Below are 288,358 nucleotides of genomic sequence, written 5' to 3' on the forward strand. Positions count from 1 at the left end.
GTGATGGGAAGTTCGGATCATTTTACTGACTCAGACTTTTGTATAGTGTTCAGCAAAATGAACAAATCTTTTTTCGAGTCATTTTGTTCATTTTAGCAAAATTTAATTAAAATGTTACGTGTTACTTCCCCAGCACATCTAGTACTTACACAGTCGTTGATCACACTACAAACAATACTAAACTAAAATACTATAAAGGTACAGAAAAGATTAATTAATTCTTTACCTGGGTCTTCAGTCTGTGATTAACTCACCTCTTGTCTGACAAGTCTTCGGGTTCAAATCATTCCTTAATCACGTGACAGATCCATGCGCTATTTCTGACATTTCTGTCACTGTGTTTTTGTTACTAGTTCTTGAGGACTGTGGTGTGTTAATTTATAAATAAATAAAACCTTGATATAAATAAAATATTGACTAATTTGTCTTTTTGACTGTCTATCAGTAAATAAACACTGGACTATATAAAATAATAGTCCAAGTATTTATAGGCTAATTTAATTTTTAATCAAATACTTTTAATCAGCTACTGCCTGGTTCTCCGCTGCCCATTCCCCTACTACCCTAGAACTAGCATCACAAGAGAAAGCCCTAGCATGCACAGGGCGGGCCCCCTCCCCATCGTCCACCCAACGAAATGACTCTCTACGCACGTCCAAAAAACGCGAGCCAGGATTGAGGCATATTTTCCACACACTGATCGCGGAGAACCGAGTCAGGGTTAGAAATAGCATTTGAATTTTTTCGCTGACAGATTTCCATTAGGACCATTAATGAATGAGAGAATTCACGCAATGTTTCTCCCTCACGTTAGCAGCATTGGAAAAACTTTGGTTGGGCCTCAATGTAAGAGTGTACACAACCAAAAGTCTCTAATAATATTGAAAAAAAATTCTCTCAGGGTCAGCCCTATCAGTAGCTGGATGAAGTTTAATCTCCAATTTAGCCTCCCCCTCAAGAAGATCATATACAAAATATGCCTGTTCACTGGGGGACATAAGTCTAGCCTGTAAGCATTTACGAACCTCTTCAACCCATTCCTCCACAGGAGGACATTCCGAACCTGGACTACCAGAAAACTTAATGTTCTCTTGGCACATAGACATACCTCATACCAGATGAACCTGGCACAGACCGACTCTGCTTTCCCTGATCTATATCCACTGGGGCGCTACATTTCCCTGCCGAAGTTTTTCATTATCTGCTTGAAGTCGTTGAATCTGCTCAGTTAGAAGTCTAACCTGGTCTTCCATGACCTACAATTTTTGGGCAAAATAATAAAAAAACAGAAAAGTTAAAATGTTAAACCACTTATTGCTCACAATGTCACCGTCCCGGACCTTTCCTCAGCCACTGTTTTTCCCGTAAATCAATATAACCTTGATTATCACCACCAAAAAAACCATACAAAAATTAAAAAGGAAAAAAAAGTACATACACAAAAACGAAATTAGAAGGTCTTACGTCGGTCCAAATTTACCCTGCCGACTACTCCAAATGTGACCGCTAGGGGGCGCTCGCCTGCACAATTTGTAGATCTAAATTCGAAAACCCAACCAGCGCTCCGCTTTACACTAATTAGGCATGTTATCTCCAATGAAGGGATGAAAATGGGACTGATGTACTCAATTTTATTAAACACTAGACAATAATACACTTATTGGCAGTTTGAGCAGACAAATATTCCCAATAGGTAACAGTGAACAATTCTACAATAAATAAATCACAGTGAATAAAAGGCTAATAAATGAGTTACAAGATATGAAATCTAACAATACGAGACTACAGTGAATAAAGTCAATTAGATAAAGTTCACACACTCACACTCCAACACTGCAAGAAACACTTCAAACCAAGCTGATCGTACATGCATTAATACAGCATTTCACACTAATAAACATTACAGAAATAGACACGGTACCCAAAGGAAATATTGCACAATTGGCCGGATGTTAAATTCTAACAATTACCAAGAGTCAAGATATTCAAGTTAACAAACTACCACTAGTCGGACTCCATCCTTGGCCCACCTAGGTCCAGGTCATCAACAAAAAACCAGTGGTAGCAGATCATTGCCTCCTTGGCCTTACAGGCGTGAATATAGTTGTCTTCAGTAGATGACGCAAGACGGCGATATCCCAAGGTCATGTGTTGTACGGAGTGAGCCCACTGAATGGGAACTAAGCATGTTTCCTCACTGTATGTTGTAGCCTAGAATTTTTGCTTAAAAATTATGTTTGCAAAGATTATAATAATCCTGCCTATTCATTCATATAAAACTATTTATTGATTTACATTTCATAAGACACTTTTTGTGTGGTAAGGCCATGTACAAGGAGGCGTGAATAATCTTGAATAAAGGTTTTGGACTTTGACCACCATAAAATGTCTTTATGTGGCCTTTTGAGTGCCTTTTAGTACACCCAGTAATTTATATGTGTGTAATTAACCTCTCAGTTACTGGATTAATATGCAGGGGCGGGTCTACGTGGTGGTCAGGGGAGGCACCGCGCCCCCCCCCCCCCCCCCCGAAATTCGATTGGCAATCCAGGTGCCCCCCCTATAAGATGTCTTGTGATTGGTTCATTTTATGGCCAATCAGTTTATAAACTCTACTGAAGTTCGCGATCCAAATAAGAGCAGCGTTGTCAGAGAAACAACGCTCGTTGCGGACTTGGACTTTTACTTTATCAAGTGTGGGAAGTCAAGACACTAGTGATGGGTAGTTCGGATCATTTTACTGACTCAGACTTTTGTATAGTGTTCAGCAAAATGAACAAATCTTTTTTCGAGTCATTTTGTTCATTTTAGCAAAATTTAATTAAAATGTTACGTGTTACTTCCCCAGCACATCTAGTACTTACACAATCGTTGATCACACTACAAACAATACTAAACTAAAATACTATAAAGGTACAGAAAAGATTAATTAATTCTTTACCTGGGTCTTCAGTCTGTGATTAACTCACCTCTTGTCTGACAAGTCTTCGGGTTCAAATCATTCCTTAATCACGTGACAGATCCATGCGCTATTTCTGACATTTCTGTCACTGTGTTTTTGTTACTAGTTCTTGAGGACTGTGGTGTGTTATTTTATAAATTAATAAAACCTTGATATAAATAAAATATTGACTAATTTGTCTTTTTGACTGTCTATCAGTAAATAAACACTGGACTATATAAAATAATAATCCAAGTATTTATAGGCTAGTTTAATTTTTAATCAAATACTTTTAATCAGCTACTGCCTGGTTCTCCGCTGACCATTCCCCTACTACCCTAGAACTAGCATCACAAGAGAAAGCCCTAGCATGCACAGGGCGGGCCCCCTCCCCATCGTCCACCCAACGAAATGACTCTCTACGCACGTCCAAAAAACGCGAGCCAGGATTGAGGCACATTTTCCACAAACTGATCGCGGAGAACCGAGTCAGGGTTAGAAATAGCATTTGAATTTTTTCGCTGACAGATTTCCATTAGGACCATTAATGAATGAGAGAATTCACGCAATGTTTCTCCCTCACGTTAGCAGCATTGGAAAAACTTTGGTTGGGCCTCAATGTAAGAGTGTACACAACCAAAACTCTCTAATAATATTGAAAAAAAATTCTCTCAGGGTCAGCCCTATCAGTAGCTGGATGAAGTTTAATCTCCAATTTAGCCTCCCCCTCAAGAAGATCATATACAAAATATGCCTGTTCACTGGGGGACATAAGTCTAGCCTGTAAGCATTTACGAACCTCTTCAACCCATTCCTCCACAGGAGGACATTCCGAACCTGGACTACCAGAAAACTTAATGTTCTCTTGGCACATAGACATACCTCATACCAGATGAACCTGGCACAGACCGACTCTGCTTTCCCTGATCTATATCCACTGGGGCGCTACATTTCCCTGCCGAAGTTTTTCATTATCTGCTTGAAGTCGTTGAATCTGCTCAGTTAGAAGTCTAACCTGGTCTTCCATGACCTACAATTTTTGGGCAAAAAAAAAAAAAAAAACAGAAAAGTTAAAATGTTAAATCACTTATTGCTCACAATGTCACCGTCCCGGACCTTTCCTCAGCCACTGTTTTTCCTGTAAATCAATATAACCTTGATTATCACCACCAAAAAAACCATACAAAAATTAAAAAGGAAAAAAAAAGTACATACACAAAAACAAAATTAGAAGGTCTTACGTCGGTCCAAATTTAACCTGCCGACTACTCCAAATGTGACCGCTAGGGGGCGCTCGCCTGCACAATTTGTAGATCTAAATTCGAAAACCCAACCAGCGCTCCGCTTTACACTAATTAGGCATGTTATCTCCAATGAAGGGAGGAAAATGGGACTGATGTACTAAATTTTATTAAACACTAGACAATAATATATTTATTGGCAATTTGAGCAGACAAATATTCCCAATAGGTAACAGTGAACAATTCTACAATAAATAAATCACAGTGAATAAAAGGCTAATAAATGAGTTACAAGATATGAAATCTAACAATACGAGACTACAGTGAATAAAGTCAATTAGATAAAGTTCACACACCCACACTCCAACACTGCAAGAAACACTTCAAACCAAGCTGATCGTACATGCATTAATACAGCATTTCACACTAATAAACATTACAGAAATAGACACGGTACCCAAAGGAAATATTGCACAATTGGCCGGATGTTAAATTCTAACAATTACCAACAGACAAGATATTCAAGTTAACAAACTACCACTAGTCGGACTCCATCCTTGGCCCACCTAGGTCCAGGTCATCAACAAAAAACCAGCGGTAGGAGATCATTGCCTCCTTGGCCTTACAGGCGTGAATATAGTTGTCTTCAGTAGATGACGCAAGAGGGTGATATCCCATAGTCATGTGTTGTACGGAGTGAGCCCACTGAATGGGAACTAAGCATGTTTCCTCACTGTATGTTGTAGCCTAGAATTTTTGCTTAAAAATTATGTTTGCAAAAATTATAATAATCCTGCCTATTCATTCATATAAAACTATTTATTGATTTACATTTCATAAGACACTTTTTGTGTGGTAAGGCCATGTACAAGGAGGCGTGAATAATCTTGAATAAAGGTTTTGGACTTTGACCACCATAAAATGTCTTTATGTGGCCTTTTGAGTGCCTTTTAGTACACCCAGTAATTTATATATGTGTAATTGAACTCTCAGTTACTGGATTAATATGCAGGGGCGGGTCTACGTGGTGGTCAGGGGAGGCACCCCCCCCCTAACCCCCCCCCCCCCCCTCCCGAAATTCGATTGGCAACCCAGGTGCCCCCCCTATAAGATGTCTTGTGATTGGTTCATTTTATGGCCAATCAGTTTATAGACTACTGAAGTTCGCGATTCAAATAAGAGCAGCGTTGTCAGAGAAACAACGCTTGTTGCGGACTTGGACTTTTACTTTATCAAGTGTGGGAAGTCAAGACACTAGTGATGGGAAGTTCGGATCATTTTACTGACTCAGACTTTTGTATAGCGTTCAGCAAAATGAACAAATCTTTTTTCGAGTCATTTCGTTCATTTTAGCAAAATGTAATTAAAATGTTACGTGTTACTTCCCCAGCACATCTAGTACTTACGCAATGGTTGATCACAATACTAAACTAAAATACTATAAAGATACAGAAAAGATTAATTAATTCTTTAACTGGGTCTTCAGTCTGTGATTAACTCACCTCTTGTCTGACAAGTCTTCGGGTTCAAATCATTCCTTAATCACGTGACAGATCCATGCGCTATTTCTGACATTTCTGTCACTGTGTTTTTGTTACTGGTTCTTGAGGACTGTGGTGTGTTATTTTATAAATAAATAAAACCTTGATATAAATAAAATATTGATTAATTTGTCTTTTTGACTGTCTATCAGTAAATAAACACTGGACTATATAATATAATAATCCAAGTATTTATAGGCTAGTTTAATTTTTAATCAAATTTTTAGTTTGCCGGTATATTAATTGTTTTTCCTAGACAGACTTGACAAATTGGTCTAATATATGTATACGGTACTTGCTCAAAAAGGACATAATGACATAAATTAAAAGCAAATTATATTTTGAATCCTAACAAGTAACACTACAGTTCTATAGTCTAATCTGAAGGGTGAACTCAAAAGACATAAATCATACAAGGTAATTTTTGAAGATTAGAATCCACTGTAAAAAAAAAAAAAAAAGGATAAAAGTGATGTCGCCGTCAGAGACGACTTGTTCTTCCCTAGTCACATTAAAGATTTGTTCAAAAACGACACATCACAAGACATCAAACAAAGAGCTGGTAGGTAACCTCTATGTATGATTTAATATGTTTGTATGGTTTTCTCAGATCAATGTGTTTACCCCGTCAGGCTTTGCTCGTGTTGGTCGTGGTTGATTTCAATCGAATGTTCAGTCTACGTTCAAACAATAAACAGTCATGGTGATTTACATATTTTGTATCAGTTTATTTTGTGACAGTGACCACATAGCAAGATTGCAAGGCAAGGCAAGGCAAGTTTAGTTATATAGCACATTTCGTACACAATGGTAATTCAAAGTGCTTTACATAAAAGAAATTAAAATAGTAATGAAGAAAGATAATAACAAGAATAAAACAAGCAATTTTAAAACTTTTAAAATTATTAAAACTGTACTTATTTAAAATGAAAAACAGTAAGAAAATGATTTTACATAAAATTAAATAAAAAAAAAACTGAAAATATATATTGCAATCAGTTCGGACATTGCACAGTGCTCATTCAATAAATGCACAGCTAAACAGATGAGTTTTAAGTCTAGATTTAAATGTGACCAGTGTTTTAGCACATCTGATCTCTTCTGGAAGCTGATTCCAACTGCGGGCGGCATAGTAACTAAAGGAGGACTCCCCTTGTTTTGTGTGAACCCTTGGTATTTCTAACTGACTCGATCCTAATGATCTGAGTGCTCTGTTAGGTTTATATTCAGTGAGCATATCTGCAATATATTTCGGTCCTAGGTCATTTAGTGACTTATATACAAGTAAAAGTACTTTAAAATCAATCCTAAATGTAACTGGAAGCCAGTGTAAGGACCTGAGGACTGGTGTGATATGCTCATATTTTCTGGTTCTAGTCAGAATCCTGGCAGCAGCGTTCTGGATGAGCTGCAGCTGTCTAATGGTCTTTTTGGGAAGGCCGGTGAGGAGCCCATTACAATAGTCCACCCAGCTGGTGATGAAGGCATGAACAAGTTTCTCCAAGTCTTGGCTGGAAACAACAGATCTAATTCTTGCAATGTTTTTTAAATGATAGTATGCTGATTTAGTTACTGCTTTGACATGACTATTGAAACTAAGGTCTGTCTCCAGAATCACACCAAGGTTCCTGACTTGATTTTTAGTTGTTTGACCCTTAGAGTTAAGGTATGCATTCACCTTGAACACTTCATCTTTGTTTCCAAATGCAATGACTTCAGTTTTTTCCTTGTTTAACTGAAGAAAGTTCAGGCACATCCAACTATTAATTTCATCAATGCATTGGCAGAGGGAGTCAATTGGGCTGTAGTCATTTGGAGATAAGGCTAGGTAAATCTGGGTATCATCAGCATAGCTGATAGGCAATTTGGTTCTTTTTCATTATTTGACTTAGGGGAAGCATATACAGGCTAAACAAGAGCGGTGCAAGAATTGACCCTTGTGGGACTCCGCATGTCATGGACGTCCACTTAGACTTATGCTCTCCTAGACTCACATAATAACCTCTCCCTTCTAAGTATGACCTGAACCATTTGAGAACCATCCCAGAAAGCCCGACCCAGTTTTCCAGTCTCTCTAGTAGTATGTTATGATCGACAGTGTCAAACGCAGCACTGAGATCTAGCAATACCAGCACCGATATTTTGCCAGAGTCACAATTTAAGCGAATATCATTTATTATCTTAATGAGTGCTGTCTCTGTGCTGTGATGAGGTTGAAAACCAGATTGAAAATTGTCCAGGTATCCATTTGAGTGTAAGTATTTGTTCAGCTGATTAAAAACTACCTTTTCTATAATTTTACCTATAAAAGGAAGATTAGATATTGGTCTAAAATTGCTCAAAATGGTGTTATCAAGATTGCTCTTTTTCAGGAGGGGCTTAACAACTGCATTTTTTAAGGAGTTTGGAAATGTCCCAGAAAGAAGTGAGGCATTCACCACTTCTAAAAGATCTGCTTCTAAGCAGTTAAACACATTTTTGAAAAAAGATGTGGGAAGTGTGTCAAGATAGCAGGTTGACGATTTTAGGTGCTGCACTATGTCTTCCAGAATTTTGCTATCAATTGCTTCAAAAATCGACATAGTATCTTTTTTATATTGTGGCCTAATCTGTCTGACCTCTGCATTACTTGAGGATGTGCTAATCGCCTTCCTGATATTGGTGATCTTCTCAGAAAAGAAGGATGCAAACTCATTGCATTTGCTGTCTGAGAGCATTTCACTGGGAATCTGACTTGGGGGGTTTGTCAGTCTCTCAACAGTGACAAAAAGAGTACGAGTGTTATTTAAGTTACTGTTTATAAGGTTTGAGAAGAAATTATGTCTAGCTGTGGCTAGTTTCACATTAAAAGCATGAAGGCTGTCTTTGTAGATGCTATAGTGAATTTCAAGTTTCGTCTTCCTCCACATCCGCTCTGCTTTTCTGCATTGTCTTTTCATAGTCTGAACTGCTGTTGATCTTCTCCAAACTGATTTCTGTCTGTTTGTTTTCTTTCTGATTACTATTGGAGCAATATCATCAATAACATTCTTAACTTTTGAGTTGAATGAATCAAGGAGAGTATCAACAGAGTCTGCAGAAATGCTTGGTGTTAAAGATATAGCCTCCATAAATAGTACACTTGTGTTCTCGTTAATACATCCCCTTCTGACAGAGACCGATCTAGATTCAGTTGTAGCAGACAACAAAATTTCAAAGAAAATACAGAAGTGATCAGATAGTGCTATGTCCTTAATAACAATGGATGAAATGTTTAGACCCCTACTGATGATTAAATCTTGAGTGTGTCCACCTTTGTGTGTGGGTCCATGCACATGCTGAGTCAAGTCAAAAGTGTTTAGAACCGTTAACATTTCTTTTGTAGTTTTGTTTTCTGAATTATCTATGTGAATATTAAAATCCCCTGCAATAGCAAAACAGTCAAACTCTGAGGAAATCATTGATAACATTTCTGTGACCTCTTCAACAAAGGCTGGAGAGTATTTTGGAGGCCTGTAAATAATAATAAACAGAATGCGTGCAGCACCTTTCAGCACAATCCCTAGATATTCAAAAGACAAGTACTGACCAAATGACACTTGCTTGCATTGATAGACATCTTTAAATATAGCAGCTACACCCCCACCTCTCCTAACAGTCCTGCAGACACTCATGTAAGTGAAGTTAGGAGGGGCTGCTTCATTAAGGACTGTTGCATTGCAGCTGTCTTCAAGCCATGTTTCGTTTAGAAACATAAAATCCAGATTGTTTGTGGTTATAAAGTCATTGATTAGAAATGATTTATTTTTTAGTGAGCGAATGTTTAAAGATGCTAGCTTGATGGCTGTGCTTTGTGTCTTTACATCAATTTTAGTTTGATGCATAATAGGCCGCAGATTAGATGAGTTTGCCCTTCGGCTTGAGATGGCCTTAGACTTTCTATCACGTGATAAAACTGAAACAGAGAAAGCTACAGGCACACTGGGTTCCCGCTTGTTCAGTAGTCATTTGTGAATGTTGCTGTTATTATAGCGGGGACCCAACACATATCACTGAGAGCTGCTATCAGTTGTTTTTGGTTCACCTTCAGCAGATAGAGGGTTTGGGCCCTGGCATTGTGGCAGTGGTCGAAGAGCTCTCGCAGGAGCAGGGACCACAGGCTTTGGTGGTTTTGGGGCCTGCCGTTTTTTTTGTGATATCTGCGGGCTTGCAGCAAATGAGTGAGAGAGTTTAGTCCCAGCATACACCAATTCCTCCATTTTCTGTGAGAAGCACAGAAGTGGAGATGCTGGAGAAAGTGATAATGTCTCTGGTGTTTCCGGTGGCTGTGATATGTTGTCCTGGCTTCCCTGGCTGTTTTCCAGAAAGTAATCCCTGGGTGCTGAATCTTGTAGCTGTTTTAAAACATCACAGTCAGTCTGTGAGGAGGTCTGTGGGCAGGGCTCAGTCGGGATAGTGTCCATGAGCAGTGTTTGTTTTGGCTGTGTGGTGTTATCAGTGTCCTTGTGGGATATGTCAACCACATGATGACTCGGACCCGGTGTTTGTGTGCTGAATGGATTGACACACTCTGCTGAAGGATGACGGAGGGAAAAGTAGATATTGTCCTTAAACACTCTGGTACCAAGTTTGTTTGGGTGGAGGCCATCCGGTTTAAACAATTGTCTATGGCCCCAGAAAAGATTGAAGTTGTCGATGAAATTCACTCCTTTTATATTACAAGATCTTTGTAGCCATGTGTTCAGCCCAAGCAACCGTGAAAACATATTTGTTCCCCTTGCTGGTAGTGGTCCACTGATGAACGACTGAACTTTGAGTCTTCGAAGTGTTTCAAAGAGTTCTCTGAAGTCCTTCTTAAGGAGTTCTGACTGCTCTTTCCGAATATCATTCTTCCCCACATGGATGATAATTCGATTTGCAGTCTTGTGCTTCATCAGAATGTTCTGAAGTTCCTTGTTCACATCAGAGACCGTTGCTTGAGGAAGGCAGCATGTTGTTGTAGTCCTGCTACGGATGTTTCTGATAACAGAGTCACCCACTATCAGAGTCCTTGGCTCGGCTGCGCTCTGAGCTGAAAGCCGCTGTCTGCTCGACCTTGAGCGCCTGTTAGTAGCGATGTTAGCTGCTGGCTGATCAGATCCATCTTTAAATACATTTGGGGATTCCTCACCCACATTCATTAATGCTTCAAATCTGTTCTCAAGATGTATAGGGGGTGGTTGAATGCCAGTATTCACAAGTCTTGTCATAGTCGAATCTGGGGTAGAGGAAGCTACGGCAGCAATACGAGAAACTCGTGACAATCTGATATTTCGTTTTCCTTTGGGTCTCGCTCCCTGTTTGTGCCATCGATTAGTGTGGCGATCAGTTTCGGCTTGTTCCTCTACACTTGGTATAAACTGTTGAGATTGAGAAGATTCATGGGACTCACCGGCTGTATGCTGAGAAGGTCCATGACGACGATCTGCTAAGTGTTCCGTCTGTTTTGGAATTCCAGCAAGTAACTTTGTTTCAAGAATCACAATCCTTTGTAGAAGTTTGCTGCAGTTCATGCAACAAGTAGATCCAACAGGAGGAATTTTTTTCTCTCTTCTGTTTGAATGTAGGCAGTTGTTTTCCCCTCTCTGGAATGTAAGCTGCTGGCAGTGGGAGGCAAAGTTTTCTTTTTGTAGTATTATTCCAGTCCCAAAGAGTTTTTAGTTTTAGCGTTTGTGCCAAAAAATCTGTTTTTTGAGCACTGTGTAGAAATGATCTGCTGATGTAGAAATCTTAGAAAAATCTTAGAAAAATCAGAGAAAAGTACAGAAATAAGAAGCAAAGCACAGAGCAGTAAGCAAGTAGCAAAGCCGGAAGCGTATATTCTGTGCACCAAATGACTATATGCACAGAATGTTCCATAATAATAATTGTCTAGTGACACGTTACTTGTTAATGCATGAGAGTTAGTCAGTTAAATTGTCAGGCCTAACTTAGTCATTTACACGTGAAATGTCATGGATGCATTCTGTGCATTTCATTCACAATTTTAACTTTTTTTTTTTTTTTTGAGATTGAGATTGAGATTAACAGACACACATAATTCTATTGAAGGCAGGGAAGAGAGCAGTGCCAAGCCATGAAAAGAAGTAAAGATATAGAGAGTTTCTTTCAAAGAAAAAAAAATATATTTATTCTCAAATTTAACTTAATGGATATATATACAGGAATGAAAAAAACTAAATCAAAAATGTGCTTTATTACTGCATTTGTTTACAATTAACTTTATTCAAGTTAAAAAAAAATAATAAAATCAATAGGACTTACGTAATATACTGTATAATGTAACTTTTTTTTTTTTTTTTTTTGGTCATTGGCGGCCACCTCATTTGGAGGCAGTGCCCCAGCATGGCCCCCCCACTGAAAATGCTCTAGACACGCCCCTGTTAATATGAAGACATGCCATAGGCCAATAAAATATATTACTTATAAAAATATATTAAAATATATTACCAAAGGTGTAATGTTTCATTCCCATGGAAATTAAACTATTTGCATGTTGGTCAATAGTTTGTCAAAGAGGAATAGTAAAGTACAGAGATGCAGGATGCTGGACAAACATGTTGAACAAAATAATAAATTTAGACAATGCGGATTAGGCAATTATTTTTAGCAAACTCATAGCTTTGTTGCATCACTGATTGTCTCTATTTTACTTGTCTTCCAGATGTAACAGAGAAATGTCGTCCTGGTTTACACACTCCAGTTCCAACTCGTTTTTACCTGAATGATGTATTGAGATCTTTTGCCTGTAGCACTCACCATTTTACAACCCATACGACAACAGCTTGAAAGACAAACACATCTACATTATGGAAGACTCTAATATGAGACAGTGGTTTGAATTCTTTCTGAAAGCAATACCAAGTGAGAAAGAATGCTACTTTTTGGCTTATTGTGTATTATACAGTATATACAATGTACACAGTAGTCGTGGGATTATATTTGTAGATGTACCTGCATGCTCAAAATAATAAGCCAACTTTAAATATAAGGAGATCACTCTGTTCTTAAACTTTTAGGGGTTAATATTGTTTCTGTTTACAATAGTAATTTTTGAGAGTGAAATGGTATTTTCTACGATATTCTCTACAGTTGGACAGAATTCTGCAGTGGGCTTTCCGGGATGTTGGTGTTTATAAGACAATATAAACATACTGTACATGTATTTGCACTATTCATATTTTGCACAGACTGCACATGGTTAAAGCTATTACACTATAAACTGTCTAAAGTTGTTACTGCACAAGCACAGTAAACTATTTCTATAAAAAATATCATTGCACTACTGTTATTTTGAATAGAATACATTGTTTAACAATATTTTTGCACACTCATCCAACTGTATTTATTACCACTGTTCTCATGTTGCTGCTGTTCATAATGTATATATAATCCTTCATTGCTCTGTTCATAATGTACATACAATCCCTACATTCCATTCATATTTATATTCTGTATATATTCTGCTCAATATTGTATATAGCAACTCCACTGTATATTCTGTATATCATAGCTTTACTTACTCTGCACTTTTATGTATATAAAACACTATATTCTTGCACTTCTGGTTAGATGCTAACTGCATTTCATTAGCTCTGTACTTGTACTCTGCATAATGACAATAAAGTTGAATCTAATCTAATATTCTGAGTGTGTTGGCTTTAGACTTTAGACTGTATAGTAATAATAAAATCTGAATTTAGGAGGTGGAACAACATGATGAACACAGACTTCACGTTGGACACCTTTACCATTAAACGGAATAGTAAACCTTCCTTGGACTATTACTTTCACAGTTACATGTCTTCAAACGTATGCCTTCAAAAATTTAATGGAGATTGAAACTCGAAAACAACACTGTAAGTTATTTCTACTTCTTTCCATTAATTTATTAAAATAATGTGATTAAAATATTAAAATATATTTTAATTCATTTGGTCAGCCAAATTATTTATAAATTATTAATAAAATTAAGATTGTCCACCTGTCATTTTCAAACTACAGAATGACATGCCTTTAGAGCTGCTTTAACCTTTAATAATCACACTGGTACAAGAATAAACTAGAGATTATTGGAACCAGAGACTGTTGCTGTGAATACAGCGATCCCTGTACTGGATAAACATGGCGTTGCTAGAGACCCAACCCAGCTAGGAATATTATTGTTCTAATAATGTTCCGAGAGCATTATATGTTCTGGGAATGTTTTGAGTGACAAGTTTTATTTCAGTTCACAGAATGTTCTCCTAAAAGGAAGGATAACATTCTCTAAAGACATTTTATAAATATGTATTAATAACATTATGAGAACATTATCATTATCCCTAACATTCTAATTAAGATTTAAGCAGGAAAATTTCCATTGTACATTGGATGTGGATTCAAATGTTGCTCAGATATAAAGTTTTGGTTGAAATTAAAAACCAAACCTTTGCCATTTTCATTAAATAACTCCAAAAACAATATTTCTGACTTATTATAAACCAGATTGACTTTATGTCTGCCATACATTTACAAAAGGTCTTGTTGAGATTAACAGAGATTTAGAAGTTGATGTTTGTTTAAAACAAATAATTTTATTTGACGTCACCCTAATGGTGATCAGTGTTCGCTTTAGTTATGTAATTTAACAGTTGACTTGTCAATGTTTTTCTCTAGCTGCTGTAGCTATGTTTGTTATGGCAAAAACAACAAGAGATGTGATTAGATGACACTGGTTGCTTGCTGATGATAAAGACATCATCATATTATCTATCTGATTTCATCTGGTTTAATTATGGTATTAGTTGCACAATATTGATCTTATGCTGTTGAAATGCATTTACTATAGTCACTAATATGAAATACATAATATTATAGATTAGACTCTAGATGAGAGTAGTTGATCAGATCATTACATGATGAACTCTTTAACATAAAAAAACAGAAAAGATCAAAATTTTCTCTCACTGCTTTTGCTGAAACATAGTTACAGTAGCCAGATAAAAGCTAATCTAGAAACGTTTGACTCATACTGCCCAACTACTGATCACCATAATGATGACGTCAAACCAAACTATTATTTTCAATAAACCATCAACATCTAAACCTATGTTAATCTCAATAATAACTTTTTTAAATGTATGACAGAAATAAAGTCAGTCTTGTTTATAATAAGTGAAGCTGGTAATGCAGTTTTTGGATTTATTTACGCTGGAGCTTCTGAGCAATGTACAGTAAGTCCACATCTAGTGTGATGGGAAGCTTTATTAGAATGTTATCTATACAAATTTTTAGAATGTTTTTAGAGAATGTTATCCTACCTTTTCTCAGAATATTCTGGGAACTAAAATAAAACTTGCCGCTGAAAACATTTACAAAACATGAAAAGTGCCATCACCACTTCACATTCACAATTAAACTCGACATTTAAGATGCATTTGAAAGACTGATGATTTTGTTTAGTACAAATAAAGTTGTGTAACTGCATTTAAATAAAGTAAACACAGGAGTGTTTTCTTCTTATCATATTTTTTTTCCTCCTAACGTCTCCATATGTCCTATTAGTGCAACTTAAAAAAAAATATATATATATATATATTAATAAAAATAACCACTTATAAAGCTGCAAAAGCTAATTAAGTGTTTGTGCAGACCTGAAATGGTCATGGGAATATTTGTGAGAATTCCCCGTAAGCAGCTCGACAACTGTTGTTCAGGACATGGAAAGCACAAGTCTCTGTTGTTCATCTTAGAAATCTGTTCGAGCCATGTACCTCGTACAGCCGAGATCCCTATTTCTCACAATTTACAAATTAAATACTGTTCATAACGTTATAACACAACGTGCAACACAAACTGTTGGTCCAATTTGTTTTTCAATCTTAAAAACACAGAAAAACACTTCAGCACCCTTTCTGTAAGAGCTTACATTATTTATGGTACATTATTTAGACTGTATTTACTCAGATGCTGACTGCTCGCTGAATTACTTTTTTTAGGTATGAAATAGGTATGTCTGTTAAGATAATTTATCATGAGTTACAAAAAGCTAAATTGTAATTTTCTTGTGTAACCTCTCCACAATAGAAACATTAAATGAAAACACCCTTGGAATTTTACTTTTACAGTTAGGTGTCTAAAAGTATGCCTTCAAAAAATAAAATGGAGCTTGAAACTCTGCAGCAACACTGAAAGTTATTTCTGAATAATTTAAGACATTTAGCTATGGACATAAAAAAAATACATACACTGTAAAAAAAAATCATATTTTATGGAAAATAACAATTTATTTACAGTATTTTTGTCATTTTAAATTTTTTTAAAACTATGTAAAAATTCCTAACAATATATGTATATTTATACTATAAATTACTGTATTATTTATACACTATTTTTCCTGTTTACATAAATACAAATTCATGTAAAATTACGAAAAATATCTGTAAATGAACAACTTGACCATTATTTTAAAGATTATATAATGATTGACAAATTAAAGTATTTTTCATTTCTTAATGCAGAAAATTACCTTATTATTTATACAGTATTTTTTCTGTTTTCTTAAATTACATACAAATTCATGTAAAATTACAAACAGTATCTGTAAATTAACAACTTGACTATTATTTTAAGGATTATATCATTCATTACAAATTACAGTAATTCTAATTTTTTATATGGGAAAATTACCTTATTATTTATTCTTTTTTTTTGTTTCTTAAATTACATACAAATGTATGTAAAATTACAAACGATATCTGTAAATTAACAACTTGACTGATATTTTAAGCATTATTCCATTAATGACAAATTACAATAATTTCCATTTTTATACATAAAATATTGTATTATTTATACAGTATTTTTCTGTTTTCTTCCATTACAAAAAAATAATCTGTAATTAAATGTGGAAAATACAAGATACAAAGCTATCAGCAAACAGCACAAATCGTTTCTTTCTCTCAAAGGTAAAATTGACTTCATCATGAGAGTAAACCTAACTGATAACATAGAAATACACTTTTAGTTATTCAGTTCCTCCTTTTAGAATCAGTCTTTTTGACAATCTTGTAGATATATCGGTTTTGTATTTCTTCATTATTTAAAGGACTAGTTAAATTCCAGAATAAATTTTTCCTGATAATTAACTCACCCCCATGTCATCCAAGATGTTCATGTCTTTCATTTTTCTGTCTAAAAAAATAAAACATAAGGTTATTGAGGAAAACATTCCAGGATATTTGTCCACATAGTGGACAGTAGTAATTATGATGCTGCTTCTGTCATGATGATTTATGACTTTGACCTTTTGACAGGTTGAACTTCCGGTGACCTTATGATGGATGGGTTGAACTTCCGGAATGAGTTCATGGGTTAACCTATGACCCTTTCCCATGCATCGATCAAGTGGTTTTTGACAGAAAGTTTTACCCTATTGACCTAGTTAGTTCTAAATCATAGTTTTTGACGGGTAGTTTTAACGGTAAAGGAAACACTCCCCACGCATCGATCATGTGGTTTTGACAGAAGCTTTTACCCTATTGACCTAGTTAGTTCTAAATCATGGTTTTAGGAAACCCTCCCCTACGCTGTTTGAAGTTTGTGTCAGTTAGCTTGTTTGAACTTTGTCCCAGTTATACGGTTATGTGGGTGTGTGTGTGTGTGTGTGTCTCCCCCTCCCATTTCATTCCTGAGCAGTGTATAAATGGGATCGGTGTGTTCTACGTTTATATATAAAACATCCTATAATTTATATGATATAATTAATTATCATGCTAAGGTTGAAAAACATTTCAGTTATTTCACATTTATATATAAAACATTCTATAATTTATATAATATAATAATTATCATACTAAAGTTGAAAAACATTTTAGTTATTTCACATTTATATATAAAACATTCTATAATTTATATAATATAATAATTATCATGCTAAAGTTGAAAAACATTTTAGTTATTTCACATTTATATATAAAACATCCTATAATTTATATAATTTATATAATATACATCATCTAAAAGCAATTTAACTAAGGTTGAAAAACATTCTGTTCTTTGAAAAAAAGGTTATAAATGAAACTGTATAAAAATATACTGAAACCGACTGTTTCCGATAAAACAAGATCCATCTCCAACATTTTTTTTTTTTTAGAGCTGAAGGAGTTTTGAAAGAGCTGAAAGAGATGTTTTCACACACCTTTGATCCTGACCCACAGTGCTCCCAGCGTCTGCGTCTGCACGCTACAGTGCACACTCGTCGGAATTTACTAACCAATCATAATATCTTCAAAGACATTGTTAATTAAAACTAACTTATTTCACGCGGGAGTACCATGTTTTTGACAGTTTTTCTGACGGGTGCATCTATGAATTACGAAGCTCACCGTCTACCATCTCTTGTACACCCCCCCCCCCCCCTCTCTCTCCCTCTCATTCATTCATTCGTCTCCAAGTCTTATTTTCTTCTTTTAATGAATATAAACACATTATACATTCGCAAAGAATATAAAACAAAACATTTACATTAGTTTTAGTCATCACTAAAAATATACATTTTACCAGGATCGGGGAAAAAATATATAAATTGAACAGAATGAAGAATATGGTCTAATTTTTTACAGTCTATGTTACGGTGTCTTTAAACCATATTACATTTCATTCCTGTAATAAAACATGCATCTGTATTTTATATGCTGCTTTATTTCATCTGCTGATAGAGATATTTTAACACTATATTCATAAAGTATGTGTTATTTGACTTAATATCAACGCGTCTAATGTCCCAACCACAGCAACAGTGTTTGTATGAAAAAAATACTTTTATTTTGAAAATATGACGATGTCATGTGAAAATACATTTATTTTGAAAATATGACGATGTCCTGTTGACACGTGCTTAGCTTTCCCTGGGGTGTAAGCGCTCCCAGTTAGGAATGCACGGTTCTACCGGTCTTAGTGAAACGGCTTCCTCCTGTGGAATTCATACACACGGCATATTAATAATTATTGTATCAGCCCTAAACCTACCAACGCAGTAAACGGTATAACTGATCTTTTTCAAAAAGCTGTTTAATTATTTATTTTAACCGTACACCTACCACCACACAATAAAATGCTGTATGTACGTACATTTTTAATTAAATTTAGTTTTTAAGCGATCTGAATTATGACTACCCTATACATTAAGCATAAACCGCACATACCCTGTTATATCAGTATAATATCCACGTCGCTATATAAATCTGTATTCTGATAAACGATATAAACAAGCGGACATACGCATGCCATGAACATATCAAGTTAAAAAGAGACTTATCTCTATTTTAAACAATTTGAAAAAAAAAAAAAAAAAATATATATATATATATATATATATATATATATATATATATATATATATATAAAATTATATATGACAACGTGTTACTAAACCAGAACATACGTTTTAAACAAGTATTCATCATGTTTATAAAACACATAGCAGTAACAGACATGTTACTAAACCAAACCAAATCATTTATAATACATTTTTAATCATGTATTCAACATATACTTATACAACATATACAAACACGTTTTAAACATATTTTAAACAAAAACTAATCATAAACGCCGCCTTCTCAAAATTACAGACATGTACAATCATGCTGATCACATATTATGGATATTCAGACTTTTAGCCAGTAATACGTTTTAGGATAATGAAAAAACACCAACGTCTGGGGGCTGCCAAAATATCTCCAGTCCCCCAAAACCCACTCAGACTCCAGGGGTTAAAGAATATGGAAATACATAATTATATAATGACATCATCATCCTAAAGCAAGTCATTAAACAAAAAAGTATAACTTAAAAAAAAGATAACTTATTTTAAATGTAATAGCATAGTATATAAAATAAACATTTCTGATGATACATATAAAAAAATATCCCTTACATTTTTTTAGACCGGTGAGAGATGTCCAAACATGAATGAAATATCCCCAAAATAAAATAATACGACTTAAAAAATAAAGTAAAATATTTAAATCATAAACAGAATCTCACGGGTCCTCGTAGTGAAATGTTTGTGAGACCTGAGGGGGTGCTTCACACACCCCGTGTGCGACGAGGGTGGAGTTCCAGACCGCATGATCTAAGCCAGAGGGGTACATTATTTCAAAGCTAACATTAATGTAATGTTTGAATAATCAGTACCCGCACTACATCTGATGTAATTCATTACATCTGTTTAAATGTTTCTTAATTCAAAAAAAAAATGATGATATATATATTACCTAAAATATTTTATATTTTTATATAATATTATATAATAAATAATTATTTATATCATATCATATGTATGATTATATTATATTAGATGCGTTATGCATTAATCACTTTAGATTCTTTAAAGTTCTTATTTTTAGCACGATCTTCAAAGTTTTTAATACATCTCTCACTCTCCCCCTCTCTCTCTCTTACTTTCCCCCTCTCTCTCTCTATCTCCCTCTCTTTCCCTCTCTCTCTCACACACACACACACACACACACACACACACACACACACACACACACACAGACAATGAAACATGATGCCAAAGTCTTTCTGTATGTTTTAAAAATAAAGCTAAAAATATTGATTTTGCTTTAAATGTATGCTACATTTGTTTGTCACAGCATAGACTGTGAAGTGTAGATGAAGTTGATTTTTATCTTTTAGAAGAATTCTTTCAGAGAAAGACCCTCGATCGTATTCAGTCATTAAAGATGGCTCAGGAGAGATGGGTTTGTGGACCCACGCATCCTACAGATGTAATTTGAGAACTGCGCTTTCCTACGGTCGTAAACCTTTCACATATCTACGGTACTCTCAGACACAGAGCAGGAAAGACATTTTTTTTTTTTTTTTGCTGGGCCTCTGTTTAGCCGTTCCAAAATACCTCCATTTAAAAGCAAAAATATTAAAATGACCACCTGTACATCTAACGGCTGTAGTTCTATTTTATATTAAAAGTATCCTTACTATCCATATTATATTCTTTATTTAAAACAATATATTTAACCGGCAGTATCCCCCCAACGTGTGTTTTCCATCAGTTGTTTGGCCTTCGGGCTTTTTACGTAGTGCTTTTCAGTTACTGTAAGATCGCTTTACACTAGTGTAATGAAAGTTAACTTTTCTTAAAGTTTATAGTTGTATTTTACTGTATCCGCATCCTTCTATCCTGTAGATTGTATGTGTACTGTAAAATAACAAATATAAATTTTGCTTAAAGTCAGTAAAATGATTACACCTACAATTTGAAACCTGTTTAAACACATTGTGTGTCACTAAAGCAAGGCACACCGTCTATCGTCTTATTTTTTTAAATAACCTGATGACCGGCATCTTCTCTTCATATAATTTATGCACCCGAGTGCTTTTCTCACACGAGTAGAAAACCCTTTCTCTTTGGATGTGTTTGGCAGAAACATAATTTCTACATCAGAATTTTTTTTTTTTAATGTACGACTGAACTTTTCTCATTCGACAGAAATACTATTTTCAAATTATTTACCCGGCCTATAACACTCAGTGTAAATGTTCTTACCTAGAACAGAAAACATACGCTTTGACTATTTTGTAGGCATTGTGTAATGTTAAATGGTTTACTAAAAAAATGAAAGCACCGGCAGCTGTGATTTTCAAAATGAAAGAAATGTTCAAGCTAAGGATGTTTTTTTTTTTTTTTTCACAATACAATTGTTAAAGTATTTTTTGTTTTTTTTAATCTTGATTTGTATAAAATTTTTTTGTTACTCCGTTAAATTTAGTCATTGTGTTCGGATAGCCGATGACACAATTCACATTTTGTTTTAAGACTCCTGTAAATTCATGCTGTCGCGTGGGAAAGAGAGCGGGGTGAGCACATTCTATTCATTTAAGAAAAAATTATTAAACATTTGCCCAAACTTTTTTTTATTATTTTGACAAAACACAACACGACGACATTAAAGAATGTTATCAGTTCCTACAGTCATCTTCTTTGATTCAAATAAAGCAACATCTCTGGTGTACGTGTGTATGTGCTAAACATCTTTGTTTCTCCACTCCACTTCTCCAGATTTGTTAGATGGGCTACCGTTGTAATACAAACACATTTGAGAACTACGACGTTCTCACTTTTGTAACGGTTATAGAAAAATGCCGTACACACTTTTGCATTTCATAATTCAGTGATTTTAGCAGTAATGAGCACATAAGAAAATTGTCAATGTGACACTTGTAAACATATATAATTTTATTTATTTTTTTATTTTTTACCAGAGATAGTCGACCGATCTGTTTGCACGTTGTTTTGCAGTTTTCTCTGACTGTGGTCAAAGAGTTTTCTCTGACTGCGGTCAAACATACAGTCCCTGTTCATAGGAATTTTACGGCATAAAAATATCGCCCCTACATCTAGAGCTCTTGTTCATATAGCCGATGACGACGTTCACATTGTTTCAACATTTCCGCTTGACATTAAAGAGTAGGCCTATGCGTACTGATTTGCTAGAGGGACTATGTCACCTCGTTGTAACGTGATTACGTTTAAGATCCATAAGATTGCGCTAAATTCACCTGAAAAGGTTATAGATATAGTCTTTTATACAGGAAATGTGTATCAGAATAACAAATACCTAATAGTGAGATCCTCTCTTCTAAACTATTGTGAAAGTTTTAATGCAACTCTGTAAATAGCTTTTTTTTTTCTACTACTGTATACATTATTGTTTGGTTGTCTTTGTACATTATTTCAATAAATAAACCGGTGTTGATAAGTCGTTCATTTAAGTGAGAGGCGGGATGACTTTGACTGTTTTAGTCATTCATTGTGCTTAAGGTCCGATCCGGAAACCGCGCTACAACTGGAACTTCGCTTTGTCACGTCTAAATAACCCGTTCATCTTTAAGAAAACACGAGGCGAGCAGTTTCTGACATCTATTAATTCACTTCATTTTTTCACCAGCGCAAATGTTTTGTTTAGCATACATATTAGTTTTAGTCCGTTACATAGGCGTCACGCATGAATTTTATAGTTATTTTAAATAATTATGATAGAGTTACAGGTTTAGGTTAGTGGGGTGCCTGTAAGTGGTGAAAACTTCAAGCATCGGAGACGACGGTGTTACTCAAACAGCCCATAGCGTTATCTTTTAACAAACTATTGTATTGAGCGTTACTAAGACAAAATCTGTAACAGCGTTCATTAATATGTTGAAATGAAAATAAACATACAAAACTTTATAATGACCGTGAGTTCAATATAGCCTAACACCGCATAGACAAATGTTTGTTCTAACTCTTTCGCCCTAAAATTGCGAGATTTCTTGACTTTGCCATGTTTAACCGACTCTAGATCTCATCGCGCCGTAGCGAACTGTAAACCACACACTTTCTAATCGCATTACTCTAAGAAACTGCACATGGTTAAATCTATTACACCATAAACTGTCTAAAGTTGTTAATGTACAAGCACAGTAAACTATTTCTACAAAAAATATCATTGCACTACTGTTTTTTTTTTGTTTTTTTTGCGTATAATACATCGTTCAACAATACTTTTGCACACTCATTCGACTGTATTTATTACCACCGTTCTCACGTTCCTGCTGTTCATAATGCAGAGGTGGTAAGTAACGAATTACATTTACTCGCGTTACTGTAATTGAGTAGCTTTTTTGTGTACTTCTACTTTTTTAAGTAATTTTTTTAATCTGTAATTTTACTTTTACTTAAGTATATTTTGTTTGAAGTATTGTACTTCGCTACATTTTAAAACACATTAATTACTGAGTAAAAAAAAAAATCGCTCCCGGGAAGCTACGTCAGTAAATGATGGGCAGGAGGGCAAACTGGCGCTAAAATCACAAGAAAGATGCAAACGGACAAAACAGGCGTTAGTGGTGCAGACACCGCTGAAAACGAAACCCCGTCATATTCTGAAGTTTAACTCGAAGGAAATGAAGTGAACCCCTGCCCATATTTATACTCTATTATGCTGTGTATGCTGTGCTTGCCTAGGGAGACCAAACTTGCAGTTTATAAAATCTCGACAAGACATCAACCCTTTGTAAGCATATAGAGGTGAGCTAAATAATTGCGTCATTGCATTGGTGGTTAAAATGAAGCGTTGACATTTTAGCAAGAGGTTTTGCACAAATTAGCCAAAAAATCGTCTGTGATAATATCATAATTGTTGTTTTAATGATGTACGCGCGCATTTAGAGTGTTCTTTCACTGTGTGATTCAGTCCGTTGAAATGCATTTAGAATGAAATCAATCAAAATCATTTAGAATCAAAATCACACAAAGAATGCTGTCTTTTCCTCTAAAAATCATAATCACACACACACACACACACACACACATATACATATATATATATAGATCTGTGGGGATTTCTTTAAGACTGCAAGTGAAGCTCAGCTTCCCCTCTAAAAAAAACAACGGTCAAATATGTACTATTGTGTATTATGTATTGTGTTAACAGGGACGTGCACAGACATTTTGAGGGGCAGGGGCTCAAGTGAAATAAAGGGCACTTCTCATAATTAGGTTTTTTTTTTTTTTAACAAAAAAGTATATATATATATATATTAACGCAACTCTGACTTCCTTTTAAAAAAAACAATTTAAAAAGTTAATTAATTTTATCTTCCTCAAACTCACGCAATTGTTTCATTTTCAAAAGATGTCTACAAAATAATCAGTTCACAGAAACCATGGTCTCCTTAGTATTCACTAGGTTTATAGAGCAGCAAAGGAAAGCATTCCACAATGTGCATGTTTTGAAAACATTTTCTATGCTACTAGTTTCAAGTATATATGAAGAGTTCAGATGCAAAAGCCTCTTAGTGCCATCTGAAATTTTCTTATGAGCTTTTTTTTTTTCAAGCTCGTATTTAAGTTCAGTAATTTAACTTAAATGACAATTAATAGGTAATTTTCATTGCCAGTAATGTGAAATAAGTGAACATAAACATACAAGCTTGATAAAAATGATCATTATTGAAGGAAATTTCAGATGGCACTTAGAGGATTTTTCATCTGAACTCTTCATATTTAGAATAACCTAAATAACTGCATCATACAGAGGGGCGTGTTTTACTAATAATTTGTTTATTTTTGCACAAGGCACTACATCGTTTTAATTATTTTGGTGTTATCAGAATACATAACACTTTAAAATTAAACTTACCAAAATAATTGAGTAAAAATTCAATAAAAGCCAATGTCATGTATGTATTTGTGGTGGTATGGAATACTATTTTATAAAGGTTTCGAGGAAATAAAAAAAGTTAAATTACTTAAATAGTTAATTTATAAATATTGTTATTTTTAAAGTTTAATGTTAACTTATTTCTACTCAGTTTTATTTATTAATGTACCAGATGCAGTTACTCAGATTTACTACATTTTTTAGAGTGTATCCTCCATCTGTTTGCATCTGTAGATGCAATTTCTTCTAAATTCACCAATTTAGATTTCTAAATTTCAGGGGGAAAGACTCTTGATGTAAGTCAATAACTTGGGACGTTCTGTATGCAAATTAGGCGTCAACTAGTTAAAATGCGCACATTTGCATCTAATTGAGAGGGAAATGCAGGTAGGATAAACAAAATAACTAAAGCATATTACCTGGTGGTGATATATGCTTATTTTATAAACTTATTTTATTACATGGCTTGGTTGAATTCCAATGTAGAATGTCATCACTCAATGGCTGGATGTCTAAGTGGTGCCCACAGAATAACATAGGTTTCATAGACAATTGGACGAGCTTTTGGGGCAGACCTGACCTGTTTAAAAGAGATGGTCTTCATCCCTCCTGGGGTGGCGCCACTCTTCTCTCTAGAAATATGGCAAATAGTCTTAGTGTTTATACTTGACTAACTGGGGCCCAGGTCAGGAAGCAGACAGACTGGCTAAACCGACCGTCTGCTAGCTGCCTCCCGTCACAGAGGTCAGTTAATTCTCAGCACATAGAGACTCTTTCACCTAGATATCACACTATAGAGACTGTATCTTTTCCCCGAACTAGAAAATACAAGAAACGTCCAAACCAAGTTAAGATTAACAATTTAATTGAGGTTCAACAAATAAAAAACAGAAGCAATATGGATAAACAAATGATAAAGCTTGGCTTATTGAATATCCGATCCCTTTCTACGAAAACACTTTTTGTAAATAATATGATCACTGATCATAATATAGATGTACTCTGTTTGACAGAAACCTGGCTAAAACCTGATGATTACATTATTTTAAATGAGTCCACCCCCCAAGATTACTGTTATAAACATGAGCCACGTCTAAAAGGCAAAGGTGGAGGTGTTGCTTCAATTTATAACAACGTTTTCAGGATTTCTCAGAGGGCAGGCTACAAGTATAACTCGTTTGAAGTAATGGTACTTCATATAACATTATCCAGAGAAACAAATGTTAATGATAAATCCCCTGTTATGTTTGTACTGGCTACTGTATACAAGCCACCAGGGCACCATACAGACTTTATTAAAGAGTTTGGTGATTTTACATCCGAGTTAGTTCTGGCTGCAGATAAAGTTTTAATAGTTGGTGATTTTAATATCCATGTTGATAATGAAAACGATGCATTGGGATCAGCATTTATAGACATTCTGAACTCTATTGGTGTTAGACAACACGTTTCAGGACCTACTCATTGTCGAAATCATACTCTAGATTTTATACTGTCACATGGAATTGATGTTGATGGTGTTGAAATTATTCAGCCAAGTGATGATATCTCAGATCATTATTTAGTTCTTTGCAAAATTCATATAGCCAAAATTGTAAATTCTACTTCTTGTTACAGGTATGGAAGAACCATCACTTCTAACACAAAAGACTGCTTTTTAAGTTATCTTCCTGATGTATCCAAATTCCTTAGCATATCCAAAACCTCAGAACAACTTGATGATGTAACAGAAACTATGGGCTCTCTCTTTTCTAGCACTTTAAATAAAGTTGCTCCTTTACGCTTAAGGAAGGTTAAGGAAAACAGTTTGACACCATGGTATAATGAGCATACTCGCACCCTAAAGAGAGCAGCCCGAAAAATGGAGCGCAGCTGGAGGAAAACAAAATTAGAGGTATTTCGTATTGCTTGGCGGGAAAGTAACATATCCTACAGAAAAGCATTAAAAACTGCTAGATCCGATTACTTTTCTTCTCTTTTAGAATAAAACAAACATAACCCCAGGTATTTATTCAATACAGTGGCTAAATTAACGAAAAATAAAGCCTCAACAAGTGTTGACATTTCCCAACACCACAGCAGTAATGAGTTTATGAACTACTTTACTTCTAAAATCGATACTATTAGAGATACAATTGCAACCATTCAGCCATCAGCTACAGTATCACATCAGACAGTGCACTATAGACCCCCTGAGGAACAGTTCAACTCATTCTCTACCGTAGGAGAGGAAGAATTGTAGAAAGGACCTCTACATCCCTGAAAGACAGCGGAGACCAGGACAACTAGAGCCCCAGATACAGATCCCCTGTAAAGACCTTGTCTCAGAGGAGCACCAGGACAAGACCACAGGAAACAGATGATGCACATGTGACTTTGCTGCAGCCTGGAATTGAACTACTGGTTTCGTCTGGTCAGAGGAGAACTGGCCCCCCAACTGAGCCTGGTTTCTCCCAAGGTTTTTTTCTCCATTCTGTCACCGATGGAGTTTCGGTTCCTTGCCGCTGTCGCCTCTGGCTTGCTTAGTTGGGGACACTTCATCTACAGCGATATCGTTGACTTGATTGCAAATAAATGCACAGACACTATTTAACTGAACAGAGATGACATAACTGAATCCAATGATGAACTGCCTTTAACTATCATTTTTGCATTATTGACACTGTTTTCCTAATGAATGTTGTTCAGTTGCTTTGACGCAGTGTATTTTGTTTAAAGCGCTATATAAATAAAGGTGACATTGACATTGACATTTAGCGGAAGCAATACAATCGGGTTTAACAATCGGGGGAGAGGGAGAGGGAGCGCTTCAGAACTCCTGACCTGATATTTAGATACTATATTTCAATAAATATATTTCTTTGACAGGGAAGCTGTGTGCAAACAGAAATATATATTATTTTTCAAAAATAAAAAAAAAGCATCCCAGAAAAAAGGGCACTTTCTCTCCAGGAATAAAAAGGGCAGGTGCTCAAGCCCCCTTTCATGTCTATGTGTGCACGTGCCTGTGTGTTAATCAGCTACATGTCGGCTGACTCGATTTTCTTCTCATACATTCCCGTAGCGTCACAGTGAATTTCCTTGTTGAAGCCGAGCGTCCATTGACTTCGATGGGGCTGCTTTGAACAGTTTTTTTCAGTGCTCCGAAGCTAGACGGTCATTGGATAAATGCTGCGATTATGTCCCGCCTACGGACGCTCAGCGTCTCTGGAGGTGAATGAGGAGTCGGCTGGCCCGGACTCCGGGCTTCCGCGTGATGATTGGAGGATCTGTCGATCTCCTTTTGACTGACAGCGGTCTGCACCATAAGAAGTCGGTGAAGCTGTTTCACGCGCAGTCCCATGATCGCGGATTTCTCAAGTGTATTCGAAAGACAAACTGCGGCAATATTTCTTGATATTTGTAAAATGCAGAACCACCACAAAATTAAATTGGTAACTAAGACAGATTGAAAATGTGCGCGCACACACACACACACACACACACACACACACACACACACACACACACACACACACTATAGCCATCTAGTGGTTAAAGTGATTTATTACAATTTTTAAACTGAATTTCCCCAAAAATGGGCAAAAATCTTACATTAAACCTTATAAAATTATCCATGGTATCCCCATGTATGAAAGTCAGAAATCTGAGTATTTTATGAAGTGAATTTTACCTGAAATGCTTTTTTCTTTTTTTGTAAAAAAAAAAAACCTATTTAAATAAATATTTATTTATTTATAGAAATTTAAAAGATTTAAATCCTCCAAAAACTGTACAAAGTTTAGTAAAAACATAAATGAACAGAGTAAAATTATATTTGTAAAAAATTTAAATATTTTACTATTACAAAATTAAATGTTATTGTCTGGGGTCAAAAAGACCTCGAGTGTCACTACAAATGAAGACCATCAGAGGGTTATAATGTAGGCCGAAAATGAGGTTCCTCTCTTTGAAAGACCAGCAGCCGCCACTGATATATATATATATATATATATATATATTTTTTTTTTTTTTTTTTACAACAGGACAGTAAACTAAGAGACTTTTTTAGGCGTTTTAGACACCATATTGCCTGTTTTTGCTCTATTTCTACAACAAAAATTTATTTCAAACACAGCCACCAAAGCACAGTTTTGCGTCTCTGAGCAACGTGACAGTGTTTAGTTCCTGAATGAATCAACCGTTTAAATGATTTGGTTCAATCGCAATGACTCACTTATTAACAGTGACTTGCTGACACACACTGGCCATTTTAATTTCACATTTAAAGTATCTTTAGATTTTTTTTTAATAATTAAGTTTTTATAATTTCAAATGAGTATTCAACATTTTATGTCTTGTATATCAAAACATTATTCATGCATTTGTAACTGCAGGTTAAATGCATTCTTGTCCTGCACTAAACAGTGTAATACATCTAAATGCCACGTCCGATGAAGCTTTTGCATTTCCTCTGCATTAAAAGATGAGTTTGTTGATACTGATTTGCCTGATAACAGCCCAAATGTCTTATTATTCTAAATAACTGATTCCTTTAATTAAAAACTACTAGTTTGAGATTAATAGGCCTATCCCAGGGGTGTCAAACTCAGTTCCTGGAGGACCATAGCCCTGCAGAGTTTAGTTCTAACCCTGCTCCAGCACACATATCATGTAGTTTTCAAATAAGCCTAAATGATTAGATTAGCTGGATCAGGTTTGTTTAACTATGGTTATATCTAAACAGTGCAGGACTGTGGCCCTCCAGGAACTGAGTTTGACACCCTTGCCTGTCCCATTTTTGCCTCCCTCTGTCTGTGGTTGTTTTTCATGTCCGCGGGTCGAAGCGACCCCAATACAAATAACGTGATATTTAGCACCTAAAATGCGAATTCTACCAAGGCAACCCTGCTAAAAAACTTATATTGTAACCCCGGGAAGCAATTTTTATCGGGGAACCTCCTGGAAGCGTGATTTTGGTAGTTTTGGACTAGTTTTGAGAAGCAACTGGGCAGGATTTGTTGTGAAAGCCTGGCAACCCTGATCTGAACGCACGTGCTCGAGATATACTTCTAATTACAGGAGCGTCTTTACTGATGAGATGTGCATGAAAATCGCATTCGATTTTTTGCACAGTCCTAATACTATCCTAGTTTATATCAGATACAAGTTTGTTTCTTCATATTTCTCTTACATCTACTCCTGTCCATTCTACCCCCGTTAGAGTATCCACGACTTTAATGCTTCTGTCATACTCATTGTAGGTCACTTTGGATAAAGACCCATGCTAAATCATTAAAATCCAAAAAATGAACTCTGAGATAGAATATCTAGTGAAGGGATTCAAACTTTTATTTCAACAATACAGTGTTGAATTTACATGCATACATTGAAGTAGCGAAGAAAATGATCAAATTGTTATTACAAACAATTGGGTTGACATCACAAGTTATCTAACCAGAAAAGAAAATCTCGGCAGGCCCTCAAGTTTTGTTCTACTATGAAATTGACGATGGTTTCAATAATTTCATGTATCGCGAACCCATAATGTTTAGCGACTAACATCACACACAAATCCGTTATGCACATACACAGACAGAGAGTCTCGTTAATGTACATCTCGTTGTTACATTCGGCCGTCACATACAGAATTTTCTGGTCGTTACACAAATCGGCGCCTTGCTGGTCATATACAAGCTCGTCAAATCGGGCCATGGATTATTTTTCAAGCTTCTCACAATGTCCATTTCTTTCTTAAGATTTGTTACGCGCTTGGAATCCGTCGTACAATCATGATTCGGATCAGACGCATCGTCTATGATTTTACGCATCAGATCAATAATTTGCTCTCTGTAACATTGTTTAAACATAGAGTCTATGTTTGCTTTTACAGCACACATCTTTCCTTCGGCACAGCCGCACTCCACTCGCTCATCTGCAGCAGCGCTGGTAGTGGCAGACATCCTTGTTCTATGAATGAATTTGTTCCAAGACGTAAACAGAGCGTTATTAAAATCCACAACGATCCGCTGTTTTTAAAATCCATGACGATCCAGGCCTTGCGCAGTTTGAATTTCAATTTCTGAAAATTTGAAAAATTAGAGAGTGGAGAAAATGGGTTGGAGGCGTTGCACTCAAAAAGCAGAGGAGGGTGAAGGGCCCTGGTTAGGGTTTGACCTGCGAGAAATATGAAGAAACAAACTTGTATCTGATATAAACTAGGATAGTATAATGATATAACGTAAAAGATAAAATATTTTATGAAATGAACAAAGAGGTTGATGGCCAAAACTAGAAAACAATCCGCGAGGCCTAGGAATTACACTTAGTTGGTGAAAATAAGATAAGAATGTGAAAGTCCGTTTAAACAAATTTAAACAGAAAGAATGAGCAAAGTCCCGGAAGCGTACGATTGTACTTGTTTAGATTTAGATTAGATTCAACTTTATGGTCATTATGCAGAGTACAAGTACAGAGCTAATGAAATGCAGTTAGCATCTAACCAGAAGTGCAAGAATATAGTGTTTTATATACATAAAAGTGCAGAGTAAGTAAAGCTATGATATACAGAAAGTACAGTGGAGTTGCTATATACGTACAATATCAATCAGAGTATATACAGAATATAAATATGAATGCAATGTAGGGATTGTATGTACATTATGAACAGAGCAATGAAGGATTATATATACATTATGAACAGCAGGAACTTGAGAACGGTGGTAATAAATACAGTCGAATGAGTCGAGAAAAAAAAAAACAGTAGTGCAATGATATTTTTTGTAGAAATAGTTTACTGTGCTTGTACATTAACAACTTTAGACAGTTTATGGTGTAATAGATTTAACCATGTGCAGTTTCTTAGCGTAATGCGATTAGAAAGTGTGTGGTTTACAGTTCGCTACGGCGCAATGATATCTAGAGTCCGTTAAACATGGCAAAGTCAAGAAATCTCGCAATTTTAGGGCGAAAGAGTTAGATCAAACATTTGTCTATGCGGTGTTAGGCTATATTGAACTTACGGTCATTATAAAGTTTTGTATGTTAATTTTCATTTCAACATATTAATGAACGCTGTTACAGATTTTGTCTTAGTAACGCTCAATACAATAGTTTGTTAAAAGATAACGCTATGGGCTGTTTGAGTAACACCGTCGTCTCCGATGCTTGAAGTTTTCACCACTTACAGGCACCCCACTAACCTAAACCTGTAACTCTATCATAATTATTTAAAATAACTATAAAATGTATGCGTGACACCTATGTATATGACTAAAACTAATATGTATGCTAAACAAAACATTTGCGTTGGTGGAAAAATGAAGTGAATTAATAGATGTCAGAAACTGCTTGCCTCGTGTTTTCTTAAAGATGAACGGGTTATTTAGACGTGACAAAGCGAAGTTCCAGTTGTAGCGCGGTTTCCGGATCGGACCTTAAGCACAATGAATGACTAAAACAGTCAAAGTCATCCCGCCTCTCACTTAAATGAACGACTTATCAACACCGGTTTATTTATTGAAATAATGTACAAAGACAACCAAACAATAATGTATACAGTAGTAGAAAAAAAAAGCTATTTACAGAATTGCATTGAAACTTTCACAATAGTTTAGAAGAGAAGATTTCACTATTAGGTATTTGTTATTCTGATACACATTTCCTGTATAAAGGACTATATCTATAACCTTTTAAGGTGAATGTAGCGCAATCTTATGGATCTTAAACGTAATCACGTTACAACGAGGTGACATAGTCCCTCTAGCAAATCAGTACGCATAGGCCTACTCTTTAATGTCAAGCGGAAATGTTGAAACAATGTGAACGTCGTCATCGGCTATATGAACAAGAGCTCTAGATGTAGGGGCGATATATTTTTATGCCGTAAAATTCCTATGAACAGGGACTGTATGTTTGACCGCAGTCAGAGAAAACTGCAAAACAACGTGCAAACAGATCGGTCGACTATCTCTGGTAAAAAATAAAAAAATAAATACAATTATACATGTTTACAAGTCACACATTGACAATTTTTGTCTTATGTGCTCATTACTGCTAAAATCACTGAATTATGAAATGCAAAAGTGTGCACGGCATTTTTCTATAACCGTTACAAAAGTGAGAATGTCGTAGTTCTCAAATGTGTTTGTATTACAACGGTAGCCCATCTAACAAATCTGGAGAAGTGGAGTGGAGAAACAAAGATGTTTAGCACATACACACGTACACCAGAGATGTTGCTTTATTTGAATCATAGAAGATGGCCGTAGGAAATGATAACATTCTTTAAAGTTGTCGTGTTGTGTTTTGTCAAAATAATAAAAAAGTTTGGGCAAATGTTTAATATTTTTTCTTAAATGAATAGAATGTGCTCACCCCGCTCTCTTTCCCACGCGACAGCATGAACTTACAGGAGTCTTAAAACAAAATGTGAATTGTGTCATCTGCTATCTGAACACGACGACTAAATCTAACGGAGTAATAAAAATATCATTTACAAATCAACATTTAAAAAAAATAAATACTTTAACAATTGTATTGTGAATTCTACGGTATATGCGTTCTGAACGTTAGTTTTCTCGCTATACTCTTTCTTACTGATTTGGTCGCTCGAATACACGAAAGGTTATGGATAAAATGTATCTCAACAAGAGTGTGGAAACTTTAACACGCTCAAACTTAAACGAGTGTACCGTTTGATTTGTTTAGGTTGTAATAGTTTTAAGTGTAAAACAGCTAGACTTCATTTTTGCGTCGATGCTTGATGCGATCACACTTTTTGGAAAGACACAAAGTTGCGCTAAAAGAAATATCTCGAAGAGAAAAACTGTAACTTAATTTATTAATTTTCATTTATTCCTATTACGATGACGCCGCACAAAGATCGCCTAAAAACGGACGGTCCGACAAACAAATTGCGAACGGCCGTCCAAAATCTTGATACGGTTAAAACTTGAGGTGTAAGAAAAATGTAATTTACAAAACATTGTGATTCTTTGATGTGAAACACCCTTGACATGATCTGTTGACCTGCAAAAATAGTCATAAATGTTTTAGCACGGCTATTTACACCAATAGTATGAGAACTGTATATTGTGTCACTCGCATAGAAAATTAATTACCGGTTTATCCGGGTCAAACGGAAATGATGATAATAGTTGACACATCCTTAGCTCGTACATTTCTTTCATTTTGAAAATCACAGCTGCCGGTGCTTTCATTTTTTTAGTAAACCATTTAACATTACACAATGCCTACAAAATAGTCAAAGCGTATGTTTTCTGTTCTAGGTAAGAACATTTACACTGAGTGTTATAGGCCGGGTAAATAATTTGAAAATAGTATTTCTGTCGAATGAGAAAAGTTCAGTCGTACATTAAAAAAAAAAATTCTGATGTAGAAATTATGTTTCTGCCAAACACATCCAAAGAGAAAGGGTTTTCTACTCGTGTGAGAAAAGCACTCGGGTGCATAAATTATATGAAGAGACGATGCCGGTCATCAGGTTATTTAAAAAAATAAGACGATAGACGGTGTGCCTTGCTTTAGTGACACACAATGTGTTTAAACAGGTTTCAAATTGTAGGTGTAATCATTTTACTGACTTTAAGCAAAATTTATATTTGTTATTTTACAGTACACATACAATCTACAGGATAGAAGGATGCGGATACAGTAAAATACAACTATAAACTTTAAGAAAAGTTAACTTTCATTACACTAGTGTAAAGCGATCTTACAGTAACTGAAAAGCACTACGTAAAAAGCCTGAAGGCCAAACAACTGATGGAAAACACACGTTGGGGGGATACTGCCGGTTAAATATATTGTTTTAAATAAAGAATATAATATGGATAGTAAGGATACTTTTAATATAAAATAGAACTACAGCCGTTAGATGTACAGGCGGTCATTTTAATATTTTTGCTTTTAAATGGAGGTATTTTGGAACGGCTAAACAGAGGCCCAGCAAAAAAATAAAAAAAATGTCTTTCCTGCTCTGTGTCTGAGAGTACCGTAGATATGTGAAAGGTTTACGACCGTAGGAAAGCGCAGTTCTCAAATTACATCTGTAGGATGCGTGGGTCTGCAAACCCATCTCTCCTGAGCCATCTTTAATGACTGAATACGATTGAGTGTCTTTCTCTGAAAGAATTCTTCTAAAAGATAAATCAACTTCATCTAAACTTCACAGTCTATGCTGTGACAAACAAATGTAGCATACATTTAAAGCAAAATCAATATTTTTAGCTTTATTTTTAAAACATACAGAAAGACTTTGGCATCATGTTTCATTGTCTGTATGTGTGTGTGTGTGTGTGTGTGTGTGTGTGTGTGCGTGTGAGACAGAGGGAGAGAGAGAGAGAGAGGGGGGGGGGGTGAGAGAGAGAGAGAGTGAGAGATGTATTAAAAACTTTGAAGATCGTGCTAAAAATAAGAACTTTAAAGAATCTAAAGTGTGTAGCAACACTGGGTTGTACATATTAATTAACTCAAATGATATAAAGGGAATTTGGGTAATTAATCAGAAATATGATTAATATATATATATATATATCATATTACAGTTGCATTCAAATTATTAAAGATGAAAAATAGGTCAATTGTATATATTAATAACCCATCACAAGGCACTGTAATTTACTCATTAATATTTCAATATTCCATTCTTCATATCAATTATTGTGATATCTTTTACTAGAAATTAATGTAAATCAAACGTGGTTCGTCCAGCAAACGGCCGTAAGATTTGTTTTATTAATTCTCAGTAACGCTATCACTTCCTATAATTCCAGGACGAATAGTTTCTGGCCATGAAACCATTATCCTGTCCTTATAAAAATTTATATTACTTAAAAGTAACAGATGAGCTTTGTAGCTAAGATCGGCATTTCATTGACTTCGTAACATGAGCAACTTAGACAGACAATCTGGAGTATATGGAATTTAATAATTTAACTAATAATACATCAACTACGATTTATACAGAGTAAATACGCGTACAACAAATATATACAGTAAACTTTGTACAAGACATAACGAAATCTAAATGAGGGAGAGGGAGAGAAAGAGAATGAGAGAAAAGGCATGATAAATGAGAGAAACCAACAGACATTAACCCTTGAGAGACAACATAGAACTCAGATTATAGACAATTTAAGCAGCATTTAAGATCTCCATAGAGAATGAATACTTGCATGGGGTTCTCTTTGTGTATGCGAAAGCACGTGGGCGCGTAGCGTGCGTCAGTCTGGGCTTGTCCTCTCTGTGTCCGGGCTGTTGCGGAATCGCGCGATATTTGAAAGTTCAAAGAAAGCAATGTTTCAGAGTTCGTCTTCCTCGTGTGGAGAGGCGAATAGGTGAATAAACTTAGTAAAGAAAATAAACAAAACAACGAAAAAGAAAGCTTTCGAAGGAGTCATGAGAATGGCTGTCCTCTCAGCCCATGTGCTGAGGGGGAGGGCGGTAGGAGCGCGGCCTGACGAGCAGCACGAGGATCAGAAGAGAGCGGACCACCGAAGAAGAGAAGAGAAGGGAATAAAAAAAAAGGAGGAACTTCCTGGGTCAGTCCTTATAGCTTGAAATGGTTCACGCCTCTGTTCGCGTGAACAACCAATGAACGTCCGCGATCTGAAGCGGGAAAAAGTTCCTTTGTCTCTGTGGAAACACCCAACCTATTAAATTAGGGTTTATCAGATTTCAACAGTGATATCCTAGCACGTTCATAATTCCAGATTAATACATTTTTCATTAATTTGCTTTAGATAAATGAGTTCGTCAAAGCATGACGATTACACAGACATCAAGATTGACATATAAATTATCAAAACATGAAGTTACATTTTTAAATGCAGAATTACACACATTTAAAATTTGATTAACACATGATACAATTGCAGATACTCCCATTTGATATGGGGAGACATCTAAGCACAAAAAGCGATATATTTTATACACTTAAAAGGGTGCTTTTCCCTTTCCTTATAGAAATTCCAGCGAGAGCTGGCTTCCCTGTTTCTACCAGATGCAGTCGTAAAGTTTACGACTCTGAAGGAGTTGGGTTACAGCTCATGATTCTATTTGAGAAAGTTAAAATGAGGAGAAACCTTTCCTATTTACAAGTCATACTTATAATCCTCACATCACAGGATTAACCATTTTTATGCAATACACAAACCTATTCAAAATACACATTATTAAGGATTTACATGATGAGTGTAAGATAAAACATTTGTGGGCGTGTGTTCAGGAATGTTTGGGTTTAGTTTCTCCTTTGAGGCTCCCGCGAGTGTCTCTGGAGACTCTCTCTGAGGTGTAATAACTGTCACCCACGGCAGGATGTTGCCGACATCGCGGCGCCCCAAATGGTGAATTATGTTGGAAGATGTAGTAAAACTCAAAGTCCTTGGTTACTCACGTTCTGGTCTTTGAGTGCAGAATGTGCTATAGTTAGGATTCATTAATATGGAACAGATGGCTGAAATACCATCAGCTCAATAGGGTTACATCTCCCCCTTTTCGTCGGATGAAGTCCCTGTGTGGACATCATCGGACGGCAATCATCACTATGGGCAGATGACAGGTGAATCATGATGGTCGTGTAGCAGGTGGATCATGATGTCAGGTGGTTCATGATGGCAGGTGGTTCCTGGAGCTGAGGATTCAGCTTGATGAGGTTCGGGGGCGTCTTTGACTTGGCACCCCCTTTTCTGGGGATTCCATCGGAGACCTGCAGCCATGGCTGTTGTGAGTTTGGCTGTAGAGGTTTGAGTCTCGTTGAGTCTCCTGTATAGGATGAAGGTCACGCCAAGGGTCAGGGCGGGACCAATGACAGTGGAGATGCGCCGTGCAGTGTCGGCAGCAGTCCGGGCTCGGACCGCAGATGACGGGTTCAGAACGGGCTGTCGAGACAGGGCTTGGAGGGCTGTGTCGACAGGAGTAATGTCAATGTGTTGGGTGGCACCTTTCAGTACTTGAATCCACATGCTCTGGTCAAGCAGGTTGACATGGGTGGCAGTGTCATGCTGGTCGTAGGTCAGTGTAGCTGTGCGCACAGGAGTGTTGACGAGCCATCTGTCACCTACAATCTCTGCTTGCGTTTCTGTGGCTTGTGTACGAGGCTTGGCTTCAGCAGGGCAGCGTGTGTCGCTGACCAGGGGTTGCAACCCGCAGATTCCTTCAGCGTTGTGTCTGAGGAAGGGTTTGCTAAGGCAGAGATAATGAATGTCTTTGGTCAAAGTATACATGTGCAGGTTTGGGGCCCGGTACAGCTGTGTGTCGCTGTCGTGGTAGGCCACCACATCTGGAATGTGTGTCTTGGTGTGGGTGTTGCTTTCCCACAACCTGACACTGACAATGTCTTTAGGTCTGTAGACTTGGCTTGACTCGCTGATGGGTTGGTTCAGGAGCACATTCACTTCTCTCTGTTTGGGGTTGACGTGCAGTAGGATGGTGCTATCCAGAGAGTTGGCCAGGTGTATTTGTAGCAGGTCAGCTGGCGTGGTGGTGGCGTAAGCCAGCACAGTTAACACAAGGCTTAAGGGTATCATGTATGATGGGGTTTTACCCGTGGTTAGGCTGTCATTGGAGGAGGTAACCTCCCACAGCATGTCTGTTGTTAGCGCTGTAAGCAGCTGAGTCTGGGTAAAGTCATTCTGGAAGACAGTAAACAGCGGTTTTGTGGAGTTTACGGTCTGGTTCGCTGCATTGACACTGGACATACCAATGTTAAACGTTCTGGCGGCAGCAGCGGCTCTGAGCAAAGCTCCCTGGAACTGTTTGGAGCGGTGGTGGTGTCCATCTAACTCCATTTGTGTAACAGTCACTTTCTCATGTTGGCTGAACATGTGTTTGACATCGGCCTCAGTGTGAGTGAGGGAGTCCTCTCTCCATCGGACACCTGTCCAGCTGTATTGGGTTACGGTGCTGGAGTTGTGTGCTCTGTTGTCGGTGATCAGGAGTCTCCGTGGTTCTCTCGGTGGCAGCTGTCCTCTCTTTGGCTGACAGCACAGCACGGCAAACCACAGCAGCATCCTGGTACAGATAACAGGGAGAGAGAGAGAGAAAGGGGAGGAAGAAACAAGTGAGGGCTGTCTTTGGTTGGACAGGGCAGTCTCTTTGCTTCGTGGGCAGCGACTGGGTTTAGCTCGCCCTGGCTCATGTTTTGCCACATTTTGCTGCTGGCATGACACTTGCTTCAGTGTCTTGTCAGTGTCTCTGGTGCTGTGTGGTGCAGCAGATGATGCGTCATGGAAATATATTGGCTTTATCCCCCTTTTGCTCCGTAGCATTACAAGCCCTGGCATTGTGATGTCAGACGGTGCACAAACCACAATGTTTTTCTGTGCACGCAGCATGTCCTTTGTATCATGCAGTGGTCTGGGGCTTTGTTTGTCAGTGATTATAGACTGGTTGCTAGGGTGGATGGAGGGGTCTGAGAGGTGGTAAAGCAAAGTCATTATGGAGGTTTCAGAAGCCCGCATGTCCACTATGTTGGTCTTTGTAGACAACGGAGCCGACAGATGTTGAATTCAGCTGGTGAGTTGGCATAGTCGAACAGACAACTGTTGAAGGTGAACTGTCGGTTGCCAAGTGTGAATGCCAGTTTGTGTTGGTTTTCCGGGTGCACCGGAATGGTCCAGAATCCAGAGGCCACATCCAGTGTAGGGAGGATTGTGGCTCCTCTGATTCAGGGCATTTCTTGTTCCAGCTGGGTCTTGTGCCATTGTGACAGCGGCACCTGTTGATTCAGTTTCCTGTAGTCAATGGTGGGTCGCCCCTCGCAGTTAGTTTTGAGGGCGGGCCAGATGAGGGTTGAGTAGGTGCTGTTGAATGGATAGATGACACCTTTCTCCGGCATAGATTCGATGATCTCCTGCACTGGTTTGTGTGAGGCTATGAGAATCTTGTACTGTTTGACAGAAGTGGGAGGAGCATCAGGGTGCGTCGGTATGCGCACCGTGTGTAGGTTGGTCAGACCACAGTATAAAAAGTCTTTGGCACAGGATTCTTTGATCTTATAAAGAACTTGTCTGAGTCTTTGGCGATGTGTATCGCTCTGAAGTGCATGAGCATCTCGTAGAATTTGCTGCACTTGAGATTGAAGACCTGTGTAAGGCTCCTCCGTCGGTGTGTCATCAGGCAGTTTGGTATTGAGAGTTGTAGCAGCTTCATCAGTCTCACTGAAGTTCTGGTGGGAGACTGTGTATACTGCGAGGTGTTGGTCATCTGTCAGATCCATTCTGCATACCTGGTCTTTGCTCACCGACATGACAGATGTGATGGTGACAAATTTGAAGGGTGCAGTGAACAATGTGTTGTTTGTACTCCCTTCGGGTATCAGTGCAGGTGGAATGGGCTCAATGACAGGTAATACAAGTTCAAAGTCATTAAAGTCATGGCTCACTAGCCATCCCAGCCCGTAGGCCTTGGGAATGTTAATGTCAGTTACCGTGCAGTTGTTGCACAGGATGTAGGCTATACAAGATGACACTTCAGTGAGGGGTGTGGCTTCAAGTGTGAGTCCGAGTTCCACACATTCAGGTGAGGGATGGAAGAAACCCAGCGTGTGGTTTAAGGTTTGACCACATTGCAGGTTGAGCTGAACAGCGACCCCTTTGGTGTAAGCTGGTATCACCGTACGCTGTTCGTTGACTAAGGTGCAGAGGCTTGAATTTGAACTTGGGCCATGGCTGGGTGCTGGGGTTCCCGTGACCTCTGTGACCTGACAGTCTGGCTCTGTGGGAGTTCCCGTGACCTCTGTGACCTGGCAGTCTGGCTCTGGCAACCTGTGTGGCTGGAGGGAAAGAGGTTCTCGCACTTGAGCAAAGTCTTTTAGCTGTTTGAAGTTCAGAAAAGGGTCAAAATGGTCTAGCAGGTCTTTGTCGATGAGAAATGCATGAGTGTTCATTGGTGAGACATACATGTGATGTACTAGACTCATCAGACCGATTGTCAGGTGAATGGAAACAACCTGTTCAAACTGGATGTCATTCTGGCTGTACGACTGTACATTCAGTTCACAAGTTTGAGGTGTAAGAGTTTGATCTTGTCTCTTAGCTTCAAATTGGAGTCTTTTGAAAAGGTGAGATGAGATCACCGTAAGGTTTAATCCTGTGTCGATCAGGTCTTCCATGTTCACTCCTTTTCGGCTCACCCCCTTTTCAACAAGGCTGCCCAGGAATGTTGGCATCAGGGCAGGTGTGACGATCGATGGGTGGTTAGGACCGGTCTTGTGTAGCTCGCTGCGAAGGCAGGTAGTCAAAACAGCATTTTCTGGTACCTTGTGTTTGTGGTACCTGGTGTGAGGACCTGTGCTGTCTCGTTCAGGTTGTGCAGTTGTCAGCTGTGGAGCTTGGGTGATGCTGTCACCTTGTGATGTGACAGTTAGCTCTGTGGTCTGTGGATGACGAGCAGTGTTCTGGGTGCTTGGTTCATACAGATGGCAGTTAGACAGGGTGTTGGTTTCAGTTCTTATGCTTAGACATAAGATGTCTGGTTCATCTTCCTTGTCTTCCTTGTGAGTTTTCATGTAAAGAAGCTTTTTCAGCACCCTCAGGATCTCTGCTGTCTCAGACGTGGCTGCACTGTGTTTTTCTGACGTGGGCTCAGGATTGAGCTTACCAGTGTCATGTCGAGAGTGGTTCCACTGCCGGCTGTCGGGGCTTTGTGTTCTGGACGGTGGGGATCGGCTCTTTTTGGGTCGCCGGTCCCAGAGTCGCTTGCTCTGGTGCGTTGGATGAGCACCACCACGATTGTTTTGCCCTCTGCTGGCTTGGAACGGTATTGACTCTCTGTAAAAATGTCTGTGACTGTGGTGTTGTAGGGCGCCATCTAGGGTTAACTCCAAGCAGTGCTCAGAGACCGAGACTTTGGGTTTTTTCACAGTCTTTTCACACATAGTCTTTTGCTTGGTGCAAGCTTTGTGGGCTAAGTTCCGTAACTCTTGTGTAGTCATGTTACGCAGACACGCTGGGTCTCTGAGATGAAAACTCCAACTGGCATGTAGGTTTCGGAGGAACAGAGTTTTTAAGTTGACAGCTTGCTCCATACCTGGTTCGTTGCATGCTCCGAAGTAGGCTTTTCGTAGCGGACTACAGAAAGTCTGTGGGTTTTCAAGTTGGCCCTGTTTGAGGTCCATAGCAATAAGGAGCCCATGGTCTGAGTCTGGATCAGAGAATTCAAGAATCAAAGTTTGTAGCAGTTGCTGGTAGTACGCTTTGATAGTCTCTGGTTGACGATCCAGAAAACAATGCACATCATGGCTGGACGTGATTTTTAACAGGTACAATGTGTTCACATCTGTCACGTTGATGACAGTTTGCAAGTGAAAGTCATAGTCTTGTAAAGAAGCATGAACGTCATGTCCTCCTGCAGGATCTAGATTGCATGTAGGGATGCTTCTGGCTAGCTTGTCAAGTTCTCGGTGAGCCGTGCAGGGTTTAGTGGCATGCGTTCTCTGGAAGGGTTCTCCCCCCTCCGTTGTTGACAGGTGTTCTGGTAAGCTGGCTGGTGATTTCTTGAGCCGTGAGCTTACACCCCCTTTTTCAGCTCTGGGTTCTTGGCTGAAAGGGTTGGAGTGGCGGGCCGTGAGAAACTCTGTGGTGTGCGTTTCTCCGATCCAGCCACTCTGTAATCTGTCAGAATGTTTCAGTTCTGTGTGAACAGTGTCAAGTTCATCTTGGAGCTCGTCTCTCTGCAGAGTAAGCTCGTTGATTTTAGCTCGGGCCGCTTGCAAGTGTGTTTTCCAGGCCCAGGTTTGCCCCCTCTTTCTTTTAGTTCAGTCTCTGCTCTTTTTAGGAGAGCGTCACCTTGCTGGAGTTTTTGGTTGAGTTCTTTTCTGGATTCTCTCTCCAGCTGTTCTCTTTGATCTGTGTCGAGGTAAAGATCTTGCAGGACATTGTGAAGTCTTTCCACTTCTTTCTGTGGCTCTGGATCTGTGTCGTCCTCTTTCTCGCGCTGGTTCTGGGTCTCGAGGAGGAGCTGATCAAGACGACTCTGGGTTCGGGCCTGGTCCGTCCAGGCCTCCTCCGCTTGAAGTTTAAGCGTTGCTGCTTGCTGTTCAAGGTCGATGTTGCTCCGTTCACTGAGCCATGCCTGGGCGACGAGAATGTGAACTAGGCTTCCGAAGATCCTGGCGAGTTCTTTGTAGTAGTCGCTTTGAGTTGGATCGCGTGCCATCAGTTCATCTAGCTCGGTGTCTAGTTGCTCTCGGTGCTGCAGGTTACTAGCGTCCTCGGGCAGGAAGGCGGTCATCACTGCTTTCGACCATGTCGAGAGGTGGCCCCCGTGGACTGCTGGACTGGATGGCTGGAACATCCTGACTCACTGTCGGCAAGAGAAGCACAGCACACACACACACAAAAAGACCAATGCAAGTTCGTTCTACGGTTAACGAGCTATATTCATACGGCTGTGCCGTTTATGAGAATTTTGGGGCTAACTGATGCAAACAGTCAGACAGTTCAGTAGCCAATTAACTTGGGTCAACGAAGGACCTGAAATGGAGATTTGACAGGCAGTAGCCTAGCGGGTCGCGTGATGACACCGGCTGCTGGTTGTCACTCTATTTAGCTTCTCTGGTGGCTCTCACAGGTTACTGTCTCTATGTGAAATGAAAGAAACAAATCACAACAGAACAGAGGATAGAAAAAAAATCAAAGTGAAACACAACACTTGAAATTAGGTAAAACAATAGTAACACAATGTGTTAGTGAGAATAAGGAGGCCTAAGCCTACTGCTAGATTTTAAGATAGGGCCAACAGGTGAGTGGGCTATCCGAGTAGAAAACCTAGAAAGATGGTGTGGCTTGAAGAAGCAATGGGTCAAACACTTAAAATATATCCAGGGGAATATCTAATATTCTGTGGCTTATAATAAGTGGATGGGTTTTATCACATTTGGTTCACCTGGGTGCATTGAAGTCATTCAGGTGGAAACCAGTGGCTTGGTCAACCTCTCCAGTGCTTCCCAAACACTCAACCGCAGTGTCCCCGGCCCTCCGTTACTCTGGCGCTGCGCCCTCTCAGACAGCTTGTGACTTTTAACACAACCGGGCAACACCAAGATGTCAACCGCCAGACAGCACTACAAAATTGGGCTGTTCCCTAGAACCCTCTCTTAAAAGAGAGTGGCCGCGATTTAGGCCCCGGTTTAGGTACTGGTCCCAGAGATTGCGTCGTGTGTCGGCTGGACTGATTGACTACCGTTGGAGTGCCAAATTGCTGATGTCTCCGCTGCGTGCCGCAACGGACAGAGATAAGAGGAACCGAGTTTCACTCACAGCCAGTGTCGGTAACACCGGTCGGGCAGCCTTGCTCACTGGAGACCTGAGATGACTGTCCAATCACCAAGGAAGTTATACAATCAAATTCACAAAGGATGAACAAAGGAAACTTAAAGTTAATTAAGGTTTGGTTTGTTTACATCAATTGAGTAAATATATATGTAGAAAGGAAAGGTAGCAGCTTTACCTAATAATGATAAAACAAAGCAAAGGGATTATGATAATAATGGTAATCATCAAAATAACCTAAGCCAAAAGAGAGAAGAAAAATAATAAGAATCAAAATAAACGAAAGGAATTAACCACGGGAGAAGAAGTAGCTGGTTTTCACCACAAGGGGCGTACTGCCTCTCCGTGCTTAGCCTGGTGAGCAGAAAACTTAATTCAAATTAAAAAAAAAAAAATTCAAAACTGGTTTGAATCAATTTAAAATAAGCATGTAAGAATTAAATTAAAATGAAAATCTGAATAATATCCTCCAATAACCGATGGTAACAGTAAGGTCTCATTATTAGTTATGAAATTAATCAGAAAGGGTCAAAATAGACATGCAATTCAAAACAGAATTGAAAGAGAGCAAAGAGCTGTTAGTCGATTTAACAGGAGACTGCCACTAGATGGCTTACCTTCTAAGTGGGTCAATCAGTTTCCACTATTACACAATTACATTTTAATTCAAATCATGTTTGAACCAAACTCAAAGTAAATGTAAACAGTCTGAAATTGTCTAACCTGGAATAATATTCGCATGAGCAAGGCTGTAAATGCAAATAATTATTGAGAATTTTGACCTCTAATTCAATAAATCACAAAGGGGAAATAGAGATTAGCAATTAGAGCGCATTATCTGAAACGGCCACGGGATGGCGGACTTGCACTCATGCAAGCTGGAATCAGAAGGCAGGGCGTAACTTGAGACTTCTAAACAAAAGACCCCCTCTGGTGTTTAGTAAGCGGAATTACAGCTGACTTCAATGTGATCTAACTCTCTAATGCTGATTTTCTGCATCAGAATCCCAACTAACGAACAGACTAAGGTTTTTACCTCTGCGGTGCTATATTAAACAGAGCGTGAAGGAAGGATCCGTTCACTGCCAACCACACAACTGTTAACAACAGGAATTTTCCATCTGTTGAACTCCCATAAACATTTATCAAAATAGCACTTATGATTGAAATGTTTTAGGTTTAGAAATCGGGTAGCTAAGCCAATTTTAGACCAGGAGTTTCTATCGTTTATTTTTGAATATCACTGTGGTTCACCACGAATTCAATAACGATATTTAATAGGCAAGGCCTTCTTAAAACTGAATCAGAGGAACCTCGCTCATGTTCAGATTTACATGTTGCAACTAATAAAAGATTTCTTCATCTTTTAATTATTCATATTAAAATGTTCTCACTGTAAAAAGATCTTGGTCTTTCTTAACAGGAGACTTAACATTTTACCTTCATTAAAATAACAGTGACTATACTGTTAAGTTTCTATAAACACCTAACGTGCTGACTGATCAGCTTTTGCCTCAGTCAGTTAGGAGTGAGTTCGCGTCTTGCGACTTATCTCACAAGTACAAATTTCATAGCGCGCGTGCAGAAATTATTAATAACCATATACACAGATTGAACTGGATTGCTCACAAAACGAAGTTTGAAATGCCCGCATTCTCCACCAAAATGTGTAGCAACACTGGGTTGTACATATTAATTAACTCAAATGATATAAAGGGAATTTGGGTAATTAATCAGAAATATGATTAATATATATATATATATATATATATATATATATATATATATATATATATATATATATATATATATCATATTACAGTTGCATTCAAATTATTGAAGATGAAAAATAGGTCAATTGTATATATTAATAACTCATCACAAGGCACTGTAATTTACTCATTAATATTTCAATATTCTATTCTTCATATCAATTATTGTGATATCTTTTACTAGAAATTAATGTAAATCAAACGTGGTTCGTCCAGCAAACGGCCGTAAGATTTGTTTTATTAATTCTCAGTAACGCTATCACTTCCTATAATTCCAGGACGAATAGTTTCTGGCCATGAAACCATTATCCTGTCCATATAAAAATTTATATTACTTAAAAGTAACAGATGAGCTTTGTAGCTAAGATCGGCATTTCATTGACTTCGTAACATGAGCAACTTAGACAGACAATCTGGAGTATATGGAATTTAATAATTGAACTAATAATACATCAACTACGATTTATACAGAGTAAATACGCGTACGACAAATATATACAGTAAACTTTGTACAAGACATAACGAAATCTAAATGAGGGAGAGGGAGAGAAAGAGAATGAGAGAAAAGGCATGATAAATGAGAGAAACCAACAGACATTAACCCTTGAGAGACAACATAGAACTCAGATTATAGACAATTTAAGCAGCATTTAAGATCTCCATAGAGAATGAATACTTGCATGGGGTTCTCTTTGTGTATGCGAAAGCACGTGGGCGCGTAGCGTGCGTCAGTCTGGGCTTGTCCTCTCTGTGTCCGGGCTGTTGCGGAATCGCGCGATATTTGAAAGTTCAAAGAAAGCAATGTTTCAGAGTTCGTCTTCCTCGTGTGGAGAGGCGAATAGGTGAATAAACTTAGTAAAGAAAATAAACAAAACAACGAAAACGAAAGCTTTCGAAGGAGTCATGAGAATGGCTGTCCTCTCAGCCCATGTGCTGAGGGGGAGGGCGGTAGGAGCGCGGCCTGACGAGCAGCACGAGGATCAGAAGAGAGCGGACCACCGAAGAAGAGAAGAGAAGGGAATAAAAAAAAAGGAGGAACTTCCTGGGTCAGTCCTTATAGCTTGAAATGGTTCACGCCTCTGTTCGCGTGAACAACCAATGAACGTCCGCGATCTGAAGCGGGAAAAAGTTCCTTTGTCTCTGTGGAAACACCCACCCTAATAAATTAGGGTTTATCAGATTTCAACAGTGATATCCTAGCACGTTCATAATTCCAGATTAATACATTTTTCATTAATTTGCTTTAGATAAATGAGTTCGTCAAAGCATGACGATTACACAGACATCAAGATTGACATATAAATTATCAAAACATGAAGTTACATTTTTAAATGCAGAATTACACACATTTAAAATTTGATTAACACATGATACAATTGCAGATACTCCCATTTAATATGGGGAGACATCTAAGCACAAAAAGCGATATATTTTATACACTTAAAAGAGTGCTTTTCCCTTTCCTTATAGAAATTCCAGCGAGAGCTGGCTTCCCTGTTTCTACCAGATGCAGTCGTAAAGTTTACGACTCTGAAGGAGTTGGGTTACAGCTCATGATTCTATTTGAGAAAGTTAAAATGAGGAGAAACCTTTCCTATTTACAAGTCATACTTATAATCCTCACATCACAGGATTAACCATTTGTATGCAATACACAAACCTATTCAAAATACACATTATTAAGGATTTACATGATGAGTGTAAGATAAAACATTTGTGGGCGTGTGTTCAGGAATGTTTGGGTTTAGTTTCTCCTTTGAGGCTCCCGCGAGTGTCTCTGGAGACTCTCTCTAAGGTGTAATAACTGTCACCCACGGCAGGATGTTGCCGACATCGCGGCGCCCCAAATGGTGAATTATGTTGGAAGATGTAGTAAAACTCAAAGTCCTGGGTTACTCACGTTCTGGTCTTTGAGTGCAGAATGTGCTATAGTTAGGATTCATTAATATGGAACAGATGGCTGAAATACCATCAGCTCAATAGGGTTACAGTGATTAATGCATAACACATCTAATATAATATAATCATATATATGATATGATATAAATAATTATTTATTATATAATATTATATAAAAATATAAAATATTTTAGGTAATATATATATCATCATTTTTTTTTTGAATTAAGAAACATTTAAACAGATGTAATGAATTACATCAGATGTAGTGCGGGTACTGATTATTCAAACATTACATTAATGTTAGCTTTGAAATAATGTACCCCTCTGGCTTAGATCATGCGGTCTGGAACTCCACCCTCGTCGCACACGGGGTGTGTGAAGCACCCCCTCAGGTCTCACAAACATTTCACTACGAGGACCCGTGAGATTCTGTTTATGATTTAAACATTTTACTTTATTTTTTAAGTCGTATTATTTTATTTTGGGGATATTTCATTCATGTTTGGACATCTCTCACCGGTCTAAAAAAATGTAAGGGATATTTTTTTATATGTATCATCAGAAATGTTTATTTTATATACTATGCTATTACATTTAAAATAAGTTATCTTTTTTTTAAGTTATACTTTTTTGTTTAATGACTTGCTTTAGGATGATGATGTCATTTTATAATTATTTATTTCCATATTCTTTAACCCCTGGAGTCTGAGTGGGTTTTGGGGGACTGGAGATATTTTGGCAGCCCCCAGACGTTGGTGTTTTTTCATTATCCTAAAACGTATTACTGGCTAAAAGTCTGAATATCCATAATATGTGATCAGCATGATTGTACATGTCTGTAATTTTGAGAAGGCGGCGTTTATGATTAGTTTTTGTTTAAAATATGTTTAAAACGTGTTTGTATATGTTGTATAAGTATATGTTGAATACATGATTAAAAATGTATGATAAATGATTTGGTTTGGTTTAGTAACATGTCTGTTACTGCTATGTGTTTTATGACTAAAACGAATGTAAATGTTTTGTTTTATATTGTTTGCGAATGTATAATGTGTTTATATTCATTAAAAGAAGAAAATAAGACTTGGAGACGAATGAATGAATGAGAGGGAGAGAGAGAGGGGGGGGGGGGGGTTGTACAAGAGATGGTAGACGGTGAGCTTCGTAATTCATAGATGCACCCGTCAGAAAAACTGTCAAAAACATGGTACTCCCGCGTGAAATACGTTAGTTTTAATTAACAATGTCTTTGAAGATATTATGATTGGTTAGTAAATTCCGACGAGTGTGCACTGTAGCGTGCAGACGCAGACGCTGGGAGCACTGTGGGTCAGGATCAAAGGTGTGTGAAAACATCTCTTTTCTGCTCTCAAAAAAAAAAATTAAAAAAAAACTCCTTCAGCTCTAAAAAAAATGTTTGGAGATGGATCTTGTTTTATCGGAAACAGTCGGTTTCAGTATATTTTTATACAGTTTCATTTATAACCTTTTTTTCAAAGAACAGAATGTTTTTCAACCTTAGTTAAATTGCTTTTAGATGATGTATATTATATAAATTATATAAATTATAGGATGTTTTATATATAAATGTGAAATAACTAAAATGTTTTTCAACTTTAGTATGATAATTATTATATTATATAAATTATAGAATGTTTTATATATAAATGTGAAATAACTGAAATGTTTTTCAACCTTAGCATGATAATTAATTATATCATATAAATTATAGGATGTTTTATATATAAACGTAGAACACACGATCCCATTTATACACTGCTCAGGAATGAAATGGGAGGGGGAGACACACACACACAGACACACACACACACACACACATAACCGTATAACTGGGACAAAGTTCAAACAAGCTAACTGACACAAACTTCAAACAGCGTAGGGGAGGGTTTCCTAAAACCATGATTTAGAACTAACTAGGTCAATAGGGTAAAAGCTTCTGTCAAAACCACATGATCGATGCGTGGGGAGTGTTTCCTTTACCGTTAAAACTACCCGTCAAAAACTATGATTTAGAACTAACTAGGTCAATAGGGTAAAACTTTCTGTCAAAAACCACTTGATCGATGCGTGGGAAAGGGTCATAGGTTAACCCATGAACTCATTCCGGAAGTTCAACCCATCCATCATAAGGTCACCGGAAGTTCAACCTGTCAAAAGGTCAAAGGTCATAAATCATCATGACAGAAGCAGCATCATAATTACTACTGTGAACTTAAATAGGACCCAATGGGTTGAAGGACAAAATTACAGTTTCAATGCAGCTTCAAAGGGATTTACAAGATCCCAGCCGAGGAATAAGGATTGCTGGGAATGTTTTCCTCAAAAACTTTAATTTCGTTTTGACCAAGTAAAGAAAAACATGAACATATTGGATTACATTATCAGGAAATATTCATTCTGGAAGTGAACTTGTCCTTTTAGTTTAATATTTTTAATTCAACATTTTGATGAAACTGTTCTATGTTCTTCATCAGTACAGTATTTTAAATGTAATTGTGCTGAAAAAAAAAAAAAACTGAAACATAAAATTTTTAATTCACGTGCCATTTGCACAGACTTTGCATTTTGTCTTCCAGATAAAACTGTTAATTTTCCATGTCATCCAAGATGTTCATTTCTTTCATTTTTCTGTATATAAAAAAAATAAAACATAAGGTTATTGAGGAAAACATTCCAGGATATTTCTCCACATTGTGGACTTAAACAGGACTCAACGGGTTGAAGGACAAAATTACAGTTTCAATGCAGCTTCAAAGGGATTTACAAGATCCCAGCCGAGGAATAAGGATTGCTGGGAATGTTTTCCTCAAAAATTTTAATTTCATTTTGACCAAGTAAAGAAAAACATGAACATCTTGGATAACATTATCAGGGAATATTCATTCTGGAAGTGAACTTGTCCTTTAAGTTTAATATTTTTAATTCAACATTTTGATGAAACTGTTCTATGTTCTTCATCAGTACAGTATTTTAAATGTAATTGTGCTGAATTAAAAAAAAAACACTGAAACATAAAATTGTAATTTCAAGTGGCATTTGTACAGACTTTGCATTTTGTCTTCCAGATAAAACTGTTAATTTTCCATATTGAGCATGCTTTGACACTTTATTGAAGGTTTTTGATTGTAATGATTTGTAAAATAACAGTGATTCTTTGTAGAACATCTAGTGATTTCATTGTAAAATAAGGGTTTTACACTGTAAAAATAAATCCTGTAAAAAATTTTTTTAAAAGACTGGCAGCTCCAGCTGCCAAAAAACAACAACAAAACATTAAATTACCATAATTGAAACCAGATATAAATCTGTAAAATAAGGATTTTACACTGTGAAAAAAAAAAAAAAAAGGTAAATGACTGGCAGCTCCGGCTGCCAAACAAAAAACATTAAATTAAATCATTGCAATTGAAACCAGAAAAATATATATATATATATGTTTATAAATATTATAAAATATTTATCAAATTAAAATAGCTCGTTTCAAAACACAGAAGGGCACATCATTCCTATAAAATTTAAGTATTCTAGGTCCCAAGAAATATTAGGACATGGAGACAATCGGAGAAAGCATACAATCTGATCAAAACACATGAGCTGCTTTAAACTTTAATAGTCACACCAATAAATAAATTAATAAATACAAAATGAAAAATCAAGAAACAGAACAAGAAAAAATATATATTTTCATTTTGTTGTTCATTTGGGCAACTTTCTTTTCACATTCAGCACTGATTTGTTTCTGAAATGCCAAAGTCGCTAATTTGCTCACAACCATAGTAAATGTAATTGTGTAGCCTAATTAAATTAAAAGTGACAACATACTGCTTTTTCAGTTCACAGGGAAAGATCATGTTTAAGGAGGTTTTTTACTGGCCTGTGTCTACTGGTTTTCATGTGTTTTCTGGTAAGTTCATTTAAAGATATCACAGCTGCATCTTTTAATATGGCTATTCTTTTTTCTTTTCTTTTTTTTCTATAAATCTCATTAACTCTTCACAGGCAACAAATTCCGATTAATTATTGCTCATGTATAAATAATTAAATTTTACATTTAAATTTTATACATTTTTATAAATGTAAATTTTATAAATAATTTTTGACAACAACAAGCGTCTATTGTGCTATATGCACTATTGTGTAAGTTATCGTACTGTAGCTCATTTTGAACTTGTTTGTCTCAGATAGGCTACTTCACAATTTGGACGCGAGCGGCGTGGCCCGATGCAACAAAATACAATAGAATTTATTATAATCAGCAAAGCCGGACAGTAACGGAGTACATTTACTTGAGTACAGTACTTAAATACAATTTTGAGGGATCTGTACTTTACTCAAGTATCATTTTTGGGGAGTACTCATGACTTTACTCAAGTACATTTGAGAGGCAAATATTATACTCTTTACTCCGCTACATTTTTTTTATCCATAACCATAAGTACCAGTTACTTACAAAAAAAAAAGGAAAAAATAAAAATCTCGGAAACCCTCTCAAACGTGATGGGATTGTGCAGGCGCCACTGATTGGGACAGCCTATCAGCGATCACCTTCAGCTTTCTGCCAAAGACTTGACATGACATTTGATTGACTTGAAGTACAGTACACACACACACACACACAGAGAGATAGAGAGAGTTGTCACACAGAGGGGGCCCCATTTTAACGATCTAAACGTTTGTAAAGCATATGCTGCAGGTGCACTCAGGGCGTGTCCAAATCCACTTTTTCTATTTTAACGATAGAAAAATGGTCAGTTTTTCCGTTGGTAAATTTTTGGAATGGGTTGTTCCTATTCTCTTAATAAGTAATGGGCGTTCATCTCCCATTCCCTTTAAGAGCGAGATGCGCTCACGCCAGGGCGGATCGCTATTTACATGGCAGAATTTGTTTGTGGAAAAACTAATGCTTCTCAAGCGAAGAAACTGATCAGCTCGTGTGCGAAGTTAAAGCAAGCAAGCAGATCATCTACGGGATAAGCAGGAATCCACCAAAGCTTCCAAAGGTGAAGAAGGTGTGGGATGAAGTAGCAGTGCAGGCTTTCAAATAGCTCCGCGCGATGAGTCAGTTAATATATATGTGTCTGTATTGGCACGGATGTTTAATTAATTAGCCAATTTCATTCATCATTATAAGTACTAGGCTGAATTTCAAATAGGTAGCCTAATTCTAATACACGCAATGACTATCCATCATTGCATTTTTATATTTATGTAGTCTACACAGTGTAGTCTCACGGCTTTGGAAAGGAAATTGGGAGAATTTGGAGTCCAAAATGGACAATGAACAATCATAGTGACCGTGAAATGGAATGCGGCTACTAGACCAAACAACTGGTATCTTATCTTCTTTCGGCTTTACCAGCGCTGGCCTTGGCTAGTTTGGAACAACAAATTTCTCCCTGGGAGCACTGCAGCCAGAACTTTCTCGCGTTCCTCGCCCCCTTCACAGACACCTGTTGATTGTTGACTCTGTCTAGGATCTAACCAAGGCTGTCTCCATGGCAACTTGCTGTGAAGCTGTATAATCTGCGGACTGAGGCATCTAGAGAGAATCGCAACTCTCCAGGCCTACAAATACACAAACTCTTACACATATACAGATATGCATTCACCCCCCCAACCCCCATACCTCGCCTTCGCCCGCTTTGTTCCGCCAGTCTGGCAAGCGGGTCTGTGACCAGCGCTGTAATAGCTGAAGGACTAGATGACTGTTTGCCGGCACTGGATCACCTCGACCCCCCCCAATTTCCGTCCCCAGTTGCAAGTCGTGTGTTTATGGTGTATTGATTATGTGCTTTTGTGCTGAGGTGTTTTTCCGGTTCTCACACTGTGCTCCCATAGAGCATCACAGTCCCGCCCACAGCTGGTGCCGGAAGTAAAAATTCAATGCAATTTCTGCATTGACATTTGGGGCATAAGCCATAAAAACGTAACCATACATGGTAGACTTAAAACCAGCTACGGCTGTACTAAGCGATAGTATATGCTCATATAAATGCAAAAGGATCACGGGGCACTAACCTTGTTTTGATATAAATGCCTTTTATTCGCGATGTCTTGGCTAAGTACTTCATTACCCACAATCCTGAACAATCCCACAATCCCACAGTGATGCATCTGATTGGTGGAGCTTGTGTAACCGTCTGATTAAACCCCGCGAAGTACCGTGAAGGCTGAAGATCATTAATAAAAAAATAAAATAAAATAAAAACGAGTTTTGCGTTTTTGCACGGTAGACTTATCAGTTCAATCATGATCTCCTTGGCTGCCATGAGAGTTTTGCAGGGAGGTTGGTAACTTAGCTAGGCTACTGTAGCCTTCATATGGTATGAGTCATATCAAGCATTTTATAATGCCACTGTCTAAACAATATTTAGCCTAGGCATACCTTTTTGTGCATTTACTGAACATTTGTGTAATGGCAACGACATGTGTTGACGACTGAGCGGTGATTGCAGTCAGGTACAAAGCACTGCACCATGTTGCTGACGTTATTGTTAACAACTTCCACACACGCACACAATATATAAAATACACGATGATAAATATAAAAATCAATACACAATACCTATATAAAACACAATTTATTTACACGATTGTAAATTCACTACATTCACTATATAAAATAAAATTCACTGGAGGAAAAAGTTCGCGCGAGCAGCCATCATCAGATTTGGAAGTCGCTCGTTCGCAGTTGTGGCTTCAGTCGAATTCAATGAGGCGCGGTGGTTTATGGGATGAGTAGTTCCTGCGCTCGAAATGAAAATATGTACACAGTCTTGTACCTTTGACTTTTTTGGGATTTTCTCTTAATTTTTTCACTCGAAATGATATGTTATATGCTTATGAGTTCAGCCGTAGCTGGTTATCCTCACACATGCTCTAAAACTCTTTAGATACGGATTTTTCCGAAAGTCAATGGGAGAAATGAACGTGAAATTTACTTCCGGCACCAGAGCTCTCTCGGGCTGTGGGCGGGACTGTGATGCTCTATAGGAGCACAGTCTGGGTGTTGTTTTTTTTTCCTCTCCTTCCTAACGTTGTGCTGTTATCTCTTCCCCTGTCTACTGTATTTCATTGCCTTGTACCCACATGTGCAATGACAATAAAGTTGAATCTAATCTAATCTAATAACTGGGTGTGTATCTGTATATACAGCTGTATATACTACTAGCCCTGTGTAAATTGCTAGAATTATTTTATGGTGTGCTTCAGACTTATCCCTTAATAAAACATGAACAATTACAAGGTGAACTACTGTATTATTTTCAGTATTTTTAATATCTGACATGAATCTGACAGTAATATTATTTATTTTCTTAAGCTAAAAAGAACTTCAAATGCAGCCAAAAATCTAACACCGCAAACTAAAAAAAGTATTTTAGTTTTACAATATAACTGTATAAAAACTGCAACAAATAAGTCTAGGAATATAAAAAATGATATAATAATCTCTTTACAACAAAACATGTAAAAAACAAGCAACCGTCTAGGCATAATTATTATTATTAATAGAGACATATTATTATTAGAGGCATAGCTAAATCTACTGTAGGCTACAACAGTAGCTTAATATATTGTAAATTTACTCACGTTAAACCGAACATTTATTTTGATGGGTTACCATGAAGATCTTTGAGTGTCTGTGTTTATGATATGACAGTTTCCTCAAATGAAACGGGAAATTCTCATGAAGTGACTGTTTATTGTCACAGTGTCTGGGTTGTGTTCCCTGGGTTTCCACTAGGTGTCCTCCTGTTCCCACGGTGTGTATCTTATAACCACTTCCTGTTCCCTTATTTGGTCACCTTCCTCCTTGTTAGTAATTGATTGTTCCCCACCTGTCTCCTGTTCCCTCATTATCCTTCTGTGTATTTATACCCGGTCTGTCTGAGTCTGTGTTACGGAGTCCTTGTTTAATGTTGAGGTTATTTCATGTCCGTCATCTTGCCTTGCCTTGCCTTGCCTTGCCTTGCCTTGCCTTGTCTTGTCTTCGTGTCTTGTATATTTGGATATTCTGGTTTTGACCCTGCCTGGACTGTTTACCCCTTTGGATTACCCTTTAAATAAATATCATACCCGCACTTGGTTCTATCTCCGTGCCTCATTGGATCCCTGCCGTGACAGAAGGACTCCGTCACACTAGGAACCAGCGGTATGTCATTTTTCCGTTCCCCAGCCAAGATGGCGGAGCGGCGAACCAAGTACCTTCGGTTGATCGCCCTCCGCCAAGAGGGCAATGAAGTGGGTGCCCTGGCTCAGGTGTTCTGGTCCCTGGCCGAGGGCATGGGCTACAACGATGCGGCCCTCAAGGACTATTTCAATGGCGGGCTGGATGATCCAGTGTCTCATGAGGAGATGGCGCAGTTAGAGACACTGGAATTCTGGGAATTCGTGCGCTACCTGCAGCATCGGCTTCGGTGGGATGCCCCAGCCACTTCGGTCTCTTCCGGCGGGGTGGTCGTCAGCCCAGCACCACTGCCCAGGATGGCAACCAGCCAAGCGCCACAACCCAAGATGGCCACCAGTCCAGCACCACTGCCCAGGATGGCTAACAGCCAAGCGCCACAGCACAAGATGGCCGCTAACCCAGCGCCAATGCCCAAATTGGCCACTTTTCCAGCGCCACAGCCCAAGATGGCCGCCAGCCCAGCGCCAATGCCCAAATTGGCCACCGGTTCAGCGCCACAGCCCAGATTGGCCACCGGTCCAGCACCACAGCACAAGGTGGCCGCTAACCCAGCGCCAATGCCCAAATTGGCCACCGTTCCAGCACCACAGCCCAAGATGGCCGCCAGCCCAGCGCCAATGCCCAAATTGGCCACCAGTTCAGCTCCACAACCCAAGATGGCCGTCAGCCTAGCGCCACAGCACCAGATGGCCGTCAGCCTAGCGCCACAGCACAAGATGACTGTCAGTCCAGCGCCACAGCACAAGATGGCCGCTAACCCAGCGCCAATGCCCAGATTGGCCACCGGTCCAGCGCCACAGTACAGGATGGCCGCCAGCCCAGCGCCAATGCCCAAATTGGCCACCGGTTCAGCTCCACAGTACAAGATGGCCGCCAGCCCAGCACCACAGTACAAGAGGGCCGCCTGTCCAGAGTCATGGCCCAAGATGGCTGCTTGCCAAGCGCCGTTGCACAGGATGAGAGTCTCAGTTGACCCTCCGGAGTCTAGTCAGGTTCCAGTTGACCCTCCGGAGTCGAGTCAGGTGCCAATTGACCCTCCGGAATCGAGTCAGGTGCCAGTGAACTCTCCAGAGCCTTGGGGGCTCTGGTCCTGACCACATGGCTGTGGTGGTCTTCTGCTCCGCCCTGGGGGCCTTCCGCCCTGACCACACGGTTGTGGGGGTCTTCCGCTCCGCCCTGGAGGACTCTGGCTTCGTCCACAAGGACGTGGTGGTCTTCTGCTCCGCCCTGGGGTGCTTCCGTCCTGACCACACGGTTGTGGTGGTCTTCTGCTCCGCCCTGGGAGGCTTCCGCCCTGACCACGCGGTTGTGGTGGTCCTCTGCTCCAGTCTCCACCACACGGACGGTGTGGTCTTCTGCCCCGCCCTGGAGGGGCTTCATGTTGTTTTTTGTTTTTGTGTTCACTCCTGTCCCTGTTCCTCTCTGTGAGCCTGGCCCTCCGTCCCTCCCCCTGAGCCTCCTCCGGTCCGCCTCCCTCCTGGTCTTCTTGTTTTGTGTTTACATTCTGGTGCCTGTTCCCCATGTTTTTCTTTTCTGACCCTCCGTCCCTCCCCCTGAGCCTCCACCTGTCCGCCTCCCTCCTGGTGCCTGTTTTGTGTCTGTCTTGGAGTGTCTGGGAGCCGCTCCGTAGAGGGGGGGTACTGTCACAGTGTCTGGGTTGTGTTCCCTGGGTTTCCACTAGGTGTCCTCCTGTTCCCACGGTGTGTATCTTATAACCACTTCCTGTTCCCTTATTTGGTCACCTTCCTCCTTGTTAGTAATTGATTGTTCCCCACCTGTCTCCTGTTCCCTCATTATCCTTCTGTGTATTTATACCCGGTCTGTCTGAGTCTGTGTTACGGAGTCCTTGTTTAATGTTGAGGTTATTTCATGTCCGTCATCTTGCCTTGCCTTGCCTTGCCTTGCCTTGTCTTCCTGTCTTGTATATTTGGATATTCTGGTTTTGACCCTGCCTGGACTGTTTACCCCTTTGGATTACCCTTTAAATAAATATCATACCCGCACTTGGTTCTATCTCCGTGCCTCATTGGATCCCTGCCGTGACATTTATGCGTTCGTGTCCTCATATAGTGACACATAGCAGAGACTAAAAAACAGTGAGCTCCCGTGCATCTGCGCCCGTCTCCCACAGAGATGTAGAATTTGCAGGAGTAATATTTAAATATTATTTTGCAGTTTAATATTCACAGACACTAGTATATATTCGGCTACAGTCTGGAGCCCTGCGCTTAGACTAACACGGAAGCGACTGAACACAGCTGCGGGTAACGAATATACTCGGGAGTCGGTAACTTACTACCGGTACTACAGAGACGCCGGTATCATCACATTTTTTAATTTTCAGCACCAACTTGTTAGTGAAGTGCCAGTACTTGTGGCATCCCTAGTCGCAGTTTTACTGTCTGGTTGGTCCAGTCTGAAATACTGCTAAACAGCGTGAGTTCACCGTGAGTTCACAGTTTTAACGTGTTTGCTTTAGCCTAATTTATTTTCAAGATCTGAGGTAAAATATCTATTGTTGCTTTCACTATGGCTATAAAGATCACAGAAAATAATATTCAAACTCACATTAGACAAATTTAAGATTGAATAAAGCATATAAGCATATAGATTTTATATATATATATAAAATCAGTGGCCCTTGGCTTGATACTGTTGGCAGAATTCGGCCGTTGGCGATAACAAATTGACGAACCCTGTTCTATTCGGTATGTCCCCATTTGATAAGATAAGATGCATTACAGCGCTGAAATGTGTAGGCTATATTTTAAAGTTGTCTTAGTCATACACAACACCATTTGAACTTTAGTCATACAGAAATTGATAATAACGGTAATAATAATAATTAAATAAAATAGTATACATAAAATAGTATACAGCATTTTAAACCACCAAGAAAAAAGAATTTGGGGGGATTTGGGCTTCCATATCCCATTAAATAGCCTACATTTATTTTTTTCATATGTTGGGTATATAAGTAATCTCTAATGTATAGATTTTTATTATTATTATTGCATTTAATTTAACAATTATAATTGTTATAGTGTGTACTCATAGAAGTCTATAGTTTATAGTTTCAGTTCAAAGCGGCTCGCGCTTGCTCCATCAGATGTTCTGACAGAAAGGCTGCGTGTGAGGCTGACAGAGACACGCTGTTTAACGTATATAACTTACATTTCACAGGTATATACTCCATCTGTAAATGTTAAAAAAAGCCATGGAAATATTTCAATTTTGCTGTCAGAAGTGCATGAGCTTTTACTTTGTGATTCTCCGCTGAACTCCGCAGCATTCATTTAGAACGAGCGCGCCAAACAGACAGAGCTCAATGAAATATGAGCGCAATAACTCTGACTAAAATATACATTTTGCTGAAATATTTGTAGTTGGACAATAAATGTAACATATGTAAAATTTTAAACCTACAAGTACAAACCCGATTCCAAAAAAGTTGGGACACTGTACAAATTGTGAGTAAAAAAGGAATGGAATAATTTACAAATGTCATAAACTTATATTTTATTCACAATATAATATAGATAACATATCAAATGTTGAAAGTGAGACATTTTGAAATGTAATGCCAAATATTGGCTCATTTTGGATTTCATGAGAGCTACACATTCAAAAAAAGTTGGGACAGGTAGCAATAAGATGGCGGAAAAGTTAAAATGTACATATAAGGAACAGCTGGAGGACCAATTTGCAACTTATTAGGTCAATTGGAAACATGATTGGGTATAAAAAGATCCTCTCAGGGTAGCAGTGTCTCTCAGAAGTCAAGATGGGAAGAGGATCACCAGTTGCCCCAATGCTGCGGTGAAAAATATTGGAGCAATATCAGAAAGGATTTTTTCAGAGAAAAATTGCAAAGAGTTTGAAGTTATCATCATCTACATTTCATAATATCATCCAAAGATTCAGAGAATCTGGAACAATCTCTGTGCGTAAGTGTCAAGGCCGGAAAACCATACTGGATGCCCGTGATCTTCGGGCCCTTCGATGGCACTGCATCACATACAGGAATGCTACTGTAATGGATATCACAACATGAGCTCAGGAATATTTCCAGAAAACATTGTCTGTAAACACAATCCACCGTGCAATTCGCCGTTTGCCGGTTAAATCTCTATAGGTCAAAAAAGAAGCCATATCTAAACATGATCCAGAAGCGCAGGCGTTTTCTCTGGGCCAAGGGTCATTTAAAATGATGACACCCAACTCTACTTCTCATTCCAACCAGATGACCCGACGGTAGCTGCTCGCATTTCAGCCTGTCTGAGTGAAATTTCTAGCTGGATGAATGACCATCACCTTCAGCTTAACCTTACGAAGACAGAACTCCTGGTGATTCCAGCTAACCCATTGCTTCATCACAACTTCTCTATACAGCTGGGCTCATCAACCATTACTCCTTCGAGGACAGCCAGAAACCTAGAAGTTGTGATGGATCATCAGTTAAGCTTCACAGACCACATTGCTACAATGACCCGGTCCTGCAGGTTTGCCTTATATAACATTAGGAAGATTAGACCCTTCCTGTCAGAGCAAGCAACCCAACTTCTTGTCCAAGCTCTTGTTCTCTCCAGACTGAACTATTGTAATGCTCTCCTGGCGGGCCTTCCTGCATGTACTGTCAAGCCTCTGCAATTGATCCAGAATGCAGCAGCGAGGGTTGTCTTCAATGAGCCAAAAAAAGCTCACGTTACTCCTCTCCTCATCAGTTTACACTGGCTACCAGTAGCCGCTCGCAACTTACCTAAACTCACTGGTTAAATCTTATGTGCCCTCCAGAAGTTTGCGCTCTGCAAGTGAACGACGCCTTGTGGTGCCATCCCAAAGAAGTTCAAAATCACTCTCATGGACCTTTTCCTGGACTGTGCCCAGCTGGTGGAATGACCTCCCAATCTCAATTTGTACAGCTGAGTCTTTACTCATTTTCAAGAAACATCTAAAGACTCATCTTTTTCGCTTAACCAACTAACACTAGCACTTTTCCTTTTCTTATCTTTTCATTTATAAAAAAAAAAACCCCTGGCTATGCGTTCTATACTAGACTAACTGAGACTTGTCATGGCACTTGTATACTGTTGTTGTTCTCTTGTTGACCTGACTGCTTCTATTGTTCTTATTTGTAAGTCGCTTTGGATAAAAGCGTCTGCTGAATGATTAAATGTAAATGTAAATGTAAAATGGACTGTGGCAAAGTGGAAAACTGTTCCCAGACAGCAAACAGTTTCGCCCAAGATCTGGCCCACATTTGGCCCGCATAGATTTCATGTGGGCCAGATGTGGGTCGGTTCTGAGCCGAAACTGCTTGCTGTCTGGGTTCTGTGGTTATCAGCGCTAAGTTCAGAAGCCTGCATCTGATGGTATGGGGTTTCATTAGTGCGTGTGGCATGGGCAGCTTACACATCTGGAAAGGCACCATCAATGCTGAAAGGTATATCCAAGTTCTAGAACAACACATGCTCCCATCCAGACATCGTCTCTTTCAGGGAAGACCATGCATTTTCCAACATGACAATGCCAGACCACATACAACATCGATTACAACATCATGGCTGCGTAGAAGAAGGATCCGGGTACTGAAATGGCCAGCCTGCAGTCCAGATCTTTAACCCATAGAAAACATTTGGCGCATCATAAAGAGGAAGATGCGACAAAGAAGACCTAAGACAGTTGTGCAACTAGACATCTGTATTAGACAAGAATGGGACAACATTCCTATTCCTAAACTTGAGCAACTTGTCTCCTCAGTCCCCAGACGTTTGCAGACTGTTATAAAAAGAAGTGGGGATGCCACACAGTGGTAAACATGGCCTTGTCCCAACTTTTTTGAGATATGTTGATGCCATGAAATTTAAAATCAACTTATGTTTCCCTTAAAAATGATAAATTTTCTTAGTTTAAACATTTGATATGTCATCTATGTTGTATTCTGAATTAAATATTGAAATTTGAAACTTCCACATCATTGCATTCTGTTTTTATTCACAATTTGTACAGTGTACCAACTGTTTTGGAATCGGGTTTGTATGTATATTTGTATGATAGCACTAAATGTAAAGTGTAATGGGGTAATTAAAATAGCCTTTTTACTCAATTAGTCTATGCTTTTTATTATTTTAATTTTTAGTTTAGTAACTTAAACTTCTGCTTTAAAAGGATTATTTTTGTTTTTAGATTGCAATGTTACAATGTAATGTGATTTTAACCCTTTTTTGCACATAACATATTCCTACATGTTTACTTTCACCTTGTTTGTTTAATCCAAATACAAAATACCATGATATACAGGCTACCATATACCGCAAATCAGCAAAATAAATAAAAATACCAAAATATGATTTTTTACTCATATTGCCCAGCCATATACAGAACTCAAGTTTTATTTAAAGTGTACTGGAGCTTTTTTTTTTTTTAATAGCATAAAAATAAACTAACTAGCAAAAATTAACTAAACAGTTACGGTAAACAGTAAAAAAAAACTGAACTGTTTACCCCTGCCATGCTGATGGTACTCAATAAATAAATAAATAATAAACAAAAAAACAAATAAAAACAATAGAAGAGAGTAGTTGAATCGGTAAAGTGCTTGATAGGGACTCACAACAGAGGCAGGCATCTAACCTATCATAATGTGAGCACGCGCCATGAATGTAAACAATTTTTTATAAAACGATCCTGTGAGCACTGCGCGCGTTTCACCATGAGCCTCCGTCGCAGGTTAGCACACCATGTTAGCTTGTCTGGCCATGATCCACTCATGTCAGCTAGTCCCGCTCCAGTTTCTGCCCCTCAGGTGCCCATTCTTGTAGAGCTGCCCACCACGGAAACTCTATCATGGGGTGAACAACTGGATGTATGTGCCCCTCTGGCCGGTGTCCTCAGCACTGACAAGGAGTAGGGGGGCGCATTTGAATTTGAGGAAGAGGGGCAATCAGATTTCCTTCTCACCGAAGAGGAGGAAGATTTAGAGGATTCCCCTTTTCTCCCCCCTGCACAACTGGCACAACCCCTCGTTACAGCGGGGACCACGGGGGAGGCGGACAGGGCACAATCCTCTCCGCTTCTTAGTGTGGATCTGCAAGATGTGTGCAAATGTGCTGTGGAGTTACTCAATATTCCGTGGCCGACCGTGGTAGCTGAGAGTGCAAAGTCATGCTTTGAGAGGATAAGGCTACCAAGAGCTAAACGGGCTGCGAGACAACTTCTTCCAATCTTTCCAGATCTTCTGGAAGAGGTTTCGCTCTCTCAGTCCGGGCCATACCAGGTGGAGTTACAAGTCAAGGTGTCTGTCACGCCAAGTCAGACACAGTGGGAAGAAATCTGTGTTGTCACAGATCTCTCACTCTATCTTCAGAGATGTCCCATTCAGGCTGTGGGCAAGGCCATGGCCACAATGGTCATTCAGGAGAGAGGAGGCTGGCTTAATTTGGCGAATTTCTCAGACAGAGAAAAGGAATGGATGCAGAAGAGATACGAGGAGAAGAAAAGGGATGATGAGACCTTGCAGCTCTGCATGCTAAGAAAGACGCAGACTGCGCCCCTGCCACCTCTTCGGCAGACTTTTGCACAGGCTACTGCATGCCCACCCCCCAGCTTTCGTATTCCTAGGAGACTGCATGTAAAATAAATAAAATAACGAAAATAAAGTCCAGTCAAATGAAAAGTTAGAATAGTCTCTTACAGAGCATCGAGGAGAAAAAGAATAGCATCCAGAGTGGAAGGTTTTAACCCAGTCCTCCTCTCTTCTATCAATCTTCCCGCTGTGCTGAAGACACGTTCACTGCTGCTGCTGGCGGGACACTAAACACAGAGCGAGCCAGTCTTGACAGTTGCGGTAGCAGGGTCTCGTGCTGTTTCCACCATAGCAGCACATCTCGTCCATCACCTTCCATGTTGTGATTGAGGCGCATGTATTACTGTACTTCATCATCGTCATCCTCGTCCTGCTCCACAATGTTTTCAAACTCGGCCAGCGCTCTCTTCTTTGCTGCATGGCCCGCGACAACAGGTGCAGACACAGAAATGCTCGCCGCTGCATGAATCATCATTTTATAATTATTAGTTGGCCAACTAGGCTATGATTAATACATTAATTTAGAGGCCTACGTATAATAGCTACTACTACAATAAGTGGATATAAGTGAAGTATAATCGTGGGTCGCGCTGACGGAAAAGCATACGTGCGTGCGTGAGACTGTCATGTCAGTATGTCAGTGTAATTATAACGGGTTGAATTATCAGATTATGAAAGTTATGAGGTTATGAAATGTCTATGTTTGTTTTTCTATCGTCGACGTCAACTTCTCATTTTTTTTTTTTTTTTTATTAATGTCTAAAAATATAAATAGAAGGATAACCCAAAAAAGGCCGGGCACGGGCTCGGGCTGAAATGCAGGGCTTTAATCTAACCATCCACTCAGTTTTAAGAGCTGTTCAGATTAAAACTGCCAGCTCCGCAGTGAGTCAGTGTCATGGACGGAGGACCTGTTAATATATTTTCTAGTTTATATTTCCATCTCGTTATGCCACTGGTTTAGATTTTTTTTTTTTAGAACTTATTTGTAAATAGAGCAGAAACTTTCTGTGTTTCTACACTGGACGCAAAAAGTTATCATCTGTGCCCCACAGCGAAAAGTGTGTCTAAACTTGATGACATCACACTATAGTGTCAAATCATCTGAACGCAGTGTCAGAACATTTTGTCATAAAAGAACGAGCATCAGTTCACTGATGGGGATCGTGTCCAGTGTATCCTTCACTGTGGTTCTGTTGTCTTTTATTGGATCGTTCCACTTGTGTGCGGTGTAGACCTGGCGTGCATTTTTTATTGTTTTATTTTACAGCCCTGCTTGTTTTTATTAAATATTTGTATTGACTGCATGGTCATATTATCGAATTATTTACTGCCATGCGACCTACAAAAGTAAAGCTTGGCGAGTCGATCAACGAGCATTGCTGCAGGTTGATTTTTGGCGGATATGCTGTGCTTGTGTTCCTGCGGTCGTCTTCATTTCGTCAGGTGAAACATCTCTCTCACTCGCAGTAGAGTCTGTGAGCAGCAACAACTTCCCCTCCGCGCGCACTGATACCAGAAACACGCTCCGCCTTCACTCCGTGGATAAAGTATTTCAGTATGTTTGAAATGTTCTGTTCATAACATAGCATATAAAATAATATTAATAATAAAAAAAATAACAGGAGAGTTTCAAAGTGGCTTAAGTTATGTGTAAACTTGTTTCCCTATATCACATGCCAAACTAATAACATTGTAAGCATTACATCTTTAATTGCTGCTTTCTGCTGTGAATATTTTGCTTGTGATGAAAATAACATCTTTGTCAGTTATTTTATCTAAACAGATCGATTAAGTTCTTCAAGATTTCTAAATCAGATAGCATGCTGATAATCAGTGTTGGGGAGTAACATGTAACGGCGTTACGTAGTTTAATTACAAAATTATTGTAACTGTAATTAGTTACAGTTACTAAGAAAAAATGAGTAATTAAATTACAGTTACTTATGAAATTTTTTACGATTACAAAGGGGATTACATTTGAATATTTACACACATCCACATACAGATTTAAATGATTTATTTCCCAAATTGCACTGACTTTTCTGAGACATACCGCCCTAATAATTTCCGGGATGCGGAAATACAGTCTAATTCGTAGAATCCAGTCATAAAAACGGAATGCCTAACGCGGACGGAATATGCCACATTTTGGATGACTAAATCAAAAGTAGGTCAGTACACTTGAATCAAAACATGACATCGACTAGTGTCTGTGAATATAAAGCCCCAAAAATGCAATATATGACTTGCACATTCTGCCTGTCTGTGGAAATCAGGCGCGGACTGGACACCGGGAGAACCGGGACAATTCCCGGTGGCCTGGCAGCCGATTTTGCCCCACTATTTAATATCATTATTGTATAATTGCCTGCCGAGTGTACTAAAGCGATCATTTGCGAATCCATCATTTGATAATTAAATCTCTAATAAGTCATAAAGTGTTAGTTGTGACTCGCGCGCTCTCCGCGCCTCCGCCAAACGGTTTGGATCAGAGGTAGCCCCTAATCAATGCGAGAGAGTGGAGTGTGGAAGCGCACAGCTGGAGCAGAGAAGCAGAACTACTGTTCAGGGTTTCAGGTCAGTTTCATCTGTAAAGATGCTTTTTTGTCTTTGTTTTTTTATTTATTTAATCAAGCAGCAGCACGTTGCTCATCAGTCATCACTCAAAATACTATATAAAGGACATCATTATTATCTGTTGTAATGTTACAGTAGTAATTCAGCTGAAAAAAAATCAATTTTTTTTATAGGTTTAGGGGGAGCTACGACAGACAACAACACAACCCTTACGAAAATTAACATTTTAATATTTAACTATAAATCCAGAGAAAATGGTTACTATTGTTTAAATGTGATAACCAAAAATGTAAAATTATTTTACAAATGTATTTATTTAAAAATAAATACAAATCCATTTGCAAAAAAAAAAACAAAAAAAAAAAACAAGGTTATTTTACTTTTATATAGGCTAATAAAAGCATGGTAATTTTTTGTAAGGGAAAAACATGACTCGTGTACAGTATTAGGATTTTTCTATAAAGATATTGTAGTATTGTAGAGTATTGCATTGTAAAGTATAGTTTTGTTCAATCTTGAGTATTAAAGTCATGAGAGAGATGGATAACAGGGCAAAATAAAGAGACTGAAGAGAAAAATGGAAGTGAAGGTGCAGTTCAGGAGAGAACTTATAATTATTTTGCATGTCCCCAAATTAAAGATTTAAACCTTTTTTATGTCAGGTCCATACAAAAAATAGTTTTGTCCATGAATTTGTTTGTATGAGTTTGAATTTTCCAGTCTGAATTTTTTTCCCAGTCCGCCCTTCCTGTAAATTAATGGCAAAGACATGGTTTCATTTACTACACATAGGCCTACTGAAGCTCGCAGTGTTTTCAACCTCTGCCGCCTCAATATAGGAGTACACGAGCACATAAACATAATTTCTAGAACTGCTCTGTGTCACTTCATGTGCATTTTACTTATTTTGAGAAAACTATCATCATATACAGAGACAGCAGTTCAAAAAACACCAATGTTTCAGGAGTTTATTACACAGAATACGTCACATGCTTATTAGATAACTGTATTTAAGTTGATGTATATGCTTTTATTTATTATTCTTTAATTTTCACAAATTTAGAAAAGTAATCAAAAAGTACTCAAAAGTAATTAGTTACATTACTTTAATAAAGTAATTGAAAAAGTTACACTACTATTACTTTTTAAACAGGGTAACTTGTAATCTGTAACCTATTACATTTCCAAAGTAACCTTCCCAACACTGCTGATAATGTAGTAGCACTGTAAGATTACATTTGTTTGAACGCATTATTGCAAAAGCGATTGAGTGTGAATCTGTTTAAATCATGCTTTAACCCGAAAATAATCAGTAAAAGAAACAGACAAAATCTTAACATCCCGCTCGACTCTTGCAGTCATTGTAACCTTCTGATCAAGCTAAATATGTTTAACATGAATTCTTGCTGAATATGCAGTTATATGGCTGTTGGCATGAATTTTACTCGTGATGGAGCGCTCTTGGAGTGGCTGAGCACAGGCCATGGGACGAGTTATGGCTTCCGCTACTGTGGCTGAGAGGCATCTCTGGCTGACGCTTTCAGACATGGCAGAGTCTGAACGCACTGCGTTCCTCGACGCCCCGCTGACTCCCGTTGGCCTCTTCGGATCTTCTGTCAACGAGTTCATTGAGAGATTCGTCGAGGACCAGAAAGCGTCTCAAGCATTTAAGCACTTCCTCCCGAAGCGCTCCGGTTCTGCAGCGAGTCGTGCTAGACCGGCCCCGCAAAGCTCTCAGCCACACCCCCTGCCTCCTGCTGCTTCATCGCAACAGCGTCAGCAACGCAGCTCGAGACCCCGCTCTCGCTCTACCGGCCGTCGCGCCGCGCCGCGGGGACCACGGCAGAGGATTACGGTGAGGCCGGAAGCCCCGAAGTCATCCTAGCACTCCTAGGAAAGCGCCGGTGTACGAGTCCCGCTGCGGCCGAACTCTCACCCAAGCGCGCCGCTGTTTCAGTTCCAGGAATTGTGACTGTCTCAGCGTCTTCTGCATCGCGCAAGCCTGTACAGTTGCCCGCTTGCCTGCACACAAAAGCCGTTATCACGGCTACCCAGATATTTCCTGAAAAGAGTGTAATTTCTGGTGTCCCAGCCATGGCCGATGGTGCTATAAATGTAGTGACGATGCCCACTGCTCAGTGCCCATCCCCACATATAAGCACAGACCTTCACACAGGGCTCGCGCCCATAAAAGCGACTCAGGTCGATCGCGCGCACTACATAGTAAACGTGCCCACTCCTCAGTGCCCACAAACACTGTCACACACGTCATGTGGTTTCTGTAAAAACGAAACCCGTGCACGTTCATTCTGCCCAGGCAGACAGCGAGTCAAAAGCAGTAAATGTGCATGCTTACAGCCCACAGTTACTCACAGACAGCACGAGTCCCACGGGACTCGCTCAGCCCTCCCTCACTCGGTTAAGCACCATGGCGGGGTCGAGGACGAGCGATCTGCCCGCTGTGGTCAGCGCGCTCCCCGCCTCAAATGTCACAGGCATAACGCCCAGGTTACAGCACATCGAAGCACTGCCGTTGCCCAGCCAACAGAGCACGCTTCGCATCCAACCCTAAGCCATTCATGCAGACGCATGGTCAGCGCTTCCAGGGGTCTCGGATTGGGTGCTAGACATTATAAGGAGAGGCTACTCGCTACAGTTTTTTCGACGTCCTCCGCGCTTTTTAGCGCGCGTCGAAACTACGGTCAAGACAGAAGTAGCACACATACTTCGAGCCGAAATATCAAAACTGTTGAGCAAAGGGGCTGTGGAGCCTGTATCTCAAGCTCAAAGCGAAGGGGGGCTGTACAGCAGATACTTTCTAGTGCCCAAGAAAGACGGGGGTTTCAGACCCATACTGGATCTAAGACAGCTGAACAAAGCATTGGCGAAATGCAGTTTCACAATGCTTACAACCAGGAAACTCCTCGCGCATATTCGCAGAGGAGACTGGTTCATGTCGATAGATCTGAAGGACGCGTATTTTCAAATACAGATAGCGTCACGTCACAAGCGATACTTGAGATACGCCTTCGAGGGCCAGACGTACCTGAATACAGTCCTACCGTTCGGCTTGTCCCTGGCTCCTCGTACATTTACGAGGTGCACGGATGCAGTGCTCGCTCCTCTCAGACTCAGAGGCATGCGAGTGCTGAACTATTTGGATGACTGGGTGATTCTGGATCAATCACGTTTAGAGCTTGTGGAGCACAGGGCCATTTTACTCGATCACCTCGAGAAACTCGGTCTCAGTGTCAACTGGACGAAGAGTTCGCTGAACCCCAGTCAAACGATACTGTTTTTGGGTATAGCTCTGGACTCACAGTCCATGACGGCGCGGCTGTCGCCACAGTGCGCGTTGGGCATTCAGCACGCAGCGAGCTCTCTCCGCTGCGGCGCGTCCGTCTCGCTCAGAGAATTTCAGAAGATGCTAGGTCTCATGGCTTCAGCATCACCAGTTCTTCAGTTGGGCCTGCTCCGCATGCGCCCCTTGCAGTTCTGGCTGAAAGCGCGAGTACCGTGCAGAGCGGGGATATCTGGGCGGTTGCGTCTCAAGGTCAATCAGAGCTGTGTTACAGCCTTGAAACCCTGGACAGCAAACGACTGGTACCAATCAGGTGTAAGCCTGGGGACTTCCTCGAAAGTGAAAGTGGTGTCGACGGACGCCTCCACTTCGGGATGGGGAGCGCTGCTCGAGGGCAGACCGTTCTTTGGCCTGTGGGCAGAACGGGAAAAGTTCCAACATATCAACTGTCTGGAAATGCTGGCAGTGGAGAACGCACTGACGCGCTTTTGTCCCCGAATCAAGGGCCACCACGTCTTAGTCAGTTCGGACAACATGTCTGTGGTGTCCTACATAAATCGCCAGGGCGGTCTCAGGTCCTGAAACCTGTACAGGTTGGCGGAACGCCTCCTTGTTTGGGCTCAGCGCAACTTGCGCTCTCTGAGAGCAGTTCATGTGCCTGGGCTACAGAATCTGGGTCCAGACAGACTGTCCAGGAACAACATTCCCATGGGTGAATGGTCTCTACACCCACAGACAGTCCGGCTGCTGTGGGAGAAATTCGGCAGGGCGGAAGTGGACCTCTTCGCGTCCCACGAAAATGCTCACTGCCCCGCGTTCTTTTCCAAGAACGAAAGCATGCTGTCACGGAGGTGGCCGTGCTGCTCGCTCTATGCTTTTCCCCCCGTCTCCCTCCTTCCGCAGGTGATAGAACGGATGAGGGAAACGAAATGCTCAGTACTGCTTGTAGCACCACTTTGGAAGAACCAACCATGGTTTCCAGATTTGATGCAGTTAGCAGACACTGCCCCGTGGCCAGTGCCATTGAGGAGGGACCTCCTCTTGCAGGCCAGGGGCTCGATTTGGCACCCTCAACTGGAGTTGTGGTCCCTCCATGTGTGGGCGCTAAACGGTTACCCGCTGATCTCTCAGTGGGAGTGCTAAGTACTATCACTCAGGCTAGAGCTCCGTCGACTCAGCGGCTGTATGCCTCGAAGTGGTCAGTGTTCTCCAGCTGGTGCACAGCTCGGGGACGTTCACCCCTCGATTGTGAGGTGACGGAGGTGGATAAGGGCAGAGCCCCATCCACGCTCAAAGTTTACGTGGCGGCTATCGCAGCGTTTTCTGAGACAACGCTCGGTCAGTCAATGGGAAGGAACGATTTGGTCATCCGCTTCCTTAGAGGAGCTAGGAGGCTGAATCCTCCCAGACCTCCTTCAGTCCCTGTATGGGACCTCTCGACGGTTTTGTAGGCCATGAAAGGTTCCCCTTTCGAGCTTATCCAAACGATTAGCCTCAAACATCTGTCATTCAAGACAGTGTTCTTGTTGGCTCTCGCTTCATTGAAGCATGTGGGTGACCTGCACGCGCTCTCGGTGAGCCCGACGTGCTTGGAGTTTGGGCCTAATGACTCAAGAGTCATACTTAAACCTAGGCACGGTTATGTGCCGAAATCCCTCAACACACCGTTTCGGGCTCAGGTTATTTCCCCGTCTGTCCTGTCGGTGTCAGAAGAGGATGGAGACTCAAGTCTTCTTTGCCCCGTTAGGGTTTTAAGAACTTATGTGTCTCGCTCTGCTGTCTTCAGACAGACTGAGCAGCTGTTTGTCTCGTTCAGTGGACGTTCCAAGGGAATGGCTGTTTCGAAACAGAGCCTATCCAGATGGATAGTTGATGCTATAGCGTTAGCTTACACTTCCAGGGGCCTTCAGTGCCCACTGGGTGTCAGAGCACACTCCACAAGAGGCGTCGCCTCATCGTGGGCGTGGTCTAGTGGGATTTCCTTACAGGATATATGTATGGCGGCAGGATGGGCCTCGCCATCTACATTTATCAGGTTCTATAACCTAGAGGTTCCCGCCCTGCAAGCAAAGCTGTTGTCGGTATAGTTGAATCAGTGTCCTGATTGGAACTCTGAGATCGCAAGCGCGATGCGCTGCCGACTGTTATATGGGCAGTATTGCGTAAGACCCACATTCCCACATTGGTCAGGCCTTGCCTTGAATATGTGATGTCATATTGTCGCGTCTACGGACGCTGCTAGATATGGGACGGAGGGTTCCCCCCTCCTGTTCTAGGACTCTCTGTGAGTCCCTAGTGATTGTGCACTGTAAATCCTGGGCGTCGCTTCCAGGTTTATTGGTGTGTGATCTCTGCACGCACGGCGTTTTACATTGGGTTCCCGCAGCGTCTTAGCTAAGACGCAGTACAAGAGAACTCTCGTAAGAGAACGTACTCGGTTACTAATGTAACCTCGGTTCTCTCTAGAAGAGGGAATGAGTACTGCGTTCTCTGCCGTGCGTACGATGAAATAAATCAGGTGAGTCAGCCTTTTCGAGCTCCCTTTCTAGGGCTAGGCCACACCCGTTTCGGCGGGAAGTGGCATGGAGGGCGCGAGCGCCCTCATTGGTCTGATGTTGCATCAGCCTGCGCTCGATAGGCTTATGCAGTTGCCGCAGAGGAGCCAATGAGCGAGCGAGCCGTCTCGCCTATGGCTGTGTGCTGCTGCAAATGCGTTTTACAATAATTCAAAATTAAGGATAATTTTTTGCTTCAGTGTATCGTGAAAAGAGACTTTTCCCGCAGCGTCTTAGCTAAGACGCAGTACTGGTTCCCTCTTCTAGAGAGAACCGAGGTTACATTAGTAACCGAGTACGTTATGCTCTTAAATCCATGCCATTATTAATTTCACAGTATTTTTACCACCTAAATGTCTAATCTTTAACGTCACAATTCTATAATGGTCAAAATTACTCAGGCCAATGGTATTTTTAATGACATTATTTTATTATTTTTTATTGTATTTTTTTGAATAATTGTAGCCTACATAAATAGGTAAAGCAAAACAAATATCCGGATTGTCCCTTATTTTTTCCCTTGTTTTCTTAAAGAATAAACACGTATTTTTTTACAAGAATAAACATGATAACATATTATTAATTAATAAAAATAATTTAAGCAATTAAAACCTTTTTTTAAAACTTGAATTTAAATAGGCTACAATTAAACTAACTTTAAATTCGCAAGGAGTTTATAAGTAAAAAAAGTTCTAAAAGTTCTATTTTTTTAAATGAACAATTCCTGTATAAAATCGGACAGCAACCTAGTGGTTCTCAACTCTTTTTTTCCAGCGGGCTGCACTATGGTCTAAGTGCAAGTCATATAATTTACATATTACGTCAGCAATACAAACCAACCTGATTTATAATATTATAGCCTAACTATATATTATGATATATAATCTATCACATTCATTGAAATAAACAATTCTACTCCCCATAAATAAAACACCTGATGCTGTCGGGAGCTGACCAATTTTGTGAGATTTAGCTTGAAAGGAGTAACAGCACAAAAGAAGTTGCGATTGTAAAGCCTGTGTTATACTCTCCGCATGAGCAATCCGGACGCGTACACGGCCAGCGCGGACGCAGACTTCTTCAATTTATACTCCTGAATGCGCAGGCTGATGGCCAGCTCTGCAATTGCCCAGAATTATTGCACATCTGACTGTCTTTATATTCTTTTATTGACGGATTGCACAGGCTCGAGTAGCAATGAGCTTTTTCACTCTGCGTGCACATGTGCAATTTTGCTTTTGAAGCCTGCTGACCACGCGCACCTGTCCGCGCGGTCGTCTGCTTAAAGCCTCGGCACACACTCTCCAATGACGATTTTTACGTCACGCCTACCTAGCGGTCCATAGCAGACTCGCGGACGCAGAAAGTTTGACAGAGGCTTTAAGATGCAGGCTTGCATGACCTGACGCGCAACATTTCAGAAAATGTGCGTTCACAAATGTAGCCTATTTTGATCCAAATATGGAAAGCACTTTTGAATTTAATAATATGAGGTTCTCTCCAGAGACTTTTTGCCACATTTCTTCAATTAAGTATTTCTACGTAGTGTAGGCTATGGTGTTTCTATTTGCCTGAACTTCAAGTGAGTTGCGCGACAAAAAAAACGAAAATCCAGCACTTCTCCTTCAATGCTGATTGATACTGCGACTATTCACAGTTTGTAGGCTACATGTTCATTCGCTGGCATTTTTTGAATTTCTTTTTTTTCTCCCCTAAAAAACAAATGTGTCCATTCTGATGCGCAATTTTACCTTAAAGGCAGTTTACCTAATGGCTGTTGATGACTATTTGAATTGAATTCTGCCAAAGTGCGCGCTTGTATGTGTTCGTTAAATGCTTTCCCAGTAGGTCTGCTCATGTCTGAAAATAATATATGAAAAAAAAAAAATCACATAAAAACATTAGGATATAGCGTATATTTCATTAGTAGCATTTTTTTTAATTGATGTAAAAAATAAAATTTTACAAACTGATAAAGTTTTTTTTTTTTTTAATTCAACGTGGTGCAGGCCGCATTTGAATTCGTGACGGGCCGCGGGTTGAGAACCACTGCTTTATATCAAACATTTTTAAATCGTCCACAGCTGAGCATCGCGGGAGGCTGATCTGCGCCTGATAGCGTGAAGTGAATGTAATGAACAGTCATTTTCAGATGCAATGAAAAAAAAAAAAAAAAACCTGGTTAGCCAGATCAGTCCCAGGCTCTGTTCTGAAGTAAAATAATTACTGTTAACCAAGAGTAACAAATTTTCACGGATTAATCGCCTATTTTCATTTGCTGAATGTTTTCTTTATTTTTTATTTTTTAAACAGCTAAATAAATAAATAGCTAAATAAATTAAGTTTGTCAGAGGAAAAAAAAATATCAGTCGTGTATAGGCTACGTTTCATTTTAAGGGATTAATCACCTATTTTCGTTTGCTGCATGTTTTTTTTTAATGCAAAAAAATAAATCAGAGTTTGTGAGAGGAAAAAAATAGGCTATAAAAAAATATTTTACAACCAATCCTTTAAATTTAACAAATTTATCAGAACAAAACAATAATTTAAAATATATAATTCTAATGGATAAATATAATTGCAGTATTTGATAATATAGGCTTAGTAATAAAAAAAATAATAATAATTTAAAGCTAAGCATAAGGTAAGCTTGGGCAGTATCAATGGGGAAAAAAATCATAATTAACAATATGTCAAAGTGCTTACGCCAAATGTCTGGTGAACGACTGCTGTTTCCAGTGAATATGTGCGCAAGGCACAAGCGCGATCAAACAGCTGAAACAAATAATACTTAATTTTTGGTCACACATAAGGCATAATTCAAAAATGCAAAGTGTTGGTAGTTTGAAAAATCAAGAATAATAACAGAGTTAATACTAATTATTGCTAAATGCTGGACCGTTCCCATTTCGCTCTGCATATGGAACCTTAAGATTTTTTTAAACCAAGAATGAACCGAAATGTAAATGAAAGTAAAACATTTAGCTTATATATATATATATATATATATATATATATATATATATATATATATATATATATATATATATATATACATAGGCCTTATATTTATTTACTGTTTAATAAAAATATATGATCCTTTGTGTAAAGGTCTTCTTTTAATTTTTGTTTAGTAGACTGTAGCCTAAGACTATCCTACATTTTAAAAATAAACAAATTGTAAAAAAAATGTATGTTCTTTTTTTAATGTTACAATGTTATATCATAATGTTATTGTTGTTTTACTTACTGCTATCTCATTTTATAATTAGATTAATTTCGCAATGCGTCCCTTTGCGCTACCTGGCGGTAGTTTCGCGAATGATTTCAACACGCGACTGAATTACAGTTACCACCGCGGCACCATGCTCCTAGAACATCTACAAAAACTGGGATTAAAATTAAACACTGAAAAGTGTGTTTTAGTCCCCAGAGAGTCTATAATGTATCTGGGGTTGTAACATTGGTTGGACATTCAGAATACGGATATCAGAGGAGAGAGTAATAAAATTTAATAAATACCTGGCTGAATTTCGGAAAGGAAACAAAGTTTCTTTTTATACATGCCTCAGACTATTAGGTCAATGGCCTCAGCTCTTATAGTCATTCCCCAGGCAGACTATTTATGAGAGAGTTTCAACGCTGTGTATCTTCTCTGAGACTAGACCTGTAACGGCAGGTGGAGTGAGGTCCGCGGCAGTCTTGGCACTGCGTCACTGGCGGTGCCCGTGCTTTTTGGTACAAGGGGTGACAACAAAATACATTGCGTCAAAGCAACTGAACAACATTCATTAGGAAAACAGTGTCAATAATGCAAAAATGATAGTTAAAGGCAGTTCATCATTGGATTCAGTTATGTCATCTCTGTTCAGTTAAATAGTGTCTGTGCATTTATTTGCAATCAAGTCAACGATATCGCTGTAGATGAAGTGTCCCCAACTAAGCAAGCCAGAGGCGACAGTGGCAAGGAACCGAAACTCCATCGGTGACAGAATGGAGAAAAAACCTTGGGAGAAACCAGGCTCAGTTGGGGGGCCAGTTCTCCTCTGACCAGACGAAACCAGTAGTTCAATTCCAGGCTGCAGCAAAGTCAGATTGTGCAGAAGAATCATCTGTTTCCTGTGGTCTTGTCCTGGTGCTCCTCTGAGACAAGGTCTTTACAGGGGATCTGTATCTGGGGCTCTAGTTGTCCTGGTCTCCGCTGTCTTTCAGGGATGTAGAGGTCCTTTCTAGGTGCTGATCCAGCATCTGCTCTGGATACGTACTGGATCCGGGTGACTGCAGTGACCCTCTGATCTGGACACAGACTGGATCTGGTGGCCACGGTGACCTCGGAACGAGAGAGAAACATTCTTCTAATGATGTAGCAAGTACATAGGTTGTTATGGGAAGTGTTTCCGGTTCCGGTTTACCTAATTAATGCAGCCTAAAAATCCTTTAACGGATTTGGATAATAAAAGCATATTAGTATTTTACGTGTATGCCAGGTTAAAGAGATGGGTCTTTAATCTAGATTTAAACTGCAAGAGTGTGTCTGCCTCCCGAACAATGTTAGGTAGGTTATTCCAGAGTTTGGGCGCCAAATAGGAAAAGGATCTGCCGCCTGCAGTTGATTTTGATATTCTAGGTATTATCAAATTGCCTGAGTTTTGAGAACGTAGCGGACGTAGAGGATTATAATGTAAAAGGAGCTCATTCAAATACTTAGGTGCTAAACCATTCAGGGCTTTATATGTAATAAGCAATATTTTAAAATCTATGCGATGCTTGATAGGGAGCCAGTGCAGTGTTGACAGGACCGGGCTAATATGGTCATACTTCCTGGTTCTAGTAAGAACTCTTGCTGCTGCATTTTGGACTAGCTGTAGTTTGTTTACTAAGCGTGCAGAACAACCACCCAATAAAGCATTACAATAATCTAACCTTGAGGTCATAAATGCATGGATTAACATTTCTGCATTTGACATTGAGAGCATAGACCGTAATTTAGATATATTTTTGAGATGGAAAAATGCAGTTTTACAAATGCTAGAAACGTGGCTTTCTAAGGAAAGATTGCAATAAAGTAGCACACCTAGGTTCCTAACTGATGACGAAGAATTGACAGAGCAACCATCAAGTCTTAGACAGTGTTCTAGGTTATTACAAGCAGAGTTTTTAGGTCCTATAATTAACACCTCTGTTTTTTCAGAATTTAGCAGTAAGAAATTACTCGTCATCCAGTTTTTTAAATCGACTATGCAATCCATTAGTTTTTCAAATTGGTGTGTTTCACTGGGCTGCGAAGAAATATAGAGCTGAGTATCATCAGCATAACAGTGAAAGCTAACACCATGTTTCCTGATGATATCTCCCAAGGGTAACATATAAAGCGTGAAGAGTAGCGGCCCTAGTACTGAGCCTTGAGGTACTCCATACTGCACTTGTGATCGATAGGATACATCTTCATTCACTGCTACGAACTGATGGCGGTCATATAAGTACGATTTAAACCATGCTAATGCACTTCCACTGATGCCAACAAAGTATTCAAGTCTATGCAAAAGAATGTTGTGGTCAATTGTGTCAAACGCAGCACTAAGATCCAATAAAACTAATAGAGAGATACACCCACGATCAGATGATAAGAGCAGATCATTTGTAACTCTAAGAAGAGCAGTCTCAGTACTACTACGGTCTAAATCCTGACTGGAAATCCTCACATATACCATTTTTCTCTAAGAAGGAATATAATTGTGTGGATACCACCTTTTCTAGTATCTTGGACAGAAAAGGGAGATTCGAGATTGGTCTATAATTAACTAGTTCTTTGGGGTCAAGTTGTGGTTTTTTGATGAGAGGCTTAATAACAGCCAGTTTGAAGGTTTTGGGGACATGTCCTAATGACAATGAGGAATTAATAATAGTCAGAAGAGGATCTATGACTTCTGGAAGCATCTCTTTTAGGAGCTTGGATGGTATAGGGTCTAACATACATGTTGTTGGTTTAGATGATTTAACAAGTTTATACAATTCTTCCTCTCCTATGGTAGAGAATGAGTGGAACTGTTCCTCAGGGGGTCTATAGTGCACTGTCTGATGTGATACTGTAGCTGACGGCTGAATGGTTGCAATTTTATCTCTAATAGTATCGATTTTAGAAGTAAAGTAGTTCATAAACTCATTACTGCTGTGGTGTTGGGAAATGTCAACACTTGTTGAGGCTTTATTTTTCGTTAATTTAGCCACTGTATTGAATAAATACCTGGGGTTATGTTTGTTTTCTTCTAAAAGAGAAGAAAAGTAATCGTATCTAGCAGTTTTTAATGCTTTTCTGTAGGATATGTTACTTTCCTGCCAAGCAATATGAAATACCTCTAGTTTTGTTTTCCTCCAGCTGCGCTCCATTTTTCGGGCTGCTCTCTTTAGGGTGCGAGTATGCTCATTATACCATGGTGTCAAACTGTTTTCCTTAACCTTCCTTAAGCGTAAAGGAGCAACTTTATTTAAAGTGCTAGAAAAGAGAGAGTCCATAGTTTCTGTTACATCATCAAGTTGTTCTGAGGTTTTGGATATGCTAAGGAATTTGGATACATCAGGAAGATAACTTAAAAAGCAGTCTTTTGTGTTAGAAGTGATGGTTCTTCCATACCTGTAACAAGAAGTAGAATTTACAATTTTGGCTATATGAATTTTGCAAAGAACTAAATAATGATCTGAGATATCATCACTTGGCTGAATAATTTCAACACCATCAACATCAATTCCATGTGACAGTATTAAATCTAGAGTATGATTTTGACAATGAGTAGGTCCTGAAACGTGTTGTCTAACACCAATAGAGTTCAGAATGTCTATAAATGCTGATCCCAATGCATCGTTTTCATTATCAACATGGATATTAAAATCACCAACTATTAAAACTTTATCTGCAGCCAGAACTAACTCAGATGTAAAATCACCAAACTCTTTAATAAAGTCTGTATGGTGCCCTGGTGGCCTGTATACAGTAGCCAGTACAAACATAACAGGGGATTTATCATTAACATTTGTTTCTTTGGATAATGTTATATGAAGTACCATTACTTCAAACGAGTTATACTTGTAGCCTGCCCTCTGAGAAATCCTGAAAACGTTGTTATAAATTGAAGCAACACCTCCACCTTTGCCTTTTAGACGTGGCTCATGTTTATAACAGTAATCTTGGGGGGTGGACTCATTTAAAATAATGTAATCATCAGGTTTTAGCCAGGTTTCTGTCAAACAGAGTACATCTATATTATGATCAGTGATCATATTATTTACAAAAAGTGTTTTCGTAGAAAGGGATCTGATATTCAATAAGCCAAGCTTTATCATTTGTTTATCCATATTGCTTCTGTTTTTTATTTGTTGAACCTCAATTAAATTGTTAATCTTAACTTGGTTTGGACGTTTTTTGTTTTTTCTAGTTCGGGGAACAGACACAGTCTCTATAGTGTGATATCTAGGTGAAAAAGTCTCTATGTGCTGAGAATTAACTGACCTCTGTGACGGGAGGCAGCTAGCAGACGGTCGGTTTAGCCAGTGTGTCTGCTTCCTAACCTGGGCCCCAGTTAGTCAAGTATAAACACTAAGACTATTTGCCATATTTCTAGAGAGAAGAGTGGCGCCACCCCAGGAGGGATGAAGACCATCTCTTTTAAACAGGTCAGGTCTGCCCCAAAAGCTCGTCCAATTGTCTATGAAACCTATGTTATTCTGTGGGCACCACTTAGACATCCAGCCATTGAGTGATGACAATCTGCTATGCATCTCATCACCACGGTAAGCAGGGAGGGGACCAGAGCATATTACAGTGTCTGACATCGTGCTTGCAAGTTCACACACCTCTTTAATGTTATTTTTAGTGATCTCCGACTGGCGAAGTCGAACATCATTAGCGCCGGCATGAATAACAATCTTACTGTATTTACGTTTAGCATTAGCCAGCACTTTTAAATTTGCCAAGATGTCAGGCGTTCTGGCTCCCGGTAAACATTTGACTATGGTGGCTGGTGTCTCTATATTCACGTTCCGTACAATAGAATCACCAATAACTAGAGCACTTTCATCAGGTTTCTCAGTGGGTGCATCACTGAGTGGGGAGAACCTGTTTAATGTTTTGATCGGAACAGAAGAGCGGTGTTTTGACTCACGACTACGCTGCCTCACCGTCACCCAGTTGCCCTGCTGCTGGGGCTCTGTTTCCGGAACCGAACAATGTACAGGAATCCCTGAGCTAGACGCATCCAAAGCCGTATCTAGAGCCCTAACATTTTTACTATCCTCAATTAAAGTTTGGATGCGTGTCTCTAATTCTGAAATCTTCTCTGTCAGCCTAACTATTTCCCTGCATTTATCACATGTGAATCCCTCATCAGCGACAGAGATAGATAAACTGTACATGTGGCAAGAGGTGCAAGAAACAATGATAGGAGAAGCCATTACTCACCGTGCTTGATGAAAATTCTTACTGCGGTTGTTTGATGAACTTGTGAAAAACTGGAGCGAGGGAGAGGAGAAAAGAAAACAGCGATAGGTTCGAATGAAGACGCTAATGACAAGCTAACGAGTGCTAACGCTTTGCAGGTGTACTGCACTCACGGAAATAAAATAAAAGTGAACGATCAAAGTTAATCTGATAAGATTGATCAATAATATCAGAAATATGGTGTGAATTAAGTTATATTTTACCACTTTAAAAAACAGAGAGTGATAGTAAGATAAAGATTCTAGATAAAAAAATAAAACAAAAACAGCTACACGGAGCTACAATTTGCTACAGAAGGCCAACAGGAAGTAGAGAAAACACTGTCCAACAGCGACACCCGCAGGCAGGAGTCAGTCTTTCATCCCTGAGAGCGACACACGTACAAGGCATCATGAACCGGGGTGCAGATCTGCTGTCCAGGGGAAATCCCCTTTATGGAGAGTGGAAGCTGAGCACGGAAGTGGTTATCAAATTTGGAGTATGCTCAATGCTCAATGCCCTCTGTTCTTCTCTCCGCAGGAACAGAGCGTGCCTCTGGGAATAGACGCACTGGCACACGAGTGGCCTCACGTTCTCATGTACGCGTTCCAACCGATTGCATTGAAATTTCCAGCCCTTCACAGAATGAGGGAGGAGGGACTGAGAATGATACTGGTAGCTTCGCGGTGGCCAGGGAAATTTTGGCTGGCGGAGATCATACATATGCTGTACGCAGAGCCATGGTCCCTGCTACTGCACATGGATCTGCTGTCACAGGCAGGGGGGGATATTTCATCCTCATCCAGAACGCCTGGCTTTCTAGAGCCCAGTCCACTCGTTCACTTTATTAATGTAAATGGGGCAGGTTTGAGCATTGGTGCACGACTAGACATGTAATCCCTTTTCAGTGTTCAGTGGCAGTTATTCTATTGCTTCTGCAGTGCAGTGCACGTCGCGCTTTGCCAGTCTCAAAACAGATCTCTCCATCATGGGATCTGGTTCTCGTGCTTGATGCACTTTCTGTGACTCCATTTGAGCCAATGGACAAAGCTGAACTGAAATTACTGTCGTTTAAGATGGCGCTGCTGTTAGCTTTGGCTTCAGCGAAGCGCGTAAATGAAATTCATGCACTTTCTGTGAATTCAGCATGTACGCAATTTATGCCAGGGGACGCAGAGGTGCTTTTGAAACCTAATCCTGCTTTTATGCCCAAGGTGGTCAATTCTATGGTTCCCCTAAAGTTAAAAGCCTTTAACCCTCTGCCTTTTGCTTCAGCAGAACAGGCTTTACGCATTTACACAGAGAGGACTAAAGGGTTCAGAGAGAGTGATCAGCTGTTTGTGTCTTGGGCGAAGCCCTGTACGGGGAAACCGATTACTAAACAGCGTTTATCCCACTGGATAGTGGAGGCTATTTCTCTTGCATATTCCAGTAAGGGTCTTACGCCTCCGTCTGGTTTACGTGCTCTCTTTAAAGTGGTTACGTTACAAGATATTGTACATTTGCGAGGTTCTATAAACTGGATGTTACAGCTCAAACATTTTGAGCGTTGGAGCTTAAGTGTTAACCAGCCCAGTAATAGTTTCTTTGGTTGGCAGGAGACTTCGAGACAGGCTATCTGGCAATACGGGTGTTAGGATATCCCATAGTGAGACACCGAAACGTATGCTTGAAAGAGAACAATAGGTTACTTGCGTAACCCCAGTTCTCTGATAGCATTAAGTGAGGTGTCTCACCAGAACACCTTTCTTGCTGTACGAAGTGAGGAAGAGGTGTGCTTGTTTTGAAGGTTGTAATGATGTTGCGTCGTTCTTTTTATACCGAGAGGATGGAGACACTCCCTGACGCAACGTCATGTCTGCCAGCCAATTGTGTCTGGCGTAATGGAATTGGGCTTCTGAGGAATATGTGGAAGGGGTGTATGCCATAGTGAGACACCTCACTTAATGCCTTCAGAGAACCGTGGTTACGCAAGTAACCTATTATTATACTTTCGCATGAGCAATCCGGAAGCATACATGGACAACACTATGATGTTGATAGTGTTGAAATTATGCAGCCAAGTGATGATATCTCAGATAATTATTTAGTTTTGTGCAAACTTCATATAGCCAAAATTGTAAATTCTACTTCTTGTTACAAGTATGGTAGAACCATCACTTCTACCACAAAAGACTTCTTTTTAAGTTATCTTCCTTAGCATATCTGAATTCCTTAGCATAGCCAAAACCTCAGAACAACTTGATGATGTAACAGAAACTATGGACTCTCTTTTTTCTAGCATTTTCAATACAGTTGCTCCTTTACGCTTGAGGAAAGGTTAAGGAAACCAGTATGATACCATGGTATAATGAGCATACTCGCACCCTAAAGAGAGCAGTCCGAAAAATGGAGCGCAGCTGGAGGAAAACAAAACTAGAGGTATTTCGTATTGCTTGGCGGGAAAGTAACCTATCCTACAGAAAAGTATTAAAAACTGCTAGATCCGATTACTTTTCTTCTCTTTTAGAAGAAAACAAACATAACCCCAGGTATTTATTCAATACAGTGGCTAAATTAACGAAAAGTAAAGCCTCAACAAGTGTTGACATCACAGCAGTAATGACTTTATGAACTACTTTACTTCTAAAATCGATACTATTAGAGTGTAGCCACTCTGGGTTGTACATTATAATTAACTCAAATGATATATAGGGAATTTTAATAATTAATCAGGAATATGATTAATATATATATCTCATGTGACAGTTACATTAAAATTATTGAAGATGAAAAATAGGTAAATTGTATATATCAATAACTCATTACAAGGCACTGTAATTTACTCATTAATATGTCAATATTCCATTCTTCATATCAATTATAGTGATATCTCTTACTGTGAATTACCGCAAATCAAACAGTGGTTTGTCCAGCAAACGGCCGTAAGATTAACTTATCAACTTTCAATAAAGTTATCACTTCTTATAATTCCAGGAAAATAGTTTCTGCCCATGAAACTATTCTCCTATCCTTATGAAATTCCGGTTACTGAAAAGTAACGAGCTTGTAGCTAAGATCAAACATTTAATTGACTCGTGATGTGAGCATTTTAGACAGAAGCAATCATGAATATATATTGGATTTTAAAAATTGAACTAATAATACATCAAACTACGATTCACACAGAGTAAATATGCGTACGAAAATACAGACAGTAAACTTTGTACAGTTTACTGAGACATAACGGAATTCAAATGAGGGAGAGAAAGAGAATGAGTGAGAGAGGATGAGAGAGAGAGGTTAGAGAATAGGCGCGATCACAGAATAATCACTCAGTTATGGCAAAATCACAGACAGTAACCTTTTGAAAGACAACAAGGAATCAAATCAAATCACCTTGAAAAGGTAATAGACAAATTTTAAGCAGCATTTAAATCTCTCTAAAAAATAATACTTGCATGTAGTCTCTTTGTGATTGGGCGTGTTCTCTTCTGTCTTCCGGGGCTGCTGCGGACTCGCGCGATATTTGAAAGGTCCAACAGCGTAATGATTCAGAGTTCATCTTCCTCGTGTAGAGAGGAACTTAGTACAGAAAACAAAAGAAAACGGAGATGGAAGCTCCTGAAGGAGCCATGAGAACGGGCTGTTCTCTCAGCCGCCGTGCTGAGATCAGAGACTATAGAAGAGCGGAACAAGAGGACAAGAGAAGAGGACCAAGAGCCAAGGAACAAGAGACGGAGGAACTTCCTGGTTTCAGTTCTTATGGCTTGACTGGTTCACGCCTCTGTTTGCATGAACAACCAATGAACGTCCGCGATCTGAAGCGGGAAAAACATTCCTTTGTCTCTGGGGAAACACCCACTCAGGTGAGTTATAGCTGACAGAATTGAACATTTTTCCTAAGAAAGATTGTATTTCTGAAACAATGCATCTTTTTGTAATTTGTCGTCGAGGTTCGACACAGTCGGGTTTTTACGATTATAAAGATACCATAAACCATAATTTTGCGAGTCAGGGATACAGAGATACAGAGTTGTTCCTAACTACATGCATATAAAATTTGATTAAACACACGATAAAATTATACTCCAATTTGATTATAGAAAACATCTAATGCACCAAAAGGCAATACTCAATACATTTAGAATACATTGAGGAAAGGTACTTTTTTACAAGAATTTCAGTGAGCTGGCTTTGCTGTTCTGTGAGTTGGGCCATAAAGTTTTATGACCTGGTCAGGGCTAGGGTTACAGAATCATGACTCTTATTTGAGAACATGAAATTAGGAGAAACATTTCCAAGTTATAAATCAGAAAATCATAACCATCACATAACTGGTTAACTCTGTTAACCCAGCACAAACCTATCAAAATACATCTTCTTAAGGACTTACATTAAGAGTGTAAAGAAAAGTTTGTGTGTGTGTTTAGGAATGTGGGTGTTTCGTTTCTCCTTTGAGGCTGCTCACATGGGTATCTCTGGACTCTCTCGAAGGCGTAATAAATGTCACCCCCCATAGGAGGTTGCTGACATCGCGGCGCCCAAATGGTGAATTATGTTGGAAGATGTTGTAGAACGAAGGTCCTTGTTTACTCATGTTCTGGTCTTTGAGTGCAGAATGTGTTAGAGGGTCAGGATTCATTAATATGGAACAGATGGCTGAAATACCATCCTCTCATTAGTGTTACAAGAGACAAAATTGTAACTATTCAGCCGTCAGCTACAATATCGCATCAGACAGTGTACTATAGACCCCCTGAGGAACAGTTCCACTCATTCTCTACTATAGAAGAGGAAGAATTCTATAGACTTGTTAAATCATCTAAACCAACAACATGTATGTTAGACCCTATACCATCCAAGCTCCTAAAAGAGATGCTTCCAGAAGTCATAGATCCTCTTCTGACTATTATTAATTCCTCATTGTCATTAGGATATGTCCCAAAAACCTTCAAACTGGCTGTTATTAAGCCTCTCATCAAAAAAACACAACTTGACCCCAAAGAACTAGTTAATTATAGACAAATCTCCAATCTCCCTTTTCTGTCCAAGATACTAGAAAACGTGGTATCCTCACAATTATATTCCTTCTTAGAGAAAAATGTGAGCATCTCCATTCAGGATTTAGACCATATCATAGTACTGAGACTGCTCTCCTTAGAGTTACAAATGACCTGCTCTTATCATCTGATCGTGGTTGTATCTCTCTTTTGGTTCTATTGGATCTTAGTGCTGCATTTGACACAGTCGACCACAACATTCTTTTGCATAGACTTGAACACTTTGTTGGAATTAATGGAAGTGCATTAGCATGGTTTGAATTGTACTTATATTACCGCCATCAATTCGTAGCAGTGAATGAAGAGGTATCATATCGATCACAAGTGCAGTATGGAGTACCTCAAGGCTCAGTACTAGTGCCGCTACTCATTACGCTTTATATGTTACCCTTGGGAGATATCATCAGGAAACATGGTGTTAGCTTTCACTGTTATGCTGATTATACTCAGCTCTGTATTTCTTTGCGTCCCGGTGAAACACACCAATTTGAAAAACTAATGGAATGCATAGTCGATATAAAAAAACTGGATGACGAGTAATTTCTTATTGCTAAATTCTGAAAAAACAGAGGTGTTAATTATACGACCTATAAACTCTGCATGTAATAACCTAGAACACTGTCTAAGACTTGATGGCTTCTCTGTGAATTCTTCGTCATCAGTTAGGAACCTAGGTGTGCTATTTGATCGCAATCTTTCCTTAGAAAGCCACGTTTCTAGCATTTGTAAACTGCATTTTTACATCTAAAAAATATATCTAAATTACGGCCTATGCTCTCAATGTCAAATGCAGAAATGTTAATCCATGCAATTATGACCTCAAGGTTAGATTATTGCATTGCTTTATTGGGTGGTTGTTCTGCACGCTTAGTAAGCAAACTACAGCTAGTCCAAAATGCAGCAGCAAGAGTTCTTACTAGAACCAGGAAGTATGACCATATTAGCCCGGTCCTGTCAACACTGCACTGGCTCCCTATCAAACATCGTATAGATTTTAAAATATTGCTTATTACTTATAAAGCCCTGAATGGTTTAGCACCTCAGTATTTGAATGAGCTCCTTTTACATTATAATCCTCTACGTCCGCGACGTTCTCAAAACTCAGGCAATTTGATAATACCTAGAATATCAAAATCAACTGCAGGCGGCAGATCCTTTTTCTATTTGGCGTCTAAACTCTGGAATAACCTACCTAACATTGTTCGGGAGGCAGACACACTCTTGCAGTTTAAATCTAGATTAAAGACCCATCTCTTTAACCTGGCTTACACATAAAATACTAATATGCTTTTAATATCCAAATCCGTTAAAGGATTTTTAGGCTGCATTAATTAGGTAAGCCGGAACTGGGAACACTTCCCATAACACCCTATGTACTTGCTACATCATTAGAAGAATGGCATCTACGCTAATATTAGTCTGTTTCTCTCTTATTCCGAGGTCACCGTAGCCACCAGATCCAGTCTGTATACAGATCAGAGGGTCACTGCAGTCACCCGGATCCAGTACATATCCAGACCAGATGGTGGATCGGAGAAAGGGCCTAGAAAGGACCTCTACATCCCTGAAAAGACCAGGACAACTAGAGCCCCAGATACAGATCCCCTGTAAAGACCTTGTCTCAGATGACCACCAGGACAAGACGACAGGAAACAGATGATTCTTCTGCACAATCTGACTTGTGGCCCCCCAACTGAGCCTGGTTTCTCCCAAGGTTTTTTTCTCCATTCTGTCACCAATGGAGTTTTGGTTCCTTGCCGCTGTCGCCTCTGGCTTGCTTAGTTGGGGTCACTTCATCTACAGCGATATCGTTGACTTGATTGCAAATAAATGCACAGACAATATTTAAACTAAACAGAGATGACATCACTGAATTCAATGATGAACTGCCTTTAACTGTCATTTTGCATTATTGACACACTGTTTTCCTAATGAATGTTGTTCAGTTGCTTTGACGCAATGTATTTTGTTTAAAGTGCTATATAAATAAAGGTGACTTGACTTGACTTGACAGAACAGAGTTTTTTTATTAAAAACTACCGAAGGCGTACGCTGACCGTCCGCTCAATTATTTCACATCTGGATGTCTTTATATTGTTTTATCTAGAGCTGAAACAACGAATCGATTTAATCGATTAAAATCGATTATTAAAATAGTTGTCAACTAATTTAGTCATCGATTCATTGCTAAATAACTTTTATTTGCCGTAAGCGGCTCATTTCGTGCATATTTCAAATCTGCGGTGACCAAAGTGTGGCAGTAATGAGCCACCGGAGGTTTTACTCAGCCAGTACAGCAGGAGAAGTAGTGAATAGCCAATAGCTGGCCTCATTTTATGTCACGTGCTTCCCGAACAGCGTCTCTGCAGCATTCAGCGTGATGTGGGAGTACTTTACTTTGAGCCTTCAAAAAAGAAGAGTAACCTGTAAACTCTGCACTACTGAACTGTTTAAGGGGCCGTTCACATATCGTGTCTTTTGCGCGCTCAAATTTGTTATTTCCAACACCGCACCGCATCGAGTTAAAAACATTTAAACTTTTCAGAATGCCGCAAGCGCACCGCGGGTCATGTGACAAGAACTAACCAATCAGCTTCATCCTTTCCCCGTAACAACGTTAAAAGCTCAGTCAAGATGAAAGGAACAGCTGATCATAGTTGTATATGGATTTCCATTTTGAAATAAATTTAGTAGCAGAGCTACTGCAAGCGATTTTTTGAGCTGCAAATCCATTTATCCTTTGCTGAAATTTCCGCGTCTTCAAGGAGAGAGCACGTCATGGTTGCTTAGCAAAGGCAGACGCCTCAGGGGCGCTTCTGCCCGAGCGCTATGGAAAGAAGGAGAAAGCAGTGCGCCTAGCGTTTTCCACGCGTTTTTAGGCGCGATTTGTGAACGGCCCCTAAGACTTTCATTTGTGCAGATTCTCCAGTACAATGTTGTTTGCAAATGTTTAGTCGTAAATGCTGATAACATTGCTTTTTAACAGTTAACATTTAAAGCTTTACAAACATGTTCTGTGATCAGTTTGTCGTTTACCAGTTCAAAATTCAGTCGTGCAGCCTAATTATGACTGAATGAGAGTGGTAAATGTTTAAAGATATTTGAAATGCACTTTTTTTCTAAGTATTCACTGCTCTTTTTCACACAGCAGGTCTTTTGTGTGTGTCCAATTTTTTTTTTTCTGGACAACCTTCTGATGGATTTTACTTTAAATTGTGAGTTCCATTCAGGTTTCATGACATTGGCACTTTATTCGAAGGATTGTTTACAATTTCACAGCAAAAGCTATAAAGCTGTTTCCCAGTAAATAATAAAATACAATGCACTGCAATTTTATTCTGTTTTATCCTTATTCTTCGTGAAAATATGTTCTGAAAGATTCCTTAATAAGCTTTGTTCGGGATGTTAAACTACTTTAGGAGCTCTAAGGACTGCCATGGTGAAAACATTATTTGAAATCTCCTTGTGAAATTTGCTAGAGTATGGGTCAGTGTTCTGATTGCAGAAGAGTTCGACAAAGGATTACTAACACAATTAAACAACTCCAGGTATATTTTTGATGAGGATATGACAGTGCAAAATGGTTAAAATCTCTTAAAAATCTATGCTGAAGGATAAAGACCATTTATTAATAATTTACTTGGGGGAAAAAATGGGAAAAACTAAAATATAAGTACATAAACCGATTAATCAATTAATCGTAAAAATAATCGACAGATTAATCGATTATCAAAATAATCGTTAGTTGCAGCCCTAGTTTTATCGACTGATTGTACAGGTTAGAGTAGCAACAGGTTTCTTCACACAGCCTGCACATGTGCAGTTTGTGCTTTAATTTGAAGCCCACTGACCGTGCAAAATGGGAGGCATGCGGATGTCTGTGCAGAGCCTCCACACACACTCTCCGATGACGATTTTTACATCACGCATACCATAGCGCAGGGGTTCTTAACCTTTTTGATGTCGGGGCCCAAATTTTACAGTACAAAGTGGCCCAGGGCCCAATCAAATATTAGCACTGTATTGGTTTATTGATCTCAGCCTTGGTTTGATTTGTATTCAATAACTAAATGAAATCCACTGGCAGTTTAACAGTTTATTATTCATGTGTATATAAACCTGCACATAAAACAAGATGTCAAACACACAACAATTCAAGGAACAAATCAATCTGCATCTAGAACAAAATTAAAAGGCTCAAGTCAGGCACATTAACACAAAAAATCAGTAAGATTTGACCGATTTTACTTAGAAAAAAATTACATTTATATAAAAGAAAAACAATAAAATGTGTTGCTAAAATAAATTCAAAATAATATTTTTAAATTAAATTAGTTGTAAATTAAAATTGAAATAAAGTGCAAATGAAAAAATATAGGCGTACTGACGGACCGCTCTAGGAACGCACTGACAGACCTCGACCGCATGCAGTGTGAATGCTGGAATCCTTTAACATGGGTGCGTAAAACAAAACATGCAACGCATACACACTTCAGACGGAGTAGCCTATGTGTGTAATTCAGCGCGTGCAGCACAGCAAAAATATACTCGGTACAGGCGGATCAGAAGCACAGCGTTAGGATTCGCGAGACCAAGTGATTTGCTTGTCCAACACTACAAGCCTATGGTCCAACATTGTTTTTCTTGATTACTGTGTGATCTAACATGGCTGGCTAAATGTTAATGTTTTGTCCGGTTTAATTATGTTTATTCCAGTCATGCAACTCCTGCAGTTAAACTCCACACCACTTCCTTTTTTTTATTGTCCTTGTAAAAGGGATCTGTGGTGTCATATAATAATGTGAGGTTTTTCAACTTTAAGGATGAACCTCGTCATCTATTTCTGGCCGCATGAATATAGTAATGTGAAATACGATTGGGAGTCTGCACAGGGTGTTTATTTTGTGATGCAAAAAACTTCAATCCAGGGGCCCGTTCTTCGTACGTCGCTTATTACATCCGAGATCAAATGACACATCCAAGATGATATCATCGTGCTAATCATGATCCGGCTAATTGGCTTCTTCGAACACACCTGTTGTGTATGATACGGCGTTACGTAATTTAATTACAAAATAAATGTAACAGTAATCAGTTACAGTTACTAAGAAAAAATGAGTAATTAAATTACAGTTACTTATGAAAATTGTAACGATTACAAAGAGGATTACATTTGAATATTTACACACATCCACATACAGCTTATTTCTTTCCCAAATTGCACTAAGACATATGGCCCATAATCTCCGAGACGCGGAAAACACATTCGTAGAATCCAGTCATAAAAATGGAATTCAGCCAAACGCGGACGCAATATGCCACATTTTGGACGAATAAATCAAAAGTAGGTCGGTACACTTGAATCAAAACCCGATATGGACTGATGTCTGTGAATATTAAGCCGCAAAAAGACTGAATATGAATCCTGCACGTTCTGCGTGTCTGTGGAAATCAGGCGCTGACTGGACATCGGGAGAACCGGGACTATTCCCGGTGGCCTGGCAGACGATTTGGCCCTCTACTTTAACATTGTTATTGTATAATTGCAGGCCGAATATACTAAAGCGATTATTTCCGAATCCGCCATTCGATAATTAAATCTCTAATAAATCATGAATCGGTTAGTCGTGACTGGCAATGGTTGGGCTCGCGCGCTCTCTGCGCCTCCGCCGAACGGTTTGGATCAGACTCCGAGTAATCAATGCGAGAGAGAGAGACCGGAGTGAACTGTGTAAGCGCACAGCTGGAGCAGAGAAGCGACACTTCTGTTCAGGTTTCAGGTGCAGGTCAGTTTCATCTGTAAAGATGCTATTGTAGTTTTGTCTTTGTTTACTTAGTCAAGCAGCAGCACATTGCTCGCAATCACTCAAAATACTGTATAAACGACGTCATTATTATCTTTTGTAATGTTACAGTAGTAAGTTAGCAGACAAATCATCATATTTTATCATAGGTTTAGGGGGAGCTAGTGGATACAAAAACACAAACCTTAGGAAAATTAATGTAGCCTATGGTATGGCACTAACCGTGGTTTAACTATGGAATTTGTTGTAAAAATAAATACAAGTGGTAATTCATTTGCCAAAAAAACAAAATTGCACTTACAAAACATGGTAAAAGTCAAATAAAAATCTTCAGTATTAAAGTCATGAGAGAGATGGATGGATAATGGAAGTGAAGGTGCAGTTCAGGAGAGAACTCTTAATTACGTTGCATGTCCCCCAACCTAAGGATTCAAATCTTTTTTCATGTCAGGTCCAAAAAAAAAATAGGGTTGTCCATGTTTCAGAATGTGTTGTGGGTGTATGAGTGTGAGATTTCCCAGCCTATTTTTTTTCCCAGTCCGCCCCTCATGGAAATTAATCTCTAGAACAGTCACTTCATGAGCATTTTTTACTTATTTTGAGAAACTATCATCATATCATATACAAAGAGACAGCAGTGTTTCAGAAAGACACCAAAGTTTCAGGAGTTTAGTACACAAAATAGGACACATGCTTATTAGATAACCGTATTTGAGTTGATGTATATGCTTTTATTAAACCATTGTTAGATGCAGTTAGATGCCTGTAGTTATGCAAAGATTTGGTTTTAAAAACAGTATCTATAAACTATTTCTTTTGATTTTAAATCTGCTTTGAATTTCAGATCAATATCTAAGTAAAAGGCAGTACTAAAGTCTGATTGTGTGGTGGATGTGTTCAAATGTGATCATCTTAATTCAGGTGATGAAGAATGATGAAAGTCTGACAGTATTGAGCACTACTGTTAAGGTTAAACCTGCATGGTGTAAAATGGTTGAAGATGATTAACAGTTGCAAATTAACATTCATTAGAAATTTATAAAAGTAATCAAAATGTACTCAAAAGTAATTAGTTACATTACTTTATTAAAGTAATTAAAAAAGTTACACTACTATTACATTTTAAATAGGGTAACTTGTAATCTGTAACCTATTACATTTCCAAAGTAACCTTCCCAACACTGATGATTAGTATCGCTGGATTGAGTTATCTGAGATAATTGCGCGTTCATGTGTTGGCTTAAAAGGGGATATGTATCGATACTCGAAACCATGATCAGCAGTGCAGCGATTGGCTGGTGGCAAGACGGCAATGTAATGACGTCATATAATTTAAAATGACACCCGACGAAAAACTTGACAAATTTCTGGACTTTTATAAGGAAACAGCCAAGCAGACAAAACTACATAAATGTTATAATATATACATGAAACAGATAATAGATGCATGTTTTTATTTTATTTGAATTTTTTTTATTAGAATTTATATTCGCAATTTATAATAGTTGTACAGTCTTTACATTTTTATTTCAATGTAGAAATGATCTATTCATTTCATTTTATATTTGGACAGATTTGTTACGTGATAGCATTTATGAAAGTTTCTTAAGGATCAATATCATGTTATCTGCATCTCCTGCACTCTATCAAGCCACTCTTATAATAGCAGTCATCACTCAAAATAATGCACGAGTCTATTATCTGTATAGCTTGTGTGTAAGACTCTAATACAATTATGAAGTAATAATTTTATGACAAATAAATATTTCAGTGAGTACAACTGGCTGTGTCTATAGTAGGCTGTTATGGACTACACAGCATTTTATATTATTTTTAAATATTTTTTTAAATGATTATTATTTTAAATTATTGTCCCTGGATCAGTACGATACTCTTGTAATAAAGTAGCGGTGGTAGCAGACATATTTTGAGTATCAGTTCTGGTTGAAAAGAAGCGATCTAATCCCGTTTACATGAAATAAGCCTGCTCCCAAGCAGGTTTAAGCTTACGGACCTGTTGCTATGACAGCAGCTCCGGGATGAGCTTCGAAGAACCAAATGATCCAAGATCACGCCAAATCGTCAACATTCAAATCCAGCTAACTGAGTTAGCGACGTACGAAGAACGGGCCCCTGGTCAGTCGGTGTGGTGGTATTTTAGTATGCAAATTTATTCAAAGAATATAGAAAGTGAGACAACAGATCATCACTCGCAAACAGATTATTAAGTATCACAATCAGCTTCAAATATAGAAAATACAAATCCAAAATTAATATAGTTTTAAAAGCAATCCACATATGATGGATTTTGCCCAGCTAAGATTAGTACAAATGATTATAATATTCAAAAGTAATCAAACTGTTAAAATGTATTTTAAAAATAATAATACAAAGTATATAAGAATACTTGTATATCAAAAGTCAAAGTAATACAATTCAAAGTATCTGAGTTGAATAAACCTGTAAGAAGTCAAAGTATTCAATTGAGCCCGGAATACAAGGAAAAGGTAAAGATGAGAAACGAAGCTCAGCTAGTATAGACTAGACTGAACTCGGTCGGAGCAGGGAGGGGGACTGCACCTCTCTTATACCCCTTCAAAACAATAAACCTTGTGATTAAAACTGAAGTCATGTCTCAAATAGATATAAAAATATTGGTCATATGCCTCCGGTCTATACAAAAATATCTATCTATGCCGTGTGGTTTGGTTTCAATTCCACATTTTGGAAGGTCAGAACGTTTTATGGTTACCAATCATATGATTACTGATGTTAGACCATGCACAGTTGAATACAGGGTTACAAATACCTCAGGAGACTGGCTGTATTGTCTCCCTTATCAAAACCCAGAAGGATCATAAATAACTCAAGATGCAGACATTTTGGAACTAAAACCCAGACATACAGAATCATAAAACTCAAAATATAAACGTTTTGTGGAACTGGATGGAAAGCTACTGCATCATCTATTTCTATATCTATATTTATATTGCTGCAGAAGTCTTCTAAGGTCTGTAACAGCCTGTTAAGGCCTCTGAAACAGACTGTCTTGTGCTTTTGAGCACGTAGCAAGTTTACACGTGGCAGAAATCAGAATTTCGATGCACCAGTTCCCCCACTCGAATCTAAACAAAGACTAGCAATCAAATTGTCCTTCCCTTAATCAAAGTAAAATACAGAATATTCAAAAGAAACAAATACATATGCAGAAAAATTAGTAAATAAAACATTTCAGGTAAGCACTTAATCGTGTACGCATAAAGGAGATATAGAAAAGTGAATAAATCATTTCAGGTAGTACTGTAGATAGCTCTGTAACCCCAGCCACCTTAAAATTGACAGGAATTCTTCACCAGGCTTCCCAGACGAGGACCACTAAAAGTATCCAACCCCTGGGGACCCCTGGACTTTTGCTGGGTCGAGGACTTACTACAGCATACCCTTCTTTCCATCTCTAAACTTATCATCATACTTTCTCTTCTTAATGAGTAGCTTCTTAAGATATTTGTCCTTATCAGATGGGGGTATCATGTCGCAAATTTCCAAACTTTCGTTGATCTTTTTCAACATCTCATATCTTTCCTTAACCTTCACCTCTAATTCATAGATTTCTTCATCACTGCTGGTATAAATAGGAGTATAAGAATTTTTGATCAATAATCTTGTGAGGCATCTTAATGTAGGGATTTGTAAATCTATATATCAGCTGGTCGATTTTAGCACACGTCTCTCAGATGACGTAGAGTTAATGAGCGATGTAATGATGATGCATTCAGTTCTTGGGATGAAACACTGATGTCCAGCCATGAGCACAGCAATCACTCCCGGATCGTCAATGAGCTGCACTGTTGCAGAAGTCACACCAAAGGGTCACCCTTAGAACCAGTCGTGTGTGGTAAATGTACGCAGGATAGTTCCGTATCAGCATGCACTCATACCTGTCAAGTTTTAGAGTAGTAGGAACAGAAATATGTGGATACAAAAAGAACACAAACACACAAACATATAATGCCAAAGTGAAGCAACAAACATTACATATAACATTTTGACACACACAACAAGGACACAACAAGAAAGATGGAACAACATTAATTACAGTTGTCACATGTAAACATCATGGTTTTCAGTTTCGTTTCATCATTTTATAAATAAATAAATACATCAGGTCCAGGTGAACTCAGCATTGGAAACCTGGAGAGAAGTAAAAAATTAATCATTAATCATCCTTAGCAGCAATTCGTCTGATAGAGTTTACACCTGTTGGACCAATTCACATTGAAAACGGTATCATTAACAACCCAAGGAACAGATATGGTGGATTTTGGTTAATTTTGGTTCTCTGGAAGCCGGGCTAAGTGAACAATCACTCCTGACAGAAGTCAGACCCTCAGTCACCTCACAGAGAGTGAATACAAACATTGATTACAACCTTAATTACAGAGAAGTTACCCTTAATTCATAAAGAAAATCTATTGTGCATTGAGAGGTATTGTTAGTACCAGCAAGCTGCGACAGGGGCTTCACTTGTGAAAGATGCTTCCATCGAGTCAAACCTGGCTCGATTTCAATGAGGAGAGAAGTTGGAGTAGTCAGCAACACTGAGTAAGGACCTTCATATCTGGAAGACATTGGGCCTAAATTACCTATTTTCTGAACCATTACTTTGTCCCCCACTGGTACAGGATTTTTAGCCGTTAAATTAAATGCAACAGTCTTTAAGTCTCCGGCATTTTGGGCGCTGAGGGCACTGAAATGGGCATCCTTAAATGCGCACATGTGTACCCATGATCAGAGGGTGCAAAAATAGAATCTAACTGTAAATGTGTAAAAGGTCCTAGCGGATAAGGACTGTGATCAATTGGTATCATACCTCTTCATAATCGTGGCTTTATCTGTAAACAATGGATATATCTGGACAGTCTGTCCTTCACAGTTTTTAACATCTCTGGCCAAAACCATGTTTGTTGTAACATAGCATTAGTTTTATGAACCCCTTGGTGTGCAATGCTGTGGTATAGATCGATTAACTCAGTCTGGTATCCGCTAGGCGGAATAACCTTTTCATTTAGAGCATAAATTCCTTCTTCATTTAGAATAGCTCCTAATTTTTGACACATTTCACGATCTTCATCTGTGTACAATTTAGATAGAGTTTCTGATCCTGCACAATTTGGATGGACAGGGAAAATTACAGTTACCTCCCCAAGTGCTGCACCCTTGGCCGCCTCTCTCGCAGCCTTATCAGCTAGCGAGTTTACTTTTGCCCACCAATCATTGAAAGTACTGTGACCTGTAACCTTACAAACACTGTTAGGTGGAATTTTCTCGCACGTTTCAAGAATTTCTTTAATGATGGTTTGATGACTTATTGGCATACTGGCGGTGGTCAGATAGCCGCAACATTTCCAAACAGGGCCATAACTCTGCACTACATGATAACTGTAGGCACTGTCAGTAAAAAAAATGTTCACATAGATGGAGCTATTTTCACTTACAGTTAATTTAAGTGCTAGATTTAAAGCAGCTTTCAAAGCATGCAGTTCAGCTTATCTGAGCACTTCCTCCCCATAGTGACCTTTCAGCCAAGACTTTGCCCGTCCTCCCCTCCACTACCGCCCAACCCGTGTAGCGTGTCTCACCCTCATAAAAGCTGCTGGCATCCACGAAGATGTACATGGCAGCTGCAAATGGCTCATCTCTGACGGAATGTCCTCTGTCACAGATAACCACTTAAGCACAGTCATGTGTACTCCCTTCGTTCTCCATGAGGGAGGCAGGGTTCATCCGGTTAACTGCAACAACGGTAAGCTGAGGACTCATGAGAGCAGTTTCCCCACTTAGCATGTCGCTTATTAGAGATCGATTTCACCTTTGTTTAAGATAGCAAACGTAAAAAGCGATGTGGGGTTAGTAAAATAGTCTGGTTGTAGCCGACGATGTGCTCGGTGACCTTCAGCGCCCACTCTGCACGGTTCAACGCCATCAAGCACGGCATCTGTCCTTTCATAGAAGAGGGAATCATAGTTGAATAATATCCAACAGTTTCAAAACTTTTGTCACCTTTATGCTGTCCCAGCACGCAGTTGTAAGCATTCGGGCCTACATGTGTCCAATTGTGGAACGACTTTGTCATGTCAAGGTGATGTAACGCAGGAGAAGAGGCTAATGCGGATTTGAGGAGAGTGAAAGACTCAGCCATGTCTGCTGTCCACTCTAGAGGGGAAGCACTTGGAAGGCCTCCTTTAAGAGCCTCTGTTAGAGGTTTAGCCAAATCAGAAAAATCCAATTAAATAGCCCCATTAGTGATCTTAAACCAGTAACTGTAGTTGGCTTCTTTAATTGTGTAATGGCTATGATCCGATCTGGAAGAGGTCTTTTTCCCTCACGACCAACACTCTGACCTAAAAATGTCACTTCAGGTTGAAACAGCTGTGCTTTCCGTTTGTTTAGAAGGTGTAATGATAAAAACCTTCATATTCATCCGGAAGAAGGAGGCGGGAACCGGCGGACAATCAAAATGAAGCTTTAGTAACAAAATAAACACAAAACAGCGCACCAGCCCCTCACGGACGACTGATGCGCACAAAATAAAACCAAAACCTAAAATAACACCCAGGCCTGGTCCTCTCTCGTCCGTCACTGTCGTCGCTCCAGTTTTGTATCCTTCCATCTCCTCCATGGGCCTCGAGACCAGCGGGTCGAACAGGTGTAGCTCATCTCCAATCACTCCACCGGCCTCGCTCCCACGTCCCTCGGCCCCGCCCCACTCGTCACATACCCCCATCGCGTGCGCATTGAGTAGAGCGCACTCCTGAGACTGCGCTCTACTCCCCCCCCCCCCCCCCCCCTCCCTCCGGGGGGGACCGCTCACGGGGACCTGCGGGAACCTGGGGGTAGGACAGAAGAGGCGAGAGAAAAGGAGATGGAAGGAGGAGCGACAGAGACGAGAGAGGGGAGAGAGAGAAAAAGAAAAAAAAATCAGGTTCCCCTCCCTAATAGGGCAGGACCAAAAACCATTTGTGATGTCAACTGCGCTAAAATAGCGATGATTTGGAGAAATGTCATTTAAAATGGTTGACTGATTGGCAACAATGGGGGTTGTTTTGGTGGTCACAGCATTCAATGCGGTATAATCTATAGTAAGCCTATAGCTGCCGTCTGGCTTTTTCACCGGACACATGGGTGAATTAGTTGGGAAAGCACACCTTACCACAATCCCTGCTTCCTCAAGCTGGCTCACAATTGCCTGCGCCGCTCTCTCTGCTTCTCTCCGAAGAGGATACTGGAATACTGGAGGATGTACAGGACCTGAAACATTCAGAGGTTCAATTCTGCAAAGACCAACATCAAGTTTAGAAGTTGACCACAAATCTGAAAATTTCTCAGAAAAGTATTGTATCATTGGAGAGTCAGTAGACTCTTTCTCATTTGCTGTAACAGCTCCAATGTTAAATTTAGGAGTTCTATTTTTGCTGGTATGGGAACTGGCAAAATTTTACTAACTATTTGATTCTTAGTTAACAAAATATCTGCTTCCAATTTATCCAATATATCCATTCCTAATACTGTGCCAACTTGACTTTCTCCAACCCAGAAGTGCACCCTAAAGGGGTTGCTAAGTGGATAAATAATTAAGGGAATTAATTGAGACTGTGTGAAAAGATTGCCACCAGATAATCCTTGAAGAGTCATGTGTTTATTTGGTAAAGGTAAATTAAGGTAGCTAAAAAGTATGTAGCTATCCTTTAGTCAGTTTGTCAACTTGCTGCATCAGCAGCTTAAGCTGAGCCTGCATGTCGACTTCCTTTTTCTCTGCATCACCTCTATTCTCAGAGCGAGGTTGAGGGGGGGGGGCAACTTTGGTGGCCGTTGCTGTGGCTGAAAGGAGGAACTTTTAAACCTTTTAAAACCCTCGCTCTACATCTCGCTCATGGCACCTATTTACGTAGTGGCCTGTTTTCTGACAATTATAGCAGATAATTACAGAGGCAGAGGGCGATCCAATCGCATCATCTGCTCTTTTCGTTTGGTCAACAATATCTTGAGCTCTGGTTCCCCAAGCGATGAAAGCAGCCCAATCACCTATTGTTGGCAAAGAAGAACGAAACAATTGGGTGAATTTAGCATTCATATTTGACTGTGCAGTGTGTAACAGTATATGAGAATCCAGATCAACAGCTTCTTTTGTAGCAGCAAACTCTTTCAAAGCTCGTGTGAAACGCTCAGTATATTCAACAAAGGGCTCGTTAGGGCCCTGTCTGATCAATGTCACATTAGTGAAAGTCTGGATTCCTGATCCGATTACACACTGTACTTCAGTACGCAGTTCATTAAATTGAGTAGCAAAATCATTTGCATTTGCAGGTAGATTCGCTGGTGGTGTGAGATTCACAATCTGTCCAGTATATTTGGATGGGCAGACCTGTTCACAGATGGAATACAAATATTTCACTGCAAGGCGATTAGCCCTTGACATCACCCACAAGCGATCCCAAAAATCAGAATTGGTACAGTTAGATTTCATAATTGGCAGCGTGTTTACAATGCTAGTTAAATTACGCACACCCATAGTTCGATAGACCCCCACTTGGCCACCCGCTGTTGCTTCCTGATGTCCTGGCAAAGTCTGCCCAGGTAAAGGAACAGTGATTGGGGCCATAGGTGCTGTTGGGCCATCTCTTTTCTCATTATCCACTTCACTATAGCGTGGTAATCTTGGATATAATTTCACATACTCGCCCCAATCAGCCTCAGCTTCTTCCAAACTGCCAGGAGAAATAGCTGCAACCTGTACTCCACCATTCTAAGAAATATCTGTTACATTTCTGCCTGCTTTTGCAATTGCAACCTTCAGTTTTGAAGCATATTCCTGCCAGTTATAAATGTCATCAATCTTAGGAGCTTTTTCTAGATCGGCTCTCGGCTCCTTTGTTACAAGATCTAATAAATCCCACATATCTTGTGTAGCATCTCTAGCTGCTTGCGCTAAATTATCAACCTGTACAATTCTGCCATTTATGTCTGTCAAAAGTCCTTTAGCTTTCATTATCCATAAACAACACAAAACACGTGCATATTTCTTTTGTTTTTTGTGATCAGTAATTTCCTTTAACACCCATTCACTGTGTCTGCGTGGGCCCCAAATCTCTCTAAATCCATCTTTAACCATTTTCTGTCTTATTTCTTCTACATTACCAATGTCCAAGCAGCTACTTGGACAGTGAGAGCTTCATTCTGAGTTTCTTTTATTTGCACAAGTGCCATTATCTCATGTGCTGACAATTCCAACAAGGAAAAGGCTTATTCAATTCAGATACGCTCAATTAAAATTAAATCTTTATTTGTCTTTACTTATTTTTACCTAATTCACCGTCTGACAATTTATTGATTTAAATTTAGTCGCAAGGTGGGGTTCTGCTAGTGTCGAAACTGCCGAGTCCAATCCCATAGAATATATCAAAAACAAGACAACGGCATTCAGATCCGACCAGCATGCTGCAGTAAACCCTTACAGCGCATGTCTCAAAATACTGTTGCACTTTCGGTTTAACCCAAAAGCGCTCGCAATACACCTCCGGTAACCCCGCAGGGTGTAAAGCGCAGATATTTATCCACACTATCAGTACCCCTCAATAGTGAACAACACATTTAATGCCGCGAATCGCCGTCTCGTCCCCCAGGGCGCGCTGATTTTTCATATGGTTAAACCACCGTCTTGCCCCAAACTCGTTCTCTATGGGATTTAAATCCTGCCATGATTCAAATCTGAAAATACAGTTCTGAAAGGTTGAAACTAAGTGTTCGAAAACTCAAAATCTTACAAAAAAAGTTTTGCAAGATCGAAAAATAAGATTTGCAAGCTTGCAAAATGTAAAAAAAATAAAAATATCTCTGCAAACATTGTTGTTTTTGAGATTTCCTTCTTCAGAACTGCAACATTTTTTTTACGATGTTGCGCAAATAATTTTCAAATTTCAAATTTGTCAGTGTTCTCCCACTGTAGTAGATTGTTTTCCAGGTTTAAAACCTTGTAAATGGTGATCTGAAAACTGGTGTGCGAACGTGTGAAATTTTTTTTTGAAACTCTGAAAACAGAGCTTTGCAGGCTTGCAAAGTGGTAAAAAAAAATTACATCTCTTCAAACGTAATTTTGTTTTTGAGTTTTCCCTCTTCAGAAGTGCAACACTTTTTTATGGTGTTGTGCAATCATTTTTTCAGAGTTTCGAATTTGTCACTGTTCTCCCAGTGTATAGTTTGCTTTCAAGATTTGAAACCTTGTAAATAGTGATCTGAAAACTGGTGTGCGAATAGGTTAAAAAAAGTTTTGAAACTCTGAAAACTGAGGTTCGAAAGGGCGAAACTTATTACATTACATTTGCACTCCTATTGCAGACTATTTTTTCAGAGCTGAGTTTACAACACCCACTTGGCGGAGATACGCCCGCTCAGTTGCGAGCTTGCGACTCACGTGATTTGTGGCAGTGTTGTCACGCAGCTCTGCTCTGAAGCTCTGAAACTCAGACTGAGCGAAAACGAAGCTTCACAACCTCGCAACTAAAAAAAAGCCTGCAGGGAGGGCCTTCTGCTCTTGGCCAATGCTTTGCTGTCTGCTGAGGTACAGTCCAATCACAAGTAGTATTTACTGGAAAGGTGGGATTGACTGACTGCTCCGCCAATGACAAAAGCGCACAGGATACGCAAACAGAGGAGGCACAGATTTCTGGCCACCAGGCAGTCCCGTCGCGGTCCAGTTCTAAAATAAAGGTTACCCACTTGTCGCTGAAATTCACCATACAATTGCCAGTACCCACTGAGTTTACCACTGATAGACCGGCGGTGCATCAGTATACACACTCTCACCTCACTTTCCTCAGCGAACGACTCACTTTCCTCACGACTCACTTTCCTCACGACTCACTTTCCTCAGCTGGCGACTCACTTTCCTCACGCAGTGGACCACTGACTCTCTCTTCATGTAGAGACCGAATATTACAATTAAAGTGACTTCTATAGTGCATCCAAAAGAATATTTAGATATTATATTTAAATATTCAGAAAGGTGTACAGTGTATTTTTAACTTTTATTAAAATATTTCAGTAAAATTAAAAATAATTGCATATTACAAATTTATGAATGCATGGTAAACTTTTTTCTGCAATCACTATAGGCTATATGTATTGAGACATTTTAAAATCTATATTTTGTAAAAAATAATAAAAAATAAACCTGAATTATAATCTAAACATCTGTATTTTCATATATTATATAAGTAGTATATATATATATATATATATATAACATAAATAAGTAGGCTAATAAATATATAATGTTTAAAACATATGATAAACTATTTGTTCTCCACCACATCACTAAAATAGATAGTGTGTGTGTGTGTGTGTGTGTGTGTGTGTGTGTGTGTGTGTGTGTGTGTGTGTGTGTGTGTGTGTGTGTGTGTGTGTGAAAGAGAGTGCTTTCTGCATTGAGGATATTCTGTAGTCTCAGACCTTCGTTTGGGTAAATCTTTACTGGATTGTCTGTACTCAATCCTTATCCATCTTCAAGAATCAGCTTAAAACACATCTCTTCCAAATGTATTTGACCTTCTAACTTTAACACTCACTATTCTTAAAAAAAAAAGAATAATATTAAGCTTTCTATTCTTTTGTATTCTATCGGTTTTCTTTTATAATACAATTAACAAAGGCAAAAAAAAGACCTCTAACTCTAGCTTGCTTTATTCTTTTTCTATTCTATCTGTTATCGGTATTTCTTTATTATATTATTTAAAATCCTTTGTTACGTGTAAGCTAACTGAGACTTGTTATAGCACTTGTATATTTGTTGTTTTTTATTGCTTCCATTGTCCTCATACTTTTTTTGTGACGGATTGAGAGAGGATAGAGCTGACATTTTGAGTCACCGACTTTGCAAAAACCCAACAAAAACACGTCCTAAGAGTCCAAAAGCATTCACTGCGCAATGAAGCCTGTTAGAATTAATAAATACAGTTAGAATGTCCTCATAATTTAAGCCATGAAAAAAAATGGTGTACGTTTTTATATTCATTGAACATTAATTATTGAGTATCAGCACGTGCGTGAGCACAAATGTGCTATTAATTTTATAGCTACAACAGTACATAGTAGTGCAACTGCCCGATCGCTTTGGAAAGAAGGAGAAAGCGACGCGTTTTAGGCGCGACATGTGAACGGCCCTTAACACGCTGTTTTGTTCCTTGAATTCATCAGGTTTTCAACGAATCAAGTGAGCCAGTGATTCAACAGTCCATTCAAATGGACTCTTTTGTTTCCTTTCTAATAGAATCAGCCGTTTTGAACGAAAAGTTTGATTTGAACGATTCAATAAATAGCCTACTTAAAACCATGGTTTTGCTGTCACCTACTGGCGTTTTTATTGTCATCATTATTTATCAATGACAGGCCTAAACCAGACAAGGTGCAAGCACTAGCCTACTACCAGCACAAAAAAAATCATTGTAATCATTATGTGAAATTAGCTACAGGACCAACCCCTCGCAGTCGGTAACCTTATTTTAAATTTTAGGACCATTTATTTTGCGTATCCTGTGCGCTTTTGTCATTGGCGGAGCAGTCGGTCAATCCCACCTTTCCAGTAAATTCGACTTGTGATTGGACCGTACGTCAGCAGACAGCAAAGCATTGGCCAAGAGCAGAAGGCCCTCCCTCCAGGCTTTTTTTTAGTTGCGAGGTTGCGAAGCTTCGTTTTCGCTCAGTCTGAGTTTCAGAGCTTCAGAGCAGAGCTGCGTGACAACACTGCCACAAATCACGTGAGTCGCAAGCTTGCAACTGTGTGGGCGTATCTCCGCAAAGTGGGTGTTGTAAACTCAGCTCTGAAAAAAATAGTCTGCAATAGGAGTGCAAATGTAATGTAACGTGATAAGTTTCGCCCTTTCGAACCTCAGTTTTCAGAGTTTCAAAACTTTTTTTCACCTATTCGCACACCAGTTTTCAGATCACTATTTACAAGGTTTCAAATCTTGAAAGCAAACTATACACTGGGAGAACAGTGACAAATTCGAAACTCTGAAAAAATGATTGCACAACACCATAAAAAAGAGTGTTGCACTTCTGAAGAAGGAAAACTCAAAAACAGAATTATGTTTGAAGAGATGTAATTTTTTTTTTACCACTTTGCAAGCCTGCAAAGCTCTGTTTTCAGAGTTTCAAAAAAGAATTTCACACATTCGCACACCAGTTTTCAGATCACCATTTACAAGGTTTCAAACCTGGAAAACAATCTAATACAGTGGGAGAACACTGACAAATTTGAAACTCTGAAAAATTATTTGCGCAACATCGTAATTTTTTTTTTTTGCAGTTCTGAAGAAGGAAATCTCAAAAACAACATAATGTTTGCATAGATATTTTTATTTTTTTACATTTTGCAAGCTTGCAAATCTTATTTTTCGATCTTGCAAAACTTTTTTTGTAAGGTTTTGAGTTTTCGAACACTTAGTTTCAACCTTTCAGAACTGTATTTTCAGTTTTGAATCATGGCAGGATTTAAATCCCATAGTTCTCTTGCTGCAGTTCAAGAATAATGAATGAAATGGGTCCGCAGATATACCTCCTAGACTCGGCAGACAGCACAACAGAAGCCCATAAAGAGAGAAAGATAAGCAACTCACCTCTCTTTAGTTTGCCTTGCGGTGCATCAATACTTCAACTGATCAATTGATCCCAGCGGTGCCTCCATTAACTGATGCAAAAAACTTCAATCCAGGTCAGACGCTGTGGTGGTATTTTAGTATGCAAATTTATTCAAAGAATATAGAAAGTGAGACAACAGATCATCACTCGCAAACAGATTATTAAGTATCACAATCAGCTTCAAATATAGAAAATACAAATCCAAAATTAATATAGTTTTAAAAGCAACCCATATATGATGGATTTTGCCCAGCTAAGATTAGTACAAATGATTATAATATTCAAAAGTAATCAAACTGTTAAAATGTGTTTTAAAAATAATAATACAAAGTATATAAGAATACTTGTATATCAAAAGTCAAAGTAATACAATTCAAAGTATCTGAGTTGAATAAACCTGTAAGAAGTCAAAGTATTCAAGTGAGCCCGGAATACAAGGAAAAGGTAAAGATGAAAAACGAAGCTCAGCTAGTATAGACTAGACTGAACTCGGTCTGAGCAGGGAGGGGGACTGCACCTCTCTTATACCCCTTCAAAACAATAAACCTTGTGATTAAAACTGAAGTCATGTCTCAAATAGATATAAAAATATTGGTCATATGCCTCCGGTCTACTAAGGTCTGTAACAGCCTGTTAAGGCCTCTGGAACAGACTGTCTTGTGCTTTTGAGCACGTAGCAAGTTTACACGTGGCAGAAATCAGAATTTCGATGCACCATTTTAAAATGCAAATGATTTTTTTTACCTCTATTTTGTATTTGCTGTGCGGTTTGGAAGCGGGGTGCGTCAGAAATAGACTAGGCGCCTATCTTTAGCGAAGCGGCGCAGAGAGCTACTTCTATTTTTATTTTTGTATTTTTGTTTTTGTATTTTTTGAGGGGGGGGGGGTAATAATAGAATAATAATTTTATTTAGCAAGGGTGCTTTAGATTGAATAAAAGTAATGATAAAGGCATTCATAATGTTACCAAAAAAAATTTATTTCAGATAAATGCTGTTCTTCTGAACTTTTTTATTCATCAAAGAAACCTGAAAAAAAATCTAGTCAGCTGTTTTCAACCTAATAATACTACTACTAATAATAAATGTTTTTTGAGCAGCAAATCATAATATTTAAATGATTTCTGAAGGATCATTTGACTGGAGAAATGAAGAAATCAAAGGAATCAACTACATTTTAAAATAGATTTAAAATAGATTTTTTTGTATTGTTATTTTATTGTATTGTACACTCTCTTATTTTGAATAACCTAAAATGGAATCTGGCAAAATTATACGACTATTAAATCATATAGCTGACATCACTTCCTTAGAAGGAAAACAACTTTGTAATGTGAGTAAGATCCTCTGTTATTTCAAATATTGTCTGTTTTATTTATTTTATCCTTCCAGTGGTCAACATCAATATGTTCCACTATGTTATGAAAGTCAGTAGAAATAGATAGTAGAAATGACCGACGAATATGGGATCCCTATCAAAGCGCCATGGGTGCTGCCCCTTCCAGTGCCCTGTGTGAGCCACCTGCACCACTATTAGGTGTAGGCCGGGGCTCAGAACAAGTAGCTCCACTCACCGTTGTCAAAGCACTACCTCACTGGGTGAGATTGGATAACACTGGGAAAACGTACCCGGTCCGCTTGGAGCCGGGACGCTGCGGAAGCCCCATCCTTCCCGAAGCAGGTCTCGGAGGCTAATACACATATAGCATCCGTTTAGGAGTATACGGAGAAATTTGAGGTGATTAAAACCCTCTTGGGAAGGCAGAAGTCTGCCGGGGAAACACGGGCTCTAAGGCTATACCGTGGACTATACACATATGAGTACCGCTTAGGTCTCAATATGGAACCCACCCTTCCATGGTTCTCACGGATTCATCATGAAGGTCTGGCGCCGGATGTTCCGCCGCATCCAGCTGCTTAGGGTGATGGAGGATCTCAACAGGGTCTACAGTACAGACACTCTGGAGCGGTTTAAGCAAGCCGTCACTAACTGGGGCCTCTCAGTGCCACTATCCGTTTGTGGTGAGAACACAGGAGGATACCGGCTCTACACGAAGGCTATAGAACCTAGCGAACGTGTTAGGGGTCGCCCAGCCCGAAGCTCTACAAATATCTGTCAGCGAGGCGCCACGAGCCAGCGCCCAGGAGGATGCGACACTTCTAGTTGAGTGAGCTCGCAACCTGAACAGGCAGGGCACATCCTGAGCCTGATAAGCCAGGGTTATGGCATCCACAATCCAGTGGGCCATCCTCTGCTTAGAGACGGCACTACCCTTCTGCCGGCCTCCGTTACAGACAAAGAGCTGGTTTGAGGTCCTGAAGCTTTGTGTCCGGTCTACATAGCCCCTTAATGCTAGGACGGGAAGAGCAAAGCCAGGGCTGGGTCTGCCTCCTCCAGGGGCAGCGCTTGCAGGTTCACCACTTGGTCTTTGAAGGGTGTAGTGGGAACCTTGGGCACGTAGCCAGGCCGGGGCCTCAGGATTACCTGGGAGTCAAGGAGCACTAGTTCGGGGGAACCAGATTCACGTGGGCCAATTCGGCGCTATTAGCAAGACTTGCTCCTTGTCCTCCCAGACTTTGCACAGTGTCTGAGCGAGAAGGCTCACTGGGGGAAACGCATACTTGCGTAGGTCCCGCGGCCAGCTGTGTGCCAGTGCGTCCGTGCCGAGAGTTCCCTCCAAATCAGCTGGACCGTCAGGGGATGGAGTCGCCATTCTCCCGGGAGCATTGCTTGAGACAGCTCGTCGGCTGTACGATTGAGCAGGCCTGGAATGTGAACGGCACGAAGTGACCTCAGAACCTTTTGACTCCAAAGGAGGAGGTGGCGAGCGAGTTGCGACATGCGACGGGAGCGCAGACCACCTTGTCGGTTGATGTACGCAACGGTTGCAGTGTTGTCTGTTCAGACCAGCACATGCTTGCCTCATAAGAGACCTTTGAGACGGTTCAAAGCAAGGTGTACTGCTAGCAACTCTAGGCAATTGATGTGCCACTGCAGCTGCGGGCCCGTCCAAACCCCTGAGACTGCATGCCCGTTGTACATGGCCCTCCAGTCGGTGATGGAGGCATCCGTGTAAACCACAGCATGCCTGGAGATCTGCTCTAGGGGCACCCCTGCCCGGAGAAATGCAAGATCTGACCACAGAGTGAGGGTTTGGTGACAGGCCGGTGTAACTTTGACCCGGTGAGTGCCGCGCTTCCACGCCCACCTCGGGACTCGGCCATAAACTCTGAAAGAGTTTCAGTGGGACCGCTGTCCTGCTCTTGAACGTATTCAAGCAGGCTAGCACTGACCACGCACGTTCCTCTGTGAGGCGTGCTGTCTGTTCGACCGAATCCAACTCCATATCGAGAAAAGAGATCCTCTTTTCCGAGCTGACCTGAATGCCCAACAGGCTCAGGTGCTGGAGCACCACATCCCTGTGCTCGCACAACTGATCTCGAGACTGTGCTAGAAAGCAGCTACCTCTCTCTGGGTCACCCGTCCCGGGGCCTCTTGCTCTTCTGCTCACCGCCAAGTTTGACGGGGGCCGGGACGGGAGGGGCAGCCTGCCTGCGCCCAGCTCCACGGCACCACTTGGAGGCTGCTGCAGATGCGGCAGGTGAGCGGGGGCGGATGCAGGGTGCTGCCCCCGGCGACGAGCAGGCTGGGGCACTGCGGCCGGCGGGCGGGTGGAGGCAGCAGCTGCCCACTAGGGCAGGATGTGTCGGATCGCCTCAGTCTGCTTCTGGGCAGCCGAGACTTGCTGGGCCAAGTTCTCGACTGTGTCGCCGAAAATGCATGCAGGTCCCCTACCCTCTTGATGGAGGCCAGTGCAAGCAGGAGCAGAGTTTTCAATGAAAGAAATTTTAGCTCAACTTAATACAAAGGCTCGAATGGGCCCTGCTATAAATATATATATAGTGAAGTGGTGGTGGGCCGCCTGAACCAAAAAATTTCAGGGACGATTTTTTGTATTGTTATTTTATTGTATTGTACACTCTCTTATTTTGAATAACCTAAAATGGAATCTGGCAAAATTATACGACTATTAAATCATATAGCTGACATCACTTCCTTAGAAGGAAAACAACTTTGTAATGTGAGTAAGATCCTCTGTTATTTCAAATATTGTCTGTTTTATTTATTTTATCCTTCCAGTGGTCAACATCAATATGTTCCACTATGTTATGAAAGTCAGTAGAAATAGATAGTAGAAATGACCGACGAATATGGGATCCCTATCAAAGCGCCATGGGTGCTGCCCCTTCCAGTGCCAGCCTATAAAGGCTCGAATGGGCCCTGCTGTAGTGATTTAAACACTAGAGACAGGTCCCAAGAAGGTAAACAGGGGGGCCGGGAAGGATTTAACCTCCTGGCCCCTCTAAGGAATCTGACGACGGAGTGAGGGTTTGGCGACAGGCCGGTGTAACTTGGACCCGGTGAGTGCCGCGCTTCCACGCCCACCTCGGGACTCGGCCATAAAGCCAGTGCTGGAGCGGTCTCATATGTAATAGGCAGAGCGGTGTAAGTGCCGCCGCCATATGCCCCAGGAGCCTCTGAAAGAGTTTCAGTGGGACCGCTGTCCTGCTCTTGAACGTATTCAAGCAGGCTAGCACCGACCGCGCACGTTCCTCTGTGAGGCGTGCTGTCTGTTTGACCGAATCCAACTCCATATCGAGAAAAGAGATCCTCTTTTCCGAGCTGACCTGAAGGTCCAACAGTCTCAGGTGCTGGAGCACCACATCCCTGTGCTCGCACAACTGATCTCGAGACTGTGCTAGAAAGCAGCTACCTCTCTCTGGGTCACCCGTCCCGGGGCCTCTTGCTCTTCTGCTCACCGCCAAGTTTGACGGGGCCAGGACGCTGTAGAGGGCCCAGTGCGTTCCGTGGGTTGCTCCACTGGATCGGAGGTGCAAGAGGAGTGGTGGTCCCCAGAGGATTGGTTCCCTGCGGGGCTTGCCACCACTGTGACCCTCAAACCATCCGCGCTACTGCCGGAAGTGGTTCTCGTCTGTCGGCCGCCAGAACGAACCCCAGATCGCGGCCGCGGCAACGGAACTCCGCCCCCCTGAAGGTACCAGAGCCTGGTTCGCAGCTCAGAGATGGTCATATTCCCTCAGTGAGAACATGACTCATCCACGAAAGCCACCTCAGCGTGATCGACGCCCAGACACTTGAGGCAGCGATCGTGACCATCACCCGTTGCCAGGTAACGACCGCACCCAGAAACGCACGGGTGAAACGGCATCCTTATAAGGACGATCCGTCGTCTTTACAAAGACGCACCCGTGAAGCTCTTTTAGAGAAATTTGCTCTTTAGGAAATGCTCTTTTAGTGCTGAGGCGCACAGGGGAATTGGCCGTTTGCAACACGACAGGGGTAGTGCAGCCTGAAGTGTGCAATCCACTCGACACAGGAACGACCGCCGCTGAAGCGCTGTCTCGCCAACACACGAAGCTTCCGAGAGCGTGCTGAACTCGTAGTTCACAGCAGACACAGTTGAGCAGAGCGATACTAACACTCGGCTCCGAAGCGAAAAGCTTGAATGCATTGCACCTGCTGCCTTCTTATACTCACGCAGTGATCAGCGGCAGCTGGATGCAATAATTGCATGCCAATGTGCATTGGCTCGTTTAGTTTACACTCGAAGTAGATTGGTCTATCGAAGCGATATCCCATATTCGTCGGTCACCGATGTGGCGTCGAGAGTGACCGACTGAAAGGGAACTGACTTTAGGACAGACGGTCTGTCCACCCTGTTGTAATAAGCTCCTCCAGACATGCGTTCATGGGAATGGACATCACATGGTTTCTGGCTTAAACCAATACAATTTTAGGTTTTTAATTATAATACGAGTAATACCTGGTTACTCATTCGTCCCTGATTAACCGTCATCACAATCCTCTCTCGAGGTTCTGAATTCTAAGCTTAAATATTAAATAATTCATATTTGTTTTCTTGGTTTCTGTGGGTTTTGGTTCATTTGCTGTTGTAGGCTGTAAGGACCTTTGAAATATTTTGGTGAAGTGATACAGAACTATAATTAACAGATCTGGAACTACTTCATAGTTGTGCTTTTACTGGAAAATAATTGCACACCTTACAACCGTTGTCAGACAATCAAATTTAAATTTGACTTTTTAACAACCTTGTGATATACATGTATTACACTGTACAAATTATACATTCTGGTATTTAGTTTCCCTAGTGAAATTAACTGATTTTCATCATGATTTTTAGTTTAAGATTTAATAGATTTTTACAACATAGATTGTACAATAGATTTTCTAAATGCATGATTCCCACAAAGACTTAACTTTTTATTGATAATCATTTATTATGTATTTGTAGGTCGTATGGTCTTACATGGGTAATGGAAGGAAGAAGCACCCTCAACCAAACTTTTTGTCTCAGCACTTTGCAGGCCTCTCTAACTCTCCGAAATCCACTTCTCCTTCAGCACTCAGTTCAGATGAGTCAGGTCAGCTTTACTCTGAATTTGGAATCAGTTTAGATGACTACTCCAGCTTACAGCAGACTGTTTACTGGGCAGAGCCTGACAGATCAATCACAAATTTGTCAATGAGTACTAGTCCAGCTCACACCACATTCATCATAGAGAACCTGAAAGAGAGCTACCAAATTGGTGAGGAGCTTTTTGCTGTGGTACATGCAAAGGATTTTGATAATAAATCCAAACATTACGGGGGCGACTTTTTCCAAGCCAAGCTGTTCTGGTCTAAAACTAAGGTCAGTGACTGTACACATTATTTTAATAGAACTACTTAGCTGTTGCATTGAAAGTCTGCACCTGGGTCCGATAGAGAGAGCTGTACTGAGAATGTTCCTCTTTCACAGGCCAGTGTGTTTGGAGAGGTAGAGGACCTGCTCAATGGCTCCTACTCTGTGCGTTTCCTCCTGCCGTGGGTTGGTGAGGCCCAGGTGGCTGTGCGTCTAATTCACTCCAGTGAAGCTGTGCAGGTCCTGAAGCATCACAGAGATACTGACTCTGACAGAGTGTACTTTAATGGATATTATGAGGGACCAGGACCAAATAAGACCTGGTTGAGTGAAATAGTGAAGTGTAATGTGAAGTGGGACAAGAGTGGACTAGAGCGTATGGGAACCAGAGACTGTTGCTGTGAATACAACGATCCCCGTACTAGAGAAACATGGCGCTGCCAGAGACCCAAATCACTGCCATGCAGTGCCTTTGTGTACCACTCTATGGGCGGTTATAGAAACCGTCTGACTAATAAAGAGAAGATGTTAATGTGAGATTAATGGATTCTTGATTGACTTTATACTTGATTTATTTAATGCATTCATGGAAGGCAGTATAAGTGACAAACATGATCTCTTTGGCAGGACACAAACTAACAAAGGCATCAATGGAGATAAGAGCATCATCAAAATTGTTTATTTCCATGGAAATAAAACTATTGGTATGTCAGTCAGTGGTTGAAACCAGAGGAATAGTACAGAGATGCCAGGAACTGTGCTGCAAAAAAGAGGAATTCATTTCAAAATAAAAATAACTACAGTTTAGGCACATTTTGGAAACCTTTCTTAAAGACCTTACAGTCTCCATGTTCTCGTCTTTCAGATGTAACAGAGAAATGTCGTCCGGGTTTACACACTCCAGTTCCAGCCGGTTTTTACCTGAATGATGTGTGGACGTCATTTGTGTGTAGCACCCGTCATTTTACAACCCAAATGACAACAGAGTGCCTGAAAAACAAACACATCTACATGATGGGAGACTCTACTATGAGACAGTGGTTCGAGTTCTTTGTGAAAGCAATACCAAGTGAGATGGGAAGCTGATTACTGGTTAATTATATATTATATATCCAGTGTAATTGTGGGATCATATTATTAGTATCTGCTTATTGAAGTGTGCATGTGTGATACGTGACAGGAATGCATCTTAAGTGCAGATTTAAGTGCATCTAGACAGAGCAAATATTTTGTGTTAAAGAAAGGAAATATATCACAAACACAGACTCTTTGATGATTCAAAAAATGATAAAAATGTGTTCTCATCTTGTGCATTAGATGTAGAAGTGGTTCAGTAAAAACTCTGCATTTGTAGCTGCATGAGAGGATAACATAAGTTTTCGCAGGAAGCTTTAACATCTCAACTGACAAAATATAAAATACTCAGAGTCAGATACACAAATGATTATATTTTGACATCAAGTTGTATAAAACTTACTTGCATTGTCAGGTAACTGATGTTCACTGTTTTTTAGCCCTGAAGCAGATGAACCTCCATGTCCAATATCAGTCAGGGCCGCTCATAGCAGTGGATGTGAAGAACAACATTGACTTACACTGGAGGGCTCACAACGTTCCTCTGCGCACTCGAAAAACAGCAGTTGCTAATCTGCACTACATCAGTAATGAGATCGATGACCTGGCTGGAGGACCCCACACAGTCATTATATTCAATCTGGGGCCCCATTTCACCACGTACCCTTTGGATTTCTACACTCATAGAGTTTTGAGGATCCGCAAAGCTGTTTTAGCATTGTTACAGCGGGCGCCTGACACTACCATTATAATCAAGACTGTCAACACTGGCTATAAGGTAAGCTTATACAGTATCACGTGTTCAAGTGCTAGAAGAACACTCTGTTCTTATGAGTTTAGAATTTATATTGTTTTTCTGTTTATATAATAGGACATTTTCGGCAGTGACTGGTATTCTCTACAGTTGGACAGAATTCTGCGATGGGTTTTTCAGGATGTCGGTGTTTATATTCTGGATGTGTGGCAAATGACGGCCTGTCACTACAACAAAGAGAACATCCATCCAGCCTCAGTCATCATCAAAAATGAGATTGATATTTTACTCTCTTTTACTTGCCCTAAATGAATTTAATTGATCTTGACAAGTGAACATTCAGGTTACTTTAATTATGGAATTTTAATATTATAATTATAATGATAATAAAATTCTAATTATGGTCATAGTTGATTTACCAATTAAGCTTATCAAAAACACATGAATAATGTGGACCATAATTTTATTAGCTTTCTCTAAATAAGTAAGTGTTTAAATTGAATTAGCTCTAAATTAAATCACATAAAACAAAATAAAAGCAATGCTATGGCCATCTAGAGGTGGTTTATTCAGTCAAAATCTGCTGAATGCAGGTCAAAACTATAGCAATGGATGACAAAATAATATTAATCTAATACTGTATGTTAAAATAGATCTGGGGATTGAGTCTTGGAGTGTGAATGCAAACTAATAGACATACCACTTTTTACAAGTAATGTTCCTTTATTTCTCAGTTTAACTCCAACTTTCACTTGATCTTTTTAAATAGTATTTACTGTTTACTGTTTTTTTTTCACCAGTTTACATCTGTCTGCTTGTCATTTTATGGTATGTTATATATGAATCTGATGTACAGTATACGCTTATTGTGTTCATTCTACTGTGGTTAACAGAATACACTTACACTTATAAACGTTTTATCTGTTATCACATTACAAAGGAAACATACACCATGAACATACATCAATTAATTTTTACAGAATTATAGGTATTGGTATAATCTATGAGAGTGTTTAAATTTTTTTTTTTTTTTTTGAGTGTTCAATTTTACAAATTTTAGAACCTTTCATAATGGTTGTAACATTCTTTAAATTGCTCCTTATTGTCCTGATGTGTACGGCGCTGTGAAAAAAAAAACATCTGCTCAATGAATAAGTGTAACTGACCAAATGAATAATGTAGATATAAATGTTCAGATCACTATACTGTATGTGCCAACCATCTCTACTCACACTATTGTCTTAAATTCATCACACTGTGGGGCTTATTTAGTTTTTGTTTAAAAGAAAAGGAAAAATAAATAAAAGAGTTTTTGATTGATTCTTTTTTCTTTCTTTTTTTTCTTTGGAAGATTAATTCGCTGCTGTGTAGCTTTTGGACCAATCAGACACACAACTATTTGTTACATTTAACAAATAATAACTAATGCCCAATCAGACACACAACTATTTGTTACATTTGACAAATAATATCTAATGCCCCCTCATCTAACCAAAGGGTCTATGGACCCTTACCCCAAAAGCAACTATCACCTCAAAAAAGGCAGAACAGGCCTCTGTTCGTGACACCTACTCCACTGAACCTCCAAACCATCAAGACTTTGCATCCAGACGCTCATTCCAGGCCAAGAAAATGCAAGTATTGTACATTTAACTAAACGAAACAGAGGTTTAGTATAAGCTATAGACCCCGTTATAAACTGCACTGATGGTTTTACTCAGGTGGTTAACTGACTCTTATCATAGCTTCATTCTCTGGTTTTCCTGATGGTATCATCCATCAAATCTCATTTTTCATCCATGCTGCATTCCCCAATGTGCAGCGTAGAGTTCCCTGGAAGGGGAACCACAATTACTTAAAGATAAACCTTCTTTCTTTCTTTCTTTCTTTCTTTCTTTCTTTCTTTCTTATAATGTGCTTCATTACAGATGAATGTAATAACATAATGATTATCCTAAAGGTACAATACTGTTTTTAGCAAACATCTTTGGAATGTATCCATTTGTATTTTGTTCTTCATCGGCTCCTCCCACTCAATCACCCCATGGCACCTGCTTTACAACTGACCCTGTGTCCCAGTGTGCATAATCCATCCTAAAAAGTATGTGAGATTTAAATAATGCTGCGTTCGATATACCTCAGAACTCAGATATCACAGCTGGAAATGAACCGTGGAGCATGTTCCAGAAAAGAAGTCAGAAAACCAAAAATGGATGTGTTTTATTGTTAGTAATACCAGTCGCATACACTGTAAAAAGTAATACCTAGATCTAACTTATAAAAAGTGAGGCAAGTGGCTGCATTGGATGTTTTAAGTTGAGTCAACTTGCAGCCTTTTCAAGTATAATAAACTCTGTAACATTACTTAATTCACACACAACAAAATCAAGTTGAGTTAACTAATAAGTGCTATATTACTCAGTTAGATAAACCTAATTTTCTTGGTACATGTAACGTATTTATGTGTTGCTACAAGTAACCTGTACTCATTTTAGTTAGGTTTTATGAACTTTATGTTCATAGTAAATTTAACCTAATCAAATGTGTATAAACATTTTAAAAGTCCTGGCTATAACCTCAGAAAATAAATCTAAATGTATATATTCTAAGCAGTACAGTAAATCACTTTACATAAACAGACTTTGTCAATAACAATTACAAATTCAATTGAAGAAGAAAAAGATGGGAAGACAGATTAAAGACAATAAAATTTATTCAATGTCAACTAGTGTCACTTTTAACAGTGCCTACAAAAGATACACAATAGGATGCATGGGGTCCAATCCCACAATGAGCCTCTGATATATCTCAGAAATATACACCAGTTTTGAGGGATACTTGAGGTTGTGGGCATAGACAAGTCCAAACAGGAGGCAGCATGTTTTCGACAGGTTTGGCACACCTCTGACCACGGGCTGTCCTTCTACTGTATGATAATTCCAATCATGTTTGGCTGATGACACATGTATATTTTCAGTGGGGAACTGCCAAGCTCAGCGTGCACCTCTCTTTCATCATGACTATTGGGGAGAAAAAAAGAATCAAGAGTTTGGTCAGACAAACAGGTAATGAGATGAATATAGCAGACTGGTAGAAGACAGATAAGGCACAAAGTCAAAATTTTACTTTTTAGTTGCTTAAGGTGATGGATACTAGACGGATACTTTGACTAGAGTGACCAGAGTGAAGTCTACCATGACTCATTGAGTGTGGGTACTATACTATCATGATCTACTGTAGCATGAGTGTTGTCTTTTCTGGTTCAAAGGATACATTAAAATAAAACAATGCAATTTTCCTTGCCTGTACCTTATTGGTCATCACATTACTGTTTTAAATATCTTTCAAGAGCAAAGCAATTACCCCATATATTCACAATAGTAATACATACAGACAGAAATTAGACAAGTAGCTTTAAGCCCAGTACATACATGGTGGACACTGATGAGGTCTTCTTTTCTCTCCCCCATGTACTCAATCAGGCATCTCAGTACTACCACTTCTCTCCTTTTCTACACATAGGCAGACGGATCCTGTTAACAAGTAAAATCTGATCAAAATTCACTGCCTGATGACAGAATCACAAATCAGAGATCCTCTGTATTTCAACCATTCAATTGCTGTAAAACGTTCTACTATTCATACACCACTACCACTGTACTGTACAAGATCTCACACTATCACCAGCATCTCACAAAATTAAGTAGGCTGTATTTATCAATTTATGACAATTTTTGAGCCAGTGCTATAAAATGCACTTACATCTCTGCTGCTGATAACACGAGCACCCCAGGAGTCAGCTGCATGCCTTTACACCTTTATTTACAGTACATAGCACTTTGAAAAAAAAAAAAAGATTGTGTATAAGTGCTGTACTCATGCCTCTATGTGTTTTAAGGCTACTTTAATTGGGATTCATTTTGACCAATAATATAACTTAATAATATAATCGTTTGTTAGCCTTAACTTAAACTAGCGTAGCCAGTTACTAATGTTAACGTGTGCTGTCTAGAACTTTTACTTTACCGTTGAATGTCAAATATTAGTTTCTGTTAACTGTCACCCGGCCCCTCGGTGGGACACCTATGTTTACTTCACTATTACAATTAAATCCTAATCTAATCATGACAAACTATATATTGTTGGAAAGGTCTAAGACTGCTAAATAGATATTTTACCAATCTTTTTTATTAAAAATTATAGGAAAAGTAATAGATTAATTTATAGCAAGAGTGCACCCCAAAAACCTACATTATAACAGGAGTTCTGACCTTCGTCAAAAAAGTCTTCTTTGTTGCCTTTTTCTCTATCACACTTTAGAAAGCATCAGAAATTATATATCACTTGAAAACATAAAATCTCAAAATTCATCCTTTGAAACCCATTTTAAATTCATCTACCATGAAAATTGTACATCAAAATTATGTTACAAAATGTTTTCAGTCGTGAATTATAGGTTTGGATCATGCACTTTCAAGTCTATGTTCAAAAATGTGAATGGCAGTTAACAGGTTAAGTTAACACTAACTAACGATTAAAAGTGATATTATTGGTAAAAATAAAGCCAAAGTAGTCTTAAAACATAATAGGCATGACTAAAGCACTTACTTAATTTCATATTACAACACGGTCTCAACTGCTGTTGTCTGCTGATCGTTGCCTACAAGACCTCACTGCTTAGCACTGTGCAGCCAACTTAGCTTGCCATGTGTGCAGGATAGCTAGCTATACAGTAAATTTGCAAACCTTACCTCACCTCCCTAGTTGAGTAAACGATTTCGCGTAACAGTACATCACCAGTAAATCGGCTAATATTGCTCCACTTACTGTGTTAATCAGTCCTTGAAATCTAGATCCGCTGCAGTGTGCAAACAGTTGAAGTGCCGAGGAAGCATCTGCCTCAGAAAGTCCCCGCCAGTGAAAAAGGGATAAATCCAACTTAATTTTTATGTTTTTTATTTTAAATATTTAAGTTTGATGAACACACATGCCACATCGACAGCTGCTCAAATAAATTGTGTATGTCAACTCACTTTTATAACATTTCTTGTACACAACAAACTCATACAAAAAGCTACCCAAATAAATTGCAATTGTTTTATTTAAAATATATTGTTATATAAAAAGTGATATATTTTAAGTAAAGAGGAAGTATATTTATACTTTTTAGTATAAAACAAATAAAATAAACTAGATTACAACTATTTGAAATATATAAAACCTACTTTGTGGGTGTAGCACTTTTTACAGTGTAAAAAAACACATGTATGAGTGAAAATTTTCCACTTATTGGCACTATAATAAACAAACAAACACACACACACATGGCACATATATTAGTGCTCCTTGTGCCAAATCGTTTAAGAATTTGTAGATTTTCTAATGTGGGACAGCTCATGCTCTAATATGGGACACAGTTTGACTTATAAATAGTCAATTCTTTTTACCAAGTAAACGTCAGATTTAACACTCCTGGTTAAATGTGCATACCCATGTTTGCTGAATTAATTTAGTAGCCCTACAGTGTGTTTGTTGTCTTAAGTCAAAAAGAATGTGTAACCTTTATGTTCATTTATGGAATGTTAAATGCAAATTTTATGACATAAATAATATTTTATTTTAAATTATAAATGTCACTTCTTTGGCTTTAGGAAGAACTGGATTAGTAAAAAATAACGCTTCCTTATTTTCTTTGCCTCTTCTTTACAAAATTCTTGAAGAACATACTTTCTTTTCAGTTGACTGGGGAAGTAGCTACTGTTTGGATAATACATTTCTGATCAACTTATTTGTAAATTGTTTGCTTTTAAAATTTTTACAATCAATACAGTGATTGTCTCGCCGATGTTTCATGATGGCTAGCATAGGTGTAAATTCAGTTTTGGTGGCTTGTGTTAAAATAACGTAGTGAATAATGAAAGGACAAGATCGTTTTGTATGTGTGTATGTGTTTAGTGTTTGTTGTATGTCGTTAAAAAGTCATATGAGGAGGGTTTTTTTTCATATTTAATTTTTCATTCATTTCCAGGGCTAGGATTAGCATGGAATATGCAGCACTCTTTATATTGTAAATGTATGTTGCCACCCTAAAAGTAAATGTCTTTTTACATGTGACATTAACATGTATGTATCCATTTTCTCTATTTTGTTGTTCTATTATTCTGTTGTTTAACTTTTTAGCTGTGCTCATGTCTTCTTTGTGTCCCCAGCCCAGCAGATGTGGTGTGCCCAGGCATAAATAAGAAGAATAAAAAAGAAGACTTTAGCGCCCTCTTGTCATAAACCGTAAAATATTAGTTCATTATTATTATTCGTATTATTTCTACTAGGTAAACGTAGCAAAGATAAAAGTACAGAAAATATCAACATTGCGTACAAACAGGTTATATAACTTGCAAAGCACCCTTTATACATGTATATAACAATTAATAATACAAAACTAAAGTTTTAACAAAATAAATAAAAAAAGATGGACCGTTTTAAAAGTTAGCCCGGACCAACATGGCGGCCGCGTCGCTAGTGGAGGTGACGTATTTCCGCTTTGGAGTGGAGCTCCACTCGCCCCTATGACTGAAGCCAGATATTGTGCATCTGCAATTTATACACCAGAGGGCGCTAAAGATCAGTGCAGTTCACACTGATGATTTTTCATTCACAAACATTACAGTTGAAGCTTCTCTAATTTATTTGTTCAATGCTGAATAAAACCCACAGAACACAGATGAGGTAAGTTGTAATTACTTTATATCACCAGTTATTTTAGGTGTAGTCACAGCCATCAACAAAATTAACAAAGACTGTGAAAAATAGGCTACTATGGGTGGACTTTGGGAGACTTTTGGGAGTAATGTAGAGGGCTAAAAAAAACCATATATTCGGTAAATACTAAATTGTAAAATTAACACTGCAGGTTTATTGCATATTGCAATTGTGCAGAGCACAACTCTAACAAAGGATTTTTAGGGGCCGAGATGACGAGCTCTTCTGGGTGTGTCTATGGGACGGCCTGTTGCAGGGGGTTTGTCCTCCACTGTGTTCCCAGACTGCACAATGGTGGGAACTTTGGGAGGGCAGCTCTGCAGTTGGGTGCTATTTTTAAACACTACATCCACAATCTGTCAAGGCCTACTCCACAGAGACCTGCCACCAGCAGTCTCCTCAAACCACAGAATTCAACCCGGGACAACTCTCCAGATGTGATGGAAAACATCTGGTCTGAGTTGCACAGAGGCAAGGGGGATCTCTCTCTCTTTTGCAGTAATTTGTACTTTTATGCTATAACTTTTATACATAAACTACATTTCCTTGTGTTTTAACATCTTATATTGGTGTAACGAGGTTGTGAACTGGTTAAACATTTAAACTGTTCTTCACTCAAGTTTAAAGTTCAGTCCCAGATAGTAAGGATCCAGTAAACCAGTACATTTGGCAAATATGTGTGTTCAACAGGGTCACGTGCCCACTGCATATATACAGTAGATTAAGCTAGCTTTACTAAACTAATTAACTTTCCATTGAAATTTAAACTTAAGTAAAAGGGAAAGAGAGAGAAAGAAAAACATAAGCTTTGCCCAATCCAGGCATACTGCATAACTACTTCGGTGCATTCATGCGTCTTATTTACTGACTAATACAGATTATATATTAGGAATTTACAATCAACCGTTTATAATTTACACAATATATAATTTTATAAAAAGGTGTTCACACTGAGAAATGTGAAATGTTTAATACTTTTTACAATCAAAACAATTTTAAACATTCTACATTGTTTCACTCATCTTCATCAGAACACTATCAAATCAACAAACCACACTGATTATCCAAAGTCATTTATTTATTGCTTTAATTTAATAAAAATGATTACTTGTCATTTATTACACTTAGTATTTGATGAAACATTTCCATGTTTTCATGTCTTTCAAAACAGGTTACATTTAGGCACACAACAATGCATACAATTATTTACCTCTTTCAATTCAAACTCCTGACATGGAAGAGGAAAAGAACCAAGAGCTTAAAGCATGAAAGACGGACACTATGCAGTATTCTAGATAATAAAGTAATTCAGCTTCCACAAATGTCTGGTACTGAAGATGATGATAATCCACTCCCCTAAACTTGAGTTATGCTTTTAATGTAAAATTACAAAAACACATGAAAAAGCATGATGGAACTGAAGCAGAAGCAGATAAGTTATTTCGGAGGGCCTTGTCTTCAGAAGTTCATGTCCACTTAAACAACGTGAGAAAATAGCACATTAAATACGACTGAAAAAAGTATCCACGATCGTGGTAAACAACATATACTTAAGCGTTGTGTATTGTTTGCCTTGCATCCAATGAATGCATGGCTGTTTGAACTCTTTTAAAAAAAAAAAAAAACCTTAAGAAAAACACTACATTTATTATTAGCAGATGTGAGCGAGCCAAAAATAAATGCAGCCCACATTCCAGTGGCAAAGAGGCATATACATTTTGCCAAGATACAGCTATAGGACAACAAATATCAAAGCTACGATTATTAACCTCCTTCCATACAAGGTCCACACAAATTCTACAGCTCATATACATGCAACTTTAAAGTAAAAGGACTGACTGAAGTGGATTGGCAAACATCGTACCAGCGTTCAGGTTGTTAGCGTCAGTTTTTCTTCTGTGAGGCCTTCTGAAACAAGTGCTCAACAGGTGTCTTGACGACTAGTCTCAATCCAGATGTGAGAAGATCTTTATATCATCATAAATGCAGGGGACATGATTGGTATTTGGGCCCCATGAGTTCAAACAATGCCCTGCATGAATATATATATGAATGATGCAGGTATAGTACATCGTATTTCAGTGACAGGCTAAAACTGGGGAAGTGGTTTTAAACGCTAATACCCTGATTTAATGTACTGAATAAAGCAAGCATTTATAAACATAATACATGTGAAAAAGCAGGATCTTAAAATGTTATTGTTTGGCATTTATCATGAAACTGAAAAGAATCATAATCATTTGGCTTATAAATAAGAAAGTGTCTGCACTATAACGTATACAAGATAATGTCTTTCTCCTGGAGAGGAACGGCTAAATGGCACAAGGTTTTGGATTGCAAAATGCTTTATCATTTGGCAAAAGTCAGATTAGTATTTTTTTTTTTATTTCATCAATAAATGACTGTTCTGCACTACAAAACACAAGATGACAATAGAACAGAAAAATAAACACAAACCAGCCAACCAGTCTTTCCTGACCATCACCCCTAGTGAAAAAGTGCAATCTTACATTTTGTAGCTTTTCATCATCCTTCTAGGAGCCCATCAACACCCTTCAGCATCTCTATTTACAAAGTTTCTCCCAGCAAGAGGCTCATGCAAACACACTGGTTCAGAGACATGGCTATATCTTAGCAGAGCGTGAGGAGAGAGTCACCAAGTGAATCTTCAGCCAATGCCAGCCTCTAAGCATTTCTCTGTAATCATAACGGTTAATATTATTTCAATTAAAGACCAGCTCTGATCAGTCCCACATATTGGGAAGAGAGAGAATGATGGACTTCCACCCTTACTGTTGAAAGCAGGGAAGCAGTAAAATCTGTAGGAGCCAAAAACCTGCTGATTTTACTATTTAGAATCAGAAATGACAGGATCAACATAATTGCATGATCGTTACGGGATTGGGGGAGAGTGAAGAATCTCAGAGATGACACCCCTCAGTGGACCGAGCTGATCGCTCCTTATGGTGACGGAACAGACACTTCCAGAAGACGGTTGTTTTTACGTTTGCAGGCGACACCGTTGCCGTTCTTTGGTGTACCCTGGATGAATTTTACACACACTTTGTCCTGCTTGAACTGCACTAAGAACCTAAAAGGGAGAGAGCAAGTTCAGCCACAAGAGTGATACTGAGGAAACAAGATAAATGTTAGACACTTACTCATCTGAAATATCGATATTGATCTGGTTTCTGTCAGCTGAAGCAGCACCAATGCGATGAAGTTTGGTGATGATTTCAATCAGTCGATCACTGCTCAGCAGGAAGTCACCTTTGGCTGCAGATGTAGAACCCTAAAGAGAGATCACGGTCAGTAGTGGGCCTGACTCACATGGAGTCCTACATGAGATGAGTTACTGAATGTCATACCTCTTTGAGCTTGAGGGCGAAAAAGCCATCGCTCTGTGTGCTCACAGAAACACTGCTGAGGTCCAGCAGGGGAACGCTGGCCTTCACCTGGCCCGTCTTCTGATCAGCCAGAACCAAGCTCTTCTTGGTCAGGAGGAAAATTCTTGGAGCTCCCTAAAAATGAAGAAGTTGTCTTTAAAGCTAACACTTTAGGATGAAAGGCTTGACCTTACTAGACATGTTTTGCCTTTGGAAGAACATTCAAAATTTGCAAGTTCATGTCGTCTACAGCAGAATCTGATCCAGCAGTTGTATTTGTTATGATTACTCCGATCCAAATTGCATGTACCATTAAAAAAAAACTTGCTACATGTACGGCGTTGAGTTAACTTGTTATAGCACTTGTATTTTTTTGCTCTTTTGTTAGTTTTGATTGCTTCTATTGTCCTCATGGTAAGTCATTTTGGATTAAAGTGTCTGCTAAATGACTAAATGTTAATGCAAGACATTTGGGAATTTGTCAAAAAAACAAAAAAACAACACAGAGTTCAGTATGACTGATGGTCAAAATGACTGAATGTCCATCATTAATCGGTCATACCGTAAATTCTACAGGAATACAGTTAATGGTCCTCACCTTGCCATTGGCACGGTTGATTTTACTGACCACATCTGCAAGCAGGACTTTATCCTCTACCAAGCTGTTGAGCTTCTGGTACTTTGGGTTTTTGGTTACCTCCACATAGTCTCCTTTGAATGGCTGCCCCACACTGTAAAGCAGAGGATGTGTATTATGGCAATTAAAAAAAATTATATAGTACAAGTACAAAAAAGGAACTTGACTTGACTTTTTTTTCCTAACCTGCTAGGATACAAGGCCTTCTTATCTTTGAAGAGTTCACTAGCCGCAAGCTTCTCCTCGTAGGTGGCCTTCTTCTCTTCTGTGAACTGGCTGCGGTATTTCTTACACTAATTGAAGGATACCATAAGGATAGATCCATTTAAAACCAGCCAGATCAAAGGTCTTAATAGTTAATGGAGATATATTTTTTATATACAGATGTGTCTAAAGACACAAACCCTCCACAGATGGAAAACCCTCCTGAGCTCGTGATGCGTCCCATCCAGGAAACTGTAGGGGCGAGCTGGCCAGCTCTTGTCAACTGGTGACATAGAAGGCATCGTCTTCTTCAAGCCCATGAAGTACTTCTGCATCTGTACACAAAAACTCACATTAGTCCCTCATGGGAGTATTTTCTTTCTTCTCTGGAGTATTATGAAAGGCAAAGAACATGTCAGAAATCATGTCCTAGTGGTAGCACCAACTGCTTGGTTTCTTATTTCAATGTGTTGGGATACATGAAGTGAGCTAGATGTAAAAGACATGACTTTAATTTGCACTTGTATACATGGACTTAGCAGTGTGTTGCTAACTTGGTATAATTGGTTGTGGCCAAGCATATTTGAAATTAAAGTGAAAAACTGAAGCAGGATCGTTTGCTTTACAATGTATATAATAAACAAGCCATGCTCTCCATCAAATGGACTTGCCAGAAACTGCAAAGACCAGATGCTGCACAGCTTGTGGTGATTTACATGGTAAGCAGTGTCCAACCAACAAGACTGCTTTTCTGGATTACTAGGTGATTAGTAAAAATTAGTAGAAAATTCAGCTACTTAAGTGACTTACAATTCTCTGAATGGTGAAGTCATAGATCTTCTTGCCAGCATTAGCTCTGAAGAACTTCCTATATTCCCGACGGACCTGAAAAAGTGGGTTTAATTTGTCACTTTTTGTATTGAAAGTTTTGTGATGACAGCAGGAATGGGACAGGACACTGTCAGGACAGATAAGTGAGGGTCTTAACACAAGAGCAGTGCACTGGAAAGCAAAGACAAAAGAGAACTGATGCTGTGATCAAAACAATGAGAGATCCACAGTCATACAGTTATCTTTACAGAACCTGTAAAGACAGAAGTCACCCCAACATGAAAAAACAGTAATGACAGCAAAAAACACTTATAAAACAATAACAACAAAAACAATAGTGGAGACAACACACCTAAGACCTTTAATGTCTGTGAAAGCCAACAGAATGTTAGGAGCAGCATGCAGACAGGACAGGCACAGAAACAGACAGAAATCATGGCTGTACTAGGGATGGGCTACTAGAGCAAAGTCATTAAAATCATTAATAATTCATGCAATTCTTCTCTGCAATTCAGATGTCCTCTCAAGTCATACTTTTTTCATAAAGCCTGGGTTATCCTGTAGCTCATTTTGCAAGTGCCAGCTCACTTAATTCACATCATAATGGTCTATATATACATAGTATAATTGCATTGACCAATCGGCATCAATGATCAATCAGTTTCATACATTTAAAGAATGGCCCCATACACATGTGCAAAACACCCTATCAGACAGGCTGCACAGTGTCAGGCTAACAGCTATTTTGCCCAGTGCCAGTTTTCAGGAATACAGAAGGAAAAGCATCTGCATCCAATCTCTCCAGAGGAAGCTTTTCTAAAGCCCTGGATTATGAGAACAGATTTGATTGTGCATTATAGAGACACATCTATTATCCAAAGCCTTATTTTGCCCTTGTTTATGACAATGCTAAGACAATGCTCATATGCATCACTGCCCTGGATACTAATGGACCTGTGGAACTGAACTCTGGGGTTAGATTATATTGTTAGTTCATAACAGAGAAGCTGGTTATGCGACAGACTGGTTATGTGGATGCTTCCTACTCATTTCCAAAAGACTCCGATGCCTGGAAAATGGTTGGAAGATACCTTTAGTCCCAACCAGTAGGCCCAAATTACAGCAACAGCGTGCTTACGCCTGGCTTCCTCCTTCAAGCATTTCAGCTCTCTACGTGCCTGTGAAAAAGGGAGGAAGAAGGGGATAAATACAAAAAGGAGATAAATATTTGTAAAAAGCAGAGCGAGGAGGAGCAGCATAACTCCAGGGCCACAGATAGGCACACATCACACACCATTTCCGGCTGGTAAAGAAACTCTTTGTTTGCTGTTGGTTTAGACAGATGGACATTGCTGAGGTTTTCCTGTGGAGAGCACATTTCTTTTCATGGGGTTAACAAAACATGAGGGAGATGAAGGGAAAATGAGCAATAAAAAGAAAGTAAGAGTACAACTGCTCTCTTAAATGTGCACACCACACAAACACACAATAAAATAAGCCACATCAACCTCAACAAGGCAAAGGCCACTCAGATGGGGTGGGAGGAAACAGCAGTGCAGTGCAATCCCAACATGCAAAGAGAAGTTCACATGGGCTTGTGGATGGAATGAGATGACTTTCTCATCTAAAGGATAAAATCTACACCAGGGATACTCAATGTCCAGCCCACAGGCCAAAACCAGCCAGCCAGCCACGAGGTTACTCAGGCAATCAAAACGCTCACTCCATAATAAAACAAGATGGCAACAGACAAGTGCATTGATTATAAAGCACTGTAGTGTTTTAATGTCACAGCATTTGTTTCAGACAGAGTCTAAAACGTACGTAATATATTTACGGGTGCATCTCAAATTAGAATGTCATGTAAAAGTTGATTTATTTCAGTAATTCAACTCAAATTGTGAAACTAGTGTATTAAATCAATTCAGTGCACACAGACTGAAGTAGTTTAAGTCTTTGGTTCTTTTAACTGTGGTGATTTTGGCTCACAAATTAAAAAACCCACCAATTCACTATCTCAACAAATTAGAATACTTCATAAGACCAATAAAAGAAAGTTTTTTTTGTGAATTGTTGGCCTTCTGGAAAGTATGTTCATTTACTCTACATGTACTCAATACTTGGTAGGGGCTCTTTTTGCTTTAATTACTGCCTCAATTCAGCGTGGCATGGAGGTGATCAGTTTGTGGCTCTGCTGAGGTGGTCTGGAAGCCCAGGTTTATTTGACAGTGGCCTTCAGCTCATCAGCATTGTTTTGTCTCTTGTTTCTCATCTTCTTCTTGAAAATATCTCATAGATTCTCTATGGGGTTCAGGTCTGGTGAGTTTGCTGGCCAGTCAAGCACACCAACACCATGGTCATTTAACCAACCTTTGGTGCTTTTGACAGTGTGGGCAGGTGCCAAATCCTGCTGTAAAATGAAATCAGCATCTTTAAAAAGCTGGACAGCAGAAGGTAGAAAGAAGTGCTCCAAAATGTATTGGTAAACAGGAGCAGTGACTTTGGTTTTCAAAAAACACAATGGGCCAACACCAGCAGATGACTTTACAGTACATTACATTTACATTTATTCATTTAGCAGATGCTTTTATCCAAAGCAACTTACAGATGAGGACAGTGAAAGCAATTAAAAACAACAAAAAGAGCAATGATATATAAGTGCTATAACAAGTCTCAGTTAGGTTAACACAGTACACGTAGCATGGGTTTTTAAATAATATAATAAATAAAAAGAAAACAGATAGAAAAAAAAAAGAATAGAGCAAGCTAGTGTTAGAGGTCTTTACACACACACACACATATACAATTGCATAATAAATGAAAAGAAAATAGAATACAAAAAGATTAGAAAGGTAGTTAGATTTTTTTTAAAGAATATAATTAGAATAGTGAGAGTGTTAAAGTTAGAGGGTCAAATAAAGATGGAAGAGATGTGTTTTTAGCCGATTCTTGAAGATGGCTAAGGACTCAGCTGCTTGGATTGATTGGAGGTCATTCCACCAGGAGGGTACATTTAATTTAAAAGTCCGTAAAAGTGACTTTGTGCTTCTTTGGGATGGCACAATCAAGCGACGTTCACTTGCAGAACGCAAGCTTCTAGAGGGCATGAGTCTGAAGTAACAAATTTAGGTAAATGGGTGCAGAGCCAGTGGTAGTTTTGTAGGCAAATATCAATGCCTTGAATTGTATGAGAGCAGCTATTGGAAGCCTGCGCAAATTGATAAACAGAGGTGTGACGTGTATTATTTTTGGCTCATTAAAAATTAATCTTGCTGCCGCGTTCTGAATTAACTGTAAAGGTTTGATAGAATTGGCTGGAAGACCTGCCAAGAGGGCATTGCAATAGTCCAGCCTGGACAGAACAAGAGCTTGAACAAGGAGTTGTGCAGCATGTTCCGAAAGAAAGGGCTTGATCTTCTTCATGTTGAATAAAGCAAATCTGCAGGATCGGACAGTTTTAGCAATGTGGTCTGAGGAAGTCAGCTGATCATCAATCATAACTCCAAGGCTTCTAGCTGTTTTTAAAGGAGTTATGGTTGATGTGCCTAACTTGATGGTGAAATTGTGATGAAATGATGGGTTTACTGGAATCACAAGCAGTTCTGTCTTGGCAAGGTTGAATTGAAGGTGATGGTCCATCATCCAGGAAGAAGTGTCTGTTAGACACACTGAGATGCGAACAGCTACTGTCGGATCATCAGGATGGAATGAGAGGTAGAGTTGAGTGTCATCAGCATAGCAGTGGTATGAAAAGTCATGCAGAACCTAATGGTGCCATGTAGACAGAGAACAGAAATGGTCCAAGAACTGAGCCCTGACGCACCCCAGTAGTTAGATGTTGTGACTTGGACACCTCACCTCTCTAAGATACTTTGAAGGACCTATCTGATGGGTAAGACTCAAACCATTGAAGTGTGGTTCCTGAGATGCCTTTTGCCAGTAGGGTTGATAGGAGGATCTGGTGGTTAACGGTGTCAAAAGCAGCAGTCAGATCAAGCAGGATAAGTACTGAAGATTTGAATTCTGCTCTTGCCAGTCTTAGAGCTTCAACAACAGAGCAAGGCAGTCTCAGTTGAATGTCCCCTTCTGAAGCCAAATTGGTTGCTGTCAAGGAGGTTGTTGTGTGTGAGAAATGTAGAGACTTGGTTGAACACAGCTCGTTCAAGTGTTTTTGCAATGAAAGGAAGAAGGGAAACTAGTCTGTAGTTCTATAAAAGAGATGGGTTGTGGGTGGGTTTCTTAAGTAGTGGAGTTATACGAGCCTGTCTAAATGATGAGGGAAAAACACCAGTGTGGAGGGACCTGTTGATGATTTGAGTGAGTGCAGGTACAACTGCAGGAGAAATGGCTTGAAGGAGATGAGATGGAATAGGATCAAGCGGGCACGTAGTAGGGTGATTAGAAAGGATGAGGATAAGACTTTGCATGCCAAATCATCACAGACTGTGCAAACTTAACACTGGACTTCAAAGCAACTTGGGCTATGAGCTTCTCCACCCTTCCTCCAGACTCTAGGACCTTGGTTTCCAAATGAAATACAAAACTTGCTCTCATCTGAAAACAGGAATTTGGACCACTGGGCAACAGTCCAGTTCTTCTTCTCCTTAGCCCAGGTAAGACATTCTCTGGCATTGTCTGTGGTTCAGAAAATTCCTTGACACGTGTGTGTGTGGTGGCTCTTTATGCCTTGACCCAAGCCTCCATTCCTTGTGAAGTTCACTCAAATTCTTGAATTGATTTTGCTTGACAATCTTCATAAGGCTGCGGTTCTCTCGGTTGGTTGCGCATCTTTTTTTTCTTCCACACTTTTTCCTTCCACTGAACTTTCTGTTAACATGCTTGGATACAGCACTCTGTGAACTGCCAGCTTCTCTGGCAATGAATGTTTGTGGCTCCTTGTGAAGAGTGTCATTGATTTTCTTCTGGACAACTGTCAGATCAGGAGTCTTCCCCATGATTGTGTAGCCTAGTGAACCAAACTGAGATACCATTTTGAAGGCTCAGGTAACATTTGCAGGTGTTTTGAGTTGATTATCTAATTGGCATGTCACCGTGTTCTAATTTGTTGAGATAGTGAATTGGTGGGTTTTTGCTAAATGTGAGCCAACATAAATCACAATTAAAATAATCAAAGATGTCAACTACTGAATTAATGAAATAAATGAACTTTTCCACAACATTCTAATTTATTGCAATGCACCTGCATATCTGATTAATAATCAGATCAATTCAGGTTTTGCAATACATCAAACCATATATCCTTATTTACGAATCGGGATAATTTACATCACTAACTGGTCCATCATGACACTGGCATAAACATACAAGGCTTGTCAAAGACTTATCTGTAGTTTTTGGTTACACATTTTAAAACCAAATTCAAATTTAATCAGGCTTTTATTTTTTACTTACTGATTCTTAATTATCTTGCTTTTCTAAAAAAAAGCCACCCCCCACCCAAAAAAAAAAAAAATTAAACCAAAATAAATGTAAAACTAGTTTTAGTCTGTGATACTTTGTAAATGAGAAAATGTTAAATGTATTTTTTACAGAGTAACTTTGACAGCCTAAAGTATTAAAGTATAAAAAACATGCATTCATTTGATAGCCAAATCTTACAGTTTTCTGTAAAACTAACAAAAAACCTTGCTACAAAAATGTGCATATCCCTGATTTATGCCATTACTGAATATTGTAAGATGACCAAACATATGGGGTCCAGACTCCTAGAAAGTGCTTAATAAAATGGGGCACTCTGTATAGACCGAGGTCATGCCGGCAGTGATGCCAGCCTGCTGTGTGGGAATCGGCCAGCAGGGTGCCCGTCTGGATGAGCTTTAATCCATCGGCAATCAGAGGAAGAGGCTTAAAAGATCACATTCAGTTCTGCCCCCAAAGCAACACATGCTAACCCTGCTCTCCCGGTTCACATCCTTTGCCATCCCATTCATCTTATTTTTACAATCGCCTACAATGCAAGTATGATTCATGCTGTGGGATCCAGAATGTTTCAGCATGAACAGTGGATGGGATGAGCTCAGGCAACATCGGTCATGATCCCCCTCAGGTACATATGAAGGCGTGAGATGGGTTAAATGGAGGATGGGATGCCACACAGACGTAGTGGGGAATACCTTAGTTCCTTGCCAGCAGGCCCAAATGACAGACACGGCCTGTTTACTGCGAGCCTCATGCTTTAATCGCCGCAGCTCCCTCCGAGCCTGTTCAGTGTGGCATTTTTTTTAAGATGATGAAGAAGAGGATGGTGGAAAGGTATTAAGAACAGACGTTAAAGACAAGACACGAGTGTTGTAAATCAGGACATTTTCAGAAAGACAATAATTTGTTAAAAGTACAATTTTTTCATAAAATAACTTGTCATCAGTTGAGAATGATGGGGGGAAAAAAAAATCGGATTTATGTTTTTTGTTAGAAAACAGCTCACAATATTACATCTATTACCATTTTAATTTCAAATTTGATTTTTATTATGCTGTTAACAGGTGGACAATTTGTGGTCCTCTCTCACATAATGTAAATCTGTTGTGATGGCTGTTTATTCATATTTCTATAGAAATATGTCTAATAATTGTCATGTAAAAAAAAAAAAAAATAGTAATTAGCCCAAAGCAATGACGTTAATTTTTTAATAAAGTGACTCCTTCCTCAAATTCCAAAAACTTTTGTTATAAATCACAATTAGTGTGTGGCCAATACCATTCAAAATCAAAACTAATCAGCTCTGACTGAACCTGGGGTTGTAAAAAGTTAATATAAAATAGTCTTTGAAACTTTAAAACATGAAAGCAGAAACATATCACAGATCTAAAATGCACACAAAAAAGTTGTTAAGGGTTATGAAGTAGAAATTGAAATGGGTTAGTTTTAAGAACAAACGAATCATACATGCACTCAAATTCATACACTTTTTGTTATTTAGGTACACATCTGCCACCACCATGTCAGCAAATGAACAATATGTTAGTATTTCCCGATTATTTCTCATAAGATGCTACCTATAGGATGATAAAACAGTTAGTCAAAAACAAACAAAAGGGATGAAATCCAAAGCTTGGGTGAGGCGGGATGGGAGATGACTAGGTTTGGCAGACTCGTTAAATACCTTAGTTCCAAGCCAAGCTGCCCAAATGACAGACACGGCGTGTTTATTCCGTGCCTCCTCCTTAAGACGCCGCAGTTCCCAGCGAGCCTGCGGATGTTAGCCGAGGAGGGCCACGTGGAAGCAGAGACAGGATGGCAAAGGTTAAAGTCAGAAATATGACAAGAAGAGTGTGACTGAAAAGAGTAAGTCAAATCAGAAGCAGAAGTGAAATTAGGATTTAAAGAGAAAAACAAAGCAAAAGCAGTGGAGAAGCTCCAGCACTGAAAATCTAACCACATAATTCACCATTTCCTTTTTCAAGAAGAAACCGTGTTCAGTACCTGAGTTCCATGCCAGTAGGCAGATATAGTTGTGACGGCCTCTTCGCATCTCTTCTTGTGTTTCAGCTCACGCAGAAGCTTCCGTGCCTGTGAAAAGGGGTGTTACACAGTGAGGAGAGCCCTTTGTTTGCTGAAGGAAATGACATGCAGTGCACCTGAACCCTACCTTCCATCCTCGGATGAATGACTGAACCACTAAGGCAGAGGACCTGATGTTCTGGTACTTCTTTTGTTGCTACAGTCAAAAACAACCAGCAATTTTGAGTTTTAAACAAGTTCTGCCTCTGATCCCAGAAACAATGAATGTTTTCTGTGGCAGGTGTAGTGAATGGTGCTCACCGCAAATCTTCGGTACCAGGCGGCCACCACCACCTGGCTCTTCTTCAACAGGAGAAAGTGAGTGCGGCTCTTCCAGCCACGGTAGATCTTCTGGATCAGTGTTGCCAGATCCTCTAGACACTGCCTCCTCTTCTCTTCCAAGAAGAAGAGCTGAAAAAAAAAAAAAAAAAAAATCAGTATCAAACCGTAAATCAGCCTTTTACATACCTGATATAAACCACATCCATATATACAAACACAACATATGCATTAATGTATAAACCTTCCTTTATTGCTGATGTATCTCAGCACCACACTGATAAAAAAGAGCCAAGACATTAAAAAAAGGTTTGTCTTCTCTTTCCATACTTTCAGCAGTTGGCATTGTGCCGATGGCTATGTCATTACTTTAGTAACTGATGTAGATAAACACTGTATGAATGGACGGATCAGATTTCATCACTTGCAAAATGATAGTGCAGACAGTCAGTCGCAGATTTGAACAAGATCGGATTTGAAAAACAAATCAGATTTGTGTGCAGTGTGAGCAAGCAAGATACATGATCATATTCCCAAGGATAAGACCGTGAGAGCCACACATTTGATATAGAGATCTTTTGTGAGACCACATGATGTCCTTTTTATATGCCACAGGATTCTGATGATCTCCAAGATCAGCAAAATAAATTCCAGACATAGTGGGACCAGCATCCTCTGGTATTAAGTAGCTGATGACAGTGTCTGCCAAATTGGTCTGAACAAAATTTCAATAGTTATAGAGCTATAGATTACTCCCTTCACACCTTCCACACATAACACTTATCTGGAGTTTTCAGCACAGAAAGGTGCTTGGCTCTTAACTTTTTAAAGCAGCTGGGTTTCTTGAACCAGGAATTGCTAATGTCAGAGGCCAACAGCAACAACTCAAAACATACAACTAAACTAGTTCCCTTACATTGTAATCAATAAACTGGTCTAAATAGGGTCAACAAATGGTTAAAATAAGTCCTCAAATGCTGCAGTAAATGGTGCGGTCATATCATTGCAAGTTGCCAAATTTTGTGGCAAAAAAGGTCCATTGGCAATAGTGACGTACCAAACACAACTGACACAAAAGCCACTTTCAAATCAAGCAGCTTTTTATCGGTCAACATGGTGAATTTGTGTGAACAGCTTGAACCAAAGAGAAATCTGTGTGAGGAGCTTTTCATTGTCAGGATTGTACTGATTACTGTTGAAATGACTGGATTATGCCTGCAGAATTTCACTGAGCAACGATAAATGTGACTGGACCTTTAGACTCGTATCCAAAGATTGAGATGCGCTGTTTGTCTGTGGCCAGGTTATGTAGAAACAAAGTCTATTATATCATTGAGTTTGTAGATCAACATTTTGGTGGAAAAGAGGTGAAATAACTAGACTACATTAATGCTGGGCAGAAGTCGTCCACTGGCTTTGAACAAACATCTGGAGATGGTAGATTATGCAGGAAGAATAGACAAGGATAAGATAAATGCTCTAAAGTGTTAGATTGGTGACTGACGCCGAGGCTTCAATACAGGGGTTTCATGGGCTCCTCTGGAATTTCTCAGCTGGAGTCTCGTTTCCCATGCAAACTGACAAACAGTGGAGGGGGGGATAAGTGAAACCATGTGTGTGACTGCCTGTTTGGATTTCTTTCTTTCATGAGGGTGATTGCTACTAATTATAAAAGAGAAGCCTGAAGGAACATGACTTCCTGTTTAAAAAGCCTTACTAAACCGTTAAGTGACCATACGTAATACTTGCATTGGCCTTTTGATTCCACATATCAAACTTACAAATCCAAGCCATCCGCCATGCTGGAACTGGAAAGGAGCCAAATGATATATTCGCCATGTTTCTCACAAGGAGAGAGCAGTGTCTAGATCACACTCAGTGATCTTTAGGCCAGTAACTCACCGTTCTTGGGTTCCTGATGAAGATCTTTGAACGTCCGTAGGCAAACTCCTCAGCAGGAACTTGCAGATTTTTCAGGAGAACCTCAACACCCTCCCTAATAAGAAGAAAACAGGCCATGAGTTGTCAGTGAACCATGCCATTCACAAATGTTTTTTTTTTTTTGGTAGGTCCAAAAGTCTGAGACCACTTGTGAAAATGTGAAAATATTTTTTCATTTTTTTATATGCTTTTGGAAGATGCGTTTATGCAAAACAACTTCTAGTTATATATATATATATATATATATATATATATATATATTTATATAGTTAATATGCTCATTCTCTGGGAATTGAACCCACGACCTTGGCATTGTTAGAGCCACACTCTGACAGATCTACACACGATCAAGATTGCAAATAATGCTGAATATTTATTTATATTACAAGGTAAAAAACCCACATCACTGAACAGACAGCAACAAAAGTCAGAGATTGCACTGTATGATTTAGCACAAAAACATGCACCATGTGAGTGATAAACTGTCTGAGTGATCTGAATGAAAAGTAAAACATAGTCTAACCACTGTCGGCACAGAGACGATAACAACATTCCAATGTAAGATAACATGATAAGGTGTGCAACTCCAAATCTCCATGGACACTAAAGATTCTCCTATCAAACTATTTAGTGAAATGTCTCAGTGTCCAGAAGTGACAGTTATTAGCCACAATTCTGTCTTGGCATGTTTGCCATCAGATAGATAGAATTTTAAAAAAGGCCTGTTTTCAGTAGCCAAACAGTGTTAAAGACACTGTTAAACCTGAAAGGAACAAAAGGGGTTTTAAGACAAGAAACAGCATGTTTAAATATCTATGAATTAGTACAAAAAGGTCATGCAGGTGGAGGAACAGTCACTTAAAGAATTGCTTAATCTCCAAAGTGCTGAAAGTATAATGACATCAGCTGAACAACATGTTTAGAAAAACGGTGAAGCCTGAAGAATGAAGAAGAGTTCTTTAAAACAACACAAAAACACAAGATCAGTTTTGGTCTAACCTGGCTGGGCCCTTCCAGTGGGGCCAGGTTTGCTTGCAGAGCATCTTGTAGCGCTCCAGACAAGGCTCGTAGGCCTGGCGGAAAGCATAACCAGCCCTTCTTACGCGTACATTCTCCATCAGACCCAAATAGCGCACCTGGTGACACACTAGTGAGTCTGTGAAAATGTGGGCTGCTTTCTTGTCATTGGGTTTGATGCACCTGAAAAACAAGTTTGGTAAAGTGAAAATATTGAAAAACTATATATATATATATATATATATATATATATATATATATATATATATATATATATATATATATATATATATATATATATATATATATATATATATATATATATATATATATATATATATATATATATATACACACACACACATATATACACATATATATACATACATACATACATACATACAGATAGATAGATAATGGTTGAGTCAGGGGATCACTGCAATATTATACACACACCTCTAAAGTCGCAATAGAGTGTGAAGTGAATTAATGTAAATTTATGAATGAAAATAGTGCAAATCAAACACCACATTGCTGTTGCCTCTCCGTGCATCTCTCAGAAATCAGAGCTTGGAAAGAATAATATCACCTATAATAAATTACATATGTAATTGTTGCATTAAGCTATAAACTAATAAGCGTTCATTGATGAGAAATATTTCATGTCTTTTCATTTACAGTAGCATGAACCATGAGTAGTCGAGTAACTCAAGTATTTTTTTTTTTAAATAAGACGACGACTAGTAGAAATCAGTATTCACGCAACCCCTAATATGTGGTTATGTCATAATGAGGTCAGTGTCAGAAGGTTTGTGATTGTGACCTGATGTAGTTGGGGTTCTTGGTCAGCAGGTTCTTCATGAGCGTTCCAACTGAGGCTCTGAACTGGAATCCAGCTGTGGGGGGCCGCTTGAGGTTCACTTTAGCTGGGTTTCCCTCAGGAAAGAGAATCTTTATCAGGCTTTGATTGGCTTTGTACATGGCCTGGGATAAATCTCTGTAGAGGAGGTCATTGTTTTTGTCCACAAATCCCTCCACCCGATACAGCACCTGTGTATACAGAATATTACGTATAATAACTCTTCTTTACACTACTCAGATCTTCATAATGTGCTTGTATATGAAAACACACAATTTGGGTTGGAAAGCATTTATACAAGTAAATCTCTCCAATAAGAGTAAGCTGGATCCCTCTGGCTTCTCCCATCATCATTATTATTATTATTAGATTTTTTTTGTAAATTTGAACAGCTGTAACTCAGTTTACAGACTAAGAAAACTGAGCAAGTTTTGCATTTATAAAAGGGCATGTGGCCAATTATGTTGTTGCAATTTTTGCAGCAAATGGGATATGGATGCAAAGTAAATGTAAAAAAAAAAAATAATAATGTGGTTTATTCTTTAAAGAACTGAGATCATCTCCAAAATTTAGTAGAAGAACACAATGTAATTCATATACAACATTGTATCTAAATGTATTGTGACCATGTGATGCACAGTTTACATGGCAGTGTATGTAAAACTAAAAATGATGATGGGATGTTAAAACGCTTTATGGTCTCACCTTGCCAGCGTAGTGCTGGATGCGGAAGCAGTTGTGTGGTAGGCTGTGGTCTGTGAGAAACTTGGAGTTTTTGCTCTGTCTGCTCTCAAAATGCTGGTGTTCAGCACAAACTGTGTTCAACTTGTCCAGGAAAGTCTCATCGGTCACTGTGCCTGGCCTCAAACACTCCTCATCCAACATGGCCAAAATCCCATTCTTGTTCTGAAAACAAGAATTATGGTAATCAGATCAAACAACATTAAAAAACAGAAATTGCAGATTTGGGGGTATTAAACCATATCTGTGAGCTTTTAGGTGATCGCTATATGCTTATATCCTCCTTTAAGCTGAACTTCTGGTAGATATCCCAATTTAATTCTTATAGTAAATATTAATGTCAATATGTTTAAAACTATTGTCAGGAACACACTCACATTTTCAATGAGGTCACATATGATGGCGTTGTTGAAATACTCAATGTTGGTCCACTCAATACCCTGTAGACAAAATCAGAGGCACATCACAGATCTGTTTTGTTTACTTTCCATCAGTTTTCTCTTTCTAAAGAAGGATATTCCTAGAACACTGTCTTAAAACTAATCTTGTAGATTCAACAGACAAACCTGAGTGGTTTAGGAAAGACGCAGACAAGCTTTACTATACTTGAACAGGTACATAACAGATATCCAATAACGAATAGAAGTAGTCCTGTCACGATTATTACATAACTGGCTCAGTCAAATGATTTGATCTAATTGAAATCACTAAAGATACCAGAATGCAAGGGAACCCAAGGTTATTAAAGTGATACATTCCAATAACAACATTAACTGACAAAAACAATACGATTACTATTATTATCATCTTTATACATTTTAGCTATAAGGTTAATGCGAATTAATGACTAGCACCGAAGAAAAAGGGGAACATTTAAAATGCAGTTAATTGTATGACAATTACCAACCAAACTGTCACACACAACAATAATTTCTATAAACTTATACAGTGAACACACGGCAGATGGCTGGATGTTCATGTTGCTCCATGTCATGACTATTTCTGTGATATTTAGGGTCTGGAGTGCAGACCCATTTATGGCCCATTAGAGAAAGATGAAACCCACTGGATTTAAACTTCAAATCAGAACCAATCAAGTCAATGAATGTTACAAGCTGGAAAATAGCTGTGGGCTAATTGGACTGTGTGAAAGCTCCTCAAACTACGAGGTGGATGTATGCGGGAGGAGGGTAAAAAATGGGAAATGTGGAATGTGGTTTGGGGCAGACTGGTCCCTAGACCCCTGCGTCCCTCTTCGGTCTTCAGAGCAGTGGTATTTTCCCATGCACTCTACTGGAGTGAAGCCAGAGAGTGGAATATCACAGTGCAGGGGTCACGGCAGCGTCAGGGCACATACTCAGGGCTCTGAAAGCAAACAGAGCTCCGAGCTCTTCAGGGACAATTGTGTTTACACTGACTGGAGTGAGGGATCGTTTCCGTCCCCACAATCACAGCGTAAAAGGGAAAGGGATTGATAGAAGGAAGCAAATAGTACACAAAGGCAGTTTGGAAAAAAACACTAGCTTACTACATACACCATACTGCACAGTAAACTCTGTATATTATTTATTTATTTTTTTTAAAAGCAAGTAGATGGATGTATCCGAAACTAGGAATGTTGCCTTTGCAATGGTGATTGTTCACGATCTATCCCACAATCCTATATGTGCAGGATTGTGGTTGACAGAAGTCAAATAATTCATAAATGACCATTATTTTTTAAGTTCCATTTTTTAGATAGACATCCCTTTATTATGTATAAAAAAGTTCTACAGCAGTATGTTGTACATGTTGTTATGGTACCTGTCCGAAAGCACTTTCCTTCCAAGGTAACTTAATTAAAAAACTGTTAGAGTTAGAGAACATTTTCTATTTGTCTTCATGTCCTGGCTTTTGCTTACCTCACGGATATACTCCTCCTGCTCTTCGCGGAGAGTAAGCTCGATGAAGATTTGCTGGAGCTTCTCATTGCAGTAGTTGATGATAAACTGTTCAAAACTGTTGTCCTGCAGGAACAAAAAGATAAATGAGAATCCATAGACCAAATGATAACAGAGATAATTAAAACGCAAACCGCAAACTAAAACAGCACTGCAAACAAGCGCACTAATATGACAACCGTCACTCAACGTTATTTACTAAAAACCTTTCTCTAGGTAACTACAAGCTGGATATATTGGAAATTCTGGTGACTTTGGGGAGCAATGTCACAAAAATCTGTAAATATTTGATGTTTTCCCTAAAATAATACCATCTCTAAACTAAGTCGTCCCACTGAAGCTCTGCAACAATGTTTGCTATTACTTCACCAAGCTTCACATTAGTTTGCTGCCAAAATGGCACTCTGCAATTTGTAATAGGGAAATTGGAGAAAATTCACATGCAGTTGTTTAATGCCATCCATCCTTCATTTTTAACTGCTGTTTGATGGAACTCTGACAGATGAATGTATGTTTCTGGTGAAAACAGTTGGTGCGACACCCACAACCAAAACGGAATTGTTTAAAATAGTCTTATGGGGCACCGCCTTAAATAATTCAGAACAAATCACTTGTAGTACACATGTAAAATAGCCCTGAACAAAGTCTGCTCTTACAAAACAGGTCTTTATAGTGAAGATTAAATGAAGGCGTAACATGGTACAATATACATCAAGGCTACATAATCTTATCTGAATCTAATAATGGAGGTAAAGTCTTTAACCTCTTCACCCACAGTAAATGTTTTCAGGTTTACAAATGCAGGGTTAAAAAAACTAACCATTTCCCTTTCTCATGCTAAACCCCAATCAGTGAACCAACTCTATTGTTGAATTAAAGCAAGAGTAATACTCAATGTTATGCTCATTGGCTTATGATAACAGTTAGGATTGTACTATTGAGCCATGACACTGGGGTTAAGGAATTATTCAATCCTTTTCTTTTTTTTTCTTTTTTTTAATCTTTATAGCAATCCTATTGCATGATAGTCTCTGCAACTAAAGCCACCGCAATCTTCAGTTCCAATGGGCCTGGCATGAGGAAAAGCCCAAAATCACTTCCAAAAGGCAGCACATGGCACGCTGAAAAGCACCAGTTCACTGTTTTACTTGACGCTGGCAGTTTTATTCTGGCAGCCTTTGCTGAGAAGCCACATTAGCATGTTAGCCTAAAGCTGCAGTGTTCTAGAAGTAATGAGAGCTAACTGTTCAAAGAATAACGTCAACATCTCTTACATTTTCTGAAGCCCCAAAAGATCAAAATTCACTGCAGATCTCTGGCTGGTTTCAGTGAAGCTTAAATAAATACTTCACCCAAAAAAGAAAATATAGCCATGCTAAATCACCCTCAAGATTAAAAAAAAAAAAAAAAACACTATAAAAAGAACCATACAAATATTCTGTATTGCTCATGCAATACACTCAAAGTCTTTTGAAGCCATATGATATGGGTTTGGAACAACTTGAGGGTGATAAATAATGACAGAGTTGCATTTTCTGGGTGAACTGTTCCTTTAAGGTCTTCCCAGTTTAGGATGAATGGAGCTAATGCTGTAACATCAAGCTTACAGGTCATGCTAATACTACTAGGAAACACTGCAGGGTTTTGCTCTAGCAGTGGCTTATGCTGCAGAGATAAAACGAGCAGAATTAAGACTAGGATTAAGTGCTAAAATTGCAACATGCACACTGCCTTGGGATTTCCTCCCCAGGTCTACTTACTCCATTCTGTCGTCATGGCCACAACAACATAAACAACATTCAGGAGAGAGTGATACAAGTCAGACAGCATAACACATGCAATGGACAAATGTAAATCAAAATGGATGAAAGGTGAATTAGTAGGCCTGAGAAGTAGTTCTCTGCATTATGTTAAACACTTGAGATTTAGTTTGACAACAACGATAAAGTCAGCAATATAAATAACGTTTAAGAAAAAAATGCATGCAAGTGCAATTCTGAATTTAAATGTATAGACTTCTCCACAAGTTGCGCATAGGTATTAAGCGTCTGGAGGTGCAATGTAAATGTGTCAATCCAGAAATGCAGGATACTTTTCACCAACATCCAAAAATTGTGTTAACAGTATGGGTGTGTTAAGCCTGGAAACCTGCCTTTGCACGCATCTGATGTAGATCAACAGATGGAGATGACATGGATTTTATGAGAAATCGTTTTCAAAATTCCAGACCAAATCACTCACCTCAAAGATTTCAAAACCATAAATATCCAGAACTCCCATTACTTTCTTGCGTGATTTTGTTTGAGCCTGATTGAAAAAAAAAGAATGTGAGTTACAAGGCAGAAATCAACTCGCTCTAAACACGAATATGTGAAATGGTGCTAGCATGGTTATAAGCATTTCTTGAGTACTTTCACAGCGTATCATTCAAGCTTTATTTACTTTATTTAAAATCAAGCATCAGATTCATGCAATGTGGAATTTAGTGACAGGGTGAAAGATTTCACCATAGATATTCAATTATTATTTTTTTTTATTCATTTAGCTGACGCTTTTATCCAAAGCGACTTACAATTGCTATATGTCAGAGGTCGCACGCCTCTGGAACAACTGGGGGTTAAGTGTCTTGCTCAGGGACACATTGGTGTCTCACAGTGGATTCGAACCCGGGTCTCTCACACCAAAGGCATGTGTCTTATCCACTGCGCCAACACCACCCCAAACATTACACAAAATTTGTGTTAGTGACTTTACAGCAATCAATAAAGATTCAGTGAAAATCCAGAGAGACATACCTTGATGCTCTCATTGATTCGGTTCACCAGCCAGCTGAACAGTCGGCTGTAGAGGTTTTTGGCAAGAGCATCACGAGCGTAATAGGCCTAAAATAGAAGAAGTCTCAAATTACAATCAATGTCCTGAACATCTGAATTACACATTATCTATACAAGCAAAAATATATTGATTCATTTTTAGTTCCAACTTCCTCCATGACCCATGGCTGTAACAAAATAGTTTTTCAAACTCATGTGGCCTGGATGCAAAAGTTCTGAGGAAAAGTTAGGCCCAATCCCAATTCTACCCCTTAGCCCTTCCCCCTACCCCTCCATTTCGCGCATTCACGTGAAGGGGTAGGGGTGTCTCGATTCTCTTTTGGTTGGAGGGGAGGGGGTAAGGGGAAGGACCAGATAGCCCTTCAAACGAAGATTTTTCGAGACCACACTTCAAAGGAAGGGGTATGAATTATCTCGGAAACTTGGCTGCTACAGCAAACAAAAAGACACATAAATGTAAGTTTTTTTTGGCATCGATAAATATTTTAACGAAAAGTAATCATTTGTTTTATGTTACATTCAATTGTGAGTTCATATTATGTAACTCAAATGTTTGCAAAAAATCGCTAATATTTGCTAACATCATATTACGGGCTGCATGATAGTGCCACAGCATATGTCTGATCTATAAAATAGAATTGGGATTGGGCCTTAATCTATCAAAACTTAGTGGTTAAACTCTTAACAACAAGATGCTATGGCAAGGACACATTTTACAATTTGCTAACTGGACCCCTCGGCCAGATGATAGTATTGCAGTGATCAAGCCCTCAGATTCATATCCATTCCAGTTGCCTTTAGTGATATTTGGCCTGCAGTATATTTATATTACTAATTATTTTGTTAGCTTGAAAACATACTTTTATTGTACAAAGTAACAATAAATGGTTAAATGGAGTTAATCCTGCAAACAAGGAGGGTGTGTGTGCTGACCTGAGCCACATTGAGTGTGGTGGACACCTTCTCCATCTTGGCCTCCACGGTCCGGTAGCTGAATGCTCTTTCCAGCACGGACTGCTCGATGCCCAACAGCTCACACATCTCCTTCAGGTCTGGGACAGGAAATGCAAAACAAACCCAGGCAGATCAGAATAAAGAACTATTTATGGATAGACTAGACAATGCGTTATGTAATTTAAACAAATTTGACAATTGCAAAAGATAAACAAACTCTCCGGAAGAAAAAAAACTCTATTAGTGTCTTTAAAATTAAAACCAACAATCATTCTGATCAAAGGACTGTCTCTCAGAATCTACAGGTCAAGGATAAGACTGATACATGTTAAGCCCCTTTCAAGGAGTTTAAGCTGAAGACTATTTTAAAAGTGCTTCTCTCCAGTGGTTTTAAGAGGATCTGGACATCAGGTATACATCCCCCTCATCCCACAGCAGCTCAATCCGTCTCATTTCAGCCTACAGCAATCAGGTCAAAAGGGCAGAGGAAATCACATTACTGCTAATGGGTTAAAGCACAGCAGACAAACCAGACGCTGTAGTATATATAAATGGAGGTGTTGACATGGATTGTGGTGTTTAGTCTGGGTCGGCCTGGCAATGGGAAACTACAAGAACAAGCAGTGATGAGTAACACTCATTTGCAGCACATATATCTGGGTAGTTGACATTTTGCAAATACATAAAAAAATATATATATCATTATCTTATGCATTCATGGTACATGATGCGAGGGTTATCTGGGTAAGTACCAGTGTGGTGTTGATTGACTGTGTACAACCAACTGCAAGCTAATCCTGTAAATGACTCTTGACATATCAATAGATGGCAGTAGTGACCAACCTGGTGAGCAGATGAAGGCACTGTTACATACAAGACCACAGTACCTACTATTTCTCCATTCACATTAATTTGGTTTTCAGTGCTTGCAAATGTTTGTGTCATTGTATCATTAATAGAGATTATGATTTCTGATCATTCACACTTGAAAGTTTCTTGGGCAGTGTACTTTCCTTTACAAACCAAACGTTTAAAAAAACAAATTATTTTAAGGTTTGTATGGGCAATGCTTTTGGAAGAGCCTAGCACTCACCGTTCTTGTCCTTGATTCGACTCTCATCGAAGCCATTGCAACGAGATTCTGGTTTGAACTCGAGGTTCCCCAGTTTGAGAACAGCAGCCACCAGCTCCAGCACTGACTGAACCTCATCCTCCATAAAGCCCACAATTTGCATGGCATTCTGGGAAAACAGAAGAGAAAATAAATTTAGTCAATAGTGGTCTGCTGATGGACATTTAACGTGGCAGTACATATGGTGACGTCTGTAAAGTGATCGACTGGCCCGTAACCACACCACTAATGGACAGCCTGAGGGTGTTGAACAACTTTCCATCACACCACACACAGTCTGTCAAAGAGACAACATTAAGGATTACAGCTGCTCTTAAGAATAACTTGTATTTGACAGCTTTTAAAAATCAAGGAAATAAATCAGGAATAAAATATTTTTTATTTAATAAATATATATATTTTATATATATATATATATATATATATATATATATATATATATATATATATATATATATATATATATATATATATTTATCATTTACTCACCCCCATGTTGTTGCAAACCCAACTGAATTTCTTTGTTCTGTTGAACACAAAGATATTTTGAAGAAAGTTGATAACCAATCAGTTGCTGGAATCCATTGATTCCATAGTACAGTTTCTGTACTATAAGTCAATTGCTACCAGCGACTGCTTGGTTATCAACCTCCTTTTTCAAAATAACTTCTTTTGTGTTCAACAGCTGTACAAGTTTGGAACAGCTTTAGGGTAAGCAAATGATGACAATTTTCATTTTTGTGCGAACTATTTAATATTGTTAATTTATGGGTGTACAGGGAAATAAGTAACATTTTTCAATTTTACAGTAGATCTAGCCAATAGAATCATCAGCAGCTTATGATTTATCATGTTCCTTGTGCTTCCACAATAGCTTGTGTTAATATTTGTTCTCGTGAAGCCATAAATTACGTTTGAAATGTCATGGAATCGCTGATAATAAACGTGCAAGCAGTTCACTGGCAAAGTCAATGGTCTAAAGGCCAGAGATAACAGTGCGTGAGCTGTACAGGGCTGAAATGTGACAGCTATATGACAAACCAATAACTTTCTTTATCTCCGAATAAATGGTAACACAATTGAATTCTTCCACTCTTTATATATATATATATATATATATATATATATATATATATATATATATATATATATATATATATATACACATACATACATACACATACAGTACATACACATATATATATATATACACACATACAGTACATACACATACATATACATATATACATATATATATATATATACACATACATATATACAGTCGTGGCCAAAAGTTTTGAGAATTACATGAATATTAGTTTTCAAAAAGTTTGCTGCTAAACTGCTTTTAGATCTTTGTTTCAGTTGTTTCTGTGATGTACTGAAATATAATTACAAGCACTTCATACGTTTCAAAGGCTTTTATCGACAATTACATGACATTTATGCAAAGAGTCAGTATTTGCAGTTTTGGCCCTTCTTTTTCAGGACCTCTGCAATTCGACTGGGCATGCTCTCAATCAACTTCTGGGCCAAGTCCTGACTGGTAGCAACCCATTCTTTCATAATCACTTTTTGGAGTTTGTCAGAATTAGTGGGTTTTTGTTTGTCCACCCCCCTCTTGAGGATTGACCAAAAGTTCTCAATGGGATTAAGATTTGGGGAGTTTCCAGCCCATGGACCCAAAATTTCAACATTCTGGTCCCCGAGCCACTTAGTTATCACCTTTGCCTTATGGCACGGTGCTCCATCGCGCTGGAAAATGCATTGTTCTTCACCAAACTGTTGTTGGATTGTTGGAAGAAGTTGCTGTTGGAGGATGTTTTGGTACCATTCTTTATTCATGGCTGTGTTTTTGGGCAGAATTGTGAGTGAGCCCACTCCCTTAGATAAGAAGCAACCCCACACATGAATGGTGTCAGGATGCTTTACTGTTGGCATTACACAGGACTGATGGTAGCGCTCACCTTTTCTTCTCCGGACAAGCCTTTTTCCAGATGCCCCAAACAATCGGAAAGGGGCTTCATCGGAGAACATGACTTTGCCCCAGTCCTCAGCAGTCCATTCACTATACTTTCTGCAGAAGATCAATCTGTCCCTGATGGGGTTTTTTTTTGGAGAGAAGTGGCTTCTTTGCTGCCCTTCTTGACACCAGGCCATCTTCCAGAAGTCTTGGCCTCACTGTGCGTACAGATGCGCTCACACCTGCCTGCTGCCATTCCTGAGCAAGCTCTGCACTGGTGGCACTCCGATCCCGCAGCTGAATCCTCTTTAGGAGACGATCCTGGCGCTTGCTGGACTTTCTTGGATGCCCTGAAGCCTTCTTTACAAGAACTGAACCTCTTTCCTTGAAGTTATTGATGATCCTATAAATTGTTGATTTAGGTGCAATCTTAGTAGCCACAATATCCTTGCCTGTGAAGCCATTTTTATGGAACGCAATGATGGCTGCTTGCGTTTCTTTGCAGGTCACCATGGTTAACAATGGAAGAACAATGATTTCAAGCATCACCCTCCTTTTAACATGTCAAGTCTGCCATTCTAACCCAATCAGCCTGACATAATGATCTCCAGCCTTGTGCTCGTCAACATTCTCACCTGAGTTAACAAGACGATTACTGAAATGATCTCAGCAGGTCCTTTAATGACAGCAATGCAGTGGAAAGGTTTTTTTGGGATTAAGTTGATTTTCATGGCAAAGAAGGACTATGCAATTCATCTTATCACTCTTCATAACATTCTGGAGTATATGCAAATTGCTATTATAAAAACTTAAGCAGCAACTTTTCCAATTTCCAATATTTATGTCATTCTCAAAACTTTTGGCCACGACTGTACACACACATACATACATACATACACATACATATATATATATATATATATATATATATATATATATACACATACATATATATATATATATATATATATATATATATATATATATATATATATATATATATATATATACACACACACACACATCCACACATACATATATATACACATATATACATTTATACACACATACATACACACACATCTATATATTTTTTTCATGTTAACAAAACAAGCATGTCATGTCTAAGAATGAACGTTCTGCTGAGTTTTGTATATTTTAAACAGCCTAGCATAAATAGCAACCATCCTCCCTCGTGGAAGTGTTTACTGTCTCCTACACACAGAGCCTTATTTCTGGCATGTTTCTAATTAATTAGATTTGACTCCCCAGGCAAGGGGTTAAAAGACGGAGCCAGAGTCCCAGCACATGCTGAGTAAGGGTGTTCTGATGTCAGCACAGAGCATGGCTTAGGCCTATTGTTCATCAGAACTGCACTGTATTGTCCGATACGCTGCTGAATTCTGGTCAGTTTAATGTGGGCTGCATTGTTTGCTTGGACACAGATGTTCTACACTCATTTCCAGAAGACAAGCAAAGAACAGGGCTCCACAATAAAGATGACCCAAAGGTCTGGGTCCAAACAAAAAAAGGTTTGGACTAGTTGATGGAAAAGTCACTTGTCTTAATGGGCCAGAAAATAAAATAAAAAAGGCAGCAGCAATGTCACAAATTTAATATTTAAGCACATTATGCATTGGTTCCTGTGTTTTATCAGTGTAAATGCACTACTTTTCAAGTTTGGGGTCAGTGAAGATGCATTAAATTGATCAAAAGTGATGTTAAATACATTTTTTATTTTACAAAAGCACAACTATTGCAGCACAACTGTTGTCAAAATTGGTAATAATAATAAATGTTTTTGAGCTGAAATCAGCATATTAGAATTATTTCTGTAGTATGTGACTCTGCAGACTGGAATAATGATTTTAAAAATTCAGCTCTACATTACATGAATAAATGACATTTTAAATTGTAATAATTTTTCACAATATTTATTTTTATTAAATTTGACTTGTGTCATGTTTAAAAACAAATAGATAAAAATAGATAGTAAAACATTTTTGCATAAGTCAGAAGCAAAATATGTTTTTAAAAAAATAATTTTTTGTCTCCAGGCCAGTGAGGCAAGAGTCCAAAGGAAGCAAAACTACTGGCTCAACAAGGTCTCCGCACAACAAGTTTTCAGAGTGACAATAAGTGTGCATGAGAAAAACAGAAGCACTGATTCTATTTACACAGTCAGCTGTGAGCAGGTGGAATTCCCCCTTAAATCAACTTCCCTGTCTTCAAGTAGAGGCTTGAATGAAGCTGAAATTACATAATGACACAAGGCAAATCGCTTTGTTCAGATCAGACTCCACCTCAGTGGGTAAAGGGTGATCTTATCCAGTTAAGCCAGGGAGATAAGGTGCCTTGCTAACTTCTCATCATACAGGGTGCTATGTATCTGAGCTAATCCCAAGACAGTTTGAACCAATGACACCTGCTTATAAGTGTCAGGAACCAGCTACTGTATGTAGTGTGTGGCAGGCCTGAAAGAAAACTTACTCTAACTGTTCTGAAGCTGGCAGCATCGTCCAGTCCATTGACTGTCGCCGAATCCAGGCTAAGGTAGTTGTATTTGCTGAAGTCTCGGTCCAGCTTCAGTTTTTCTGAAAGAAAAAACAATTCGAGCATTAATCGAGCATAGCACTCCCACACACAGCTCCAACACACTCGCCTGGAAGTTTCTACTGGGTCTGAAGACCTTGATTAACTGGTTCAGGTACGTTTAAATAGGGTTGGAACTGAACTTTGCAGGACAATGGCCCTCCAGGAGCAGGATGGGGCTACCCTGCGTTATACTCTCCTTAGTTTTGATGTATCAGCCATTCATTATGACCCAGTTGCTATCAGATTATGTTACATCTATGTGGTATTCTGCTCCACTTACCCCTTTGATGCCTGAAATCCAAGCCTTTTTTGGTGTTCTCTTTTATTAAAAATGTCAAATAATGACTATGCTCTAACTAACATTATACAAATAACGAATGAACCATAAATTCTGTTCCCAGAGTCTTTAGCTCAGGTATGTTACAGTGCAATCCAGCAATCTTTTCCACACTATTTTCTGAAAGCCACTGAATGAATTGTGCTTTGGAAATGCACATGTAATCATATAAACTCTGCAAGTGGTCTCTTACTGAGCGTGTCATCTGATGCTCCAGAAAGCAGCTGGTAGAAGATGTGGAAATTCCTCTCACCCCTGGGCTGCTTTACTACACGGGATTTCTCCAGAAGATCTGCGAAAGGGAAATATGAAAATATGAAAAACACAAAACATTTCATGAGCATACTCAGCTGACTCCGCTTAAACGGGGAGCAACAGAAGGGTTTCTGAGGTTAAAATTCCACTCATTTTATCCACAGATAGAAAGTTAAGATAATGTTTCAACTTAAAAGACAGGCCTAACATGAGCTACAAGGCTGTCATGCACACAAGTTGTTTTCAACTTCATAAATAAATAAATGTTAATTGTGGAATTCCCAGTGAAGAGATCCATACAGATGAAACTGGCTATAGACAATGCTCTCCTACTCTGAACAGCAAATTTCAGAGAAAAACAATGGTGTTTTCCTGTTTATAACAGATTGAATATTTAGGTATCCATGGTCAAGTTTTCATTGTTCATTGTATTCAGATTGAGACAGGAAGTCTCACAGGAGATATTCATCTATGGGGAGAGAAACATGTCACACCACCCACGCTCCATCCAGATGTGTGCTTATTAGAAAACAGCAGCATAACCCAAAGTCTTGATTAGCTTATCATCAATAACATTTATTAGCTTGATATAAGATATGAAGCATTGTTTATAAAGCAACTCGTGCAGCAGTATCATCTATGAATTAAAGCACCAATAAAACCTTTTTAATCGCTGAGGTTTATTTGTAGCAATAGCCAAAAAGAAAAACAATGTATGGGTCAAAATTATAAACTTTTCTTTTATGCCAAAAAGATCATGTTGCATGAAGATATTTTGTAAATGTCCTACTGTAAATATATCAAAACTTATTTTTTGATTAGTAATATGCATTGATAAGAATTTTATGTGGAAAACTTTAAAGGTTATTTTCTGTTTATTTTTTTTTATTTTTTTGCACCCTCAGGTTCCAGATTTTCAAATAGTTGCATCTCGGCCAAATATTGTCAGATCCTAACAAACCATACATCAACGGAAAGCTTCTTCTGCTATTTATACCTGATGTATACAACTCAATTTCGTAAAAAACTGACATATAAGGCTAGTTTTGTGGTCCAGGGTCACATATACATACACTAAACTAAAATGTCTATTTTTAAAAGCAAGATGGCAATTAGCAGCTGTCACTTCCTGTTTTATCTGATGCCTGTCACAGCAGTGGCTTATTGGCTGTGGGCCACAAGCTCAGTAATAGTTTATAGCCCTATTAAAGATCCCCTGTTGTGGAATCTACCCCAACAATAACCAAATATCCCTTGCCTCTCTTCTCCCCAATCCTCATCTTTAACTTCCAGAGATAACTCATGCTGTCTGGTGTAAGAGTAGCGTCTGAGGCAGGATGAGTCTGAGGAATGCAGGAAAAGTTCATCCCTGAGGGGACTCCACTCTGACCTTCCACCTTCTGTACACTCGCAGACCTTTGTTATTGCTTTAACACAACTCCAGTAATAGCCAGTAACTCCTGTCCTCCAATCAAAAATTAGAAGTCGTTCTTCTCTGCATTGATTTGAATTGACTTACTCAAAAACCTAGCAAGCTGCCTTACTGCGAGCTGCCTTTTATGTGGCGATTCACACAGGACAAATTATTGCATATAACCCTAGAGCAAGATAACTGAACAGAATGTGCCATTTTAGGGGATTTTCTCCTATACATTGTTACAAATAACTAAGTTTGATATTGAAATATTAAAATTAAAGATATTAAAATAAGTATTCTACATTTAGTGTATTGTTTAGTCCACTGTTTTTAATCCAACCTCACTTTGTGGCAAAACTGTTTTGATTCGCTTTTTTGATTTGATATTGATAATTTCAGTTTAGGCTGCTCAGTAGGTTTAAGAACAGAGTTCTGGGAATAAAGTCTGTTTGCTCAAATCATTTAAACAGTTTCTAGTGAAGAAAATGATGCTGTATCAGATGACACTAAGACTGCTTCTTACTTTGGAGGAAAGCCCTCAGGCTTCAAAGCAGTCTGTAGCATCCTTTTATAGCCTGTATGTAGACATGAAACTTGGTTGTTTTGAAGCAATCACAATAGATTCTATTGTGCAGACTATATGAACAGCAGGGGCCAATTGCACGAGCTGTGCATAAGCAGGCCCACAGCCAGCTATGAGGTCACAGAGGTCTGGGACCTCTGTAAATTGTTCATGTTCAAAAATATAATTTGTTCTCTGAATGACGAATTTGCTGTTAAAGTCCTCATATTGAATGTCTTTATATGTCATTTATAATTCGGTTTAATTCAGAATGTTTATAGTCCGTGGTATGAAAATGATCGCTACGAGACGCTGCCGAAGTGAACGAGTCTTTGGAGTGTTGTGAGCGAGAGCAAGGACACAGTCGTGTTGCCAGATCCAGCTATTATAAGCGGATTATATTGGCTTGTCTTTTCCACTTAATTTGACACTTTAGAAAGTTACTAAATTAGGAAGTTGCGGTTTAGGGTCAGCGATATCTTTATTTGATTATTACTGTTTATTTCATTTATTTAAAGGATTTTGTTTATTTTAATATCAATAACTGGCAACATTGTATCACTAGCACTTAAACTAATATATATATATATATATATATATATATATATATATATATATATATATATATATACACACACACACACACACACACACACACACATACATATATATATATATATATAGAACAAGTAGTGTACAGAATAAAATGAAATACGCAAACAGTGGCCATTAAGAAATCTATGCTAAGTCATTCAGTATAGTAGTTAAACTTTCACAAATCATGCTATAAACATTCATAAGAGCACTAGACAATGTTATCAGCTAAATAATGGTTATAAATAAAAACTACAACAGCAATATGTACGGTTGCATGAATAATAAACAACTGCTAAAATTATCCACCCCATAAATATAGTAAAGTATATATAAATAATAGGGTATAATTTAAAAATGAACATCCCTCCAAAACAGAGAAAACATCTTTCACAAACATCTACATTTCTGTATCTTTTAAAGTGTTAATGGTGTATATAATTTGTTGTATTTATAGGGGTTATTATAGTACAATTCTATAATAAGGGGGCCATATAGAAAGGAGGCGGCAGGATCAGGCGAACATTTTAAATAAAACTTTAATAATAAAATAAACCCCCTCGTGGACAACTGCCGCACACAAACCAAAATCAAAACACAAAAATAAAGCCAAGGCCAGGTCCTCTCTCATCCTTCACTGTCGTAACTCTTCTTTTTATCCTTCCAGAGCTCCTCCGTGGGACTCGAGACCGGTGAGTGGCGCAGGTGTCGCTCATTTCCAATTACTCCACCGGCCTCGACTCGTCCCACGGCTCTCGGCCCAGCTCCACTCGTCACAATGATATTTACACTAAGTGCAAATAGCTACAGATTCTATTTACACTGTGTTAAAATTTTACTACTTATTACAAATAGTGACAATTATCTGCACCTCAATATTGTAGTACAGTACACTGTAATACAGTATGCAATATTAATTTGAGTGTAAATTTTAATTTTAATTCAAATAAATGGATGCCACCCCATTGGGACAATAAAGCCCTCTATAAACCTATCCTAACCCTACCCGATGCTTTTTTCAACTTTATTATATTCTTCATTTTCATTGAAAATAAATGCTTTTCTGATGTGATTTGAAATTTTAAAAGGGAGAAAAAAAGTTCCCCAAAAGGCAGATTCAAACCCAGGTCGAACACGGCAAAATGAACCCGTCACATGTTTTAACATCTGCGCCAATAGAGCTGATGATTGTTGGTTGTCCTTTGTAGTGTTGACTAGCCGAATCACATGTTGATGGGTCGAGTAAGTGTAAATGGCTTCAGGCAACAAAGCTTAATGTAAATAGACACTCCGTTATAGAAGCCCCCAGAACCTCACTAATTTTCAAAGCATGGCTACGGCCATGTGCGTAAGTTAAACTTAACCTAGTTTTGATATAAAGTAGAAGTTACAACTTATGCACTAGAAATTTTTTTTGCATTGCACCATTAAACTTGAAACGCAACTCTACTTATTGACAAAATATTTACAGAAATTTCAACCAGGAGTAACAACTTTTTTTAACACAAATTTGACCTAAACAATGCACCTCTATGTACATCGTTCAGCCTTGTGCATGTCAAACATAACTCGTAACAAATAAAAGTCAATTTATTTGGTGTCATTAATTAATGATCTGTCCAATACTTATAAATATATTTTACTCTTTATTAGTGTCTAATGGATTGAAGTCTGTCATCTAAAACAAGCGCTTATTGTTGCAATTCAGTCAATCTGCTGTTTTATTCAAACTGTTATCCTGATCGGAGGTTTCTGTAAATATTTGGTTAATATGTAGTTTATTAATTCAAATGAATATTTGTGCCATTAGTTATTTGAGGCAAAATAAGTTAGTATGCTATTGGATCATTAAGGGTAAATGCCGTAATACTGAACTACACATAGTTACGTTCTGTTTTAAGAACAAATTAGGAAGAGAGAGTTACAACTACTTTGTGTTCCTGAAATTATGAACGACTGGTGCAACTCTACCCAGACTTCAGTGAAAACTCTGGGTCTGTTAAAAGCTTTTCTAATCATAGTAACATTTTGCTCCCACTTCCTGTGTCTTTCGCTGTATATGTTTGTGGAGTCAAAATAAGAGATAACTGAAAAACAGGTGAAGGTCTTGCTATCCTCAAGTAAAGTCACTGTGTTCATATACCCAAGCAGAGGCGTTTCTATATCGGAGCTGAAGGGGTAATTGTCAAGTGAAGTAATTCTGTGCTGATCCAAATATCAGCACAAAAAAAAAATTGTCAATTAGATCTAGTGACTCCCCTGCATGTGATGGAGTGCTGTAGATAAATCACATCAGCATCATTAAGAGTGGGAGACCGATCGGTTCTACTATCTGATCGACTGGTTATTCAAACTGCTGTACTATATAGGTTACAAACTCTCATCAAATCAATGAGCAAATGGACAAACTGTGTCAACTGCTAGAGGAAGTTGCTGTGGGATTAATTATCTCTCAATTATCTCTCCATGCCAAATGGTAGCACTTTCGTTTCCATTTAAAGATTTTAAGGTAACTTGTCATAGTGGCATAAATCACATTTTTGACCAGATAAATGTTTCTACAGTTTAGAAATTGCCTGCTATTTTAGCAATTATTTAACAGGTTAGCTGACATGTAAAAAACAGATGCACTCTCAATGTTGTCAACATTATCATTATTCAATGTTAAAATATATAGTTATGTATTAGAGACTGGGCGTATTTTAAGTCACCATTCCTAATAATTTTAACTACACATTACTACTCAGTACTATACATGAACCAAATGCATGCGGAAAAATTTAGCTAAATGGTCCACTGGCTTCAACAGTCAAGAGCATGTGTGCCAAGCCAACTACACTGCTGGTCTGGTTTTGAATTTATTGAGTGATAGGCTCAGGGGCATATTACAGGAACCATTGCTATGGTGCTACGAAATAAGGACACATTCTGGATGGTTTGTGTGTGTATAAATGCAGCAGTTTCCCAAAACCCTCTCTGAGAGCACACAGCTGGGAGCTAAAGTAAAGACACAGCCACTTGAATAAAATTCTTAGAGAGGAAAAAAAAAGTTAAAATTAAAATGTTCTATCATCTTTTATTCTCCCTTGCATGTTGCCTGTGCACTTACATGTCCTTTCTTCAGAAAACCCAAAAGGAGAATTTCTAAAGAAAGTCATTTTGACTATTTTATAATGGTTGTTTTGTACATTTGGGAGGTTGACAGTCAAAATCACAATGTTACTGTATGGAACAAAAGCTGCATGAACATTTTTCTGACTTTTGCATTTTAGACATAATTAAACCGCATATGGGCTTGGAACGACATGAGTGAATAAATAATGACAGATTTGGGGTGGACTATTTCTTTATTTCTACTTGGGAAGTATTACAGGGATACTCCTTGCTTTCCACCTTGTAATTATACTCACAATTACTGATGACTCCACCAAGGGGGTCTCCTTTGAAGTCAAACTCGACATCCATGTACTTCCCCTGTAGAAAGAGAAGAAATTGTTAGCACATCCCATAAAAAGTGCATGGGTAGGTTAGTTGATGACATGGCTCTTTATTATCGTTTAAAATGGCCTTCCTGTGAAGTCAAAATAAGATATTACTAAGATGCTAAGGTCTAAGAAGCAATGGTGGCATTGCATCAAGGCCTTTGGTACTAATGGCAGGCTTGCTGCGGAGAACCACGTGGCTCTTTTGTGGTTCTTGGTGGTAGGAAAAGACGCATGACAACGAGGGCAGCGATCACTGCAAATAGGGATGAAATCTGAGCCTTCTGTGAGGCAAATGGGAGAAGAAAAAAAAGAATCCCTCAATTCTCCACACGCTGCCAATCATACATAGATTTGCAATGGAGTAATGGACTGCTGTGGGAGCATAGGCTTTTTTTTTTTACTGCTGTAATTGTAAGAGAAACTTTTTTGGTCTTTCTGTCCCTACACACTATTTGGGAAAGGAACAGTATGCCCAGTGTCTCTGGAGCCAGTTACATTTTTCCCTCTTTATTTATATCAAACAGCTCTTCAAAAAGGAAACCGCCTCAGAGGCTGCTGAATAAACTCCTAGAACTCCTACAGCACAGGAAGCAACAGCTGAAAATTACTTGTAACTCTGAAAAGTTGTAACAGTATAGCATTTGAAATGTGCTTTTATTGACATTTTTATTTGTAATAAACACTTCTCTGAGACCTGTTTTTGTCAGATATCTACTGTTTTTGTTGGATCAGTTACATATTTTATTTGCATGTGCATTTTATTTAAACCTCCTTTAAGTTTAAAGTTAAGTCATAATCCAAATTTAAATCTGAGTTTAAAGTTATGGTGCAACATGATTAAGGTTAATCTTACATATAATTTAAATCCATGGGTAAAAATGTAAACCTGCTTATTTTTTTTTTCAGGTTTCAAGTTTTGTGCAACAGAATTATTAGATAAACCTTCATTTAATCTAGATTTAAAATTAATCATTGCAAACCATTTAGCTATCATTTGAGATTTATATATATATATATATATATATATATATATATATATATATATATTTTATCACTATAAAATATAGGCTACTCAATTTTTCTCCCTCTTCACCAGTCACTAATTTCGGGATAAATGAATGAATTCACGTGTTGTAAATCAGTCTGTAGGACTACAGTTTCTTTTTTTATTTATTAATTTTTTTATGATTTTGTCTGTTACTCTTAGTAATAAAGGATGATAGCACAGCATTTTTTTCAATGCCTGTCTTCATGAGTTTGTCTGCATCCATATTGCATGTTTTCTCTCACTTGTAAAGTGCTTGCAGTTATATACATATTTTTAAATCTGTTTCACTGAGGTTCCAAATAATGGCTCATTGTTTTCGATATTACACCTAGAAACATGCATTCTTATGCACACATGCAAAGTATGTTGCAGCTGTTATTTCCATGAAATTATGTTGTCTTTGCTATTCTGTTACTAATAAAATAGTTTTTTTTTCACCGCTTGTCCTATTTTGGAAAAATCCTCAAATTGAACTTGAGTGGTTTTACCAAGGGAACTCATCTCACATGAAATTGAACCACGTCAAACATATTCTACCTGCCTTCCTGATATAAATTACTATGAATATGTATACTATGTATATTTTATGCCATTTTTATTATTTCCACCATATCTCTCACCAAAGCAACCATCCTAGATTATATGTCCTAGACAATATGTGTTATGGGATGGCCTTTGCCACAGAGGAAACAATGCTGCCTTACAATCCAAAATTGTACCTCAAAATGTTACCTATCAATATCTATATACTGTATCTATATCTATATATCTACACACACACACACACACACACACACACACACACGCACACATATATACATACATACATATTTAGGCTAGGTTTTAAAACAAAGTCACAGAAATAAATGGTTCATAGCAAAAGATTGTTACGTAACACACTGATTGTCTCATGTGGGTGATTGCAAGAGCTAGAAAGAGTGCACAAACTCAATTTTGACCCACGAGCTAGTAAAATTTAGATCTGGTAAGTTTTCCTGAGGATAAACGTCAACAACGACAACATTGCCTCAGCACTGTTCTATGTTCCCTGTTATGTAAACTGAACAGCACCTCTGTTGAACCTCTGAAAGCACACTCTGGACAATGCTGTTTGGTCTGACCTCTGTAAGTACACACTCTATAGCTCAGTATCTTTACTTTGTGTGGTCAGGCTGTGACGGACATCCGGAAAAGGGCCAGACTGTCAAAGAGCGGCAGCATTAAACACATTTGCATAAACAGAGATATTTAACTGTGCTAATCTCTGTGCTCTGTGCAAATGGCATTGTGGGAGTCTGTCCTCATGGACAACAGGAAAAAAAAGAACCGACTCAAAAGGCATCTGGAGGTGGTTGCCAGAGAGGTTACACAGATTTCTGTCTGAATCTTGCTATACGCACGAAGAGCAATCACTCTAGTGTTGCTGTGTCAGAATAGGGCCAGATGTGCAGCAGAACACAAAGCAAACCAGAAATGTTGCAGTATATTTTTTGCAAAATCAAACTCCCAAGAAAAGCATTGCATCACTATAGGGGTGGGTTGACAAAGTAATAGAATAATTTGCCTGTGTTCACATTACGGATCAAAAGTCCATGTTGATCTAATCTAAAGCAAACACACTCTAGAGGGAGGAGCAGCATCAAAACACTCGTAAAGTATTCTGTCAAAAAAAAAAAAAAAAAAAAAAAAGAGAGACACTCACAAATCGAGACGAGTTGTCATTCCTCACGGTTTTGGCGTTCCCAAAGGCTGCAATGGAATAACATGCAAGTTAGTCAAGCCAGATTCATTTAGCACTACATTTCTACTTTGACTGATGCAATCTTGTGGAAAAATGATCCTCTCAGGTGCATTTCATCATATTCACGGAGCATAAGATGGCCTAAAATTATGAATAAAAACAATTCCACATGTCCTTCAATAATGCGTCCATTTTAAACATGAATGAATATCTTCGTTAACTCTAATGTACACTGAATGGAATGTACATGTACAGATTTGGCAGATACATTTATCCTAAGCAGTTTATTGCATTCAGAATTTGCGTTCAAGCTTTACATTTTATCAGCTGAACCCATGACCTTGGCATTGCCAGAGTCATGCTTTACAGTTTGATCCACAAGCTAAACACAAATATGTTATGTTATGTACAAATAATAATGTTCTGCATGCATGAAATATCCAGATGACCTAATACATTTGCAGTATACAAAAAAGCACAATGCACAGAATAATGTATCCCATAATGCAACCTTCCACTTTAAGAAGTAGCTGCTTATAACCACCAGCATATAGTCTGCTCATTAGTAAAGCACATATCAGTGCCTTATTCTGCATGACCATATCTTAGATTCCTTATATATATATATATATATATATATATATATATATATATATACACACACACACACGGGTGCATCTCAAAATTTGAATATCATTGAAAAAGTTCATTTGTTTTGTAAATTATTTAAAAAACGGAAACTGTCATATATTCTAGATTCATTACATTTAATGTAAAACATTTCTAAAGTTTTTTTGGTTTGTTTTAAAATTTTATGATTAGAGTTTACAGTTCATGAAAGTCAAAAATCCAGCATCTCAAAATATTAGAATAACCATGCAAGGATTTGCAAAACAGAAATGTTCAATTTATTTAAAAGTATGTTAATTTATGCACTCAATACTTGGTTGGGGCTACGTTAGCACAAACTCCCCATATCATGGTCTGCAAACTACTTGGAAGTGGTTTTGGCACTGTTGGCAACCGCTAAAGTCCTATTGGAAAAGGACATTTGAATCTCCATTAAGCTTGTCAGCAGATGGAAGCATAAAGTGCTCCAAAATCTCCTGTTAGATGGCTGCATTGACTTTGGACTTGATAAAACACAATGGACCAACACCAGCAGACGTCACAGCACCCAAATCATCACTGACTTTAGAAACTTCACAATGGACTTCAAGCAGCTTGGATGCTATGCCTCTCCATTCTTCCTCCAGACTCCAGACCTTGATTTCCAAATGAAATGCTTAATTTACTTTCATCTGAAAAGAGGACTTTGGATAACTGAGTAACAGCTTCTGACGTTGTTTCTGTTTCAGAAGTGGCTTAGTAGCCCTGTTCCTGAAGACATCTGAGTGTGGTGACTTTTGATGCACTGACTCCAGCTTCAGTCCACTCCTTGTGAAGCTCTACCAAGTGTTTGAATCGGCTTTGCTTGACAGTATTCTCAAGCTTGCGGTAATCCCTGTCACTTGTCCACATTTTCCTACTCTATTTCTTCCTTCCAGTTAACTTTGCACATAATATGCTTTGATACAGCACTCTGTGAACAGCCAGCCCTTTCAGTAATGACCTTCTGTCAAGTCACCTTTATTTATATAGTGCTTTAAACAAAAAAATTGTGTCAAAGCAACTGAACAACATTAATTAGGAAAACAGTGTGTTAATGTAAAATGACAGTTAAGGGCAGTTCACCATTGAATTCATCATTCATGATGTCATCATTCAGCTCAGTTCAGCTTAAATAATATCTGTGCAATCAGTTGCAATCAGGTCAATGAGATCGCTGTAAATGAAGTGTCCCCAACTAAGCAAGTCAGAGGCGACAGTGACAAGGAACCAAAACTCCATTGGTGACCGAATGGAGAAAAAACCTTGGGAGAAACAAGGCTCAGTTGGGGGGCCAGTTCTCCTCTGGCCAAGTCACTCTTCTGTGACTTACTGTACCCTCTTTGTAGAGGGTGGCAATGATTGTCTTCTGGGCCACTGCCAAATCAGCCCCATTATTGTTGTTTTCAAAGAGCAAGAGATACCTGGGATTTATACTGCATGTATGGTCTTTTAATGAAACTCAAATGTAAATATTTCAATATATTGAGACACTGGTTTTTCCTGACTTTCATCCTCTAATCATCAAAATAAAAATAAGCAAACTTTTGAAATGTTTTATATGTAATGAATCTAGAATATATAAAAGTTAATAAAATGTTTTACTTTTTTAATGATATTATTCTATTTTTCTGAGATGCACTATATATTATCCTTGTTATAGAAACTCTATAGTATAGTCTATAGTCTTTAGGATTTGTTAATTGTCACAATATCAGGGAGTTTTCATGATTTTCTTCAGGTCTAAAGAACCTTTTTTTCTATTATAAAAAACGATGGGTTACTTAACGTAATCCCGGGTTCTTTGATAACAGAGTGAGGTGTTTCACTATGGGAATCGCTTTGGGCGTGACCAATTACGGTAGCTCCTATGCCACCACGTCTGTCTTTGACAGACAGGTCGACCTGAGATCAGGCTCCGCCCCCACCTATATTACTCAGGTCGACCCCTACGAAGTCATTCAGAGAGATTTCTTCCCGTTCCTATGCAAGGAGGGAAGTGTTGGTGAAACACTTCACTCTGTTATCAAAGAACCCGGGATTACGTTAAGTAACCCATCGTTCTTTTTCTAACTTCGCTTGGTGTTTCACTATGGGAGATATAGACCACTCCCAGATTGCAATGTACACTATACCAATCATATGAGACTCGACGTGCTGGCTCCTAACACTGTATGAGCTAAGGATGGCTCAGACACATTCAGTCTATAAAATCGCACAAAAGTGTGTGGTGTGGCCCAGCTTGCTGCAGCACAGATCTCCTGGACCGAAACGCCCCTAAGTAAGGCCCATGACGTCGCCATGCCCCTAGTGGAGTGGGCCCTTAAGCCCTCGGGAGGTTGGGAACCTCTGCATTCATATGCTAAGGAAATAGCTTCTACAATCCAATGGGACAGTCGCTGACGTGACAATGGCTTCCCTTTGTGAGGAGTAGCCCATGACACAAACAGCTGATCATTTTTCCTGAAACCTGCTGTCCTTTCTACATACACACGAAGTGCCCGTACAGGACACGAGGCATTCAACCTCCTATCCTCCGGAGAAGAGAACGGAGGAGGGTGTAAAGCTGCAAGATCCGTAGTCTGACATCTATATGACGAATCCACTACTTTAGGTACGAAAGCAGGGTTAGGGCGAAAGGAAACCCTTGTCAACCCTGTAGAAAACTGCAGACAAGACGGGCTGACCGACAGCGCCTGTAAGTCACTCACCCTCTTAGCTGACACCAGCGCTAACAGTAGTGCTGTCTTAAGAGAGAGAAGCTTTAACCCTATAGTTTCCAACGGCTCAAAAGGGTGTTGAGAAAGGGCCTCTAAGACTGTAGACAAATCCCACAATGGGACCATTCGCCTGGCCACTGGCCTCTTACGTCGTGCCACCTTCATAAATTAACTTATTAAAGGGTGCTGACCTGCTGTCTTGTCACCAAACCCCACATGACAAGCAGATATAGCTGCTAAGTATACCTTTATCGTAGAAAAAGCTTTCCCTTTATCTAACAGATCCTGCAGGAAACATAATATGTCCCTCACTGAACATTGAAAAGGGACAATATGACTCCGTCCACACCATTCTTCAAAGACTCGCCATTTATTACTATACAGTGAACGAGTGGAAGAGGCTCTTGCACTCTGTATAGTGTGTATGACTGATGGGGGCAGGCCTGCTGCATTTAAATTCCACCTCTCACGGGCCAGGCCCAGAGAGCTATCCTGTCTGGGTGAGGATGGTAGATTTCCCCCCCTCCGGGGAGGGAGGGGCCACGGCTGACCCGATAGTAGTTGAACTATCTCGGCCACCCAAGGTCTGGATGGCCAACGCAGGGCTACCAGTATCAGTGACAATCCCATTTCCCTCACTCTGGCTAGAGTGGGTGAAATCAGGCTCAGAGGGGGAAATGCATACAGCAGAACATTTGGCCATGGGTGGGCTAAAGCATCCACACCCAACGGTGCATTTCCGTCTGCCAGAGAGAAGTACAGAGGACATTGAGCGTTTTCCTGCGAGGTGAAGAGATTTACGACCGCCTGGCCGTATCTCTGCCATATCTGCTTCACCACCTGAGGATGAAGTTTCCACTCTCCGTACAGAGGATTTCCTCTGGACAATAAATCCGCCCCCCTGTACAATATCCCTGGAACATGGGTTGCCCTGATGGATAAAAGCCTTATGTCGCACCACACAATCAGCTCTTTTGCCAGCTGGTGCAGCTGAAGAGAGCGTGTGCCTCCCTGTCGGTTGATATAAGCAACCACTGTGGAATTGTCAGTTTTCACTAAAACATGCTGACCCCTGATGAAGCTCAGAAAATGTTTCAGCGCTAGAAACACTGGCAATAATTCCAAGTAATTTATGTGTTTGTGAATCAGCTGAGGAGACCAAACGCCGTTCACAGCTCTGCCCATCAGCGCCGCTCCCCAGCCCTTTAATGATGCGTCCGTCGTCATAGTGACTCTTGATGACACTGCCCCCAAGGGAATCCCCGATCTGAGGGTCGCGGGGCTTTCCCAATGTCTGAGCGCTCTGACGCACGCATAAGTCACTCTCACCTGTCGGCTGAGATGACGCCGAGAACACAGACGCGCGACCCAGCGCTGAAAGTCTCTCATTATTAGAAGTCCCAGCCGTACTACAGATATCACTGAAGCCATTAAACCCAGCATTCGTAGGCACAGTCTGAACTGGACAATTTTCCCCGTCTGAAAACGGGAGAGACACTGAGTGAATGACGCGATCCTCCTCTCTGTCAGAGTGACTGGATACGAGAGGGAGTTTATACTGAGCCCTAGATATTCTGTGTGCTGAACTGGCTCTAAGCGGCTCTTTTCCATGTTTATTCTGAATCCCAAGCTGTCGAGATCCAATAACACCATGTCTGCGTCTTTGATTGCTTGCTCTTTTGACGAGGCGCATATCAGATAATCGTCTATGTACGACAGTATTCTTATCCCCTTGTTTCTCAACGGGAAAAGTGCTGCTTCCACACATTTGCTGAATACTCTTGGCGCTAGAGACAGACCAAAGGGCATCGTCTGAAATTCATAAGCAGTGCCTCGAAATGCAAACCTGAGATACTTCCTGTGAGACGGGTAAACATCTATGTGAAAATACGCGTCTGACAGGTCGACCGTCACAAACCAGTCGTTCTGGCGGATGGCTCGACAAAGTGTTTTGTGTGTCAACATTCTGAATGAATATTTCCGTAGGTGCTTGTTTAACACACGTAGATCTAGAATTGGGCACAGAGATGTGCTCCCCTTCTTTGGGATCACAAAGTAACGGGAATAAAAGCCCTGACAGCTCACTTCCTTTGGCACTACTCTTATGGCTCGTTTGTCTAAAAGAGTGTCTATTTTGGCCGTCAGGACGCGAGCTGATTCTCCCTCGGCCACTGAGGCTATTATACCATTGAATCTGGGTGGTTTCATGGCAAATTGAAGCCTGTATCCCCGTGAAATTGTGTTTACAACCCACGGATGAGCTGCGCATGTGCGCCAACTGAGTATGCAAGCCGAGAGAGGTCCCCTGTATACTTCCCCAACGCAGGCGCGCTTTGATGACGTCATTACCGTCTCCGCACTGACCCCTTTTTGAGACGCGCGCGCTCCCTCCAGCGGAGAGGCTAGGGATACACATCCCAATGTTTGGATTTTTTTGCAATCTATCGCCCTCGGCTGTCTGCCTGGCTGCGATAGTGAAACATTTATTGTGTTTAATGAGTTGGGGGATCCTATCGCCCTCAGCCTGTGGCCTGGATGCGATAATGCATTTTTTATTAAACATTCCCCTGAACTGATGGGCGTTTGAAAACCCCGTGTGAGTGCTTGGTGACACTGGAGAACATTTCGAACTTGATTGCTTATAGCTGGAGCCCTTACTGAACTGAGAACAACAGGGCTGGACCTCCTCTTTCTCTTTGTGGGCGGAGAGAGAAGTGAAGGGGAACATTCGCGTGTCAGGTCGCACGCTTTTTCTTCCGATCCTCGGGGTGGGGTGGGCGGTTTCTCGCCGCCGCGGCCGCAAATGAATGTTTCCCCCAGGGTCCGGAGCCATCAGATCTCGGACGATAGCCAGATTGTTGTCCGCTGGGAGGTGGTCTCACACTCCTAGCTCCCGTCTGTCTCCCTCTCGCCGCAGCGGCTGCTGCAAAGCCTTGCCGTGCTGGCTGAGAGGGTGGTCGCGGTGTTTGTTTGGGCGGTTAACAGAGGTTAAAAGCCTCGTCCTCCTGTTTCCTGAGGGTGCTGGTTTCTCTCATTTTCTCGAGAGCTGGTCCGAAAAGGCCCTTAGTTGGTTCGAACGCAGCGTCCATCACCTCAGCTTTTTGAGCGTCGCTTAATCCAGACAGGTTCAGCCATAACGCTCTCTCACCTGAAACGGCCAAGCCCATAACACGGCCACAGCCCTGAACAGCGCCACGAGAAGAGCGGAAAATCAGGTCATTTACCACACATATCTCGTCCCAGAGAGCTGGGTTCGGCACTCCCGTTTCTAATTGTCGCCCCATCTCCTCCAAAATCTCCGCCTGGTACGCTGACAGTAAAGTCACCGCGTTCAGCGAGCACACTGACTGCGCCGCATACTTGTACATCCTCTGATAGACTGACGCGGTCAGACGCTCCATTTTGTTCGGCAGTGAAATTTGGGAAGAGGCAGAAATAGATCGGCGATTCGGATGGAGGTGATAGGCCACTGAAGACTCTATCGCTGGGGGTCAGGCCAGCCCCAGCTCTCCCATCCCTTGGATCTCAAGTTAAGAGCATCCCTTGGTCGGGAGTTTGCTCTTAAAGGGGCTACCCCAATGGCGGGACATCTCCTTCATGAACGCCGGCACGGCGGGTAGGAGTTGTCTCGTTGTGGTTTGAGCAGGCGGAAGCCTTTTCCCGTCATAAAGGTCCCTCTCTGCTCCTTCTGAATCCTGGGCCGCAGGCCACGCTAGGCCTAGTTTAGCCGCGGCTCGCTTGCATACCTCGTGCAGGTTACTGTCTGCCTGAGAGCCAGCGTCAGTCACGCTAGGAGGTCTCGACTGCTGGACGGGGAAGAGAGCGTTGTCTTCCTCCTCTTCTTCGTCCATGTCCAAGTCGAGGAGGTCAGAGTTAGCATCGCCCTCTGCGTCCTCGTCTCCCGGCTCCTCCTCCTCGTGTGAGAGAAGGCCATCGAACAGAGGAGGCATATCCGGGGATTCAGCTTCCATCATCTCAGCCCAGCTCGTCGTGGTAGCTCGCTGATGATTGTTAGCCTTAGTTTTCGCGATGGCTCCAGTCAGACATGGGTCCTGCTGGCTAGCCACCGCCACTCTAAGCCTTCTCTCTAAAATTTTAACCGGCAATGACGCACAGTGAACGCACGTTTGTGGGTCCACAAGCGTCGTTTGAGCGTGCTTAGCGCCCATGCACACGATGCACATGGGATGGGGATCCCTGCCCGAGACGGTTGCTCCACATGATGATGGACACGGGCGGGGTGCGGGTTCCTTCTTCGACTCATTCCCTTTGGCGGGGGTAATGACTGTCGACATGACGGCTGGAGAGAGGAGTGATTCGAAGACTCGTCACAACACGTTAGTCCGATTGATGGTTCACAGGGTAGTTAGCCCTTTTCACGGCTCGCCCTGACGCGTAAAGCCTACGGTGGCTTGACACCACTGAAAATCCTACCGTCATGATAACACGCGATATTCTGAACAGAATAGCTCGCCTTGACGCGGACACTATTCGGTGTGACACTCAACACAGTCCCAATCCAATCGACTGATGTCGCGTTCGGTGGCGAAAACCAATGACGGCCTGCCTGTTGAACAGTTAAGCAAAATCAGCGACAAGGTCGGACGTGCTGAGAGAGCTTGTAGTCCCTCACGGGAAGAAAGCGAGAATGACTTCGTAGGGGTCGACCTGAGTAATATAGGTGGGGGCGGAGCCGGATCTCAGGTCGACCTGTCTGTCAAAGACAGACGTGGTGGCATAGGAGCTTCCGTAATTGGTCACGCCCAAAGCGATTCCCATAGTGAAACACCGAGCGAAGTTAGAAAAAGAACCTTTTGTGCAATTTAAAGTTTTTTAAAGGTTCTTAATGGAACCAAAAACGACAAAGAATCTTTATTATTCATTATTACGACATTATATATATATAACACATTTTTTACATTTTCCTTCTGAACACAATCTCACTATATAAAATACATATATACAGAGAGTCTATGGTAGAGAAACATGCAGCAGGAAATGTGCAGGACCCCCAGAGTGGGGCTCATTACTTCCAGCAGCTAAACTCTCACAGATGTGGTACTTCACTCTGCTCTGAGTCCTGCTGCCAAGAAGCACTGGACATTCCTACTTCATCTCCATCTCATTGCTTATGGGCATTTCCTGTTCATGGCCCCACATAAAAACACAGCTGTCTCATTGCCAACAGGGACCAAGATGCTGTTTTTGCCCTTTAGTTGAAAGTGGGACGAGATTATGGGAACACTCATATGATCTAGGTCTTGAATCATCTACTCCCAAACTTGCCTTCAAGAAGGTGAACCTGATACATTCAAGCACACTCCATGTCTCAGTTTTAAGGCAAGACAAGTTACCTGAATCTCTTAAAGATGTGAAACTACATATAGAAAAGGTAATCGGTGCAAAAACAGAAGATGTGGAAGACTCACCCTCAAGCACAGGATTGGACTGAAGCAGCTGCTCCTTCACTTTGTTCACCTCCTGGCCCTTCCCACACACTGCTGCCACATATGACATCACAAACTTACTAGCCTCTGAAAAACAGACCACAGAAGAATGAGGTCAGGGGTCATCTTCTAGACGAGACCTCACCCCAAAAATCCCCTTTACATCAACTCTACCCATCCTCCAGGGAACGAACGCCTTTCCCACCTCACATGAGAACCCAGACTCCCTCATTCTTTCAAAGCCAACTATGAGATCAGCCGTTTAAAGAGCTGATACTATTAATTATGAAGAGATGACAGAACAACTCATATATAAGGGAAAGCCTGTGTGTCAATTTCAAGTTTGGCAAATATAACTTTAACAAAAAAAAAGTAATACATATATTTTCTAAATTTGTTCATTTAGTAAATAAAAAAAATAAAAAATAAGTGGAATAGTGTAAAAGCCTGCCATAATTATGTTAAACTAGTGATTATCATTATTATTTTTATTACCGTTCAAACTCTGTTTTAGTTTTTACATGGAATGATTTTAATCTACTTGGCACTTACGGCTGTGTAAGATTTATCTCGTTCGACGCTTAATGACTTTCTCATGTCTGGACCTGAGAGCAGTGACTTGTGCACAGAAGTGCAGATATGAAATGTTTTCTGAAGGGAAAGACGCCCACTTATGTTTTAGAGATTTATGGCTATTTTTGGATTCTGCTCAATTCACAGGACTTAAAGTATGAAATATTTTGATCAAGCCTAATACATGAAGGGATGGCAGAGCGATAATCAAGCAGATAGAAAATAATGCTATAACCCCTCATTTCACATAGCTTGAACACTGAATAAGTGAGCACAATTTCATTTATTTCTGAGCAGATTTTCATTAGTGCAGAAAAGCATTTTGAAATTAACACTGTGTCCTTGACTAACAGTGAATGATTTTCATATCTCTTGCTCTGTAGTCTGCAGTATGTGGATGTGGATTACCACAATCCCCATGTATCTCATTGCCTTGACTGTTGGATGTCCTGGTTTTCAATGGTTGGCACAGTAAGATGCCCATTTTAAACCAAGAGGACTCCAGATTTGTACTGCTAAATGGCTGTGGTTTAACATCAGCATTTGTAAAGTAATAAAACAGCTTCTTCCAAAAGAACATTATAGAGCTGAGCTGACATGAACAAACTCGAACACATTTTCAGTCAGAAAATCACAATATTATACTCGCATGCAAGATGCAACTTGCAATTAAAAAAAAAATTGTGTTTATATTACCTAATTTTTAAATCTGTAGGTCATTCATTGTTTGATCATCTCTACTTGGTCTAAAGCAAATGTTTCTTTTGTAAAGACTGATAGGCAGGCACAACTTAATTACTCAACGTTTCTAAACAATTAGCAACTTGCTATTAAAACACAAAGGAAAAGGTCTCGAAAGGGAGAATATGAAACTGCATCCGTAAGTAAACTCTGGATGGGAGCCGAATGAAAACACTAAATACAGTAATGACTGGCTAATAAATTATCAGAAACACAGCACCTGCTCCCCATTTGTAGATTTTGATCTGAGTCCCAACGGCAGATGAACAGTTTGACATGAAGAATCTAAATGCATTTTTGAAAAAGCTCCAACACAGATGGACTGCACACTTCAAAGAGGTATGTTAGTCCGCAAAACGAATTTAATCAAAATCATTACTTCAGATTGTAGATTAATCCAACTTAAATATATCAAAGTTGAAGCATCACTAATGTTTAATTAGTTACTGATTAGCTTGACTCGTGTTTAAATATTTTTAAGTGGTCTTACCCGTTTTTCCTGCCCCGCTCTCTCCAGTGATGAGAATGCACTGGTCTTTATCTTGATCCCGCAGGGACCGGTAGGCCTCATCTGCCAGAGCATAACTGAGAAGAGAGAGAGAATATTCAGGTTTTAAAGGTTTGACAAAGCAAAACTTTTATTTGCAATTAGGCACCTGTCTTCACTCTTCTACTCAATTTGTATAAGCAATTTACTTTCACCATCTAGACCTTATAAAAAAAAAAACTGATGCTAAATTGAGAGCATTTTGCTATACGCTTTGATAAGAGGATAGGCAATGCATGGTTTAGATTTGGGAATCGTCAATGACTGTCACACCAGTGTATCAGTAAATTCCTGGAAAAACTAGGAGACATACATCCTTTAAACATAACTAAATATTGTTCTTTCATTTAAACTTTGAAGTGTATAGCACTACTAATTCACATGCACATTAGAATAGACTTTTGAAAAGGCTAGGTTTAACTATGCATGAGTATATGGTTAGTTGTATTTTATTATTTGCATGTACCATTGTTTTCCCCTACAGTGCTGATCTTTCCTAACATACCTAGATTCCATTTTTCAGTCACAACCCTCCAGCACATAGTCAGTTGAATCATTCTGCTTTGCAGCAAATTCATTTTTTATTGATGGAGGCATCAGTTGTGGACAAAAGAAATTCCTCAGTGTTAACAGTCTATACTGGGGACCATTACATTTGTGTTTTTATTCTTGATCGAGAACGAACGGGATATAGCTTCTGAATGAAAAGAGTCAGTAATTAGAATCATTCTCCATAAATTCCAGGACAGTAAACAAAAGAAAAGTAGGTCATATGATTCTATAACCCAGTGGGCACTTTAACAATGATGTAATTGTAAATGATTCATTTGAGGAAGAAAAAAAAATAAAACATCAGTCTCAGGGCAGATTGTAGGTCAGTAAATGTTGCAGTACTGACTGACACTCTTCCAGGGTGAGTGATCAGCTCTAAATAAATTGGACTACACACTGCCTAAAAACAGTGCTAATTTCAACCCATTTTATTCCACCTCCCAGTTTCCTCACAGTCTGTACTTTTCTGCAATCATTACTGAGGAATTTTCCAAAACCACCACTAATAATAGGTCTGATTGTGAGGGAAATGTTGCATGTAGTTCCCCTCCTCTAAGACGAATAAAATTCTGGACTGATCAGCTTCATGGAGAGCTAGTGGTATACATGTGTACGACAAAACAAAAGCTCCAGAACAATGATAGCAGATCCAAGGTTGATTGGAATATCTTGCTTTGATGACCAAATGATTCTTAATGACCATGACAAAAGCCATCTCTGATGTGACATGCATACATTTGGATACTTAAGCTCTAAAATGGGTCAAAGACATGCCAGGATTTTTTAGCTTACTGAAATGGGTAAATAGCTCAAATGAAAGACCATATTCCGACACTATGGCTCCAAAATCTTGCAAAATGCCTACACAGATCAAGCATTTTAAGGCATTGTAGGCTGTTCCAAAAGTGTGTAGATAATTGTTACATTCTAAAATGCCACCTTTTGGTTAAATCCTAAAGGTGTGGTCACATTGCCAAAACTGACAAGAAAAGTCCATTGTCCAATATAGCTATGTATGAAGTATCTGTTACTTTAATACCACTTTCAAACATAGTAGCTTTACATTGGTCAATGCAACAAATTTTTCAAGTTGAGATTTTTCAAGTTCATCTTGAAATGACTGCATTCACCTGCGGAAATTTGGTGTGCAAGCTTAAAAGTGACCACACTTTTATAAAAACATCCATTTAATGAGGTGGAAAAACAGTTATATAACAGTACAGGTTAAAAACAGTTTTATCAATTATTATACACAAGTTTTTTATGCTTTGAGAACTGCATTGTAAGCCAACTGCAAAATGTTTATGCTAAACTCTTGTGAATTTCCTCTGAGATTTGTATAAATAGGGATATTTGTATGGCACATAAAGCTGCCTTTGTAGAGGGTTTCAAATCAGTAACATATAAAGTAAAAGGGTTTTTACTCAACTGCAACAACCAGCTGTATCAGACAAACTCCTATTGCCATGAAGCTGCCACACATCGCTTCTAATTTGCAAAAACTGTGTACAGGACTCTTAATAGCTGCTTTCACTCCAAATAAATATTATACTCTCATTAAAAAAAAAAAAGAGTAACTCCAGTCAACAGTCTTTTTGCAAACTGCTGTCAAAGCAGCTCACTAGGTTGGGAACAATTTTTTATATTATGAAGATAATGTACTAACACAAGTATTACTATTAACACTACAAACTATATCTTGAGCAGAACAGACTGATACACCAAAAATTGTAACCCCCAAAAATATAGAGTCCATCTGATGGAGGTTTGGGCTCTGGGCGGAGGCCTGCGAGAGACTTGCGAGGAAAAGAGGAGAGTAGGAGAGCCAGAGCGGGCATGCGGCATTACATCAGCACAGAAACGTGCACGGCCTAGATAGCAGATGTTTGAGCTTTGTGAGGTGGCAAAACCAACACAACTTGAACAAAAGAGAGGCATAATACAGTTATCCTAACCCTGACAGAGGGCCATGAAAGGGGTCCCATTGTAGGAAATTTGCCAAAGTGACAAATCTAGACCATTGTAATGCTTCAGGGAGTCACAGCATGCATTGCAAAACCATTTTTTACACTGGCGAAGGGTCCATGTGAAAATTAATAGTTTAAAATCTGAATATGAATGGAACCTTAGGCCTCTGCAAGCAGAGCAACAAAAAGAGACAAAAGAACTCTCCCAATAACAAAAGGGAGGAGACGCGTGTGTGGTATTTGTCCCGATCCAACTTTGAGCTAAAACTGAGCTTTGGTTTGCACTAAAAGGCCAGGGAATCATTAGATCTTCATCTTCATGCCCTGCCTGGAGCCACACCATGTGCAGAGAAAGAAGAAATTAAGAGTAAAGTGAGAACATCTGCTCTGTGCAATCGTCACAAGGTTAGGAGAGAGGGGTCAGTTTGAGTAGTCTTCTCTACAAGAGGGAGTGATTTCTACAATATGCAAACTTCACTCTGGCTGATTTAAGACTTGGTGAGATGTAGTAACAAAGGACCAATGGGAACATTACAGTAAGGAGTCCATGGGCTGTTTGCCTGAAGAGCCACATCTGACCAGGAGCTTCTTGATGAATGGAGGGGAGGGATGTCCTTTAGCACATGGCCTACATGAACCATAATTTCAGCTTTCTTTAAGGTTGCGGTAAGGGCCAAAGCCGCAACATAAGGCACATGGCATAAAATAGAATGTTGCTACCACCGATGGCCCTGCTTAACAGGGAAAACGAATCACAAGGACAGGAACACCCAAAGTATAACCGACATCAATGCTGTTAATGTACAGAGCTGGGGGCAGGACAAACTACACAGGAGCCAAATAATGAATCATGCCTCAGCATGCTGGACAGCTCGCTACACTAGGATAGGATATCCGTATGTGTTTCTGAATGAGCCACAGTGGAAGTAATGTTTTCCTGCTTGTGGTGGAGTGATCATGGACTCCGTTGGAACAAACAATGGACCACGGAAGCTCCGGAGTAGGAAGGCTGAAAAATGCAAGTGCATTCAACCAGGTGGCCACAAACACCTCAGCTGCTTCTTGAACAAAGCTATTGCACAGACTGCAGAAGTAAACAGACACCGGATGTGATGCTTTTCCATATGGAAGAAGTGAAATAAGACTATGTGATTCTTAAATGGTCAATATAAGCATGTTTGCCCATAAACCTTTTCCAACCAAATCTGAATTTGAAAATATTAGGAGTGTGATCAGAGGACATGACTGTCCAATAAAAAAACTTTACTTTTACTATTTTTGGAAGTGGGTGTTTTAACACAAGAGTACTTGCACATGTTGTTTCTTATAAATGTATAAACAATTGAGCGCTAGAGACCTATATTTGGGATCCCCCTTCCATTGGCCCCTTCACACCCACAGAAAGGAAGAACAAGGGAGTGAGTCGGTCTGTTTTTAGTCACCCAAAACCGGATGACTTTACTGCTTCCCTCTGTCTGCACTGACTCAGCTTTCCTGTCGTCTGCGCTCTGTATGTTCTCTCACGTGTCCCACATTTGTCCTTTGAGGAGACCTACTGTATGGAGACTTACATTCAGGCCCCACTCCAAAACCTAGCAAGCTGTCTGTGGAAAGCATTTTTAGGGAACATGTAACCAGTTTTTTTTTGTTGGGAAAGTGCAACCAGTTTTGCATGTATCCTTTGGGTAGATGGAAAATCCAGAATGAATTGTGACGAGCTGAGAGGAAAATAAAAATTGGATTGGACTTTCCTACTGTATGGCAAGGGGGAAAAAAGTATATAAAAAGAGCAGCATGACTGAAATATTTACCAAGTATTCATAAAACGGTAGGTGAAAAGTATCCGGAAGATGTACTCCTTTCACAGAGAATCTGAAGTGTGAATCTGATGGACACTCTGTGAATTTTAGCTTAGCAACATGCTAATAGCAAAAGGTATTGAAATCAAATGCATATTTAGTTACTTGTGCATTTCTAGTATAATGGATTTTCCAAGATTTACTAGATTATATTTTTTTTTCCAAAATTAAGTAAATTAGTATAATTGATATATATTTTATTTGTCTGCAGACTGTGAATTTTCTTTAGAGCTCACAATGTGTCCTGGGATTGCGTTCTCAAAAGAACATGATTCAGCCTTGGATTTTAGCCAATGCAAGTTATTTTAGATACATTTTGGAATAGCCTATTATAATACCTTAATTTGCTGTCTAGGCTGTTATAAGAAAGCTTTTGGTGATACACAGGAAAACGGATGAACTAAAATGTATTCCATTCAAAACAGTTTTAGAGGTTTTCGAGGTCTAGCACAAACCTTCATGTGTTCTGGTGTCCTGATGCCCCACAGAGAGCACATCCTCTTTAATTCATTCACTCTCACTCCTTGGGGAGAGCTTATGGCTTTCAATATTCAAAGTTAACCACAACCACAGACTGGTGGTACAAAGAAAGAATAGATGAACATGCCACATAAAAACACATCACTTGACATGTCTCAATAGGGGGACTTGACCCAAGTGTGACCCTCAATGAATGAAGAGCTGTTGGGGAGGCAAGCAGTCTCCACGAGACGACAAACCATGCCATCATGGCATAATTTAGCTGTGGCCAAGGGGAGGCCGTTCTACACGAGCCAAAGCTTGTTTATCCAACCTCGTGGCAGGAAATGAGGGAGAGGGATTGTGAACATGCTGGGAGAGGGGTCACCTTCACATTCTGAGAGCCAAAATAAATACAATTATGGGGTGCAATATGGTTATTATATAATGGTCATAACTTAACACAGTATAGTATGGCTGACTACCTCAAAGGTCGCTTGCTTCTACAAACTTTATAGAACATCTCATAGGAACAAATTAGACATTTCTGTAAACATTATGATTTAATGAAATGTTCTCCAAGTTGACATTCTTATGAAGAAAGCCAAGGTCTATTTGATGAAACGGTTACATTATTACAATGTAAAACTGAACATTAATGTTTTAGAGAAAGGTTAATTAACTAATTACAACAGCTAGCAATTAAACACATGGCTGGATAGATTCATTTTTAGTTTGATTCCATGAGTGAACAATCAAGGTCAAGTGTTTAAGTTGTGTAGTCACTACTGAAGCTCTGAGAACCCAAGGAAAGTCAAAGGAGGAATGGAAACAATGAGAAAAGCAAAGACTGGCTGAGGTCAAGTTCATGACATAACATAGTTTTCGACATGTGACCATTACAGATCATAAATCAACACAGATCCACGCTACTTTAATATATGGAAAGCAGTTAAGCAATCATATTCAGCTTTCATGGATATGTTGTGGTGAACAGACATACTGTAATAACTACCCAACTTTCTGGATTCTGGAATACTTCAGTCTGATTAGTCAATCACAGAATTCTGCAGGGATTTATATATATATATATTTTTTTACATTGAAAGAGTAGATCTTTGTTGCGAAGGAAACTACACACAGTTAAATTCCAATTTTCCAATTTTTTTGCATTTCCAAATTATATTTAGGTTAACGGTTTTCCACATTAAAAATATAATATAATGTGGACTGATGTTTAACTATATTTACTGACCTAAGTGACAAGCATAGGACGTGCAAACATTGTTATGTGCATTCAGAGCCAGAGCTATTGATGATGGAGAAGAGGTGATTTAGATATAACACAACCTGAGCCAGAACAAACAGTGTGGACATGTTAAAGCCCTCATGCAACTCTCATGCAATCCCATAGAAGGGACTTTCCAGTTGGGAAGTGAGCATTTTCTCCCACTATATCCTAATGGCTTCCTTTTTCTTTTCTTTTTTTTGACTTACATAGCTTTGAATTGTAGGCAGTAAATAATGTAGGGACAGAGGCAGTTTGCTTTGTGTTTCACTGGCAAAGGATGAGGGTGGGTGGCCATAATTACATGAGAAGAGAAGCTTTGCTCTCTACCAAAGAGCATGCCTACCAACGCAAAGTCCAGAGTTCATCTCTCTTTGTGCTAAAAGCCACTGCTGATAACAAATAACCAGGATGACACACTCAAAAGTCCATGTGAATGTTAAAAGCTGTTTGCAGACACTTGTTATACAATATTACCTGCAAGCATGTGTGGGATGAACATGAACCTGAGTCACTTGCAACTTACAAAACAGTGCTGAATTGATTGTAAAGAAAATAATTTGAAATAAATACAAAAACAGACTTTTATGTCCTTTACAGATGTCTTACCACTTTGTCTGTGATTGATTGGGTGATCAATAATGTAGTCATTTTCTGACATTCTCACTGACACAACAAACTGAAATGGTACTGCACAAACCCATGCAATTTTACATTTCACAGCGTAGGGACAATGTTTTTTTTTCCAGTAAAACCCTGGATCGTAAAGGGATTCTGGGAAAGCAAACAAATGTAGTGGCTATGTAAACAGCAAAGGTAGCTCAACATTTCCGTATTGCCTACATCCTACAGCAGCTGAAGAGACAAAATGTGGTACTGTAGGTTTTCCACATGTTTTGTCATATATATATATATATATATATATATATATATATATATATATATATATATATATATATATATATATATAAACACATCTCATGATTTTTTATTTATGCTGTTGAACCTAATGCACTTTGAACATTGAGAGTAATAATGCACATAATGCAACTAATGTCTATTATATGGACTAAAAACAAGATACTACATCCCTCTTACCAGCAATTAACATTTTCTGATACACCATTTCTACATATGGTCTGTCAATGAAAAATAACTTTAGGTTTTGTCTTTTCACAGGGGGATTTGGTCAGGTTTAGCTTTAATATTTTATTTTATTAATATTTTTCTTAAGTAGACCCTTGGGTTTACTTAAGGAAAAAAAAAAAAGTAGTATTTTTGGTTGACATGTTTTAAGCACTCCAATAATTACATCTTTGCAAAGCTGCATTTGAAAAAAAATAATGTAGTAGCTCAAACGGTTAAAATCAGACTGAAATAATCAGATATCTTGTTGAAAATAAACTTCAGTTGCTCATCTAACATTGGGACACTTCAAAATAATCTTTAGAGTTGTAGGTGCTACACAAAGCCAAAAACAGCACAAGACTACGTGAACTTTCTAAACTTGCAATACTTAATAAATCTACTGAATTTCTCTTCATTTGACCCCTTTAACCGGCAGTTTCAGCAAGTTTGTGCCAGTCTGGAGTTTAGGCATAGGCGTGATGAGAGCAGCAGACATCTGGCCCACACCCTGGATGAAATCGGTCTCCTGTTTCCCAAATGTGTGCGAGATGTGGCAGTGAGAGACCAAGTCAAATAAAGAAACGTCTCCCACACAACACTGAAATTTACTATTCTGCAAAGGGATGTTGTGATGACAATCTGCTACTGGTAAAGATGATACATCAGTCCTGTACTTTACATCTCTTTCTCTGCCTATAAAGATAGCCACACAAAGAGACACACCCTACTCTACAGTAGTAAAGGCTAATGTTATAGTACACAGATGATCAACACAACATAAAAATACACAAATTACATATACACCCGGACTGGCCTCCAAGTAGGAGCTAAAGAGCCTGGATAATATCAGCTTGAATGCCTGTTTTGAATCTTAACGAAGGCCAAACCGCCTTAACCAAAAGGTGCCACACAGACATGACTCATTTTCAAGAAAACAGAAAAGTCTTCTAAAATGGACCTCAAAAGATTAGAAGGTTGGACAGTTCACCCAAAGATGAATACTGCTTCACCATTTATTCACCCCCATGTTGTTCCAACCCTGTACTTCAGGCACAACATTTTAGGCAAAACGTTTAAGTGATATTTTTGGGAGCATGATCCATTTACAGGGTCGTGCATTTAGCATTTAATGTTTGATTTGGGACTTTTATTTATTGAAAAAGAAAACTGGTTAATGCAAATCTAAAATAATGGCTGTGAGACATCCTCCAAGTCATAATCTACTTACTCATGATGACCAGTCGGTCCCTCTAATAAATATTTACAGAAATCTAAAGACAAAAGCTTCTGTGATGAGACACCTGAGTGCCCTGCATGGATGAATAGAGTACATCTTAAAATCCCCAGGTGTTTGGAGCTCAGTTCAGTCAGGCTAAAGTACATGCACCCAATCACAAGCCAACAGAAGTATCCATGGCTCAGCAAGACAAAACCACGAGAGGGAGAGGTGAACGCTGCTGCCTGACCTCCTGGCCTTTTGTGTCTGCTCAGCATCCTTCAGCAGGACTCAAATGCTTTCACGCAGGTCCTGTGTTGAGAGTGAATCCATAATCCACTGTTCCATCGTTCGAATAGAACTAATGTCTGAAGTGATAAGAAAAACATTCAAAATGTGCAGAGCAGTTGCTGAGGACACTTTGGTTAAATAAAATTCTTGATGGAAACATCCCGGAAAACATAAAGTAATGTCCCCTATGTGTATGGATCAATACCAGCGCTTTGTGCTCAAACGTCATCTCCAGACAGAGTAAGTATCATGCATTGCCCAAGGCTAATGCTGCTAAAGCTACCATTATCTCTGCCTGTTTTCACTGGTTTTGCCCTCACATGCTACCAGAATGATTGTAAAAATTAAAGTGGTAGTTAAAAATTGCATATGAAAGCAATGTAAAGTCGACCGCTTGAATACCTCAAGCTCAATCACAAATGCGACAAAGTTTGTGATGGCATGCAATGACACCATGAGACCAGCTGTCGCCATTTTTATTGTACCGTCCTTCCACCAGTCTATGTAATTCATAAATACATATTTATTATGCATAATACATTTATATGACTGACTTTTAACCAGAGTATGTTTTCTGTAAGGATAACAGGCTTGTACTTATAGTGGAATATTTATTTGCATGTCGGAGCGTGAACTCTTAAAGCTCCGTCCTCTTCTGAAAGGGGGCTAGGAGCACAAGCTAATTTGCACTTAAAGGCATTTAAACAAAAATGCATCGTTTTGGCTCATACCCTAAAAGTGCTGGGAACATTTGAGACATTTTACATTAAGAATTGGCATAATATGTCACCTTTAAAAAAAATATATTCCAGTTATTTATTTATTATTGTGCACAGTGTTAAATGTTTCCTAGGAAAGAATGGCCATATATATATATATATATATATATATATATATATATATATATATATATATATATATATATATATATATATATATATATATATATATATATATATATATATACACAATATTAATAAGTACCTTTAAGGTAATAACATGTATCAATTAGTGGCATATAAAGTACGAAGATGTACCCTTTATATCTTTTGTACCTTATGGTACCACCCCAGCATCAGCTTTGTTACTTTTTTTTAAAGAAAGAAAAGAAAAAGAAAAGAAAATTGATTCCCTGAGCTGCTATTTGTGTGCCGGACTGCACTATCAGCAGGGTCCATTCTCTCTGCAAACAATGCCCTGGTGCTGCTCAGTAGCAGAGAGCTGAGAGGTCCCATTACATCACTACACACAATGTAATACAATCCACCCCCTGAGATGCAGCAGCTCAATCTGGGAATGACACACTGACCAAAGTCCCCATCTGCAACACCCTCCAAGACCCCATCTTCCAGAACGGTCATGAGGATAAGCACCTGCCACCAACTTTGTCATGCAGATTAATAAAAAGACCTTCAAAGCCAGGCGTGGACATTAATTGGCTTATATGATGTTTAATGTCAGTTTTTAATGTGATGAATGCTGGCTACTGTCCAAGGCAGGGCGACATTATGGCTCTGTCCTAAATCCAGCCTAATTGAAGTGAACCCCCTTACCCCCATTTTTCCATGAAGATTTTGAGGGAAAACTGTAACTGGATTTCAACAGAATGGATTTAAACATTTTGAAATGTGTTCTGCAGGTGCAGATTCAACTCATATGTAAGCGATTTGGAACACACTACAAAAGACGACTACACAAACAGTGCTCCTCATACAAAGCACATCATAATTATTTATAATAGAGTCTACTGTTAGCATATGCTAAGCTAACTGCATTGGTGCAGCATAAAAATACACAAATATTAGTTGAAGTAGTTACTTAATACCCTAAATACAACTGTAGATTTGGAACAGAGCACATAAATATCACTGCATAATGGCTACTCATTGTGTTCCTCTCTAATCAAACACAATTAGTGCTAATAGCCTGGAACACAGCTGCAAACTCTCACTACAGCTTCTTTGGGATGAGCAGTATTGGGTAGCAGGTGCGAGCAGGCCCACAGCACACAGAAGACCCCAGAGGAAAGAAAGGGGCCGCATAGTCACTACATATGTGAAATGAGAGTGTTTTATAGATGTCTGGAGAGACAATGGTTGTCTAAAGCATTTGGCAAAGCTCATGCATTTAATTAATGCTCAGGTAATGAATCATCAAGCCTGCTGTGGGATTTTTCGTGTCTAATCATCTGCTTATTAAAGGAATAGTTCATCCATAAACAAATGTTTACTGACCTTCATGTTGTTCCAAATCCAAAATGCTGTTTTGTTCTTATCAAAAGGAGAAATTGAATGAACCTTTATGATGTAGCTCTGTCATATGAAAACCGTTAAAAACCAAAACTGTCAATCTTCAAAATTAAAAAAATTTATAAATACAATTCATAGTAGTAGTCGTATACCCAGTATATTCCAAGTCTGAAGATATACAATAGCTTTATGTGTGAAGGTTTTTTTTTTTTTTTTAGTTCACATTCACTGATGATTTTTCTTTTTCCGCCTCAGAAGATCTGTAGCCTTTAAAAACTCTTTAGATTAAAAAATAATAATAATAATAATAATTAAAAAAAAAAAACTATGAACTAAGTATAAAAAAGAGCTTTGTGACAGTACATCAAAAATCTGGTTTGGAATGCAACTGGGCAGAGAAAACATTTTAATTATCAGGAGAACTTTTCCATTAAAGATTTTGACTATACAAAAATTATCATTACTAACAGATTATACTGATTTGTGAAAATAATTAGTTGGTTACAGAAGGCTCATGGTCTTCTAATGATTCTTGTTGGCTCACAGTTTCTTAAAAGAAAAGGAAACTTATAGGCCCCAAATTTGCTTACGATGGATGGATGGACGGACGGATCTTGCTTTTCTTGGCATTGCTGTAAACCATACAGTACAGTATGTGTTTCTGAGAACACTTTCAGGCCTGAACTATGAAAAGTTGTGTTTAGAAAAGCTAAAAGCACAATGTGTTGAACACATGGGATCGCGTTCTTGCATTAACATCAGAAAGAGATGTCATAAGGTCCATTAAAGAGACTGTTCACCCTTAAAAAAAAAAGAAAAGAAAAAAAGCACGCACACACAGACAACCTCATTCACAGTCTGACTCCAGTGAAGCACTCTTACCACACACAGATGGCCACCAAGCCAAAGACAGCAGAGCAGTGTGAAACTCAGTCTGTTTGGAAGGGAGAGGTAACACCGGGGCTCTTGAACCACGTGCGGCTGCCAGAATGAGGCATTTCACACTCATCCTGGGTCATTAACTAAAACAACCTCAACACCAAAGTTCAAGCTCACATTCCAGCGGTCAGAGAAGATCCAGTGCAGAGCATTTCCAAACAACATATCTAATACAGTTTCAGCCTTCTGATGACATGCACTATTTATCTCCACATACACGAATTTGTTTTGATGACACTTCTCTGAACATTTCTGAATGACGACAAATGAATCATATTCTGAACAAAGTAGGCCTAGTCTAGTCAAAACTAGTTTAAGTGATTATTATATTAATGATATATTCACAATGGTTGCTTAGATTTTGTTTTCAACAAAATACTCTCAAATTCAAAATTCACAACACAGAAAAATCATAACCCAACCAAAATCGGAAGTGAATTAAAATAATATATTACCATTCCGAGTTCTGCTCCTTTCTTCTCTATGAGATGTCAGACTGTCCTGATAACAAACCTCTTGTGAGGGCACATAGCTATTTTTAGGATATAGTTGCAACCAGCAGTTGTTTGTCACCTCCGGTGAGTGTCTTTAAAAACATCACCATTTGCAGTGATTTGTGATCATGGTGGTCTCAGCCACTTTATTGTCTCCATGGCTTTGACCACCTCTAAAGCTCAGCTGCCAGTTGCAACAAACTCTTAATGTTAAGAAAACTTAAACAATTGATTGTTTAAATTAAGAGGCGGGCATATCAGCTCTCAATGCCTCAAGCACATCTTCACACTCTAGACTCTTCCGGTCTTTAATGGAAACCAAAAACACACTGCACTATTACATGAGTCAAAAACAGCAATAATAATGTAGTCTTAATGAAGGGGAGTCATTGCATGGTTCCATCGAAGTGGTGTACAGTATAATTTAGGGGTAGCTTGATAATCTTAAATCAAAAACGTAGATGACTTTTTAGTAGAATAAGCAGACTTTGGCTACTTTAACTACTGCTCTACTTAAAGTACCTTAACACCACACACACCATACAAATGCCAACCAGACTGACGTGATATCCGTCCAGTAATCATATCACACATGGTCTCAATGTAGAGCAGGCACACTCAAAACTGTCATTATAAACCCCTAAATTGAAAAGCATCTGTTAAAATCGATAAGGGATGGATCACCATGGATAAGAAAAGATGATTAGGAAAGGACACCTTCCAAACTCTGTCATAGTCTCATCTTACAAAAGATCTACCACACAAAAGCCTAAGCAGATGGCCTGACTTGGAGATTAAGATAAACTTATGGAGTCTTTTACAAAGACCTCACTTAAAAAAAAACTCACAATCTTTGAGGAGGACCTAATTAAAAGTGACCTTAATCCAAGACTCTCATTAAAGATGAGAAAAAGTCTTATGCCTACGTAAGCATACAATATGCAATGGTGTATAGTCCTGCTTTAGGAGGGCCAATGCCATATTCATTTAAGCTCCAACTTGCCAACATACTTGCCTGTAAGTTTCTAGAGCTGCATCTCAAATGGCCCCTTTACCAACATTTACTATTCCCAACATTACTCTACTAATATTGTGAACCAAATTAAAACCAGTGAGCAAATTCATACCTTCACTCCACCAGAAGTGCCGCAAAAGACCACTAGCTAGATGTGGAAATTCATTCATTTTTGAGCACTGTTGTGTTCCAAAATACGTTTGCATGAAATTTATGATGCAACCAAGGACACAATTCATTCTTAGCATTGTTGCAAAAGGGTAATATTCAGTTTTCCATCTAAATGCAAAATTGAGCACTCATAAGGAAAGATGGCTGATTTCATATTGCACTGGAGGTTCTGCAACAGGTGAGTGGCTGTAACGGAGATCTATGAGAATGCGATTACATAGCTATTTTAAAGTATTACCGTATTTTCCGGACTATAAGTCACACTTTTTTTCATAGTTTGGCTTGTCCTGCGACATAGTCAGGTGTGACTTATTTATCAAAATTAATTTGATATGAACCAAGAGAAATGAACTAACTGAAAACATTACCGTCTACAGCAGCGAGAGGTCGCTCTATGCTGCTCATTGCTCCTGTAGTCTACACTGAGCAGCATAGAGCGCCCTCTCGCGGCTGTAGACGGTAATGTTTTCTCTTGGTTCTTGGGTCTAAATAAATGCGACTTATAGTCCGGTGCGACTTATATATGTTTTTTTTTTTTTTTTTTTTTTTTTTTTCCATCATCATGACGTATTTTAGGACTGATGCGACTTCTACTCCGGTGCTACTTATAGTCCGAAAAATACGGTACCTTTAAACACCTTTAAGCCTATAAGGTTATATGAGACTAGGCATTTACAATATTTCTGAAAATGATCAAACAAGCACAGACTTGACTAAAACCCAAAAGCTTGACAGCAGTTTAAGCACAGATGCTCTGGGCCATTTTGCTGCTGACTGCTATGTTTACTGAGGTGATGAGGTGATGATCATAAATACTATTCAACAGTTTGTGCTGTTAACAGAACCAGTTACGGCCCAGGATGCTGAAATGTACAAGCCCCAGAGGCCAGTACACCCAGAGCCATCTAAGAGGTCTGCTTCCCAGGCATGACAAGAAAAGCAGCTGCCCTGGAATGAGCTCAGAGCCTGGCTTCAGTTCAGAGGAGCACAGACCCTGACATCAGTGTAACAGTGCCTAGACTAAATCATATGAATATGGAAGGGTTCAAGACTGAAGGAGAACTCCATACCAGAGCAAATGTTCACAGATCAAATGAACAGGATAGGACCAGAAGCAAAGAAGAGATCAATTTAGAAACATGAGAACAAACTATGAACCCACAGGCGAAAGTATCAAAATGATCCTTTGGGGGAAGGGGGGACACAGCTGTACACAGTTGTTAATTTAAACTTCTTCTCCAGGGGAGAGTGTGTAGAATGAATGGGAAAGGTTATTGGAACAGCCATACCATTCTCAATGGCTCTTTTTTAGAGCGTTTTTTTTCTTCCTTTTTTTTTCTCAGAGGCTAAGTGTGTGTCTGCCGATCAAATAAAGCAGACTGCTTTGTTTTGATTTGGCAGTCTGGTCAGGCGGCTGGCAGCCCTCTAAGGAGACAGATGGTCATTAGCTGGAGCAGGACAGGACAGTGAGCCTCCCCTCCCCCCGAAAGGGCTGGACATCACGTGTGTCAGGGGTCCAGTGAATAGAGCACACCACGTTTATGCACACCTACTCTGCAAATATGACACCAATGGGTGACCTTCACATTATTATTAATTAAAAAAGCTGCAAGGCTTTTCCAACCATTTGCATGCACGTGTGCAACAATTTCTTTAAGTTTGTGCTCTGCGGACCAGGAAGCCTAGGAATAAACGAGACCGTGACTTTGCTGTATAGTGCTTTCAAACAAGCTTTTTAAACTCACATGTGTGGACTGAGCTCATAGAAGTTCCTGTTGCGATACTCCTCCACCTTTTCTGCTGTGTAGATTGGCAGGGACTTGTAGGGGTTCATGGAGATCACCACACTGCCAATGTATGTCTGTGGAGGAGATTGAAAGAGCAATAATCCAATGATCAAACAAACAGCTAAATAAATACATAAAAGTAAAACATAAGAACAGATTTGTGAAAACACATGAGATAAGAAGAGACAACATAACCAGTCATACGATGGAAATAAAATTTAGAGAAAAATCTATAAAAGAATTTCCGAAATATTATTAATGCTCATCGCGCAACATTTTTGAAGGAATATTAGCTGTTGGTATACCGCTGTTCTACTAACATGTTTGACAAATTAACCAAAGCATTTCAACAAAAAAACTTTGTTCTGTGGAAAACACTGTGATCAAAATTAGAGAACAGTAACCACTGTAGCACGACAGATTACAATTAAAAATTTGGAGGGTTACAGCTGCCAAAAATTAGTAGGAAGTGTAGAGGCCCTAGCTTTAAATGACTTCACACATCAGCAGCCACAGATCATCACTGGTCTCTCAGTCTGGTGTGATCTTGGTCCACTATACTCGCTTTCTTAAGACCCTTTCACACGGAGATTCCGGATAATACACAGGTAATGTGTCCCAGCAATTGTTCCCGGATCGTTAGATTTTGGTTCATTCACACTGCCAGTGATTTAACAGAATCCGTGCGTGCATTCACACACAACCCGTAAATGTCACGTAATGGTCCCGTAATGACACGTGACATCAGGATGTAACGTGTAATGCACGAGTTGAAAACGCTTTAAACTGGCGAACGTTCTCAGCTTCAGTGCGGATAGTGAGGAGTTAACTGATCTCTGCTTCATTACAGTTTGCACATATTTTTTGTCGCCAATGTTGATCTGCCTTCAAAACATCTGGTAAAAGAGTTGCACGATTATGTGCATCACTTCGACACACCATTTATGGCATTGGTTCTGGCTTTTGTACACTCATAGCTTGTTCCGGGACTGAACCCGGCAATGTTACTAGGTCCCCAACCCATCATGTCTGGGAATCAATCCCAGGATGTGTTTGCATTCACACAGAAAGCCATCCAGCAATGTTCTATCAATTTATAGAGATTTTCATTTGGGTTTAGATCAAGACTCTGGCCCACCATTTAATTATTTCAATTTAATTATGTTTAAAACCTCAATGAACTACTTTACATGTTTTGCAGTGTGACAAGGGCATCTTATTGGAAATGTTTGCAGGGAAGGAACTGCATGTTGCTAAAGAGGGATATGATGATCATCTGCAGTCACGTATCTGCCATTTAGCTGTATAAGTGCCCCAAATTCTGCCGTGGAAAACACCCCCCAAACCATAGTACTTCCTGTTGAACCAATTCCCCATTAAGAGTTTCCTCATTATCTGGTCTTCTCATGCAATTGTCTTACGTTTGTAGAATTGCCCTTCTACTTTAGGACAAATTCAAATAGGACTAACCGAAGACCTTGCAATTTAAGAAATTGTAGGTAGTTCTCTAATTTTGATCTCCAATGTATATTCAGTCTACAGCATTGGTTCCCAATCCTGGTGCTTATGAAACCAAAACCTGCACATTTTAGATGCATTCCTAAACACACACACCTGATTCAACACATCAGCTTATTAATAAAGACTCCAGATCTCAGATGTGGGTGTCAGATAAGAGAAACTTCAAAAACAAGCTGTGTTGGGGGTCCTCCAGGACCAGGATTGGGAACCTCTAGTCTGCAGTATTGGTGATACTGAGCATACAAACGTATTGTGGTACCCAGTTTTCGTCACTGCAGACTGTATATGCATCATCAAGCCAGTCATAATAAATATAATGGTGTGTTCCTATCATGAAAATTACGGTACATGTGAAATTTCACTTGTATTGGTATCGTGACATCATAAAGGACACTGCACTGTTTTCATACTCCCCTGCTGTGAGGCACAGACATCAAGCACATTCTCTGCCTCGTTCTGGTAGAAACAGTAGCGGCAGCAGTGTAGGGGAGTAGAGCTACAATATGCATCCGTCTGCATGATCTAGATGGGAATTCCAGGGTATTGTTCAGACAGGCGGGGGGGCCCGCAAGCAACCGAACAAGAGAACACAAACAAAAATGTTTGGAATCTCAGAAAGCGACAACACCACATTGTGGTCAGAAGTGGCCAGAAAGGGCAACGGTGTCTAAAGTAGTCTATTTCATGTTACAAACAAACATCCTGACTAATTTATTCCACCTTCTCTTGCTTTTCAAATCTTTCTTTCATCCTTTCTGCCACCAATTTTCAACATATGATGCTAAAAGCAAATCTCTTTCAATGTCTCTGGGACCTCAGAACAATGATTATTTCTTGCAGCCGTCTTCTACCTCTCATTACAGTGAGGGTTGCATAAGGATTGCAGGCGGAGGATCAGGCCTCTCCCGTGGCAACACAGCCCACAATCTATTGTCAAGTGTTCACAGGAGGCATAATGATTCCCCTTAGATGTAGAGAACAAATGTAAATGAACAGATGAATTAAAAATTACAGAAAAAAGGAAGTATAGGCCTATATCAATAAAAGCACAGATGTCACCCAAGACATATGCTATCACTCAAATGTGTGGAGTTTGGACATATTTGCAACAAATTAATTAATATCTTTTATCCCATGCTTTTTGAACCATTAGCTCAATTCTCATTTCACACAAACAGAACATAATTGGTATTTCTTTATTCAATTAAGAATATTAGAGTTCTCCCAATCCCAAATGGATTTAAATACGCTTCACAATGACGACATCTGGGGCACTAGAGATATGTGACCGCTATGGGTGCATTAGAGCAGGTCTAGGCCTGTGTAAAAAAAAAAAAATAAAAAAATCAATTGGCCCTTAAATGCATCTAAATGAGACCTGGTGGACATACATTTTGGAAGAACACGCAACTGTGGATCAATAAAGCACATCACTAAAAGAGTGATCTACACAATCACATCTGTTCCTTACTACTAAATGTGCACACACACACACACACACACACACCTGTTCTTTCTTGCAGCCAATAATACTGAGCAAAGTTTAAAGATAATTACAAGGACATTTGTTTCATAATTCTACAGCTCTTATTGCCTGCTGTATATGAAAATAGAACCCATTATAACTGCTTCTGACAGGGCATTGATTAGATAAGGCAGATCATTCTCTGTGATATTCATTGTAAAGTTGGTGAAATGTATGAGATGATGGACTGTGATGTAAGCTTCTTGGCATTTAAATAGATGATACTGAGGGTGGAGACGTTCCTAGAATATTCTCCATTAAGCCTTTTTAAAATGTAAGTTTAAACAATTCAGAAGTATTTTCCCACCTTCATATCATTCAAAAACGTATTTTGTTCAACTGAACACAAAAGGAGGGGTCTACCTGGCAGAAAACGTACGAGTGTGTAAATAATGACAGACTTTTAATTTATGGTTACTGTGACTACGAACAAGAAAAGAACATAAGTGCAAAGAAAATAAATATACTGTGGTCTACATAATTTTGCTCTTGTCAGCACTCTCCTGTGTAATTAGGGGATTTGCATTAAATACAAGGCTAGAGGTTGCATTACAAACCTGCAGCTACTGGACATTGAGGGCTGTGGGTAGTTACTCTCTTAATTACAGAGTAAACACAGAACCTGTTTGTGACTAACTGCATGATTTTAGTCTTTTAACTGATAAGATTACAGCTCTGCAAAATGTAAATAAACATCTTTAAGGGTCCATTTTTATGGTGCCACACAAAATGTAAATCAGCCATTTGAAGGGGTCATTAACCTTACTGTTTCCTGACACTAAATGCAAATTCTCATTAAGCATGGCAGCTAATACACACACACAGTAAGTAAATCTGAACATGGTAGAGCTTTCTTCCAATTTCAGCAGAAAAAAAACTGTTTGATTAATGAAAATTTAGCATTTTTTAAGTACTAAATGTGCTGTCTATCTTTTAGCTAAATTTCACTAGCATAAAAGTCATATTTTCAAGTGTAGCTATATTGGAAGCACAGTGGTGAAAGCTTTCACTATCACTAGTAATTCTAAATGACTGGATTTCCTTGCATAACTTTACTGTCCCGCTGTATATGACCAAGTCTTAAGTGTCAAGTAATTTCTGAAGTGGTAATGTCTCTAAACTGTTTGCAAATATAAGTATTTTCACACAGGTTTCCTGAACACTCTTCCTGTCTGCTATTGGTCGAACAACATACAGGCAATTTTGCAGTGTCAGACAAAGAGAACAATAATTTAATAGCACAACAGAGCCTCAGTGCATTTTGTTCCCCTGAAGAAAAGTAGAAAATCCTCAAATCTCCTTGATATCTGTTCACTTTTGCATATTATGATTCATTAAACAACTATTTACACATCAGATGAACCCATTTTGTACCTATGTTGGTTTGGTGATTGGTATGCAACAGCTTTCTAAACTGAGCCCAAATGAAAGAGAAAGACACTAGAGCAGGGACAGAACAATGAGAGGGCTGTGATTTACACTGTGTTCATCTCTACACTCTTATTTATCTGTGAAGTGGGAACACACTCAGACTAAACTTAAACTAAGACATTCTTGATGTGACTGTCTGGAGCAGTGAAAGCCTTAAATGAGAAGGCGACCAAGAAAAGTAACATGACATTCTCAGCATTAGTTTAAGCATTACTTACATAGATCTCATTGTGATCGAATCGCTTCCTTAGATTCTCAATGAAGGTGTCTTCTGACAGGGGCTCAATGAGGACCATATCGCCCACCCCTATCATATTGTCGAGAAGTGATGTCTTCACCTCCATTTTGGACAACACCCCCTATGGAGAAAGCAAGAAAATTACATATCAGATCAAGAGTTCAGTAGGCCTTGACTTAGACATGTATCTAGGTCTGTGGGGTTAATGTGTGTGTGTTTGTTTATTCATTCATACAAAATCCATAAGAAATGTTGCTAATTCATACTGATAATGGTTTGAATACAACTCTTCGATGATTAACATGCTTTCAATTTCTGAATTTCAAATAATTTCGATATTTCTGTGGAGCAGGATTATTAACATTAACATAAACAATTAATAAAATCATGCCATGAAATAAAGTAAAATAAATATATAAATAAACATTTGAACTTAGAAATATTTACATTTTTGTTAAAGGGTTAGTTCACTCAAATGAAAATTAGCTGTGTGAGACCCTTTTTTTTTATTAAGGATGGGCACTTTTTATTTCACTTCTTTTGGACTGAAGCACATTGCATTGAGTGCCATAAAACATCTTGAAAGATCAAAGACTCGTCTGGATTCATCTGAAAGAAGAAAGTCACATATAAGATGACTTGCGGGAAAGTAATTTATGAGCTAATTTTCATTTTTGGGTGAACTAAAGCTTTAAAGTTTAACGAACCCTAAAATAACTAAAACTTAAAAACGATATAAAAACACACACACACAAAAAAATCTGTCTGACATCAGTTGCAAGCCTCATTTACTCATGTCGCTTATTCTTGGTTGCACCACATTAAAGCACACACACGCAAAACAAACATTAAAGCATGACATTTCTAAGAATTTGGCACATGCTTTTTCAAATGCGTTTTTGAAAGAATCTCCACTATTTTTGTACTCCCTTCTTGGTCAATGACCCATCTATCCCAGAATTCTGTGCACGGTCCTTCTACAGTGCATTAATGCTGATGTCTGTTCATATGAAACCTTTTCATCAGCTTCTTACACTTGTAACCTAAAATAATGCAAATACATTCTAAAGTACTTGCAAAGCAGCACATGACTGGACCGGCATGTTCAGTTCTGTTCAGGACACTACGGACACAAGATGTCCCACTGGGAATTATGTAACAAAAGACCCTTGTCCCAGCTGATGACCCATACTCCCAAGATGTTTATGGAGTGGAGGCATCAAAATGTAGCTACTTTTTTTTACTAAAAGTGGACAGCAGAAGAATAAAAAAAAAAATAATAATAATAATATTAATAATAATAATAAGTAAATATTTACTTCAAGCAAACCAATCACTGAATTGTGAATTCAGCTAAACAGCTAAAAAGTTTAACTGCTACGGGCAGCGGTTTTTCCCTTCAGGTGCCAACTGCATTCAGGGCCTTCATAAGAGGCTCTACTGAGCCCATAAACCCCCTATGCACTGTTCAAACAAACAAGCACTGGCAAAGTGTAGTGCTCAGCAAAAAGCTCCTCCAATACCAGCCCATGTTTTCACTCCCAGCTCACTCGGAGTAAAGAAACAAAAGCACCCAGATTGCCAGTTGTAGTCAAAATACTAACATGGGCAAAGAAACAAATCTTAAATAAGGGGCAGACAGTATAACACAATGTGCTTTTTGATAGCAGTGTCATTTGTGTGCACCATGCAAGGCATAACCCAAAAAAATAAAAAAAATAAAATAAAAAGGTTGAACGTAAATGAAGGATTAAGAGGTGAAAGCTAATGGCAGATTGGACTGATAAGGTTGCCAGGCTGTGCGTCTACCTCGAGTCTCCTATAAGTGCCTCAGATTGCTGCTGTGCAGTTTGATAATACTAATCTTTTCAGGGCTAGTCATCAACTTCAATCAGAAATTAAAGAACACAAATTTAAATTGGACTTGCGTGGCTTTTTATCCACTAGTGTACTCCTTAACACTGAAAACTTTTATTTAGCAGGTATACATATTTAAAATGCACAACAGACCAAAAATATTGAGTCGTCATCTTGCACTAAAAGGATATACACATTTTCTTCCTTAAATCCATACCTTGGGTCTTTAGCGAACCGTGACATAATTCTCTCCCTCTCTCTTTCATTTTTTAAAGTTAAACATCAACTTTCTTAGTATTCCTCAATCTAAAAAATATAAGAAAAAAAATCGTAAAATATAAAAGAATGTCTGTTTTCTGATTTATTTTTTATAAAAAGTGTATAGAGTCGATAGAGACCCGAGGTATGTAAACATGTAAGTATTTTTTTTCTCGAGTTTGATAGACAATGATGACATGACGTTTCACTGATTATTAAAAGCAGGCATAAAACTAACGAATATCATAAGCCAAAACTGAACTGGTTTGAAATGGCTTTACTGCAAAGCAATTACTATACGCAAAGAAATATAAATGTCACTGCCATTTGATGCTGAGTTTGGTGAATAAACTGCCAGTGATCAAAATATTGAATATGAAGTCCTTGAAAACGATAGTTCCCTTTCAATACCTCACTCGTACTGCGTCGAAGACGCTTATGGGAAAACTCATTTTTTCTCCTGAACTGAAGCCTTATTCAATCACGCAGTGAAACTGCACGGCCATTGGTTCGTGCAGTGTTATTAAAACAAACCAATGGCTAGGCAGCGGGGCTGCACGAACCTATGGCAGCGAAGCCCGCCAAAGCCCGCCAAAATGAGCGGGGGATCTGGCTATATATTGGCCGCTTCGCCACAGGAATTCAGGTTTCTTCTCCTTCAGCGACAACGTCACATCGCTTCGCTGTTCTCCGCTGAACTGCTCGCCGTTAACACGCCTCGCACTGGAACGTGACTGTCGGTCCCCACTGCAGATACATCGCTTCCCTGCAGCCATCCGGTGAGATATATTGAAAGAACAAATTTCTCTAAAAGAGCCTTTTCTATGGCGTTGTTTTAAATGCCATCTCGTCATTGCAGCTCGTGTAGAGCCCCTCTGCAAGCTGATGACGGCAAAGCGAGTGTGTCGCGTGCTGACGCAGCATCACACGCCCTTATAGCAGGCCAGTCAGTGGGCAGAAACGACTTAGTCGTCCGGTTTATGAGAGGTGCCAGAAGGCTTCACCCGCCTTGCCCTCCCACTGTCCCTTCATGGGACCTGCCCACGGTACTGAGAGCCCTAAAGAGGGCACCCATTGAACCGCTACAGTCCATAGGCCTTAAGGCCCTGTCACTAAAGACCGCTCTGATGTTGGCACTAGCGTCTGTTAAGCGTGTGGGCGATTTGCAAGCACTCTCGATAAGCCCTAATTGCCTAGAATTCGGGCCTAACGACTCGAAGGTCGTCCTGAAACCAAGGCATGACTATGTACCAAAGGTGCTCTCCACACCTTTCAGAGCACAAGTGGTCACTCTCTCTGCATTACAAAACATAGAGGACGATCGAAAGCTGAATCTGCTTTGCCCAATGAGGGCACTAGAAGTCTACATAGGGCGATCAGAGCAGCTCTTCATATGCGCCAGAGGGTTACCGGTCTCAAAGCAAAGGCTTTCGAAGTGGTCCCTTTGGTACTGAGGCGATACTAACACGGGATGATCAGGCTAGGCCAGACGTAACCTCATTGAGCTTATTCTGCTCCTAGTTGCTATTGTCATATCTTGGTTTCACAGATCAAGTATGATTGCGTTGGTCGTCCCCCCTTCTTAGCATGGCATGATTGAACTGGGTTCCCATAAGCGTCTTCGACGCAGTACGAGTGAAGTATTGAAAGGGAACGTACTCGGTTACTAATGTAACCTCGGTTCCCTGAAATACGGGAACGAGTACTGCGTTCCTTGTCATGCTAAAAGGCTGCACGACTCAGTCGTTGCTTCAGTCGAAGTAACCTGAATTCCTGTGGCGAAGCAGCCAATATATAGCCAGATCCCCCGCCCATTTTGGCGGGCTTCACTGCCATAGGTTCGTGCAGCACCGCTGCAGAGCCATTGGTTTGTTTTAATAACACTGCACCAACCAATGGCCGTGCAGTTTCATTGCGTGACTGAATAAGGCTTCAGTTCAGGAGAAAAAAGGAGTTTTTCCCATAGGCCTAAAAAAAAAAAAAGTTTGGTTCCGGTTGGTTGTCAGTTGAGGTCATTGGTCGGATTTTTTTTTTTTTTTTTAATTTATTTATTTTTTTCTCCAGTGGCAGTTTTACACACACACACACGCGCTGATTTTAAATGTGTGTACCGGTACTTTTACGACAGTGATTCTGTATTCCCGTTTAAAGTCTGTTGTTGCCATAGACACGCAAAACGCACACACACACACAAAAAGCCTTCGCGGGAGTTTGACAGGCGATCTCATAGTAGATTAACATGGAGGATTTGAACTTGAAAAACGGAGTGTACAGACATCTTTTTGTAGTCAAACAACATTCTTTGTTATGTTCATTTATGTGGTTTATTTGATTTTGATGCTATAAATTAACTAGAAGCAAGAGACGATCAGTTAGTTTTAACTGATGATCTAACTTACAGCGATCTGTTTGACACATTCAAGAGCCACAAAACGGTATTTATTGTTTACATTTCTTTAAAAAATGACCACATTTGAAAGGTGAAATAACCAAATGAGACTTTGTTTCATATTAAAAGTAAGCTGGTAATGTTAATGTCCTGTCTGTCAGCATGTTGTCAGTGCCCTCTCTGTTCCGCGATATATTGTTGACTCCCCCCTCCCCCCGTGTTTCTCTTAATGTTACGATTTCCAAACCTTAAGTTATAGCTCACTTTAGGAATTGACAGTTAAAGGGTTTTGATGCAATACTTAATGGTTTTTAACGGATTACTTAAGTGTAAAACAGCATTTAAAGGAAACTGTAATTTAATTAACGATGTGTGAAAGACCGTTCTTCCCCAGTCTCATAAAATAAATTTGGGTCGCACATAAATTGACAGGGTCGGTCGGAAACCGGAACCAAACAAATTTTTTTTTTAGGCCTAAGCGTCTTCGACGCAGTACTCGTTCCCGTATTTCAGGGAACCGAGGTTACGTTAGTAACCGAGTATGTTTTGTGAATATGTTTGAGATGGTGAATATGGGGCAGATGCTGAATGTACTGTAGAAGTGCGCTCTGACGATGACAGCAATGGTATCATCTGCTCTTATTGAACCCTTTTAAGTTTCAAAAGGAAACAAAATATGCTTTATTTTATTCTCCTGTAATTGTTCTTAAAATATCAAGAGATTTAGAGATCTATCCGTGCTGTATATTTAGGTCCGGGTCACTAAAGACCTGAATATGTAAGAATGATTGGTGAAACATTCATGCATTAAAGGGTTAAATATCCTCTCCAGATTGAGAATGTCCCTCCCCTATTTACAAGTTGCCAGCAACTACCAATATAAAGAATCAAAATATAGCTCACAGGTGAACTACTAACCATTTAAAAAGGGATAAGCACTTTGATACATGGAACCTATACTTCCTTTAAGGGGCAGTATTATAATAAAGTCAGTTAAGTATAAAATAGTGTGGAGTCCAAAAATAATGAATAAATGAAATATTCAGAATCTAAACAAATAAATGCATTAATTACAAATATCCAAAGGTAACTGTAGATAATGCATGTCTTTCTTGGAGTGTTTTATTCATGGTAAAGTTTTTTTTTTTTAAACCAACACATTTACATTACCCATACATACACACATACACACACTCAATTAAAAACATCTCAGGGACAGAATGATCTGACATCTGTAAACTACATAATCCTCTAACTAAATTAGTTTTCTAAAAGTCTATTCTTTGTGTAATGTCATCAAATATAATTTTTATATTATTTTATTCTATCCACTTTATTTTTTCTTCATGACTTAATACAAATTTACTTACAAAAATGATGGTAATCAACTGAAGGAAAAAAAATGCTAACAGTTGATTTTAATAAATGCAATCAAATGATCAAATGCTAAATTAACAATTCCTTTTATTAGTACATGTGGGTTACTGTTAGGCCGGTGACACACTGGCTGCGTGGCGTGAGCGTGGCGTTTCTGCTGCGTGTCAGTATAATAAATCACAGTTATCCCAAGCCAATTGCTAAGAACTGAACAATGAAGTTCTTTATAAACCTCCTTTTTCTGTTTCGCATTATCTTTGCTTTCGAGTAATAGTGGGGATAAACCACTTCTCTCTCTCTCTCTCTCTCTCTCTGTCTAGCTCAATTTGTGTCATGGCAACAGCTGTAACCTGACAGCCGGGGATATGATCAGTGACTTGAGAAACTGGACAGGAGGAGAAGACCACGCACTAAAGGTCAGACAAAACATGAAGAAAGCCTGGATGCATCCAGTGGCTCCAAAGTAAAGAGAATAACTCCAGGACTCACTCCCCCGTTGCAAAAAGCAACTCCTGACAAAATCTACTAGTCTAACTGAATAGCAGCTGCCCTGGAAGGACAACATATTAGCCAATAAACATTCTCCAGTGTTTTAATCTGATCAGGTTTGTGTTTTCTTTAATTAATGATTACCAGACTTAGATTTGGTTTCACATAGACCCCCTTTTTTTTTTGCATGGTGTTCTGCATGTGATGTTTGCTGTTGTTGTGGGAGATCTAGATGTTTTATGTTGCACGCTTACCACATGGCACAAATGGACCATTTATACTTTGGACTTAATACAGGAAGACCAGAATACAGGCCATGCAGGAGGAAACCAGGTAATAAACAGGCACCACCAAATACATGGTAAATAAAAAAGATGGGGTTGTATACCTTTGAACATAACATTTCAATAACACATTTTCTAGCAGGAAAAACTACAGTCAGGAGAAAGAGAAAAAAAAAACACACCAGAATGTGAATCCCAGCAAAAGTGGAAACTTGGAAACTGGTGTTCTATTAGAATTTCCAAAAGCTCAGTGTGATGCTTATCAACTATAACTGCATGTGAATGTGTGCTGGTAGCCTAGTAGCCCAGATTCCCCCACTCACATGACTACATCTGAAACAGCACTGGACCATATATTAAGTCCATATCAATCTACAGATCAAGACAGGAAGGATTATTTTTCCTGACAAGGACAGAACATCATGTGGAATTTAATGTTTTTTTTTTTTTTTTTTTAAATCGCCACATTTTGAAAAACTACTGAAGTGCCATTTTCATAGGTTGAGACGAAGAATGGTATTTAATCCAAAAATCAAGGATTTTGGTTCAAACGGATATTTGACCATGTTTATGAGCATTCTGAATATGCCCAACTGGTATAAAAAAATAAATAAACCCATCACAGACTGGATTCCGGATGATGAATCAAATGCTCAGGTTTCTGTGTCTAAATATCTATGCAAAATTACTAAATATAACTATTTGCCAGGATATTTATGCTATGAGCATATACTCCTGATTATGTAAATATTAAAAGGGTCATATAGTCAATTTTTTCTTTCTCTTTGGAGTGTTACAAGCTCTTGGTGCCTTCCAAAAGAGGGCAAGACTAGAAATCATGTTTATATCATGTTTATAATGGTTTTATGTTTATGTCTGGTCACTCCAGCTGGACAGGGCATCACAATATGTTAAGGGGCGTAACATTCCCGTCACACGCTTGAGGTATTCGGCCAATCACAATGTACTGGATAGTTGGCCAATAAGAGCACACCTCGCTTTTCAGAATGATGATCTTTGTAAAAATCAACGTGTTTCAGAAAGGCAGGGCATGAAGGAGAAACAATGTACAGTATATGGCAAATGTGTTTTTTAAACCTTAAACCGCATAAACATTTCATTACGCCAAATACTTTTCTTTTTAGCAGTATCATAATATTCTTTTAATTGTTAATGTATTCTATTTTTACTTTTTTTCTTGTCTCATGATCTTGTTTGACTGATTTAAATTTCATTAGCAAAAGCCTGTTAATGTTGTTAAGTTTGATTTCTGTGAATCAGTTAAAACTAGCTGTTTTAATAAGTCAATTCATAACTCTGATTCAATGATTTTTCAATGTTACATTTAAAAAATGTTGAAAGTGTAAGTATTAAGTGCTCATGAATAAAAATGTAGGTAATGTAAGCATCCAAACAGGTCAAGTATTTATTATTTTAATAACATTTAAAGAAAGAAAGAAAGATCTAGATCTAGGCTACAATGGCTATTTGTTTGAATGATTGTTCTACTAACTTTTTATCTTAATGTCTATGTATTTGCTATGTATTGAACATCAAGACTATGAAAAAATATATATTTTTAACTATACCCTGCTACAAAATACTTCCCTTTTTCACTATTGCAAAGGAATCGCTGCTTTAAACAAGCGGGTCACGCAATGTTTCCATATTCAGTGCATCAGGTCAGACATGCTTTCCTGCTCATAATTGGATGCAGTTGATGTGCATTAGCAAATAAAGGCATCACTGTTGAAGCCAGATTTCAGATTCACCGCACTGAGCTACCCAAAACTCTCCACAAATCCATCAGATTAAGCCGCGTAGTATTTTTAGTTACACGACTGCCCTAAAAATGTAGCCACCATGTGCAGCACCAGCATTAGTATTTTTCTGGACTGACCTTTCAAAACTGGCCCGCACCCAAAACTCTGCATCTGCCCTACATTTCTAAGTGCAATGCCAATAATATATCATTTAAAAATCCTGGATGTGAGCCACGTGTGATTTTCCACTCACAGACAAGGTAGAGCAGAAAGTCCCTCCCGATAAACCCAGAGAGATGTACACTTAAACAACTCCGATCAAACAGACCCTTTTATAACACTTATTTAAGGACAATTCAGCTCAGTTTCAAAATCCATGCCCTTACTCAAGCTTAAAAAAAAAAAGAAAATCTGCAAATGCAGAACTAAAACGTCAACCTCACAGTTAGTGATGCCAGTGGAACAAGTTAACAACATAATAGGGTTTAATCGAGTACAGACCGCTGAATAAAGAGCCAGACACATGGCTGGTGATGGCAACTACAGACAAGCTTCAAATGAAGCGATGGGGCAAAGCCATTGTGGCTATTTGTGAGTACATGCAAGCACGCTCATTGCTCACTGACCCGAAGCACTGCTATGGGAGTCTGCACCATTTCCAGGGTAAACCCTGGGATTGACTTTCCACAATCCCACTGGAGCCAGGCTTGGCAGACTAGAACGCATCTCTGAATCCCATCGCTGGGATCTTTATCATTTAAAATAATTCTAACAGCAATAAAACTAAAATTTGTGTGACAGGATCATTGCTGGTTCCCAACTCCAAGTGTCTCGCCTCAACGACTAACATACTATGAATTTCTGCTAAGCCAGCATAAAAGATCATACATGTCCAAAATAAGCCTGAAGATAAAGAGCTTTCAAAGACATGTCAGGATAGAAAGAGACGGACTGTAGAGCTCAGTATGATGGCTATACATTCAACACTCTCTTGAATGAACAAATACACACACACACACACACACACACCTTCCAATATTTTCCTATGAGACATGTCTGGGACAGTGAAGTCATCTCAAGTCTGTTGCTTGCTCTTATCCCAACTTATATTATTCATGAGAAGCTGGGGGACACTATTATTGTGTTATGGTTGAACTTTACTTTTCAAGTGCCAATGACACTAACCCAGGTAAAATAATAATAATCATAATAAAATAACAAGATGATATTTGTGCATGCAAGGTAATGTTTTCTCTACTGTTCACTGCTTTCCACCATCCAATAAGAGTGTTTCTCAACTCTAGTCGTCCCATTGTTCTGCACATTTTCTTTGTCCTTCTTACTGAATAAACCGGATTCAGATCATAATTTCTTTAGAAGAGGAATCGCATACAAAATGTCCAGAGTAATGGCCCCAAAAAAGAAAAAAAAAAGAAAAAAAAGAATTCAGAGTTACAAATCAATGCTCTAAAGCCCTAATCGCTCGGGATTAGTATTACCTGGTGACCTCCAGTCATTTGTAATAATTGCGAAGGTTGTTTGTAAATTTGTAAAGTAAAAATTCCCACTCAAAAGACCTACAATATTTCGCTGAACACCGAGGTCCTGTGATGATATTAGTCCAGTGTGAATCAGCATCTCTGTGATTTGGCGGGCCGTATATAATTTTTCGAGGTTTTTGTTTCCTGTGCACCTTTTAATCCATTTTTCACAAAGAATGGAGTTGCGTTGAAGTGTCTGATAGTATTTTGTGTGCTTTCATATCACTACACCATACAATTTGTAACAATGTGTTACAAATAAATCAAGCATAAAGCTTATTATTTTAACCTGGTGAAATTAAATGACACCATGCAAGAAACTATATTAATTGTTTATTTTTTTTTCATCTGGACCATAGTACGGGACTCTCAAAGCCTTGATATCCAGGTATCCGGGAGATAAATCAGTAATTTCGAGTAAAATCACAGGTTCAGATATTCAGATGTGGGGGGGTAATTTCAAAACCACACAAGGTCCATAGATAATACTAATCCCGTGTGAAAAGTGAAAAGATAATACTAATCCCGTGTCATGTGACCTACAGCGTTAGTTGCATGGCTTCATTCACCCATGGCCTCATTGGAGAGTAAATTGTCCATTGGATGTGCCCTTCAAACACTCAGTGGAAACAGTAGGTCATCCGGATACTTTTTGCTAATGTTTTGTGTGAAATTTATGAATTTAGAAACGCGAAACTATTGTTTTTAACCTACAACATAAGTATCTTCAAGGAAGGACATTTAAAAAAAACTTCAGTAAAGAGCTCTAAACTATGAATTAAACCAATCACCTCCGCCATGAATGACAACATAAGATTCAAAGAATTAAGTAACTAAAAACTGTGTACAAGACATAAAACATACAAGATTTGTAATCAATTTATTTTACGAGGGAAAGAGCTACTGATCTTGTGAAGCACTGTGAATGATGCGAGTAGCGGTGTTTCCACTGTCAGGCCAGTGCGAGCCAGGGCTTAAAACGGGCCGGCTGGGGCTAATAGTCTCGGGCCAGTAGCACCGAGGCCAGAATAGTGCAGGGTTTCCACAGTCGAGCCTGAAGCTCCGCTGCGCTTCACTAAAACACGCCCTTTACACGCCTCTCAGGAACAACGTCACGCAACCCCATCATTTCACCGACAAAGAGAAGTTATCAGAAAACTAGGAAATAAGTCACTGGAACTAGCGCGATCACACACACGAGCATGATAAAAGCGGCCGTTTGTTTGCATGCTTTGTTAAATATTTAAATTCAAAAGCATCGATGTTTTACTATAGAATAAGTGATACATTGATCATAATGAATTAATTTATCAGGACTCAAAATTAGTCACACAGAAATAAAAGTATTTCTATTTTATTTATTTTTAACGCTTAAGCGTTATGAAAATAGCCTGCTTATTCAGTCGAGTCTGTTTTTATTTGTAGTACAGTAGCCTATTTAAGTCACATTTCAAATAAATGATAATATCTCTATTTTTATAAAAGCTCCCGAACAAAAAAAATCATTATATTTTGATGATATGCTACATGGAGCTAAACTCTCGAGACGAGACTTATGACAGATAATATAAGTTACTAAATAAATACACGAATGTGATAGAGAATAAGAAGCTGATTGTCTGATTTCTTCAAGCGGTCATATTTACCATGTTTACTATGGTAATGTTAATGCCCAGCGTGCATAGTCTTTTGCATCGCTTATAAATATTCCTGGCTTGTTTAGTGATTATAATCCACATCGGATCAAGTTATTTCAAACACTTGCTGATGACTGAAAGTGAGTCTTTAATGCTGGTGTTATAGCTGTAAGCTTTCTTTAATGATCTGCAGCGCTGGTGCTTTCCAGACGCGGAGAAACTCCTCCTTTGTTCATAACCCCTCCTCTAGCCCCGGCTGGCCCGCTTTGGCCCAAGGTTTTCGTCGGGCCAAAAAACCCTGGCCGTTGCCCCGAGGAGGCATGATCAACCCCCGAAGTGACAATGGAAACACAACTGGACCTGGCACGCACTAGCACACCTGCTTTTAGCCCGACAGTTGAAACGCGGCTATTGAATCTAAAACAAAGGTAGCCTACGAGCCTATTAATTAAAAAATCCTTCATTACAATTACACAATAGCATATTTGACTGTAAAATTTGGAGAGTGCGTAATAGTTGTTAGATTTGGAAATTGTGCTATGTCGTTATTTTATTTACACTGTGGCAAGTTATAGTAGGCATAAGGACTTTACCCTTATCTGTGAAGAGTTCTCAACAACCAAACATTCATCATCCCTATCTGTAAAACTAAACACAAAAAGAGGCATTGCTTTAGAGAAAGTGACTCTACTGTATGAAGCCTGTGAGACCCAACCCCCTCGAAAAGTCAACAATTCTCTTCAGCCTCTCACATCTGCTGATTGTGGTTTGCAAAGCACCTTTCCAGAGAAGAGCGCTGTACTTGTAGGCGTTCAGTGGGTGGACCAATACATATGCTCCAAGTGAGGTGAACAAGGTGCAAAGAAAGAGCGTTACATACAGTACTTGTCATTTCTGCAAAGTGTACTGCTAGAAAAAAAACAAAAAAAACAAAAACAAAGCGAGACTTTGTGAACTCCTTGTTTTATGACAACAGATAAATCGGATTTTGAGAAATACTTGCTGCACATTCACTACTCAATGTTAAGGGTATTATATAGAAAGTTATAGAAGACTACAGTTAGCCAGCAGATAAAGCCCACGGTTTCCTGTTACACTGATTAAATGCATTACACCCAGGGCTGGATTGGTAATCGGGCCATACCGGGCATTTTCCCGGTGGGCCTACACAATTTTTTTTTTTTTGTTTTGTTTTGCGCAGAGGACCATCACACAGGGACAGTAAGCCCCTTATAAACCATTGGTTTATCTCCTGTATTGACAGTGTAAACATCCAATCACAATGCGCTATAGACGGTACTAAGAAGTACTTTGCTCCACCTATGTAAAGATTACTTCATCCAAGCTTCTTCCTTGTCGGCTTTTCCCATTTTTACAGATGCTTTATCAAGAACAGGCTTGCTCTGCGCTGCGATGAGTGATGTGGGCCAAAAAGTCAGGCAGGAGGAGAAGAAGAGAGTAGCTGAATCGGTAAAGTGCTTGATAGGGGCTTGCAACGGAAGCAGGCATCTAACCTATCCTAATGTGTGTGCACCATGAGTGTACGTAAATACTTTTAATAAAAAGTAAATTGTGCACAAAGGTTTACATGGGCCAATATGAATAAATCTAGATTGACATTTAAAAAAAGACACAATATTGTCGGACCTGGCGTTTTCAAAAAACAAGATGTGATATGAGTGTGATACATATGCCGCGTTTCCACTGAAATTACCCGGAACATTTGTACTATTCTATATGAAATTATGAGTTGAATCCCATTGATTAAAAATGTATTTGCTATCAAATGCGTCACTCTACTGGTCATATTCAGCGCGCAGCTCAAAACAGAAATACAGAACATTAACTGTTAAAGTTTTAGGCTAACGTTATAATGAGTTGTTAGCCTAATATAAAAAAAAAAAAAAAAAAAAAAAAAGATTAGTTAATTGTTATGGTTTCCCGACGTTAAGTGTTAGCTATCTGTTCATCAAAATATAAAAATTTTTTACCCTGTTTATATATGCAAGGTGTTCGTTACGCATTTTCCCTGTGTGTTAACATCAGTAATTATAGTCGAATGTCTGACTTGACTCTTGTTAATGTATTTTGCCCCGCCCCCAAACATATGATTCTACTATCAGTCGAATATCGGCAAGATATATACTGTATGAGAGAGAGAGAGAAGTGGTGGTGGTCCGCCTGAACTAAAAAATGCCAGGACTGATTTATTTTGTCCCACAACTGCCCTGATTACACCAAACCCAATATTAGCAGTTCTTGGCATTGACTGTTGTCCGTGAGTGGTTTCCTTAAACTCAGTTCACTTGAGAGTGTTCACACCACAGCTAGCAATATGAGGCTCTAACATGACAGGAAACAATTTAATTTTACACTAACAAATATGTTTTCTTTTTACTTTTTGTGTGCTTTACATGAAGAACAATAAATGGCTCCCTCCAATTGATTATCTATCCCATCAATCCTTAAAATAGCACTAACAATTGCTCCAATAAGGAAGTGTCCACAGTACTAGGCTCCTTATTAATCAATCAAACCAAAAAATTTATCATCCTATCAGATGAAAGGAAACATGATCACAACCATTACACATTTTAAGTCCATGGGTTTTTAACATTTCAGGAAACATATTTTCAATGTTCAGCAAGAGGAGAAAATAAAGAAAGCATGGTAGTGATATTTTCTTAAGAAAATGCAACTGCCTGTTGCACACTGCCACAATGATGTTCTGAGTGTTCAGGGCAGTTTCTGAAAACATTTAGCATCATTTTATCATGTTGCTATACAGTTGCTAGGGCAGGGGTTACCAAACTGCAGAGTTTAGCTTTAACCCTAATCAAACACACCTGCACAAGCTAATCAAGGACTTCCAAGGTATACTTGAAACTTAACACAAGTTACGTAATCAGATTCATTTTTCAAGTAACGTAATAAAATAATGAATCACTTTTAAAATTGCAGTAAAATATCTTCCATTTTATAAAACAAGTCACACAAGTTACTTTGTTTTCTCATTTATACCGACAGCTCTTCCGTCCTTGTGTCGAGAGAAATGGATGTGAGTGAGGTGCAGAGGCATGGCACTTTCTTCAGACTGAGGTTCATTTCACTCTAGGTGTTAAAGGGCCTTTACAGTTGTGAAGCAAAAGTAACAGTACAATACTTTGTACAATACTAAAAGTGCATTACTTAACGAAAAAAAGTAACTAAGCAATGCAGTTCTAAATTCTAAAGTGTTCAAAGTGGTTGCTTGCCTACTGATCGATCAGCCAAACCCACAAATGCAAATCTATGGGATTTTATTGCCAATTTTAGCATTCACTAAGAAAAATGAACAATAAAATCTGATCACTTAGAAAGGTAACGGGACACCTTTCCCAACAATGATTTGAGGTATCATGTATCACTCTGTAGCCCAAACTGAGAGGAACGAGTTACGTGTCCAATTTTAACAGGTTTAGGAGTTGAACAATACTTAAGCCCAACATCAGACGAGCAACAGTGAGGTTTGTCTCAACACTTACCGCTAACAAGTGTGGGACAATGAGCGAAAAAAAGGCGCAGGGACAATGAGCGAAAAAAAGGCGCAAGGACACTGGGTTTGTTAGATTCAGGTCAAACTCAGCAGGCTTCAGGCTTCTTTGTCTCTGGCACTTAACTTTAAGACCATTAAGACGTTCACCCCATGTGCGTGTGTGTGTGTTACCATCTTCACCGTTCATGCAAATGCGCTCTTCTTATCATTAAAGTCTCCTGTTAATGCGCACGTTTCTTAGCGACTAAACCAAACATTAAACTTTTATTAATCAAGGCTCACATCCATTTTTCCTTCATTAACTTCTTCGGATGAGCTAGCTACTTCTTTAGCTCATTTAGTCAGTCTGCACTCTAAAGAAAACTTCAATCCTGTGAGTCAGTGCGTTTCAGCCTGTTCGTTTAACTTTAGAGCCACGCATCATTTTTGGAACACCAGCCTAACTGCAAAACAAACATGTTCAGAAGGTCCCATTTAGATTAAAATGAAAATAATTACACTCGGGGTCTCTTTCGGATTATTTCACAAAATGAATGAATGTGCAGCGAAAAGTTGTTCACCGCTTATTTGGCAACCTAAAATAATTTCAGCCAGAAAGAAAACAAAAACAACAACTTTTAAATGAATGAAAACAAAACTTGCCTCAGTTCTTGAGTAAAATGTCCCTTTTAATCCACTCTTGAAGGAAAATATCCCGCTCTAGATAAACTGGAAGAGGTGATTGGCGTGTCCTCTTCCCAGCGCTTTTGTCTCTGTGCGCGCGCGTGCGTGTGTGTGTGTGTCCCGCGAGCAGTGTAAGTTAGGGACGCAGAGACTGACTGAGACTACTGCTCAATGAACACGGGGAGTGGTGACTGGAGTACCACTGTGACAATCAGCTTATCCCAAAAAACGCCCATCTTCTCCAACCATTGAACTGAACTGCCTCAACTATCAGTAACAGAAGATGAAACGAATTGCTATATACTGCCATCATGCGTCGTCTTGATCAAATTGCATCAACATTGATTCAGGAGTTTTATTTACGTTAATAAAACAAATGGAATTATGCAAATTATAGTGTATTGTGGCCATAAGTTCAGTCATTGTGGGGACATTTACTTCCTATTTCTCAACAATGGAAACCCGTAGATACTGCAAGAAACTATTTGTTAGCAAACTATTTGTGATGTAGCTACTGTTGTGTTCTGGACTCAGAGTTGAATTGTTACCTCCTCAGTAGAACGAGAGACTGGACTGAAACGGCACTTTAGTGTTCCTATATGTGTAACCTTATGAGCAGAATGTAGCTTAGGATGCTTTTGCATAATGTCAGTCTGAGAATGACCAAATGCTGTTTACATTCATGTTTAAATTAAATAAATCAAGATGTAATAATAACTTCCTTGTTGCTGAGAAATATAATGCAATGATTCAGTATCAAAGCTATTTTATTAATAAAAGTTGCAGGGCAAAGGCATGAGGCAATAGCTCTGCGATGGCCATAACAGGAACCCAATGCCACTTCGAGCCCCCAAAATTTTTATTTGGAGATAAATAAATAAATTGTGCCCAAGGACCAGACCATTTTCCACAACTGGATTAAGGTAAAAAAAAAAAAAAAAAGTAAGAAGAAGAAGAAGAGGATGATTAAATATATATATATATATATATATATATATATATATATATATATATATATATATATATATATATATATATATATATATACACACACACATACACACATATATACATATGTACATATATATATATATATATATATATATATATATATATATATATATATATATATATAATTTTTTTTTTTTTTTATCATCTTCATATATATATTTCAAGGGAAGTTGCCAAGTCAAATCTGTTCAAATGTATTTTACAATTACACTACATTACATTTAGCGGAAGCTTTTATCCAAAGCGACTTACAAATAAGGACAATGGAAGCAATCAAAAGCAACCAAAGAGCAATAATATGCAAGTGCTATGACAAGTCTCAGTTAGCATAACACAGTTCAATGTAGCAAGTTCTAAATGTTTAGTTTGAAGGTTAAAGTTTATAATAATAATAAATAGATAAAACTGAATTAGAATAAAGAGTGCTAGAGTTAAAACGTCAAATAAAGATGGAAGAGATGTGTTTTTAGCCATTTCTAAAACATGGCTTAAAACTCAGCTGCTCGAATTAAGTTTGGCAGGTCATTCCATCAGGAGGGAAAAGTTGTAAAAGTATGTGAAAGTGATTTTGTGCCTCTTTGGGATGGCACAATAAAGTGATGTTCACTTGCAGAACGCAAGCTTCTAGAGGGCACATAAGTCTGTAGTAATTTAGGTAAAGGGGTGCAGTAGTGGTTTTGTAGGCAAACATTAATGCCTTGAATTTTATGAGAGCAGCTGCCGCAGTCTGAATTAATTGTAAAGGTTTGATAGAACTGGTTGGAAGACCTGCCAAGAGGGCATTGCAATAGTCCAGCCTGGACAGAACAAGAGCTTGAACAAGGAGTTGTGAAGCATGTTCCGAAAGAAAGGGTCTGATCTTCTTGTTGCTGAAAAAAGCTGAAATCTGCAGGCCAGGACAATTTTAATTATGCGCTCTGAGAAAGTCAGCTGATCATCAATCATAACTCTAAGGTTTGTGGCTGTTTTTGAAGGTGTTATGGTTGATGTGCCTAACTGGATGGTGAAATTGTGATGAAGTGATGGGTTTGTTAAAACCACAAACAGTTCTGTCTTGGCAAGGTTGAGTTGAAGGTGATGGTCCATCATCCAGCAAGAAATGTCTGTTAGACAAGCTGAGATGCGAATAGCTACCGTCGGATCATTAGGATGGAATGAGAGGTAGAGTTAAGTGTCATCAGCATAGCAGTGGTATGAAAAGCTATGTTTCTGAATGACAGAACCTAATGATGCCATGTAGCCAGAGAAGAGAAGTGGTCTAAGAACTGAGCCCTGAGGCACCCCAATAGTTAGATGTTGGACTTGGACACCTACTCCTTACCAATATACCTTGAAAGACCTATCTAAGAGGTAAGACTCAAACCACTGGAGTGTGGTTCCCTGAGATGGCCTTTGCACAAATATATCTGCACCTGTATGATCGCTCGTGGACAGTCTTTAAAAATTCAGAGAACGCATTCAATTCCTAGTAAGAAATTGCAAACAAGCTTGGTGTCGTTGACAAGTTTTCCAAAGTCATGAAAAGAATGAAAGGAACGAGAAAAGATTTAGTGTAGCAAGTACCAAATGCATGTGATTTAAATAAATGTTACACCAAACTGCTGCTGTTGTTGTTCTTTCAATAAGCAAATTTAAAGGGCATACAATAAATTAAATCCCAAATGAACATGTTTCAGTTCGCAGAAGTGAAGTAATGGAAATGTGCATGGCCTTGGCAGTCCCACATATACATATACATATACATATACATATACATATACATATACATATACATATACATATACATATACATATACATACGAAGAGTTTGGTTCCAAAACGTTTTTTTTTTTTTTTAACTGAGTTTATGCCAAAATCTGTATTGTATCTGATCGTTATTGAAAAGATTTCTTTTTTATTTTAAGCAAAATGTGATATGCACAGATTTATTAGGTTATGTTGTCTCACATTTTTCCAAACCGCGGCAAAAGCAAGTCACCCTTTTCTGACAAATGCAATATATCCGCTCAACCAATCACAGCGCAATCATTCCACGCACTCTAGACAGTTATGGTAGCACTTTGAATACACCAGTCATCTTAGTTTTCCTCATTTACTTTGTACTTTGTGATCAACAAACAAGGGCTGTTACAAGCTCTTGGTACATGAAGAAGATTTGTAAAGATGCAAAGACTATAAAGTCTCAAATCCAAAGAGATATTCTTTATCAAAGTTAAGACTCTGCCATGGCCCCCTAAAACGGCTCATTCAAACATGCTCCCACATGTCTACGTCACTATGTGGGAAATTTGCATAATGCCGCCCAAATGTTCTTGCAAAGAAAGAAGGTGGTTTCAGTAATCGCAGTAAGTGTCGAAGTAGCCATATCAAGGAGATGCTATGTGTTTATAGGAGAAAGCAAAAGCACCTTATTTGGTCTTTCCGAAAGTAGATGCATTAAGGAACCTTTAAGATTACTTACAACAGAACAGCAACACATTTTACAGATGACCGTTTGGTGAACATAGAAGAGGAGGTCATTCTGACTTTGCTATGACAATCCGGTGCTTCTGAATCAGCTACTGTAAATATGCTTCGTTATTAGTTAAAGTATTTGCTATTGAATGTTCAAATGCAGAGTTTTGCGTGTCGTGTGTGTGTGTGTGTCTGTGCACGTGCGTGCGTGTGTGTGTGAGAGAGAGAGAGAGAGAAAGACAGAGAGAGAGACAGGGTCACACAGTGGAGTCAGCTGTCTTAACCGTCCATGTCTTGTGTACTGCAAACATATACAAGCTTCATCACTGTGTCTGTCACGTGACTCTGTTCTTCTTTCAGGCTTGAACTGATGGTAAAACTAAGGACATTATTAACTGTCTTTACATTTATTTTTTAAGATGAAGCTGCAATTATGGAAAGGGACGTTACATTTCTGACGAGAGCTTGCGGTGTTCAGCCAATCACAATGCACTGGGTCAGCTGGCCAATCAGAGCAGACTGTGCTTGTATATTATATTATATTAATATTATATTATACAAAGAAAGAGAGTGGATTAAATATATAATATATTCAGTATTCTGTATAATATTACAATGTACAGTTTTTGCATAGTCTAACAGTATTCAGGTAGCCATTATTGCATAAATTAAACAAGGTTGTAGTAAATATTTATAGTAAATATAATTTTAAACCAAAATTCATTACACTTTAGTACACATTAGTTATGCAATTAAAAAATGCAGTCTAAATAGACTGATAAATGGTAAAGTTGCATTTTGTTGCAACTTTTGTTGTTGTTTGATTTTATTTGATTGGAACAGTTGTATAGTGTTAAATAAGATATATATATATATATCTGCATATAAGTATATATATATATATATATATATATATATATATATATATATATATATATATATATATAATTATTAAAGGGGTACCTTTTTTTATTTGAACACCCGTCCACCAAAATGTACACACACACACACACACACACACACACACACACACACACACACACACACACACACACACACACACACACACACACACACATTTTACAAACATATTTGTGTTACCATTTGCTTTTATGTTTTATAACAAAAAACTATAGTGTAGTAAAAATGTAAGTTATTTATTTGGGTAGGGTATACATACATACATACATACATATATATATATATATATATACACACACACACACACACACACACACACACACACACACACACACACACACACACACACACACACACACACACACACACAAGTAAGAGTAAGAGTCAATGGTCCTGTAACTGGATCGTGATCTTGCCCTGAGTCCCGACGCTTTTTGTGAATAATGACCATAGATAATGCCGCCTTGAACTTTTATTTTGACGGACGGTTGGTGCACCTCCTCTCTCTGGACTCTGGGGGCGCTGTGGTGCGTCACAACAGTGGAAGCAACTGCTTGCTCTACTTTCACACAGCGCAGGAAGATGTGTAGCTTGACATAAATTGTGTAAGTATGTCAAAGTTGTCAATGAAAGAGCAAAGTGGCTGTCGAAAACTGTTAAGATTATTACCCCTGGACGACTTGTTCGCCCTTAAAGAGACAGTAACGAATCGCCTGATCGCTGTAGAGAGCTCGCAAGGTAAGACTGCACTGTAAAGCTAACCGTTTTCCAGACTTCCCCGTGTCTGATGACAACCACACTGAGCAATTGTTACTCTCCTGTATTATGTTAGGATACAATACACATCTTTTTATGAGCTATGTATGTTGTCAGTCTGTCAGAGTCGTGTTTCCTGATCAACAGAGGCCATTGAGGCCATCATAACTTACTCACAAGACGCCGAGGAGCTCCTCAAGAGAAAGAAGGTGCACAGAGATGTCATTTTAAAGTATCTTGGCAATGAAGGAGTTCCCATGCCCCCTAACAGTGATAAACAACAGCTGATCAGGAGGACCACTGAGTACTGGTCATCTGGGGAGGTAGGGGTCGAAATGTCAGTGTCAAAAACATGTTTGGGTCATATTATGTCTATGCCAGTTACGCATATTTCTCCCGTTTCACATTGTTAATGTACAACAGTTTAAATTAATACAAATGATATATTACTTTGTGTAATGTAGTTTAAAGTATTTATACATCACAGTAGCAATTAAAATAAGTTTAATTGTGTTACACTATTTAATTGTTTTGACATTAAACAAGTTATATTATTATTTAATATATTTATCAGTTTGCAGGGTCATTGAACCAGTGAAGGCAAGAAGGCAAAAGTGATTAAAAAAGAAAAATCTAATTTCAGACCAAAAACTAAAACATTATAAAACATTGAAATGTTTAAAAGATTTCCAGGCTTCTTGTTACTTTTTTTTTTTTTTTTTACAAAATGTTATTAAAGTCCTTTTGCAAGAATAATGTATCAGTCTTTCTGCATTTGAATATTTTATTTGTATTGTTTTTATGATTGAAGGTTAAATAATGTCATGGCCTATAGAGCGCTACTATAGCTGGGCTTCAGTCGAGGTTTGTGGGAGTTATTTAAAGGGATATTTCAATGGGCCAAAGATCTTTAAATAAGTCATTTTTGCTTCTGTCCAGAAGCTGTGATTCACCGTATCACATTTGCGTAGATCTTGGATCTGATAATATATTAAACATTGATGTAATACACTTTATTTTACCCCGCCTGGATGCGCAGCTTATCTGTTTGTGGATCACAGGAGCTGTTAAATAGGCAGGACTTTGCAACGAACGGCCAATAAAATGAAACCACAATATATTAGAGCCCGACCGATATGGATTTTTGGGGGCCGATGCCGATATTAACTCGAAAAGAGCCGATTTATAAGCCGATATTTTGATTTTAAAAATAATCTGGATATTAGACCCATTTCCTATAAACTGCACTTACACAACATTCAATAGCATATCTGCCTGTTCTATGTATGTGGGCTGTATAAACCATTTTCCAGAATGGACTATGTTAAAAAAAAAAAAGCCTTAGATTACAGTCTCAATGACTAAACAATTGCACATCAAAAGTATATATTTTTTAATGATCAAAAAACAGTCTGGTTTTAAACATTTAACACTTTTACTTTCTTCCAGTTGAAAATGGTTTTAACAGTCTGTGTGTGTACTGTAAATAAATTATAATACTAAAGTTAAAGTATTTGCAGAAGTAGTCCCACACTTTGCTGCTACAGCATTCACCTTTTTCAGCCATCTGTAGGCAGAAAGAGAGACAGAGAAAGAATAAGCATGTGTATTAATAATATCACCATGTAGCATTACTCATGTCATCATTAGAATTATAATAATAATAAACTGGGATCTCCTACATAGGCAAAAATGAGAAATATATATATATTTTTTATTTGTCAAGTAATAGGTATTACCTACTTATATTTAACAATATTATTTCAACATTTTCCTGTTATGTCTGTAAAGCTGCTTTGAAACAATATGTAAAAAAAAAAAAAAGCGCTTGTTCAGCTCACATTTATTTACATGTCCCTCTGGTTTAATCATTTCTGATGCAGCTACTGTAGTTACTGTAACTACACTATATTTGCTCTCACAGACACATTCACAACAGACCCGTATATCTTCCCCTCTTCTCTTTGTGCAGTCTGAATCAAAACATCGTCATGCGCTGGCGAACGTAAAGTTAGCCTACTGTTACCGGAAGATTACGGAATCAATTCGAAGTTGAATGGTTAACGTTAGTGTCATGAACACACCGCTGTCAATTTTGAGAAGAACCACCTTCAAACAAGTTAATAGAAAGCATTTAAGGGGCCTGCTAAAAAGGAAGCTATATTAGCGTTAGAGTAACGTAACCAGCCTGAATTCACCAAATTGTTCTCTGGACCTGAGGGTAGCCTCTTCTTCCTTGCTTCTCTCTTAATTCTCATCAGCAGGACTAGCGCTATCGCTCGCTTCTTACAACGGGACAGATACATGTTTGCTGCTGACCGATAGGAGGAGGAACAGACTATGAAAGAGCTCCCGCTAAACGTTTTTAAAACTCCGCCTACGCCATAGCGCAAATCACGTTGTATCTGAAGGGCAACGCTGAACCCAGCGGCAAGTGCCGTGCATACCGCGTACTGTGTGAAAGGCCCAATTACGCGGTCATTATGTGGAAACACACCGCAATAGAATAAGAATAAGTTAAACGCTAACGTTATAGTTTGACCTCCTATTAACGTTCGCGCTCTTCCACTGATAAACATGGTATTAGCTTTGTGGCTAATCTAATATAGCAATGCATTAGCGGCTGTAAGTGATGTTACAGAATATTTAGAAGTGATAATGATAGGATCGTTAGCTAGAACTACCACACAGTTTTTATATACAGGGTATGAACTAAATCTACAATCATTTCACATGACGAACAACAGACTCACAGTCAAAACAGCAAGTTACATCTCCGTGGCTTGGCTAATCGCTTTCTTCTGTAGTGGACTTCTGGCGCTGTTGTTAACTCTGGAGCTGCAGAGCTCCCTCTGGTGGGCACACTATGCAACACTCATAACATGAGTGAAGCATGAGACTCTGTTTCTCATGTTTCATCGGCCGTTATAAATGCCGATGCCGATATAAATGCAATTAGCTTATATCGGCCGATAATATCGGCCGGCCGATATATCGGTCGGGCTCTAATATATATGATTGACAGATCTTGTCATTTGTAAAGATTGCTGTACAAGGTGTGTTTTAAGTGCTTGGAAAGAAGCACAGAGGTATTAAAAGTACACTAGCCTTCAAAAAGATTATAAAAGAAGTCTTATGCTCACCAAGGCTGCAATTACTTGAAAATTGAATTAAAACCCTGTATAAACCGTAATAATGTGAAATATTATTACAGATGAATAATTATTACAGTGTCACATGATCCTAAAGAAATCATTCGATCATGCTCATATCTGATATTCTATTTCTTTTTGCCTTGCTGAATAAAATTAACAATTTATTAAAGAAGAAAAAATAAATAAATCTTACCAACTCCAAACATCTGAACTGTAGTGAATGTCATGACTATTGTGAAGCAATTCACTTTATAAAAAAAAATAAAAAAATTCACAATTCTGTGAAGCACTGACTGTTTAAACATAATAATAAATAAAAAAAGCACTTCAATGTCATTCTTTTAAAAAAAAGTTAAGGTTTTATGGTTGTATTTTGACCTGGTGAATATTTCTGACAGATCTCAGAGCGTGAGAAGAACACCGTGGTTTCAGAAGATGTTGGAGATGGTCTGGCAGACCTTCCAGCTTTGGGAAAACAGTTTTGCCAGTGGTTCTTCACTCTTCTGAACTCCCAAAACCCCACTCAAGGGCAGCCGGCTCAAGACTGGGGTCCTCAGCATTTCTGGCTGGATGTGAGACTTCGGCTCCTCTCGTCTACTGGAGAGCGGCGTGTAGATGAGTTCAACGGGGCAGAGCTGGTCAGTCAGCGGCTTCATGCTTTTGCAGGACAAGAGGGTCTGTTGTTCTGCCCGAACTTGGAGGGTCAAGGGTTAAAGTGTATATCTTCAGCTCATGGACTGGTGTTAGTGGCCATAGCCGGTACCATCCACCGTGATAATGCCTGCCTTGGGATTTTTGAGAAAGTGTTTGGCCTCATTCGCTCACCAATGGACAATAATCGCTGGAAAATAAAGTTTGTGAATATGAAAGTGGAAGCACAAAGTGCCATCACAGACAGACAGTTACCAGTTATTACCTACGACTCAAAAGAGTTGCTGAGCCTTTGCGACTGATCCACACGAGGTCTGTTTGGACATGTTTTGACTCGGGAGTGAAGCGATGCAGTGATGTGATGTTTGACACAGAGACTTTGAAGCTTGTCAAAAAAACTAAAGTTTCGCAGTGAAGCACTGTACCAGAGCTCGACTCGTTTTGCCAGAACCATGTGATCTGTGATGTCCGAAGCTTCGTTTTCTTTGTATTCTGATTCAAATAACGTGAACCACTTGCGCAGTTTCAGGTTTAACTCACTGCTTTGAAAAGAATAAATCATAATACAAATACATATTTGCAAGTGTAGTTTTGTGCATGTTCGTTTTGTATTAATTCCTGGTTCACAAACGCTTTAACTGACCATTCTATGATAATCTTCGATTATTTTGATCATAGCCTATATGTGCAGTCTTGCCTATTTTTTCACAGACTGTATTAATGTGTTAATATTGTGTATACAATACCTGACATGAAGACTTGTTTATATAGACTTCATATTTTCTTTGCTTTATAAAGGTTTTTCATAGCACAAACTACTTTATTATCTGAAACAGTCCAAAAATGGCTGGACTACTGGGGTCTTCTGGGAAACAAAGGCAGTTTTTTCCACCTTTTAACCACAAGATGTCGCTAGTGTGCACCGTCTCGAAACGCGTCGAGTAATGAAGCTTTTTACGATACAGTTGAGGGGAAGCCTGGTGCCTCACTAAAGAGATGCACGCATCGGATGATGATGTACTATTGTGTGTAAACAACTTTATTGTTGGATAAATATTAATCTGTAAAAGGATCTTAGTTTGTATTTTTATTTACTTTTTTATGGAGTTTCCAGTCAGTTTGATCCCAAGCAAAATATGTATTTTATTTATTTATTACTAAAATAATAATAATTATTATTATTATTCCTGTTTTAAATAGAAAATTTAAATGAATGTTTATTGATATGGATTGAACAACTTATATTAATCAAGTAGTTTTCTGAAAATTGGCCTAAAAAGATTTTCAATTCGTCCTTCAGGTTACTTCAAAACAAAAACATATATGAATACAAATTTAGGCATTTAGCTCATATGTGAAATGTGTGAAACCACATTACTACTTTAAGGTGGCAGTTCTACCTTTATGTTTGTTTACAGAAATCTAAATGTCCTAAATATATATATATATATATATATATATATATATATATATATATATATATATATGTATATATATATATATATATATATATATATATATGCTCTAAAAATTTAATAACATCAAAATTATAAATTCTCAAAAAAAAAAAAAAAAATTCCTTGTAGTCATATGTAAAATATGATGATGATTATTATTTTACTTTTGTGACTTTGGGTTGGCTAGAATTGAAACTCTCTGGAAAATTAAAGTCATCTTTAGCTCCATAATATTTTACAATTTTACTTAAAATACCTCAAATCTGTTTATTCCTTCTGGTTATTTATAAGCACTTATATCAATAATTGGATCATTTCACAGTAAAATATCTGTTAACATCTCTGTGCCTCATGACTTTATGTATTTATTTATTTATTTTTATTATTATTTTACTTTGTTTTATTTAGTCTTATTTTGGTCAAACACAGTGACATCTAGATATCACTTTACAATAAGGTTCCAGTTGTTAACATTCCCTTAACACATGAGTTAACGTGATCTAATGATGAAAAATACTTCTAAAAGCATTTATTAATCCTAGTCAATGGTAATTTCATTTACTTTACATTCTATACTATATATTTTTTTGTTAATATCATTTAATGAACCTGAGTTAACATGAACTACCAATGATTTTTGAACTAATATTAACAAACCTTAATAAAGACTGTAACAGATGTAATTCTCATTGTTTGTGCATTAACCATTGTTAACTAATGGAGCTTTACTGTAAAGTCTACCGACATTTTTAGGGATCTTGGGAAGAACCTCTAAGCTTTTTTTCATTGCCACATTCCCTCATTCCCATGGTTCATGATCATCAGCTCTGTAGCTTTATTGTGGAAGGAGTGTTTTACAGTATTCACACCTAACGGGAATAAAGTACCTTTTGTGGTTGTCGAGAGGCCAGAAGCGAGTTCTTTGACTCATCAGTCTCTAATTGGGCTTTAGATGAAGCAGCACTTCTCTCTGGAGGGGTATGCAGGAGTCTGGGAGGGGTGTTTAGTACCACAGCAGTGTGTGGTTTCACTGGGGAATGTTATATGTGGGAAATTATTCTTGGCGTTCGCTTCAAAGACTGACGCTTCGATAATATCTTTTCTCGAGCAGTTTTTTAATGCCATAGTTGTGGCAAAAGACGCCACCACAACCATTGATCTTTTTCCTGTTCACCTCCCCGAAAGAAAAATAACAAGCTCCTCGCCTTCTGTCTTTATAGCCGTGGCCTCTTTCTGTTTAATAAGTGGTTTGGCCGAGCTCACGGATATGACGTGCAGGTTCAGAAATACAGTGACTGCCTGGCGTCTGCGGATCACTGCGCCTTCAGACTGTCTGTAATGACGACGTGTGTTTCTCATAAAGACCATGCTAACGTTTTGATGGTTAATCTCTCAGATATGTTTTGGAGGGGTGAAAAATGAACTTTTTTTAATTGGCTAGTCTATTTTTTGTTTTATTTTTTGAATTATTGCTTTAACGGTTAGAAAATAGCACATGCGTGTTTAATGTGTTCGCTTGTTTAAGGCCAAACTTGAAACGCTTTTCATCTACATATGATTCTGTTTCAACATTAATCTGAGTTTTTCTGCACAGAAACCAATTTAATCTTGAACTATTAGCTTTTTTAAAATTGATGTGACATTTTACGTAATCTATAACAACTTTCTGGCCAAAAACAAAACAAATCAATGAAATGTCCTCACGGGGGCACCATTGGCCCATCATTTGTGTCAAAATCGAAAGGTAATGCAATTGTTTTAGAAAATCAGTTTGTTTTATGCAACCCCAATGTTTTATAGAGCTATACCAAAGTGTACATTTTTAAATTTTACTGCTGATTTCTTGGCTTTATATCAATCTCTCCCTGAGTGTATTACCTAAATTATTGCTTTTGGAAACCATGATGATGTATATTAAAAGTGAACGTTATTTATTGATCTGATGTGATGTGACAATGTCCTTAGTAAAACAAAAAGAAAGGGAAAAAAACTCCTTGAATCAAGTAATCCATATGTTAAACCTTTGACAGCCCAGACAAATCAATTGCTTAATTAAAGGAGTTATTGTCTGAAGTCTGACAAGACTCTCATCTATAAGAATTAGAGCTGTAAAGCAAACAGACTGTACGCTGGAGTGCATCACTACCGTGTTTATACATGTGGGAAGGACAGAACCTAAAGACATGATCACCATTTCTGATCTGACCTCGGTTACCCTGTAACATGTGAGCGCGCTCGTACATGAGACTGCTCCACAGCAGCAGTGAGAAGAACAGGCTGACTGATCTACATCTGAATGAGTCTGTTTGGCTTCTGCCATCACTGACAAGTTAAGAATCCCTTTTCCAGTTTCAAAGATTTCTTTTCATTGTTTTCCAAAATTATTACATTTTCTCAGTGTATAGGATGCTTTAAACAGGATACAATATAGGGTTAAAACATTTCAGTCTGTGGTTCATTTAAGGAGGTAAAATTAAATGTCTTATGTTGTTTTTTAACAGTTGTTTAGAATAAAACATTAATTTAACAACATTCATATTTGTTGGGATAAATTCTCTAGCAATAAGATGACTTGTTTGTCAGTAATTTTATTGATAAACTAGATTTACAATTTATCTTAAAACAGCTGTTAATTTCCCCATAAATTGAGCACATTTTTATTTTATTTTTTATTTTATTTTTTTTTAATGAGAAAAAAACATAAATCTTCACACTTGGAAAACAATATAGAACGGTTAAGTTTATCAAATGTATTTATAGTGATCATCGAAAATGTAGAAAATAGAATGAGAATTAATTTTGTTGTCATGCTGTAAAAGGTTCCCATTAATATTTCTTAGATGTCGTGGTTGTAAATGTTTAAATGTAAAATTTTCTCTAGTAGAGGGCAATTATGAAATGGCAGGGTTGTGTAAAAAATCTACAACCATAATTCTAAAAATCTAAACATTATTTTGGACAGAACAATCATCAATAATAATTCAGACTAACACTACACTAAGATTCAGTCTGTTAACATTAATGAACATAAACTAGCAATGATAGATTATTGTAAAGCGTTTTATTAATTTTGATTTCAGCTTTAAAATCCAAAGTTGTGTCTGTTAATATTATTTAATGGACCTGTGCTAACATGAACTAAAAATAAACAGTACTGTTATTAATGTTAACAAAGATGAATAAATACTGTAATAAATGTATTGCTCATTGTTAATATTAGTTTATGCATTAATTAATGTTAACTAATGGATCTTACTGTAAAGTGTCACCATTGAAATGAAACTTACTTAATACAATTAGCAATGTTAATTGTATATAATGATTTTGTTTTATAGTGGTTATTAAAAAATGCTTTAACTATTTTATACTATTTTTTTAATATATACTTTTATATATATTATCTTTAAATAAAGTCTATTATCATTTTATGTATTTTATGTTATTTAAAATTTTGTAACATAATAGTTTCCTAACATATCATTTCATTAATTATCGTATTAATACAAGTGTCCATTACTGAAAAAATAAAATAAAAAAAATAAATCCGGGCACATTGGATTTGTGCCTCAATTTTTCTTTAACGCACTAAACACTGTGTGGTCTATTAATGGAGCGAGCTGTAGATCAACACTTTTCCAGAGAGCTCTCTACAGACGAGGCAGCTCTGCAGCATTCACTTTCTGCTGTAAGCACTTTGTGTATTCCACATCAACAATGAAAGTGTGCAGTGCAGTGCACAGAACTGTTCAAGTAAAAACGTTGACACACAAGTTTAGTTTAACATGAATAAAAAGAATCCATGACCTTTACGTTAGTCTTAAACGTTTACAGCACAGCGAATCGGTCCTCTCACAGCTGTAGGTGCCCTGTCAGAACGTCCTTTTGGAAGAGAGTTTGTGGACAAATTCCTCGCGGCTCTGGAATATGTGGACGGGGAGCAGGCAGCGGGTGTTAAAGAGGCTTGAGAGCGTGGCTGCTGATGGGGAAATGATCATGTTATCTGGGAGTGCCAGCAGACTGTCAGGTTGGCTTTAGCTGGCTGTCTGTGCTGCGTCCTCTGGCTCTTCCAGGACATCTGCTGCGCACTGCAGCCATGCTGCATCTCAATACTGATCTCCGGCCTGCTGGTAGCCTGTTTATATTAATTGCCCTTGCCTCCTTCGCTGTGTGCCACTGATTACTCTCATTAATTTCAATTCCCCATGAACACACACACACACCCACTCTCTCTCCATGACGTCAGCACACAGACATTTGGACGCAATTTGTGGCTGTTAATGGAGAAAGCGTCCACAATGTGTCTAAAAATTCCTGTTTTCATTATACAAAGGCAAAGGATTTAGTAGTAACACTTTACTCTAATGTTTTTAAATGTGTTAACATGAACATTCTTCCACATTCCAATTGTTGATTAGAGTTAAAGCAACTGAATGTAGTTTTGCGTAGCTATTTTTGCGACTTTGAAGCCCCCTACAGTTAAGTGAATGGAACACACTGTTATAATTACAGTTGATTGCTGATTTGCTGTTGCAAAAAATATCCACCCTTTTCTCAGAATTTTGTACACGCTCACAAAACTTGCAGAGTCACAGAACAGAGGTTTCAGAGTGAAGTGGGCAATAAAAAGAAGCATTTGAAGGTTATGTATTGGTCCTCATCATATTTTTGACCATGACCAGTTAGCTTTCTTAAGTTCAGACTCGCACTCATTGATTGGTTCTTACTGCTCATTGTTTTGTGAGCAACAGAATGTTTGAAGATAGTGTAATAATACCAGAAATTATACCAATAAAGTGAAATAATATAATGTTTAAACATTATAAAGTCTATGAACATAGTTATACGTTAGTATAGCTCACTCCAAAACAAATCATATAAATGTAACTGTATTCAGAACAGAACACGAATGAAATAAACGTATATAAACCTAGAGAAATCAAAACAAAGTGAAACTGAAAGTAACCCTACTAGGCGTTAATTGGACTCACCTCTCATTCGTCACAAATCCTGATGTTTCAAATTTTCGCAATTTATTTAAATTAAGCTATTATTTATAATGTAGAGGCTTTGAACTTCATGGGGGTTTGTATATCGGCTGAAATATCCTCTTCACATGAGCAAAAATATGCTTGGCATACCAGTTATACCACAGACTATTTAAATTGACCAATGTAACTTTTTATATTTTTGGTTGACTGTATTTTATTTTGATAATGAACAGACTGCGATGTCTGAGTTTGAGTTGCGAATATGTGGTGTGTGTGTGTATACTGGTATATATGGTTTATGAATACACAAATGTGTATAAAAATATTGGTACTACAATGTAAACATGATTTATGAGAACATTTCCTGTGTCCCCGTAAAACAAAACGCTTGAAAAACATACAAAACGGTGTTTTATGAAATAAAAAAAATTGGCAGTAGTTTTCTGTGAGGTCTAAGTTTAGGTGTAGGGCGATAGAACATATTGTTTATAATAACATATTATATAACATATAGCGATATGAATCCGGCAATTATTCATTTACAAAGTAAACCTGGAGGGTTTGAATGCACCATTATTGTTAAGTGTTACCAATTTAATATTACTTTTAATAATATTTTGACACATTCACCTCCAGGGTTAATTTTTTTTTACATTTTATTATTTAATCTGTGATATTTCATATTCATTAAGCATTTCACTGTGGTGATTTGGTCGTGGAGGTCGGCTTATATAACTCTCTCTGAGGTGGTCATCATTAAGTCAAAGCTCATAAAACATAGTTTAAGTCCATGTTTTATTTCTCGCTCGTTGTTTTTCTTGCAGGCTTTACGCGGCCCAGCTGTGCCGGTCTCCTGCTTGGTGTTTGTCACATCAGTCCATGGCCATTCTGGGAAAGTGAGTGTGGAGGAATGATTCATTTTACAGCAGTACTGTTACCGGCCTCATGAGGGTGACACTTCAGGGGTCAGTGCTTTTTGGCTCTTGGCAGAGAAAAACACTCCCACCCGCTGAAGCTCCACTTCCGGTCAAAGACCTAATCCAATTAGAGAACAGTATTTTCACGGAGGAATGAAAATGGCAAAAGTTAATTTGTCAACTGATGTCCGCTTTACTGCAGTGCCACTTTTTTCACAGAAAAGGAAGTTTTGCTATGATGTCCTGCAGCTGTTTATTTACCAGAGGAGGTCTGTAATTCCTGGAGAAAGTATCCGATGGCGTTTCCATTCATCTCCATGGCACTTTCTCAGGTAGCACATCCTGCCAGAAGCACATTTCTTTAGACATCCACCTGAGCCATAAATTCAACGTGACTAATCACTCTGAGGTCGCAGGAAATGACATCATGAAAACTCTGATTGGCTGATGGCACCACGACAACACAGTCCCAAAACTGCAGCAGACAGGGAAACATATATGCAATACCATTCTAAACTTTAAGGTCAGTAAGATTTATTTAATTATTTGTTTGTTTGTGTGTTCATTTAGTTATTGAAAATATAAGAAAGAATGTCTTATGCTCACCAATGCTGCAAAAACAACTATATTGTGAAGTGTTATTACAATTTAAAAGAACTGTTTTCTATTTTAATATATATTAAAGTGTCATTTATTTCTGTCATGCAAAGCTGAATTATTTAACGAGTAGTAAGTTCAAAACAACAGTAATAGAACTTGAAATAGAAATATGTTTTTAATAATGTAAAAATTGGTACTGTCACTTTTGATCAATTTCAGTATTCTATGCTGAATAAAAGTTTTAATTAAATAATAATAATAATAATAATAAATTCTTAACCCTTCAAATGATCCACAACAGCATGTAAAATAGATTTTTTTAGTAACAATGTTTGTGAAAAAAAAATTGTTTGATGTGAAGAAAGTTCAAAAGAACAGAAGAAAAACTAGAAAAATAATAATTATTCACTTTAGATCAATTTAAATCATACTGAATAAAAGTACCATTATTAATATATTAATATAATGAATTAATTTCTTAACAATATAAATCTTAATATAAATAATAATCAAAAAGTGTAAACTATACTAATATAAATAATAATATAAAGTGATCTAAAAGCCCAACCCCTTCCTGTAAAATGATAAAATATGAGTAGTGTTAACCAGACCAATCTTGGTCCCTTTGATACACCGGAGAGGGCTTCACAGAAACTGAAACTGGCCATGCTATTATTAACTTGTTTTGTATTGCTTCATTTATCTTTTTGTGCTGCAGGTTGCTTTGTGTTTTTGATGGAGGTAATTTTCTTTTATATTACTTTATATTATTATTTGTGTTAGTATAGTTTACACAGATTTCCTCATGCTTAGGTTAGTTAGTAAAACGAGCTCCGCTGCCTTTGATCATTTTAGAGTATTGCAGAGGAAAGTTCTGGAAACCAAGCTCAGTTTGTTTAGCTCCAGCTGTAAGGTGCGTGTCTCAGCTTGGCCCGATAGTTTCGTTGCTGACATTCAGGAATGTCTCCATTCATCCTCATCTAGCCAGGCCCCTGGGCATCCCCCTTTTTTATTTCCCATGGTGCTGCTGTAAACCAAATTCTCAGGCCCAGAGAAGCACTGGAGAGAACTGCATCTGTCAATACATCATCATGAGAGTCAGTTGGCAGTACACACAGCACAGATCAGCAAGTGAGTGTCAGCAGGTTTGGTTTTTCCTCCTGATTCAGTCTACAATTCACCCCAATGCATTCATATACTGTTATGCCACGTGCCGAACAAACAGAAATAACTCAAGGGTAAACTTTTATTTTGTGGTATTGAGTTCTTATCCCTGTTTAGTTTTGTTGACACAGCATTTGTACTACCTGAAAAGACTTAGATGAAACTGCTATAGCATTATTATTTTGAGTAGAACGGAAAAAAAAAGAAAAGAAAAAAAGCACCAAGTGGATTGGATTAGAATTTACCTTTCAATGTAAAACCCAAACTGTTAATAAAAAAAGAAAGAAAAAGAAAATAATCTCGTAATTTTTTTCATATTTCAAATTCAATATCAGCAAAAACATAAAAACGTTCCCATAAACAAGACAAAGTTACAACATTTCTTACATGCTTGCAAATAATAATAAAAAAATTCGAGTACGTTTTTATGTTTTGTCTCCACCAAAAAAAAAAAAAAAGTATCCTGCTTTTGGTCAGAAATCAGCAAAAAATACTGAAACAAAGTAGATGAGTGATGCTAGAGCAAAAGTGTTTCTGCAAGTCATTTACTCAAAATGAACTTCCTCAAACTCTTTTATAAACACACTATATTGCAATCATGCTTTTGGTCTGAATATCAGACCGGCTGTGGATTGTGCCTGAATCACAGCAATGCTGATATTCAATGTGATGTTACTTCATTTAAACATAAAATGACAATACAGCATACAGAATTTAATAAAAGCCAGGTATACACAGCTCAGTCTGATATCAGAATCAGTTCTGCATTAAGTAAAACTATTAAAAGTAATTGTTAATTGAATAATACATTTTTTTTATTGAAATAAACCTAAACTAGTATAAACTATAAATATTAGATGGAAAAACTTAAATAAAAACTGAAATTAATAAAAAAATAAAACTAAGCATATATTTGATTACTAAAACTAATAAAAATGACCAAAACACAAAATTAATAAACACATACAAACACATAAAAAAACTAAACTACTAAAACTAGAATCAAAACCCCAAAAAAGTAATCTTATTTTATCTTATTTAAAAAAAGAAAGAAAAAAAATACTATGACTATATATCAATTATATTAAAATAACACTAATCAGATTTAAAGAGCAGGTCATATATATATATATTTTTTTACGTTTCCTAATATTGTGTTGGAGTCTCCTACAACAGGTTTAAATGCATCTAAGGTCAGAATACCTTATTTTCCCTGAATAATTGGTCAGCTGGCCAAGCCTGTTGTGATTGAGCGCTTGAGCGTGAGCGCTACCATCTGTGTTGCCAAGTCCACCGTTGTTTTTGATGTCGCTGGGTGTAGCGACCCCAGTAACATCATATTTAGGCACTGGAATGCAAATTTACCAGGGGAACCCCGACTGAAAGCATGTATTTTACAACCCATAATAGGATTTTTAAAGAGGGACCACCCTCCAAACACGGTTGGGCTAATTTTGAGTAGCAACTGGGCAGGTTTTGTTGTGACAATATGGCAACCTTAGCATTCACCTTTTCATAAAACAATAATGTAGGGCTCCAATCAGTTCTTAAAATAATGACATAAAAACATTTTGTTTAACATTTATTCAAGCGATTTGTGCCCACAGCTTGTTTAGCTGCTACACTGCAAGTTTAGCTGCTACACTGTAAACAGTTAACAAAACAATAATGGTGGATACGTTATCCGAGTGCTTACGTGACTAACTGATGAAACAATACAGTTTGAAAACCAAAATATGTCCGAAGAACTACAGACAAAAGACGCTCTGTGTCTTAACTTTTAATTATAACGCAGAACAGCTGTATCAAATGAGCACCAGCCTAACTAACTCGACTCTCTCTACCGGGTCTTTGACTCTTTACATTAACCCTATAACTACTGTACATAAACAGCACTTTCACAATGACTATAAAGTCTGTGTGCTACTATACATTCTTTATTATTAAACGGAGTAATTAGAACAACATCAGTCTACAATAATCAATATTCTTAGGAAATTCACAGCGAATTATCAGAACTATTTCAGTAAAACAGTAATATTGTGCTTTACCTGGAAACCTAAAGCTGCACTAGATACACATCACATATTAGCACACACACACACACACACACACACACACACACACACACACACACACAAAACCTAGATATTATTAGCACCAATTCTGATATTTAGAGCACTCATTTGAAAATGTACACATAACGTATCAATAGTACTTACAGGCTGTGGTTCGGAGAGCCTGTTGGTCCAAAAAGGCAAGATTAGAGAAGCAGTCCTCTGTAAAATAACGAACTGAATAAATGGTTCGAATTGTATTATCGTGGACCACAGCATCTTCTCGACACAGAGAGTGTTTGTATTTCGTGGGCAGGTGGGATTATGCTAATGTGTTACCCAGTGACGTTTACCAGTAACAGGCAGAAGATTCAAAAATATAACGACTCGTTTAAGGCAAGTCTACTCTTTCTTTTGAGAGACAATATCTCTATCATGCTCTTTTTTAATTAACAACTTTGCAGACTGTTTATGTTGAAGGATAGCTACCTCACTAACTGCAAAATAGATATTTTACGAAAACCCATATGACTTGTTCTTTAATGTCAAAGGTGTTTTTTTTGTAGTAATAATAATACTAAACAGAATGCAGAAGTAAAACATATTCATTGCTAAGTACGGTGAGCTGCTACAGGCTGTTTTCAGTTTAGCTCTTTTTTTTTCCTTATACCCATGCCACCAAATGTCTTACTTGGTTTTAAAGAAAAGACCTGCCTGCTCAGGAAATAAAGATCTGATAAAATGAAATGTCAATTTCTCTTAAATTGCAGGAAATTGCAGCTTAGCTACTAAACTCCTGAATTACACTGTGCACTTAAGAGGGAACCCAGATGAAGAAACACATGTTGCCAGACTTAATGTGTGGCAATGCACTTTTAATGGAGAAACGAGTAAATTAAGCTTCGTATAGACGATGATTAAAGCGGAAGGCATTTAAGGAAATTAGATATTACTTTATCATAATTAAGAAAAATGTTTTCAAGGTTTTCTCAGTGACTCGCTCAAGAGTGATTTCAGATAGTTCAGAATGCTTTTAGGTCTGTTTAATGTCATGCAGACTGCATGATTGGAACTGAATGATAAATCACAGGCAAACTGGTTTACATTAAGCAAATCAGATGCTCGTGATTAACACTGATTTGGATGTTAGCTACTGTACGAGTGAATCTGCAAACTGAAAGCACTGCATTCATCTGTGAGGGTTGTGGATTATGTCATTTTAAATGATCCTTTTTGTTATGGAACTTCTTTCCTGAGATGACGGTAATTTATCTTCATTTTTCCGTAATTCCATTTCAAATAGCTTGGAGTATTTTGTTAACTTCTCGATTCTAGAATTGTTGTCAATCAATCATGCGCTCAATCATCTCTGAGGTTTCCGGGTGTTCAAACACCATTACTGTCGATTCCAGACAGAGTTCTATCAGCTCCGTTTAGGGAGAGGTTCAAAAATAACATTGATTTTATTTCTGGAAATACTAACAAGTGGAAGTGAGCTGTCAAACGGTGGGCCGATCTTTCAAGGAGCTTCAAGGTGGACACCGGATAAATCTGGGACTCATCCAGGTGATGTTACTAAAATAGATAACCTACCTTTCAAATTTATGGATGTAGCATTTAAATTTACTGCCTCGCTTGACAATGTTATTTGTAACTGCTTTAAATCACGGTGATATAAACTCGACTGTTAGTAGGACTATAAATCTAGGACATTAACGAAGTGAGAGTAAATACAATATTGGCTCTATGCTCGAATCAAGCCTTCAGGGCATGAGATAGCATTTAGTGAAGACACTGCTAAAAGACGTTTTTAATTTGACAACAAAGTAAAGATGTGACAGCTGCCTGACGTCTCCTAAGTGCTTTTAAAGAACGCAAGTGATTCAAGAGATTTTCTGTGAGCGCCTCGCTCTACGTTTCCACTCCAGGAGCTCGTAATCTGAATACCAATGAAGTGAGTCGTTCAAAACGGTGGGGAAATTTTCCAATACGCCTCAGGTGATGCTTCCTTGAAGGTGGAGAATGATATCCAGACACTGATCCATTGCAGCCAGATCAGTGTTGTACAAATCGTTATTCATCCCCCAAAGAATCATATCGACTTTTTCTTCTCAGCTTCACTTTTCCACGTTTCTCTCCCCTGGTTATAAATCTTCATATGCCATCGGGCGGAGAAACGAAGGTTGTATCTGGTATTGTTACAAGAGTCTGATAAATCAGGCCGGCCTTGGTGTCAGTCATTGTTTGCAGTGTCATGTCGCAGCCGCTTGAGTTTTTTCGGTCAGCCGCGGGGCAGAAATTGCTCGCAGGTGGGTCAGCGGTCGAGGGCGCTGATAGGCAGACCCTCGGATGCAAAACAGTGTTGTCATGTCAATGCTGTGGGAGTCAAATCCATTACAAAGCATGATTTATTAATCTATCCTCTCTCTTAAAAACTAGGCCACTTGTATGGCCTCTTTATAAGCAGCTAAATTGTATTGACTAAACTTCCTATTTCATTCCCCCACTTTGTGCTCATTACAAAGTTACCAAATTGAGTTTTAATTGCAATTTTGAGAAATGAATTAGTACTTCCTTTTTTTACCCTTGAGACCGCTCTTGTGAGGCGGCGAGTACAGTGTTTTTTTTTTGTTTTTTTTAACAGCTTTGACCTTCTTTTGGGTTTTGCATGTGCTATTCTAGAAAATAATGGCTTGGTGACAGTGTCCGGCTCCACTGGCATGAGACTGGCAGCTGTGTTCACAGTAAATCTGCACCTGACTATACCATTTCTTTTTTTTTTTTTTCTGGCTGAGGGCAACCGTGCGATTATCAAACTCTAGACTGTCGGCCACACATGGCGATGCTGGTTCCAGTAAAAGAAGGTTGCCATCTGTTTGCGTGTACTTAAATTGGGGCATAGAAATGCATATGGTGCACATGCTGGCCTCAGAGAGCTGAGAGAAAGCCTCCATGGGTGAAGGAATTCCTTTGCGACCTTGCATAGAGGCTGTGCATAACATAATCATCTACAGAGCATGGAATATATCGCGAAAAATAAATGCATAAATAAAAAAATCCTTGTTGCATTGCAAAAATATACGAATAAATATACTATTTGAACTATATTTTTTAAAATTTTCTTTAAAATAATTTTCTTTAAGCTCAAAAGGTATTTTTTTTTAAATTTAAAAATACAGTACAAATGGTAATATTGTGTAATATTATTACAATAAATGTTTTATATTTGAATATATATAATCTAATTTATTCCTGTGATGCAAAGCTAATTACTATCTTAAGCTAATTACTATCTTTAGTCTACTACTAAAGCATCATTACTCCAGGCATCAGGGTCAAATGTTCCTTTAGAAATCATTCTAATATGCAGTAGTATTACGAACAGTTGCTTATTTTCTTTTTTTGTGGAAACTGTGATACAATTTAGTGCATCTGTGCATAAAAACATAACTTTTTTTAATCAATAAATGAGCAAACAGACAGATTCTTACTCAAAGTGCTCTCTGGCCCTCCACAGACAGCAAGGATCCTTACACGATCAAGGCTCAGAAAGCAAGAAAGGAGATTTATTTTAATTGTTTTTAATGGTACAGTTGATACTTAAGAAATAAGCATATCACCTTTTTTCATATATATATAAAATATATATTTTACACACTTCCAGGGTTAAATGCACCAGATGTAATGCTAACACACAGCTTTCTCCAGGTGCTGTAACTGGTTAAAACCAATGATCATTACAAGCGTATCACCTCTGCAGTGGGAAATGAAAAGAAAGAGACGCCTGGAGAGAGGCAGGTATTGGGCGGTGAAATATGTGTTTGGGAGTGAGCGAGGCTAAACGCTATTGGCTGTGCTGTCTGAATGGGCATTAATCTACAGCAGGAACTGTGAAGCTCAGTGAAGTGGGAGCCTCTTAACGCCACTCTTGTCACAAGGAGAATTAGACTCTGACAACTTTCTCTGCTTGGTTAATTGAGGTGATAGATACTCTTGACATTTATCTAAGCACTGCTGAGCAGATTAAGACGTATTTTGTTCTCATGCTTCCCTCATATTAGAAGAGGTCACTTGCTGGGGTCTGTTTAATACGCCTATGCAATTAATAATGCTTTAATTCTGCCCCGTATCGCAGACTGTTTTAAGTTCTCTCTTCAGAGCCAGATAACACCCGCGCTCCCTCATCGCTCTGTTTGCTTGAAATTAGTCTAATCTCTTTCAAGTTCACCCTCTGGGTGTACACTCTTCTCGCTCGCTTTTCCCGCCTTCGTTCTGAAAATGAACTGGCTGGAATAAATAAAAAGGTTGTTTTCCACAAGGTCTCATCTGAGGTGCTCATCTATGTTGATTCAATTGTTCATGTCATATTCTCACATGATATCAGATTTTTTCTGATTGCAATCAAGATGGATGTAACCTGTTAGTGGGTTCAACAACATTTGTTTGAATCTGAGATGTATTTGGTGCCTTTGGTTGTAAAACTAATGTGACTCATTTAACAAATATAGAATGTTTTGCTAATGTTCACATTGAGTAATTATATCGCTATTTCTGAATGGTCTATAAACGTTCAATATATACAATGTGTTGCCCGTTAACTTCCAGTGAATGCTCAATTAACATTTATTCATAACTTTCATAGAACCTTGAACCTTCGTTTGAACATTCTCCAACGTTCTGAGATTGTTCCCTGTTACCTGAGGAGCCGACTACGTTTTGGTATCATTTACAGCGAAGCCAGTCCAAAAATGTTACAAACAGGAATGGAGAAACATATGGACATTTGGGAACAAGCGCCAAGAACAGCATTTTTCTCTTACCAAATTTTGGTGAGCTCACAAGAATTTTTAGTTCACTTGTAATGGGTTTTGCAGTATAATTATTGTTAAGAGCATTGCTGAAGCAGTTCAAGATAGGATGACTAATTGTTTCCTATTGGTCTGTACAGTCCAATCCAGTCATGCGTCAGTACTGGATTAAATGCCCCCTGGAGGAAGAACAATCCTTAACAAGAGCTGATTTTGTATTTTTCACACAAAGCTATCGTCAAGTTCACAAAGTGTATGTATTTAGACTGACTGACTTTTGTATTTTATTTCATTTGGAAATCAGCTTAGACATTTTGCTAAACATCTCCATTTGTTTGCATTGGAGAGAGAGAGAGAGAGAGAGAGAGAAGATTTTTGTTTGTGTTATGCCTATTCATATGCGGATTTTGTTCAGATTTCTCTTTCTTCAGTAGAACAGATGGTTATACAGTTATATCTGTAACAGGTGGGTTCACTAGTGCTATCATTTATCAGAGCAGATATTGGCTGCAGTCATTCTCAAGGTAATTCTTCTTGTAAAACACCATGTTTAGATTTAGTACTAATAAACTACTGTGAATTTGCTTTAGTTGTTCATTTTTAACTTTGGATTGAGGCTTCTCTCTTTTATCATTATCATCAGTAACTGCTGTTCATTCCCGGTGTGCTTGGGTGGGTTCTTCTGTACATTTATGATGAAATTGCTTGTTATTGTGTTCTCTTGCTCTGTCTGTTTATCCCCCTGTGTTATTTGTACCCAACAGTAATGTGTCATGTATGTCCGACAGTCATTTGCACACATGCTCATAGCAGCCAGCCTGCATGTCATGTTCAGAGATCAAGGAATTGTTCTGGATGAAATGGAAAGGAAAAAAAATCCCTCTAAGAAGACACTTTAGCAAAGTCAGAAGAATACATTTAAAAAGAGTACTTATTATGGAAATAAGATTTTAAAAGAAACTGAGTGTTTTGTTTTTGGACGTTGACTTAAATTAAGTGAATATGCATTATAGTGAAACTTTAGGTCTTATTTTAAACCTAATGAAGTATTGTAGTACATCTTTACAGGCAATTGAATAATTACTTTGAATAAATTGAACTGCTGAAATTACTGACGAGCATTTATGATACACTAATATATACTGTAATTTCTATTTAAACTAGTTTTTATGTATTTAAATATATTTGTAAGTACACATTTTAAATAATGCACTTTTAATTAAATGCAATTTTTAACAAAGTCATGCAAAGCCTTTTATTTTATCTGCAAGTACGAGCACATAGTCAGAACAATTAAGTGCACTTCTTAAGTGTGTTTCTGGGGTAATGAGGTAAACTGCATTTTTTTTGTCCAAATTTTAAACCATTAAAAATATTTGACAGAATATTTGTGAGGGCTGTGTATCTTTGTTTATTAATGTATCACACTATTATCTTAGCAACATACTGCCAAACTGTATCAACTAGAAGCCAAATATCTCTTGCACTTCACCTGATGTGAACGCTACATATAGAATAATTATAGAAATGAAAGAGCTTCAAATTACTCCTTTATGAGGTTTCATTTTGAGTTACGATGCTACTTTGGAAGGCAGCTGCCTGTGTAGCCATTAGACAAGTATACAGCATGGCTGCTCACTGGGTTTTGGTACAAAGCCAGCGGTGACCCCTGTCTTTAGCTTTAGGTGAGGTTGAGCCGTGTGGCTTCCCGCTGTTACAGGCCAGTTTCTTCACGAAGGCAGGGCTGCTTTTAGCAGGGTCATTTTAAACCTTGCGAGTCTTCACAGAAACCCAGTTCACTTTCATCTCTGCGTGACCGTCCCTTTACACGGTGGCCTTTTGAGACCAGTGTTTCTCTCTGCTCCAGGGCTTTGCCACATTGACTTCCTCTCCTGGAGTGTGGGTTCCTTCTAACGGCCAATCTGCCATATAATCACTCAATGAGTGGTCTGTTTTGTTCTGTTTAAACACTCTTATTAGAGGTTAGCAGAAGAGATGGTTGGGTCAGATTGTTAATGTTGCCTGTCCGTGTGGTTCAGCTCTGTTAAATGATATCCTGGAGTGCGGTAACTGCACAGTTATCAGAGTCTGGATCTGAGGGAAGATAATTCACTTATCAGATTGCCTGTGATGAGGGACTGTACACAGCTCATGACACACATCAAAGCAGCGCTCTGATCTTGCTCGGGCTGAAGCTGTGGAGGTAGATTTCAGTAAACAGACCGGGGTTGAAAGGATTTTAGGTCCCTATTCGCCTCTCGCCATATGACGGGTGAACTCCGGTTGCAAGCCACCTAGTGAGCAATGTGGAGAAGCACTGATTTATTCATCAATAAAGCTTTCAATTCAACATGAGGTCTAAAATCTATAACGCATAATTTTCCATTTGAGACCCAAATGAATACTAGGACTGGCAATATGATATACTATGCTGCTGAATTTCGGCTGCTTTTGGTTATTGCTTTTGTTCTAGAGCATATAAATAATAAAGTAGAATGTATAATAACCCATAGCAGATCTATACAGGTGGAGCTGGGGAGGTGGAGGGTTTCAGAGGAACTCTTAAAGCACACTGCAAACTGCTCTATTGAATGCTAACAAGCAATGCAAATTGGCTGCATATGCAACATAAACCAATCAGATTGCACCAAGTAGTTTAACACTGCCAATACATCTGTTTGTGTTAATTACCCACCAGCCTGTGTCATCTAGAGTTTCATGACAGAACTTATGCAGAAACTTTGTGGTGGTTTTGTTTTTTGTTGCTGCTGAAATATTTTTATCCGTTTATTTTAACAATACTGAACTTTTAGAAGAACATGTCTAATCCGTAATTAGTCATTTAATCATTTAATTATGTTTTACTGCAAAATCTGTGTTGGACTAATGAAATTCCTTTGTTGTCTGACTGTTTCTTTGAATCGCTGTTCAGAAAATTAGGGCAACGATATTCAGATTCTATCTCATGAATTAAAAGAAAGCTAAATCAAAATTAAATTCTTATTTTCTCCCAACCCTGTGAGGGATGGAAACTTCAACTGTATTTTGCTATTCAAACAAAATAAACAATAATTCAACATGACAGCACTGAGGTTTCTTTGAAAAAAACGAGTCTCGTCTCACCCGATCAGAGCTGAATATTCTGTTGACTGTCGCACAGCTGTCTGAAAACGTATATCCCTCAGCTCACTCGCAGCACCGTGTTTTTATCTTTGATGTGCAATTACCTTCCAGTTGGGTGTTTTAGTGTGATGAGTTGCTTGTCTTCCCTTTTTCCCGCACTGCCATCATTTGCCCATTATGGCCTGCAGCTGTATCATCTGCTATTGTCTCTCCCACCTGTGGGACAGTTTATCGAGTGAGCCAAAATCCCATATTATTATAATTAACAAGTACCTTTCTCATCTCGCCATGGCAAACACAACGCTTGCATTCCCAAGCCAAACTCTTCTGCCATTCATGCATGTCAAGTCATTAATTAAGCTGTCATGCTGCGCAATCGAGCTTCTTTCATACCTTCCTAAATTACAGCCTTGGGAGCATGTGCAGAACTTCTGCAGGTGACCCCAGACTCTTGCTTGTTGTGTAAAGGTGACAGAGGCACATGGGAGAAATGCTTTCAAGTGTCTGCTGAAAATGGCTCCTCGCACCACCCAACAAAACTCATTATCGCTACGGCGGGGTGTGAGAATCTGCCGGATTCTCTGTTCCCTGTCAAAACCCTTTGTTTGCTGTTGCTGACAGGTGTGTCTTACTGTATTTTGGCAGTACCATATTTTGGATATTTGCATTAATTTAAAATGAAGATTTTTTTAGTAATTCTAAGTCAGCATATGATGTGTATCTATACTTGACATTGAGTCAAATGAGTAATATGTCAATATGTATTTCTAAAAAAAAAAAAAAAAAAAAAATATATATATATATATATATTAGTGCTGTCAAATGATTAATCACATCCCAATAAAAGTTTTTGTTTGCACAATATATGGTTGTGTACTTTGCATATTTATTATGTATATATAAATACACACACATACAGTATATATTTAGAAAATATTTGCATGTATATACATTTATATATTTATATTCTTATATTTTATATTAAATATAAATATATTTAATGTATAAATATAACATATTTTTCTTATATATATATATATATATATATATATATATATATATATATATATATATATATATATATATGCATGTCCTTGTATTTATAATAAATATACACAGTATATACAGTCGTGGCCAAAAGTTTTGAGAATTACATAAATATTGGAAATTGGAAAAGTTGCTGCTTAAGTTTTTATAATAGCAATTTGCATATACTCCAGAATGTTATGAAGAGTGATAAGATGAATTGCATAGTCCTTCTTTGCCATGAAAATCAACTTAATCCCAAAAAAACCTTTCCACTGCATTTCATTGCTGTCATTAAAGGACCTGCTGAGATCATTTCAGTAATCGTCTTGTTAACTCAGGTGAGAATGTTGACGAGCACAAGGCTGGAGATCATTATGTCAGGCTGATTGGGTTAGAATGGCAGACTTGACATGTTAAAAGGAGGGTGATGCTTGAAATCATTGTTCTTCCATTGTTAACCATGGTGACCTGCAAAGAAACGCGTGCAGACATCATTGCGTTCCATAAAAATGGCTTCACAGGCAAGGATATTGTGGCTACTAAGATTGCACCTAAATCAACAATTTATAGGATCATCAAGAACTTCAAGGAAAGAGGTTCAATTCTTGTAAAGAAGGCTTCAGGGCGTCCAAGAAAGTCCAGCAAGCGCCAGGATCGTCTCCTAAAGAGGATTCAGCTGCGGGATCGGAGTGCCACCAGTGCAGAGCTTGCTCAGGAATGGCAGCAGGCAGGTGTGAGCGCATCTGTACGCACAGTGAGGCCAAGACTTTTGGAAGATGGACTGCTGTCAAGAAGGGCAGCAAAGAAGCCACTTCTCTCCAAAAAAAAACCCATCAGGGACAGATTGATCTTCTGATGAAGCCCCTTTCCGATTGTTTGGGGCATCTGAAAAAAGGCTTGTCCGGAGAAGAAAAGGTGAGCGCTACCATCAGTCCTGTGTCATGCCAACAGTAAAGCATCCTGACACCATTCATGTGTGGGGTTGCTTCTTATCTAAGGGAGTGGGCTCACTCACAATTCTGCCCAAAAACACAGCCATGAATAAAGAATGGTACCAAAACACCCTCCAACAGCAACTTCTTCCAACAATCCAACAACAGTTTGGTGCAGAACAATGCCTTTTCCAGCACGATAGAGCACCGTGCCATAAGGCAAAGGTGATAACTAAGTGGCTCGGGGACCAGAAAGTTGAAATTTTGGGTCCATGGCCTGGAAACTCCCCAGATCTTAATCCCATTGAGAACTTGTGGTCAATCCTCAAGAGGGGGGTGGACAAACAAAAACCCACTAATTCTGACAAACTCCAAGAAGTGATAATGAAAGAATGGGTTGCTATCAGTCAGGATTTGGCCCAGAAGTTGATTGAGAGCATGCCCAGTCGAATTGCAGAGGTCCTGAAAAAGAAGGGCCAACACTGCAAATACTGACTCTTTGCATAAATGTCATGTAATTGTCGATAAAAGCCTTTGAAACGTATGAAGTGCTTGTAATTATATTTCAGGACATCACAGAAACAACTGAAACAAAGATCTAAAAGCAGTTTAGCAGCAAACTTTTTAAAAACTAATATTTATGTAATTCTCAAAACTTTTGGCCACGACTGTACTCATATATTATGTAAACAAAAATGTTTATTTTGGATGTGATTAATCACAATTAATCATTTGACAGCACTAAAATATATAATTTTCTTTCATCATATGGTTGATTGGAAAAAAAAAAACATTTACTTAACAACTTGCTGTATCCTATTTCATTTCAACATTTGCACATTTATTTAGTTTATTTCCCCCATGATGTGGTTATGGTGTGGCATTTGAGAGAAAAAAACATCTGGGTACATTTACTAAAGAACACTATTGTGTAAGAAATAGTTGCCTTTCATTTTCAAAATATGACTTGTGTGACTTACTGTTTCCACAAAACATGGTTGACAACCTTGTTTGTTGTTCTGGAGGGTTGTACTGGAGTTCAACTTGAGTACAAGCCCAGTTTTGGTTCATATTTATTATATGCTTGCAATGGCATGCACGTTGGCAAGACTCTCAGTGATTCACACTTAACCATCATATTTTTGCTTTTTAACTTTTCCTATAACTCAGAACGGAGGGAATGAGCATATGAGAGAGAATGAGTCAAATGCTTATGAGCAGCAACCTCCTAGACAAGACTAATGCTAATTGTGGCTGTAGCATGTTCATGTATGACTGCTGGAAATGCAGTGAGGATGTATCTAGATCCAACAGAACTGAGAAAAAAATGTAGCTTTATGCAAATGAGCAGTGATGCAATGGGAGACCACCAATAGGAGGAAGGACACTGGAGCTCATTTGATGATCTGTGAGATATTAGGGTGTGACTTCATGCTGTGCTTAATAGACCAATTAGCATCTAACTAGCATGAAGTAGTGGATGCCAGTTAGAAATGTTGACGGTGCTAACGCCACGTCACTATGACATATGTCATTTAATTGGTTGTCTGTCCAATTTTGCACAGTGGCTGCATGATCTCTAATGATGACACTGCTTCACAACACCTTCAGTTTCACTATTCGTATACATAATACTTTGCATTTAATTTTTTATGTGCAGTGTTAGAAGCATTGAACCTGACAATGTGAGTGCCCAGCTTCAAGTCTGCTTCTTACCCCTCCCTGAACTGTATATATGTTATAAACACATTCCTCTCCATGGGTGTGATTCACAAAACATTCAGAATAATATGATTCTTAACTTTTCGGAATTAAGTTAAGAATATTTTGTAGTTCCAAAAACATTTCTTAAGATTTTTGTGAAAACGGCAACACAAATTTGGCAACAGTCCAAATGAATGCATTTTGCAGGCACCTCTATCTTGAGACAGGAATTTTTTTTTTTAATTAAAAAAAAAAAAATTCTATATATATACTGTATAACATGGTGCATTACAACGTGGAGTTGGGAACTCTTTTCTATCATCCATAACTACATAAGTTAATTTATTTTGAGTATTACGGTAATCTGCAGACCATACAATCAGACAGTCCCAAAGGCTGTCATTTTCTTTTTAAAGAGAAATAAAAGGAAAGAAAGATATAAATATCATTTTTCAAGAAATGCACATTCCTGTGAACGTCATAGAAATAATCTTAATACATATTGTAACTTCTTTCTTATGAAGATTTTTAGTGAGTATGACCTTACGTAGATAACTGATTCTTAGAATGAGCGAATGACACTTTTTATTTTTATTTTTTTTACAAGCAATACATCCTATCTGTGATGTTCCAGATTTTCAAAAGCTATGGCCAATTGTGAACCTCGCAAGTAATGCTCATCCAGCCCAAGGAACACCCACTGCAACTAACAATACAGAATAGCAGACCTCCCGCAAATAATATTTCTGTATGTTGTGAACAGACCTTAGCTGCCAACCAGTGAGTGATTGTGAGACTACTTGTCTGAAGTTTAAATATTCATTCAGTTTTTACTGTTACGATGTGTGTGGCAAGGCTTGTGTGACTACTCTAGATGAAAAGTTGTTTAGAAAAGTAGTTGACTAGTCAGCGAGTCCGTGTTTACCTTATGTAAATGACATGCCGCGCTGCATCAGCAGTCTGACGGCCAGCTGGAGAACTGAGGCTCCAGAATCTTCATTCTTTCTGCCTGTGTTGTCAAGATTGGTGAAAAACAGACATGTCCCACATGCTTAGAGTTTCTGACAGCCGATATTCAGTTACTTTCAGAGGTCTCAGAGCAGTTCACAGGAATTCTGTGTTGCATGAGAACATTTCAGGTGAACTGTATCTGCTGTTTGAGGTTTGCTTCTAATGTTGTAAATGCAACATGATCCAATTTCATTTTATTTGACTGTTACATGATACTATGCAAAAGAAATAGCATGGATGCAGTTTGCAGATAATACTGTAGGATAAGGACAGGTACACATTGCAACTTTTTTGCCCATCTATTTAGACAGGATGAGATTTTCTGATTGTTGCATTAAAAAGACAAATACTATATATATATGTGTGTGTATGTGCTATTTAGAGGCATGGTTATCTGCAATAGATTATACCATAATGGGCAGCTTGAAAAAATAAATCATTGGAATGGTATATTCTTTGTGAATTAGGGTTGCTGATCACGTTTAAGAGAAGAGATGTAAAAGTAGGAGGAGAAGAACAGCTGTGAGGAAGTCATGTGTGTGCATTCAGAGAGCAGAAATGTTCTCTCTTCCTTCCATTGTTGAAGAATACAGTAGCTTACAAGAGTAGTGGTGCTAGTACATACTACATATTTCAGTAGTGTGACCAACATAGGCTTACTGGAAAACTTACCTCTACTTACATTTTTGCAAAACTCCAAAAATGTGCCTCTACATACAATTCTGTCATGATCCTGCCATCTTGTTCTTGATTTTTCTCTTGTCTTGCGGCAGAATCATGACAGGCCCATGTTTTCATGTGCAGCACATGACCATTTGTTTGGCCATGTGCTTGCGTTGTCTCGTCATGTAACCCCGCCCCCTTGTGATCCTCGTTTTGTAATTATTAGCGTCTCTGTTTCACCTGTTGTTTTCATTATTAGCCTCCCTTTATAAACCCCTTGTGTTTCTCTGTCCGGGGTCGGTTCATTGCCAACTGTCGTCAAACATTGTCAGATGTTGTCAAGCTTTGTCACTGTCTATCTTAAATGATATCTTGCTGTGAGTATTTTGTCTGGAGTTCTGTTCAACGTATAATGTAAATTGTTTTGTTGTTAGTTACTGTTTAGTCATCGTCTTAGTCTAGTCTTAGTCAAGGCTTTTGCCTTTTGTCTTGTTTTGCCCCCTCGTGGGTTTTGTTTTCTGTTTTTTGTCTTCAATAAGTCTTGTGAGAGCATTCCGTCTGCAATTGGGTTCATCAGCCTCCACCACCCTGACACAATTCACTACAGTTTCCAGCTGAAATAAAAATAAATAAAAAATTATGCTGGTGCAGCATTAATCTTGCGATGTGAAGCAGTTAAAAGCGAGTGATGATAAAAGAGCTCAAAGACTTGAATAAGGAAAATTGGCATAGTTGCCTTCAGAATTTTTTTCCATGTTTACTTTTGTTTATACTATCACTTAGGTGTAGTGTAGGTTCTACATTATTTTAAATGTTAAATGTTATGGAGCATTAACCTTTTAGCCCCACTCAATGGATGTTTAAAGAGGTCATATTATGCCATTTTACGAAATCTTAATTTTTCGGTGTACTAGAATAGGTTTTAATGCTTGGTTGCTCCAGAGAAGCATTATTATTCTTATTTTTTACATTATTGCAGCTCCTCTCTTCCCAGTCTGTTTCAAATGCCCTGTTTAGTTCCTGTTTGGATGAAACCCCTCCATCCTAAACATGAATTGTGCTTTGATTGGTTAGCTGGCACAGTGCGTTGTGATTGGCGAACCACTTAGAGCATGTTCCTGAAATGACACACCCCTTACCATAACCGCAAGTCTCATTTGCTTAGCTCTTAATATTAACAAATGAAAAAGCATAATATGACCCCTTTAATATTACCATAAACACATTTTTCCAATGAGTTTTGGATGGATAGTTACACATTTATAAATATATTGTCTTCTTAAATTGATGATTTGAAGAATTGCAGAATGATCAATGTATGATATCAAGTACCACGAGAGTGATAAGAGAGCAGAAGGATCCTTATGCTTTCATATCTGACTGCTTGTATTTATTGACAAAATTGTATACAGTACATGTGAAGTAAAATTGAAAACTGAGCATGCAGTGCATCATCAATGCATCGTGATATTGAATTTAACCGAATTGGTTACATGATAATCGTAATTGAACCAAACTGTGCGACCAGTGTAGTTTCACACCCCTAACTTAGTAAGCTACTTATTGTTAGCGGTATCTACCTACTGTTTTTAAATGGGAAGCTTGAATGTTGTTTAAATATTGTAATATTTACTGATGGGTAAATTCCCCACAATGGCTTCCTTCCCATGAGATCCATAGGGCTCTGTATATAGGCAAGTGATGGACAGACTGCAGCTGTCCCAGAAGCTCCGACATCTGTTTTAATGTTGAAATGGTTTTGTGTATGGTACCAGTTTCTGGCAGCCAAAACGTAAATCTGCCCTTACACTTGCCACTGTGAAAACTATCATGAGATGAGATGTCATCTGCAACCACTAAGGGCCAATTGTGACATTCCAGAAAAGAACTGAGTAATCTGTTACTGCAAGACCACTCACCTGATTTATTTTATTTTGTTATTTTTTTGGAAATTTGGCTACACTGGCTTGCTAAGTAAGTATTTGCACGCAAACTAGTGATATTTGATCCACCTCAGTGTCAAGTGCTTCCATAACTTTAAAAATTAAATAGGAGGAAACTCTCCAGTGGCTTTCAGCTGGCAGTTTGATTCAGATTTTATTATCCGCAATGGTTCTATAATAAGCAGGAACTGTCCTTTTGCATTAGCCATGCTTGGCGGCACTGCATGTTAACCCCCCCTCCCCCCACACACACTCTTAGCTGGTGGAAATGGAAGCTCCCACTGCCAGACTTTCTCCTGGTGAGGCAGAGGTGCATGAAGTGGAGCAGCCAGACAGACTCTGTTGTGATGTCCCAGCATGCACTGGAGGGAACGTGTGCGATAACAGCAGCACAGGATCAGGTGACCATATGGCACTTGCTATCTGAGCATCACACAGCCACTCAAGCAACTCGACACCTGCAGTAAACATACATTAATATGAGGAACGATTGCTCTTTTAGCATACTGCATTGCGGTGTTCTGAATGAAGATATCTGCTGGTTTTTAAATTGCAGTGTGCTGCCAAATACAAGCAAGCAGACTTGACCTAATTTCTTAATCAGAAGCTGTCAGGGAAAGCACCAGTGATGAGGCTGCTGTTTTCAGTCTTGAAGCTTAACTGCTGTCTGTTCTGTGTCTTCCTCATTTCAAGTTATGATCGGGTCCTTAGGGAGTCTGTGCCTGGCTAATACTGTGCACACGGTACAACATTCATCAATGCAGGCATCACAACAAATATTCTTACTCTCACCAAGGCTGCATATATTTATTCAAAAATACAACAACAACAGCAATATAGTGAAATATTATTACAATTTAAAACAACTGGTAATATAGTTTAAAATGTAATTTATTCCTGTGATGCAAAGCTGACTTTTCAGCATCATTACTTCAGTCTTCAGTGTCACATGATCCTGCATAAATCATTCTAATATGTTGATTTGCTGCTTAAGGGTCAGTGTATCTTTTGGTCATTTGATTTTTTTTTTTTTATTTAATAATGAAGGTAGAAAAATTTGAAACCGGATACATTTTTTTGTTTTTAAATCTTTTGCAAAAACCAAAAAACAAGAATTTGGCAGAATACTAGTCAGTTAGCAGTTATGCAGCAATGTTTCATCTTTTTGTGTCATGTTCTATCATACATGATTGATTTTGTTATTTAATTTGTGAAACCCTGATATGTACTTTGCTACTGAAGTCTCCATCGTTCAATAACAGCTATTTGCAAAGCATAAATGAAATATAAGAGAAAAAAATAAATAAAATAAAAAATTAAAAATCTTTGTTGAATTGTATTAGATAAATATATATATTTCAGGTAGTCGCTAAAGCAATTTTTTAATAAATAAAACCAAATAAACTTGGAGCTATAAATACATATAAAAATAGCAAATCAATTAAAAAAAAAAAAAAAAAAAATATATATATATATATATATATATATATATTATGGGGAGCAGTTGGCGGTTGTCTTTCCTTGCTCAAGGGTCTCATCTCAGCGTGGTACTGAGGGTTGTTATTCACTCCCCCAACCGACAATTCCTGCCGGACATGAGACTCAAACCTGCAACCTTCGGTTTACAAGTCCAACTCTATAAGGCCATGACTGCCTCCAATGATACTAAAGTAAATTATACTGAAATAGCACTGAGCAACACCAGGTTCCTTCATTTTACACTTATACTGTTAGTTATTCTGAACAATAGTATCAGCATAATAGTCAGTCTGTTATCTTAAGGCATAATTACTCAAAAATGAATATTCTGTCATTACCATCTCACCCTGATGATATTCTTATCATGTATGACTTATGTTCTCCCATGAAATGCCAAAGGAGATTGTCTGAGTTATTGTTTTCATAAAATGAAAGCGAACGGGAACTGGTGCTGTCATGCTTAAAAAAAGACAAAAACACCATTCAAATATCACAAACATAATCCAGTGACAATCGATTCAAAGTCTTCTGAAGCCACTTGATAGCTCTGAGTGTTGAACATACAGAAATTTCAAATCTTGCTTGACAGCGCACCTTTCACCTTCATATCATGGAAAAGATCAGCGTGAACGTCCTTTTATAAATAACCCTTTCGCGTTCCACAGAAGAAAGAAAGGCAGAGAAGATGATACAATTCTCATGTTTGGGTGAACCTTCAAAGATTCGCTTCAAAGAAAGTGGGTTTTAATAGCTTGAGTGTTATTAATAGCTGAACTGAATTCATACAAGCATGAAGAAATGTCTACCTGCACATTAGAGTAGCCCGAGGCTGATGGATAAAATCTGCAGTGTGGAGGAAATGCGGCGCTGGCAGTCAGCATCTGCAGTCAGCTGGCAAAACACAAGGTCAGTGCTCCTTAAACCGAATTAAAATCTCCAACCAATTAAGGTGGGGTTTCAAAATAGCACAGTTTTATCATGCCCTGCATCAGGATTGGGTGAAAGAAAGTTGCTAGTATTGACCCATGTGACTGATTGGCTCAGAATCATGGGTAATGGACACCGGACGATGACATCTTATCACTCGAAACATTTGTTGCTGCTCGAAAGCCCCAATATCTATAGTTCGCTGGCCTCTTTTTGACCCCATCCTCCTCCATGATGGATGTGAGACATTTTTTATCATTCCAGTGCAACGGTTTAGAATCCCCAATGCCATACGTTCCGGAGATTTAGAAGCTTCTGCTTTGGAGTGAGTGCCAAATCCACCTACAGCTGCTTTAACAGTGGATGAGTCACTCTTCAGGCCGGGTTATATCATCATAGCTCTCTCTTCATGTGACAATCCGGGCTGTGCCCTGATGATATTTCGGAGTGTCACAAATGCATCAATGTGATCCGCCTTGCTTGTTATAAATACACTGGCTTTGTTGCTTGGTGATGCCTGGTTATGAAATACATTTTCTTTGAGAACCTCAGGCGGGGGTTTAAGCTTCTTATGGCTGTGTAACACATTTGACACTTCACTCTTTGCATTGTTAACTTGATTTTGGGTTTTTCAGTCTCAAAAACGCCAGTGGTAACCCAGCTAATGGACATTCTGGCAAGGTTATCTCAAAGTTATGAACAGACGTTCTTCGGGTAACTTTCGTATGGAATTATCTGGTGTTTAATAAGTTGCGTCCCACAGTACACACTATGCTTATCCTACGCACTGTGTACTCATCTGTCTAGTGTGCAAATATTATAAGTTATTTTATCATTCAGTGCTGAAAATTGGTGAAATTTCAAGCATTCCATACCAAATTTTGAGTGTGAATACACTAATTACACTATTTATACTACAGACTCACTTAGAGTAGTTCATAAGTATGCAAACTGAGATGTACCTATGCAATGAAAAAAAAGGTGTTGGACGATGGTTAAGGTGTAAGGGATGAGTCAACAGTGTAAATATAAATGTAATTACAAATAAATAAAAACATGTACACAATAAGTGCATTGTAAAAAATTATTAATTTAAATGTGAGTAAATAGTAGTTAAGACCACCTAATATAAAGTGGGACCCAACTTTTATTATATATATATCATATCATTTTTTTTTTTTTTTTCTTACGATGTAATTTTCTCAAAATGTTAGCAAACAAATGGTATTAATACATTGTTCATAGAACATTTAATTTTATTAAAAAATAAATATTTTAGTTGGACATTCATCTAATGTTTTTAAAATGTTACAACTTGTTTCAGAACATTCGGGGAACATTCAAAAGTAATGCCATGTTTGCAAAATGAGAAAACAGAATGTTTTCTATACGCTCGCATAACCTAAATAAATAAATAAGCAAGCATAAAGACATTTGCATGTTCAGTAAAAATTAGAAATATATATTTTTTTCTTAGTTGGGATAATAGGTGCTTTTTAAATGATATTAATGGCGATCAAAGAATGATTATTTTTTGTTTATGATTATTTATTTGTTTTTGATTATTTAAATGTTGTAACTGAACGTTAGTCGAGCATTTTTATAAACTTTTACAGAACATTCAAAAGTAACAATCAGATAAAATGATCAAATCTGCAAAAGATAAAACAAAATAATATTTTTATTAAAATAAAAATAAACTCAATTTAAAAAAAAATAAATGTGGTTTTGCACAGGACTGTGGAACAGGGCTCTATATTTCCTCTGAAGTCCCGAAGCGCTTGAGCCTCCGAGGTATTCATTTCAAACGGCACGAAATGACCATTTTGAAATGCTGAAGGTCAGGCTTGGCTGAGGCAGGCACATCAGTTTTAAAACAGCGTGCATTTGACTCCAAACTACCTCAGCTTCACTGCATTATTGAATGATCCCCTGCATTATTTAGAGCCTTTCATATCAAACAAATATTTTGCAACATGCACCATCGAATGGGAGGGGTAAACACCGACCTGTAGAGGAGCTGCAGGATAGAAGACGACGGCTAGCCCTCTGCTCGGGACAGCAGACCAAGTTTGTACAGTCTTTGTATCCCTCTGAGACGGGAGGACACTTTCGTCATGCTGAACATGTCTCATACGGCTCCTACCTTACACTAGACTGCACTCCCTACTAAGATGACATTACTGAGAGCATATCTATAGATCATGAGGAGTGAAGTGGGCCGCTCACACAGTCACGGCTTATAAAGCAGTCCTCATACTGGACCATGACTTGCACAGTGATGTTAGTCATGGCTCCCTGCTCGGCTTAAGGAGGTCTTGAGGAAGATGATATAGTGGCTGCACTTTCTTCAGCTGACTGCACAAGAATCGCGGCGCTGTTTCACTGTTTTAGATCCTCCTCAAATCTTTTATGAGGATTGTGTCAAATCTTAATTCTTAAAAGTGATGAAGTCCATTTACTTTCTAAAGAACTCAATTTCATTTCTAAATATTAAATATTAATAAAAAGGTTTTATACTGTACGTTAGTATTATTTGGAGGGATACCACTTCAATGACAGATTTTGTACTTTTTTTTATTTATTATGGTGTTGTTTTAATTGTTAAATAAATATTATTATTATTATTTATATTAATATAATAGTATTATTCAATTCTGATTTATTCTAGAGCATAGTGTAGCCTATATAATTACTTTAAGAACTTTACAGTCCCATGTATTAATATCAATTAACTCATTAAGTATCATGAATTAATAAGGAAAAAAAACTGGATATTGTATAGAGTTAGTTACATAGTGTTATATCATTGTAACTGCTTGATAGGAGAGGATTAATTAATAATAATAATAATAAATAAATAAAAATATCTGCTGTTTAAAATTCTATTAAAAAGATGTGCCATTAAGTTATAAATAAGTTTTATTTTAGTAATCTTGGTTTAAATAGTTTATTAATATTGGTTATTATTTAACATAGTTTTACACACTACATGTTATTATGAAAATGTTTGGAGAAAATTGTCATAGTAAAATTAACATTTAACAACATAAACCACCCTAAAATAGGCTTTTTTTTTCTTAAAGCAAAATGTAATGGCTTAATTTGTTCTTTTGATCTTGGAGTAGAATATATTTCTTTTCGATATCCGATCTACTTCTCTTTTGCATGCAGAAAAGCTTATTACCTCATGTGGGGTGTTTCTTTACGGTGTAGAGTTTTTTTTGGTGTATAATTTATACACCTAACTACATAAGTTGCTTCTGCATGCTCGCTGCTCCTGCATTTTTTAAAGGGCGGGTATTGAGGGGTTTTCTGTCATGCTCTCCTGCTTTGTTCTGATCACGCAAGGTGCTGCTCTACTGTCACACACATCTGCACATACACACCAGCGCTGGCCTGTTAGCTAAATGGGGACTCACATTGACTTTTATTCTTAAATCATGCTGATAATAATGAAGATCCCTTACTTTCTCTATATTGAACTTATTGGGATTTACTTAAGGGGAAAAAAAGAGTTTATCTTCAGAATCTCTTTCTTCTCTGCTTCCAAAGTAATGAGCAATATAGCTTTAAATTACATATAAGTAATTAAAATATTAGATAAACAAATGATGGCATAACACTTCTGATTAATTATAGTTCATACAGTCATTTCTATGTGGAGAATGTGCTACACAGAAATATTATTTTTAGCAGTTTTATGACTGGACCATGAAAATGTACTGGTGCACTGAATTGTGAGAAATAATGTTAGAATTTTAATAACAATGTTAAAATCCTAAAATGGAATGATACAAATCCTATAATAATAAATGATCCTCCTTTAATAAACCACAATCACTAGCTATAATTACTCTTTCTTGTTCTGGATTTCTATGTTTTGTTTGTTTGCTTTTTCATAAGCAGCATTTTCTTTCTTTCTTTCTTTCTTTCTTTCTAATGGACTTTAAATTACACTTTATAGAAGCTCAAACAAATTTTGTGATATAAACAAATGTGAATAAATAAGTCTGTGGTCAACAAATGCGAATAAATAAACTAAAATAAATAATAACAAATAAAATTTACTTAAAGTAAATTTTATAACATACAATTTTTTATCCACTTATTATTATTATTATTACTACTCCCATTTTAGAATAAAAAGTAATCAAAACTATAAGTATTGTGTAGTGACCAGTTGATTTAGTCATCTGCGGGAAGTCATGTGATTAATTATTATTATTATTATTATTTCAAATTCATTCAAGTTCATATGTAATTGAAACAATTTTACTTGCGTTTCTTAAAATAACCAAAACAAACTTACAATTTACGGTTTATACAATCTATAATTCTATGCAAAATATTCATTTTAGGATATAAACACTCTTTTAATATTAGTAAAAAATAAAAAAACATTCAGCCAAGTGTTTACAAACATTAAACTTTTGACTAGAATTATAAAAAGGTCTAAGCTAAATATGCACTAGAAATACATTTTTAATTAAATTTGATATGTTAACTATTCTAACAGAATTATTCATTTAATTAATTTATTATTATTAATATCATTATTACTGAATAACAGACCATGTCCTTTCAAGCTGTTTAAACAATCAAAAACTCTACACTAACTTTTCCATTGACATAAAAGACAACATCATCTTCTTCTCCCCTCTGTGGAAATAATGAAACAAAACGATGCTCTCTTTGTGACGTGATGTACATGTGCGACAGGTCGTTTGAAGGCAGACAGATTTTTGAAAATACACATATTTCTAATGTAGCAGTCTACTTACCAGAAGACCAACACACCTGATCATAATAACGCTAAAGAAATCTAAGTGTTCAGTTTAATTTTGAAATCCTCTGCTTTATCAGAGAGACTCGACAGACGTCTCTCATCTCTCTTCTTGCTGTTTAGCTTGTCTCTTGCTAGCCACACAGTGCTGATTTCCACCCTCAGCGCTGTCATCTAAATTCCCTCCAACATGTGAATTTAGGTCAGCCTGCAGTCCCCTCACCCACTCACACACACACACACACACACACACACACACACACACACACACACACACACAGCAACAGCGGTTAAACTAGCGCTTCACACCATTTCATCGAGCGCTAGCATAAAAACAAGCCGTTTCCAGAGCGGACTTTGGCTGCCAGCGGAGGCACAGACATGCAGCTCACGCTTCCTCTCTCAAGCGTTCCTGCAGACAGGCCATACGGCTTCATCATAGCTCGATCAGACTGCTACATGTAGATGCGCAGTCCCCGTTTCTGGGACAGATTGAGGGGAAGACAATGTAGGAAGCAAAGGGACGACTTGAGCTTTTCTGCGTCTGGAGCTGTCAAAGCTCAGCTGCTCCCATTAATAAGATTTACAGTCACATGAGTGACATTTAAGATCAATGAGTGAGATGTGTCACGCTGTGATTTTCCAATCAGACCTGTTAAGTGAGATGAACTATTAGGCTACGATGGAAACAATGTGCTGGTCGATATTTCCCATAAATACAGTAGTGCTGGCTCTAGTTGTGTTGAGCTAACAGACTTATAGTGAGACTTACACTGAAAAAATGCTAACCTAAAAAGTGTAACGTCTAAATGAATCTGAAATTATTACCTGACATACAGTTTATACTTATATATTTCCACCTTTTGCAGTGTACAAAAGGGTTTATATTGTAATAACAGATCAAATATTTCCATGTTAATCTTGCTGCCTAACTGACAGATCTGGAAATGTATTTTTTGAGAGGATCTTGCAGGCATCAGTGTGCTGCAAGAGAGCTGATTAATTCATCTCTACTTCAAGCTATTTGAGTTCTGAGAGAAATTACTTCAAGGAACGAAAAACCCTTAAATGTACTAAATATATTGCTTATGCCTTTACATTTGACATTTTGGATATAGCAAGAACATGAATCTCAGTTTAAATTGACTATCTAGAAAAAGGACAGTATTTATATTCATACAGAAATTAACAGTGATTTTGGAATAAATACTTTTTGTTAAAAATAAATAATATTTATGAAATAAATAAAATTCTAACAGGGTATATTTATAAAAAAACAGGCTATATTTATAAAATATAAAATCTATAAAATATTATACAAATATTTGAAATGATAATAATAAGTGAAATATAAAATTGTCACATGGTAAGAAAGCCATCGAACTGGAATTTGAATTATATCACAGTGTCAAGGTCAGTTGTTTTTAAATATAATAAGATGTAATAGATCATAACAATAAAAATAATGATAATAAACTGGCAAAGTTTTAAAATGTTAAATTGTGTTATAAATTTGTGATGTTTGTGATTTAATATTTCATGATATTTGTAAAATGCTTTTTGTATATATTTTACATTTAATATGTACCTGAAAGTTATTAATTTTAATGATAATGTGTTTTATATAAAAGGAAATATACAATTTTTACTTGGTGACATTAAATCGATACTAATATTTTTTTAGGGGAAAGTGATTGTAACAGAAATTATTACATTTTAAACAGAAAAAAAAATCAAATAAATTTCTCTAAAATGCTTTAATTCTTATAGAAAAAGAAAGAAAGAAAGAAAGAATAAAGAAAGATCTTATAGTTAAATTTTAAATAATAAATAATGTGAAATATTTTAGTGTATTAGTTAGATTTCTGAAATTCAGTTTTGCTAGCACAGGAATAGCCTACATTGCATTTTAAAATATATTCAAATAGAAAACAGTTAATGCAGCCTTGCATGTAAGCATAAAAATATATGTATATATATATATATATATATATATATATATATATATATATATATATATATATAATACATAATACCTATTTACATCGATTGGTTCCTAACTAGTGTCACTTACTTAGTACCATAACTAGAAAGAGAAAAAAACTATATATATATATATATATATATATATATATATATATATATATATATATATATTATAAGTATTTTCAGTTTGAAGTGCAGATTTCTTTGTGATTCAGTCATTTGTGAAGTGAACTGGAGGTCACTCCGTTGACCCATACTGTGGTTTGCTTCTGCTGCTTCTGGCCCTTGAATCTCACTCAAGGACTCAGAAACACTAATTCCCGTTTCCAGCCGCAGTAAATGGGAGCGAGAGGGGGTCTCCAGCTACTTGAGGGATATTAGTGTCATGTCAGTGGGTGAGATGAGAGCTGATGTGGCAGACCTGAAGCTGCATCTCTTCCAGGCAGTCATCTGAGCGGCTTTCGATCATCACGCCGCTTGTTAACTGATCACACCCAATCACATCTTAATCACGGCAGGCCTGTGAAGGCCGAGGGGCCCGCAGCTGAGCCTGGGGGGGCCGGGTCACCTCAGTGGCCCTTCATCACAACAACAACCACTGGCCAGTCTGCTCAGAGCCCAGCGTCCAACCCATGGTCATTATGGCTCTCTTTATCGTCTAGAATAATCGTATAAGTGTGCAAAGCATGAAACGCAATCACAGAATACACATGAGGAAAAGATCATCTTGAAAATGCACCTGGGTCTCTCAATAAATCTCATTTATAGCTCATTATAAATCTCTAAACAGCAAATGTGCATTGTTGGTGCATTCGGTTGAAGATGTCTGAAGTATTTCAGTGTTATGGGAGACGAGTATAATTTTACCACGTGAATAATGTTTTTTAATTTCTTTAATTTCACCTCTGACATTTCGACACTGATTCAAGGTTGAGTCTGTGATTTACAATTATTATGTAAATAGACTTCGAGATTTGTAAGTCCATTCAGAAGCACTGGGGTTTGTGTTAATAGGGTCAGAATGAGTTCAGAGGGGCATAAAAAGTCATCAGACCCCCGATAATCTCTATCCCACCCTCATATGAACACGTAAACGCACAACGTTGTGCTCTTAAAATTAGACTTTCATAAGGCCACAACAGCTTCAAATAAACAGTTGGTGACTCTGCAATATTTTAAGTCTGATTTGATCTGAATTGTGTCTAAATCTTTTCAGTAACACTGATTCATTCTGACAGGGGTTCCCACATTTCAGTAAACTTTTAAATCTCTTTATTTCCATGTAAGCCGTTTCAAAATGTGTACAGTACCTAAATACTAGTGTATTTTTGATTTACTCCTCATTTGATGACACTAAGTGAGTTATAAATCACTTTTAAATAAGGTTCCTTTTGATAACATGTCTAAACTACATTATCTTAAAAGTTAACATTAATTACAAAATGTACTAATACATTATTAAAATTAAAAGATGTGTCTGTTGATATTATTTAATGGACCTGAGCTAATGTGAACTAACAATGAGCAGTTGTATTTTTATTACCTATAACATTGGTAACACTTTAAATTAGGGAACACTATTCACTGTTAACTAGTTGTTTATTAGCATGCATATTACTAGCATATTAACTGTTTATGAGCAGTTATTATTGGTAAGCCTTATTCTGCATGTTTCCGAAAGATGATTAAATACTGTAACACATGCTCATTGTTGTTACATTTTAGTTATTGTAATAACTAACAGGAGCTTATCGTAAAGTGTTCTTCTGATTGAAATATGTGCACACATACATCAGACATTATACTGGACACAATATGAATATGTTTTTTAAGGAAACATAAGGACTGAGCTTATTATTTCTAGAATTGTTGTTCGCCAGACAGAAAGTTTCAGTTGTCACTGTGTGTAATAGTTCATAAGTGCTTGTTTTCAGGGAATTAAAGCACTGCTAAGGGGTCATGCTGTTTTTATTGCACAACAAGACTGGACTTCAGATTGCCCTCTGACCCCAGCAGTCAAACCTGATCAGTGCACTCATGCAGCAGACACCGGCCCGAAACCAGGAGCTTTCAGACAACAGAACTCTGCAAAAGACAACCTGCAAGCATTTTTTGTTGGCTTTTTAAAATAATAATTATAATTAAAAATAAATAATTATAGGCGAGAGCCTTTTTTTTTTTTTATTCTGGCCCTATTAATATTTTTTTATTACATTTGGTAGAACTTTAGTTTAGGGACCATTTCTCACTATGTACTGGCTGCTTCTTAGCATGCCAATTATTGACATATTGGCTGTTTATTAATACTTATAAAATATTTATTCTGCATGACCATAATATACATCCTACCAAATACCTAAACTTAACAACCACCTTACTAACTAATAATACGTATAGTAGTTATAGTTTACAGAGCCAAAAGTAATTGTTAGTTAATAGTGAGAACAGGAAATTTTTTGTGTGTGTTCACCATTGAATACACATGCGTCACAGGAGAATTCACTTTTTTTTCTTTCTTTTTTTTTCTTCTAAAATTATGAACATTTAAAACACAGTGTCATTTCAGCACATGAAGTATTGTGTTTAAATCTGTGGTGGAAACTACATTTTAACTGTTTAAAAATGGCAAACTGGTTTGTTTTTCTAAGGGCATTTTTATGGGTACAGTTTTATAAATCTAATCTAATATATAAACACCACACAATTAAATACCATTGTCACATATTTTTGCATAATTGAAAAAGTATTAAAACAAAATTAACAAAAAGACTTGATAAAAAACATAATAGGCAAAACCAAATTTATTGGTTGATGGAGTTGTCCACCAACATCATCATGATTTAAAAAAAATAATTTATATGAAAAAATTAGACAACAAGATTGTTTAAATTATATTTTAAACTAAGAAATAATAATAACTAATTCAGATTATTCTAGTTATTTCATTTATTCACCATCATTATGATCATAAATCAAATGATAAACTTGATATCATTAATAAAGTTTGATATTAACAAATATTATGAGCTCACTTTTCTTCTTCCTCTTTTTTTTTTGATGTTGATTTAATTCTAAAGGTCACGTTCATAAGTGTTGAGATATATATATGGGTGTGTGTGTGTGTGCGTATGTATATATAATAATTAATATCTATATATTAGTTACTTGAAAAACTTTTGTGTGGTTAGAAACATACAGCCTTATACTTTAGAGAGAAAACGCACACACACACACACACACACACACATATATATATATATATATATATATATATATATATATATATATATATATATATATATATATATATAATTAGAGTCCAAAAACTCCTATTAGATAATAGTATTTTTAATCATGTTTTCTTTTTTTTCTATAAGGTTAATAAATACAATGAATAGATTGTTTAACTTCTATTTCTAATAATATGTTTCAAAAAAAGAAAAGAAAAGAAAAGAAAAGAAAAGAAAAAAGAGAAGAAAAGAGAATCAGTTTTTGGGTGAGGAGTCGTGTCCTTGTTCCTCAGCTCAAAGACTTTCTGTCCTCCGTTGGATCAGGCTATTAGATATTTCCAGACTTGAGTGTTTAGTTTCTTTTTTGGCTGGTGATGGGGTTAACAGTGCGGGAGAAAAGCTATCTTGTTGAGCTTACGGTTGACTTTCATGTCCTCCGAATCCTTGTTCGTGCTGAGATGTCAAGTAGGGATATGTGAAGACATTCCTCTAATGATTCCTCCAGTGTCTGGAAGCAGACAGCCCGTGCCAGGACCCCTGTATTGAGTGAGTGACAGAGCGCTCTCGCTGCTGAAAGACACTCCTGTTTGTTATTCCAGACCCTCCTCGCCGGACGGAGAAATGTGGCACTGGGGGCCGGTCAGTTCTCCCTCCTGCAGTCCTCTTTGAATGGCTGCCACCAGCACACAATGTGGGCAGTGCCAAGCAAAGAAGAGGAGGAAAGAGAAACTAGATTAGCCCTGTCTGCAGGGCCACTGGGCGCCTGCCTGCACCCAGCGATCCGTGGCTTGGCTCTGCTTGAAACACAGCTGCCAGTTTAATTGCAATGTTAAGATAAAATGCAACTTTTCTTTCTGGATTTCTTTTTCCCGGCTCTCTCTCTCTCTCTCCTTCTCATGCTTCAGAATCCTGTTATTGCATTTAGTTCGAGTGGACAGTCACAACGTGTTTCAGAGTAGTACATAAAGTCCAGAATTTAAGTTTTGGATACGATCAAATTCCTGCGTGTGAATTTGAACTGAATTTGTGGTGAACCGCAGGATGTGAAGCTGACTTCAACTGTATTTATTTGAATTATAATTCCAAGGAAATATAATTCAAAGCAATTCAAAACAGATAAATGTAGTCCATTAGTCTAACTTGTCAACAAAACTAAGTAATGTTCTGTTGAAGGTCCATCTGAAAAATGTGCATTTGTCCACCACTTATTACATATAAATATTTACATTTTAGATTTCAAACATTCAGACATCATCTAATGTTTCTGAATATACTCTTTATGGGTTATATTTTCTAGTGACTACTAAATTAAATGTAGCACAAATAAAAATGTTCTGTAGCAAAGACATTCTGAATTAATTTCTAAATCATGCACAGCCCTTTTATTATTTCTTAAGAAAGTTGCAGTTAAGCTATTTATGCATTTATAAGCAATTAATTTAAGTAATTATATATTTTGTACTTCAGTCACATGGCATTCAGTGCCATTATTTGTCCTCCAAAGAAACATTTAAAACAAAGAGCACAGAGGATAAATCAGACTCGTAGAATATAGAAGAATGTCAGTTATTAATGTTCATTTAATTCTGTCAACTCTAATTAGCTGTAAAACAAACCTAAAGTTTTAACAATATATACATTTGAAATATTTAATTTTTAATGTTTTTTAGATGAATCATCTGCTCAATAAAGCTGCATTTATTTGATCAGACATACAGTAAAAAAACAATCATGTGAAATATTATTATAATTTAAAGTAACTTTTTTTCTATTTTAATATATTTTAAAATGCAATTCATTCCAGTCTTCAGTGTCACATGATCTTTTAGAAAATATTGTAATACTATGATTCAGAAACATTTGTAATTATATAATAATAATAATAATAATTATTATTATTATTATTATTATTTTTATTATTATTGCCAGTGTTGAAAATAGTTTTTGCTGCTTAATGTTTTTGTGGAAACTATGTTAGACTTCCATTTAAAGGTTAGAGGTAAATAATTAATAAATAAATAAATAATATAAATTGTTATGTTTGACATTAAATTGCAATAAAACATGAAATTGCCTTAAAGTGACAGTTATGGCATTTAAAATGTTTCAAAAGATAAATTCTGTATTGATTTTGAAAAGAAATCACATTAAAATATAAAATATAAATATATATATATATATCATTTTTTTTATTATTATTATTTTTTATATTTTAGAAATATTATTTCACAATATTACTGTAATTTACAGCTTTGATGAATCTTTTTTTTCAAAAATACTAAAAATATGAATTATTCCAAAACGTTTGACCAGCAGTGTATGCTGGTTTTATTTAGTTTCATTTTTATTTTTATTAATTAGTTAAATAATAATAATAATAATAATAATAATAATAATAATAATAATAATAATAATTGGTATTATTATAACAAATAAATACAAAGAAAATAAGTATATATTACAATTAAACAATAAATAGATATATGCTTTTAAGCTATTAAAGTGACCAAATAGTCACTTAAAAACATTGATTTTGACTGACTTAAATCTGAATACTGACATCCATGTTCCTCTCACTGTTTGTGTTGTTCAGTCCATTACATTGAATAAACGGTCACATTTTAGTCCCCCTGTATAAATATATTAGTTCCTCTCACATGCAGAAATATGAATTGTCCCTTTCCTCCCATGCACTCTTCATTCCTGCCTTTCTGAGACGGAGCACATGTCTGTGTTTTGAATGGCAGCGCTGGAGTGATTCGTTCCTCTGATACAAGGATTAGCAGAGCATTAATTCTGCTCAAGGTTTACACAGCTTCCAGTTTTCCCATGAATTTCACACAGGATCAACAGGTTGTGCTTATTTAGAAATGCAGAAACAATAAACAATTCTAGGCAATAAATCCAGTCCACTATTGTGGGCTTCTTCAGTCCATCATGGCAGAATGTGACCCTGGTGCTGTAAAGTCACACTCACTCAGTGCTAGCCCGTGACAGATGAGAACAGGGCGAGTCTGTGGGCATGGCCCAGGCATCCATCACCCCGGGCGGGCCGCTCCTCTCCTGATTTACACCTCAGTGTGAGACGGGGCGGTCCGGCAGAGGCCAGTCCCAGCTGCTCCATCACACCTCCCCCATCAGCGACAGCCCCGAGCGCACACTTCCTTCTGCGTCTGCTCTGTGAACGCCATCCATCCATTTCTACAGAGCGGCGATTCTGCTCTAAACAGCTTATGAATCACAGCTGCTTAGAAGTGCTTTGCTCCCTTACTTTACCTTTAAACAACCCTCTCCTACGAGCCCGCCGAGCTCCAGGAATATGTAAACGTTATAATGCATTTCCTATGGTCAACACCAAATCTGTGTGAAGCAAAAAACGGCTGTTTAAAGCAATAAGCCACAGGAAGCCATGTGGTACAGTGATTTTACCTTGTGAAGAAGAAGTACACTTCAGCATATTAAAAATAGTACTTATAATGGAAATAATAGAAATAATAATAATAGTAATAAAATATACCCAAGTGTGACCTGAGTGTTTAACTGTGTGTTGATTGCAATAAAAATAAAATGTATTATAGTTTAAATTTAGATTGAATGCAATTAGTTTTTGACCCACTTACTGTAAATAGGACTTTATATTTATTTGACTTTGAAATCAAGGAACGGTGAAAGTATATATATATATTTAATTGTGATTAATCACATCCAAAATAAAAGTTTTTGTGTACATAATATATGTCTGTGTACTGTGTATATTTATTATGTATATATAAATATACACACACATGCATGTATATATTTCCGAAAAAAATATGTTATGTTTATATTTTAAATATATTTATATATAATATAAATTATATCGATATACATCTATACATGTAAATACATCTACATATTAAAAATATATACTGTATTTGTGCATATTATATATATATATATATATATATATATATATATATAAATAAACAAAGTGTATAAAAAACATACAAAGTATACACATATGTAAGCAAACACTTATTTTGGATGTGATTAACAGGGATTAATAAATAAATAAATAAATAAATAAATAAATAAATATATATATATATATATATATATGAGCGGGAAAAAAACACAGGAAAAAAAATTTTCCTCAAAAGTTTTTTTTTTTTTAATGATAAAATATATATATATATATATATATTTTACTTTACTATCGCTCAATATGTGCCAACATCATGAGATACAAAAACATTTCTAAATATTGATAAATCTGTCCTTTACTACAGTGAATGAATCAACTGAGATTTATCTGAAGTCCAAAATATTTTTTTTTGCCATTGTTTTATTTACAAAAATACATAATAAACAAACAAACATCCACAAAACACTACACTTCTTGTGCTTCTGGTATTCTCTTTCTGTGTACATAGCATTTATTAAAAAAAATTCTGACTAAACTATTTAAAAAAAGAATCATTGCAAGTTGTGCAATGTGTATTAAACTTTGCAGAAATGAAGACAATACAGAGCTCCTGCATTTAATTCTGGATGCACAAAATACAACAGCTCCACATCTGTATGATAACGAGATAATAAAGGAATAGAGAGGCAAATTAGTCACAGCAGGTGAGGACGACTTTAAAAGCCTTGACACGAGAGCATTACCATGTACACCAAAGGGAAAGACTTTGAATGAACAACTCAGATTAGTGTTTTCAGGCTTGTAACCTGCTGATAAATCTATCTGAAATCATAAAAAGGCATTGCAAGGGGAAACCTTTCCTAAATTGAACACAAACCAAACGACTGTTTAAAGAAAAAGTTCAGTCAAAATGAAAATGAGGTCATTGTTTATTCATCATACGTTTATAACAAAACTTGTGTGACTTTGTGCTGTGTGTACCTCATCATTGACATCAGCCTTGCATGACGTGTCTTCATTGCATATTTGATACTTTTGTGGTTTAAATGTTTTCAGCACTGAGAAACTTCTTTAAGTACCTGGCATGATATTATAAACACACATTAGCCATCCTGATCACCGAGCAATTACACTATTTATTTCTGAACCTGCAGGCAAATCTGTAATCTTCAGCTTCAGTGATACAGGCATCTCCGCTTGCCATTGCAATACCAGACGGTGAAAGCAGCATTTTATTCCTGCTGTAATTATTACAGCTCTGACCGAGCATCACAAAGCAGATCTATATCATTACAGCCCATGCCAAACTCCAGCACCCAAACCACAGACTGCTTTCCCACTCAGGGTTAGCGATAAAAAGCCACAATGTCAACATGTACGCCGCAAGATTCAAAAACAATTTCCACTCGCAAGCTATTATGAGCAGCTAGAGTGAGGCTGTCTAATATCATGTATCTGCCTTTTACCTCTTATTATATGATGCCAAGCAGCTACACATCTGTCATATATAGGAGCTCATTTCCAAATGTACACTGTTTGTTTATTGTTATTGCCTCGTATAACCACTATGCTGCTTTGTAATATTGATAAATGTGGCTGTCTACGGTGTGTTGTATATTATATTGCAGCTGCATAAAGTGGAGTACTTCATTCGACAAGACCTCAAGCTGTTTATCTCCCTTGTTGTACCTGTACTTTTTAAATGTAATTTTTTTTCTATGGTTTCCATGTTTCATTTAAGCAAGTTTAAATCCAATAATTATAATACTAACAAAGCTTATTGCATGGCACTATGTAACACTTTATTCTCACTGGTCAATCATAACATATACAGTAGAGTCAAATATGTTTCTCTAATTTCAGTATAATTATCCCAGGCAAATTATTTCCTACACAGCTGAGCTGAGCAACAGCTGAGCTAGATTTATGTCTCCTAAATCACGGATTTTTCTCACACGCTGAAAAAAAATAAATAAATAAAATATATTTAATGTAAGATAATCTATTTAATTTTTTATAATATTTAACTTAATTTCACCATAAATAAAAGCTAAATTAGCTATAATATGTAGGTATACTTTTCATTTTAGATAATACTAAAAACATTTTTTAGTCAATATTTAATTTAGATTGCTTGATATAAAAAAATAAACAAATATAAAAGATATAAAAATATAAAGCTATATATATAAAAAAAAATTCTATTTATACATTCCCCATGTTTTCTGCTATGCAAAAATAATAATAATAATAATAATAATACTGCTAAAATTTAACAAAACTCACAATAATTTGTGCGGTCAGTAAAGCTAGCCAGTATATTTTTTGCACCCTGCTGTCAAGCGGACAGCTGAACAAAACCAGAAACCATAATTTTGCAATAAATTACAGAATTGTTTCAGTTTATTCAGTACATAACAAAATATTTCACGTCCATTGTATTTATTTATTTGGTAAGTTGTCATGTAATAAGAAGGTTAACATACAGTCAGGCTGTCATTTTCACAAAACAAACCACTTCAGGTTGATATAAGACACTCACGCTTCCTGTCAAGAGTCCTGTCAGAGTTTAATATGTGATAACCACCAGCTAACTGTACATCTTTCCATGTATAAGTACAGTAATTACATATGATAATGGTAATACTACATGTTGTTCTTTTGAATCCTTCAGTAATAACACTGTTACTGATGTAGGTGTGACATCTTGAATCTTGATAGCATTGACTGAATATTAAGCAGTAACGCCTGCCAGATGAGGTCAGTGCAGCATTAGTGTTGTGTTTTGTTTGACAGGGCAAGTCATATGAAAGTGGCCAGCTTTCAGTGAGGTGCTTAGGTTCATATACAGGCTCCAGATGCTGCTTTCAGCTAGAGGCATTGTATACTTTTATCTTTTTCCTGTCTCTTTTTCTCCAGCCAGAACTCGGGGCTGCGGAGTCTGTTTGACTGAATACGAATTTCAATGGGCTTTGTATACAGCAGATCAAAGACTTCGGCGTGATGTCTGCCAGTGCTGAAGTGCCTTTCTGAGCAATTCTGCCGCATCATAATTGCTATAAATAGTTCATAGAAAGTCACCCTGCAAAGGTATCAGATCTGAGACGGCTCTATTGCTGTTCAAACAGCTCAGAGCAGAGGCCTTCCCACACACCGACGAAAATAGTGATTTTATGAAAGTAAAAAAAATATAACAATAAAACAAAGAGTACTATGTCAGTCCTTCTACTTCAAACATTTACACTTTAATTCAATATATTATTTGGGAAATTTACTAGCAATCTCCTAGTGAAAATTGAGTAAATACTTTTCCAAGTGTTACAAAGAAGATTATATGCTAGGTGAAATTAAATGGGATGTAATCAATAAAAAAAATAAAATGATTTAATGTAAAAATATTTCACTGAAATATAGCTCCATTTGGGGTTTTACCAGGTGTTGTGTATTGCTCTTGTAGTGGTATATTATCAGAAATAATTTGCATATTTTAGATGTGGAAACATTCGCTGATAATACATATATACGTACATTACAATCCATGGCAATTTCTTGCACTTGTGAGTGCAACTTTAGTGTTTCTTTCTATAAATTATATAAATTATAATACATTTTTTAAGTTCTTGTCTGGTTCTCATTTGCCTGGAGAAAAACAACAGTAAAATTCACACTTTTTTATTTTTATTTTAAGGTCCAGTTGCTTTTAGGTATTGGGTAAGATTAAGGTATGCAGAATATAGGCATGCAAAATATGTGCTTTATACTGTAAGAGTTCATGCACATCCAATATCCTAGTGATATGCATGCTAACAAGAAACTAAAAGTCTAAAACTAAAAGGCCCACAAACTAAAGTGTTACACCCCCAACTAAAAAACAAAACAAAAAAAAAGTTTAGAGAAAGAAACGCCATTTCGTTGCGTAGATCAAAATTATATGATGAGAAAATTCACTTTTTTTTCAGTGTAAAATAATTCACAATATATTTTCTTTAGCAGACATAAGCAGCAAAACTCAATTTCAACATAAACAAAATTACCTATAATTAGAAAGCATAATTTTCTTTTAGGATGAAACTAAAGACGCATTGATTAATCAATGTGAACTGTTTCATTAGTTTACTTACGATAAATAAAGACAACTTTGAAAGCAGAAAATACTGGGCTTTTAAACATACTGAACATAACTGGAAGCCATTTAAACAAATTAACTCATCACAGGTTATATATATTCTCCCCACTTGGCAAAAAAATGTATCTTCATCCTGTATCTTAGCACAGCTTTTAAACCATTCTTGCTTAGGCAGGCTATTAGGTTTTGGTTTGTTCACAATATGTGTGTCATAGTAGCACATATTGTTGTGACTGTTTGGCACTACAGAGTCATATTATGATGTTTTTTGTTTCTTTCTGCCATCTAGTCGAGGTGTTTGTGAGGCGGTATGTTAGATGGCAGTATGTAATCATCAGAGTCTCTAAATGTAGTTTCTGTCTCCCACAACCTTTCCTCACTTCCACTGCACCCATCTGGCAGCTCTGGAGAGGGGCGGCACATCAGCCGCAGTGTATTACCGGGAGAAATCAGAGCTGGCTGTCATCTCCTTATTTCTCCGTGTGACTGTTCTCTCGGAACAGGCAGCTGGTATCCTGGCATCTGTGCCAGAGATGCGAAATCCAGTACATTCTCGGCTCTCCTCAATCTCATTACCAACAGCGGTCCACCCTGAGAGCTGACAACCTTGATTACTCAGACAGAATATTCTGGCACGGGTCAGTTGATGACTTTTCATGTTTGTAGATGAAGCGATGATGTCTGACCTCTCCTGAAGTCAGCGTAATGCTCCTTGAGATTTCCCCACTAAAAGAACTTGGACTCCGTTTTTGGACTTTGGCGGCTGCAGCTTCTCGCTGGAATTAAAATCCAGGATGGATTTGGACGGGGTTCAGGAAACAAACCCTGAAATTCTGAGGCTGGAGCCTGCGCTCCACCACACGCAGCACTGCCAACATTCCTCCGCTGGATAATCAATATCTGTTCTTTCTCTTGGCATATTGGTATTGCTAATGTTTTGGCCAGACAGAGTCTGTAGAAACTGGACTCAACCAAGAACAGAAGACTGATGATACTGATTGTTTTAGCAACAATCTGACGTTCAATCTGCCAAAACCATGACGGATTTTAATATTCCAAGTGTCGCGAGCACGCCGTTAGAAAAATTTGAAGTCATAAAGTCATAAAAAAGATCTTAGATTAAAATAGCCATGAAGAAAGCAAACCAGATTACACATTTGCAGTCTCCTTTAGGAGGGTCTGTCAACAAATCGCTTTTTTATTCATTTCCACAGCCGAGGAATAATGTCATACATCCGTAATATTAAACTATAATAACACACTCATTGGATTGACATCACAAGCTGTGCATAAAACAGTGTTAGAGTTACTTAGAGGAAGTGGCTTGTTCCCTCGTCGCCCGTCTTTAGCAAACCTGGCAGAATGAGAGCGGCCGTCTACCGCTACCTGTCAAAAAGCGTTTCCACTGAAACGGAGACATAATATTGATGAAGGGATGATCTGAAGACACAGGAAAACATTATTCAGGCAATTAACGTGACTTGTTTAGAGCTGCTCGGCATTCTTTGCCAGCCCTGTGTGCTGTTTATCAGAGGAAAACTTTTGGGATCGGCCCGATAAAGCGGATTGTTAATTAAAGCGGGATGAAGATACAGTGTTTGTAATCCGCGGAGCAAACCCGGGCAGTTTCTCTGTGCTGTGTGGCTTGTTATCTTGCCAGTTCCCACTCTGCCTGGCACTGTTGAATGCCTCGCACTGAAAGGATCGCTTCAATCTGACAGTCTCTTGGATTAAAAGAAGCCTGCGAGGATGAGAGAACAACAAACCAGAGGTGAAATCGGGGGCAGTGAAGAGGATTCATGTAAAGGAGCTATGAAAATATACAAAAGTGTAAATAATTACAAATAAAGACAGGGATGATGTCAGAGAATGTGTGAACGTGTACAGGGGCGGACAACCCAGAATCGCATCTGTTTAGTTACCATGGTGATTTCAGTTAGGATCTCATTTAGAACTTCTTAGATCGAAACGTAAAACCCTAAACTTAAATTCCGGGTTCAATTCAAGTTAGGCCCAAACTACAGCAATTGAAGCTTATATAAATATAAATATAAATATAAATATAAATATAAATATAAATATAAATATAAATATAAATATAAATATAAATATAAATATAAATATAAAAAGAGAAATCCTGCTTTGTGGATGAAATAATAAATATATTTTTAACAACAACAGAACAGTCAATATACAGTACACTACAATTAAAATGCTATGGACAATTCTTATTTATTTATTTATTTATTTTCAATGTTTTTGAAAGAGGTGTCTTATAATCACCAAGACTGCATTTGTATAGCAGAAGTAGTTTAAAAACAATAATATTGTGACATAATAATAATAATAATAATACTACTACTAATAATAATAGTAATAGTAAAACTATTTTCTAGTTTAATATATTTTAAAATGTAATTTATTCCTCTGATGGCAAAGCTAAATTTTTCAGCTGCCATTAATCATCCTCTTCAGTGTCATGTGATCAATCCAATATGCATTATAATACACGTAAACAGCTTTATTTTATTTATTTATGTATTATTATTTTTAAATCATTATTGAAAACAATTATGTTGCTTAATATTTTTTGTGGAAACCATGATACATTACTAAATTAATCTTTGAGGATAGACAGTTCATAAAAGCAGCAATTATTGGACGTTTAAAAATGTCTATATCACTTTGATCTGATTTAATTCATATTAAATCAGTATTCATTTCTTTCTTAAAAAATTTAATAAATAAAAAAACTATAAAACTGTACTGTATTGAACTGTAGTGCTTTTATAATCATTGGTTTTTCAGTAACACTTTGGTAAAGGGACCAATTTTGTTTTGAATGAATTCCTTAATCTAGACATAAGAAGATGTGTTTTGTTAATACTCCTCTGAATCATCTCGATGTGGCCTTGCAGTCTTATGGCCTTTGCTTGCACATGTCCATGGAGCCCACAAGACCATCGGGTGTCCCATTTGTCATTTTAGGTTTCAGAAAGGTGTTCACAAGTACCCCCTGTGTGGCCTTAATGCACGCTGTGCTGGTGGGGATTCACAGCAAACTATTACCCACAATCCATGTGACAAAGTATTGATTCCTCAGAGAACTGTGACAGAGCCTCAGAACTCATTGTGGGTGTAAAGGACATGCTCGGACATGTTACACGATGACACTTATATGTGCTGGAAAACCCATACAAGAGTTTGATTTTGACACGGGTCATTTCCTGACAACACCTCCTCATTTTCCTGTTGTTTCTTAACTCTCTTGTCTGATTAACAGCAAAAAATCCCCTGGAAAAAGAAGAATGCCTCTTGTTTTCTTTGAGGTGGTAATTATCTTTGTCTCAGTTTAATAGACTTTTGACTCAGATGACTCATACAGGAAAGTGTGTTTTTAAAATAGCGCCAGGAGTCATGCTTCCTCTGAGCTGCTGTTGACGCAGAACTGGTGTGTAATCCTCTTGCTGTTGATTCCTCTGCGGATGGTAGATTAATAAGTGTACTGTACTGTGCACTTCAGACTGTCAGCACACACACACTCTCAGATATTCGCTTAGACTCTGTGGGGACACTAGTGTAGGAAGGTCATTAAAATCGGATCAGTTGTAGAAACCAAACGGATAAAAGATTTAGAATGGGCCTGAATTTTGACAGAGTCCAAGAGTTTTGTTAAACCTGAAAAATATGGGACTTGTTCTGTGGGAAAACTTAACGTAATGGTTCAGGAAATAATCAAGACATCATTACTCAATTTGAAGAAAAACTTAAGTGGCCTATCTCAATAGGTTCCCAAACTAAAACTACTCCATTTTTTTTAATATATATTAATTAATATGAATAACTATGGCTTTGGGGAAATTGAATTCAGATGCCAGAGGTAAATTTTCAGCTACAACATTAATAAAAAGGAGCTCTGCAGGCACAATTTGACCCTATGCTTCTCGACTCACTTTAGGGTGTATTTATTTACTTAATTACTTTACAAGGTAAATAGGTAAGTATATCTTTGAAGATCCAGGAAGGGAGTCATAGTTTTGAACATGGTAACTACATAAACTTCACGTCAGTAACTTGGTTTTCATTTCAGAATTGCGCAAAACTTGCAATATATATAAATATCGATAAAGAATTAATGCTAAATAATTGCCTTTATATTAACTGATGTTATGCGACTAAAACATCATTTTTTTTCCCTCTAGCAATAAGTCATGGCAAGGGATGTTGGTAGGTTAAGTATATCACAGCCAATTGATGGAGAAGTAAGTGTGTATCTTTAGCGAAGCAGCGCAGAGAGCCACATCTGGGGTGCTTCTGAAACATGCCTTAGCTTGTATAGAGACAAGAATTGACTAGACTGACCGTGATCAGGTCTGGTGGCCGTGTCGGAGCCATAATGCACCACAGATGTGTGCACTGTAAATAAATGATTATGCAATCATTAATGGTAAGGAGAGTCTCTTTTTACTTAAAAAACCAAAAGCAAAAACAAAAAACATCATAATTAAGAAGTAATAAGCTATTTTCTGTTTGTTTTTAACCCTTCTCATTAGAACGCGTGGCGGATTGTAGACTCAGGAGTAAAAGCCCACTGCTATGATTGGCTGTTGTGTATGTTCCACACTGTATGTCCTTCACAGATGGATGCTGCAGTGATTTAGTTTGAAAATGCATAAATACTCATATCAAACAATCTGTTTGACAGACAAAGCAATAGTGACCACGTTTCAATCTTTCTGAAAATCCTGCGGCGAATTGTGATTTGTTTGTAAATGAATCCATGGTGAAATGAAGTGAACAAAAGTCAGAGATCCTATAACATGGTCTGGAACTTAATTAACAATACATTTCATCCGCTCGTTCCTAATGTTGGGATGTGAAAGAAGCCAATACAAAGACTGTGTTTCCACGACTTGGCACTGAACAGAGTCGTATTGTCTTCAGAGCCATCTTTATCGGTTCAGTTTTGCGTAGACCAGCATTGCAACCATGCAGTGCAGCGTGGAGCTAGTGTTCATAGTATTTGCCAATAAGGTGGGCTTTTTGCATTTGTAAATGCAATAAATGTTTTATTTATGCATCATGTAGTATTCCAGTCATTTACCAGCCAACCTGTCATTAGCATCCCAGCCAACCTGACATAGAAAAACTGACCCAACAAATGGTGTGATTTTGGAGTGGGACTGTTTGTTTGACCAATCAATGACGGATGTGAAAGTTTTTGGGAAACATGTTTGCAAACTTTATTTCTGCAGATCCATTTATTGGCATTTAACTTAGTTCTACTCAGTGCTTCAGAAAAACTGGCCCAATATTATCACTATCTTTTCTCAGGCTGACATTAATGTAAAGGTCATTGTTTGAAAGTGAGAGGAGCTGGTGAGTCAGCAGCTTGTATGTTCACTGCCTGGTGAAAAGGAGACATATTAGACAGGCCCTCTGAACTCTGACCACAAGGCCAGACTCTATCTGCTTCTGACAGACAGCCCCTGAATCATCTGGCTCCAGTCAAGGACCGCCACCAAGAATGCAAACCAGAGCTTATCACAGAGAAAATATGTCATTGCCACATTCTAAACGAGTCAGTGCTTCTCCTTCTAGTTAATGATAGCAGAGCATCAAAGGGAATTATTTGTTATTGTGACGAGACCGTTTTGAGGGCCAAAGCTGGATGCTTGGTTTCTGTCAGCTTTTTCTCATTTGTCCCTGGAATAAATCATCTGAGTCTATTTCTTTTAGTGAACCATACCATGAGAGGAAATTGTTTGAGTCTCTAGCTGGCGCACTGGGAGTTGGATGAAGTCATAACTATTTTTATCTCAGCGTATTGCTAAGAGACTAGTGCATGTCGTACGGTTGGATTGAATTATTGGATCCAAAACTATGCTGAAACCAGCGTAACCGAGTTCTTAACATGAGCTCTCTGAGGGGCTTCTGACCCAGACATGCCATTGGTCAGACACCACTATCTCCTGTAAAACATGGGTAGCAAGTAGACGCCAAGTGTTCTGCAAAATCACATTGCTCCACTCGTAGCAGTGCAATTCGAAATTAATCGTATTTGAAGTTGTAATAGGATTATGTCATTTCATTTAAAGGGCGTGTGGAGCAATTAACAGCGTAATAGTAAAAAGTGTTGAAAGCAGCAAAGTTCAATAGGTCAAACTGTAAACTAATGTGCAAAAAGAGTGTTTAAAATTAAATTAATAGAATTGAATACTAACATTTTCTCATGTTATACATACTAATTTATTGATGAGAAATGCAGCCTTTTTATATCTGCATGCTCTCTAAAAAATGCTGGGTTGTTTCAACCCAGCTTTGGGTCAAATATGGACTAACCCAACCACTGTGTTTATTTTTTTACATTAGATTTTTAACTCAAAAGTTGAGTTAGTCCAAATTTGACCCAAAATTGGGTTGAAATAACCCAGCATGTTTTAGAGTGTGATTTGGTACAGTATAATTCTTGTTCGGATGGTATCTTTCATTTCAGCATTTGCACGTTTTAATGCTGTCTGACTCTTAAATATACTGTATGTCTCTGACCCAATGTAAAAACAAGAAACAAACAACAACAACAACAAAAAAAACAAAGTAATTATTATTTTAAATAATAATAATAATTGCATTATGAGGTAAAAAGTCACAATTGTGAAATTGTACGTAAAAGTAAATCACGAGTCACGAGTCACAATAAAGAGAACAACATCACATCTGTGAGATACAGTATAAAGTCATATGATATATGGGAGCTCAGGGGTGCGTTTCCTAAAACCATAGTTGCTAACCTGTTAGCAACTTAGTTGGTTGGCAATGGGAAATTGCATTGCAACCAACAAAGTTACTAACTTAGCAACTGTGGTTTTGGTAAATTATCCCCAGTTTCTAAATAAAAGAGCCAATCAGCAATTGGTAAAAATAAAACTTCACTTAAGCACTGGCCAGAAATGTAAGTTTTTTGTTTTTTGATGATAAAATAATCATTCATTCATTCATTCATTCATTTTTTAAAAAGTTTTAATATTTAACTTTTGTTATTATTATTTATTTATCTAGTTTTTTTTATGTGTTGTAGTGCTTTGATTGTAAGAAAGGTGTATTTATTAGTACTAGTAGCAGTATTTTTAGTATTATTATTAATGACTGTGTTGGTGTCAGATTTTATTTCTGAATTTAAATGTGTTAGAAAATTGTGTTGTCAAGCAAATTATGTACAATAAAGTAAACAGGAGCTGGTCTTGCATGAGTGAAATAACTGACCGGAGGTGTAGGCTATAATAAAATATGGCTGCCAAGTGAACAGACTTTCCGTGAAAGGGACTTTGAAGTTATAATTATCCTTTCCTTTTTACAATTAACAGTAATTAAGAGACAAATCAGAATATTTCCGCACTGTATTACAGTAGAAATGACACAAGAGGCTTCACACTGCTCTTATAATCAGGTAGAGCAGACAGAACCCAGCTAATGTGTCACAGCAGGATACATTCTGTCATCAGAAAAGCGGCAAGACTCCAGGCACCAACGTTGTAAAAGTGCTTTCCTTTCAATTACCTGCAATGAAGATACAAGGAGGCGTTTTGTACCAATTAACTGCAGCACTAAGCAGAGGCCGCTGGCAGAGCGGGAAAGAGATGTGCCTGGAGCGTGATTCATTCTCTTCACCTTGCATATCATTTGCATTTGGCTTCGTCCACATCTAACGTTACGTCTCTGGGTAACTTTGCATTCCTTTGAGATGACGGGAGCTGTGTTATAACCTCCAGGGTTTATTTGCAGTTGAAGGTGCTCTCAGACCCTCTTATATTCGACTCCCTTTGTGCTCGCAGGCCTGATGAAGCTCTGCCTTTTGAATGTTACATAGTTGTGAAGTGGGTTTGAAGAGCCTTTCAAGGGAACGTTTGAACATCGCACAGAGGAAGCATTAAAGAGCGCTTCAGGAAAGAAGAATGTGATATTGTGGATTTTGGCTTTTGGTTCAAAATGAATGAATTTATTTGAGATTAACATTTTTAAAGGTACCAGCGAGCCTTAGTGGTGAAAGTGTCCGCATGTAGAAGAAAATACAAACCGATGAATAAAAGCTGTTCCTCTCTCGCCATCAGTTCGATTCAGGAGGAAAAGAAACAGTTAAAGCAGAGCACAGTCAGACCACGTTTAACATGAAATCTGCATTTGCTTCCTCGTTGTTCTAGATATTTCCTCTTGTTCGTTCATGAATTTTCCTGCACATGTGCACTTCTGATTTTCCTCCCGCACAGACGGAGGAAAATATCAGGACAGAAGGCAGACCAAAAACCGTGTGGAAAAAAACAAGAGACTTCTAGAGCTAAATGAATGAGTAATTTAAATTCATGTGCATGTTGAATGATTTTCAGCAAGGAATTGACTATGTGAGGAATCCCTGTGTGGAAATACACAGCGGTAATTACAAACACATGAACTGCTGCTAGTTACGCAAGTGATGATTCCATGCATCTTTGCGTTCCAAAATGTGTCAAACCTGCAATTTATAACATAACTCAAGGGCATGTTTCATTGTCAGCGTTGAATATTTAGCGTATATTAGAGCACATGCATATTATGTGTATTTGTTATGTTGCCCTTATGTATGATTGCACACTTGAAGTTTCTGGTCATGCATTCATGTCTGCATTCATTTAGATGAAGAAAGCAATTGTCCAACTATATTGTATTAAAAAATTAAACAATAATGCATTTGTTGTTGTGTTGTGTTCCATTACATATATCTAAACATTCTTAAATTAAGATAAATTAACTTGAGAATATTTTAATATACTTGTGATATTAAGTCTTGTTTTCTAAAGAATGTATCAATATTATGTGAGTTTAATCTTAAAACAAGAAAAAGTACCGGCCAGTGGGATTATAAAAATGAAAGCAAGTTTATTTTTCCAGACTTCACTGGCAGTGTTACAAACACGCCAGGTTCCACCTCCACACAATCACAGCGCACACCCTCACCTGAGTACTGAACCATCACCACCTGATCCTCATCACCAGTCATCCACCACAGCACCATAAAAGCCACACACACGCACCCAGTCATTGTCAGGTCACGTTCGCGACAAGATCATTCCTGTGCGCTAACTATAAGGACTAACTCCTCTTTACCTTCTCTCCAAGGATAACCTCCGAAGACTCCTCTTCCATCTTCTCTCTAAGGATTGCCTCCAAAATCCTCAAAGCCCCAACGGTGCGTGTGTGTGGTCACTTCCTTCCCGGCACGGATCCCAACACCCATCCACTCCTCACTTCCCGCTCCTCTGCTTGTGTCTTTAAATAAATACTAACTTCATCTGTTACTCCTCTGTCTCCGAGTGATCCGTAACAGATGACCGGACCAGCACCGAGAGACACAAGCATGAGCCTCACGGACCCCTTCCAGGAATTAGTGGATGCACTCCATCGGACACTCATGTCAGCACCCGCATCACCACCACCAGCTGACGTCATCCTAGGGCGCCCATGGTTGGAGCAGCACAACCCAGTGATCTCCTGGAAGACCGGAGAAATCCTGAAGTAGGGCGAAGCCTGTTTTCAATCATGTATCTCCGGCTGTCCTGTTCCTGTGGAACGTCCCCCCGAACCACTACCAGTCTACTCCACCTCCATTGAAAGCCCTGTCGAGAACCAGTCCATCTCCATATCCCAGTGCTACGGCCCCTTCAGTGATCTCTTCTGCCCGAAGCGGGCCTCCAAGCTGCCTCCACACCGGCCGTGGGACTGTGCAATAGATCTGCTGCCGGGTGAACCAGTGCCTAAGGGACGGATCTATCCCCTATCCGTTCCCGAGGAGAAGGCCATGGAGGATTACATCAGGGAGGCGCTGGCTCAAGGATACATCCGCCCATCTACCTCCCCTGCTGCTTCCAGTTTCTTCTTCGTGGCCAAGAAGGATGGAGGTTTACGGCCATGTATTGATTATAGAGCCCTTAACAAGATAACTCAGAAGTTTTGTTATTCTCTTCCCCTCGTCCCAGCGGCCTACCTAAAAGCAGAGAAGTGTTCTTTCCATCAACCCTCAGTGCAGTTCCTTGGATATACCATCGACCGCAGTGGCATCCGGATGGACGAGGGGAAGATAAGCGCCGTCAGGGATTGGCCAATTCCTACCACTATAAAGGAACTGCAGCGATTCCTTGGCTTCGCCAACTTTTATAGACGATTCATTCAGAATTTTAGTACTATCACCAGTCCTCTAACCAACCTCCTTCGTCAGAAGCCCAAGTCCCTGTCATGGACTCCTGCCGCCACCGAAGCCTTCCAGGCCTTGAAGCTGGCCTTTACGACCGCCCCACTCCTCGTGCATCCAAACCCAGAGTTACCATTCGTTGTGGAAGTGGACGCCTCTACCACCGGAGTGGGAGCGGTCCTATCTCAGCAGCAGGGGACGCCCAGCCGCCTCCATCCATGTGCCTTCTTCTCCAGGAAACTCAACCCAGCGGAGGTAAATTATGACATCGGGAATAGGGAGCTACTTGCCATCAAGCTTGCCCTGGAGGAGTGGAGACATTGGCTGGAGGGAGCCGAACATCCTTTTCAAGTTCTCACTGACCATAAAAATCTGGAATACCTTAGAGCAGCCAAGAGACTCAACCCCAGACAAGCCCGCTGGGCACTATTCTTCACCCGCTTCCAGTTCTCCATCTCCTACCGCCCTGAGGCAAAAAACGTAAAGGCCGATGCTCTGTCCAGATGTTACGCACCCGAAGAGAGATCAGAGAATCCCGAACCCATCCTCCCGGACAAGGTCATAGTCGCCCCTATCACCTGGTCAGCAGAGACTCTACCTCCAGCCGAAGCTCCTAACAACACCCCGCCGGGTTGCCCACCAGGACACCAGTACATCCCTAGGACACGTCGCACTCCACTCATCCACTCCACCCATACATCACTTGGCACTGGTCACCCGGGGGTCAATGAAACCCTCTCGTTGCTACGAGAACGCTTCTGGTGGCCCAACATGGCCTCTGATGTCAGAAGGTACGTGAGTGGATGTACCAGCTGCGCCATGTCCAAAAGTCCTCACCATCTACCATCTGGCAAACTCCATCCTCTGCCCATTCACAATCGCCCGTGGTCACACCTAGGGGTGGATTTCATAACAGACCTTCCACCCTCTGACAACAACACATGTATTCTGACTATTGTGGATAGATTTTCTAAAGCTTGTCGTCTTCTTCCTCTGAAGGGTCTCCCCACTGCCATGGAAACGGCAGAACTGATGTTTAACCATGTCTTCAGGTACTTCGGCATCCCAGAGGAAATAGTGTCGGATCGGGGCCCCCAGTTCATCTCCCGGGTATGGAAAGCATTTCACTCCCTCCTAGGTGTGGCCATCAGCCTGTCCTCCGGCTACCACCCACAGTCCAACGGGCAGACGGAAAGAAAGGTCCAGGAGATCGGACGCTTCCTCCGTACCTTCTGTCACGGCCACCAGAACTCCTGGAACCAATTCCTGGGGTGGGCTGAGTACACACAGAACTCCCTCCGTCAACCCACCACCAGACTCACACCCTTCCAGTGCGTACTCGGCTACCAGCCACCTCTATTCCCCTGGTCTGGAGAGCCCTCTGATGTTCCCTCGGTCGACTATTGGTTCCGGGAGAGCGAGAGGGTCTGGGACGCGGCCCATCACCAACTGCAACGGGCGCTCTGCAGACGCAGGACGGCAGCCGACCTTCGCCGTTCCGAGGCCCCCCAGTATCAACCCGGTCAGAAGGTCTGGCTGTCTACCCGGGACATCCGCCTGCGTCTACCCTGCCGCAAGCTCAGCCTCAGATTCATTGGCCCGTTCACAATCACCCAGCAGATCAATCCGGTCACCTACAAACTTCAACTTCCCCCTGAGTACCGGATTCACCCTACTTTCCATGTCTCACTCTTAAAACCTCACCATCCTTCTGTTCTTCCCTCCACAGAACCTGGCGAGACGGAAGCCCCCCCTCCTCTCCTCCTAGATGACGGCGCAGCTTACTCGGTCAAGGACATTCTGGACTCCCGGCGGCGTGGTGGGCAGCTGGAATACTTAGTGGACTGGGAAGGATATGGTCCAGAGGAACGTATGCTCCCAGGGGAAGAGGACGCCCACCACGTCGTCGGGGTCCCCGGCCCTCAGGAGCGGGACATGGGGAGGGGGGTACTGTTACAAACACGCCAGGTTCCACCTCCACACAACCACAGCACACACCCTCACCTGAGTACTGAACCATCACCACCTGATCCTCATCACCAGTCATCCACCACAGCACCATAAAAGCCACACACACGCACCCAGTCATTGTCCGGTCATGTTCGCGACAAGATCATTCCTGTGCGCTAACTATAAGGACTAACTCCTCTTTACCTTCTCTCCAAGGATAACCTCCGAAGACTCCTCTTCCATCTTCTCTCTAAGGATTGCCTCCAAAATCCTCAAAGCCCCAACGGTGCGTGTGTGTGGTCACTTCCTTCCCGGCACGGATCCCAACACCCATCCACTCCTCACTTCCCGCTCCTCTGCTTGTGTCTTTAAATAAATACTAACTTCATCTGTTACTCCTCTGTCTCCGAGTGATCCGTAACAGGCAGACAATTTTTTCCTGCTTTCAGCAAAAACTTACTGAAAATATATTACTTTTTATCAGTGCTGTCAAATGATCAATCACGTTTTTGTTTACATTATATATGTGTGTATACCCTGTATATTTATTATGTATATATAAATTCACACATATATTTCCATGTATATATTTAGAATAATAAAAATGATATTATATGTAAATATTTGAAATGTATAAATATAAACATATTTTTCCCTAAATATATACATGCATGTGTGTATTTATATATACATAATAAATATACACATACATACACATATATTATGTAAACAAAAACTTTTATTTGGAATGCAATTGTAATTGTTTGACAGCACTACTTATGTTTTTATGTTTTTTTTTTTTTACTTTTATATCCTATTACTTTTTTATAGCTTTGTATTACTTTTTATGCTTAATAATTTTAGTCTCTCAAGTAATTGTTTTGTGTAGATGTTTATACTGGAATATTGATTTCCTTTTAATATAGAATTTTTTTTAACTTTTTTATCCGATACACACACACACACACACACACACACACACACACACACACACACACACACACACACACACACACACACACACACACACACACATATATATATATTTATATATATATATATATGTTTTATTTAATCATTCCAATGTTAAAATAAAACAAACAAAGTTAAGACAACACTACCAAAGTTTTATGAAATTACAAATAGTCAGTAAATAGCCTAATAAGAACGTAACTTTTAGTATTGTTTTTTTTTAGTATTCTTTGTAATGAACTGCACTGCATTATCAGTGTTTCTGCAAGAACAAAAATTACAGGGGCCATTGCTCTTTCATCATCAGATCGTCATTTTTCATTAGCAGGGTTTAATTCTCTGGACCAAGACCCCTGTGCTCCTCATCCATCTCAATCACATTACAAATGTCAATAGTCATTTCGCCCTGTTACCAATAAACAGCCCAATCAGAGCACAGAGAGACACGGCCATGTTGACTCTGCTAACTGCATGCCAGTCCCATGGCAGTTTCTAATTTCCTCAATTACGTACAAGCACTGCCTGTCCCACAGTCTCCTCTCTCTGACTCACTGGATCAACACAGCCTGTATTTGTTCAGTTGAGCTACATTATACGCTGTGCTGCAGTGTGTGCTCCAAACACTGCGACTGCTTATTTGTACGCACTCAGTGCGGCAGATCGGAAATTATAACTGCATTTTCAGACCTGACACTCTTGGCTAGACCTGTGCTGGAAGGTTATGATGGTTCCATATAATGATGGCTCAAATAACTTGAGAAGCCAAAGACCATTGGGTGGTGACTAAGTTCTGGACTTTGTACCTGCAGTAACTTGGCTTTACTCATTATGGCATAGTAGAAGAGAGATTATTTTCCTTATTCACTTTAAGAAGTTCTATAATACCTGGATAAACAATCTCATCTCAATGGCAGTTCCTCAGCAGGCACACAATCCTCTGGAAGAATAACATTTATAACCTGATAATAATTTTTCTTTCTTTTCTTTTTTTTTTTTTTGAGCACGAGTTTATCAAAGATTTTACATTTAACAGCCCTGAAAGCAGTCACAAAGTCAACAGCAGTCATTTTATAAATTTTTTGTTTGTCTGTGATATAATGACTATTATATATATAGCAATTCCTTTGCAATATATGCATGTTATTTTCTATATTTATTTTCTAAATTTATCTTATTAATATCTTAAAGTATAAGTGTGGGAAATCAAACAACATTTTTCATGATGTCCAGTTAATTGATTCTCAAAAAAATGTACTTTTCGTAATATAATGAACTGTTATGCATCTTGCAATTTCTTAACCAATGTATGCCGCACTGCCTACTAATATTGGCACCCTTGGTAAATATGAGTAAATGCTGCTGCTGTGAAAGAAAGAAATAATCTGCATAATTTATCTCTTTGATCTTGCATAAATTTTTTTTTTTTTAAACAATTCTTAACTTTCATTGACGTGAAACAATTGAGAGTGGGGAGCGACTCACATTATGAAATAAATATTTTTCTCCAATGCATATTGGCCACAATTATTGGTATCCTAATAAATTCTTATGAGTAAAATATCTCTGAAGTATTTTGATTCATATTTACATTTTGTAGCACACCACATTCTGATGTGCAGAAAAAGATTGTTTAGCATCACAGAATAGAAAGTAGCTGTAAAATAATAGCTAAAGCATTGACAATCCTCATTTCCACCACCAGGGCAGTAATTAAGAAGTTCCAATCAACTAAAGATGTCACAAAGAGGACATGTGTCTATATCGCCCTAATGCACGGTGAATCAAACAGCCCCAACATCAACACATGTTGTTCAAATGGGTTTCAAGAAAAACTTTGATTTTGGTTCATCCAAAAACAAACTCCAGCATATTCAATTGTCATACAAAAAAGAGCTTTCTGGCAGCAAACCCACCAGATGGGTTTGGTGCAAACTGGAATAAAAGTACCCCATGCTCATGGTTAAATATGCTACTGGATCTTTAATGTGGTGGGCTTTTCTCCCAGAAGTCCTGGATGTCTTGATCAGATACAGTACATGGCATCATGGTTTCTATCAAACACTAACAGATAAAAAAAAAAAAAAAAGATGTAAACCTGACTAAAAGTCTGCACTTTCCATTGTTTTACATCAATGATACAAAAAAAAAAAAGTATGAACAATGCAGATTTATTTTCACAGCCACCTTTGCTCATATTTACCAAGAGTGCCAATAATAGCGTACACTGTACATGTTAATATCCATAATTCTTATAAAAATTATCTAATAGATAAATCTTTTTCTTTTTGAAATATATATGAAATATATACATCAATATATAGCTTTTTTTTCTAAATTAAAAGTTTCAATGTAATGCGCCATTAATGTATATAGACCTCGGCTTGTAACTATAGTCAAATTATTATTTTGAAAATTATTTTTGAAAAATGTAATCAAATTACAGTGTAGTGTTACTAAGTAATGTGTTGCTCCCCAACTCTGACTGTTATGCATCTATCGATAATCAAATCAATATACAAGTTATGTTTTATCATTCTTAATAAAGTTGTAGTAACTTCTATATATATATATATATATATATACGGTATGAAATATCTTGTTATTCAGAACTGGTTCTATTTAAAAAAAAATACTGAACAGTAGACATACTTAATATGTCTTTCTTTTCACCAGGCAGTGAACATACAAGCTGCTGACTCACCAGCTCCTCTCACTTTCAAACAATGACCTTTACATTAACGTCAGCCTGAGAAAAGATAGTGATAAGATTGGGCCAGTTCTTCTGAAGCACTGAGTAGAACTAAGTTAAATGCCAATAAATGGATCTGCAGAAATAAAGTTTGCAAAAATAGTTTCTCAAAAATGTTATACTTCAACCACACTTTTGCATGTGTGATTAATTGTTTCTTATGATTAAAAAAGTGTGAATCTACCGTTTATTTTATACATTGGACAAATGTAGCTTGCCTGACTGAATCCAAAATATTGATTTAGGAAATAAGCATATGAACAACTATTTAGTTTTTTTTTTTATGTATTTCTGATTTTTGTTTGCTGTTCTTTAGAAATGTTCTTCAAATCAGAGCAGAAGAAGTTGCGAAAGATGCACAGCCGAGTAGCTGCAGAGCTCGTATCAGGACAGTTCAGCGGGTGAATGCTGTTATATGGAGGGAACGCTTATGAGATGGGCCTGGAAGATCTCAGGGGATCATATCATGATGAAAACATGACACTGATGAATCCTGTGTGCTTCCCTTCTCAGGCCACCTAATATGAAGGACTGTGGAGAGACGGCCTCCATCAGGGGGGTCTGACATTCCTCAAGCATCAACTTCATGCCTCGTCCCCCGAGACACTGACCTCAAGAAGAGCAGAGCCAATATAACGACTTAATGAAGATCCGTGTCCAACGAGCCGGGATAGTTTATGCTCTTTAAAGAGGTAATGAGGTGACTGATGAGCTGCAGTGCTTTTAAAGAGAATGTATTTGGAATAATTTCTCTTTTGGCTTTCCTCTGTTTGTCAATATATAGTCAGCAAATGATCATAATCCTTCTCTTTGTGATTCATACATTTTTCAAGAATAACAGTGGGGTAATTCTACAAAATACAGTAACTATTTATTATACTGTAACCAGAGTTATTATAGTTAACATAAACTTAAATTAAAACCACATTCAACTTTTTCTGACATTAAATAACATTTAAAGTAAACAAACAAACTTTAAAACAGTTTAAAGTGAAGTAATAAAACTAAAACTGAAATAAAATTCATAACAAGTTGATAAAACTGTTAGAAATATTTAAATATAAAAAGGGTAAAAACATAACAAAATTAAAAAAAGTTTTAACTCAAAATGAAAATTAAAATTGATATAATCAAAATACAATCTAATTAAAATATACATTAAAAAACTATGATAGAATAAATGTTGTGATACAAAATGAAAATAAATTAATTAATAAATAGACTTTAAAACGTTTAACTTGATGTTTTAAACAAACTGAAATAAAATTAATAAAAAAGTTAATAAAAACAATGGCAAAAACAACAAAATTACTAAAGCTTTTACTAAATATATGGAAATAAATGCAAAGACATATCTGCTCCTTTTGTCAAGGGAATGATTTTGTGTATTAAACAACCAATAATTGAAGTTGATCTTTGTAAATGTTCTTTCATAAAAGCATTTTCTAGTTTCCTGACTGAAGTTCAACTTTAAAACTGTCAAGCTTGTAGTATTTCCGATGGTGTAATTATATCCTATCATAATGAAATATTTGGTAATTCAGCTTGACATGGTCTAATGTCTGACAGAATGATTAAAAGTGTACCAAAAAATGTCCTTTACATCACCTAGTTGAACTGGAAAAGCTACCCGTTTCATGAAATGACCTAGCTGTGAGATGCTGAAGTCCCACTTCACTTACCCATAATGCCTGCTGGTTGCAGTGTTTCATGGTTTTTCTTCTTTTCTTTCTCTCTGAGTTCTAAAGCCCTGTGAGAGATCAAACAAAGTCGTCGCCATCTCCGCCTGCAGTCTGATCCCTCTGCGCTGCGGAAAACTGCCAACAAACAGCAAATCTACCGTTACAAACCCAAATTAGCATGGCACTGCCTCCTGAGCTTATCACAGCACCATGTACATCATGTGTGTATTTGCATGTTATGATTAAAAGTGACATCTTTATTGGGTATGAATAATAACAAGCCCGGATTTTCCAGTGATTTCTGGCTGCCTTTATGTTCTCAGGAGTTCATAGAGTTCATTTTCATGTGAACGCGCTCTTGCTATCATATAAATAGAGAAAGAATGAGTAGTTTTGTGTTTTTGACTGTTGCGTCCCATTTGATTTTTTCTGTAAACGTCTTGCTCTTCCTGCTGTCTTGAGTAGAGACATACGAAGACAATATAATGTTGAAAACCTTCCACTGCAGACCATAAAATACAGATGCACTGTCACTGAACCACATTTCAATTGCGTAATGATTGCATCACTTGCCCCAGACACATAATTTTGATTTCACACTCCTCCGCTGTCTTCTTCTGTCCTTGGCACTTTTCGTTTGATGGGAACAGTTTCAACTGCAAACAGTTTGTTTGTGGCTGAAGGAATCTTAAGCCAATCTCAACAAACAGTCTGTAAATATTGTTGTGCTATGTACCTAAAAACAGTGCTGTTAAATTGAGCTGCTAATCATTAATAGATGCTCTGCAGTGAATGGGTGCCGTCAGAATGAGAGTCCAAACAGCTGATAAAAATATCACAATAATCCAGAAGTAATCCACACCACTCCAGTCCATCACCGTCTGGTGAAGTGTTTGTTGCATGTTGAAACTTGTGTGTTTGTTAGAAACAAATCCATCATTAAATCATTCTTACTTTAAACTGTCACTTCTGGCTAAAATTGAAGTGCATACCCATAACAGCTTCATCACATGTTGTCCTCTCACATCAAAATCCACTGGCATATGCGATTAGAGACTTGCAAACAATGCTTTGTCTGTGCATATTTTTCTCCTGATTCAGATGACTTTTTCACTGGAGAAAATGAGCGATATTATGAATAGATGACTTGTTATTTAGTCTTGACTTGTATTATTACAAACATGCAGTTTTTCATGCCACACTAACAGAGTCAGGTGGATTACTTGTGGATCATTGTGATGTTTCTATCAGATGTTTTGACTCATTCTGACGGCACCCATTCACTGCAGAGCATCTATTGGTGAGCTAGTGATATAATACTACATTTATCCAAATCTGTTCATATGAAAAATCACTTCTTTGACCACATTAGCTGACCAAGACTAGCTAGTTTTTGAAAGATTGAATAATAACTTTATTAAACAATTATCTGGAGACAATAAATTTTAGGTGAAAAGTACTCAAACTCAAGCATCCAACTTGTTCAAGTTCCACTGCGGTCTTCAAGGAGAAAAGCTGTTTAGTCTCTCTCCTTCTGAAACCCTGTAGATCTAACTTCCCGAAAGCTTTTCCAGCTATTAAGACAAGAATCAGGAAGATCATTACAGAGGACTAATCGCTCCAGTGAGTCCTCCTGAGGAATTTGCCCCACAAAAGATCATTTTCCAGCAGCTTCCGAAGCCTTTTTGCCCCTTGACAGAGATTGAACGATAAATTCATCAACACAAACTACTCAAACAAAACGGATTTAGTGGTAATTAAAATATCAATGTAAACTAGAAACATTTTGCAGCATAATAGAAATGAGATGGACCATGACATTATTCTCGGTGGAGATTTCGTCTCATATTGGACTTTTCGTTTTAATTTCACTCCATGCAGTTAATGAACCCCTCTGAATGACTTCCTAAGTTTCTCCAGGGGAAATACATCTGCATAATGTGGACACTTTGCGGTTTCCTTGTGTGTCACCAAAGAATGTGTATGTCATATCCTGAGATTTTATCGCCATGAGAAAATTGTTTCTTCTACAGCAGATGGAAAGAGATAAGTTCTTCACAGCAATCTACTCGATCGGCTACTGTATGATCAGGAAGGCTTATGTCCTTCAGATGATCCGATCCTTTCAAATGCTTTTTTTTTCAAAAGTGGGAAGCGGCTTCATTTGAGAGTCTCTGACATTTTCCTGTACGTCTCTCTGTCCTCAATTTTTTTACACTGACTTATGAGTGACCTCAGAATTTGCATTTAACACCCTGTGGATTATTGAAAAAGCATATTAAATAGCTTAGAAAGAGAGATAGAAATAAACCCCCCCCCCCAGCCAACAGATTTCACCCTCAAGCAACTGATAAGTATTGAAAGACTTAAATTGGAAATTGGTAGAAAAATAATTGCTATAAATACAAGAAAAATGCATTTTTATTTAGCACTAATTTGTTTGAATGTGTTTTTTTTTATACATTGAGACTTTTCAAATATATGTCTGTTTTCTCCCCTATTGTTTTTACACTAACATTGCTAACAGTAAAGAGATTTTGTTTTTCACCCAAAAATGAAAATTTGAAAATTCTTAACAAAAAAAATTATATTTTGAACAGTTGATGGTCCCCACTGACATTCATAGAAAGAAAGAAAGAAAGAAAGAAAGAAAGAAAGAAAGAAAGAAAGAAAGAAAGAAAGAAAGAAAGTACTCATACAGGTTTACTTGAGGGTGAGTAGCCTACCCTACAGTAAATGACACAATTTACTTTTTTTGCGGTGAACTAGCCCAACACTGGGCACATTGAGGCGAAATCCATGATTGAGATTTTTTTTACTCAAAATATAATTTTATAAAAAAATAATACGGTGCCCGTAAGGTGACTTGTTTAGTTTACTTAGTTTTGTAGTAAACATAATTTCTTAATTCAAAATAAAATATTAATGAATCCATCTCTGATAATCCCGGGTAGCTATGGTGATGCAGGTTTGTTTATGCATTAAACTCGTGGCCACGAGAAAAACATGTCGTTCCCTCAACATAGCATCTCGAGGCCACGACATAAGGATGTCGTTACCTCGACAAAATGATCTCGTGACTAAGTAAAAACTAAGTAAACCCGAACAAGTCACCATACGGGCACCGTAGAACCTTTCTTTGAAACCACGTGAACAAAATCAGTTACAGGTTACATCGTTACACCAGTAGGTGGCGACAATTGTCTTTATGTCAATACTGGGGCATTCATTTGGCCGATTCAAAATGCAGATTCATTCAAACAACACTTGTGACTTTTTTATGAGAGTTACGGAAGCTGAATCAATCATAGACAGTAAAAGAAATGGACACAGCGACCCCATTGGATTCAGCGGAGACAAGTGAAGTCAATTAGAAGCACGCACTTCCTGGGGGTCGAGCGTACTGTGCAGACTCAAACTGAGCTTGATGACGTAAATTCACGTGAGCAACCTGTCTGACAATTGTAAGTGAATGGACAAATGGAGTCTTTAAACAGCTCAGATGTAAAGTTATTCGATGTCAAAGTGACACCAAAATGAATGGGAGTCAATGGAATGCTAACAGCAGGTGGGGGTCCTCTAATCAATGGTGGTGCCCAGGGATGCTTCAATAAAATATGAAACCCTGCCCCCCTGGAATCAATCATTCAACCGATTCGTTCAAAGACACCGCTTTGTTCAGAAACAAAACAAAATTTTACTCATTGAATCTTTTTTTTAGTTCATTCAAAAACGCTGACTCCTTTAGGAACAAAATAGCACTGCTGGATCATAAACTGACAAAGTAAGTGTCTATATTGTACCTTGTTAATGTGGTGGGCTTTCTCCCAGAAGTCCTAGATGTTTTGTTCAGATAGAATACATGGCATCATGGTTTCTATCAAACACTAACAGATAAAAAAAAATCTAAACCTGACTAAAAGTCTGCACTTTCCATTGTTTTATTTCAGTGAAAGGTAAAAAAAAAACCTTTGCTCATATTTACCAAGAGTGCCAATAAAATCGGGTGGCACTGTACTTATCCAGAATTCCTATAATAACACTCCTTACTTATTTCCATATTTGGCACATACTGTTGCTAAGGTGATATGGCTTTAATACATTTAAAATTCTGTAAATAATTTCACAATTTGACAGTAATAGGGTATGGTGCCCGTACTACATGCATTTCATTTGTAGAAAACAGGACGCAGAATTCAAGGAAGTATTGCAATGAAAATAAATTGCAAGACATTACATAAAATTTTTAATTTTAAATTTTAAAAAAATGTTTTTTTTTTTCCCCCACAAAGAATTAACCATTAAAATTTGGTCACAGATCATATGGGGTATTTCCAGAATCAATATGTAATTAATTATCAGTTTTAATTCCCCCTTTAATCCCTCCTTGGTTATTTGCAGATGTTATAAGATGTGTATGTATTTCTATTCAAAGACCTCTGGATGTTGTAAATCCTGAATAATAGTGGTGTTAGTGGTAATGATGAGGTTTTGCTATGTTAGTCTTCTGCCTTCTCATGTGCATCTGTGTTTAATGTTATGGGGTCAAAGCTAAACTCTGGACCCAGTATTATTGGTCTCAAGTTATTTGTCATGGTCCCAGGATTCAGCAGTAAATAGAAGGTAAAATCATCTGTCTAATTCCTCAACCTGGTCCTGATTTATGTGTTTGTGTACATGATGTGTGACACATTATACGGCTCATGCCCTCTCACACAAACCATGAGAACCACTCTCAGGACAAGACAGTGCGATGCACTTTGACCTCTCAATAACAAAACCCATTTTAGCCATTTTAGGAATTCCCATTGTGGGATGCTGACAAATTAGAGCTGATGTTTTTTCAGTATGTTTTATAAAAATTGCCTTGCTCTGAAATGTCATTGCAGTATCAAGTTGGGTTGAAGGGGTCACTGAAAACACCCCATGTTGACACACAATTCTGCCGTAAGTGAGGCCAACGGCTTTTCTGGGCTGTCTCACCGGCAGCTAGTGTCCTATCTAATATTCATCACTCTTGCAAAACCTGGCTTTTGTGGTGTGAGAGGAAGTATTGTTTTCACTGCTGAGCAGGCTGGCATTGAGGTGGCATTCGGAAATGAGCAAATAAAACTAACGGAACAGCGCATGTTTCTATTTAAATGAGCCTGAGTGAAATGAAATAAAAAAAGTACAAACACTGTGGTTCGACAACAAACCTGGGAAGCATTCAGTAGGACATGGAAATGGCTTTTTGCCTTTTGGGAGACGGCCTGGCCAGTTAAGCAAAGGTGACCAATAAACGGAAGTGCAGTTCAGGCATCACTCCAGGGTACGTCTAGAATTTCCACCGCATTGTTTCCTGACTGACACTGAAAGGCAAATCAAAGTTTAGGAACAGCTGTCAGCACTCTGCAGGAGGGAGAAGAGGTGGACACTAAGCAGTAAAATATTTGTTTTCCCAACTCATCTGCAGTAACATAACAAGGTGCTCCCATTTATTTATTCCATTAACACATGAAACCAACACAGGCTCATTGGAGAAACGTGCCTGTGGCAACATTTTTACAAAATGATAAGACATTGCTTCTTGTATGTTTGGCAACATTTTCAAATTGAAATGACCCAGTGAGTGGCTCTAAAGGTACCTTCAGTTTTATCTGAAACAGATGAATATAAATTTGGCAACACTGTGGTTGGTTTTCACATGTATCTCAGACATTAAAAGGTAAACATTAAAACTACACTAAACTAAGGTGTCCCAGCAGTACACAACACACACACACACACACACAAAAAAAAAACTCCACAACACAATACATAGGACTCATTTTGTTGTTTTGCGGCTTGTTTCCATTGTGTTGCACTGATTTTGTTATGTTTTGTTATGGCGGCGTTTCCATATGGCAGAGTATGGCAGTCACCATACCCTAGCCCAGTCAGGTTTGCCGTGGAAAATTCATATCTCAATATTAGTTTGTTTTTATTATTTAAAATCAATGCTACTGATCTTCCTTATGTCTGTTTGAGGGTTTTACAAATATTTATCCAATGAAATGCATTTAAAAGAGCATTTGTCACATGCCATTCTTATACTTTCAGCGAAACCTCATAACTTTACCTCCGCCGCCATTCAGATTGACGCGCCACGTACAGCCTGGAGACAGATCTCCGCTTGTTCGCAATGTAAGGGTAAATAAACAACTGAGTTCTGAGGTCACTCATAAGTAAAATTTGTTTCCATTGTGTTGGTCTAATTTCACTGTGTTGTGTTGCAGCTTGTTTTCATTATGTTGTGCTAATTTTGCTGTGTTGTGGCTTGTTTGTGTTGTGTTGTGCTAGTTTTGTTGTGTTGTGGCTTGCTTTTGTTGCGTTGTGCTAATTTTGTTGTGTTGTTGCTTGTTTCTGTTGCGTTGTGCTAGTTTTGTTGTGTTGTGGCTTGCTTTTGTTGCGTTGTGCTAATTTTGTTGTGTTGTGGCTTGTTTCTGTTGCATTGTGCTAGTTTTGTTGTGTTGTGGCTTGTTTCTGTTGCGTTGTGCTAATTTTGCTGTGTTGTGGCTTGTTTCTGTTGCGTTGTGCTAATTTTGTTGTGTTTTGTCTTGTTTCTGTTGCGTTGTGCTAATTTCGTTGTGTTTTTCTTGTTTCTGTTGTGTTGTGCTTATTTGTTCTGGTGTAGCTTGATTCTTTTTTGTTGTGGAGATTTTGTTGTGTTGTGCATTACTGGGTCACCGAACTAAACCCTACCCTAAACCTAGCCAATAGTTTAATGAAGGCAAACGTGAAATAAAAGCATATTTTTGAAGCAATCTTGCCATTTTAGCTATAGTAAATATTATTGTGCTGGAAATGCATAAAAAAGTAAGTACTTGAGCCTACGATCCAAGAAACATGTCGACTCAGTACAGTTGAATCTTTCTTTACATTGCCTTGGATCTTTCTGTATAGTGAGTCAGGATTTTGGAAAGATTGGTCTCCCTTAAAACCGTAAATAGTCTTTAAACCAGCCACAAACCTTTGACTTTACTAACAACCCAAAATATATTTGTTGTTTTCCCGGTAATGCATTGAATAAGACACCGTCCACGTCAAAGCTCCATTAAAGATTATTTGTAGCATGGCGTCTCGGTTTTAAATACACTGCGATGCTGCTCAATAAAAATCAATGATGCGTGCGGCTTGAACACTGGCATTGATGGAGCTACTTTTGTATACTTGGCTGAAGTCAAGTTGCCATGTCTGATCAATGATTCAAGAGCCTGGCTGTCTAACCTTTATTACCTCATGTTCTGGATCATCACTGCCTTCCTGTTTGATCCAAATCGAAGCATCCCTAGCAAAAGCCTTAGGGCGCCTGCACACTAGAGTTTATGTTGCATCAGAGAGTACTTTAAGCCCATAGATTTCAATAGGGATAGTATGTCGCAAGGACATACAGTGGAGTTAAAATGGTTGTGAAAGTGATGGAAATTTCAACCTAAAGTTGAGAAATTATGTTGTAGATCCAATTCTGGCTTCAATTCAATTCTGAAATCAAATCAAAATCAAATTTAAAAATGACAGTTCTTTTCATGCCTTCTAAAGGCATCTTGTGTGTCAAAATCTCGTTTATATCATTGCACAACTACTAATTTGTACTAGTCGCAAAGAAATTTAGTCTAGAAATCAATTGGTAAGTCTTTAACTGTTAGATGTCTCAATTGGCAGTGTGGTTAGCTTAAAATGTGTTTGTAAAAGCAAAACACTCAACGTTCTTATTTTCACTGTTGAGTAATTTTGAAATGTATTAAGCAGTTACAGTTTATTATACAAAATGAATGTCGTTAAGATAGTCCAGAAAATAGTTGCTGAGTTGTGAATGCATACAGTAGTGTGAGTAATGTTTATATGGCTGCCAATGACTCTCCTGGACACTACTGTACATTTTAATCAAAATGTGTTGAATATTGACTAAATTTTTATAAGTTTTGACTTACAAGGTTTCTCCAAGAAAACAAAAGAATGAATGTAAATAATTAATCAACCCCTAGTAATCTGTTGTATTAGACTGCTAGCGGTGCAATAGCACACTGCCTGCCTTTGCGATTTGAAAGTCATAGAATCTTATGAACAACCAATATTCATAAGAATGATTTGACTTTCAAATTCCAATATAAAGTCAAAATAAGCAGTGAGAAAATCTTAGCCTTTCTTTCTCTCTTTGTCTGTCTAATTTGCACATTCCTTTGAGGGAATGCTGATAAATATGCATTTGATTAATCAATGATTATAGATGGTCCTCTGATTTCATGGACGTTTAAGATGAGTTGAAATTAATACAGCATTAATGTAACACCTGCTAAAGAGAGAAGAATTGTGTGTGTGTGTGAGAGAGAGTATGTCTGTGTGTTTTAGACGGACAGGAAGTCATTGGTGTTACCCTTCTAAAGCCTTGTAAGAAGGCCATGACTGGGGTGAGGACACGATGCCAGGCCGTCCCCTTTGAAAGGTCTTTAATTAATAGGCTCATTACCTTTCAATCTAACCTTGCTATCCCTCAGCAGGAGCTGAAAGAGTCTTGCCTGCATAAAGAATAAAGCCCCTGGACTGTTAGCAATGGTTCACCGATGGTGCGAAATTGATGTTGCTGTAAGCAAGAGCACAAACAAAGGCAGAGACTGCAGTGGTGCAGCAGGCCTCCTCCTGGTTGGGCCATTCCCAGGAAGCCACTGAAAGACCATTATCTCTTCATCTTCCTGGCTCAGGCAGTGTCAAGTCCTGTTGATGAGATGCAAGTCTATCAGCATGCAGGGCACAGGGGAAATTATACCACCCAGATGATGCTTAAAGACAGGACCTGGCAATTGTGTGTGTGTGCAGATGGGCTCCTCTAGCAAACTTTATCAAAGGCTTATTTTTTATCCTAATGATCTCCGAGGAAATCTTTCATTACTAGGCAGAGTGTTTGGTGTTATTTATGAAGGTGTATCTGTTTTCTTCAATTTATCATTTTACGCTTTTAAAGTTTGATTAGTCTTTGCTATGTGATTGCCCTGTTTTAATCAGTGCAAAACCATGTTGACCTTGTCTACAAGCAGATGAAGCAATTCTGCATACATTTACAGGCAGTCAAGCTGAAGGTGTGAACAGCACAGTGTTTAAATGAGTACCATGATCTATGCTGAGGTGAAACAGACCATTTTGTTAAATTTTTTTTATTTATGTATAATTCTAAAATGCACTTGGACATCTTAGTCATAATAGCAAACAGCTGTTTCAGATTTGCAAATACTTTATAACTGGAAAGTAGGGAGGGGAGGTCAAGCTAAACAATTCTCAATATATTTTACCCTTTGGTGATATTCAGTGCACTCTGAAAATTGTACCTTGGAGGGTATAACTTTAGGGGTGTAATTTTAAAGGTTTATAATATAATATACTTGGATTTATGTTATTTGATATATATATATATTCTAAAAATGTTTAAACTAAATGTACATTGTTGTTTTCAAGTTAAAATAATCAACAGTTTTCCACTAAATCAACACAAAGAATAATTATGTTAGTTTATAATTTATATCTGTACCTTTATGAATTTCAAATGGAAACATTTTAATATATATATAAAGAAATGCCACAAAGAATTTGTAAGGATTTTTTTTTGTGATGATGCAACATTATAAATAAAAAATAATCATATTTAAAATAACTGATTCTCTTACTATAAA

General features: G+C 38.2%; 3 protein-coding genes and 1 long non-coding RNA gene across 8 annotated transcripts; 2 read left to right on the forward strand and 2 right to left on the reverse strand.

The window, feature by feature from the left end:
* The first annotated feature begins 13,569 nt into the window (after positions 1–13,569).
* LOC132094923 (NXPE family member 3-like) lies at positions 13,570–114,900 on the forward strand. The gene is made up of 8 exons (XM_059499592.1): positions 13,570–13,600; positions 51,755–51,825; positions 111,473–111,871; positions 111,980–112,395; positions 112,490–112,566; positions 112,728–112,931; positions 113,377–113,714; positions 113,808–114,900. Exons 1-8 carry the CDS (start codon positions 13,573–13,575, stop codon positions 114,000–114,002), a joined length of 1,728 nt encoding a protein of 575 aa, XP_059355575.1. The 5' UTR covers positions 13,570–13,572; the 3' UTR covers positions 114,003–114,900.
* Positions 114,901–121,506: 6,606 nt separating this feature from the next.
* Positions 121,507–205,566, reverse strand: myo1b (myosin IB). 5 transcript variants are annotated; one of them, XM_059499585.1, is made up of 32 exons: positions 205,301–205,566; positions 189,509–189,649; positions 184,772–184,887; positions 169,342–169,436; positions 167,520–167,624; positions 158,684–158,730; positions 155,859–155,922; positions 149,814–149,912; positions 149,179–149,282; positions 144,687–144,834; positions 143,573–143,691; positions 142,601–142,687; positions 142,047–142,112; positions 139,767–139,871; positions 138,243–138,305; positions 137,830–138,030; positions 137,089–137,315; positions 136,248–136,448; positions 135,210–135,303; positions 133,290–133,439; positions 133,117–133,185; positions 132,951–133,037; positions 132,631–132,717; positions 131,642–131,728; positions 126,599–126,685; positions 125,487–125,561; positions 124,877–125,011; positions 124,659–124,765; positions 124,434–124,566; positions 123,818–123,970; positions 123,611–123,741; positions 121,507–123,540 (listed from the first exon to the last, which is right to left on the reverse strand). In XM_059499585.1, exons 2-32 carry the CDS (start codon positions 189,632–189,634, stop codon positions 123,411–123,413), a joined length of 3,498 nt encoding a protein of 1,165 aa, XP_059355568.1. In that variant the 5' UTR covers positions 189,635–189,649; positions 205,301–205,566; the 3' UTR covers positions 121,507–123,410. The 5 variants fall into 5 exon arrangements, with proteins under 5 accessions (XP_059355568.1, XP_059355569.1, XP_059355570.1 ...); XM_059499586.1 differs by lacking the exon at positions 131,642–131,728 and having other exon boundaries at positions 205,301–205,565; XM_059499587.1 differs by lacking the exons at positions 131,642–131,728; positions 132,631–132,717 and having other exon boundaries at positions 205,301–205,565.
* Positions 205,567–210,226: 4,660 nt separating this feature from the next.
* LOC132094919 (uncharacterized protein C3orf38-like) lies at positions 210,227–214,841 on the forward strand. Its single transcript, XM_059499583.1, has 3 exons — positions 210,227–210,445; positions 210,611–210,786; positions 214,017–214,841. Exons 1-3 carry the CDS (start codon positions 210,319–210,321, stop codon positions 214,569–214,571), a joined length of 858 nt encoding a protein of 285 aa, XP_059355566.1. The 5' UTR covers positions 210,227–210,318; the 3' UTR covers positions 214,572–214,841.
* A 6,649-nt stretch (positions 214,842–221,490) lies between these two features.
* LOC132094657 (uncharacterized) lies at positions 221,491–222,117 on the reverse strand. Its single transcript, XR_009422369.1, has 2 exons — positions 221,893–222,117; positions 221,491–221,749 (listed from the first exon to the last, which is right to left on the reverse strand). It is a non-coding gene; the product is annotated as an uncharacterized LOC132094657 (long non-coding RNA).
* Between the last annotated feature and the right edge of the window lie 66,241 nt (positions 222,118–288,358).

This window comes from Carassius carassius, chromosome 19 (assembly GCF_963082965.1).
Source record: "Carassius carassius chromosome 19, fCarCar2.1, whole genome shotgun sequence".
Taxonomy (NCBI): domain Eukaryota; kingdom Metazoa; phylum Chordata; class Actinopteri; order Cypriniformes; family Cyprinidae; genus Carassius; species Carassius carassius.

Excerpts from the sequence above, each read along its gene's own strand:
- LOC132094923 (XM_059499592.1), top strand. The coding sequence starts at position 13,573 with ATGGAGATTGAAACTCGAAAACAACACT. Across the intron at positions 51,826-111,472 it reads TGGTTTTCATGTGTTTTCTG|GTCGTATGGTCTTACATGGG; the intron begins GTAAGTTCATTT and ends ATGTATTTGTAG. Across the intron at positions 113,715-113,807 it reads CTGTCAACACTGGCTATAAG|GACATTTTCGGCAGTGACTG; the intron begins GTAAGCTTATAC and ends TTTATATAATAG.
- myo1b (XM_059499585.1), bottom strand. The coding sequence starts at position 189,634 with ATGGAGGTGAAGACATCACTTCTCGACAATATGATAGGGGTGGGCGAT. Across the intron at positions 133,038-133,116 it reads CATTCATCCGAGGATGGAAG|GCACGGAAGCTTCTGCGTGA; the intron begins GTAGGGTTCAGG and ends CCCTTTTCACAG. Across the intron at positions 124,766-124,876 it reads GGGTTTTCCATCTGTGGAGG|TGTAAGAAATACCGCAGCCA; the intron begins GTTTGTGTCTTT and ends TCCTTCAATTAG.
- LOC132094919 (XM_059499583.1), top strand. The coding sequence starts at position 210,319 with ATGTCAAAGTTGTCAATGAAAGAGCAAAGTGGCTGTCGAAAACTGTTA. Across the intron at positions 210,446-210,610 it reads CGCTGTAGAGAGCTCGCAAG|AGGCCATTGAGGCCATCATA; the intron begins GTAAGACTGCAC and ends CCTGATCAACAG. Across the intron at positions 210,787-214,016 it reads AGTACTGGTCATCTGGGGAG|ATCTCAGAGCGTGAGAAGAA; the intron begins GTAGGGGTCGAA and ends TATTTCTGACAG.